Source organism: Chenopodium quinoa, unplaced genomic scaffold (genome assembly GCF_001683475.1).
Source record: "Chenopodium quinoa cultivar QQ74 unplaced genomic scaffold, ASM168347v1, whole genome shotgun sequence".
Lineage (NCBI taxonomy): Eukaryota > Viridiplantae > Streptophyta > Magnoliopsida > Caryophyllales > Amaranthaceae > Chenopodium > Chenopodium quinoa.
The window spans coordinates 4,048,103-4,330,652 of record NW_018743175.1 but is presented as its reverse complement, the minus strand read 5'-3'; the positions used below and the strand labels follow the sequence as shown (position 1 = coordinate 4,330,652).

General features: G+C 36.9%; 30 protein-coding genes, 1 long non-coding RNA gene and 2 pseudogenes across 39 annotated transcripts; 17 read left to right on the top strand and 16 right to left on the bottom strand.

Annotated features, from left to right (window-relative positions):
- The first annotated feature begins 1,166 nt into the window (after window positions 1-1,166).
- LOC110732605 lies at window positions 1,167-8,208 on the top strand. 2 transcript variants are annotated; one of them, XM_021912566.1, is made up of 4 exons: window positions 1,167-1,363; window positions 2,116-2,453; window positions 3,250-3,507; window positions 7,500-8,208. In XM_021912566.1, exons 2-4 carry the CDS (start codon window positions 2,312-2,314, stop codon window positions 7,760-7,762), a joined length of 663 nt encoding a protein of 220 aa, XP_021768258.1. In that variant the 5' UTR covers window positions 1,167-1,363; window positions 2,116-2,311; the 3' UTR covers window positions 7,763-8,208. The 2 variants fall into 2 exon arrangements, with proteins under 2 accessions (XP_021768258.1, XP_021768259.1); XM_021912567.1 differs by lacking the exon at window positions 7,500-8,208 and adding an exon at window positions 4,149-4,683.
- Window positions 8,209-13,821: 5,613 nt separating this feature from the next.
- Window positions 13,822-15,032, bottom strand: LOC110732863 (annotated as a pseudogene).
- An 8,709-nt stretch (window positions 15,033-23,741) lies between these two features.
- LOC110732604 lies at window positions 23,742-30,315 on the top strand. Its single transcript, XM_021912565.1, has 6 exons — window positions 23,742-23,871; window positions 24,206-24,563; window positions 26,282-26,539; window positions 28,553-28,885; window positions 29,384-29,689; window positions 29,787-30,315. Exons 2-6 carry the CDS (start codon window positions 24,215-24,217, stop codon window positions 30,074-30,076), a joined length of 1,536 nt encoding a protein of 511 aa, XP_021768257.1. The 5' UTR covers window positions 23,742-23,871; window positions 24,206-24,214; the 3' UTR covers window positions 30,077-30,315.
- A 910-nt stretch (window positions 30,316-31,225) lies between these two features.
- On the top strand, window positions 31,226-35,616 carry LOC110732603. The gene is made up of 3 exons (XM_021912564.1): window positions 31,226-32,347; window positions 32,811-33,162; window positions 34,987-35,616. Exons 1-3 carry the CDS (start codon window positions 32,120-32,122, stop codon window positions 35,475-35,477), a joined length of 1,071 nt encoding a protein of 356 aa, XP_021768256.1. The 5' UTR covers window positions 31,226-32,119; the 3' UTR covers window positions 35,478-35,616.
- Window positions 35,617-42,851: 7,235 nt separating this feature from the next.
- LOC110732602 (homeobox-leucine zipper protein HDG5-like) lies at window positions 42,852-49,306 on the bottom strand. Its single transcript, XM_021912562.1, has 12 exons — window positions 49,118-49,306; window positions 48,321-48,605; window positions 48,010-48,209; window positions 47,766-47,883; window positions 46,603-46,791; window positions 45,597-46,136; window positions 45,373-45,474; window positions 44,979-45,200; window positions 44,722-44,893; window positions 44,360-44,628; window positions 44,142-44,237; window positions 42,852-43,833 (listed from the first exon to the last, which is right to left on the bottom strand). Exons 2-12 carry the CDS (start codon window positions 48,537-48,539, stop codon window positions 43,336-43,338), a joined length of 2,625 nt encoding a protein of 874 aa, XP_021768254.1. The 5' UTR covers window positions 48,540-48,605; window positions 49,118-49,306; the 3' UTR covers window positions 42,852-43,335.
- Window positions 49,307-67,130: 17,824 nt separating this feature from the next.
- On the top strand, window positions 67,131-72,220 carry LOC110732599 (probable plastid-lipid-associated protein 3, chloroplastic). The gene is made up of 3 exons (XM_021912559.1): window positions 67,131-67,885; window positions 68,921-69,116; window positions 71,630-72,220. Exons 1-3 carry the CDS (start codon window positions 67,263-67,265, stop codon window positions 71,936-71,938), a joined length of 1,128 nt encoding a protein of 375 aa, XP_021768251.1. The 5' UTR covers window positions 67,131-67,262; the 3' UTR covers window positions 71,939-72,220.
- Window positions 72,221-72,590: 370 nt separating this feature from the next.
- On the bottom strand, window positions 72,591-74,054 carry LOC110732601 (dolichol-phosphate mannose synthase subunit 2-like). 2 transcript variants are annotated; one of them, XM_021912560.1, is made up of 3 exons: window positions 73,871-74,054; window positions 73,027-73,170; window positions 72,591-72,943 (listed from the first exon to the last, which is right to left on the bottom strand). In XM_021912560.1, the coding sequence occupies exons 2-3, from the start codon at window positions 73,114-73,116 to the stop codon at window positions 72,791-72,793; spliced, it is 243 nt and encodes an 80-aa protein (XP_021768252.1). In that variant the 5' UTR covers window positions 73,117-73,170; window positions 73,871-74,054; the 3' UTR covers window positions 72,591-72,790. The 2 variants fall into 2 exon arrangements, with proteins under 2 accessions (XP_021768252.1, XP_021768253.1); XM_021912561.1 differs by lacking the exon at window positions 73,871-74,054 and having other exon boundaries at window positions 73,027-73,860.
- A 2,355-nt stretch (window positions 74,055-76,409) lies between these two features.
- On the top strand, window positions 76,410-77,861 carry LOC110732597. The gene has a single exon (XM_021912557.1). It carries the CDS (start codon window positions 76,454-76,456, stop codon window positions 77,591-77,593), a length of 1,140 nt encoding a protein of 379 aa, XP_021768249.1. The 5' UTR covers window positions 76,410-76,453; the 3' UTR covers window positions 77,594-77,861.
- Window positions 77,862-77,936: 75 nt separating this feature from the next.
- On the bottom strand, window positions 77,937-81,964 carry LOC110732598. The gene is made up of 2 exons (XM_021912558.1): window positions 81,433-81,964; window positions 77,937-78,677 (listed from the first exon to the last, which is right to left on the bottom strand). The coding sequence occupies exons 1-2, from the start codon at window positions 81,561-81,563 to the stop codon at window positions 78,206-78,208; spliced, it is 603 nt and encodes a 200-aa protein (XP_021768250.1). The 5' UTR covers window positions 81,564-81,964; the 3' UTR covers window positions 77,937-78,205.
- Window positions 81,965-89,434: 7,470 nt separating this feature from the next.
- LOC110732596 lies at window positions 89,435-91,253 on the top strand. Its single transcript, XM_021912556.1, has 3 exons — window positions 89,435-89,898; window positions 89,988-90,032; window positions 90,123-91,253. The coding sequence occupies exons 1-3, from the start codon at window positions 89,646-89,648 to the stop codon at window positions 90,272-90,274; spliced, it is 450 nt and encodes a 149-aa protein (XP_021768248.1). The 5' UTR covers window positions 89,435-89,645; the 3' UTR covers window positions 90,275-91,253.
- Window positions 91,254-95,291: 4,038 nt separating this feature from the next.
- LOC110732595 (rhodanese-like domain-containing protein 10) lies at window positions 95,292-97,288 on the top strand. Its single transcript, XM_021912555.1, has 2 exons — window positions 95,292-96,921; window positions 97,058-97,288. Exons 1-2 carry the CDS (start codon window positions 96,455-96,457, stop codon window positions 97,254-97,256), a joined length of 666 nt encoding a protein of 221 aa, XP_021768247.1. The 5' UTR covers window positions 95,292-96,454; the 3' UTR covers window positions 97,257-97,288.
- Window positions 97,289-97,399: 111 nt separating this feature from the next.
- On the bottom strand, window positions 97,400-101,167 carry LOC110732594 (post-GPI attachment to proteins factor 3-like). The gene is made up of 5 exons (XM_021912554.1): window positions 100,730-101,167; window positions 99,039-99,300; window positions 98,435-98,631; window positions 98,154-98,341; window positions 97,400-97,886 (listed from the first exon to the last, which is right to left on the bottom strand). The coding sequence occupies exons 1-5, from the start codon at window positions 100,825-100,827 to the stop codon at window positions 97,600-97,602; spliced, it is 1,032 nt and encodes a 343-aa protein (XP_021768246.1). The 5' UTR covers window positions 100,828-101,167; the 3' UTR covers window positions 97,400-97,599.
- A 1,779-nt stretch (window positions 101,168-102,946) lies between these two features.
- Window positions 102,947-104,916, bottom strand: LOC110732593. Its single transcript, XM_021912553.1, has 2 exons — window positions 104,175-104,916; window positions 102,947-104,006 (listed from the first exon to the last, which is right to left on the bottom strand). The coding sequence occupies exons 1-2, from the start codon at window positions 104,889-104,891 to the stop codon at window positions 103,764-103,766; spliced, it is 960 nt and encodes a 319-aa protein (XP_021768245.1). The 5' UTR covers window positions 104,892-104,916; the 3' UTR covers window positions 102,947-103,763.
- Window positions 104,917-107,635: 2,719 nt separating this feature from the next.
- On the bottom strand, window positions 107,636-121,150 carry LOC110732592. Of its 3 annotated transcripts, none has more exons than XM_021912550.1 (3): window positions 120,837-121,150; window positions 119,864-120,739; window positions 107,636-107,786 (listed from the first exon to the last, which is right to left on the bottom strand). In XM_021912550.1, exon 2 carries the CDS (start codon window positions 120,728-120,730, stop codon window positions 119,987-119,989), a length of 744 nt encoding a protein of 247 aa, XP_021768242.1. In that variant the 5' UTR covers window positions 120,731-120,739; window positions 120,837-121,150; the 3' UTR covers window positions 107,636-107,786; window positions 119,864-119,986. The 3 variants fall into 3 exon arrangements, with proteins under 3 accessions (XP_021768242.1, XP_021768243.1, XP_021768241.1); XM_021912551.1 differs by having other exon boundaries at window positions 119,864-120,734; window positions 120,911-121,150; XM_021912549.1 differs by having other exon boundaries at window positions 120,911-121,149.
- A 1,109-nt stretch (window positions 121,151-122,259) lies between these two features.
- LOC110732591 lies at window positions 122,260-123,587 on the bottom strand. Its single transcript, XM_021912548.1, has 2 exons — window positions 123,470-123,587; window positions 122,260-123,202 (listed from the first exon to the last, which is right to left on the bottom strand). The coding sequence occupies exon 2, from the start codon at window positions 123,191-123,193 to the stop codon at window positions 122,474-122,476; it is 720 nt and encodes a 239-aa protein (XP_021768240.1). The 5' UTR covers window positions 123,194-123,202; window positions 123,470-123,587; the 3' UTR covers window positions 122,260-122,473.
- A 3,703-nt stretch (window positions 123,588-127,290) lies between these two features.
- On the bottom strand, window positions 127,291-127,764 carry LOC110732862 (E3 ubiquitin-protein ligase ATL31-like). The gene has a single exon (XM_021912860.1). The coding sequence runs from the start codon at window positions 127,762-127,764 to the stop codon at window positions 127,291-127,293; it is 474 nt and encodes a 157-aa protein (XP_021768552.1).
- A 795-nt stretch (window positions 127,765-128,559) lies between these two features.
- Window positions 128,560-134,217, bottom strand: LOC110732589 (binding partner of ACD11 1-like). The gene is made up of 5 exons (XM_021912546.1): window positions 133,830-134,217; window positions 131,587-131,690; window positions 131,438-131,513; window positions 129,698-129,781; window positions 128,560-129,603 (listed from the first exon to the last, which is right to left on the bottom strand). The coding sequence occupies exons 1-5, from the start codon at window positions 133,833-133,835 to the stop codon at window positions 128,998-129,000; spliced, it is 876 nt and encodes a 291-aa protein (XP_021768238.1). The 5' UTR covers window positions 133,836-134,217; the 3' UTR covers window positions 128,560-128,997.
- Window positions 134,218-136,282: 2,065 nt separating this feature from the next.
- LOC110732588 (syntaxin-22-like) lies at window positions 136,283-142,114 on the top strand. Its single transcript, XM_021912545.1, has 7 exons — window positions 136,283-136,911; window positions 139,044-139,137; window positions 139,247-139,386; window positions 139,717-139,791; window positions 140,560-140,717; window positions 140,796-140,896; window positions 141,519-142,114. Exons 1-7 carry the CDS (start codon window positions 136,721-136,723, stop codon window positions 141,582-141,584), a joined length of 825 nt encoding a protein of 274 aa, XP_021768237.1. The 5' UTR covers window positions 136,283-136,720; the 3' UTR covers window positions 141,585-142,114.
- A 1,527-nt stretch (window positions 142,115-143,641) lies between these two features.
- Window positions 143,642-147,659, top strand: LOC110732587 (phosphoethanolamine N-methyltransferase-like). The gene is made up of 11 exons (XM_021912544.1): window positions 143,642-143,890; window positions 144,812-144,949; window positions 145,041-145,178; window positions 145,358-145,498; window positions 145,892-145,975; window positions 146,194-146,335; window positions 146,479-146,759; window positions 146,849-147,010; window positions 147,095-147,148; window positions 147,238-147,312; window positions 147,400-147,659. The coding sequence occupies exons 1-11, from the start codon at window positions 143,864-143,866 to the stop codon at window positions 147,505-147,507; spliced, it is 1,350 nt and encodes a 449-aa protein (XP_021768236.1). The 5' UTR covers window positions 143,642-143,863; the 3' UTR covers window positions 147,508-147,659.
- Window positions 147,660-153,086: 5,427 nt separating this feature from the next.
- LOC110732586 (protein NRT1/ PTR FAMILY 5.6-like) lies at window positions 153,087-158,632 on the top strand. The gene is made up of 4 exons (XM_021912543.1): window positions 153,087-153,502; window positions 155,643-155,860; window positions 156,683-157,320; window positions 157,611-158,632. Exons 1-4 carry the CDS (start codon window positions 153,301-153,303, stop codon window positions 158,482-158,484), a joined length of 1,932 nt encoding a protein of 643 aa, XP_021768235.1. The 5' UTR covers window positions 153,087-153,300; the 3' UTR covers window positions 158,485-158,632.
- A 10,751-nt stretch (window positions 158,633-169,383) lies between these two features.
- LOC110732585 lies at window positions 169,384-175,416 on the top strand. Of its 3 annotated transcripts, XM_021912540.1 has the most exons (7): window positions 169,384-169,726; window positions 170,139-170,288; window positions 170,552-170,766; window positions 170,969-171,807; window positions 172,049-174,162; window positions 174,430-174,599; window positions 174,713-175,416. In XM_021912540.1, the coding sequence occupies exons 2-5, from the start codon at window positions 170,159-170,161 to the stop codon at window positions 172,638-172,640; spliced, it is 1,776 nt and encodes a 591-aa protein (XP_021768232.1). In that variant the 5' UTR covers window positions 169,384-169,726; window positions 170,139-170,158; the 3' UTR covers window positions 172,641-174,162; window positions 174,430-174,599; window positions 174,713-175,416. The 3 variants fall into 3 exon arrangements, with proteins under 3 accessions (XP_021768232.1, XP_021768234.1, XP_021768233.1); XM_021912542.1 differs by lacking the exon at window positions 170,139-170,288 and having other exon boundaries at window positions 170,626-170,766; XM_021912541.1 differs by lacking the exon at window positions 169,384-169,726 and having other exon boundaries at window positions 170,170-170,288; window positions 170,626-170,766.
- Window positions 175,417-198,726: 23,310 nt separating this feature from the next.
- Window positions 198,727-203,307, top strand: LOC110732583. Its single transcript, XM_021912537.1, has 3 exons — window positions 198,727-199,185; window positions 200,709-200,916; window positions 201,565-203,307. The coding sequence occupies exons 2-3, from the start codon at window positions 200,715-200,717 to the stop codon at window positions 202,920-202,922; spliced, it is 1,560 nt and encodes a 519-aa protein (XP_021768229.1). The 5' UTR covers window positions 198,727-199,185; window positions 200,709-200,714; the 3' UTR covers window positions 202,923-203,307.
- Window positions 203,308-203,464: 157 nt separating this feature from the next.
- LOC110732584 (flavonol synthase/flavanone 3-hydroxylase-like) lies at window positions 203,465-205,884 on the bottom strand. The gene is made up of 2 exons (XM_021912538.1): window positions 204,302-205,884; window positions 203,465-204,185 (listed from the first exon to the last, which is right to left on the bottom strand). Exons 1-2 carry the CDS (start codon window positions 204,506-204,508, stop codon window positions 204,063-204,065), a joined length of 330 nt encoding a protein of 109 aa, XP_021768230.1. The 5' UTR covers window positions 204,509-205,884; the 3' UTR covers window positions 203,465-204,062.
- LOC110732860 (probable 2-oxoglutarate-dependent dioxygenase ANS) lies at window positions 204,693-205,754 on the bottom strand. Its single transcript, XM_021912859.1, has 4 exons — window positions 205,720-205,754; window positions 205,506-205,626; window positions 204,833-205,128; window positions 204,693-204,747 (listed from the first exon to the last, which is right to left on the bottom strand). The coding sequence occupies exons 1-4, from the start codon at window positions 205,752-205,754 to the stop codon at window positions 204,693-204,695; spliced, it is 507 nt and encodes a 168-aa protein (XP_021768551.1).
- A 961-nt stretch (window positions 205,885-206,845) lies between the features above and the next one.
- Window positions 206,846-215,688, bottom strand: LOC110732582 (protein SRG1-like). Its single transcript, XM_021912536.1, has 3 exons — window positions 215,377-215,688; window positions 215,026-215,282; window positions 206,846-207,464 (listed from the first exon to the last, which is right to left on the bottom strand). The coding sequence occupies exons 1-3, from the start codon at window positions 215,623-215,625 to the stop codon at window positions 207,209-207,211; spliced, it is 762 nt and encodes a 253-aa protein (XP_021768228.1). The 5' UTR covers window positions 215,626-215,688; the 3' UTR covers window positions 206,846-207,208.
- A 1,272-nt stretch (window positions 215,689-216,960) lies between these two features.
- On the bottom strand, window positions 216,961-219,100 carry LOC110732240 (annotated as a pseudogene).
- Window positions 219,101-219,798: 698 nt separating this feature from the next.
- Window positions 219,799-235,118, bottom strand: LOC110732580 (histone-lysine N-methyltransferase CLF-like). Its single transcript, XM_021912535.1, has 17 exons — window positions 234,494-235,118; window positions 234,285-234,386; window positions 233,624-233,922; window positions 228,174-228,335; window positions 226,669-226,753; window positions 226,331-226,486; window positions 226,195-226,242; window positions 225,998-226,069; window positions 225,150-225,880; window positions 224,379-224,514; window positions 224,062-224,282; window positions 223,767-223,898; window positions 222,246-222,336; window positions 220,849-220,896; window positions 220,643-220,771; window positions 220,468-220,545; window positions 219,799-220,312 (listed from the first exon to the last, which is right to left on the bottom strand). The coding sequence occupies exons 1-17, from the start codon at window positions 234,560-234,562 to the stop codon at window positions 220,121-220,123; spliced, it is 2,751 nt and encodes a 916-aa protein (XP_021768227.1). The 5' UTR covers window positions 234,563-235,118; the 3' UTR covers window positions 219,799-220,120.
- Window positions 235,119-236,452: 1,334 nt separating this feature from the next.
- LOC110732859 lies at window positions 236,453-236,926 on the top strand. The gene has a single exon (XM_021912858.1). It carries the CDS (start codon window positions 236,453-236,455, stop codon window positions 236,924-236,926), a length of 474 nt encoding a protein of 157 aa, XP_021768550.1.
- A 2,086-nt stretch (window positions 236,927-239,012) lies between these two features.
- On the top strand, window positions 239,013-246,576 carry LOC110732579 (protein SAMBA-like). Its single transcript, XM_021912534.1, has 3 exons — window positions 239,013-239,300; window positions 239,752-239,862; window positions 246,169-246,576. Exons 1-3 carry the CDS (start codon window positions 239,150-239,152, stop codon window positions 246,195-246,197), a joined length of 291 nt encoding a protein of 96 aa, XP_021768226.1. The 5' UTR covers window positions 239,013-239,149; the 3' UTR covers window positions 246,198-246,576.
- An 812-nt stretch (window positions 246,577-247,388) lies between these two features.
- On the bottom strand, window positions 247,389-252,803 carry LOC110732578 (heat shock factor protein HSF8-like). Of its 2 annotated transcripts, none has more exons than XM_021912533.1 (3): window positions 252,250-252,803; window positions 248,021-249,317; window positions 247,389-247,688 (listed from the first exon to the last, which is right to left on the bottom strand). In XM_021912533.1, exons 1-2 carry the CDS (start codon window positions 252,532-252,534, stop codon window positions 248,058-248,060), a joined length of 1,545 nt encoding a protein of 514 aa, XP_021768225.1. In that variant the 5' UTR covers window positions 252,535-252,803; the 3' UTR covers window positions 247,389-247,688; window positions 248,021-248,057. The 2 variants fall into 2 exon arrangements, with proteins under 2 accessions (XP_021768225.1, XP_021768224.1); XM_021912532.1 differs by having other exon boundaries at window positions 247,389-247,762; window positions 252,250-252,802.
- Window positions 252,804-254,918: 2,115 nt separating this feature from the next.
- LOC110732577 lies at window positions 254,919-257,089 on the top strand. Its single transcript, XR_002513503.1, has 2 exons — window positions 254,919-255,310; window positions 256,543-257,089. It is a non-coding gene; the product is annotated as an uncharacterized LOC110732577 (long non-coding RNA).
- Window positions 257,090-259,372: 2,283 nt separating this feature from the next.
- Window positions 259,373-267,830, top strand: LOC110732576. Of its 2 annotated transcripts, XR_002513502.1 has the most exons (8): window positions 259,373-259,541; window positions 259,633-259,722; window positions 259,830-259,984; window positions 261,436-261,556; window positions 261,765-261,884; window positions 262,048-262,118; window positions 262,218-262,523; window positions 267,560-267,830. XR_002513502.1 is itself a non-coding variant. In XM_021912531.1 (7 exons), exons 1-7 carry the CDS (start codon window positions 259,449-259,451, stop codon window positions 262,447-262,449), a joined length of 882 nt encoding a protein of 293 aa, XP_021768223.1. In that variant the 5' UTR covers window positions 259,373-259,448; the 3' UTR covers window positions 262,450-263,046. The 2 variants fall into 2 exon arrangements, 1 of the variants encoding a protein (XP_021768223.1); XM_021912531.1 differs by lacking the exon at window positions 267,560-267,830 and having other exon boundaries at window positions 262,218-263,046.
- A 2,013-nt stretch (window positions 267,831-269,843) lies between these two features.
- On the top strand, window positions 269,844-271,794 carry LOC110732575 (protein ENHANCED PSEUDOMONAS SUSCEPTIBILTY 1-like). The gene is made up of 2 exons (XM_021912530.1): window positions 269,844-269,925; window positions 270,015-271,794. The coding sequence occupies exon 2, from the start codon at window positions 270,036-270,038 to the stop codon at window positions 271,548-271,550; it is 1,515 nt and encodes a 504-aa protein (XP_021768222.1). The 5' UTR covers window positions 269,844-269,925; window positions 270,015-270,035; the 3' UTR covers window positions 271,551-271,794.
- The last annotated feature ends 10,756 nt before the right edge of the window (window positions 271,795-282,550 follow it).

Below are 282,550 nucleotides of genomic sequence, written 5' to 3'. Positions count from 1 at the left end.
AAATGACTGGAATTGGATAATGTTGCATTCTTTCATGAGGGCCGCAGACTTACAGGCTCAAAGACAGTGGCGGAAGAACGACTGGATGATGGTGACGAAATCTATGCCTATATTAAAGGTTGATTTTTCAATGGAGTGAGCGAGCTTAACATCCACAAACTGTTGATTTTGCAATGGAGTGAGCTTAACATCTACTTTCACATTGATTTGCTAATATGGTTTTAAAATTATGACAAAATTAGTTTAAGTTATGAATTAGGTATGTTATGTACTCTTGAAATAGATAAATTTAATCTCTGTAAAATAATACTCAAATTGACGTTTTCACAAAAATCGTAACATGCTACTTTGGAATGTTTCAAAAAATTGCAGAACTTCCCTAAATAAATCTAGGCTCAAATCTCACCTTAACAACTGCTTTGACTTCGGCAAATATTTATACGTGGCTGTCAGCTATACCGTGTGGCTGGTGTTACTCGAGTTACTTGGTTAGGAGTTACTTGAGAGATTCGGTTAGGGGGTTATTTGAGGGGTTCAGTCAGGGGGGTTATTTGAGGGGTTACTCGGTTAGGGATTACTCGGTCAGGGGTTACTTGAAAGGTTCGGTCAAGGGTTACTCGATCAGGGTTTACTTGAGGGGTTACTCGGTCAAATGTAACTCGAGTAATCCGTAAATCGAGTAACCCTGGCCACATAGAAAAATCCCCCTTAACTTTTTACACTATTGATTTAATAACTTTGAGTACATTTTCACTTGTATAAGAATTTAGTTATGTAAAATATTGTTGGATTTTCCTTCAAATATATTTTTCACCTTTATAATTTAATAATGAATTTGCAAAATGAATGGTCAAATTTGTGTTTTAACAAAGAAAAAAAGATTAAATGTACTTCGTCTATTGTGATACTCCGTACAAAGGTAGTATGATGATTTAGAAGTGAATAGGTTGTATAACAATCAGACGACTTTACAATGGCTAATAAGTAATAGATAGCCAAATTGGCTTTAAAAAACTATAGGGCATAAACAATTTGGTATACAAAAATACAAGTATATAATAATTGCAAATTGGTATAAAAAAAAGGAGAATGGTATAAAAACACCAAATTGGTATAAAAAAATTAGTTTACATAAATTGAAGGGCTGTGGTGTAGTAATGGCTTGTTATAAAAAAATTGAAGCCATAACCAATTTGGTATAAGAAAATTCAACCAAATTGGTATAGGATAGGCTGTGGTTGGCTTCTTTGCTTCCTTTCTCATTCTCAACTTTCCTTTCTCACTTTTTCTCCTTTCTTTCTCTAAAAGTTGGAAATTTCGATTTCTAGAGGATTTTCTCATCGGTAAAATTACTATTTGTTAGGTAAAATTCGATCTTCTGTCTTACAATTTATAAATTGTTATCTAAATGATTAATCTGCAATTATGTGTTAAAATTTGCATGTTTAATAGTTTTTTCAGGTACAAATTTTAAATCTTTTTTTCACATTTTTTCTACCAAAATCTACATGTTTAAGTTCATTTAATTTGTAAACGAGTATGATAATTTTATGTGAGTAATTTAGGCTTCAAACAGTTTAACTAATATTGTAAAAGTCAAAATATAACAAATAAAAATGAATAAAAGGGTATTAGATTAGTTCAAATATTTTTATTTTGACAGTTAAATAAGTTTAATTATTATAATTTTAATCATTAGAAGCTTTAAGTGTCTTTTTTTGAATTGAACAAGTAGATAAAATTAATTTAAATTTATTACCAATAATTTAATTTTAACAAAAATAAAATAGTTTCAGAAAAAATACTATTGGTGAAAAAAAAGCCTTTAGTATATAAGAAGTAATTACTAAATAGGGATATTAGGATCAAAGTTACACATTAGCAATCAAATTGTATCACGTAGGTTAAATGGATTTTTAATGTTACTCCGTTTTTTTTTTTTTTTTTTTTTGTTTGTTGATTATACATGTTTAAGTTGACGGGTAGATTTTACGAAATTAAAATCACTCCAGATTACGAGTTTGATCTACATTTACAAGTTTAAGTTATGATTAATTATAATTATGAATGATATGCGTATATCAGCTTATGTAAATGATTCTTAAAATTTTGAAGGGAGAACCATGAAAAGGAGATATAACCCTACGATTCCGATTGATCTGATCAAAGAGGAAGAACGCAATACAGGGCCCCTAGAAACCAATAAAATTATGGTGAAGGTGGTCAAAAAGTCGAATTCGATAAACGGAGGGTGGAAGAAGAAGCAGGGGTTACCTTCAAGATTGAGACTGATGTTCCGCTTCGGTGGTTAATGCTTAGGTACTGTCTTGGATTGAGCTTGGATTTTCAAACCACTCGGTTTGAGTTCAATGCTGTAAAGTTAAGGGAAATGGATACTCCCCAACAAATTGGCATGGTTCATGATGATGTTATCGTTGCATATCCTGTTCTAGGTTTGCTTCGTTCTTTTCACCCTTTTATATGTTTTGATTTGATTTCATAGACAGAATTTGGTATTTTGTATTTATTTGTTTTAATCAGTTGATTAACTATCTTGAGTTAAGAAGAGAAATTTGATCTAAATTGTTATCAAGACGGATTGTACAAAGATACAGTGGTATGTGATTAGTGCATAACTGCATATGGTAAATTGGTATTAGCACTTTTTGTAATTTAAAATTTTGGGTAAAGTAGCTATTATATTAAGAACTATTGGGAAATATTTGGGTTTTTTTGGGAAATTATTTTCTACAGAAAATAAATAAATAACAAAAATATGTCACAAGTGTGTGTCATGCATGTGCATGCGCGAGCGTGTATGTAGAGGATCCATTTGATTTGGATCCATTTGATTTAATGGTTAAAATATGGAAAGTTGTTGTATCTATGTATTGTTATTCAATATTTTATGGTCATGCGCACTAAATATAGGAAGCTACTGATTTTGTTTTATGGTATTAAAAAATGACAATTATTAATAATACAACGAGACTTTGGGTGCTGTTAATGACATAATTGATGTGATATTCCTTTCGTCACTTTTTAATCTTTACGCTTTGACCATTTTTCTCCTACAAAAAGATTCCAAATGTTAAATTTAAAAAAGTGACAGAGAAAGTAATAACTTATGTACTTTGAGTTCTTGTTGAATTTGTCATTGATGTATCGATCTTCATCTTCACAACACTTCTCTTATAACTTGTGTCCTTGATTTTCTCTCATTTGCCTACATTTTATCACGCATTTAAGGCGGTTTAGGTTACCGTGATGTGCATAATGTAACTCTATGCATCCGCATGCACAAGGAGAGAGACATGTTTGTTAGAGTGAGGCGCTATACAGCAATACTGCCTCAGCTGATCCCATGTTTTCCTAACATCGGACCTCGAGAACAAGGCTATCTACACTTTGTGTACGGTGGATTGCAGTTGGATGGGAATCATGTAGCTGATGCACTAAACATGGAAGATGGTGACATCATTGACGGCTTCAATTTCATCACAATGAGTAAGTTCAATTCCAGTTTCATGTATTATGTAGCATTCCTGTTTACTTCCTGTTTCGGGTGAAAACAATGGGACCTTGCCGAAGGTCCGCTGAAATGGGGAAGGCTGGATTCGGTCCAAGTTATGTTGGGCCCAAGGTTTCCTGCACAGTAAACACACGTAAACTAGCCTCGGGGGTGTTGCCGAGGAAGGCCCCTCCGATGCTAAAGTCAGTACAATGTGTAAGAAGAGGACACTATGCAAGAGAGTTTGTTGCTTGAGGCTTTTTATGGAATATATCAGAATATATGAATGAACATATGAATCTATGAATGAATCAGAATCCCTCCATGAATGAATCAATATGATGACTTTTATACCTCATCATACATGGAGAGGTTGGGCCTTAGCCCAATTGGCTTGCTTTGTGGGCTGACCTTTGAATTTAGCACAATTGGAGAGTTGAACCTTGACCTTGGGCTTTTAATTGGATCATTTAGTGCTTAGGCCCAATTGGACTAAATTGGACCCAAACACTTCCTTTGAAAGAGAACTTTCTACGTCCTAGATTCATGACTTCTGTAAGGCATGTAATCTAGAAATTTTGGTAATTTGGTACTATGTATTTTTTTTTACATTGAACGATCTTCCGTCTTTGTTCAGATTCTTCCTTGAGTGTAATTGGTCCACATATAATTCTTAGAGTGAAATGTGTATCGGGCAATGAAACACTATTCAGAGTCTCTCAGAATACTCGTATAGGTAAGATGATGGATATATTAACACCGCCGGATGCAGAGGCAGGGCGTAGAATTCGATTTATGTTCGCTGGTCGCCCACTTTCACCTGCAAAAACAGTGGAGGAGGAGCAGCTTGTGGATGGTGATATAATTGATAGCGTTTTTTGTCTTAGAGGGTGTTAAGTCTGTTAGTCGGTCAATTAATAAGTACTTCGTAATACAAGTACTATGATTATTATATTTTGTGTTGTAAACTTATAAATACCCTTTGCTCTGTCCGCCCAAAATAATCCCAACTTTCGATTTTTTTTAATAATTCCAACTTTATACTTCATCCGCCCGAAACAGTCTCAACCGGTCATGCAACTTGTTATTACAAGTTACCGGACATGTCATCCTACGATTGGTTAATAAAAATCAAAAAAAAAAATCTAAAAAAAAATTGAAAAATAAAAACCACCCGCCTTCAACCCAGCCACCCCCACTGCCACATAGCCCAGCCCAACCCCTAGCCTCCAGCTGCCGCCCAGATGCCCTCCCCTTGCGCCGGCTGTATTTTCCAAACCAACACCGTCATCGCCACCTTCTACCGCCTAGTCAATGCCATTGGCACCTTCGAAGATACTCCTGATTTCCGCCAAAAGTTGTGATTATTCATAGCAATTTTTCCTAATATTGATTGATTTTTTTTTTAAATTACCTGTTTTACAGGTGACCGGTCACGTAGGACTATTTTGGGCGGATATATAGAAAATTTTATAATTATTTTCAACATACAAAATTGAATTTAGGAGGACAAGTTGTACTCTTAAATGATATAAAATGAAACAGAAAGGTCATAACCTTTTACAGTGAAACACTGATAGTGTATAAAACATATTCCTAAACCTTAACCACCAACTTAAACTTTTGGTTGAGTTGGTCCTTTAACATGGTATCGGATTAGGGTATTTGGAGTGCACATCCTACATTCACGTTTCAAGCCCAAAGAGCTCTCATATTAGGGGGTGTGATAGAGTATAAAACATATTATTTGGGAGTTAATCTTCTCCTTATATAAAGCAGTCTGGAAACCCTAACCTTTTCACTTTCTCCTTCTTCCTTATAGTTTTCCTTTCTCTATCTTCCTCGGTTAAACTTGCGTTGTTGAGGTGAAATTCGTTTTCTCTCTCTTATATAGTAGATCTGATTATTGTTGAATGATTTTTTTTTATTATTTAATTTTTATCATTAACTTTTTTTTTTTTTTTTTTAATAATCCTAAGATGTACTTCGAACATGTTTAAGCTTAAACATTTCCTGATTATGACCATATGAGTTGAACAATGCATGATCTGTGCACCCGGGTGCACCATGCACATGGTGCACCTGGTTAAATAAAAAAAGGCGGAAAGAACATTTAACTGTTTGAAAAAGAACATGTAGGTTTTTGAAAAAGAACATGTTTGTGTTTAACAAAGAATATGCATTATTAAAGAACATAAAGACATTACAAAAAAAACGTGATAAAAACTTTATTAAAATTTTATGAAAAATTACACATTAACGGAAAAAAAACTTTACCAAAGATATCATTTCTCCAAAAATTGTTTTTTCTCTCTCCAAAAATTAACTTTCCATAATATTTAAGTTTTCTCTCTCTAAAATATTTTTAACTAAGAAAAAACAAAGATTTCATTTTCAAATTAAATTTTAAAATTCAAAATAACATACATATGTTAAAAGAGCATAAAATATAATGCAAAGAACATATAATTCATACCCGAAAAACACACTGATCAAACTCAAAGAACATACGACAATAAAAAATAATGATATATGATAATTCAAAAAAGAATTTGTGCGTCACTCGTTACCTCAAAGAAAATACGAGCCAAATTCAAAGAACATACTTTGTATTATTGAAACCCAAAAATGTTAAAAATATTTTTAAAATGGAAAATATCCATTAAGGATAATAATTTAAAACTGAAAGCAGTTTAAAGGGAATAATTCCCCATAATTTCGCCCAGATTTTTTTTTAGTATTTTCCACTAATTTTTTTTTTTAATTTTTCACTAATTTAATGTTAATTAGTTATGCCACATCACCAGGTGCACTATGAGCATGGTGCACCCTAGTGTATTATACAATTTTCATGAGTTGAACTGTGTATACTTAATTAAGTTCAAGAGTCCTTTCCCAAAATATTGTTGAAAAAAGACTCAATTCCATATATACCGTCTCTTTTTATTTAATTTCCATATTACCGTCCACGTCACCGATTCGAGCGAGTTTTTTATTTTTACGGTTTTTACAGAAAATCGCTACTTGAAGTAGCGGTTTTCATCTTAATAAACCGCCACTTCAAGTGGCGGTTTTGTGGGTATCAAAATAATACGACCAATTTAAAAAAAAAAAAAGCATTCATATAAAGTACTTCGTATATTTGTTCTCTCTCATGTTATAGCAGGAATTTGTGTGGGTATCAAAATTCTTCGTTTTTTTCTTTTTTCTCATTCATTTACATTCAAAATTGTGATGCACAGTTGAGGTTTGAATTCAGATACTATTGGAATATTTGGAAGTTGCTGAATTAAATTGGTCATTTTTAGAGAATTATCAACTGGGTTTGCTTCAAAAGTCTGTTCTTGATCTGGGGTTTTCTCAATTTCATTCATAGACTTGTAGCTCATCTTAATTTTTGAGTTTGTGATCTAGGTTTTGTCTATAATTGATCTGGGTTTTGCTGGTTTTGTGCAATTTGATCTGGGTTTTGTCAGAATTTTACTGGCTATATCATAATTTATGTGATTATCTTGTGTAGTCTGAGAATATTATTTGGAGGGAATTGATAATAATCTTGTTCAGTTGTTATAGCAATTGATAGAGTACCAGCTGTGCAAATTTGGTGGTTGAGAAACTTGTGTTGTTATTGTAATTAAGGGTTTCGTGGAAACCGCCACAAAACGTGAAAGAATTTTTTTTTTTTTTTTTACATTATAGCAGGAAACCGCTACTTGGAGTAGCAGTGTTTCGAGATAAACCGCTACTTGAAGTAGCGGTTTACGAAATTGAAACCGCTATTTGAAGTAGCGGTTTATTCCTATAACATCGCTACTTCAAGTAGCGGTTTGTTGCTGGACCGATAAAAAAAAAAAACCGATTTTTTTTCCTTAGCTGACGTGGACGGTATGGTGGGAATTAAAAAAAGATTAGTTGTAATTTGATAATTAGATAATTTCCCAACAATATTTAGGGAAAGGACTCTGAATATAATCTTCCTTGTGTTCAGGTTCTTCCTTGAGCACAATTGGCTCAAGTCTTACTCTTATAGTGAAATGTGTGTCGGGCAATGAAACGCGGTTCACTGTCACTCAAAGCACTCGTTTGGGTCAGATGATGGATAGATTGAGACCGTATGATTCAAATTCGGGGCGTAGAGATATTCATTTTGTTTTCGGTGGTCGCCGACTTGAAGATACAGAAACAGTTAAGGAGGCGCATCTTAAAGATGGTGATGTAATTGATAGCCTACGTTGTATGTATGTTTGTTAAAGTTTGTTTAATCAATTACAACGTCTTAGCAGAAAAAACATGTCATTAGCCCTGATAAGATTTATGGTTTGTTTAGCTGGTTTAAAGGCTAATTACAACGTCTTAGCAGAAAAAACATGTCATTAGCCCTTTTTTATTTATTTTTTATTTTTTTAATTTTGTTTTTGCTTTAATTTTATCACCATCAACAAAATTGATATCTTTTTTCCACCCTCTATTTCTAGAATTCTTTTTTGCTTTTGGCTTTTTTTCTCCAAAATATAAACGAATTCACATGAATTTAATCAACAACTCACAAAATTAAAAAAAAACCGGTTATTTCATGAAATGCCACTGAGCAATTGCATAATTTACCAAATGTCATGAACCTTTTCAAAATTCACCAAATGCCACCGAGATTTTACAAACATTCACCGAGTGCCATTAATGACTGACATCCATTAGTTGACCCCACCACTTGCCACGTGTCACCTTCTGATTGGTCTGTTTCTAAATAAAAAAATAATAATAAAAAAAATTAAATACCGCCCTCGAATCTCCGACTAACACCCGCAAATAAAATTTATTTTACAAATTTACCCTTATATAAAATAAAAGAATTTACCCCCCAAACACAATTTACCTCCCAAAACCCTCACTCCCTCTTCTCCCTCTTAAAAACAATTCTCTCTCTACACCAACACCACCACCACATCCTTTTACCACCCACCACTACCACCACCTCCTCTTTTAACCACCCACCACCAATTCCTCTTTTAACCACCCACTACCGCCTCCTCTTTTACCACACCCACCACCACATCCTTTTACCACCCACCACCACATCCTTTTACCACCCACCACACCCACCACCACGTCCCGCTCACCACCACTGCCACCACCACGTCCCACCCAACACCACGTCTCAATCTACAAAGTATTAAAAGTTGACAAACAACAAAAACACAACTAATAATAATAATCTAACATCGTACAATTAATAATAATAATTCTAACAATACACAACTAATTATAATAACAACTAAAAGGTGTGATCCCTCACTTATAAACGATTGAGAATTTTATAACTAGAGAAATTAATTAAGTAGAGTAATTCAAAACGACCTTCAACAAATTCGTAGTATATAATTATAATTTTTTGAACAACATACTTATGAACAATACAAACAATAACATATTAAGATTGATAGAACAATACAACCCTCCTAAACAAATTCGATGCCTTATATATGAACAATTCATCCAAATACAAACAACATACTTTACAATCGGAATTGGTCATCTTTCAAAGTAAAACAATCGGAATTGATAAATATCAGTCGTCAACGTGTTTTTTTAAGAATTAAAATTCAAAATTTTCTGTTTTCGAAATTTTCAGGCAAACGCCCAGAAATTTCGAAAAACCTAGGCTGAAACGCCTAGTTTTTTTGAACTACCCTAGGGTATCCGAAAAAACTAGACGTTTCAGTCTAGGTTTTTCAAAATTTTTGGGTGTTTGCCTGGAAATTTCGAAAAACAGAAAATTAAATAATCGGAATTTCGAAAAAAAATTAAATAAATTGTACCGATTCCGTACGGTCCGACGAGTCTCCGGCGACCAACGTAGGTGGTGTTTTCGGCCTTTCGTTATCTTCCATGTTATCCGACGAATTAGGTTTTGCAAAATTTAAATTATTTGTTTGATTTTGAAAATTATAGTGATTGGTGGTTCAACGCAATCGTTAGTGGCCGGTGTGAGCACTATAGAGAATGGCAAAAAAATTTATGTAGGGTAAAAGTGTTAAGTTCATGTAAAAATAATTATTTTATAATATTTTTATAACAAGGCTACGTACGTCATTTTAGGTTATTTTGCGGGCGTTAGTTAGAGATTCGACGGCGACGTTTAGCGTTCTACAAAAAGAATTAAAAAATAAAACAACAAAAAAATTGAAAAAAAGGAACTCAGAGGTGGCCAGCCACCAACTCCTCCCTGCCGTCGAGCCCCCTGCCCACCCCAAACCCTAGCCATCACCACCTCCTGCCGCCGGGGCTAGCACCGGAAGGCGCGCCGGCCGTCGGCGACCCCTCCCATTCCCCCACCCTATCCCGTCGCGACCCCATAACCCGTTAAAGATAGATTATGTTTTTTTCAATAAAAATTAAAATATTTTTAAAACCCTAACTACCTCTTCACTTTCTCCTCCTTCCTTTAGTTTTCCTTTCTCTATTCCTCGGTTAATTTTTTTTTTTAGGGAGGTAAATTCCGTTTTCTCTCTCCCTTCTATTGTAGATCTGCATTCTACATGTCGTATGATCCGTAATTACGTGTTCAATTAGCTCTACATGGTGAATGAATGTACATGTTTTAGTTTAAATAATAATCATGATTTTGAATTCATGATCGAGTTGGATCTACATATACATATTTAAGTTCTTATAACAGAGTATGAATTACTCCCTCCAATGCAAGTTTCGTATTTATGTTTACACTTTGAATTTTTGACACTGTTTACAAATTTTATTTTGAGAATCATTTGTGATTTGTTCATATGTAATGGAAAGCAATATAGTAGCCATGTTCAATTTTTCTCAATATTAATTTTTTGGAACAGTAATGTATTATGTACTCGTATCATTTTTATAAAAACACAATTAGAGATATTATAATTGTAACATTGGGCATGCAGACAACAATGAAACGGCGTTACAGGCCAGATGTTCCGATTGATCTTACGTCGGAAGAAGAACAGAAGGAATGTTCAGTAAAACACAAAGAAAACCAAGAAAATAGGGGTGAAGGTGGTGAAATGGTCGAATTCGAAAAGTGATGATCAGAAAGAAGAAGGGGATACGTTGAAGAAGTGGATCTCAAGAACAGGGCTCAATGGTTTAATATTGGATGGGAATCATATAGCCAATGAACTAAATATGGAAAATGGTGACATCATCGATGCCTTTAATTTCAACACTATGAGTAAGTTCAATTAACTTGGGTTTCATCCAATCTAGTTCAACAGTTCAATTATTGTACAATCAGATTAGGATCCTTATTATACTCCCTTCTTTTTTATTTGTTCAGGTTCTTCCTTGAGCATGATTTGTTCACATCTTACTCTTAGAGTAGAGTGTGTATCGGGCAATGTTACGATGTTCAGGGTCACTCGAAACTGAGATTATGAATAGATTGGTACCGCCGAAGCCATAGTTGGGACGTGAATCTATGTATTTTATTTGCATCTACTTCTTTTGGTTGTGAATGTAATAATTTGCTAGATTCTATTGTTGGTACTGGTCATGTTGAACTCAAACTTCTAATTGTGATCGTTAGACACATATAGAAGATAGTCTTAGGCCTTGTTTTGTTCAACTTATTTTTACTTATTTTAGAAAAAATAAGTTCAGATCGGACCAGAAAAAATAAATTCAGATCTCATCGTTTTATGTGCAGTTTTTATCGCTAAATATCTTTAATTTCGTGATGAAAAAAATTATGAAAATCACATATTAATAAAAATACACATTATTACGGATCTAACAAGACCCCACTTGATATATTAGATTTCATATATTTAAGGTCAAAGTTTGGTCAAATCTGACATTCAGATCAGACTAGATCATATCATATTATACGACCAGATCAGATAAGTTCAGATAAACAAAAATAAGATGAACTAAACAAGCCCTTAATATTGGACATTAACATTTATATGAAGTCAAACTTCTTCTAATTGTGACCGTGAGACACCTTCAAGAGATGACTACTATACATAAACTAACAGTTCTACCACAAACCCCACTTATTTATTTATTTTACTCGTAACAAACTTAAGTCTAACTTTAAACTAACCTCTATACAAACAACTTGTTGCACTTAAAAACTAGAGTCTCGATCTCTCATAGATCACTTTATTTGATACTTTTGATAAAGACATTAAAAGGGAAACATCTCACTCACATCCCAAAAAAATAATGATAATATTAATTACATCAATATTCCACAATAATATCGAATCTTAATCCATCAGCTATCAAATAATAAAAATGTTAAGTCAATTACCGTGTATAAATCATACTCTTTTTTTTTTTTTTTAAATAATTACAACACTTTAACTGGCAATCTGACAGACATGTTAATGCACAACTTTGAGTCTTTCTATATATTATTAAAAAGTAAAAAAAGGTTAATATGATGAATATATATTTAAACCCTTTAATAGAATATTTATTTAAATACTATGTGGGCCATTGTTGAAGTTAATTAAACAAATATATAGCCTTAGATAAGTCTTACTCATATACTCCATGGTTCATGATCATATAGGATTATAGGTCCATTTTTAAGCTTAGTTGTTATTGTGCTAAAATGTTAAATGTATTTGTAACAATAACCTCTTTAGAGCTATCTATGCTAAATGTAAATGTATGGTATAAAATTTTATTTAATAATATCTAAAAAAAAAAAAAAAAGCCATTATTTGTCACTTAATGATTGTCAAATTGGTCTAATTTGATGATCAAGGGCAACCAAGGTATAGTAATCCATATCTTCCTCGATCTCCTACCTATTAAGCAAATGAATTGTACGCCGCTTGCCATATGCTCAGAATTCAGTACTCCACCAACTAGATAAAGGAGGCTCAATAAAATTGGCTATTAAATACAAATTAAATTAAGTTACTACGTAGTAAATAGAATTTTCAGCAATGATTGATATGTCGTAGAATTGCATACTCAGATGGAAATTGCATACTTAGATGGCATATGGGTAACATATTGATATCAGAGTCACAGATTCTAATTAACAAGTTGTTAGTACTAACAGGCCAGGAACCGATAGCTGGGGAGAATCAAGTGAGAGTTAGCTAGTTTGATCTTTATGCTTTTCTAAACCATCTCTGTCTCGAAATAATTGACACATTCAAACTTTGAACGCATGCCGATTGATCTTATTTATATATAGTTGAACATTAATAAATATTATAAAAAAAAAAATTATATTATGAAACTTTAGGTCGATATCTCTTAAACAATATATTTTATGACAAAGTTTATTTTTATTTCGTTTGTAAAAAACTATAATCAAAGTGAACATATGAATAGTGAAAAAAAGTCCAATGTGTCCGTTATTTTGGGACAGAGGGAGTAGCTGAATACAAAAGACAAACAAATTATGTAGAAAATTACTATCACAAAACATTTGAATATGTTGTAAAATCTGATGAAAGTGGAAATATTTGTAAAGTTCACATCCATAAATCTTTCCAATGATCTTCCATAGTTGGCCACGCCATAACCTTCTTGTCACAGGGAGGATATGATGATGTCAAATTCTGACCGTCGTTTCCTTTGTACAACACCAAGCTCTCTGCATAAGCATCTAGAGTAGTTACTACACTACTATAGGGTGATCTCAAAATTTGTGCCGGGTAGAAAATGAGTAAGAAAACACTTCGTTGCTGGTCTGAAAGATAAATGTATCTCTGTCCCAGAAAATCCTTGAATGTATATCCGCCAAACAGCGAATTTCATATAATAAATCCTCAATAATAGTTGAGTCTCTTGAAAGCCATGGCCTCCACGACGGCTTCTTTCTGCTATCCTTACCCATAACCCATACAACTTTATGAGACAATAATGAAGTAAAGTAAGCTATTTTATACAACTTAAATTTTGATTAATAAACACAAGCTTAAGCCGAAATGAGTGCGCCCCCATTACTCTCTCACAGTGGCAGTTTCGTAAATAAAATGTACCACGGTAGTCACGGTGGTACATTTTATTTACCAAATGGATGATAAAATTGTACCACTTTAGTCACGGCGGTACATTTTATTTACGAAACTGCCACTGTGAGAAACAAAAACGTTTCTCACGATGAGTAACAGAGATTTACTGAGCCGAAATTGAATTCAAATTCACTAGGTGGCTAACCATGGAATTTAGAGCTTTCTCCTGCTAGCTACTTAGAATTCAATCAACAATACATGCAAACATAAGATAAATTCGGATTCGAGCTAATCTAATCTACCATTAGAATAGTAATAGTACTAAGGAATGTGATTTTACGTTGTAGTAAACTATATTATACCCTGCCTGACAAGATCTTCGTAGGTCTTCTTGTTGTAACGTTACCCTCGGCATCTTCATATTCCTCAACCTCAGGCTGCCATAAGAAAAAGACTCCTGCCTTAGTTGAATTTGCCGCCACAACTCCTTGGCATCATCAATTCGAGTGATCTCATGAAAGCTCTTGGTGTTAGGGATACCCAAACAATGCATACCATGCTGGTGACGCGCTTCATGGAAGTGCTTTTCAAAGGCCCTTCGCCCCTTGTAGGTGTAGTCCCCACATATTTCACACTTGAATTCTTGGTGAAGACCGTGTAGCTTGTAGAGCCAGTACGGTATAGGCTTCCCATCCGAACCTAGTGGCAACTTGAGCGGATTATTGTTCCTTTTGTCGTCCTCTTCTTCATCACTTGCTAGCGAGGGCACCCCCATTACTCACTGTGAGAAATTTTATTTACGAAATGGATGATAAAATTGTACCACTTTAGTCACGGTGGTACATTTTATTTACGAAACTGTCACTGTGAGAAACAAAAACGTTAGTGAGTAACAAAGATTTACTGCTTGCTATGTCCAGTGCAACTATCTCATTGTCAGCTTCACGATCACGAACGAGTTCATCAAAACTCGTCCCCTGCCTGTTCTTAACGCACTCCCTAGTCCGCTCAAGACTCTCTTTCAAAATTTCACACAACTTCATCACTTTCGCTTCAATGAGCGCAATTTCTTTAAAACAATCATGTTCATCATCGCTTTTTTCCTTCTTTAAGAGCTTTCGATCCAGCCTTTCGAGAGGGCTATTCTTCACAAGGAGAAGCCTCTCCGCCCTTTGACGCTTACCCCCAGACTTAAGCCCCAAGGCGTTTAACGCCTCGTTAAATTTCATCGGTCCTAACTCAATTAGACTCTCGACAGTGTTATATTCATCAAGCCACTCGATCACATCATCGATACTCGTTGTCCTAGGCCGTTTTTTCCCTCTATCAGCCGTCCAGCTCTCCTCGAATTCAGACTCAAGATTCTTGAAAATCCTGTCCAAGAACATCAAAGGCTTTGCTCGTTCCAAGAACGAAATCAAGTACTTAAGAACACCCTCGATGTACTCCTTGTACCGTATAGTAGTCTTGTATTTTGCAGGAATCAAATCAATCGCAGGAAATTTATCTATATAATCAGCATAGGAAGTAAAGTACAAACCAAATTTAGAATTGATACACATGTTATAAATTTCCAGCTCGGGGTTTCGTCGGCTAGACTCTCGTATCGTCTTTAGCATCTCATTGAACACCTCGAATACCAGAATAAAGTGGTTAGTGTTTGCAAATTGCAATTAAATTATTGTATTTATAATACACATTACTATACATGACTAGGAAAAATCCTAAACCTACCATATATTCACACGCCTAACCACCGTAATAATTAGCATAAATTAGAATACTTTACATAAATACTCTGTTTATCTTAATGCTATTTTTTTTTTTTTTTTGGAGGAAATCTTAATGCTATTTTAATCCTTATTTTATTTTAAATTTATCTCTTTTTTCATCTTATAATTACTGTATATAATATCCATACTATCAAGATACGGAGTAATATATTTTTTTTATAGATATAATCTTATTATTTATATAATCTATGAAATCTAATAATCGACGATGAAGGAAATTTTTTAGCATAATTTTTGTGTATAATCTTATCATTTATATTATTTTTTTAGTATTTTTTTTTCCCTAGTGCTTTGATCTTCTAAGTTCACTACAAATGGGTTCCTAATAAAGTTTTGAAAATTTTTGTCCATGGATGACTTTATATAACTTGAGTAACAAACGTGTTACATTATATAGAAGTGCAAAGACTTGGGGAATAAGTAAACTCAAAAGAATCATAATTTCCTATTCGTACAAAAAATAAAAAATAATTACTAACAACACAAGACTAGGAAACAAGATACCCACACATAACTATTTGTTTCCTAAACTTCGTTAATAATTAATTGAATTCTCAACACTACTCCTCAAGTGATGAGAGCATAAAATCATTAACATCACCTTTGACGGTAAAGTAGAAATTGTTAGAACACTCTAGAGCGTTTGTATAGATATTTGCCAAAGTTGCCAATTGATTGATCAAATATGTGCCATCAAAATAACATTTATCACTCATGGTTATCTACAAAAATTATAGGTACCAGATAAGCCTTAGTGTTGTTTCCTATTCTCTAAGATTTTTATACACTTATCTAATGTTACATGTATCTAGATATCTTTACATAAAAAATCTGAGATATTTTACAAGATATTTCTAAACCTATCTTGATTTTCTACTTCATTTTAGATTTTTCTAATCTACACACTAGATTTTTCATTGCACTTCTTGATTTTTCTAGATTAACCTCTAACACAACCTAATAAAACCCAGATTTTGTGAGAAACTACCTAATAAAAAATGTTGTAAGAAACTACCTATTATAGGTAAAATGTTGTAAGAAACTATCTAACAAAATGTAAAATGTTGTAAAATGCTACCTCTGCCGGAAATCCACCATTGACCCACCTCAAAAAAAATCCCAAAATCACCGCTTTCACACCAAAACCAACACAACCTACTTGAAATTGCCTCCATCACGCCGAAACCACCCTACTCCAACCCAACCCCAAAAACCAACATCTCGAATCACGAAACTACCATCACCCACTCGGAATATCTTCTAACCACCCTGAAAGTAACCTTACGACCTTGAAAATCAATCCCCGTAGTGCTTTCAGGGGTGTTTTGAGGTGGATCAACGTCATAAAATTAGGTTACCGGTGATAATTTGGCCAAAGTTAGTATCTTATAACATTTTTTATATTAGGTAGTTTTTCACAACATTTAGGTTTTATTAGGTAGTTTCTGGAAAAAAAAAAAAAAAAAACCCTTATCATTAATGTCCTTATGAACCCAGACTAAGAACATAAATGTGCATCAAAGAAACTTCAACATCAAACACCAAAATTTTAAAAGGAACAATAAGGAACCAATAAAGACTTCCTAATTAAAGGATTCCATAACCTGAACTGTTGTTCCCATGGCCAGAAAGTAAGCATCAACCTATTAATATAACCATGAATTCTTACATTATAATCCTTCAATAATTCTCCATATATTCTAAAGATAGAAGATTGATGCAAACGTACAATGTAGCTGTTACGATATTCCAAAGAAATAACAAATTTTTTCTCCGATTAATTTGAGAAAGGTTTAATTGCATAAAACAAAAACTATTGCGCCAAGATCTACCAACACACTTGAACTTTAAATGGATTTAACCGGAAGTCTTGCCGGAATTTCCTGCCATAATTCTTCTGGGATTTGAGCTCTGATGGGTGAGATGGAAGGGGGGAGAAAAGGGGTTTGAAATTTTAGAGAGCAAAGATGATTGGAATTTTGGAAAATCAAAATTTGATTAAAAAATTAAAGTTGACTGAAAACTTCAGGTATAGATTGGAAGAGGACTTATATAATGTATTAATATGACGAGGCAGCCCAAATGTATGACTTGGTTAATTTTTTAAATGACTTCTAACTATATGTGCAACTGCTTCATCGAGAAATATCAATCCAAATTTTTAATTTGGGAAATTCGATTATTATATTCTCTTCGTTTCAAAATAAATACCCTAATTTAAGACAAATTTTTCAATATGTGACTTTGACCAATAATATTTTAATTGCCAATAGATATAAATTAAAAAAAAAATAGATATTTGAATAGTTTCCATTGAGATGACTATATCAAGTATTTACATAACTATTTAATCTTATGTTTAAAGTACTAACAAAGGTCAAAGTAGTGTATGTAGAAAGTGTAAAAATTATAATTGAAGCAATTATGTATCTTGAATAAAGGTGTCAAAATCTCATCTAACCCGAAAAATACCCAATTTAGATCGATTTCGACTCACATGTACACAATAATTTAGAATGACTAAGTTTGACATTGACCCGACCCTATCTCACAGGCCAGATGAGGTTGGTTGACCTTCTCATCCATTTCCGGGATTTTAAGTGAGTTCGCTTAGACTATGCTATGTACTGAACCCGACCCAGATATCCAAACTAACACCTCTAGTCTTGAACCAAAGGAAGTATGTTCATTCACTTACCTCTTACTTTATTCAAGTCAATTAATTCGCATAAAATTATATGCCGATCAAAGTGTAACACTTATTAAAGCATCGAGGGAGTTACAAATTCTCAATTTTAAGAACCTCCGGGTAGCCTGATTTTTTTGCTCACCCCGACTTGCAATTACTCCAAATGGAATACTCCATAGTAAATTTGGGGTGAAAAGAGTGATTTTTTAAGGGATTTGTTAAACATCGCCCACAAATTACTACATAAAGCCCACAAAATTCACTTGGTTTCCCAAAATTGCCCTTGACCTTAAAAAAAAAAACACTCACACTCTCATCACTCACACTCTCATCACTCACACTCTCATTGCTCATCTTCTTTCAACCTCTCTAAAAAAAAAAATTCAAAATAACGGCAATGTCGAGGCGGCAAGGCAAGGAAGTGGCGGCGGCGGCGGAGGGAAGGATGTCCCAAGGTGGAAAGGTATATTTTGTTTAAAAAAAAAAAAAAAAAGGGGAAAACCGCCGTGAACGCGGTGGGGCGCCCTGGCTGGACGCCCAGTCGGCGGTGGTGGCGCCAGATGCAGACGCCGCCACCAGTTGGCTGGCGCCTGGGCTGGACGCCACCGCCACGGTTGTGGCGTTTAGTCTAAGCGCCGCAGCCGTGGCTGTGGCGTCCAGCCCGAACGCCAGCCAACTGGTGGCGGCGTCTGCATCTGGCGCCACCACCGCCGGCTGGGCGTCCAGCCAGGGCGCCCCCCCCTTTTTTTTTTTTTTTTTTTTTTTTTTTAATTTTTTTAAAAAATTGTTTTTAAATTTTTTTTTTTTTTTTTTTTTTTTTGTAATATAATTTTGAATTGTTTTTATATTTTGTTGTTTATTTTTATAAATTTTTTCAATTTCGTTGTATTTTTTCTACGTTTATATTTTGTTTACTATTATTTGTTTGTTTTTAGTGTATTTGATTTGCGATGATGATTATTTATCGTATAAATTTTTGTATGTTTATATATTTTAAAATTTTGTGTAGGGTCGTCATGGTGGGGGGAAGAATATAGAGCTTCTTAGTAGAAGTTATTCAGTGGAGAGGTCGGGGCATAGACATGTCAGATCCCGTGGTATTTCGGCCTCAGTTCGTAGAGAACGGATCCACCGTCGGGATGAGGATGACGATGACGATGACGATGATGATGCTGAGGAGGGTGACCAGGAGGAGGAGCAGGAGGAGGGCGCAGATGAGGATGAGGATGTGGACGATGGCAGTGGACCGTATGATGATTACGGTCCATTCAGTCAGAGGGTTGATGACATGTACGAGACGCATATGGTGGAGGTGCGTAAGGGTAGGGGTGGTAGGTTTGTTAGTAGATCTGGCACATCATCTGCGTCCACTGTCTCTGGGGCAAGCAGGAAACGGTCGAGGGCGGGTAATGATTCTTGGGTTGTTAGGAGTGAGGTGCCCGGTGGGCCTGTTGACGGGAGTGTGATTCCCAGCTTTCTAGGACACATAGCTGCCCGTATTTGGGAGGACCAGGAGAGGCCTTCAGTTACGGGGTTGTTGAAATGTCATACCCGGGAAAAGACTTGTAGTTTTTTGCGTACATGGGCTGAGGCCTGGCCGGCGGAGAGCGAGATGTTCGAGCGACTGGAGGGCACTGGGGTGAAGCACGTTCCTGCCACCATGCACGATAAGATTGACAGTACGCTGATCACGACTTTCATTGAGCGATGGCAGCCGGATACAAACTCTTTTCACTTTCCGTTCGGTGAGATGACGATCATGTTACATGACGTCGAGGCCATTCTGGGGATTCGTGTTGAGGGTAAACGACTTTGTGCTGTGGCTGATGCGGATCAGGCAGATTCGCTGGCGGAGTTGTTGGCGGTGGACAGGGCTGCACTGTACACCGAGGCGCTAGGTGTTTGGGAACACGGAGGTGTGAAGATCGCATCCGTGTTGCAGCGGTGTTTGTACCCGAGTGCACGTAGGACGCCCGACGCACAGCTGAGTGCTTATGTTTTTCTACTCCTCGGATGTACCTTGTTTCCGGATAAGAGCGGCGGAAACAAGCTCAGGCCACGCGACATCGTAGAGGCGTGTGACCCCGACAGTGTAGGCCTGTTTTCCTGGGGATCGGCTACGTTGGCGTATTTGTATCGCCAACTAGGATTTGCGAGTCGGGCTAACGCGGCAGGTATCACTGGGTGTCTGACTCTATTGCAGACTTGGATATACGAGTACTTTCCTGCATTGCGACCACATCGTGACCCAGTTCCTATTGATGAGGGGATGCCGCGTGCTTGTGCCTGGAGTCCGCGCTCGGAGAAGAAGTCCGTTGACCGCCTCCGATCGATACGGTTATTGCTGGACAGGCTGTCCCCCTTAGAGGTAACGTTTATTTATAGAGTCTACATTTTATTATTTGCACATATTATATTCATGTTATTATATTTTATATGTTGTAATTGTACAGGTGAACTGGATGCCTTTCGGCCCGAACCCTAGTGTTAGGGTACCCAGGACCCTGTACACGGGACTCATTCAGTATCGTGACATCGTCGAAGCGTACATGCCCCAGCGTTGTCTTCGCCAACTTGGATTTGTCCAAGTTGTCCCTCCTCCCCCGGCGTGCCCGATGAAGGCGGTCCGACCTGCATCGTCGAGGGAGTACGTCGTGGAATGACCGGATATCATGACCGGGACGTGGGACCAGTTTCCGATGGTGGCTCGATTATGGACAGCGGAGTTGCAGCGGCCGCCCTCTGGGGTTACTCCCATGTGTGACCATTACTACATGGAATGGTTCAACCGGTATTCGCACCCGAGGTTGATCGCTGATCTCGACCACAGCGATGATGATTATGTGCCACCGCCTACTGCCACGGAAGCGGTATGTCTTTTATTATATTTATCGTTGTCTTTTATTTAAGTTTTATTTGTTGTTATTGTATTTCATCTTCTGTTTTTTGTTGTATGCAGTGGATGGGAAAGATAATGCAAGACGTTCAGAAACTCTCTCTTGAGAAGGACAACATGAGTGCAACAGGGAGAGCTGTTGTTGATAGTCTGGAACAGACCCTTGCGCAGTGGGAGTCGTCGTTGAGGAGGGATTACTGATGGTTATTGTATTTTATTTATAGAACATTATGTTGGACATTATGTTGTAAAATTGTAACATTTTAGATTGTTCTTTTAGCTTCCAACTTAAACATATTATCAGTGCTGTTTTTAAATTTTGATATAACCGTTCGTGGATCCGCGCAACTTACCCATGCAACATATAGAATGCAGTAAGCAATACAATATAAAATATTAATGTTCTCATTAAAAGAGCAACGTACAAATAAGATTACAAATAAAGAATGTAAACAAGAAAAACTAAAATGCAGCTAGGGTGTTCCATTCGTGGATCCGGTCATTATATAGCGCATCCCAACCCTCTACGCTCGCTGTGCGAATGTTGTACCACCGAGGTATAATCGGTGGCACCGGAAAATCGGTTGACATGTCTAGTCGGATGAAATGTCTGTATGACGACCCAAGAAACGCAATAGCTAGCTCTCTAATCGGTGTGGTGACAGTCTCACGCGACCGCCAAGGGAGAACCGTGGTACAAGGATAATAAGCTTGACTATGCACTCCCAGGCCGAAATGCATGACTGCGCATTTGTAAATGTTTGCAACGGCAAACAGATCTAGGGGCGCGTCAAAATAATGATTTTCGCCGCAAGGTCCACCTCCCCACCGGATACGTCGGAGAGCGCCATCCAAGTCATCCTCGTACACATGACGATAAACATTTCGGTTAGAGGCAATTTCGCTGTACATCAACTCACGCACCAAACCGTAGTTGTCTTCGCCCATTTGAAAAACATCAGCCACGACCCGGAATCCGCAGTTACCATCTCCGATTACATCATTCCACCCTTCCACGTACGACATGATGATCGCAGGTATCCTTTCTTTGTACGGAAACTGATCAACATCGTTTCTTCCTATTCACCAAATAATTAATTCTTCCTGAAAAGGTTGTAGGCTTTCACTTTCACGCAGTTGTTGATGTGCCATGTGCACAATAAGTGGTTCGATTCGGGAAACAGCTCTGCTATGGGGGCAAAGAGACCTCCCTCACAGTCGCTGACGATGGCTGATGGATGAACATTAGGCCCGATGTAGTTTCTCAGCTTCTCCAAAACCCAATAATAACTTGGAGCCGTCTCATCCCTGATGATTGCATGACCAATCAGAAAGTTCTGGTTCGTTGGAGCCATCCCAACCATCTCAACCAGAGGGAACTTGTACTTGTTTGTCTTGTACGTTGAGTCGATCAAAATCACAAATGGCCAAGACTTGATCATATCAGCACAATCAGGATGCACAAGGAAAAGATGAGTCACCTCCGCTGTATCTTCATCAGAATCAAACCAGAACAGGTAACCACGTGATTGTGCCTGGTGTAGCAGCTGCTGTATAGGGTTCCTTCCCTCTGACCGTTCAAACCTGAGTTGTTGTCTGACGTTGTAGATGTGTCTTCGGTTTGGATGGTCTTCTGGAAATTTCTCTAACACAGATGCTAATATTTTAGCAGGCTTCACTTGAGCATCACTCATTTCTTTCACAACTAGTTTCGCAGCAGGACTTAAGCCGCTCAGTTGTCGATGACCCTCTTCATATACTATCATCTCATTGTTGTGATACCCCCATTTAGAGTAACCTATCACTTCCCAACCGTCACGACTCCGTAGTTGTCGAACCTTTACTCTGAACTCACACCCACAACCTTTCCGCTTTGTGTCAAACCGAGTGGCTGTACGAAAATCTCTTTCTTCTCTTTTGCGATAACGGTCACATCTCAAAATGCGATCCATTCTACCATCCCGTTGAGATTTATGAGTTGCTACTACCAAGCAAAATCCAGCTGCAATTGCAACCTGTTTTGCCCTATCAATCGCCTGTTGAGCTTCTTCGAATGGACCATCATGTCCAAATATCTCACTGTAATCATTTCCGTCTCCACCATATTCCTGCATCAATTATATATTACAATAAATACATTTAACGGATAATACATTTAATTTCTATATTTCCACATAATTAACACAAAAAAAAACATAATTATATATAATCAAACTTAATTTTTTTAAAAACCCAATTCGAATTTTCAAACTAAATTTAAAAATATACCAATTCGAATTTTCAAATTTAATTTTACAAAAACCTATTTCGAATTTTCAAATTTAATTTACAAAAAACCCATTTCGAATTTTTTTAAAAAATCATTTTCGATTTTTTATTTTCACAAAAAAATTAAATAAAAAACAACAACAAAATCAAAAAGGAAAAAATATAAATTAATTATTAAAGGTGGCGTCTGCCAGGGCTGCCACACCCACTGGACTGGCGCCTGGCAGGGCCGCCTCACCCAGTGGAGTGGCGCCTGGCCAGGACGCCGGTCTGGTGGTCTGGGCGTCTGGGCTGGACGCCACTCTGGTGGTCTGGGCGTCTAGCCTGGACGCCACTCTGGTGGTTTTGGCGTCCGACTTGGACGTCCAGGCTACGGTTTGGGCGTCCACCCTAGGCGCCGTAGCCACTACGACGGTAAACCGTGAATTTTAGCGGTCACTTACCTCGTTTTCGTCGACGACGACGTACCTCCGGCGTCCCCCGCATCTCCGGCCTGCCATCCGGTCTCCCCCGACGAGCCAATACGGCTCCACATTTTTTACACCGAGATTATCTCAATTTTAGCAAAAGGGCATAATGGTCAAATCATAACATATTTGTGGGCTTTATGTGGTAATTTGTGGGCGATGTTTAGCGTTTCACTTTTTTAAACCCTAACGACCTCTTCAGTCTTCATATTTCTCCCTCTTCTCTATTTCTCAGCCAAATCATCGTAATTGGGGGAATTTCTCAACGGTGAAAGTAATATTCTGCCGGTAATTTCCGTTTTTCTCTCTCTTAATTTGTGTTTCTACGTGTAAACTGTAATTATATGTTAGCTTTGCAATTTGAATGATTTTTTCATGTTTTGTTGACAAATTTACTAGTTTAAGATCTATTATTCTGTAAAAAAAGTGTTTAATTCACACGTTTTGTTTGAATTATTATTAAAAGCATTACATTCCTACATGCTGAATGATTTTTTAATGTTAATTTTTGTTGATTACACATGTTTATGTTTAATTTATCTAGTAACGAGTTGAATCTGCATATATTTGTTCAAGTTCTTGTAATTTATAGTTAATTAATTATTTGCCAATGAATTGAAAGGAAATCGGCATGGCAACAAGAAAACGGCGTTACGACCCAAATGTACCGATTGAAATTAGCTCGGAAGTGGAAGAAGAAAATGGGGATAGTTCAGTAATCAAGAAAGATGGAACCAAGAAAGTACAGGTGAAGGTGGTGAAAAGGACGGATTCGAACATCGAAGAAGAAGAAGGGGTTTCCTTGAATATTGAAATTGACATTCCACTTCGATGGGTGATGATTTGTTACTGTCAGAGATTGGGTTTGGATTTTCAAACCACCCGATTCGAGTTCAATGCTGCTAAATTAAGGGATTTGGATACTCCCCATCAACTTGGCATGGTTCAAAATGATGTCATTTTTGCCTTCCCAAATCATGGTTTGCTCCTCTCTTGAAAACAGATTTTTTTGACTTGGTGTTATTTAGTTTTTGGGTTTTTAATTTATTATAATATGCAAGTTTTAATCTTTTATTAATTGTTTCATACATGAAGAGTAATTTGATTTGATTGTTTGGTTTACTACTCGGGTTTGAGTGTTTGTGAATATTTGAAATGGGAAAATTTAGGGCTAGAGTAGTTTGCTTCAAAGAAGATTTTTGGTAGGTCATTAGAATCATTAAATTAATGCCCCTTTTCCAGAATTATTTGTAATGAAGAGGGCATGTTAAATAGGGGCAGGTGATTGTTTAACCAATTGTGCGTTTGATTTAATAATTTGGTGGGAAGGAAGAATGAGTGATCTATTTTCCTTTTGTGGATGTGGAATGGGGGTCTAGATTCGAGAAAAAGAAAGGAGAGTAATGTACACAACTTTCCTCTTTTGGGATATTGGGTGGGATTGACATTTAAGAAAAGGAGAGGGGGGGGGGGGGGGTGGGGAGTGAGATACCTATCTTTATGTATTTGCATGTGTATAGAGGTTGAATGTTGATTCCTCATTTATGGATTACTGATGAAATGATTTGTTAGTAATCATGAATTTTGATTTCTAGTGAACCCATTTTGAAGATTTAATGTATGCACAAATATTTGTTTTTCTTGCCCCTCTCGTCCTTCAAGTTTTCCTGCTGCTGCTGTTTCCTGATCAATTCATTACTTGTCACTATTGCTCCATATTTACTTTTTTTTTTCATTATTGAGAGTGCTAGTAGCTATTGTAGCATTCCAGGCTTCCCGCCTTCTTTTCTTCTATGTTAAAATGCTAGCAAAAGAGCAAGATTTGTCTGAGACCTGATTTTAGAAATCTCTTTCTTGAGGCCAAGAATTCCAAACTTGGGGATACAAGGCTCCTTAACAGACAAAGCTAAATCCTTTTGTCAAGCTATTTTTTAAATATTCTGCTGTTTCCCCAGCTGAATTCGGTGGATGTAGATTTTAGACACCAACTATTTTTTTACCATCTTTGGGAATGTTAGGTCCATTTAACTTTTTTTACCAGCTGTTCCTGTCTTGACTGCAGAGTAAGTACAAACATGAGGGAAATCAAAATTTAGCCTGATTATATATTTTCTATCTACACCATCAGTTTTCATTATGTCAGAATTAATGGTGATTTTTTTTATCTTGATCTGCTTTTATTAAGCATTAGTAGTTAGATAGGCTTATTCAGTCTTCTTTTTCCCTGTTTTCAATAATTATATCCCTGGATGCCCTTGACAGTCATTCAGGGAAGAAAAGTACTCACTACTCAGAACATATCACCAATTAGACTTTTGTTTATACTTGGTTAGTTCTAATTTAGTGCTGAAATTTGCACTATATTCACAAATTTAGGGATTGTAAACTTTTCTTTCGTGTCATTGTTCGAAACAATAGATTAAAAAAACAATTTTTCCATTGTCATGTACAAACATGTTTTAAGTTAATGTGCACTAAGTAAGAAGTTAGTAATTATTGTATGGCATATAGAACTGATGCTAATATTCATCAGTATTTACAATCAACAAATAATAAGTCATGGGAATTTTAAATTACATATAGTAACTATTTTGAGCTCCTGTTGAATTGTCATTTTATGTTTCTTCATCTCTACAGCTCTTTCATTCTTATCTCCTTGTTTTTCTCTCATTTGCCTTCTTTCTATCACTGTTTTAAGGTGGTTTGGGGTATGGAGCTGTGCATTATGTAACTCTATGTATCCGCATGCATAAGGGGAGAGACATGTTTCATAGAGTGAAACGCTCTACCGCTCTACTGCCTCAGCTTATGCGATGTTTTTCTAACAGTGATCCTCGAGAACTTCGCTCTCTATGCCTTGTTTATGGTGGATTAAAGTTGACTCAGAATCATACAGCTAGCGAACTAAAAATGGAAGATGGTGACATAATTGATGGCTTTTATTTCAGCTTGATGAGTAAGTTCAACTCTGGTTTCTTTCAATCTAGTTTTATTATACACTCAGATTAGGGTCCTTATTATACCCCATAATATGTTCCTGTTTACTACCTTTGGAAGAAAATCCTCTACATCCTAGATTTGTGATTTGTTAAGAGCTTTCAGTTCAGAGCTTGAAAAGAAAAAAATTCTGATGCTAGACAAAAAGTTTTAGCGTTTTACAGTAAATTTGAAGTTCATAGTATTACAGAGTAATGTCAATTTTATTTGATTGTGCAACTAAGATATGAAGTGTGAACTACTAAAGAGCAAAAAGGTTCTAATTTCAGGTTTTCAAGTCTAGAAATTTTGGTATTCTTTTTAACATGAATCTCCCCTTCCTGTTTAGATTCTTCCTTGAGCATAGTTGGGCAACGCATTACTCTTAAAGTGATATGTCATGTGGGCAATGAAACGGTGTTCAGAGTCACTCCAAGGACTCTTTTGGGTCAGATGATGGATAAATTAATGCCGCCGGAGGCAGAGACAGGGTGTAAAAACGTTAGATTTATATTTGATGGTCGTTACCTCTCACCTACAAAAACAGTAGCGGAGGAATATCTCGTGGATGGTGATACTATTACTAGCATGCTTTGTATGAGGGGATGCTAAATCTTTTTATTAGGTTCTATGATTCTGCTTTGTAAACTCCCTTTTATTTCCCTCCTTGGTTAGATTTGTAGCAGTCGCAATATAATGCTGTCATATCTCTGGTGCTATTTTATTTCCATTAGCTGTTAAATAGGCTAGCTAGAATTGGCGTGTATATCATCAACTTATTGTGAGATTTAATGGGGTTCATTGAGCCAAAGGCGTGCTATAATGATTTAAAGAAAAGTTGTGTTGGTAGGCTCATGTTGGAGTTTTTTATTTTGGCTGTTAGGCCTATGCAGGGCATGATCAATGATTTTGTGTATTGGCCTTTTAAGAATTTTAGCTTTTTTTTAATGATTGGTTTATTTATTTTTTGCTAACCTATTGTGCTTGTTATAAATTCAATAAAGATGTTGAAGCATAGTCCACCGACATGCCTCTCATATGTCTTAAGCCAATTCCAGTTGGGCGAAGCCTTTGTAGGCCAAATCTCGAACCTATTTTACATGTGCACTTTTAACATACTTTATATTTTACACTTTTTCTTAAGTTTCGTGTCCAATCTAAATGGTGCAATTAAAAAAATGGAGGTTGTATTCATCTTTTAATAAAAATAATTTTTTTATTTATTAAATACCTATAACTCTATAAGTAATTGTGGATGGTATGGGCCAGAAAGTTGGTTTATTTTGAATACTTGTAGAATGGATCCAATGTGGAATACTTTAGGTGTGTTGGTTCAATTCTCATTAATCCTACTTTTAGAGGCCTAAATAGCTGGATAGGTTAGGTTAGGGTCAGTCATAAATAGGTTGTCGAAAAAAAAAAGGGTTGGAATCAATTAGGTCAAGGCGGGTCATAAGTCAATATCATGTAGATCCGATATGTAAAGTTAAAGAGGGTTTTGGGTGATAGATTTCACTTTTCCAAAATACCCCTCTCATATTTTTTCTTATTTTATAAAATAAAATAAACTACCATCCTTTAAAAAAAAAACTACCATATTGCACACGCACGCATTCTATTAACTTGTTAAATTAAAGCACGATAATAATATATACAGTACTATCAATTTTATTTATTTTTTTAATAAATTATTGGGCTTCGGCCTTGTACTAAAGCCTTCCAATTTAAACTACGTACTTTCCTTTATCCATTAGGTTACCTATTCCATTAACCTGGTCCTTAATTTAAAAACTTCTTTGTTTATGAATCCTGAGGTCGGTTATTTATTTTTCTTTTCGTTTTCAAGGTTAGTAGATTTTCCTTATTATTTGACGAAAAGTTGATTTTCTTTGACAAAGTAAATCTTGATTATTAATCCCATAAAAATCCTCCAATTAATTTATGCTTAGCAGATCTTGATTTCTGACAAAGTATACCATTAAATTGTGAACAGAAGTACAAAGAATGAAGAAGACGGAGTATCCAATCGCAAAAGCAAACGAAGAAAACAAAAAGATTGTCGTAACAGTAAAGTGGATTAACAACAACATCGACGACATAAAAGATGATGATAATGATGAATTAGATGATAAGAAGGAGATTATTAACTTCAGAATTGAGAATGATGTTCCTCTAAGATGGCTAATGATACTTTATTGCGACAAAATTGGGTTGAATTTCGACACCACTCGTTTCGAGTTTAATGGCGCTCGCTTAAGAGGATTTGATACTCCTCTTCATGTTCGCATGCTTTCCTTTGATGTCATTTACGCTTATTCTTCTCCATGTAAGTTTTTCTTTTTAATTTTTTTTTTTATTTTATTTTAAAACTAGGTTTAGGTTTTCTATATGCTTACCTTGCTTTACTAGATGTGAAGTAGAAACTTATGGTTTTGTTTGTTTCACATTAACATGAAAGCTTATCGATCATAGGATTGATCTCCTAAAACCGAGAGAGCTATCCCTCACCCTCACTTTACGAAATTCTTAGTAAATACAAATTCCTGGTAAAGCAAAATTGACAGTGTGTAACATATTATAAGTGAATGCATTAAAAAAAAAAAAAAAAAAAAAATTACACTGCTTTGGTATACTTTCTACGTATTTGGACAAAGTGCTATAGTTTTGTGGTTAATGTTAGTATTATGGTTAAATCAACTTCATAATAAAGTTGACCTTAGCTTGTTACATGTATTATATATTATTGTTTCGTAATCAATTGTTACATTAATTACAAAGTGCTCACTCAATAGCTAGTATTGAAATTATTGGATATGATATTCAGGTTCAAATGGCTTAGTCCACTCAAATTGTCGGGTTCACAACAATGGTGATGGGCGTAGTAGTGGTCTATACCAGGTAACTATATGCATTCGAATGCACAAACAGAAAGATACATTTGTTAGGGTGATACGTGCTACACCATTATTACCTCAGCTCACGCTTGGCCTCTCAAATGCTGGAATTGTTGTTGAAGGCGGCCCTATGTGCTTTGTTCGTGAGGGCACGAGGTTGACACGGGAGCATACAGCAAAAGAACTAGACATTGTGAATGGTGATGTTGTTGACGCCTTTATATTTGACAAGCACAGTAAGTCTAAAACTTGTTAATCAAATCAGTTAATACAATCAGCTAATTTTCAAATTATACAAGACCTTTAATTAACTACCTCTTGTTCTTGATTCAGGCTGTTCGCTGAGCATAATAGAAGCATCAAAACATTCACAAGAATCAGAACAACTATACTTGGAAGTGTCAGTGGCCTCTAAATACCACGAACCAATTTATTTCAGATTAAAACGAAATACTCGTTTAAAAAAGTTGATGGACGTATACTGTCATCGTTTTAAAATGCTTAAAGGAGCTCTTTTCTTTTATCATGGCCGCGCACTTGACGGCTCAAAGTCACCGGACGAAGAAAAATTGGTGGATAAGGCTATAATCTATGCCTTTCCAATTAATGTTAACGTGAAATAGGTCACTTTACCTAGCTGTTTCTGCTCATGTATTGCTCAATTCAACTAGTTTGTGAGCATATTATGATATTGATGTAAAGTATGTACTATGTAGTACTCGTTCTAGACTAGTACTCAGCTCCTTCTATCTCTATTTTTTTTTTAGTAATACTACTCGCTAAAGAGTAAACACTAGTTGTTATCTTTAATACAATTAATAGTTCCTTCTTACTGATATAGCTCTTTAGGTTCTGAAAATAATACTCGTATATTGGTACGTTGTGAATGATTTTCATAAGTTTTATATCTTTTGTACGTAATGTTACTTACTTTCTAGCTGCTTTTTTCTGAGGTTTTGTTTTGAGTTTCATTTATTAGGGTGTTCTTGCTTTTGCTTGATGAAACTATCAACAAAGTAGTGACGTGGTTCCTAAGTTTTTGTAACCACTGAGATAGAAAGCTTTTCTTGGGTTTTTCTATACGATAACCCTCTTGATTTTATTTTTCTACGTTGTGTCCCTTCATATAGTACTTTCTATACTGTAACTTGTCGGTACATTTAGGTTCCATACAGTAACCTTGTCGTTATCCCATCATTAACAAATTTCGTTAGTAGAGCCCACTCTTCACTTACTAATATTTTTTTATCGATTTGGTGTTGGAAAATGTTTCGGTAAAGGTTTTGGGAGCTATTTTGGCCCTTAAGGATCCAAATTGAATACCCCCAACCAAACGACCCCTAAAATAATAACATTATCTACCCCACTAACATCTTATTTTATTAAACCACCTAAACTCCGCACAATCTCATTTCTAGCCTATAAAAAAAACGGAGGGAGTACCATTTTATCAATATTTTGGCTATATACCTAAGATCAAACATAATCATATTGATACTTGTTAAATTCGTGTCATTTCAAAATATAGTTTTCAAATATTGACTTTTACTCGTGTAATGTATATACTATGTATATTAATTTATTGATAATCAAATATATATATTAGTCCGCGATGTAATCATCAAAGTTCACATTATATGTGCCTATCAACCCGTAAAAAAAAGGAAAAATTGTAAAAAAAACCATCTTTTATAACACCTTTTTATGAAAAAACACCTTATAAAAATTTTCTTGTGAAAACATACCAAAAACCACTTTTTTTTTTTTTTTTTTTTTTTTTGTTTGCGAAGAAACACTTGACTATGGTTTCTGGTATTTGACTTGGTTTTCTGGCATTGACCTGCACGTAAGACGCACATGTTCCGGCGAATCTCCCCTTTCTTAATTTTTTCCTTCCTTTTTTCCCTCCAATTCAACTTTCTCTCTCCTTTTTTCTTCCAACCAAGCCTCAATTACTCTCCAATAGAAGAAGGAAACTCTAATTTTAAGCTTGAATTGCTGAAATTAACCTAATTTCAAGTAAGGTATGTTGTTGTAATTACTGAAATTTCTTGTTAATTATGTTGGGTTTTCGAATTTTCATAATTAGGATTTGTAATTGAAAATTAGGGTTACTATTTTTGCCCACCAATGTGTTTATGATGGATTTAGGAGTAATTTTGAGGGGCCAATGTGTTTAGGATGCCCACCAATGTGGTCTTTGATTTTTTTTTCTTGCTATATTGGGCTTCTACGGAGGATGGGGGTGAGGAGGTGGGGTGGGGTTTTTGGGTCGATGGGGGTGAATTAACGGGAGTGGAATTTTCATGGGAGTAGATTTATTGGGTGAGATGGTATTGGTGAGGGTGAAAGTGAATTGGTGGTGTTGGTGGGGGTGGCAGGAGGTGGTGGCGGTGATGAGGTGGTGTTGGTGAGGGAAAAGAGAAAAAAATAAAGGAATGTGCTTTTTTGAGATCACATGACCCACACGTGCAAAGTCAACACCGGAAAACCAAGTTAAACATTGAAAATCGGGTTAAGGTGTTACATCGTAAAAAAAAAAAAAAAAGTGGTTTTAGGTGTGCCTTCACAAGAAAATTTGTATAAGATGTTTTTTTTTTTTTAAAAAAAAAAAAGGTAGTGTTATAAAAGATGTTTTTTTTTTTTACAATTTTTCCAATGAAAAAATGTGCCTATCAAAATTCGGAATTAAGAAAATTGGGAGTACCAAACAATTCACTTTATTTTTTTTTGAAACCAGCATTTTTTTTTTCTCTTCAAAAAATCACGAAAACCTTAATTACCTCTTCACATTCTCCCTTTCCTTAACCCCCCCAAGTTTTCCCCTCCATCTCTTCCTCAGTCAAATTAGAATTATTTGGGGACTTCTTAACTGCGAAAGTAATATTCTGCTGGTAAAATCCTTCTCTTCTACTCTTGAATTGTTGATCTCTACATGTTTGATTTGTAATTATGTGTTAATTTGCACGTTGAATGATTTTTTCATGCTTTTTTGTTGTTGACAAATTTACCTGTTTAAGTTCAATTAAGCTCTAATTGAGTTAATTTCACACTTTTTTGTTTGAATAATCTAAATTAACAATGTATATTTACATGCTAAATGATTTTGTATGATTTATTGTTGTGCAAATGAACCACTAACCCTTGTACTCCTTATGTTATTTTAATAATCTATTTAAGAGTTGGATCATGTGTTAGTTTAATTACTTCTCGATTAATGTGATTGTGAGTTGGATATATATATATATATATATATATATATGTTCAAGCTCTTATAATATAAGTACGAAACTATGAATTATATATATGCATATATTATGTAATTAATCGTTTAAGACCTGCCGAATAATTTATTAGGAAATTGGTATGGCAACAATGAAACGGAGATACAACCCAGATGTACCGATTGACATTACTTCGGATGAAGTTAATGGGGAAGTTTCAGCAGAAGCCAAAGATGAAAATAAGAATGTAAAAGTGAAGGTGGTTAAATGGTCTTATTCGGAAAGTGAAAGAGAAGAAGGGGTTTTCTTTAAGATTGAGATTGGCATTCCATTTCGATGGTTGATGATTGAGTATTGTCAGAAATTGGGTTTGGATTATCAAACGACCCGATTCGAGTTGAATGGTGCAAAGTTAAGGGAAACGGATACTCCCCATCAACTTCGAATGCTTCATGATGATGTCATTTTTGCCCTCCCTAATCGTGGTTTGCTCCTCTCTCTCTCTCTCTTTTGTGTGTGTGTGCGCGTGCGCGTGTGTGTTACTATATCTTTTTTGTGTGTGTGCGCGCGTGCGCGTGTGTGTGTTATTATATGAAAGTTTTACCCTTTATCGATTGTTTCATATCTGACAGATTATATTGCTTTGGTTGCGTGGTTTACTTCTCGTGGTTGGACTGTTGTTTGTGAATATGGAGTATTTGAAAGGGAAAATCTAGGGGTTGAGTAGTTGATCACTGCAATTATAGTCATTAAATTAATACCCTTTTTGAAATATTATCTGTAAGGATGAGGGGAGATTAAAGATGGGGAAAGTGATCATATTGCCAACAATGTTTTTGGATACAATAATTTGGTGAGAAGGGATGGAAGAGTGAGTGACCGATTTCCCTTTTTTGGATACTATATGAGGTTTAAGATTCAAGAAGGGTGGGGGAAGGGGTGTGAGGTACCTAGTTTTCTGTATTTGAATTTTGGTTAGGGGTCGAGAAGGAAGGGGAGAGCGAGGTACCTACTTTCCTTTGTATAAATATTGATTGTGGATTGAGGGAATTGAAGAACATTTTACCTTTTCCTTTCAATTAAGTAAATCCTACAACTTGGGATTAGGAGGGAAAATGAAAACATGCGACATTATTTATCATTTGTGCTGCTATCCTGTGCCTAATTATGCTGTTGAAAGACAGAAAAGTTAAGTTTCTACTGAAATGTATAGAGGATGAATTTTGATTTATCATTTATGACTTACTGATGAAATAAGTATCCTGCTGCTGTTTTAAACTAAGCAATTCATTACTTGTCACTATTCTTCCTAATTTACTTTTTATTATTGAGAGTGCTAGTAGCTATTGTAGTGCTTCAGCCTTATTTTATGCTTTGTATAAACACCAGTAAAAGAGCAAGATTCATCTGTGACATGGTTTCAAAAAGCTTTTTCTTTAGGCCAAGAAATCCAAATTTGGGAAATACGGCTCCTTAGCAGCCAGAGAAAATTCTGTTGTCAAGCTAATTATTTGATTATTCTCCTGTTTCCCCAACTGAACACGGCAGATGAAAAAATTAGACACTAACCTTCTTCTACCTTAGGGAAGTTAAAGTTCATTTTAACTTAGTACCTCACACAAAGTGTTCCAGCTGTTTCCGTTTAGATAGCAGAGTAAGTACTAACATGAGGGATAAGCAAATCTAGCATGATCATATATGTTTTTATTCAAACCATCAATTTTAACTAAGTCATATTTAATGGCGAATTTGTTGATCCCAAAATGCTTTTATCAAGCATTACTTGTACAATAATTTTCGTCATTAACATAGTGGTTAGATAGACCAATTCCATATTCTATTTCCCTTTTATTAATTATCCTACACCCAGCTGCCCTGGGCAGTCATTTAGGGAAGAGCAGAACATATCACTTAATATCTATTTTCTGTATTTAGTTCTTAATTTAGTGCTGATAACTTGATGCTGGTGGATTTGCACTATATTTACAAATTTGGTGATACTTGTCTTTTGTGTTGTTGTTTGAATCTGCAGAGGAAAAAAAAACTAGCTTGCCATTTCTATATACTGTAATACATGTTTGAAGTTTATGCACCAGGTAAGAAGTTAGAATTAAAGTATGGTATAAAAATCTGATGGTAATATTACATTGGCATGTATGATTAACAAAAGACGTGGGTATTTTACATGACATATTATAACTATGTTCTCCTGTTGAATTGTCGTTGATGTATCTTCAATCTCCACAGCTCTTTCATATCTTATCTTTTGATTTATTCACATTTTCCTTCTTTTGATCACTGCTTTTAAGGTAGTTCGGGGTTTGAAGCTGTGCCTTATGTAACTCTAATCATTCTCATGCACAAAGAGAAAGACACGATTCTTAGATTGAAACGCTCTACGGCTATACTGCCTCAGCTTATGCAGTGTTTTCCTAACAGTGGATCTCAAGAACAAGGCTCTCTATGCTTTGTTTACCGTGAATTAAAGTTGACTCCGAATCATACAGCTAACGAACTAAAGATGGAAGATGGTGACATCATTGATTGCTTTAATTTCAAAACAATGAGTAAGTTCAACTCTGGTTTAACTCAATCTAGTTCAAAATTATTATTTAGCTTTGATGGTCGTTCTCTCTCACCTACAAAAACAGTAGCGGAGGAAGATCTAGTGGATGGTGGTACTATTAGTAGCACGATTTGTTTTTTCGGATGCCTAATCTTTTTGTTAGGTTCTATGATTCTCTTTGTAAACTCCCTTTTATTTCCCTCCTTGGTTAGATTTGTTGCAGTCGCAGTATAATGTTGTCATATCTCTGGTGCTATTTTATTAGAACCCGACTTTGTCTTAGAGGGTGTTGAAGTTTTCTTGATCAAGAACTACGTAATCTGATTGCGCGTTGTAAATATCCTTTTTTTTATTTATCCCCTCTTTGACAAGATATCTGGTTGTTTAGCTGGTTTAAAGGTTTGCTAGATTTGCTATTATCTCGTTTGGTTGTGTATATTTTATAATCTGCTAAATTATTTTGTTGGAAGTGGACATTTTGAACTCAAACGTCTTAAGTGTGAGACATGGGGAAGAGGTCTAAAGAGTCAACTTAGAGCTAGGCTTGGACAAGGTCATGTTGGTCTCATGCTCTATTGGGTTGTGCCTAAAATAGGCCAAAGAAAAGTTGTGCCTTGTTAGCCCAAGATTTATGTGACTATAAATTTGTACTCTTTTGTGTTTTTCAAGTGTAATACATTAATCGGTACATAAGTTATTTGCATTATCTCATCCTCTCATCAACTTTAGTGATTAGCTAGGAATGAGATAGACTGTAATCGGCTGAGTTTTATTTAAGCTCTCTCTTCTCACAATACTCACTCAAACAGTCAAACCCATAGGTTATTTTTTATTTTATTTTATTTTATTTTATTTTTTTGATTAAATAAGAGTAAATAATACCCTTGAGTCATTGAGTGTATCTTTCCAATGATAATGACAATAAATTGGCGTGATTGAACTTTATCTCAGTAATTTTGTTTTTAGTAATGTTGATTCATTACATAGCCCACGACCTTGCCTCTTATGATGCGTTAGTTATGGTCAAACATGGCTGAATTGAACTAGCTTGCGAGTTAGTTGAATTTAGCTCTATTTGATGTTTATTTGCATAAATTATAAAAGAGGAGATGTCTGTCACTTGTATCATTGTATGTATAAGCATGGACACATTACAGAGGTCTTCCAAAGGGAGGTTAGTGAGGTATGAGTAAATGCATAACGAGGGGCATGAGAGTCATTTCACGTAAATGCATATTCTGACTTTGGAGTAGTTTCATTGGATGATCAATAGTATCATTGGATGATCAAATAGTATCATTGAACATTTAGTGGTACTATGTATGTATGTAATGGTAATATATGTTTATTCAGTGGTAGTAACTACGTGTAGAAATAGTATCACTATATAGTCAATGGTATTATATAAGCTTTCACTAGTACATTTAAAAGTAGTGTCACTTATCCATCTCTCTCCTCCTTTCTCTCACCCCCATGTGCTTTTCAATATTTTAGTATTTGTTATACATTTGCAAATGCATAACAAACCAACATTAATATTGCCTCCACATTAGACACTAACCTAGGAAGCATGAGCTAAAAATATGTCTCGTATGTTAAAAGTTTTATCTTTACGAAAAATTGTAAATAATAATCCCAACTTTCCTGTATTTTATTTCAATAATCTCAACTTTGGATTATTATAAAATAATCCGAACTTTGGGAGTTGTTGATTTTCTTCAATCCCAAATACCGATTACCAGTTCAATGGTTTTTTTTTTGTTTTTTTTAAGTGATACGTGTCACAACTTAATTGGTTAAAAAAATATATAAAAAAAAAACCACCTAGCTAAAACCCCAACCACCCTTAGAAATCCGGCAACCTGCCAGCCCAACCACCTCCCTCGTCGGACCGTCGTCCCTCACCCACCACTAGAGTCGCCGCTCCTGCCGCTTCCCTCTAAACCACCATCCCCCCTCCCCGAAACCTCCACGCAACCACCAATAAAACCCCTCCCCCACTTCGAAAACTTCCAACCGCCACTCCCCTTACCCTGAAACCTTAGCGGCTAGGGTTTTTGATGGTGAGGAAGGGGCTGTTGGAGGTTTTCGGGAGTGGAGAAGGGGTTTTATTGGTGTTTCGAATGGTTGGGCGGAAAACCGGATCGAAAAAGAAGGGGTTTGGGGGTGGAGGTGGGTCGCAACACCAGCATGGGGGGATTGGGGAAAAGCGGCGCAACATTAGGCATGGGGAAGGGAAGGGTAAGCGCCGCCGGCCAGTGGCAGGTGGTGGTGGGGGAAGGGCGGTTTGGGGTTTTTGGGATTTAGGGTGGGGTTTGCTTTGTGGTTGTTTGAGGGAATGGTAGGGGATTTCGAGTATGGGGGAAATTGGCGACACCAACAGTTGGAAAGGGGTGGCTGGCCGGTAAGGAATAGGCGGCGATCTGGGAAGCAGGCTGGTGGTGTTAAGGTGGGCCGGTGGGGAAAGGGAGGCTGGCTGGTGTTTTGTGATTTTTGTTTTGTTTTTTTTATTTTGTAAACTTTTTGGACCAATCAGGACTTAACACATGTCAAGTGACCTGATATAATAGGTCATTGACTTTTGTTGACCGGTTGGGGATTGAAGAAAATCAACAGCCCCTAAAGTTCGGTTTATTCTAAAATAATTCAATGTTTTTAGTTATACGAATTACAAGTACTTATTTGACAATTCGTATACCTAATCATCAAGCAATATTGATTTTCTATCGAGATGCCATTTGAAATGTTTCAATTACATTATTAATTACGAAGTACTCGTATATTTAATCATTGTATACTTTTTTTTTTTTACAAATCATTGTACTTTGTATACCAAAAAATAAAAAAATTAAGGCCCTGTTCCTTTCACCTTAAAATAATAATATTCAATAAAAATAATTTCACTTCAATAAAAATAAGTTCAGCAAAAATAATTTCAATTCACTAAAAATCAGTAATTTTAAAGAAGAAATATAATCTAAAATCAGTAAAAATAATTTCAGTTCGACAAAATTAATTTCATTTTAATAAAAATAATTTTAATTCAGCAAATTAACATCATTATCATCTATTGATTCTATTCATCTCTACGAGTCTACCTAAATTGAGAGAAATTCCTCAGCAAACGCGACATTTACGAGAAGGAAAAAAGAGGGAAACTATGAAATACCCACCGAAGGTGAAGGGGAAGAAATATGAGGAGGTGGGTGATTTGGATTCGATTTCGCAACATGCAAAATGCCATCTTTGCCTATCTTATTCAAGGTTTGTTTCTTAGTTTTCACTTTATCTATTTAATTATGGTTCATTTGTTCTTTTTTTTCTTTAATTCTGCCCATCATATATATAATTGGAATATCCCATGAAAAATTTAATACTTTCTTTCAGTATATTATCATATTATCAAACCTTTGTTTAAATCTTCAACAAAGTTTAAATCTTTTTTAATTGCAAGTCATCTTTTTTAATTGCAAGTCTGAACAGTGACGATGAGCATTTTTATCAATTGTTCTGTTGATTCTGTGCAAAAGGTATAGAGATAATTGACTATGTTTATTGCAAGTAGGTTTACTTCTTTGATTTGAAGGTTTTGTATGAATTGGTGAATAGTAGTTCTAGGGTAATGAAAAAAAAAATGTTGAGTACTTAAGTGACTAATTGTAGCCTTTGTAGGATGTGAGGTGACTTATGATTATCGTTACGCAAAGGGGTGACTTTGATCGTCTTATTGTATACACCCGTCTTATTCTAGAATTTAATTTGGGTGAAATGTTTAGGGAGTTGCAGTTCACTTCAAAGGGGGTTTTCGGTGGAGTGTAATTGACCCTAATTTGGTGACCTTTTCCCAAAATTAATTGCTATAAGGAGCTATTATAGGTTTCCTTGTGCTTGTCGAATGTCATAATGTTGCCGGAATGCATTATGATTCCATTTCCATAACAGGCTCGAGTTTGGTAGATATTTTGCGAAATCTAACAACGAAGTTACTAGAAAACCATGATGATTTAGTCAAGATTGTAGTTGTCTTTCAAAGTTTCACTTGTTGGTGAATTTGCAGAAAGAAGTGTGTGAACTGTGGAGTATAATTTGGCTGAAACCTTTCGGTTTGATCAAAGTAATCTAAGCAGATTGGCTTGTGGTGGTGGGAGATACAGGATGGAGGATAAGTGGGGGGGCGGTTATTATATTAGTAAGAGTCCTGCTTCATTTTTGTGCTGAAAACGGTGCTGTTTCCGATCATGAAAGGAATAAATTATCGGTGCTTTCAGCTATATAGAACACGGGACTATCTAACAAGTCTGATCCAAAGATCTCAAGTAAGCACTAGCATGTTTGAATCCTGTGTCCTTTTTCTCCTCTACCCCTCCCCCTTTGTTTTTCTTAAGCCCGTCTTTAGGAATTGACTAGTTATGCCAATATTCTTCCTTCTGTTCTAAAGCAATCTATACTCATCAATATTCATCCTCATTCCTGTTTCATGCCTGGCAGTGCTTTTAGTTCTTGTACCTTATTCAAGTGCTTCATCCTTCTTTTTGTTTCTACATCAATAGCAGTAGTAAAAGAGCAAGAACATACAATAGCGTGATTTCGTTCCCCACTTTGACTCTTTCTTCCTTCATAGTTCAGTCTAGAAATTTCAAAGCAATGAGATCTTAAGTAAGCACTAGCATGTATAAATCCTGTGTCCAGACCAGACTTACTAGATAGTCCTGTGTTTTTCTTAAGCTCGTCTTTAGGAATAGACTAGTACATGCCTCTATTCTTCCTTCTTTTCTAAGGCAATCCATACTCATCCTTGTTATACTAATTTCCTTTTTATTACTGGCAGTGCTATTAGTTCTTGTAGCTGTATCAAATGCTTCATCCTTTTTTTTCCCCTACGTCAGTAGCAGTAGTAAAAGAGCAAGAACAGACAAAAGTTGGATTACCACTCTTTGTTTTTTCAGTCTAGAAATTTCAAAGCAGCGAGCTACCTTTTTCAAAAGACAGCTCAATTTCACAGCTTCATGCTTTTAAGGCGGGCTTGATTCACATCCTCCTAGGGGTCACGACATAAGGGGAATTAAATTTGATTGAATCATTTTCTTTAATCTACTACATTAGATTTATTTCCATAATCCACTTCAATTTGGTACAATGCAGTATATTTCTTCTGCAGTTCTATGTCATTAAAGTTGGAAAGGCTAGTTCTTTATTTATTATACTATAACGTATCCTCTACTTAGACTCCATCATGTAGGAAAAAGTAGCCAGCCAATCAGAACGACTAACTAAATAGACCTCTATAATGCTTGCTTATACTAATGAAACTGCAGTATGTTTATGAATTTTGTGATTGTTTTATAGTCTCTTGTCGTTTGCTATTAATGGAACTGAAAAGAACTATTAATCGTTATCTTCTACTCCCGTTGAATTTTTAATGATTGTTCTTGCATCATTGAGTTGCAATAAACCATAATCTTTTCCGTTCTTCCATTAATTCCCCCCTTGATATCTTATCATTTACACTCTATAATTATTGCGTTTAAGGTGGTTATGGGACGTGGAGCTGTCCACTGCGCTAATTTATGCATCCGTATGCACAAAGAAAGAGACACATTTATTAGGATTAGACGCGTAACCATATTGTAGCTTATGCACTGTTTCCCTGATGGTGGATTTTAAGAACAAGGCTCTAGATGCTTTGTTTATGTTAGATTAAAAACGAATCAGGATCATGCAGCAGACAAACTAAATACGGAGGATGGTGACGCCTTTATTGATTCTTTTTATTTTAATGCAAGCAGTAAGTTCAACACTATGTTCATTTAATCTAGTTTCAGAAACATAATGTTGCACTTATTTAGATTTGGATCTTTTACATTAAACTCAATTTTATACTGTGAATGTAATAATAGCTCTCTTGTTATATCCTGCATACATCCAAGATTCATGACTTGCAATAGAAAAAGTTAGGTTTTGGGGCTTGAAAACTCTCTGATGCTAAACAAATAACTCTGTGAGATATTGGGAGAAAGGGAAGATAAAATGACATGAAGGTTAAGCAAGTTATCTTTATAATCTTTCCATTGTTATCCTCGAGATCAACTAGGAGTTTCTCCAAGTAGTTATATGACTCGGGTTGTAACTGGTTAAAGGGCAAACAAAAATGGGTCTGATTGCAGTTATTTCTGACAAACCTTGTGAATATTAGTTAAAATGCTTAATCTCATTTTTCTTTTCAGGTTCTGAGTCCCTAGCTGATAAATGGTGAACATTGAATTTAAGTGTCGTTACTCTTGTTGGTATCCACTTACTGCTTAAAAAACAGTGGAGGAAGAAATTGAGGATGGCGATGAATTCAGACCATTTAATTCAAACTGGAGGTTAACTTCTTCTGATATTTTGATGGAAAGTATGTATCTTCATTTAAAATAACTATTATCCCTTTTTGCTTATATTACCAGGTTAGATAGATTATACTATTGGTACTATACATTACAAAATCAAGCTTCTGATGTTGCTACAATACATTGATCCGATGGTAAACATTATTATGAGAATTTAAATCTACTGGTGAACTGCATAATAGAGCTTTACAAGGATTGTTTGTTATAGAATTAACTTCCTCCTTCCTTCTAGCTGATAAAAAGCTACGGGTACAAAGGATAATGATGTAGATGAGTTTCGAGCTCGTATACCACGACGGCTTAATGACTACTAGTTGAGCCGTTGACATATATACATGCCTTTATTTTATCTGTTGGGAGAAGCATTTGGTTCTGATATGATCTTTCGAAAATGTAGGGTTTGCTTTAAATGTTGAAACAGGTTCAGAACTTTTATGTTGCATTGTTATGCTTGCTGGTCTTTATACTTGTTTATGAAACTTAGAATTGGAAAATAGTTAAGAGCACAAACATGCTGTGTGAGGTGTGACAACAACAAAGTTGATACTTTCTCCAGTTATTAATTCAGCCTTTTACTCAGAACTTTTAAGAAGATCTTGAAAATTATTTAAAGATTAAATAAGTCATATTCAAGTTAATTTCATAATTGTTACTTCATATTTCTTTAGGGTTTACCCATCATTATAAATCGGCACTGGTAATATTTTTGGTAAATATCAACTAAACTGTTCTTTTATGGGATAGTTCATGGGGCTCATCGATCTAGTATAGACTTACTACATACTGTGTTTCAAATAATTCCCTTAAATGATTCGGAGAATAGATTGCCATAACAATAAGTATTAAATTCATTTCCTAATACTTCGTATAAAACTCAGGAAAAGCATTAGTCATGAAATTCTTGATAGAGTAACACATCGACTGGAGTTATTCTTTTAACTCCATTTTAGGTTCCTATGTTTACCTTCTTATACATATTTTTACAATTGTTTCTCTATTTTCGTATTGAATACATTTTCAATTCTTTGCGGACGGCTTTAATAGTCCCATGTGAGCATATTCATGATTTTAGCATTACCATGAAAATCCACAAATCATACCAACATGAAGAAATTATTGCTCATCCAACCCAGCCACTAGTAAAAAAAAGAACAGATAAAGAAAATAACAAGACAGCAGAAAGACTAACCACAACCACCAACATAAATGAACTCATAAATTGAACACTAAATTCTTCAATTACATCAATAAAAAGTAATCCACCAAAAAGTCCCATAAAAATAAAAATTTAAAAAAAAAAGAAGAAAAAAAAAGGACCCAATAAATTAAATGAGTAAAAGCAGAAGTCAATGCCCGAACCAACACCCTTGATGACTGGTAAGAAATTAGCCTCGGCCGACCAACCAACTAGCTTAGCCATATCCAAGGATCACATCTGGTGCGCTCTTGACTTCCACCACCAATTCTTACTCCTTCATTAATCCCACTGTTTTTTCACACACCTAACTACTCGTACATAAGTAGTTGTAGTAGATTTTTATTTACCATTTACTAACCATTTTTGTAAAAGAAAAATAAAATTCAAGTCTACTTCTTCCACTTGTACCATTTCTCATCTCTATTGATTCCTTTACGCCCTCCCAAATACAAATAATCTCTTAAAAACACGAAGGGGAGTAATTAACAACGCTGTTGGCCTCAACTCACGAGCCAACAGCGTTGTTATTACTGGTTGAAGCAACACAAGTATTACTAACGTTATTGATGTTGTCATTGGTGATTGCGTTGTTAGTGATTGCATTGCTGTTTCCGTTGGTGTTGCTAAGGGAAGCGTTGATTTGGTGGACCACGCTGCAGATGTGGTTGTTGATGGCATTCACGCTTGAAAGGTTTAGCTTGGCATTAGGGCTTGCGCTGGCATGGACCTGGATCCCGACTGTTAGAAGGCATCCGCCATCCATGTTGCTGGAGGAACTCTGGCCATCTGTGCTGTTTTTGGCATCGGGTGTAATATTGTTTCGTCCGAGGGGTATTATGGAGAACCCCGTTGGGAGGAGAGGAATGCAAGAAGGGTCCTCACCACTCATCACTAGCTGGATGTAGTCAACTTCCATTGTGGCGTACACGACTAAGCTACCTGAGGGGTCTGTGCAGCTCTCTTGCAGCATTAGCTCCACATTCTGTGATGAATTACTTGCCACCTAAATTAACATTAAATAACGCAATTAAACACAACCATAAATGATATGATCATACATTAATACAAATGCGAGTACGAATTAAGAGATTCATGAACATTAACCTAGAAACAACGTGATATTATCAAGATAACAAGTTTTTGTACTCATTGAAACAATAAAAATAAAGTTACACCCTTGATGTCAGTGGATTTCTTTTGACTATCAATGCTGCATATCTTACCGATGCAATAACTATTAAAAAGATTGTAGTCACTGTATAAAAACAAATTAATGGGTTTTGTTACAAAGAAAATAAAAGAAATACTCACATTGATGCGGAAGAGAGAGATGCAGTTTCCTGGATGAGATCCATTTGCGATATGAGCCACCTCATGTGAGGAACTTCCATTAGAAAGAGCTTCAAGCTGGCAAACATAAAAACATGATCATAGTTAATTGTATTTCTAAAACCAGCACTTCAGTAAAAAGCCTACAAATATTATTACATTTGATTGCATAGGCTGATAATTTGCATGAGCTAAATTACCTGAGACCTTCGATATTCGTTCTTCAAGAGATCAAAAACCCGGTCATGAGAATAAGGCAGCCAAGTGGTGGACACCGCGCAGAGGATCAATCCATTAGGCTGCCCTGGTTCCATAATTTTCCTAGTTGTAATCCTAACTGTATCGTCTGAAGATTCAGATAGTGCAGTCCAAGATTGACCCCCTGAAGTGCTTATATTTACACTTAATGTTCTTATCATCCTTTGTGCTAACTTCATGAAATTCTTCCTTGCTTCTGGTGACTGTATCACTGCATGAACAACATTTTTACCAGTCAGGTTAGCTGAAGTTCAGTTAGAATGAAACTTAAAACGACATAATTGGTATCAGAATTTGTTGCAACCTCCAAGGTCAGATACATTTCTGGCCATGAGACTAGCAACCCTCTCACATTGCCTTTGGAGTATAGCCAACCATCGTTTTGCCCCAAATGCCATCGCGCTATGAACATATAGATCAAAAGTTCGGTGGATTGGTTTCTCTTCTAATACCTCAGCATGTTCAACCCATATAACCTACATTAATGTCATAAATTTCAATTGTTCATTACAGAAGAGTGAAGGGATTAGTTCATTTATGTAATGTATTATTTTTAATTACCTTTGAGTAACCATTAGGCATGTCTTGAATGATGCAGCCTGAAGTGCGTTTCCTATATCTAGGAATACTATTTTGAGAGAGTTGAAGGCTTCCTTGGAAGTTATCCACAGGGAAATCAACAATTGCCCACATGCCTTCCTCTGCGTTGTGGTGGCAATACCGGAGGAAATAAGTCTCGCGAGTAGGTACTAATGGTGAAAGCACTTGCAACTCCGCGTACATCTGCAAGAAGGAATAAACATCTTGATCTAGGCCTTTTCATGTTGTATAAGATAATCAATGCAGGGTTCTTTAGCATGAAAGTCCTTCCCAAGAAAAATGTTTTTCTTTTCATGTTAATTAAAAGAAATTAAGTGACTTTTAAAAAAGATCAATGTGTCATGAATGAACTAACCAGATAAAGCGCGCCGCTTGCTTGACCGGAGACTCCTGGAGTGAGAATCTGAACAGTCTTGGCACGAGAGACAATGGAAGGAAACAACTCCATCCATTTATTCTGTTGTTAATTCGACAAGAGGGTAAATCGCGAACTGATCAGAAAATTAAAAACAAAAAGAAGACAATAGCCTAATGAAGAAGCATATTATGTTAATAATGCAAGTAATTTGGAGGGCTTACGGCATCAAGGAAAGAATCTACAAGATTGATGCTGTTCATAATGATAAGCGCCTTATCCCTAGTAGCCTCGGTCCTTAACTCATTGTAATGTTGCTTGAGAGGATCAGCATGATGACGAGGCCAAGGGAACATCCTAGAATACTCTTCCATGTTAAGCACTTCTATTGAGTTGCTACTATTGCGAAACCAAAGGGGCTCGTTTACATGACACATCTTAAGCAACTCATCCATGGAAGACATGGCCAGTTCCATAGCGAGGGGCCTCTCTTCATCCAATATTGGACCACCTCGACCACTCCCACTCCCACTTCCGCTACCACTACCACTTCCAGCACCAGGGAATTCAGTTGGCTCGGGAAGCAAAGGCATTGGAAGCATTTGGGTGCAAGGAGGCATCGACTCTTGGAAGTGCCTTGAGTACATTCCCATGTCTAGGTCAAGCGAAGGGGGTGGTAAGAGAGTCGCTGGTGGTGGTGATGGTCCAAGAGATTGGAGTGATCGGCCAGTGTACCTTGATGCAACTGCACATACTCGATCATACTGTAAAAGAGACAGGTAGTACAAATTATTATGATTTATATTGAAGAATGAAATAATGATTTCAGTTAATAATAGCCTTCTTATTTATGCATACAACCTTATACAAGAATACACTTGAATTTAGTGATGATTCTACCATTAAACAAACTGTTTATTAATGCAATAATGTGTCACTGATGTTAAGGCATCAGCTAACTGTTGCACTTTTAGAATACTGTATATGACAAAAAAAAAATTTAATCATTTGTGGACCAATAACTTTAATTAGAAGAATAATCTTAGCTAATTATGAGGCAGTAATAATAGCTAAGATGTTCAGGATCCAAAACATACATCAATAAGTCAATAACACGAAAATCTGAAGTCATAGTATGACAATTTGTACATGAAATAACACAACTTTCACTAGTCCAAAATCAAAGAACCCTAGCAATTTGTTGCTTATAAACCATAAATAAGAACGCACCTCTTCTTTAAGCCTGGCATTCTCAAGGCGCAGTTGCTGCTCATCATACTCGACCTCTCCTAGAATGGAGCCACCTCCACATCCAGGGCAAACAAGGCTCCTCAAGACTGCTTGCAAGCGATAATTTTCGTTTTTTAAGTTATCATTCTCAGCCCTCAGTATCACATTATCAGTCCTATCTTGTTGTGCCTAATCAAACACATACATGCATTTATATTATCACATTAATCAAATCATTTACTTCAATCTACCACAAGTACTCTCAAACACAAGTTTGAATAGCCAAGCCTGACACTAGGACACATTCAGAGTCAGAGTGATTAACATAGCTTAATTAAAACAAAATGAAGAGGTAATATAATCACATATTCACATATATTAACATAATAACGCATGAAATTAATTAATAATCTCATTGCATTGTACTGTAATAATCCAAAAAAAAAAAAAAAAAGCACAATAAATTTAACACTACTGACTCTACTACTGCTTTAGGCCTACAGCTGGGACAATGAACATTGGGGGGTGGGGAACATTTAAGCCATTAAATTTCTTAGCTTTGGGAATGACTGTGGTACAGGTAAATTCATTTAATCCTCTTTATTATACTTTTTTCTTCTTCTTTTAAAGTCTTCCATTTTCATCATCAAGCTTTCATTTTCTGTACTAGCTAATATTATCATGTTCTTTCATAAAATTAAAATACACAGTAAAAAAAAAAAAAAAAATACTCAAGGGTTAATTAAAATGAAACCCTTTTCTCTCTCTCTTTTTTTTTTTTTTTTTTAATCTTCCTAGGGAACTACGAAGCTGTCAATGTTACACTTCCAACCCTCACTCACTCACAGCTGGCTTTCTGCCATCAATGGTGCAACCCTTTAGCCCCATTTGGTATTCTATGTAAGAATTCAATTAATTAACCGCGTTAATAATGTACTCCATATGTATATACTACTACCATGGTAGATCCGATATAGCTCGTGTAGCTAATATCGTTTTTTACATGTGGATAGGATTCTCTCCGATTACTTGACCATCATGTTAAAAAATTACGATTGAAAGAATTGAAATTAATTTACATTTCTACTCAAAAGAAAAATTAAACCCTTTCTTCTAATTACGCTATTAATTAAATCAATTTTGAGAAATATATGGTTTCGCACCTTCATTTGGGTACGGCGATTTTGGAACCAAAACTTGACTTGGCGTGGCTTGAGCCCTAGATCTTGGCTAAGCTTCATCCTTTGTTTATCATCAGGGTGCGGACATTCTCTAAAAAGACTGCCAAAAAAAAAAAAAAACAAAAGACTATAATATAATTAAATTATCATAATTTTCTAAAAAAAAAATTGTATTTTATGTGACAACTAAATTTGGACGAAAGTAAAAAATGAAGTATATACGTACGCTTCCATTTCTTGAATCTGACGAGCAGTGTGGCGGTGGTAACGCTTCTTCTTACCACTTTGAGAAGGTTGCGATTGGTTCGGGTTAAGCGGATCTTCACTAAGACTATCGAGCTCGTTCCCGGAAAGACCACCTTGTCCTTCCATGTTGAGTTCGCTTTCTGACAAGCTCTCCACCATCTCCTCCTTCCCTCTCTCCTCCTTCACCTTACAAAAATACACAGAAATCAAATTAATAAAATAATAATATAATTCAAACAAATTAAAAAACATAAAATAAAATAAAAGGAGGGAGGGAATGAGGAACATTACAGGGAGGATAGTAGGGAAAGGATGGAAGGCGGGCGGAAGCGAAGCCATGAAAGTAAAGGCATTAACATGATGATTATGACTATGATTATGATTATGGTTGTGATTATTAGGGTTTCGAAGAGGCGAAGCGAAAAGGGAAGAACAATCTGGTGTTGATGACATCCCATTTTCTCCCATTGTTGAAGGTAATGCTGCTGCTACTTGACAATCTCCATACATTATTATGTTAATTATACTTGCTTCAATTCTTTTCTCCTCCAATAATTGCTCCCTTTGTATCCAAATCTTCAAAAAAAATGACAATATCAAAAATTAACAACTTAGGGTTAGGTTGTCATAATCCTTTATGATATGATATTATTTGTCTACCATTCTAACATCTTAGGTAACAAAAATAATGTAAGGATTGGCTGGATAAAAAGTGAGTGTAATAATTATATTTTAATAATTTGTTAAAAAAAAAAAGTGTAACGAACAATACTTTTTGAAATTAATTAATTATTTTTGTTTGATTATTAAAATGTCAAAATTAGTGAGGAAAATCAAAATGATTTTCTTTCATAAAAGGTTTTTTGAGTTCCTAGCTACAACCACCTACCTCGTGAAATATACGAAACATCAAAATACCGGAAAAAAAAAAAGAATCAAAACAAAACAAAAACAAAAAATAAAATTGTAAGCGAATATACCAATTTTTTGTTTGATTATAAAAAACACGAACCTAAAATCATATTTTTGAATAAATGTAACATTAACGGGACCATAAATAATAAAACAATAGAGCGCAATGAATATACCAATATTCGAGTATTAGATTATATCTTTCTCGAACTTGTTTGGATCTGCCTTAGCAAAAACAAGAAATTTTTTTTAAAAAAACTTTCTCACTCTTAAATCTCACTTTCTCTCACTTCATACTCACTCTTATTTACTAGAGTAGAGAGAAAAAGAGGGAAAAAATGAAGCAAGTTTTTATTTTTAGTGGGTTCCGTTCTATTATATTTTGATTTTAAAATTTTGATAAATTTATGGAATTTATTTTATTTTTTTTTAAAAAAATTAAATAAATCTAGAAAGCGTAATTTATTTCGCTCTGACAAAAACCGATGAATGCCACTTATTCAGTCGTCTGTTTCTGAAACCACGTGGCAGTATTTAATTGGTTTATGCTTTTCCGTTTCACGTAGCCTTCTTTACTCTCTCTCGCAAAGTCAAAACTTTTCCTTTTTCTTTTTATTAACCAAATTCTTTAATAGCGCGTGAGTACACGAGATGATCGTAGCCGTTGAAATCGTTGCGTTGATTCACGCGATTGAATGGTAAAAAGAAGGTTTAAAATTTTCGGGTTTTTCCGTTTTACGTGAAGAGAGAGTGAGTAATAAGGTCAAGGTCAAATAGGTCAACGAATATGGACCGTTGATTTGGAGGTTACAATGGACAAAATCAACGGGTTAGGAAGGATTAAATAAGGTATTGTCAATGCTAGGTCCTACAAAAGCTTTTTTTATGGCTTAAATAGTGTAAAAAAATATAAATTAAAAAAAAAAAAAAAGGATTTTGCTCCCATGATGATGAATTAAAAAAAGGCTATTAATTTTCTACCAACAAAATTTAATTAATTATAATCAATGTTGTAAATTTCCATTTTCTTTTTTGAATTTTATGTTTTAATTTTGGGAGATGAAATATAGAATTAATGTATTGTCCACATTGTTCATGATGATTTCTCATCTCCTACCAACTTTTTCTCTATAAGTTTGTGTAGCTAGTAAGATATTAAACCACATAATTTTGCAAAATGACATGGATACATAAATTAATACACAATATGATGTAATTGGGGAGCTTATAAAAGTTGAAATTTAATGTTTATAAACTTATTTCTAACACATTATTAGAAGTTAGACTAATAAAGAGGATATTTTTTGGACAACTAAGTATTTGTCATGAGTTAAATTTGTGAAAAATATTAGTACATTGATAATTATAAGATTAATGATGGTATTTTTAGAATATAATGTATATCAAATTTGTGTGTTCATACTATTAGAAATTTTGGATAGATGATTCTATATTTAATGTGATATCTTCAAATTTACTATTATTATTATTACCATTTAATACAATATTTAATGTAAGGATATATGTATAATACATTAATTCATTTGATCTTAGCTGTGGGTATTAAGGTCTTGTTATGTTAACCTTATTTTCACTTATTTTAGGTCTTATAAATTCAAATATTTTCATACAAGATAAATTTTAAGAAAAATAACTTGGGTAAGGGGGATTTTTCTGTGTGGCTGACTACATCGTGTGGCCTGGGTTATTTGAGTTACTCAGTCATAGGTTACTCAATTTTCTCCTGATCGAGTATCCCCTCAAGTAACCCCTGACCGATCCCCTAAGTAACCCCTGACCGAGTAATCCCTCGAGTAACCCCTGACCGAGCAACCCCTCAAGTAACCCTTGACCGAACCCCTCAAATAACCCCTGATCGAACCCCTCAAGCAACCCCTAATCGAGTAACTCGAGCAATCCCTGACCGAACTCCTCAAGTAACCCTCGACTGAGTAAACCCTGACCGGACCCCTTAAGTAACCCTTGACCGAGTAACTCGAGTAACCCATGACCGAACCCCTCAAGTAACCCCTGACCGAGTAACTCGAGTAATCCCGGCCACACGGTGTGGCCACATATAAAAATTTGTGACTAGGGAAAGAGTTCATATATAAGGCTTCTGTTCTTTTTATTTTATTTAAACATTTTCGCAGAATTTAAATTATTTTTACTCAGCTGAAATTAATTAACTTGAACTTAAATTATATTTATTGATTCTTTGTCATAATTCTACTATAAAGTTGCTGATTTTTAATAAACTAAATTTATTTTTACAAAACTAAAATTATTTTTACTAGATATATTTTTTTAAGGTGAAGATAATAGGGCCTAAGAATTACCCAAATTCAAATTATGTAAGTTTTAATAAGGTCAGGTCTCAAGCGAATATAACAAGTTCAGATAAGTGAAAATTAATTAAGTAAATAAACCCTAACTTTTCTCTTTTTAAAATTAAGATTCAAAAGCTTATTAGGTAGTATTTTATTTATGAGCATTGACCTAAAATCATAGGATGATGTTACAACAACATATAACAAGGTTATGATTATGTAAAAAGTCAGTAGTGAAAAAAATATGGGGGATTCCATGTATATTAAGTTATAGGCATTTTAGTCATCCTCAAAAGATTAGGGTTATTATTGTAATATTGTTACATAAGTTTATGCTCGATCTCTTTGTCTGTTCATTTTTCATGTGTGTCAAGGTTTCATTTTATTCTACTTATCTTAACTTATTTTAATTACTAACAAACCATATCTAAAGGAGTGTCACGCAGAGCAATTTATATCATACTTGTATATTTTTTATTGGCAAAATATATCGTTGTACGTACTAGTCTGTAGTTCTTTACAAGTCTTTAAGAGTGCAAAACGTTAATAAACGAGTCAGACATGCGATGCATGAGTATTATACAAGTATAAACAAAGTACTGTACATGAATTAGCTTTATCAATTTTGTGATTAGAAAGCCAACACAATACATTAATTAGGCCGTGCTCTAGTCTTTAGTAGTAGGTGGAAAATATAATTAAATGGTTTGAAAGTGAATGGATGGAAATTAAGTACTTCAACCTGTCTCAAATGGATTTTGCTAACGAGCGCTCTGTGGCATTTGATAACTAATTAAATATATTACTAGTACCTAAAATTTCTTTTAAAAAAATAATATCTAAAATAGTGCGAAATATTAAGTTTGAAATGCATGTCAAAATCACATCCTGATCGGTGTAATTAATGTGTATTTTACTTTAATATTTTCACTTTTAAAGTTATTTTTATCTAATGCTCTGGGAACGCTCGTTAGCATTTGCCTTCTCAAATATAGTTGCTTCAGGTAGGGTTTTTTGCTCTACAACACACAATTTGAACCATTTATAATATATTTAATTTTCGATAAAAATAGATGATTAGGGGATTTTTCCCCACCAATCACCATCTGACAAGTGGACCAATCAGGTTCCGCCATGGGTCCGTCACATGGGCCAATAGGAGCCTGCCACGTGTCAAGCAGTGATCCGTCCACTATGGACCAATTACGACACGACACGTGTCCTTCCCATGACACCTGGGATAACCGGTCACCTAGGCCCAACTTCCGAGGGAAGCCCAATCAGCCCAAGGTTAACCTAAACCTAGATTGACACGTTTCCCGAGGTTATAAATACCTCCCTTAATCCCCATTAAGGGAGATAACGCTAAAAACGCAGATTACACACATTAAACACTCTCACCTAGAGAGACCCAATCACTTTAATTTCCGCATTAATTACTCCTTAATTAAGTACTAACTTGACCGTCGGAGGCGGATCTCCAATCATCCGGAGCATCCGTTTGTTTTGCAGGTACAGGCGTCCGGTTCCAGTCTCGGAATTGTAACTCTCCCGCAGGACATCAGAAAACCCCGAAACATTTTGGCGCCGTCTGTGGGGAGAGTACTTCTGAGATGGCATCCACGTCTGTACCGACTCCTGAAGAGAGACGTCCCCTGGACGACCCTCTAGTTCAGTCGGACCACGATACTGAGAATGAATTTGAAGTTGCAGCTCACACAGCTTCAGACGGGACCCTAAGGGCCCGACGTACCCGTCATACCGAAAGGAGGGAACGGGAACATCTTCAAACTGGAAGCGAGCCAGCAGGCGCACCGCCTGTTCGGCAGCAGCCGACTGATGGGTCTGCTCCCATCACAAGGAACGAACTCATGACCTTCATGAGGGACTTCAAGGGAGAAATTCAAGAGTTCATCAACAAGAAGCCGCCTGCTCTGGACAAGGAGCAGTCGGCTAAGAAACCCTCCACTTCACTGAAGAGGAAACCAGTTCAAGGGCGAGAGGCGACCCCTCATCCTAAATCTAGGAAGTGGGAGCCACCTGCCCTTGATTTCACAAAATACTGTTTTCCTACTCCAGGAAATAGGAAACTTGTTCGTCATATTCAGGCGGACGGGTCGAGGAAAACATACACAGACGCTCGGCTACTGCTAGAGCAGAAGAAGAGTGACCGATTGTCAGAGTCGGCCTCTACTTCAAACTTCCAAGACAATCTGCGAAATACCTCGATGAGGCATACTCAGTCGTATCATGAGAGTCAGTCAGGCGGCACCTCCCGTCAGTCCGGCTTTCATAGCGACCAGGCGGTACCAAACTTACCGTTTGTACCGCAACAACAGTATTTTTTACAGCCACCTCCGTTTGGTGGACATGCAGCAAAAAATGTCCAACCTATGGACTGGCAGCTACGGTTGCTTAGACTTGGTGAACAGCCGTCGGCCTTCTCCAAGGAAATTACTGAAGCCGCTCAGCCGGCCAAAGTGAAAAATGTATTAGTAGGCGCCTATGACGGCACTACTAACCCAGAAGACCATCTGATGGCATTCACCAACCTGATGTATCTTCAAGGGTTGGATGATCCCACTTGGTGCAAGTGTTTCCCAGCGACTCTCAAAGGAATCGCACAACAATGGTTCGGCAACCTGCCGACTGGTTGTGTAAATAACTTCAAGACGCTTGCTTACTTATTCACCTCCAACTTCGCCATGAACATCCCTGCGAAGAAGACGACCCTTGATTTAGGAACAATTCAGCAGGGCGAGAAGGAGGGGCTTCGTTCTTACATCAGGCGGTTTAACCTGATGAGAATACAGATTCAAGGGTTACCGGATGAAGTAGCCTATACTGACTTTTTCAGAGGTCTCAAAGACGGGTCGACCTTCAAATTTGATTTGGTCCGAAAGAGGGTGGCGACTCTTCAAGAGGCCTTGATTGAAGCGGAAGCTTATATACAGGCGACTGATCTTTGTCGTACGGTAAAACAGTCAGAAGGGAGAAGGTCCGACAAAAGAGAAGGACGACAGAAACAGTCGTCAAACAAAGACAAGAAGAGAAAAGAGGTCTGGGCGGCTGATTCCTCTAAACAGCCGGCCCAGAAAAAGAAAAAAGAATTCAAACCATACTCCCCAAAGTATGCGTTTAACAAGGATAGCCAATTTATCCTAAAGGAAATCAAGGGACGGATCTCAATTGAGAAGTCGGTCCCCATGAAGGGTTCTGCAAACAATCGGAACCAAGAAAAATTCTGTGATTATCATGAAGATGTTGGTCATCACACCAATGAATGCATCAGTCTCATGCGGTATCTGGACCGCCTGGCTGAGCAAGGTGATCTTGACCCTTATGTCAAGAAATCTACGGGGAACACTTCCTCAAAAAAGCAGTCGACCAAAAAGAATCAACAGGCCGACAGCTTCGATACAGATGATGCAGTCGTCTACACCATTGCAGGCGGCTTCTCAGGAGGCGGCCCCACTATTAGGGGCAACAAAGACAATATCAGACGGTTAGATGTAAATTCCGTTCACCAAGAACGGCCCTCCAAATATCCATTTCCTGAGATTGTCATCACTGAAGAAGATCTAGGAGGGGTAAAAGGGCCGCATGACGACCCTATTGTTATTGAATGTAAAGTGGCCAACCAGAGAGTTGACCGAATCCTCATAGATACCGGAAGCTCCTCAGATCTCATCAGTAGCAAATGTCTGTCGAAACTAAAATATCAGACTGATTGCATACATCCGGCATCCCACCCTTTAGTAGGGTTTGGAGGAGGAGTCGTCCACCCAGTGGGACGAGTGGATTTACCCATCCGCCTGGGCGAAAAAGGGGAAGGACGACACATGGTAGTCCGGTTCCTGGTAGTAAAAGAACTCTCGGCCTACAACATGATTCTGGGACGACCAACCCTGAATAATTCCAAGGCTGTTATAATCCCATCTCTTATGTTGCTCAAGTTTGAGAGGGATAATGGAACAGTCGGGTCCCTAAGGGGAGATCAGAGGATGGCCCGAGAGTGCTATCTCTCGGATGTCAAGCCCACTGTTATGGCCACTGGGTCGAGTGGTGGAAAAATAGACCTTGACAATGTCAAGGAGAGTGCGCCTGTTCAAGAAGCAGGCGGCAAGAAGAGAAAGGCATCCCAGACAGGGGCCGCAAGAAAAGACAGAAAATAGCAATCATTGGCAGAGGAGCGGTCGGATGAATTCCGCCCTCAGCCGGCTGGTGAGCATACGGACTTGATCTTAGACGATTCACGTCCTGAGCGAACAGTCAAAGTTGGGACGACTGCTCTGAGAGTCCTGGGTGACGACTTTCACAAACTATTGAAAGAATACAAGGACATCTTTGCATTCGAAGTCCATGAAATGTCAGGCATTAGTCCTGATCTGGCGGTACATAAACTGGCCGTGGATCCGAAAAAGAAGCCGGTACGGCAGAAGAAGCGGAACCGTGGCGAAGAAAGAAGTCAGGCGGCAGCCGCCGAAGTTAAAAAATTACTTGATGCAGGGTTCATTCGGCAATGTTACTTCCCAGACTGGGTTGCAAATGTGGTGCTTGTTTAAAAGCCGAATGGCACCTGGCGAATGTGTGTAGACTACACAGACTTAAACAAGGCGTGCCCCAAAGACAGTTACCCTCTGCCTAAAATTGATAACCTGGTCGACTCAACAGCCGGCCATGCTTTGATGAGCTTTATGGACGCCTACTCTGGTTTCCATCAAATTCCTTTATGGAAGAAAGATCAGGAGAAGACGGCCTTCGTCACTGATCAGGGGTTATACTGTTACACGGTCATGCCGTTTGGTCTTAAGAATGCCCCGGCCACTTTCCAGCGAATGATAAACACTGTGTTCTTTGATCAAATTGGGAGAAATGTCGAGGCATATATTGATGATATGATTGTCAAGTCTAAACTTCAGAAAGATCATCTGTCGGACCTCCGAGAAACTTTCGCCACACTCAGGCGGCACCATGTCATGCTCAATCCCAAGAAATGTGTCTTTGGAGTTGAGTCTGGGAAATTTCTCGGATTCCTTATCAATCAGAGAGGAATAGAGGCGAACCCTGAGAAGGTGCAGGCGGTCATTGACATGCAGTCGCCTCGTACCATCCGAGAGGTTCAGAAGTTAACATGTTGTCTGGCGGCCTTGGGAAGATTTCTAAGCCGATCAGGCGACAAATGCCTATACTTTTTCCAAGCAATTAAGAAAAAGGCAAGGTTTGAATGGGGGTCGGATGCTGAGGCGGCCTTCCAGAAATTGAAAGTTCACTTGCATTCCTTGCCGAGGCTGGTCAGCCCTTTGCCCAAAGAAGTACTCTACATGTACCTGGCCGTCTCTGATCATGCGTTAAGCGCTGTTCTCCTTGCTGAAAGAGACGGTTGTCAGCTCCCGGTCTACTTTGTCAGTCATGTACTGAAAAATGTCGAGTTGAGGTATCCCTTAGTGGAGAAATTTGGTCTTGCACTCTTCATGGCTGTTAAAAAATTGAAGTCCTACTTTTTGGCACATGCAGTCGTCGTGTATACAGACCAACCTATCAAGCGGCCACTGACCATCATGGAGTCGTCAGGCCGAATGATCAAATGGGCCATAGAAATACAGAGCCTCGAAGTTACTTTCGAGCCTAGAAAAGCAGTGAAGGGGCAAGCCTTTGCTGACTTTATTGTTGAGATGACTCGTCCTCCTGACTCTCAAGTTACAGACCAAGTCTGGAAGGTATATGTGGACGGAAGCTCTACTTCAAATGGTTGTGGAGCAGGCGTCATATGTTAGTCGCCAGAGGGCGACAGGTACGAGTATGCTTTACGCTTCAGTTTTCAGGCCTCAAACAATGAGGCAGAATATGAAGCTTTACTAGCCGGAATCCGCATGTGCAAGGCGGCAAGAGCAAGAAAAATAGACGCATGTGCGATTCACAATTGATAGTGAGTCAGTACAATGGCGAATACGAAGCAACCCATCCGGCCATGATCAAGTATTTACAGGCGGTCCGACAAGCAGTCGGCTCCCTTGAGGATTTCCATCTGACCCAAGTGCCGAGATCAGAAAACAACCAGGCGGATGCACTTTCAAAATTAGCATCATCCGCCTCCTGTGATACTCCTCGAACTGTTTTTTGGGAAGTAATGGAGAGGAGAAGCATTGAGGAAGAACCTATTGGAATCTTAGACAGAAGCTCAACCTGGATGGATCCAATCAGGGCATATCTGGCAAATGGTACCCTGCCGGATGATCATCAACAGGCGGCAGCACTGAAAAAACGAGCAACCAGTTTTGAAATAATAAAGGGAGAACTTCACAAAAGGGGGTACCTTCAACCCTTCTTAAAGTGTGTTACTCCAGAAAAGGGGCGAGAGATACTGGACGATCTTCACTCTGGTTACTGTGCTTCCCATATAGGCGGTAGGACGCTTGCTCAACGGGCAAGGCGGTAGGGCTACTTTTGGCCTACTTTAGAGACAGATGCGATGGTGATGGTGAAAAAATGTGACAAGTGCCAAAGGTTTGGCAAACTAATTCACCGTCCGGCTACTGACCTCACTACCATTCATAGCCCACTACCGTTTGCTAAGTGGGGCATGGATATTCTGGGTCCATATACGCCTGCTACAGGCGGAAGGAGGTACATACTTGTTGCCGTCGACTACTTCACTAAATGGGTAGAGGCGGAGGCTGTAAAGGGAATCAAGACGAAGGATGTAATTTCATTCATTTGGAAAAATGTCATCACTCGGTTGGGGGTTCCCATGTCTATGGTTTTTGATAATGGTCCCCAATTTGAGACGTCTGTTCTCAAAAGCTGGTTGGGTGACCAAGGAATTGCACACTACTTTGCATCTGTCAGCCGTCCACAAGCAAACGGCCAGGTAGAAGCCTTTAATAAAATCATCTCAGACGGTCTCAAGAAAAAGATTGAACGAGCAGGCGGCCTATGGGCGGATGAATTACCACATGTTCTCTAGGCCATTAGGACGACTGAAAAAGGGGCGACTGGAGAAACTCCATTCCTCCTAACTTATGGTGCGGAAGCTGTTCTTCCAATAGAACACTACGAGCCGACTCTTCGAGTAATGCTATATGACGAAGAGGCAAACTGGGAAGCCATGCGCCTAGCATTAGACTCACTTCCTGAAAGGAGGGGCAATGCTGTCTTGCGCCATGAAATTTACCGCCTGAGAATGACTAGATCATACAACAAAAAAGTACACAGACGTCCACTCAAAGTGGGGGACTTTGTACTTAGAAAAATGGAAGCAGTTGGTAGGGCTAATGAGTCTGGCAAACTAACTCCCAACTGGGAAGGACCCTACCGAATCTATGAAGAGGTCAGGGATGGTACCTACCGTCTGGGAACACCAGACGGACAACCGTTGCCTCGAACTTGGAATGTAGATAATCTTAAGAAATATTTCTTTTGAATGATGTAAATAGTCAAGGGCTACTTAATAAAAGTTTGCATACTTAATATTCAATTTTGTACTAAGAGGGGCATGCCTGCTGACAAACAGTCGGCTACTCTCCATGTTTAATTTTTTATTCTTACTTAAGAGGGGCAGGCCGCCTATACATTTACAGTCGGCTACTCTCCATTGAGTATTTTACTCTATCTTCAGAGGGGCATGCCGTCTGTACCTTTACAGTCGGCTACTCTCCATTGAGTATTTTACTCTATCTTCAGAGGGGCATGCCGGTTGTACCTTTACAGTCGGCTACTCTCCATTGAGTATTTTACTCTATCTTCAGAGGGGCATGCCGGCTGTACCTTTACAGTCGGCTACTCTCCATTGAGTATTTTACTCTATCTTCAGAGGGGCATGCCGCCTGTACCTTTACAGTCGGCTACCATTGAGTATTTTACTCTATCTTCAGAGGGGCATGCCGCCTGTACCTTTACAGTCGGCTACTCTCCATTGAATATTTTACTCTATCACCATAGGGGCACGCCATCTGGACATATAGTCGGCTACTCTCCATAGAAGAGGGTCGACTGGTTCCAAACACACAGCCACCCCCCTTATACTTAACTAAAAATGATCAGGGCCTGGCCGACCCTGTGCCTAAACAGGCGGCTACCCTCCTTTTACTTAGCACCTACGTTCACCAAGAACTAACCAAGGCCACAGGCCGAATGATCAGACCAGGCGCCAAGCCAACTGATTCAATCTTCAAAACTAATACGACCTGTCCCAACATCATAGCAGGCGTCCGGCGGCATCCCTCCGGATGAAATTCGTCGCAGAGAGCAGCTCCCTTTTGGGTGGAACATTGCTCTATAAACTAATTACACGACACCTATACAACTGTCCCCAAGGGCAACCACGTAGCCGTTTTTGAGACAAGGATAACTCTATCGCTAACCAAACCAGTGGTAGCAGTTGACATCTGAGTCAGATGACCGCCTGTATTACTTGGGATAAATGCAGGGGGTACCTCTTGAGTTAATAGCCAACAAACATTGGCGAATCAAAAGGTTCAGCCGGCCTCCGCCGCCTGGTACCTTTACTACTCAAGCAGGAATGACGGCGATTGAGTAACACCAAAGTTAACTCATAGTCACTCTCTCAAACTTAGTATGGAGCCTAAAAGGTATGAGTCGTCCGCCTGTTTTTAGCAAACAGGGGCTCTCAACCACTACTCCTGCTAGGTTAACAACCTATGAGTTAAAAGCCAACAAACATTGGCGAATAAAGGGGAACAACCGGTACCCACCGTTTGATACCTCTACTACTCAGTTACTTGGCGACTAGGTAACAATCATGTTTACTTGGTCACTCCTTAAAAATTTAGTATGAAACTAAAAAGGTGTTCATACAGCACCGGCTCACACTAGATTAAATATGGCGGGGAACAGTCGGCCTAGACGGCCTAAAGTCTCTAGCCTAAAAACATGACAAGTAGGAAACCACTTTCCTACTTGGTTAATTTTATATGACAGAACCGCCTGCCTAAAGGGGATCCAGTCTTTAAAATGGTTCGAATACCGATTGGATAAATGGCCGACTGATCGTCTAGCCTGGAAACAGATGACCAGTCGTCCAGGGGCATAGGCGGCGTGACTAACTATCTGTACCTGTCTGCAACTATCGGCCATGTAAAACAGTCGGTATAGTGTACAATTGGATATCAGAATATTCAATACTTGAACAAGTTTGAAGCAAAACAAAAATATTCATTAAAAGGAAGCCGGTCATTAAAGACCGGCAAAATATTCAGAGCCCCGGCCCCCTGGCCGGGTAAATACAAACAAAGGGCACGCAGGCCGTGGGAAGAAGACATAAAGCTTAAGAAGGGGGCAGATCTTCAATATCAGCAGCTGCCGCCTGGTCAGCACTCTTCTTGCTGGACTCGGCTTCAGCTGCATCCTTCTTTGATGCATTACCCCCAAGCGGCACAAGCGCCACTACCGGCTGCTCCTCCTCCAACGCCTCTTCCTCAGCAGCCGCCAACGCCTCTTCCTCAGCAGCCGCCAGGATCTCCTGATTATATCTATCAGAACACTGGCGGTACGTTTTTTCCCATGAGGCAAAGTCGGCATTGGGGAAGAGGCGGCCCCAAGTCAACCGCTGGATTTGAGCAGATTCTTCCATCATCTCCCGGACCAGCTCTTTCTTTTCTTGCTCGGCCTTTTCCGAGAGCTCCTGAGTAAGACTCTTCTCCTGGGTCACCAGGCGTACCTTTACGCTCGCCAAGGATTTCTCCAAGGTTTCGTATGAGGACATCTTTTGGCGAAGAGGTCTCAGCTCGGCCTTGAGGTTGTTGATGGTCGCCTCCAGCTCGCTATTCCTCTTCTGGGCCGCCTCTAACTGAGCCCGGATAGCGGCGGTAGCCTGCGCCTGATAATAAAGAATATCAATGGTCAGAACTTCATTTCGGGCAATTTGAAACATTGCCTTATCACAGTCAGAGGCGGCCATAGCTTTTGCAGCCTTTACCTCTTTGTTCTTCCGGTCAAGCGGCTTGCGAAGGCCGTTCACTCGGAGCAGGGCCTAAGTAAAAAGGGGAACAGGCGTCAGTTTCCAAACAAAAAGAGAAAACAGGCGTCCTGGAATTCAAATACTCAAAAATATGCTAAGTATACCTCAGCAAGGACCCCTGCAATCCCGTCTAGGTCAAGGGTGCCGACACCCCTGACCGCCTCCCTTTCAGCTGGAGGAACGACCTTGATCATAGACTTGGCCACCTCGACCAAGTCAGGCTCCTGAGGGCCGGCTGCATCAAGCATAAACAAACGGATTAGACCTAGTAAAGAAGGGAGCAAGTCTAAAATTTACAAGGACAATTTCATACATCTAGGTGGCCCAGCTGGAGTTTTAGAAGAAGTGGCCGGCTGTTTCTCAGCCGCCGCATGTTTCCTGGCAGAACCAGGAGAGCTCGCAACAGTCGTCCTCCGGGCCTTGGGGTCCGGCTGTTGGGAAGAAGAATCTCTTGGAGCGCCCGTCTAAAAAAGAAGAAAAGAGTCAGTATATGCATAAACACAACTCCAAAAAGAGGGTGAAAGGTTCGAAGCCCACCAAGGGTGCCCCCTTGTTGGGGGAGTCGGTTGAAGACTGTTGCATGATGGAGGCCCGCAACATGGCCGCCGCAGTCTTGGAGGCGGTAATTTTGCTCATGGCGTCCGCTGCAAAAACAAATAGCAGTTAATAAAAGTCATACACAAGAAATGCACGGAACAACAGAGTATTCGACAGGCCGACTACCTCTTGAGCACCGACTGCTGAGGCCACAGGCGGCCAAAAAGTACTCGTCGTAGAGCCATTTGAAGCTCGGGACGTAGTGCAGGGGTACTTGCTCTCGTACCCCTGAAGTAGAGTTCACCTTCGACTCTACTTTGAAGAGTCCTTTATCTAGGATCTCTTTCTTAGCCTTGGGGGGAACAGGCGGCATGCTGCGGCCTCCTGCAAGAAGGGGCGGATTCCTGTTCCACCTGTTGAAGCGCTTGTTCAGCTCTGTGTCTGAGCTCTCAATGATGAGGAAGGTGCTTCGCCAGTCCTTCCATTTGTTTGCTTTACCTCTCGTCATGAGGTAGCCCCTGTGGCTCGTCAATTGATACCAGCCGGTACCGCCTGCCTTAGGGGTCCGGCTGAGGTAGTTCATGTGGGCGAAAGCCTCGAAGCTCGGCTCCACCCCCGTGCAGTTCGCACCCGGCCACATAGCCGAGTACGTTGACCCAGGAGTTCGGGGCTAACTGCCATAACCCCAACTCATACCCATCCAAGATCCGTTGAACAGCTGGATGTAGTGGGAAGCGCAGCCCAGCCTTGATGGCCGCCTCGTAGCAGCCAAAGCAGGCGCCATCATAACTGGTACCAGCCGGCCATACGACTGTGTCTTCTGGATCCGGCACGAACACTAAAAAGTCGGGGCCCATTGTGTGGTTTGCGATAAAGCTCTCCACTTTCTCTTGCATGGCCGTGATCCGGCCCCGAGGTACCGTGCAGTAGTAGGGGGTATTTTGCTCTCGGTGAGAGGCGGATGGCTCCGCCCAATCGTCCCCCTTCTCAACTGCGTGAGAAAGCCTCGCCTCTTGTAGGCGACTGTTTTTCTCTTCTGTGTCCAGGGAAGCATGGCCAGAAGAGCTAGACTCAGAATCGTCCTCTGACGAGTCCGAAGAGGACGACTCCTCCCCTCTCCCGGAGGGGCCCGCCTCCTCTCCTTTAAAAGGAGCAGGAGAGAATGTAGAATTGTCAACTGTAAAGTGGGAAGGGGTCACTTTGACTCCTCCCTCAGAACTGCCGGCTTTCAAGCCGCTTTGTTTCACTTCCACATCTGGCGCCTGGTCAGATGTTTCACTAATCGGCACCCTGTGGGAGGAGCCGTCTGAGTTTGAGATCCTGGCAGTCTTTTTTGTTCTGGCCATCATGCTCTGCATAGACACAGATACAGTCGGACTTTGTATAAAGGGCAAAGATGGGTCCAGAAAAGGGCAGGCGGCACTCCTAGTCCTAGATTCAGCCGTCCCCGGTGACCGGCTGATCACTAACCTAGGTCGTGTCGTGTGCTTCCGTGGTGCCATTTCAAAAAAGAATAAAGTAAGAGAAAATTAAGAGTAAGAGAACCGACGGTTACCTGAACGAGTGACGATTGATGAAGTTCTGAAAATCCTTTGCAGTCGGCTTGTCAGAGCAGGCGGTAGGCAGAAAGGGTCCAAAATGTCAGAGCAAGTTCAGGGGTCCGAATGTTCTCTCACAAAGTTTTCAAGTGTGAAAATGACCGAAGTCAACACTCTTTTATATAGGCGAAGTGAGAAGGCGAAGGGTCACTTCCAGAATTCAAAATTTTGGCGGGAGAATCTCTCGGCCTCTCGCCGAGTGACACCTGTAGCAGGTCGTCGCCTGTTACAGGGCGATACCTGTCACAGGTAACACGTGACCAGTCACGTGCCACCTGTGAGGGGCAAATGATTAGGGGATTTTTCCCCACCAATCACCATCTGACAAGTGGACCAATCAGGTTCCGCCATGGGTCCGTCACATGGGCCAATAGGAGCCTGCCACGTGTCAAGCAGTGATCCGTCCACTATGGACCAATTACGACACGACACGTGTCCTTCCCATGACACCTGGGATAACCGGTCACCTAGGCCCAACTTCCGAGGGAAGCCCAATCAGCCCAAGGTTAACCTAAACCTAGATTGACACGTTTCCCGAGGTTATAAATACCTCCCTTAATCCCCATTAAGGGAGATAACGCTAAAAACGCAGATTACACACATTAAACACTCTCACCTAGAGAGACCCAATCACTTTAATTTCCGCATTAATTACTCCTTAATCAAGTACTAACTTGACCGTCGGAGGCGGATCTCCAATCATCCGGAGCATCCGTTTGTTTTGCAGGTACAGGCGTCCGGTTCCAGTCTCGGAATTGTAACTCTCCCGCAGGACATCAGAAAACCCCGAAACAATAGATATATTGAAACTACAAATTGAGAGGAATCAAATAAAATCTCACATGAATATATTTTTCTTAATGTATAAATAACTAAAGTAATAAAAAGTTCAAGTGGTTAGAGCTCCCCTCCTAATTTCATATGATTCTTGGATCAATCGATTCTCATCGCCCTTGTGGCTCTCTAAACACCAAAAAAAAAAAAAAAAAAAAAAAAATTAAAAAGGAAATTCGGTGAATAGTGTAAAACTAAAGATGGGAGCAATTACTAAAGAAAAACCTAGAAAGTTGTAAGGTAGATATTGATATGATGAAGTTGTATTGAGAGGAAAGAACATACAACTTACTCAGGTACTGTAGCATTTAGGCTCGAGTAATGTCCCTATTGTCATAGTGGTTACATGGTGCTTACAACTTTACATTTAATTCACCATGACTCAATTTTCTCTTATTCACCCAATTGGTCTCTTTATAAAAAAATAATATGTAGAATAAAAAAATGTACATTGTTTATTACTCGTATTATATAGCTTCTATTGAACTCCACTTAAGCCCCATTGTAGATACTCTAAATTGGTGGTTAGTCAGTGGTAAATTTCTCATATTTTATTATTTTAAATTCGTCTACACATGTTATTATCACTTTTTCACGTTAATATATATATCTCTCTCTATGGGTTTTTTTTTTTTTTTTTGGATATTGAGGGGTATAGGCTCCGATAAACAGGGAAATAAACAAACAAAAATTAATTAGTGATTACACATAGCATAGCAACACCCACTAGGTTTTCATGGAGAATACGTCCAAGTTAGATAGGAGAAACTTAATTGCCACACTTGAATCTTTTGAGCTAAGTTCACCCCTTAATTTGCCAGATTGTCTTCCCTGTAACAAAGGAGGAATTTTACTTCCCAACCATTCTCCTAAATTAATCTTTGACAGTTGTGGACAATATGGACACATTCTCATCCTAATGCTCCATTACTTGAAGTGCTCGAATTGCCAAATGATTATCCATTTGGATCATTAGGTGTTTGACCCCAAATTTGAAGGCAACATCGATCAATGCCTATCTCAATAGCCTTTAGTTCAGCTTTATGTAATGAACATGAAACAAAGTTTGATGTAAAGGCAATCTACATCTTCCTCGATCTATTCATCTCGAATAATCCCCCCCCCCCCCCTCCTGCTGGCGTCGGTCCATCAGTATTAAGGACAAACCATCCTCAGTGTTGGTTTATGTACACTACTTCTTGTATTCTTCTTAATTGGGTTATTTAACGAACTCACCATGAATAATGTCATCTTTTTACTAAAGTCGTCCAACTTTCCTCTAACCGATTCGGTAAGAAGCTATCAATATCATAGGAGATGTTGTTACCTCTAACAAAGATAACAATTTCTCCATTATTTCCAAAACCACCATATATTGATTGCAAAATAGGTAGGCTATACCTCATTTTCTTGTTTCGTCCCTTGGTGAGGAAATTAAAACTGATTTTCTGATGCAACCATTCTTGAAGATTTCCTATCTTAAAACGATTATATATGATTTCCTAGACGTACCACTAACATGTGCATAAATCACCAGCATTAGGGTCTTCTCTAGGCCCATATCCGTGAACTTAAAATCTCTCTTTTATGTTTGTAGCAATCTTAAAAAAAAAAATTCATGTAGAATGAATTAGGACTTTTGTCAAGTTGTAAAAAACTACCTAATAAAAGATAAAATGTTGTAAGAAACTAGTTAATAAAAGGTAAAATGTTGTAAAATACTACCTTTGTCGGATTTCCATCGTTGACCCACCTCAAAACAACCCCAAGACCACCGCTTTCATCCCCAAAACTAACACAACTTGCTTGAAATTGCCTCCACCATGCCAAAACCGCCCTCCAACCCAAAACCACCACCTCTAACCCTGAAAACCACCATCCTGGAGCACTAAACTACCCTCACCAACTCGAAATATCCTCCAACCACCCTGAAATAACCTTACCACCTTGAAAACTAACCCCCGTGGTGGTTTTAGGGATGTTTTGAGGTTGGTCAACACCGTAAACTTAGGTCAACGATGGAAGTTCGGCCAAAGGTAGTATCTTACAACATTTTACTTTGTATTAGGTAGTTTCTTATAACATTTTTTTTATTAGGTAATTTTTCACAAAATTTAGGTTTTATGAGGTAGTTTATGACAAAAAAAAAAATCCAATGAATTATTATTATTATAATAGTAAAGAAAAAGAAACATTGTTAGAAAACCTTCTTGGGATAGGAATTCCTAACGCATTTGGAAGAGAGAATGGAAACAAGACTATAGTTATTACAAGGGACAATGTTCATGTTGTTACTAATCAGGTGCAGTGGCCAACATACTCTTGCGATCTAATCAGTCGCTCTATTTAATTTGCCTCTTGATAAATATGATGAATGCTCTAGGTATCAAAATTGAGAAAGTTAAGAAGCGACTGAATGTCTATGATGGTATGCTCGATCTGTCATGGACGGGACCAAGTACTACCCTTGATTGAGTTAACAACTAAGAGATTGCACAAGACATTAGTGATCGATGTCTAGGTTGAAAGTGTTGGCATGGATGAGAGAACCACCGTTAGCGGTCTCTAATGATCGCTCTTGCTGATGTTGAATTGTGAAAGATGTACCAATACTAACATAAACATATACTTTGTTCAACAATGCAAGCTACCAAATTTTTTGCATTTATCTTTGCTAATATCATGTATTTATGTCGTGTCCAATATCAATTAAAATTACCTTTAATAAAAACCACTTATTCAAGTACATATCTCCAAAATAACATAAAATTGCAAACCATTGTCATACAAAAAATTGATACGGAGTAACACTTTTATTTCACAATCCTAAAATAAAATACGTGACATTGTAACCATTCCTTCATGGAGCGAGTATGTCGGCCAATCAGTCCCTCACTCTACAGTCCACACTAGTCTCAATTTTCTCAAATATATTTAGCAAAATATTTGAAGCCTTACAAAATTTGATCAATAGGTCCAAATACAAACAAAAACACCCATGTTCACCAAATTCCCCTCAATTTTTTCTTCCCAATAACAAAAAATGACGATTCTCTCAACTCCACCACCTTCCATCTTCTTCCCCAATTCCTCAATCCTCCATTACAACCATAACCAATTCTCTTCTTTCTCTCTCCTCCCTTCTCAAAACCCACTTCTTTCTCTCTCCTCCACGCGTCCTTCTTCCAGAACCTTCTTATCCTCCCGTTCTTCCGCTTCTTCCTCCGATGAAGACGATGAATGGGGCCCAGACCCAAAGCCCAAGCCCAACCCTTCTGCCTCCGTGAACCCACCTGAGCTCAATGTTTCCATCACAGTTTCCGACGAATGGGGCGAGAAATCTGGGCCTGAGCCCAAGACTGAGTCCAGGTTCGCCGACTCTGACCCGCCCATTCGCGAGGATGAAGATGAGTGGGGCCGTCTTGCAATTGATGGCGAAGAGATTAAGGAGAGAGAAACTAATGGTAGTAGTAGTAGTTGGGTGAACAAGAATTGGGAGCTGAAGAGGTGTTTGTTGGATTCTCTTTATGGGTCGGAACTCGGGTTTCGGGCCTCGGCTGAGGTTCGGGCTGAGGTATCGGAGCTTGTTAATCAACTCGAGGCGGCGAACCCGAATCCTAACCCGACTGAGGTTCCGGGGTTGCTTGATGGCAATTGGGTTTTGGTGTAAGCTTTTCTATGTTCTTTTCTTGTTGTTTGATTTTAGTTCTTAATATGTTATGCTTACTTTGATGTTTATTGAATGGATTGTTGTTTTAATTTATAGGGAAGATTATCTTGTAGTTTAATTTAGGGTGCTAAGTGGAAAATGGGAATTTGTTGTGTGCCTATATTTGGGTTGTTTTGTTAATGTTATACTAGTCACGTACACTTTTTTGGGATGCTCGGAAAAAGAGATGATATGCTTGTTAGGATAGTAGTGAATTGTGATTGGATTTTTCGAAGTGCTCCTCAATTAGAATGAGTGATGGGGAGAATTATGCAACCATATAAAGGGTATTGCAATGAATGAAGTTATATCCTTCAATATAAAGGAGTAGGGTTAATGTGATAATCATGTATGGAACAAAGGAGTATGACTACTGACTCGCACACTGGTGAGGTTCCATACTAAACCATGAAGTAACCCTCTAACCTTATTGGCTAGTCACCATCCTAATTCCTAATAATATTATGATGTTGGGCAATATTTCTTCACAAATGGGAAATTCCCAACATAAAGAAGCACTAGGGATAAGATAGAGTATTAATAGCCATTTATTGTTATTGGTTGCCATTTTCCTTCAGAATTTTATTCTGTTGAAATATTTTGATGGAAAATTATGGTAGAACAGTGGAAGAGAGTTGGTGCATTAACAAGGAAATGTTGTCTTGAATCAGCCACGATTGTATGTTACTAAGTGCCAATTTTGTAAGAAGTTATAACTGGCCCTTTATTGTGTGTGTGATATTCTTGTGTTCAATGAACCTTTAGATGTTAAGATAGTTTATAGCAAATTAACAACATAAAACTCCAGAAAATAAGAGATCACATATTCACATGCTATAAAGTTGAAGAATATATTGACATCTGATGCATATTATCATAAACATCCTTTGATATTAACAATCATCATCTGGGGTTTTGTCTGAGCTATGACAGGAAATTTTATTCATCCTCTTTACCGTGCATCATCTATCATTTTCTCTGTATTTTATCAGGTACACAGCCTTTTCTGAGTTGTTGCCTCTTCTTGCTGTTGGATCTACACCGTTGCTAAAAGTTCAACAAATATGCCAAGCCATTAGCACCACCAGCCAAACTGTGGAGAATTCAACCACATTGTCCAGTCCTTTTGCAACGTTCTCATTTAGTGCAACAGCCAAATTTGACATTAGTAGTCCTTCAAGGATACAGGTAAATGAACAAACCTTTTATTTAGTGGTATGATGAATGTTGCTTGCACATGGTCTGGGTTATATATGAAGTCGAGTTAACAGCCTTGTCGCTCAAATCAATACCTTGTGTTGTGGAGCCACTTTCAGTTGTTTACTTGTGTATCTAATGTTACTGTTATGGGATTGCATTCTTTTCATCATAATGAATCCAAAAAATGTGTTCATGTAATCACATGTATTGCTCAAATGCTCGGTGCTGTAGGCACAGTGCTTAATGACCATGTAGTTGTGCAATGAACCTTACCCCCGAAAAAATCAACGAAAATCCTAATGTAAAATCAGAATGATGTCATATCCTAACTGCAATTGCCTCCAATGAAATTGTTGTGTGGGTGGGTGTTTATTTTGCTGGTTGGAGCCTTGGAGAGGGGGTAGATGGTGCAGCCTTATCTATACAATTAATTGTGCGGACTCTTAGGCTCAGACCATTCAAGTGCTCCCTTTGCCTTTTGTAGTCCCACCATTTGTATTCAGTTATAATCATTACTATTATCAAAGATAAGCTTTTTTGAGGCTCCATGACTATGACGTTTAGATCTTGTGATTTGGAGATTGAGAGCTACACAATTGTAATTGTGTCAGATAGGGAATGAGTTTTAATATTCTATTTTTATATGTGGGGATTGCTGATTTTTGGGAGGAAATTGTGTATGTGCACACTGTGTTTTCCACTAAGCGATGGGGCTTGACCAAGAGATATGCTGGAATTGTAATTCTTTGGTTTCAAGTAAGAGATTTGAGTAGAGTAGGATTGAGATGGGTGGTAGTAGCTTCGATCTAGATTTTTGTATGGGTTCTGGGTTCTTCCCTTGATTTTTTGGAGTGTTTACTCTCTTTCTCTTTCTAATTTTCTCCCTATTCATGTTTTCTTGCGTAGATCATCAGTTTACTTTTACAATAGATTATATACTTGTATATACTTTAAAAAGGGAAATTCACTACCTACCCAACCCAAATTCATTCCTATTCCTTTTCTTCTCCATCTAATTACCCAACCTCGGCATAATCCCCACCCCATTGCAAACATACCGCCACCTCCATCTCCACCTAGCGTTATCTTACTTCTATGTGAATTACTCAATAGATAACCATTCTTTAAGGCTTTAAGGGACTTTATGAAAGCTTATAACCTTCCTTCTCAATAAACATTAGTTAATGACCGTCATTATTAGCCTAACTGCTGTAACACCTTTAGAATCTTTGACAATTTGGTTAAGCAAGTAGAAAGAATTGATCTTTTGTTTAGAATAGAAGTAAGGTTTGTCATATAGGTCAGAGACTAATTTTGGGGATCTACACTTCGACATTTCGTTGATTGCACTTGAAAGCCTTTACGGGCCTCGTGGGGCCCATGGGGTGAATCTGAAGGAGACTATGTTTGTAATTTGTTAAATTGACATTAAGGAAACAAAGTAGATGGTTCCAACCACATAGTGGCCTCTAAGGACCTCATGGGGTCCATGGGATGAATATTAAACCTTTTTTTTCTAGGTCCAAAAAAATAAAAATCCTCCAAAAGTAAGGTTAATCTATGCTTTTGGAACAATTTCGGTGACTTTGGGTTGCAGTGTCAAAATCCAAGTGATGGTGGAAGATTCATATAGGGTCATAAAATATAGTTTGGAATCACATATGCCTACTAGTCGGTCACATAAAGGCCTGTGGTGACTTTGAGTTAATGGCGGTAGTCATTTCTATAACCAGCTAAATTGAGGTATTAGAGGTAAAGTGGACGACTCCAACCACACAATTAGCCTCCCGGGTTTGGTGGGGTGCATGGAATTTATCTCGAATCCTTCAGGAAAATCCGATAATAATAAAAATAAAGAAGTCTAATTCACACTTTCGGGTGTCAAAAACTTAATTGATGATGACTGATGAGGGATAGATCTTGTGCCATTAAATTACATAAAGACCCTTTGTGACCTTGAATCAGTGATAGAAAGCATATTTTTAAAAGGTAAAGTGGACGATTCCAACCACTCTGGCCTCTTGGGATCTCGTGGGGTTTACGGAAAGTATCTCAACTCCTTTCTTTTCAAGGTCCAAAGATAGATTAAAGTTGTGTGTTGAAAAGTGTAATTCCCCACATTTTACAAATTTTTGAGGAGGAATTGTTATTTTATTTCAGAATTTGATTATTTTCTTTCAGTTGAGATGTTTAAATGGGGATTAACACTTTGTATGGATATCAAATAAGGAAGGAAAGGAAGGGGAGGGAAAGAAGGGGAAGGGAAGGGAAAAAAAAGGGAGGGGGAGGTGAGCTCCATTTTCCCTCCAAATCTCTCCAATTTTGGAGGGATTATGCTTATTAAAGAGAGAGGGAAAATGGATCCCTCCCTCTCCTTTCTCTTCCTTCCCCCAATCCTTTACCCAAACAAGAGAGTTTGTCCCCCTCCCTTTCTTTTCCTTCCATCTCCTTCTATCCAAACAAAGCGTAAATGTGCTAATCAGCTGGTTTCTGATATGCAGGTTCAATTTAAAGAAGCCACTTTTGAGCCTCCAAAGATTAAATCTCAATTTGATCTTCCAGAGAATATAAATGTGTTTGGACAAAATATTACCCTTTCTCCTGTGCAGCAGCTCCTGAATCCTGTTCAGGAGGCAGCAGCAAGTATTTCACGGTCATTATATGGCCTGCCACCTCTTAAGATTCCCATTCCAGGTGAACGCACTTCATCTTGGTTGCTATTCACATATGTCGATGAAGATTTTAGGATTTCAAGAGGAGATGGTGGCCTCTTTGTGCTTGTCAGAGAAGGGAGTCCGCTTCTTGACTAGAAGTGCAGATGTGCCGTTTTGGTGCAATTGAAGAGATATCTTGCTGTGCTGCGTTTGATACATTCTGTAAAGAGCTTACTTGTTTGTAATTGATTTTTCTTTAAGATGGCACATTCCTTTCTTTAGCTTTATCATAGATAAGTAGTACGAGTAAGATATTGAGCTCAAGACTGCTAATTGCCTGAAGAAATTTGTAACAGGCTAATGATTGTTTATCTTGCCACAACTACACTGTTATTTGAATAAAGCTTTACAAGTAATTTACAGATTTACATCGTTAAAGCAATGATTTACTATCCTATTTCATTTAATCTCTTCTCAATCCACCACATTGTTTTCAAGTATACTCTTATACAAGTTCAACGAAGAAGCAAGGGCGTTGCATCAAGAGTTTTGTTTCTGAGATGGTACTGCCCTCTAATATTATGGAATACATGACAATTACTTTCTTTGTTATTTTGCCTCTTCGTCATGTTTTTTAACTTCAAGATACCACCTAACACTAGACATACAATAACAAGTAACAATCTTGAGAAGCATATGCATTCATCATCTACCCCATTGAAGTATTAGTATTTTGCATGGCAATTGTAATTTCCAACAGAAAAGCAGCTGAAAGCCTGAAGCCCATTTATCCTACAAGTAAATTTGATAATGAAAAAATGTCGAGGTAAAAGAAATTTTTGAACAATATTTATAACATTGCTAACAGATATCAAAGGCTGTTCCCGTATACATACCCTAATGAAATTAGTATAATGAAGGCTGTGCTTACAGTCTTACAGAAAGATTACAAACAACCTTCACGAAAAAATTGAAAACAAAAGGAAAAAAAAATGAAGACAAATGAGATTAAGCCTTCTTCTTTTTGGATTTCAGCATTACAGATCCAATGAAGACGCTCAGAAAACAAAGAAGTGTAACACCAGCAAGAACAGGGATGATGATTGCATACTCCTGAGGTAAGAAATACTGGTGGATGAAGTGGTCGCTGTCAACAAATGGCTGCAATGATCCACGAAGAATTTTGTTATATAATATAAGCTCAAACAGACTAAATATGCAAAATTAATCAAATTTGAACTTACCAGAATGATAACCCAGAAAGTACAGTACGTGAATATTGATAAGCTGATACAGCACAGCAGAAAACCAACAGCCCTGTCAGCCAGCTCCATCAGTATATGCTCCTCAGTTGCAGCAACTATGTTCTATCTTCTCTGTAGTGAGCACTTGTTTCACAAAAGAAAATAAGCAGAAAGGTTAATTACACTAACATCATCCAATTTATCCAATCCAAATCGTCGACTTCCAAATATAGAAGAGAATCTGTGTGATCGAGTGTGAATGTCATTCAAATAACAGGAGGCATGTGGTGAAGAAATTGAATCAACCACACAACTCGAATAAACATGAAGCAAAATAAAAAAAAAAACACATCAAACTGAATTCCTTTTATTTATTCATGTATCTGATGATAGCCTACTATCAGATTTTCAAGCCTAAAAGCTGAAAAACACACTCTATCCTGACTACTTCATACGAGTACAAACAAAAACCGCTGCTAGTCTCAAGAACTCAATGGAAGCATGGAGCTAAATAATACATTATTATAAATGTAAAATTGTAAATACGAATCAACCCAATAAAAACGAACTTTGATTTGATGTAAATTTATAGTCTCCAGTTAAGATCAATCGAAAGCACATTCAAGTTTTTAACCATAGAACTAGATCGAATTGGGGAAAATTGAGGGTAATTTTGATTTTTTTTTTTCATAGTACTAAAATCCCTTAATTGTCGTCAATCATACAGATAGAAAAAGAAATTAGGAAACTTCAAGTCTTTAATTACAGAATTAGATCGAATTGTCAAGGATCGCATACAATTGATTATTGAAGATAAAATTAGGGTTTAGAGGAGAGACACTACCAATTGAGGGTAAAACTGTGATCCGTCTGAGATGATAGGAATGAGAATTGAGAATTTACAGCGTTCGGCAAGTGGGAATGAGAATTTGGGAATTAGATGATAGGAATGGAATTGAGAATTTAAAGCAATTTCCCTACTTGGCGAGTTAGTACCATATACTCCTGGAGTACTATGAATCATGGCACTCCATACCTAATATATGCTTGAGTTATTTTGTTTAAACTTTATGTTATTTTGCTTAGATCTTGTGTTAATTTACTAAAACAATATGCTATTTACTTATTTACTTTAACATCAGCTCGTGCTATTTTACATAAAATAACACGTACTTATTTAAGAAAAACATATACTTCCTCTGTTTTAGTAATATTGCAACAACTAGACTTTTGCACTATTCATCATGCTTGTTTGAGCACAAATTATGATTTATACGTAAAGTAAAATAGTCATGTGAGGTCTTGTTAGATTCATCTTGTAAAATACTTTCACAATATCAACTTTTTATAATTTTTACTCTTATATAATTATAGATATTTAACATATAAAATGTGTTTTGGGATGCGTAATTTCATCCTTGTTGCAATATTTGTGGAATAGAGGAAGTATATAAATTGAAATAATAAGAAGTTCACATCAAAATAACATTAGCAAAGTTGAGTTTTAGGACATCGTGAAGAGAATTGAACACTTCAAGAGGTACTAAATTTCTAGTATGAACACATTTGAACCCTTAAATGGCTTCGAATCCACTGATTTCTGGGAAACCAGAAAATTGGAAAAAGAAAAGAGGAGAGAGAAAGTGTGTTTGATTTTGAGTTGGGGTAGCTGAGAGAAAGAGAGAGAGTGAGTGTGGGAGGTTGATTTATGGGAAACCCATAAAATTGGAAGAAGAAAAGAGGAAAGCGAAAGTGTGTTTGATTTTGAGTTGGAATAGCTGAGAGGAAGAGAGAGAGTGAGTGTGGGAGGAAGATGACCGAGAAAAAGGGCAATGAATTTATGGAGTACCATGTGCCAGAAGTAAGATAGAAATTGCGTGTTTGGCTAGTGATGAGAATAAGTTGGGAATATACTACCTCCGATTCTTATTATTCGCAACAAAGGAATATTTTATGTATCACATAATACCCCTTTGTTGCGAGTAATAAGAACCGGAGGTAGTATAACAAACAAATTTACTGATATAGTCTTATTAAGACCAAATTAGAAAATAACACCTGCTAAAGACCCCGATTTTGTTTTTTTAACACCTGTTAAAAAAAAAGTTTTATTATAACGCCTCCAAAAATCCCAAAATTTTGGTTTCACCACCCACTAACGGATTTTTGGATGGAAACCGTTAGTGGGGCTCATTAGGGACACGTGTTAATAAGGTATTGGCTTAAATAAAAGATAAATAAAAATAAAAAGTAAAATTAAAAAAAAAAAAAAAAAAAACCCTAAATCCTAACCCAGCCACCAGCCCCACCACCGGCGGACGTCACTCCACCGCCGGAGACCCCCACTGCCGCCGGAATACCTTCCTTCACCGGCACAACATCACCACCACCGTCGCCCCATCACCACAACAACTGCCGAAGCGCCGAAATCCAAGCCCCAACACCAGCCCCAACCCACTTGCCGGAGAAAACCATGCCCAATTCCACCCGTAGCCCTGCCAGATCCAGTTGCGACCTCACCCCTTGCTGGCGACGCGAAACCATGAACCTTAAACTAGCGAAAAGGATTGTTGGTGGCCAGTGTGGTTTCGACGGAGGGAGATCGGGAAAAGGAGGTGGTGGTGGCGACTTTTCCTTTTCGTTGGTGTAGGGATCGTGGTTTCGACGGTAAAGGAGGGGCTGTGGTGGGTGGGGTTGATGGCCAGCGATTTCGCCGGTGAAGGAAAAGGTTCCGGCGACACTGGGGGTCTCCGGCGGTGGAGTCACGGCGCCGGTGGCTGGGTTAGAGTTTAGGAATTTTTCTCTTTTTTTTTTGTATTTTTCTTTTTTTAAAACCAATAAACAACTGACACGTGTCCCTAGTGGGCCCCATTAACGGTTTCCATCCAAAAGTCCGTTAGTGGGTGGTGAAACCAAAATTTTGGGATTTTTGGAGGTGTTATAATAAAAAAAAAATTTAACAGGTGTTAAAAACAAAATCGGGGTTTTCAGCAGGTGTTATTTTCTAATTTGGCCTCTTATTAATATTTTTTTTCCTTTCTTATCATTAAGGGTAAATTTGTCTTTCTTAGTTAAAAACGATTATCAATCTTAATACCTGACCCTCCCTAGTACTAAAATAGGGAGTTTTTGTAAATTGGGATAAAAATTCCCATCCCCACCCAAACTCCTACCAAACGCCCCCTTATTTGTTAGATAGATAAAAAAAATTGTGACGGTGGAGTTAACCCATTTAAATTAGAATTAGGATTACATTCGCATTAGCATTATCTCAAGTTTGTTTCCATAAATAAAACGGTTTAGAGTATTATAAATAGACCCAAATATTTGAGTTTTCTCACTCAACAACAATATTTTTCTTTTGTCACCGTTTGATAATTGAGAGTATTTTCAACTAGCTTCTAGCTAAGAATCATCAATCGCAATAATGATGATATCTTTTAGACTTTTTGGAGAAGACATTTTTATAGGAAGAAAAAGTGATGACAATGTCAACAAGGTCATCAACCCTGAAGAAGCATGTAGTAGTAATAGTAATGATACTATCACTACGATTAAACTTTTTGGAAAAGACATTTATGTAGGAAGAAAAAGTCAAGAAGCATGTAGTAGTAATAGTACTAATGCCACTATTATTACTAATAATTCTCTTATTATACATGAAGAAAATCAAGAAAGGGTACGAAAGAGAGGTCGTTCTTCGGAACAAGGCCATAATAAGTCATCAAAGGTACCAAAGAAGCAAAAAAATCATGACAACGTCAATAAGGTTATCATCCCTGAAAAAGCATGTAGTAGTAGTAATGCTACTACTAATAATAATTCTCTTATTATACATGAAGAAAATCAAGAAAAAGAAGCATGTAGTAGTAGTAATGCTACTAATACTAATAATTCTCATATTATACATCAAGAAAATAAAGCATGTAGCAGTAGTAACGCTACTAATACTCTTATTATACGTCAAGAAAATCAAGAAAGGGTACTAAAGAGAGGTCGTTCTTCGGAACAAGGCCATAACAAGTCATCAAGGGTACCAAAGAAGCAAAAAAATCCAGGGCCGAGCAAAGAAGAAAAGAAAAAGGCAAAATTTAAACCCCCGAATCTTCCAAGTGAACTCGTAGAGAAAGCAATGGGCATGGGAGGTGGTCGCGGCGAGGTGCCTAAGCTTGTAATGCAAAAATACATTACTGCTTCGGATGTGAAAAGGCAACAAAATCGATTGTTGCTTACTAAGACTGACATGCGCGAGCATAATGGACTTGTTTTAACCGATGAAGAAAAGAGAGAGTTGAAAGAAGGCGGCGATATTAAGGTGACTTTAATACTGCAAAACAAAGAAGAGATGGAGCTAAATCTATCAATGTGGCCAAAGAATACGGATGAGAAAAAGACTCTGGTGCTGCAAAGTTGTTGGTGGGATGTGACAAACAAAATTAATCTCAAACATGGTGATGTTGCTCAATTATGGTCGTTTAGGTTTGGACAAGAAAGAAAGATTGCCTTTGTTTTCCTCCAAGTTGTTAACGACAATAACCAACTTAATAATGCAGTTACTATAGCTTAATTAGCTATTGATATTCTTCTATTAGAGGGTAAGACTTAAAAATAAAAGAGGGAGGGTTGTTTAATGCAACTAGTTAATGTTGCTATTGCTATTCTATTATTACTTACATCAAGGCTAGGATTTATTTCTTTTAGGGTGAAGTTTAAGGGAGTGGCCGATACTCCTATGAAGTTCACCGTAGACTATCGAGAATTTTCCGGCAACTAGTGCTGCCATTATTAGGTTGTTTTTATCTTTTTCTAATTTTAATAGGCTGTACTCTTTATGATAATAAGCATTTTCTCATTGTTTAAATTTGCTTTTGTTTCATACTTTCATATCCCTTTTATTCACAATGGAATCATGCAAGGTTTAAGCTTAAGGATACACAAAATTGACATCATGTTCACAGATTCGATGAAATTGAATCCGATGTTAACACCACCTAATTACAGTAATTTTCTGAGACAGCGATTCACTGGGATAAAAACAATAAACAAACAGGAAGAAAGAAAAAAAAAAAAAAGAGTTTCTATCTCTAACTTTATGACATTGGCCACAAGATGTCCAAGTCCAACAGACTTCAGCAGATTATCAACATAGAAGAGGAAGAATAAAGGCTGATCAAAGAGGCTAATGCTGTTGCATCCACAGCCTGATATCCTCTCTAATGACCCTTCCATATCCCAAACTTCCACTGCTTGGTGCCAACAATTGAGGGCCACTGAGGAAAAGTTGCCTGTACTGGGAGCCAACGGACTTCGGATGCCGCGCCATGATTGTGATGGAGGGAAAAGCTGTAGACCATGTAGGTCTAGTAGCAGAAAACAGATGCCTATCAGAACCCTTTTCAGAACTCCTGGTGCTGAATTTCTGGGTGTTGCCATCGTTTTTCTGGTGATAGTCCGATTGCTTAGTCATGGTAGTGCCTTGGTTGTGATTTCCCGGAGGCAACTCGTGGGGTGCACCACGGATATTGGCTGATGGTTTCATCTTGTCGAGCCATCTGAGGATCCAGTTCCCAACATTTCGACCTACTTGTATGTCTCTATCTTGAATGTTCCGATGAACCCTTAGCGCTACATCAAATACAGCTCGCGTTCGTCTGAATAAAATACAATAATTTAGAATTCTTACAACCAAGTTAGCAGCAGATAAGTGACATCACCCTAGACTTTAGTAATACTATTTGAAAAGTAGCCTGGCAGGGGAAAATCTTCAAACTTAATCTAACATAATGCACTCTCAAAAACTTCTACTGGGTAATCCTCACCAATTCTTCATTTACCAACAGCCCACTTAAATACTTAGGGAAAACTTGAAGACACCATTCAACTTCAGCAAAATAACCCATTTATCAACATTGTTTGCTTGACATACTATTGTAACAATTTAACTAGAGCAGTATGATGGTTTTTGAGAAATTATTAGCACCAAATGAGCAAATGAAAATCCCAAGAAAACTGAAACCATAGAAGAATAAACAAGAGCACATTAACAGTATCAACATGATCTTAGTTCTAACAAAATTGTTTCCTCGGAGTAGAGGATGAATTTCGCAATGATCTAGGGTAAAAAAGCTCCTTTTGTCCACAACTATGTTGATAAATATGGCATTTTACATAAAGGAAATGTTGCACCTGCACTTGTTTCTTTATTTCAAGATCATAAGATAAGAAATAATGACCCATAACATGAAGTCATATTCCCAAGTGAGCCTCAAAATAGAATTTGATGAAAAATTGAAGCTATGAAAAGTTCTTCAAGAAATTAAAAACCAAATATTCACAAACAAACAGACTAGACTAAACTACAGCACCCTAAATGGAATCCACTCAGGTACATATTCCATTTAGAAATGATCAACCCTTCAAAGAATATATTGTTTTTCAACTTGAATGAGCAAACAGAAGAAGAAAATTCCTAAAAGACAGAATATAAGAAGAAGCAAATCAGTAAATCACTAACTGGTTCACATTCTCTAGACTCTGGTTGCAACTTGCAAGTACTACGTTCATAGTAGAGCTAGGCAAGTAAAATGTAGACTGGTTGCAACTTGCAACTTGCAACTTGCAACTTGCAAATGAAAAAAAAGTAAGGTATGAGGAAAATATTTTAAGCTAGCAGCGTCTTTGCAAAAGGTATAAAGATGACGATCTTTGATGGACAATTGGAACAAAGTACTCAGCATACCTCTACCAGCAAGACAGATTCTCGGTCTGAAGGGAACGTTAAGGGTCTTTCAGCAGGCTTTTCATCCATTATAATGCATTGTCTCAATATTCTGACATGCTCATAGACGTGCTTATCTAGATTCAAGATATCAGAGATTCAGAGATGCAGCTCAGAGTGGTTATCATAAATGTACTCATTTTTTTGACAGCGAAGTAATTCAAGCAAACATGTCTCATTCCTTGTATACACTACCTCCATTAGCTCTCTAAGCATCAAAGACAAACATGCTAAAACACCAAAGCCCAAAGGACTTGGTGTGGATTCCAGCAACAACAAATCTCCTAAGGCTCCAATGACTAACAAAATAGTGTTTTACATAGCAGAGATATCTCTTGCTACGCCTGCTTATCTATTGCTATGCCTGCTCTGCCGCAGTTTGCAGCAAGCAATGGATTATCAAACAGCATGTAATTATGCACCAAAATACACTCATATTGCAATTGGTGGACAGCAAAACCCAGGGCTGTGCAATATAAAATCCTATCTTAGTTACTAAAGACAAAATATCAGCAATCCAGCATCAAAGTAAGCTAGTTTTGGCATTTCAAACATTTTCTTACCCTCTAGTCCTCTACGTGAATCCCATTATTGATTGTTTACTTCAGATAGAGGGTGAAACCCACTTCAAAGGTATTGCGACCATGATCTCATTGTCTTATGATTTACTACACTGCTGATGACCAAAAGTGCAGTAGGTCCATAATGCAAACTGTATAAACTTGTCTACCAACCTGCCTCCATCACTTTAGCCTTAGAGGACCAACATTCCGAGATCTAGAGAAATAGATTGGTTTCAAACACTTCCTGAAAATCCCTGTAACCAATTTCCTAGCCCAACCAACTTCATTCATGTAATGCTTTTTTACTTTCTTCATTGCATGAGATACATGAACCATATCCTCCGCATCCAACGGTAACCTAAACTTCATTTTACTAAAGGGTTCTCATATTAATTGCAAAGGATTGATCCTTACAGTTACTATGGATGTATTAGCTCCATCACACGAGTTGACACATCACTTCACTATTTGGACTATATATTTACCTAATCTAGAACTAATCTATTTCCAATTGGAGCATTGATAATTTGATAGGCAACATTATAACAAAATGTTGCAAAGTTTCTACATGAGAATCGTTTGCAAATCGGCAAATTCGTCACTAGGTTTATGGCTTCATACATTATTTAATCTTATTATTGTATACCTTCTTCACATAATTAATGGTCCAAAGAGCTAAGCAAATAAACATATCAAACAAACAAACAAGAAGAAAAACAAAAAAAGTTAAAATTAAACTAGAGAATATTCTTTTATTCATCACTGGTTAACAAGAAACCTGGAGCATATTCTAAATCAAACCCAAATTGCAACCATCGCCTAATTAACCTCATAAAAGAACTACAATGAACCCTAAAACTTCCGCTAAAATCCCAAATCAACAACATTCAACACCAATTCTCAAAAAATAAAAAATCAATCCAACATTACACAGTATAATAAGTAGCAGATTATCACTAATTTCACAGATTGTAATGTCTTATGATCATACAAATAATCACATTTTGTCAATAAGAATTAAAAGGCATAAGAAGAAAGTATAAAAATGAAGAAAAAGAAAGAAACCTTTGAGCAAAATTACGAATCTTAAGATGTTTATGCGAGATAAGACGACGTTGAATCTTCAAAGCAAGTCTATAAGTTCGTTTCAATCCCAAGAAATAAGCCGTCGCTAATGTTATCTCCCATAACACCATTTCTGGTTTTCTATATCTTTCTTCTCAAGTTTTCTGGGTTGATCGAAGAAGAAGAGTGAGATTTCTTGGTAACGTATTACTATTATAGCAACTTACAAGATCGTCAAAAGTACCGCCAGAAATTTCTTCCTCTTTTTTTTTTTTTTTTTTTCGGAAAAATTGGAGGCGCAGTTGGTTTTTATATGGTCTGTACTCAGAAAAATGGAGGTCTTGGTCTTGTTATTTTGGATTATAAAATTACTCCACCTGTTGGGCCTAATTGGGCTGGTACTGTATTGATAGATTGGGCTTTTATGTGTACCATGGATCATTTTTTTTAAAAGAATCAAACCCATAGTTCATCATTTCCTGGGTTACATTTTGATATCATATCTCATTGTTTCATTGTTTGATGATCCATAACATAGTAATAGTAACATCTAAAGAGTTATGAAGAAAGATGAGAGATTCCTCTAAAATAAAAACGGAGAGAGTATAAATTAATAGGCGTATGAGTTGTTGAAATTTTAGGTGTTGGGTGGGTGGATTCACGGTGAAACGAACTCACTCCATACTTTGTGAAATCTAAATTTTTTTTTTTTTTTTTCGGTGTTTAGAGAGCCACAAAGGCAAGTGATGAGATCGATCCCAGAATCACATAGAACCAAGAGGGAGCTCTAACCACTTGAGTTATCCCTCACTCTCGTGAAATCTAAATATTGGTTATATACGAGTATCATTTTTGAGTATGTTGCTCATGCCACAAGTTCTTCTTTATCCACAAAGAAAACAAAATAAAGTTTATTCTTCTCCAATAAGCTATGATGATAAAAGAAACCAGTAACCCACAATCTATCCAACTTTTGTAATCAAAGTGATGAATCGATTCAAAAATCAAAAGTTTTAAAAAATGTTGCAAAAGGTTAGCAAGCCATTGAGATTGAAGCTGATATATGTGTGGGAGGAAAGACCTTAATAAGCAATTTTTGTATTTTCAATTTGCTAATCTAACTTGCTAAGCTAGAATACGTGCGACACTCATGTGTAATCTAACTGGCGACACTCATGTGTAAAACGTAGCATACACTAATTTGTCAAGACAATTCATACTTTTTGAAGTCCTTTTAATAAAATTTGATTTTTGAACAGTATATTAAGAAAATTTGCCAAAACCTGTGTTTAAATACCTTCTTCTATAACTCAATCAATTTTCCCTAAAAATTCTCTATTAATATCTTCCCTCAGAAATTTATCATGACTAGACTTTTCTACGTTAACCTACTACTTCAAGCTTTGCATATGAGTAATGAGTTATGCAACGAACTCTATGTTACTATAAGAGTGAAAGTTGTTTGGCCAATAATATGTATAGATAAGATTAAATCTCATATTTTAGGTATCATCTGCAAAACTACATCCATTAAACTAGTTGTAGTTGAAATCTACCAACTACCGTTAAAAATGCTTAATTAATCTATCCGCAATCCCTAATCAACAAATCAATAATTGAGCTCTAGACTATTGTTGCATTTCACTCTCCCATACACTACGTACACAAGCTCCAACCATTCATAAAATGAAACGTAAAAGTGTAAAACGTTCATAACCATTGATAACTACATAAAAGTAAACACTCCCATCACACACTTCCAACGGTCACCCATCCTCAAAAATAAACAAACCGAAAAGCCAACGGTCACCGACGGATCGGATAAAATTGGGCTGACCACAAACCAACTTACTTTACCTCCACTTAATCTATATTAGGTTGGGCCTACCATTTTACTACCTAAAGTCACATGCAAATTACAATTATCACAAACGTTATTAAAAAAGGCTCTAATATCCTCCCTTCTACGACAAGCTTATGGGCCCGCCAAATGAAATGCCCTAATCCGTATTTCCACTTTTACTGTCTTTAATTTAATTAATTTTGACTTTTTACCAATTACTCTTGTTATTTACCATAAGTTAATTGAAATTACTTTAGATAATCATAGGTCATAATCTCATAATCAACTCAATTGATTCTTACCAAATCATAATCATTGATCATATTTGTAAGGATTGTAATATAGAGATAACCGTCTTTACTCCATTATGTTAAGAAATACTAGGAATGTCAAAAGATATATTTCCAAAAATAATATTTTATGCCGATTAATAAATATTCTTAATATATTCTCAATCAATTACGCGATACTAATTTTTACAACAAGAATCTATAATTGATATCATATTTAGCAAATAAAGTACACTTAACATTCTTTGAACTTCCGTTAAAAAAACACAAATGTTCAAAAACACCTGATTTACACTAACTTACTGTAAATCCGTGCTATAAAAGGAAACAATTTTCCTCCTTATTTGATTCGCACGTGCCAACTGATTTGGCAAAACAAAAACTTCTCTCGCTACCTAATTATTTAGACAACCACTTTCTCTCTCTTCTTCCTCATATCTCTTGCGATTTTCTTTCTCTTCAACCGTCGATTTTCTCTCTTCTCAGCCGGTGATTTTCGAGCTTTTTCTCTTTTCTCTTTCACTAGCGAAGTTGTTATTTGCTAAATTCAGGTTTGTTTATTTAAATTTTTGAGATTTTTGTAAGTTTAGTTGTTTTTATTCTTCAATTTTTAGGTTTTTTGATTTTTTTTTGTTTCGTTTTTTGTAGCGTTTGATTCTGCAATGGTGAAGAAGAAGAGTATAAAGAAGTCGTCAGATGTTGAAGGTGTGTTTTCTTAATTTTTTCATGATTTTTTCAGAATTTTCAACTCAATTTTCACTTATAAATGTGTTGTTATATGTCGAATTAGTAGTGCATGTTATTTTTAGAGTTTGCACTTGAATTTTTTTGCTTATTTTTTATGCAGATTATGATTGCTTATTAATTTTGAAGTTAATGTGTCTAATTTTGCTTTAATTTTTTGTTTATTGTATTTAATTGCTTAAAAATTGCTTATACATGTGTTGTTATATGTCAACCAACTTTTGCATGTTATTTTTCAGAATTTGCTCTTTGATTTTTTTGCTTTTTTTTAGGGAGATTATGATAATTGGAATTCAATTTTGAAATTAATGTGTTTTTTATGTAGTGTATGAGAATTTATAGGCAGCATGTCATTGTGTTTAGAAATCAAAGTAAAGGGGAGTAATATTATGTGGTATATGGGTCACTTATATGCATAAAAAGGGTAACATTTGTGCATACAAAGGGTAACTTTTTTGCATACAACCTGAATTTTCCCAAGAGTAATTTGTGAACTGGTAATTTGTGGTAATTTCTCTGTATTGATCATTATGCATAACTGATATTGGTGGTTCTATAGGTGGATATCGTTATAAATCGCCTTCACAAGGAAAAACAATGCCTAAAGAGTCTGCTAAGGCCAAAACAGTACCTAAGAAGGCGAAAACAGTGCCTGAAGAGTCTACTAAGGGTAAAATAGCACCTAAGAAGGCCAAAACAGTACCTAAGAAGGCGAAAATAGTGCTTGAAGAGTCTGCTAAGGGTAAAATAGCATCTAAGAAGGCCAGTGCCTGAAGAGTCTGCTAAGGTCAAAACAATACCTAAGAATGTCAAACCAGTACTTGATGTAAAGAAGAGAAAGAGGAGTTCTCAATTGGAATTGGTTTCTGATTCTGATTCTGATTCGGATACTTCAGCGTAAGAGAACATGTTTTCAATTATTCTTGATTTGCATTTTTTTAATTACATTTTGTTTATAGTCTATATTGTTTTAGTTACTTTTTTTTTTTAATTATTTAGGGACCAATGATGTTTGATTACAAGGTGTAGACCACATACCTTGGAAAATTTGGTGCAGAACTTTAGTAATAACAAAAATAAGTTGTTGTTGAAGTTGGTTTTGGCGGTTTGTTACATTTAAAATTAAAAACTCTCTGTCGTAAAATGCTACCTTGGCTTGTTGAAAAATTTAATGCTGGTAGCTGCATGTTTACCGTTGGTAGTGGTAAAGAATTTGTAGTTACTAGCAATGATGTATGTGATGTGTTTTGCTTGCCTATGGGTGATATTCCTGTTCCTGAACTCAAGAAAAATGCTAAAGTTGCAAGTGTAGACAACTGTATTATTCAAGCATGAAGATTTGATTTTGATGTTTCTGATAAGTAATCTATTCCTTTGTCAAAATTAAAGTCTCGGATTGGTTGATAAAGGGGTAGAATTTAAGAGGTTTTTTGTGGTTCATGCTATGTGTAGCTTTTTAGCTCCTACTCCTAATAGGACAGTTTCATTAAAGTTGCTAAAGGTTGTTAAAGAAGTTGGTGAAATAAAAACTTTTGATTGGTGTTCTTATGTTTTGAGGAATTAAAAAAAGTCTGTTGATAAGTATAACAATGATCTAACTATTCAAAGTGTTAGTGGATGTTTGCTGGTTTTGCAAATTCTGTATTTTCACCGTTTAAACTTTCAAGGAGAAAGGAAAGTTGTAGCCTTCCTTTGATTCAACATTGGACAGATGATAATGTTAAGAGTCAGATTACTTTAGAGGTTAAAGCTGGTGGTTTTGGGCAGGGGCCATTGGATACATCTACATATCCTTTGTCACAGTCTGCAATTAGCCAAACTGTTGTTAAGCAACCTCTTACTTTGGGATCTGATCAGTGTGGCTTAAAAGTTTGTGGTGCTTCTTCAAGTGGTACAATTGGCCTCTTTGTTCAATTTGAGCTTCCAGATGGTGTCATGACTGATGATAAAATCAAACATATTTCAACTGATGTAAGGTTTTTTTTTTTTTTTTTTTTTTTTTTTTTTTTTTTTTTTTTTTAATGTTTAGTACTTACCCTTTATGTGCACAAAAGTTACCCTTTATGTGCACTAAAGTTACCCTTTATGTTCAGTTTAAGTAACTTTTTCATTATTTTTCTTTGTTGTAGCAGTTTCTCAAACTCAACAATCACTCTCTGATCCTCATTATCATAAGCTTTTAGATGGTATAATTGCGGAGTGTATGAAGATGAAGTTTGCACATGAGTTGTTTCAATTTTGTGAAGAAGATGGTCCTGAACGTTGTAATAATGAAGATGTTCCTAGTCTGGTTATAATGAAGATGTTCTTGAACCTAATGAAAATGTTCCTGGAGCTAATAAAAGTGTTCCTGGACGTATTATTAGATCCAATAAATCTTTATGTTCACTAGACTGTGGGCCAGTACAAGGTGCCTTTTGTTACTCTTTTTATGAGGGGTAATGCTCGGATTTTCGACAGTTTGCCTCAGTTACATTTGGAAGTTCTTGATTATTCTTTGCTGAAGGATGAATCAATGCATAAAAAGTTAAGTGTCATTCTGTCATAAATATTCTTTTATCCGTTTTTTTTTTTTTTTTTTTTTTTTTTGCTTGAATTTTTTTTTTGAGCCCCAATCTGGTTATTGCATTTTGTTCCAAATGCCAGATACAAAGTCTATGCCTTGTATTATGAAGCACCTACATTCAAAATAAAAGGGTAACTTCATGCACTAAAAAGGGTCACTTTATGCACTAAAAAGGGTAACTTGTGTTTTGATGGTCAAATATTGTATGCTCTTAGAACTTATTAGTTAGGGTAAGATGTAAATATAAACTTTTTACCTGCTCAATTGCATTTGCCATTGCTTGGTCCTGGTCAGTGAATATTGAAGTTGGTGTTTTATCCTCCATAGCTTTCTTGAAAGTTTCTAGTAGCCACACAAACGATTCTGGTTTTTAATCCCCAATAAAAGCACATGCAAACATACAATTATGCTAGTGATTGTTTATGCCAACAAATGGAGCACATATAAGATTATATCAGTTGGTTTTGTATGTTGTATCAAAGACAAGCACATCTCCAAATATCCTATAGTCTTCCTCTTCAAAAGATATTGGAAATTCTTCCTTCATTGTCAAACTTCACTCTAAAAAAGAAGTTTGGATCCTCTAATTGTTCCTGATTTAAAATGTTCACTAAAGTTTGAGCATCTACAGCCTCAATCTGCTCCATTCTTAATCTTGAGCAGAAATTCAGGTGATCTACAACACTATGCCCTACATTATGTTCTCCTCCAGCTTCTGTAGCCATGTAATTATAAGTGTCCATTGTAGTCAGACCTGAAGATTTCATTGTTTTGATTGCTTCAGCTTTTTCTTCTGTCATTTTTCTTTCAGAACGATGCAAATAATGCCACTGTGACCTTGTTAACTCGTGGTTATGTTGTAATACATGTGCCACCACCTCAAACTGTCCTTCTTTATTTACTTTTGCTCTTCTGCATGCCTTGCCATCAGATTGTGTAATGGCTACTTGTCTTGGTTTTCTTGTTTTCACATTTACATTCTCTTCATCAATCATTTCAACTAATTTTGTTTTCTTGTCACCCGAATTTCTCTTTTCTTCTGCAGAACACACATAATTTTTCTCTAGAACTATCTTTGTGTGTGTGTGAAGTATCTTATGTATGCTTTCTTATTGAAAACCCCTGTATAGCAGCATGTTCTTCATACAATTCCAAAATTTCTTCAAAAGTTTCTCTTACAACTCCAACAAATGATCCTCTAAGATCTAAACCAGAAGCATCAATTGGATTTGCATCTATGATTTAATATAATAAGTATATGTTTTAGTATAATTTTTACACAACATTCATACCAAAGGATAACAACATGTTTGGGTAAAAACATAATCATAGTAATACTATGTTTTATATGGGTCACTTTTATGCATAAAAAGGGTAACATTTGTGCATACAAATGGTAACGTTTTTGCATACAAAAGGTACCAAAGGATAACAACATGTTTGGGGAAAAACACAATCATAGTAATACTATGTTTTATATGGGTCACTTTTATGCATAAAAAGGGTAACATTTGTAATAACAAAGGGTAACGTTTTTGCATGCAAAATGTACATTATCATTACAAAATATGCACATGACATTCATTGCTATCAACAGGTATAAGGTTACCTTCTACAAAATTCGAGCAATTTCATCTACGAATTTCTCTGTTTCATCTTCTACAAAATTTTCTATTAAGTATAAGGTTACCTTCAGTTGAATTGGATGATTGTGCGGTGCCACATTCTAATGTTTGAGGAACAACTTGATTTGTGCTTGCACTTTCTCTCTCCTCGTTCACTAATGGCGCTTGAATTTGTTTTTCCCCAAACATGCTGTTATCATCATCAATTTGAACAGTTTCATCTTCTATGATTGTGCGATTTAGGTCGAAATCACCTAACAATGGAGTTTCAATTTGCCTCTGTTTTTGTAGAAATTCGTGGATCAGATTACTGCAACTGGAGGTATTGAAATTCGCTGATGAATTCTCCATTGATGATCGAAGCCCTTAGGTACTCGTTTTTTGCGATTTCTCTCTACATGTTTTCACTTTTTCTCTCCTCATTTTTTTTTAGTGATTTCTAACTTTGAGGTCGATTTTCGCGTGTTTTTTTTTGGAATTAAATAAATAAATAAATAAATAAATGCTGGCACACGTGCCGCGCCGTCGGATTTACAATATTTTATTATAAACCGGGGGAATGCAAAACTTGTTGTAAAAAAAAAACATTCTTTGAACTTATTTTTATTGTGGGTGAATGTATGTTGTTTGAGCTTATCATAATAAATCAAGATAAGATTATGTCTAATTCAAGCTGTTAACTTATTTGAACTATTTTTGTCTAAAAATATCTTATTTTTGTGCGATTTCATGAAATTATTTGACAAAGCTAACTTTTCTAAACTCGTCTAAATTCTTTTTATCTTAGATAAGTCAGAATTAGATGATCAAACCGACTCTAAAACCTTCTTTATCTATTTGAAAATAATATAGTAGTAATTTAATACTACTCCTAATCATTTATCTATTAAAGAATTACCCTAATCAAATTGGTAAAATAATTTATGCCAATAATTTCGTATATTTTTTAAATGAAATAATAATAAACTCTGAAGTGGAAAGTGGAAAAAACCAAAAAGAAATGAATTTTGCGCTCTAAATAATGCGCTCCCCCAACTAAAACCTCGACTGAGACTCTCTCAGACCATTACCATCTCTCACACTCTCTCTCTCTCTCCAGCTATTCTCTTTCTCTCTCTTCCCTCATCTCTCTCTCTGCTCTAAACATGCAGCGGCAATCGTTAGGCTCTCCTGGCAGAGGAGCAATATTATCCAAAGACGACGCCGCTTCAATTTCCGATGACCTTAAACGATGCGAATCAATTCCGTCCTCACTTTCCGGCGACGACGACGAAATCAAGCCGGAAAAACCTCTCCGACGTCATTCTCAACCGGAGAAATTTGTTCATCTCATCCCTATCCTCATTCTTCTCTGCTTCTTCATCTTATATCTCTCCTCTCACGATCCTTCTACCAAAGGTAAATTCAATTTCATCTTCATTCTTCAATTATTCTTCCGATTAAACTATCGAAATTGACACTTTCGTCGTTTTGGTATTCTTTTGCAGAGTTGGCTCAGTTTAATCTGTTCAATCATCCAGAGAAATTCATAGGTAAAAATGCTGATGACTTCAAATATTCTTTTTGTATCAATTTAATATAATAAATAATTGAATTAATTGATTGATTGTTAAATTGTGTAGATTCGACCGACATTGACGACATTGGAAGAGCTGATAATAAATTCAAAGGAAACGGCGTATTTGCGATACGAAGCTTGCGGAATTTGCAAGAGGAAGTTCAAGATGACGACATTCCGAAATTACGTTCTCATCGGAAACTCGGCGATTTTTAGTCGCACGTGTGAAGAAGGAAGCTAGCTCATCGTCGATATTCCGCACGTATACACATCCCGGTAGAAAAATTCGCTGATTTTAATTTAATTTTTTAATTTAATTTAATGTTCAATTATTTGTTCCTTTTCATATATTCCAGAAAAAAAAAATGAAGCATAATGTAATTTGATACTACTGGTTATATAGGCAGTATTTCTGTACAAATAAAATTCGTCCTCTGCTTTCAATAAATATCTACATCTACCGACAAAAAAGTTATGGAAAATTATGAAAAAAATATGCTAAAATGCGCAATGTAGATAAAGTTGCGCCGGAGATGAGTGGTTGGAGTCCAGCTGGGGGGATGGAGCCGTTACTCTGATGACCTTGGAGTGCGGTTTAATGAGTTGGAGTTTGGGTCTGCCAACCTGGAAAGTTTTTTTAATCTTTTTTACGGATTTTAAGTACGGAGTAATTCTATTTTTACCGTGACTATTGAGCTTGCCCAGCCTTGTAGTGCTTGTAATTCCCACCCAATTTACTCGTCTTCATTTTCCTTCGTGTTCTTTTATTGATTAACTTTTGCATTATTCGTATATACTCATACTAATTTTGATTACAGGTGTCAAACTATCAACTCGGGTTTGATAAAGTCGGGTTGAGTCTAATTTCAAGTTTAAGTCGTGCTAAATTATTGTGTCTATGCAAGCCGAAATTTGAATGAAGATTTTTCGAGTTAATTTTGAATTGAGTCGGTTGGAGGTTTTGACACTTTTCCATGATCAAATTTTATATACTCCGTACTTTGTAGTAAATTTTCCTAACATAATACAGGACCATGTAACCAAAGATTATCAATGATTAAAAGTGTATTTACAAAGTATATAAGTTAAACTACTCCGTAATATTGTAATTTTAAGGAAACAGAAAAGGGAACATAACTCACAGAGGTGGTAGGGTTCCTTTCTGGAGGAAATCAGGTGTCCTCCCTAAAAAAAAGGGCAAAGCAAATAAAGTGAAGGTGATGTGATTTAATTAACAGTAGGTAAACACTTAATTTTACACACTGATATTTGTACAAATATGGGTTGGAAGTATATTGCATGGTGGAGATGTTACACTTAATAAACTATCCCAAATTACATTGGCATTTATTGGTGTATTGTCTTTAAAATTAGGTGAATGATAAATTTTGGTAATAAATTGTTGCCTTGTTGGTGTTAGTTCTGGTAAGATGGTTTAACGTTTTATTTTGATCTTAACTATTACCATTAGTTTGTTCTTTTGTAAATTATTACTTTATTCATAATCACCTTATTCACCTCTACTTCGTATTAAGTAGTGTCGGTTTTCTCCTTGTTTGGCCTAATTACGATTGCACCTTTTTTGTTCCCCTGTTTCTATCCTTCATGTAATCCTAATCGTTCATTTCATAATGATCAACTATATCATTGAACTCGAACTAATCAAGTTATACAATGCGAGTAGTACGTAAGAGTTTCATGGATTCCTTCTAACAAAAAAAAAAAAAAAAAAAAAATTGATCAAGAACCAAAAAAAAATAATTACTCTTTTTTTTTACCTCGTTTAATTGATTTTTTTTTTTTTTTTTTGGGTAGTATAAGCCTAACGATCTATAAGTCTATTTATGAACTAGTAAAATTCTTTCAATCATTTTCTCAGGGTGAAAATGGGTGAAACTGTGCATTCAACTTTTATTGATTCCTTTATCTTTTCTCTTTGTGACATCCAATTATTGATAAAAGAATGGAAGCAAAAGATTGATGGAATGATCAATGCTAAATATAAAAATAAATAATTAAATAAATTACAGATGGATGATGAAATTATCAATCAAGATAAAATAATAATTAAAAACTTAGCGATTAAGTAGTTCACAAGCCACCCAAGTGTCTTAATGCTCAACCCTTTGAAGTACGTGTATTATTCGATGAATACTTTTGTGGGGCCCTTTTCACTGTTTACTCACACTTTTCTTTCAAATTTCTTGTCTCACTGGTCTTGTTGTTCTTGCCCATTGTTTTCTTTGCATAATTGCTCTTATCTTCCATTAATTAATTTAATTTTATATATCTAAGGTATCATCAATCTATAGATTATATTCTTCTTGCTTAATAATTTGTATTCTTCTGTCTTCTTCTCAAAAAGAAAGGTCTTCTTCATTCTAGTAACTACCTTGCTTTGGCTAGTAGGACACAGAGTATATAGTTATATTATTCATCGATTAGGAATTGATTTTGATGCTCCCATTATGAGAAACAACGATTAAAATGTCGAAAATATTTTTCTCTATGAACCTTACATATGTCACTCGTTGAATTATCATCAAACTAAATATGTCACTTTGAATTATAAACTCTCAGTACTCGTATTTTTCAAGAAGTGGACCCTTTATATTGTGCAATGTGCTATGTACATGGTAGTATAAATATTTATGTTGTACGATCTGGTTACGGAATTATAAGTTTTGATTATTATAAATTCCAACCGACAGTCTTATTGATGTCATTTTTAGGACCAATTGTTTAGGGTAGAAATGTAGAATTCTAAATTAATACGAAGTATTGTACAAAGATAAGCACGGAATCATATACAAATACATGCATGGTGCAATACTGCAATGTACAAATACATGCCTTTAATTAGTCATGGCTCATGGGACATGCCGCTTACGCACTTCTTATTAAGTCACTGACCTCACTGCACTACAGTACCATACTACTACCTACCGTTAATTATTAATTGCTCATTTTTTTATTTTTTTTAAAATTCTACACCATAACCCTCAAGTATTAACTTTTTCAAGTTGTGCCCCCCTTTTGAAAATTACATATTGTAACTCTCAACTTACAATTATATCTCAATAGTGACCTTGCCGTTATCCTATTGTAACGGTAGTAACGTTTACCGTCAGTGGGACCCACTTTGCACTTTTTAATTTTTTTCTCGATTTGCGTGCTGAAAAATATCCCGTTAAAGGCTTTAAGGGTCATTTTAGCTCTTAAGGGTCCAAATTGAGCTTGGATTGACAAAAAAAAAACGTAAGAGCCCCGTTTTGTGAATTCTAAATTTAACTACGGAAATCCGAATTCACAAAATGGGGTTTTTATGTTCTTTTTTTGCAAAATCCGAGCTCAATTTGGACGCTTAAGGGTTAAAATGACCCCTAATGGAACATTTTTTTAGCACAAAAATCGAGAAGAAAAAAAATTAAATAGGTGTGAAGTGGGCCCCACTAACGACAACAAGTAACGGAAGGTTAACGGCAAGGTTATAGCGTAGTCAACAAATGAACCTTGAGGTTACAGTGTTGAATTTTTAAAAGGAGGGGGCACAACGTGGAAAAGTGAACACCTGAAGATTATTGTGTAGAATTTCCCTATTTTTTCTATCAAAACTCCACTTGTTTAATTGTAGAACTAAACTTGATTTTTTTGAGTTTAAGTTTCAATATAATTAATATAAAGTTGAGATTAATGAAAGTTATAAGCATATTGACACTTTGTTATGCTCAACTTAATTCCACTTCTTTAAGAAAATAAGTTCATAATAAAGTTGATAAATTTTTACATAGTATTAAGAGTAAAGACAGCTATAAGAAGAATATATTTATATAAAGAGCTATTCAATTTCAATTTACAATGTTACAATTTATACATTAAACTAAGCATTTATAAGTTGAGATAATTGAAAAGTGAATAAAACGAGTATTGGTTTCGTAATGACCCATTACCCTTTTGAACTGTAGAGCTAAATGAAGGTTGATACAACATTTATCACTTAGAAATTTAGAATGCAAATGTCAAATGTAACATTTATTGTCACTAACTCAGTACTGCTCTCTCAACGTTTTCAGCACGGTATGGGGACAATGTCAATAGTGTTTGGAATCTTCTGTAACAAACTACTTCCACCATCATTGTTTATTAATTACACATTGTCAATTTGTTTATAAACAATAATGCTTAATTATTTGCACTTTTTATATCATTAAATTATTAATTATTACTGAATTCGTGGGGGTAGTAATCTTATATTCCTGCGTTGGCCACGACAACAGGACGAATTTTACTGCTAGCTACTTGCCTACTTTGCAGTTAAAAATAGTAAGTTGGCATTAAAAGAGGTGACTTTACTGATGGAATTCATGGAAATACTCCGTAATCCGTATATACCTTGTTTTTCTTTTTCTAGGTACTAATTTGTTTGTATTTGATATTTAATAATCTAGCGTGATTAATCTAAGCATGATTGATGATCTAGTAGTACTCCATAGAATCTTGTATGCACGTGTAAATGTGTAATCTTTGGTTTGTTCAAATTAAAGAATTATCAATTTGAGTGTTTTGACTTATAAATGAAAGGTTTATTAAGGAGTTCATATGTGATCAATAGGAGTGCGTATATAAAGACTAATTTTTATGATCAATAGAAGATGTTGGAACATACTTGTACACCAGTAAACCAATTTATTTATTTAGGCAGACTATTATGACTGAATCTAATCACTTGCAAGAATGATTCTTATTCTTCTAGAATTTCAAACGTTTAGTTCTTGTTGAATATAGAAGTATGAAAGGAACGACTCAAAGATTTCAACCCATTTAACAATAGAAATTGCCGAAGATAATAAGTACAAATTGCATTCTTAATTCATAAATAATCTATAATTAGTCGTGATAACAATTGACAAACCATAGGTTCTATAGCTATATTAATATATACTCATATATTGCCTATATTGGTAAGAATTGATATTAACAAAATAAAACAAACTCGTTCTCGGAACTACATAGACATATTATTAGGGTTGTTTATAGTTCAAAACCAACTTTTATGAAACATGAAACACTTCCTATATTCATTTTAATTTTGAAAAAATTCACAAAATTTAATCCGAAAGTGTTGAAGATAAAGATCTTTTATAACTGACTATGCCAAGATTAACTTAGCTTAGTTGTAATCTCTTGTGTATATCTTATTATTAATAGTCTTAGTCTATCATAAGCTTAGTGTATATCTTCTCTATATACTTAGCTATTGTAACCTACTACTGTACGCCTATATAAAGGCTTCTCATATCTCAATGGAAATTAACAAGCTTTCCACTATTCATTCTTAATATCTCATAGAAAGCATGGATTATAACTGTCTTTATTACCATAATATTTCAACGTAAACTATGCTTCTTAGGCCAAACACTTTAAATCTTAAATGTCTATAGTTAAAAAAAAAAAAAAATTATGAAAGTATATATCAAGATGAATCTAGTAGGACCACACACAACAATTTTTTTTTACCGTACAAATCACAATATATGGTTAAAGAGAATATATGAACATCATCAACAATGTCAACATTGCAATATTTAAGAAATGACTAGTGCTTTTTTGCTCGTTTGCATTTATGAATATCTTATTTAAACATAAAAAGTCAAACAAAAGACATTCTTTTATGGTAATAGAGACGGAGGCAAGTAAATCCTACCACAACACAACAAGAAAACATGAATCATAAATTTGATTTTGGGTTCCCTTGGTAATAATTTCGTACTTTGGTGTTCATTACTTGGTATATAATTACCAAAGCTACATTATTATTTACAAAATTGCTATTATTGGAGTAAATGAATGTTGAACTAAAAAGGCGAACCTATGAATGCCAGAAATTTGATTCGTTGTGGTAAATAATTGACATGTTGTTGTTATTGTTGGTGTCCTCTACATTGGTTTTGGTCCTTCAATTCTTGTTATTGTAGAATGGTGGGCCCATTTCCTCACGAGTGGAACATCAATATTATAGTTGCTCTTTTCTTTTTTTTTTTTTTTTTTTTTTTTTTTTTTTTTTTTTTTTTTTAACAGAAGATTCATTTAACGAATCAATAATATAGTTGATGTTCTTTTACTCACTGCTCTTTTGCACTGTTGATTCTTCTATCTGGGTAAGATCTACTTCGTATTACAGTACTCCTTAATTTGTTAAGGATCAATCTATCCTAGACAAATTATTATGTACGAGATTTTTTTTTTAAGATAAAAGGGTGAAAATAGGAAAGCTACGTCGTTTTAAGTTGATCATGGACCATGCATGGTCCCATAACATCAAATAATATAGTACAAAACTGACCCTTAGCTCTAGTTTCAGATAAGGAGGGTAGGATAGAGCTTAAACTTAAGAAAATGGCAACATTACATTTGAACCCCCAGTCATTAGCCCTCAAACTTGACAAAAAACTCACTAATATCTATCCCTATGCTTCTCGAAATAGCTTCAATTTACCAATAAATGCATCACTAGGAGGGGGAAAATCAGGAAAGCAACTGATAGAGTCAGGAATCGTTAGAGCGATCCCTCCGAAAGAAGCTGCCATTGCCTTGAAATCCGATGGGTTGAAGCTCTTGGATGTGAGACCTGAGTGGGAAAGAGAGAAAGCGCGAGTGTCTGGCTCACTGCATGTTCCGCTCTTTATCAAGGACACAGACAACTCCCTTATTACCTTGCTCAAGAAATGGGTTCATTTGGGGTACATTGGCTTATGGACTGGCCAGAAGTTCACTACCATCAATTCGGAGTTTGTGTCACAAGTTCAACAGATTGTTCCTGACAAGGACACCATGCTCCTTGTTGCCTGTGGTGAGGGGCTAAGGTAAAGTGTTCAAATCTTTGATCATCTTGTTGTTCTTATGAAGCAGTGTTTTGCCTCTTAATTAGTTGCCTGTGGTAATTAGCCTGACTAGTACGTGTACCTTATTCGTTTCACTGTGACAATGTGGAACTAACAGGTCTATAGTGGCGGTTTCAAAGCTGCATGAAGTGGGATACAAGAACTTGGGATGGTTGGCTGGAGGATTTACTCGGGCTAAGGATGGTGATTTTCCAGTTGAAGGGGATGAGAAGTTGCAATATGCCACCATTGGCGGTGTATCATACTATTTTCTTAAACTGCTTACACTATTACAAGCAGCTGACACTTCTAATTGAGTTATTAATGAGTTCAATATTGTCTTGATTTACTCTGCTACAACCTCTGCATACTGATCTAGTGTGACTGACATCCAAACAATAGTTGTAAAAGGATTTAAAATGAAGTGTACAATCAAAATTGCTAGCATGACAAACTTGGGTCAAAAACTCAAAATCCACAAAATGTAGTGCCTGAAGCAGAAGGCTATACAAATTTAGCTTTTTTCAGTTTGACAGTAGTATTTCAGTATTATCCTTTAGTATAAAAGCTGGAGGAATATCAAAAGAATGAGCAAAGAATGAATGAAATGTACAAGGGTTTTTGCTGCGAAAACATACTGTGATATTCGGCTAGGTGATGCTATTTTGCTTTCTTGATCAGAGTAGATGTAGTGAATTCAGCATCATCACAGACGAAGCTCCACAAGATGTAAGTGAGAGGTACAGAAATGGCTTTCCAGAAGGCATGTGCATCGATAAACCCCTTGTAAGGAGGAAAGTCGATTATCTCCAGAAGTAATGAAATGCCTCCCCCGACAACCACGACCAACAGCTTCCAGCGTGATGGCTGATGGGAACGAATGGCACAGATTGTCCAGAAAAGGAGCTGTGCTGTAGCTATTACAACCATCACCACCATGTTTAGGCCTGCGACATTTTACATTCTACTTTAAAGATATACACAAATATGGAGTTGTGAAATTGTGTCATGTTAGTCAACCAAGAACAAGATTATGATGCAACAACAACAACAACAAAGCCTTAGTCCCAAAATGATTTGGGGTCGGCAATGGGAATTATTTACCCTCTTTGAATCATCTTCTATTTTCCAGAAATATTTTCCGTATAATTTTAAGGTGAAAAGAAAAACCACAATGTATCATACAGTCACACAGACATGTTAATTAGACTCACCATAATCAAGTTCTACCAGGTTGAGAAAGAGTATATGAGTAGTCACAAATGCAATGAGAGGAGCAGCAACCATCACTCTGGCAGCCTCAGTTGTAACATTTAGAGATCGAATTATGGATATAATGAGTGAAAACCCAAGAAGTGCCACTCTTGAAGAATAGTACAAGTTCTCTGTTAATTCCACGTATCTGCAGATATCAGAAGCTTAGAAATGTACAAATAGCCGATAAAATATGACAAATAGATTATGAATGGAAGTAGTAGGAATCAAATCACTGTACCTGCCATGGAAAACAGCACTCCAAAACCAAGAGTTCATGGATAAGATCGCATATACAAGCCATAAACCAGTGTATTCATAATAACACTTCCGATTTGGCTTCAAAGGCAACTTGTAGTAGAGAAGGATAAAGAATGATACCCATCCATGAAATATCAAGCCAAGAATAATCAGTGAGAGAGCGACAGAAACAGGTTCCTGCACTCACACATTATATAATCCATTAATTCTAAAAGTAAGACGTGGATTTGAGCTTGTACACCCTTTCCTTTAATAGCATAAGTTAGGCAGGAAGAATGAAGAATCAAACCCCAGAAGGTACCAAATTATGCACATCTCAACCAGTCAACCGTCACAACCATCCAATGAAATTAACTCCATAGTCACATCACCTACTACTATAAGTTATATTACAACCACAGCCATCCAAACGACTACCAAAAACATGTAACCATTAACCATATGGGATACTAACACATCAATAGTTCTACCTGGGGTTGGATTGTTTGGAACCTCCCGAGAAACCATGTAACATTTCTCATTTCAAAAGAGAATCCAGATTTCGAAAGAAAATTAATAAATGATATAGGTAGAGAAGGAAGAACCTGAATGCCATAAACACGGTGAAATGGCCACTTCTTATGATACTTGATGGGTTTGTCTCCAAGTTTTGCTCTTTCTTCCTCCCTTGAAAGCATACAATGGTACCTGCAATCACTGCGACAATCCCACTCTTTCCACCGGAGATAAAGTGGTTCTTGGAGATACCATGGGCCTTCAGCAGGTTTATTGTCAAGGGAGACTCCACAGTTGTTGAAGCATTTATTCTGAATGCATCCAGTCTTCTGACATTGCTCTACACAAGTTCTGTCAGGGAAGCAAATCAGTTCCATATAAGAGAGCAAAGAAAGACATGAAGAGTATGAGAAGACAAAATTAAATCTAAGCAAGTATTGCTCCCGTCTTCCTGTTATAGTGTTACTTACAGCGTCATCTCCCAACATATCTTAAATATACCTACTTAACAAGCTCAATTCTTGCCTGAAGCATGCTACTAATTGCAAAGTAGTTACATCAGCCTAGTGTAGATACAACTATAGTGTCTAATTGTGGTTAATCTTTAACTGATTTAACACACATACACCAATGCCATAGAGAAACAGAAGTATTTCGGATTGTACGGAAGTTAGCATTAAGCATCAGCTAGCTAACCAATCACTCAAATCAAAACGCAAACAAAATCTGTAGCTCACTAGTTCTTATCTTAAATCAACAATCAGAACGCAAAAGAATCAACTTCATAGGGAATTACCTTAAGGGAAGCTTACCAAATTCCAAAAACAATGCCAAGAAATAAATTACATTCGCGATATCCTTTACACAATTAACACAATGCCAAGAACCAAATTATAGATTGATATATATACTCCCTCCGTTTTCGAAAGTTTGACTCACTTTGCAATTGTGCGGTCTCCGATGAACAACTTTGACCATGAACAACTCCGGTTGTGTATAAGTGAAATTTGTAAAAAGTTGATATTTGGATTATTTATAATAAGGGGAATCTAATATGATCTCATATGCTAATTTATTTATATTGTATAACTCATAAAATGAGGTCAAAGTTAATTTATTTTGACCACATGAATAGTAAGTAAGTCGAACTTTCAGAAACGGAGGTAGTATATATATATATAACCAAATTATAAATCAAATAGCCCAAATTATAAATGAACAGGAACTAAGAAGTAATGAATTGAAAACGATGATGCACATTAAACATTGATCAAAACTTAACTTCAATAGCTCATCACAATCACCTTGAACTCATTAAGATCATTAAATGAACCAGATTTAAATGAAAATCTGTTTTTTCTCAAAGCACAATCTATTGACTAGTCCTGTTTTAGTGTTACATTGTCACATTCCTTCTTCAAAGTGGACCATCACTACCAAATTTCACAATAATATAATTTTTTTTCTTTATGATTAAAACTTTTTAGTTCAAAATAATCAAATACTTGTTTTTTAAGTTCCTTCGTTTTGTTCATTCAAAAAAAAAAAAAAAAAAAAACCTCCTAGATTTTTATTATTTTTTAAATTAGTTAAATGGGAACCAACCAAACAAGAAACAGGCAAACACCAACCAAATAAAAACAATTTAATCCAATCCAGTCAAATCCCACAATTATTGACAAAATTAAAACAAACCACAAAATAATTTAACATACTCATAATAATAATCAACTTACAATAAACAACTATAAAAATGATTAAATTATAACAACTGACATACTTGTAAATAGGATCACAATCTCCAGAAGTAGCAAGAATGCCTCTACTCAGAAACAGCAAAGAAGCAAACAAGAACACTGACCCATCAAACAGAGCCATTTCCAATTCCTTAAAGATTGGATATTTAAATGGCAAAGATTTTGCAAAGTTCAAATGGATGAGAAATTGAATTGAAAAATATTGCTGAAAATTTAATGTCTAGAAGTTTATGAAAAAGAAAAGGTTGGAGAAGTGGAGTAACAAAGAATAGTAAAGACGTGAAGAAATTGTTGTATGACTCAGTGACTCGGAAGTGAGTTTTATTTGTGCAATTCTATGGCAATTGGCACCTTCCTAGTTCCTACATGGTCCGTCTTAACATGCGCTTCGTTTTGTGTGGGATGCTTTATTGCTTTGTGTTTATTCTCTCCTAGACTTTTACTACTTTGATAAAGAGAGAATAATAAGACCATAGGTGTTGCTAAAGCCTAAAAAGGTGGTCAATGGATTGGGTTAGCCTAGTACCGATCAAGCTAGTGAACGGTGAAACTGAGTCGAGTTTCCAAATAAGTTGGCTCGGTGTGAACCGTCCCACTTATATAACTCAACCCATTAAATACAAGTATATTTATCATAAAATTAATATCAAACTTGGTTAAGCTAGTGAATGTAAAACAAATTAAATCTACTAAATAAATTAACTCGGTGTGAACCGGCTCACTTGTATAACCCAACCCATTAAATGCAAGTATGTTTTTATCATAAAATTAATATCAAACTTGGTTAAGCTAGTGAATGGTAAAACAAGTTAAATCTTATAATTTGACTCGGTGTGAACCACCTCACTTATATGATCCAACCCATTAAGTGCAAGTATGTTTTCATAAAATTAATAAATCAAAATCAAACTTGATTAACCTTTTTCTGATCATATTAAAGTTAATAAATTAGTTTAATGTCTCAACCTAAAATGCAAGACCTAACTTGTAGCTAAGGGGATAAGGTGAGAGTGAGAGATTAGCTCAAGTAGTTGGAGCTCCCCTCCCGATTCTAGGGGATCTTAGGATCGATTCTCATCACTTGTGCATGTGGCTCTCCAAACACCAAAAAAAAGAGGGGGAGGGGTGTGAGGTGCCTCAATATAAAAATTGTTTCACAGGAGTATTAAGTACAATCTATAGGAAGAATATAGGTGAAGTAACGGATTATTGTTACATGCTTACATCAATTGAGAGGCGGTTAAAAAAAATGATAACTGTAGGAATAGTAGTTTATTGTTACATGCTTACATTAGTTGAAAGGCGGTTAAAAAAATGGTACCAATAGGAATAGTAGTTTTTCTTTTAGTTTATAGTTTGACTATTGCTAAATTAGTCATCCTTGCGTTGCCCTAGAACATCGTGCACTTGATGATGAACAACGACCTGAAAAATTAATATCCAAACTTTGAATCCAGTGGTTCATTATTGATTTCTTTTTCTCTTCCATCAAAATTATGTCCTAATTTTTGCAGTTATGTGCATATTTTGAGAACTTTGTCCACAATTTTTATTTCATTCTTTAGGTACAATTGTACATTACACATATAAAATTATATAACCCACAAATTAGCGATTGATTACACTGAAGAAGATTGCAGTTCAGCACTAAGATTGAAATTCAACTGTGCCAAGCAATCCTCCTGGAAATTCTTACCAATTCAAGAAGTTATCACCCAAAATTACCAGATGCACACCAAGTGTTCGATAAAATGCCAATATGAGCTAGTCAATTTGTCTCTGCAGTCTCCAGGTAACTTTATGTGCAAAATTCTTGTTTATTGTAGTATTGTGATAACCAATTAAAATACCTTTTGGAAAGTGTGTGTCTTGTGCCTGGAAGAATTATCAGATGTCCTTGAAGGGATGTGCCTAGAAGAATTATCCGATCATTGTATTAAGTCTTTTTTTTTTTTTTGAAAAGACGGTTGAATATACGAGTACTATAAATCCTCAAACTTTCCAACACTTTAGTTGGTTCGTGATAATGATCATCTACCTCTTATAGTCACATAAATGTTAATGTAACATAGTAGAACAAGCTTATTTGAAATGAAGTCGTGTCGTGAAAGATCATTGCCCCTGCCCTAATAACTTTATGCTCCGTAATCTAAAATTGATAAATCGTTATATTTGGTTGCCTATCCTGTTTTCCATTGTGGCATCTCTGTACTACAAATTTCCTTATGAGACGCAGTGAGTACCAATCAACTGAAAATGCAAATAATTTCAGATATACACTTATATAGTTATATACTTGTATACAACAACAATCCTTTGAAATGCATGCTAAATAAAAACAAAAAATGATTATGCATAAAACTTAACAGAATACTCAAAGATATTACAGACTGTAATTCAAACTTAAGCCAACACCCTTTTAATGCAATGTACCTTAGACTCTTAGAGCTTAAGGCTAACAGTGAAGAATATGTCATCTTCTCAATACTCCTGATCTTCATCATCTGTTTCTGTAAACCTCAATATGACATGACCGTTTGGATCTGGGAAGGGTCTTCAGTATACTCCCATCTTTTGCTTAAGCCTCTAGTTTACATATTAGTCCACGACTCTGGAAATTGCACCTCATCCCATGTAGTAGTACTTTCAGTCCCAGTAGTAGACATGGGTTGAAAATAAGTTGTTTCTCTCCTAATTGACCCCCTTATATCTAAGGTTATATCTGTTGATGCCTTACACACTACCCTGTATGTTAATGCCAAAGGTACTCCACTCGTCATAACATTTAAGGTAAGGATCTCGCGATCTTTCCAAGGGATTGTATAACCGGGGCAGCAGTTAAAATAGAAGGGACCTTGAGATAGATCTGATTGCACAACTGATAACAAAGATTGCTCAAATTCAACAATCCTAGCATCTGTAAGACACACTATTACTGAATCTCCTAACCCATAACTCATCAGTGGCTTGATAGCTATTTGGACCAGACCGAAATGCACGTACCCATTGTTTAGAAACTTGTTAAAACCTTTTAGTAATTTAAGGGATACATTATGGTCATTTGCTTTCAGTGATTGTTTTTTCAAAATCTTTTACTACAGAGCTTGGAAAAACACTCAATTTTTTTTTAGCTTTTGACCAAAAGGAGGGACCATAACCATACACAGATACAATTTTATCATGAGTACGATTGTACACTTCTATGATGGGTATTTTAGGGTATTTCCAATCATCTAAGTTCATTTTGATCGGTGAATTGTCTCCCTCTTCATTAACAAGCTTAATAGCCATTGATCTGCCCTGAAATTTAAGGATGTAACAGGATACTGAGTACAATGTACTACGTCCGTAGTAAATAAAAGTAAGATTTAAGAACTTTTTTTCTAAAGGAAATTCAATAACATAACACTATATAAAATGACATTATTAGCATCCCTATTTGGCCTAGCTAAAGTAAACTTTGGTTACCTGTTGAAGGTCAGGGCCATCTGGAAGAATTTCAAGTGCAATCCCATCTTGTGCTTCAGACTCCTGTTTACCAGTCGAAGAAGATTCATGGACTTTTGTCACATACTCTTCCCATTTTGTTGTGCCATTTGCTCCAGTAGCCGGCTGAAAATAAGCTGACTCGCCCAAAATCGGCTCCTTCAGTGCCTCTGGTCTTAAGTCCAACATAGCTTTACACACTACCCTGTATATCAATGCCAAAGGTGTCCTACTGTTCAAAATCATGATTTCAAATGAAGAAACATCAGCCAAAGAAAACGAAAAACTCGGGAAACAGTTAAAATAGAATGGACCCTGAGATAGATCAGATTCTACAAGTGCTAACAAAGAGTTCTGGAAGTCAAGGTGCCTAGTATCTCTAAGGCACACTGCTACTGGAGTTCCTAAGCCATCTCTTATTAGTGGCTTGACAGCTATTTGGACCAAACCCAAGTGCAGAAACCTATGATGCTCCTTAATGAACCCCTTTTGGAAGTTGCAAGAAAGTAATTCGAAGGATACATTCCTGTTATTATCTCCATCCAGTGTGATGGTTTCTTCAAAATCTTTGACAGCATAGCTCGGAAAAATCCTAAATAAATTTTTTTTGTACACTTCACCAACAGGGATCGACGGAAATTTCCAATTGTCCAGGTTCTTTTTAGATCGGAAGCTACTTTCCCCTAGCTTATTAGCCATTGATAACCCCTGAAATTTTATGACAGAACAGATTATACTCTAATACTCTTTTCATTATACACAAGATACTCTGTAATACATTAAAAAAAACAGCGATAAACAAAGAGAGTATTCCTATATGGCTATTTGCACGTTCTGTTTGTCAAAAAAATTCAGAAATATCATTTGTCAAGAATTTCAGAGATATCATATGGAGTAGAAGGGTACAATATCATAAAATTTTACTTTAACTTTATATTATATGATTTGATTTTCTTATTCTTTGTCTCCAACTGTGTTATATTTTAATGTAAAGATTATCCCAATTATTGTCCTTGAGATTGATTATAGTAATTAAAATGGTCATGACTCATGAGTTTATCATTCTTTAATTTCCTTGCTTTTGTGATATATTAATATGCCCTTCTAAAGTCATTTTGTCAAATTTTAGTCTCCTTGTATTATTTTAAGCGTGATATTAGAAACATTTTAGTGAGAGAGTGTAACGAATGTTGACTTTTCTTCCTTCTTCAATTATTCAGTGCGTTACTCAGCTAATGCTTGCCAGAGAGCTGAGAACGTCACTCTACTAAAAGATATCGAGAAGATTTCAAAATCCGCTTTCCTACTGAGTGACATTTTATTGATCAGTCTTGTCATCTAATATCTCCACAACATTATATATGGTGTATGCCATAAAATAATGATTTGACATTGTATTATTGTCTATTAACTTTTGACAACAGAAGGAAAATTATTATGATACGTACCAGAAGTATACTATATGTCTTAACACATGCTGTGGCTTATTATTAACACACATGCTAAGCGTTAACAAATACAAGGGACTGCAATAATATAACAAAAACAAACTTAAACCAGCTTATGCTAATGCCTGCTACTCTAAATTGTACAGAATCTGAAGGAGCACAAGGGCAATAATTGATAGATCTTCCTTCTCATCACTACTCATCCTCGTCTGCCTGTCTAGTTGATGGGAACCTTAACATCACACGGCCGTCTGGAAGGTCCACGGCTCTTGCATTATTCTTTGCTTTAGGCTCTGGTTTACGAGTCCACGACTCTGGAACTTGCACTTCATCCCATTTAGTGGTGCTTCGAGTCCTAGCACCAGGAAGAAAATAAGTTGTTTTTCCGAAGACCGGCTCCTTTAGTGCTTCAGAGCTTAAATCCGGCATTGCCTTACACACTACCCTGTATGTCAATGCCACGGGTATTCCTCCAGTCATGACATTTAAGGTAAGGACTTCAAATGTAGCAGCATCGGCCAAAGAAACTGAAAAGCTAGGGAAGCAATTAAAATAGATTGGACCCTGAGACAGATTTGCTTCCGCAAGGGCTAACAAAGAGTTGTGGAAGTTAGAGTGCCTTGCGTCTCTGAGAGACACGATTATTGGAGCTTCTAAGCCGTCTCTCATTAATGGCTTGATAGATATTTGGAACAAACCCAAGTGCAAATACCTATGTTGCGGCTTCCTGAAGCCTTCTAGGAATTCACTAGAAATTAATTTTAGTGATACATTTTGGTTAGCAGCTTTCAGTGTGATAGTTTCTTCATGATCTTTTACAGCATAGCTTGGAAAAATCCTAAACATTTTTTTCTTGTACAATTGATCAATGGGGATTTTCGGATATTTCCAACCATCAAGGTTTTTTTTAATCTGGGAACCACCTTCTTGTTCATTTGCAGGCTTAGTTGCCATTGATCTGCCCTGAAATTTATTACATACTAGAAATAATGCCATATCAATACATACACAAAGATATAGAAATAAGAATACAAAAACCGAAGTTTTTTAAGTTACTAACTCAGCTTAGAATATATTGTCACGTTGATAGAGTAATTTGATTCAGTTTCACGAGAGGTCGGCCAGGGAGGTGGTGGTCCTGGCAGGCTTGGAGGGGGGACGTGGGGGTTTTAACGGGGTTTTCTTTGGGTGTTAATTGCTGAAATCTTATGAGTAAGATTGCAACTGGATTGGCATGAAATTGGCTTGTACTTGGCCCCATTTATAGATGAAATTGGAGTAAGAAATCAAATTAAGCTTTAATGGTGATTGGTTGATTTGGGTGGTGCATCAAATGGTTGAGAAGAGTGTGATGGTATTTACTTGATTAATGATAAATTGATGTGTTTTTCTTCCTCCCAAGCTCTCTTCAAATCCCACTCATATTAAGACTAATTTTTTTTTTTTTTTGGAATTGTGGCAATTGCATTGGAAAATATCAAAATAATCCGTAATTGAATTGTGGCAATTTTTTTCTTGGGTTTGTATCCAAAGTCTACTTAATCACAATTTTCCTCCTAAATTTCCTTCCTAAAAGCATTAATAAGCTTGCATTGGAATTTTTTTTTTTTGACGAGATGCATTGGAATTAGTTAAAAAAGCTTGCATTGAAATATCCAAGGATGGGTCTTAGGCCCTCCTCTTTTGGACTTACTATAATAATAATAATCCATAATAATCTATTAAGTTCAGTTCAGTTCAGCTCAAAAAAGGGCTCTTGTTAAACATAATTATATATCTAAAATATGATTTTCAATGAAAACATTTTATGTAAGGACTGATGTGTTATATCTAAAATCCATCTTTGGCACAGAGAATGGGAATTGAGTCAAGACGCTTCCAAGTGGCCGTGTAATAAGGTTTCCATCGGCTAGAGAAGCAGTCTAAAGAATATTGGGACAAACCAAGGGATGGTGAAGAAATTATGTGTAGTACAAACTAATAACTTGACATGTATTGCCTCTAATCTTTTGACAATAATAGGAAGTCAGGAACATTATAGATACACATATATAGAAGAATTATTATACTTCTACGGAGTATGACTTAACACATGATGTGGCTTAAAACACATGCTAGGCCTCAAATACAAGGGACTGCAATATACTTGTTGTTTGGGTCCAATTTAGTCCAATTGGGCCTAGGCATTAAATGATCCAATTAAAAGCCCAAGGTCAAGGTTCAACTCTCCAATTGTGCTAAAGTCAAAGGTCAGCCCTCAAAGCAAGCCAACTGGGCTAAGGCCCAACCTCTCCATGTATGAAGAGGTATAAAAGCCATCAATATTCATACATTCAGGTATGGATTCACAGATTCATATATTCTCATAGATCCCCATACATTCTCATATATTCAAGCAAAGCCTCAAGCAACTAATTCTCTTGCATAGTGTTCTCTTTCTACACATTGTACTGACTTTAGCATCGGAGGGGTCTTCCTCGGCAACACCCCCGAGGCTAGTTTACGTGTGTTTACTGTGCAGGAAACCTTCGGCCCAGCATAACTTGGACCGAATCCAGTCTTCTCCGTTTCAGCGGACCTACGGCAAGGTCCCATTGTTTTCACCCGAAACAATTTGGCGCCGTCTGTGGGGAATACTTTCAAAAATCTTTAAGCCAAATTTCTAACCAAGATCATCTTGCAATTATCTTAGTAGCAATGGCTAAGAACCGCAAGAGCAAAAGCCTCCGTCAAGGAGCGGGCGAAAAGCCTAAAACCCCTACACCATCACCCTCGCCGGACCGGAACTCTCCCAAGGGTGCCAGCTCGGGGGGAGGATCATACAAGGAGGATTCCCTTTCTCCCGTAATTCATGACTCTCATTATAGGCCGAGTCACTCTCGGTCTAGCAGGGGTGAGTCCGATCATAGGACACATTCAGTGCCCCAAAGCCAACCATCGGCTGCGCGCCCTCATTCCCATACTCGGCCGAGGACCCCTTTGACGGGGCCCAGCTCGGAAGAGGTGGCAAGAGCGCTGGCAGTGCTCATGGAGGCGATGAGGGCACAAAATATGCCACCACCTCGTGATCGAACTCCTCCGCATACCCGGCATCAGCGGAGGAAGTTAGACCATGATGGTGGGAAGCTTCCTTCCTTCCGGGAACTGGAAGAGTGGGAAGAGGATTCCTGGAAAAATGAAAAAGAGAGGAAAAAGAACCCTCAATTTTTAAAAGGATCCTCATCCTCAAGACCAGAAGCGCATAAGAGCAGCAGCTCAGCTTCTCGGCCAGAATCTACTCACCGAGAACCTGAGACTGTTCGCCGAAGCGTCCTTGACCGACTCGGCGGCAAGGAACCGAGCGTGCGCAGTCGCCTCTCGTTCCCTGCAGCCGAGGCCCAGACTTCCCAGCCAGGGACGAAAACCACTCCTACCTCTCTAAGAGGGCGGAGCGCGGTCCCTTCGGCCAGGAACAAGGGCAAGGCCGTTATGCTACCCGCCAGTTCACCATTCGAGCAATGGATACTGGAAGAGCGCGTACCCACGGTTAAAATACCGTCGCACATCACATATGACGGGACCTCGGATCCGAAGGATCACGTGGCCTCGTATGAGACTCATATGCATCTTTGCCCCAGATCCGAGGCGACTTGGTGCAAATATTTCCCAACCACTCTCAAGGGGGTCGCGCAAGCGTGGATCTCCAAGGGAGTAAGGCAAGGCTCCATAACAGGGTGGGATGATCTGTCCTCCAAGTTCAGGAGCAAGTTTTCCACGGCAAACCGCCGAGAGAAGACTACTGCAGAGCTCATGAGTCTACAACAGGGGGAAACCGAAAGCCTCCGAGACTATCTGACCCGTTTCAGTAACGAGTCATCCAGCGTCTCTCAGCTGGACCAGGGGCTAGCCGTTTTTGCAATGCAGAATGGCCTTCAGCCCGGAAAGTTCCTAGACTTCATGGTCATGCATACCCCGCAGACCTTGGAGGAAGCTCTGAATGCCTCGGATAAGTTCATCCGAGCCGAAGAATGGAACAAAGCGAAAACCCAACCTCAATTTGGGGGAGGGAAACAAAGGCAAATACCCTTGTCTGAAGGCCAAGGCCATAAGGCAAAGGGAAAGTCAAAGGCCTCGGAGCAATCTTTGGCCAGCGACCCAAAGAAGGAAAGATCGGCCTCATACACAGGCAGATACGAGTCCTACACTCCGCTCTCTCTTCCACGCGCCAAAATTTACAGCGTGACGAAGGAGGAGCAGAGTTACCGAAAGCCGAGACCACTCCCAGAGTGGTATCAGCGAAAAAATAAAAATCAGTGGTGCGAGTTCCACGAGTCTTCGGGACACAACACTGAGGAGTGTATCCAACTGAAGGACCAGATAGAGGACATGGTCCGGAAGGGATACTTGAAAAAATACATCGCGGATCACCGCGAGAAAAAAGAATCCGAGAAGTCAGCAAAGGACTCTCGGCAAGACCTCGACTTCCCCCGGAAAAACAGTAAAAAGCCGGAGGGGAAATTCCCTCCGATCAATGTTATCTCGGGAGGAATATACTCTCGGAGGGAGCACAAGCGACACCTTAGAGCTTTGACTCACCAGGTGAACAACGCTGACATTCAATCTCCCCAGTCGCCGGTGCCGAACATGACGTTCACAGCCGCCGACTGCCGGGGGATTACATTCCCTCACGAGGATCCGTTGGTGATCATCGCCACGGTGGCCAACCACGACGTCAGTAAGGTCCTTGTTGACGGTGGCAGTGGAGCAAACATTCTGTTCCGAAAGGCCTACAATCAAATCAAGCTGAAGCCCAAGCACCTTACGCCGGTACCCTACCCGGTATCCGGGTTCAATGGGGCTTCAACTTATCCATATGGGAAGGTGACACTTCCTGTCACCATCGGTTGCGATGAGGCAGCCAGGAACGTCATGATTGAATTTTTGGTCATCGACGCTCCTTCAGTGTACAACGTGATTTTGGGGAGACCCATAATTCATGAGATCCAAGGGGTCGTCTCAACTTATCATCAGCTGATGATTTACGTCTCAGACGCCGGCTTCCCCGAAAGGATACAGGGCAACCAAAAGGACGCCCGAAGGTGCAACTACCTCAAACCATCCAATAGTCGCCCAGATGACAAGGATGAGGAGGAGAAAGAAAAAGAAAGAGAGCCGAGCACAAAAAAGCCGAAAGGCCTAAGTACTTCGGCCCAAGGATCTGTACCCAGAGGTAAAGGGCCCGAAAGGGAAAAGGCTAGCTCTTCAGCTGAGCCGCAAGACTCAGAGAGCCAGCCGAAGAACAAAAAGACTGGGACACCTGCCGACATTGGCAGCAGGCCAGATTATGAAGAGTCCAGTCCATCAGCAATGGACATGGACCAACAGACTGAAACAGTTGAGTTGGCCGAAGGAGACGTTGAGAAATGTGTAACAATCGGGATGGACCTTGATCCGAATACCCGTTGTGAACTTATTCAGCTCCTTCGGGACAACAGAGATGTGTTTGCTTTCTCGGCAGCTGATATGCCCGGGATAAGTTCAGACCTCATCTCCCATAAGCTTAATGTTGACCCGACGTGTCGACCAGTTAAGCAAAAGAAGCGGAATTACTCCGCCAATAAGAACCGAGACATCGCAGCCGAGGTCAAAAAATTGTTGGAGGTAGGATTCATCGAACCTTGCCAATATCCAGAATGGCTGGCAAATGTGGAGATGGTTCAGAAGCCTAATGGTACCTGGAGGATGTGCGTTGACTTCACGGACCTAAATAAGGCTTGTCCAAAGGATTTCTATCCCTTGCCGAGGATCGATCAGCTAGTCGATTCGACAAGTGGCCATGCCTTGCTTAGTTTCATGGACGCATTCTCGGGGTATCATCAGATCTTTATGCACCCCGACGATCGAGCAAAGACAGCATTCGTCACGAACGCTGGGGTGTACAATTACAAAATGATGCCCTTCGGATTGAAAAATGCGGGGGCAACCTATCAAAGGCTGGTGGATCAAGTTTTTGCCGATCAAAAGGGCCGAAACATGGAAGTCTATGTTGACGATTCGATCGTCAAAAGCAAAAAACCAGAGGACCATGTAAAGGACCTGGCTGAAACTTTCGCCACCTTGAGAAAGCATCAAATGAAGCTGAATCCGAAGAAGTGTGTCTTCGGCGTGAAGTCAGGGAAATTCCTTGGGTTCATAGTCAGCAAAAGGGGGATTGATGCCAATCCCACTAAAGTCAAAGCGGCGCTCGACCTTCCTGAGCCGAAAACGAAGCGGGATGTTCAGCGGCTCACCGGAAGAATGGCAGCCCTCTCAAGGTTCATTTCCAGAGCTTCGGATAAGGGGTAACCTTTCTTCAAAGCCCTGAAACTCCCGAAAACAAAAGAGCTCGTTTGGGAGGAAGAGCAAAAAGACGCCTTTAAACAGCTTCGGGAGCATCTGGCTCAACTCCCAACGCTGGCTAGCCCAGCTGAAGGAGAAACTTTGTACCTATATGTGGCCGTTAGCCCAGCCACCATCAGCGCAGTATTGCTGAAGGAAGAAAGTAAAAGTCAGCAACCGATCTACTTCGTCAGTCATACGCTGACGGATGCCGAGACTCGCTATCCTCTACTCGAGAAAGTTGCTTTCGCGGTAGTAGTAGCTGCTCGGAAGCTGAGGCCCTATTTTGATTGCCATCAGATAGTGGTCTTAACTGATCAGCCGTTGGAAAAAGTTCTCGGCAAGGTTGAAAAATCTGGTAGGCTAGCCAAGTGGGCTTTTGAGCTCACCGAATTCAGCATCAGCTACCGTTCGAGGACTGCCATTAAGGCTCAAGCTCTAGCGGATTTCTTGGCCGAATGCTCATACCAAGAAGCGCTAGACAGTGAAAAGAAAGTCTGGACCGTGTTTACGGATGGATCTTCCACCGAAAACGGTTCGGGGGCAGGAGTAGTGATAACTTCTCCCGAAGGCAAATCCTTTGAGTATGCACTAAAGTTTTCTTTTAAGGCCTCGAACAATGAAGCCGAGTATGAGGCAGCAATCGCCGGCCTATAATTGTGCATCTCCCTGGAAGCCGATCATGTCTGCCTAAAAACAGACTCTCAGCTAGTTGCATATCAGATCAGTGGCAGCTACGAGGCCAAAGAGCCCTCCATGATAGCTTATCTTGCCAAGATCAAATCAGTCATTGCAGAGCTGAAAACTTTTGAGGTTCAGCTGATCCCAAGGGGTCAGAATACTCAAGCCGATGCACTCTCCAAACTTGCCAGTTCATCTCTTACCGAGCTGAACAGATCTGTATATGTAGAAGTGCGTCGAGAGAGAAGTGTTGACGAAGCACCTGAAGTGTGCTGCGCTGACCCAGAGCCTAGCTGGATGGACCCCATCCTAGCTTTCAAGCTTCGGGGAGAAACTCCCGAAGATAAAGCTTTGGCCTAAAAGATGAAGAGAACCAGCTCTAGGTTCATTGTCTTCAGGGGGGAACTTCTGAAAAAGTCCTTCTCAGCCCCATTGCTGAAATGCGTGGGACCAACAGATGCAGATTATATCCTACGGGAGATTCACCTCGGCATCTGTGGGAACCACATTGGGGGAAGGACCTTAGCCCACAAGGCATTAAGGGCTGGATATTACTGGCCCACCATGATCGCAGATGCTAAGGAGCTGGTTCGGAAATGCGAAAAATGTCAAAAATACGCTCCAGTTATCCATCAGCCAGCAAGGGATCTTCAGCCGATCCTTAATCCACTCCCGTTTGCCCAATGGGGACTGGATATACTGGGACCATTTCCAGAGGCTGTGTACCAGAAAAAATGGCTGATAGTTGGTGTCGACTACTTCAGTAAATGGATCGAGGCCGAAGCAGCCTCGAACATTACAGAGTAAACTGTCAGAAAATTTATCTGGCAGAATATTATCACTCGATTTGGCATCCCGAGAGTATTTGTCTTCGATCATGGGAGGAAATTTGATAACTTACCGCTGAAGCGGTATACAGATCAGTTCGGCATCAAACTGGCATATTCAGCGGTATGCCACCCGCAAAGTAACGGACAAGCCGAAGCTGCAAATAAACAGATCTTAAATGCCCTCAAGAAGAGGGTGGAAGATCAAAAGTCCAAGTGGCTGGAGGAGCTCCCTGGAACCCTTTGGTCCCTTCGGACAACTGAAAAAGAGGCAACGGGCCACTCACCTTTTGAACTGGTGTATGGTGCCGAAGCCGTCCTTCCAGTGGAAATTGGCTCTGAGAGCCTTCGAGTGCACCACTTCTCGGCTGAGAATGAGCGACTAATGAGGGAATCTCTCGATTTCCTCGACGAAGTAAGAGACTCAGCCCGAGACAGAATGGCCGCCTATAAGCAGAGAATCAGCAAATTTTATAACCGAAGGGTCCATGAAAGGCCTCTCAAAATTGGAGACCTTGTCCTTCGGAATGCTGCTGCAGTTCAGAAAGGCCGAATCCATGGGAAACTCTCAGCTGCATGGGAAGGACCTTATGAAATCTATGATGAGCTTCAGCCAGGGACATACCGACTTCGGCAGTTGGATGGAACTGAGTTGAAAAATCACTAGAACGCTGATGTACTGAAAAAATATCATGTGTAAACCCTTCGGGGCAGAACAATCTTTGTAAGTACATTTTGAACTAATGAAAGGCCTTGGAGCCGCCATTTATATAAATGTTTACAACTTTTTATCCTTTCAAAATTTTCTTTGTTCTATCTACTCTTTAAGGGTTTTTTATTCAGCCTCGTCTGAAACCTTCGCCTTCGGGTAACTGGGTTTCAGATTGCTGACAAAACTCGTCTTTTTAAAGAACACTGGTCTTTCAGCTGAAGTCAAACTTCAGTAAGACTTGTTCTCCAAAGACATGAGTCCATGGACAATTCTAGGATATTGCCTTAACTGAGCCTTGTATCCCAGAGAGCCATTATCCGAAACATTGCCTTAAGTTGGCACTGTGTTTCGGGTATCCATTTTTCAAAGATAGACAGAAAATCAAGGATAACAGCAACAGTTGAAAATTGTTTAATCAGCCTCGTCTGAAACCTTCGCCTTCGGGTAACTGGGTTTCAGATTGCTGACATAACTCGTCTTTTTAAAGAACATTGGTCTTTCAGCTGAAATCCAACTTCAGTAAGACTTGTTCTCCAAAGACATGAGTCCATGGACAATTCTGGGATATTGCCTTAACTGAGCCTTGTATCCCAGAAAGCCATTATCCGAAGCATTGCCTTCAGTTGGCCCTGTGTTTCGGATATGCGTCTTTTAAAGAACACAGGTCTTTCAGCTGAAGTCCAACTTCAGTAAGATTTGTTCTCCAAAGTCATGAGTCCATGGACAATTCTGGGATATTGCCTTAACTGAGCCTTGTATCCCAGAAAGCTATTATCCGAAGCATTGCCTTCAGTTGGCCCTGTGTTTCAGCTAAAGTCAATCTTTAGTAAGACTTGTATTCCAGAAGCACTGCCTTCAGTTGGCCCTGTGTTTCGGATTCCCATTTTAAAGAAGTGAAGAAATTGTTTATTCAGCTGAAGCCATACTTGCAAGAAGCACTATCAGTGCAAGTTTATGTTCGGCAGAATGAAAGAAACAGTAAAGCATTCAAAAACAAAGCAGCTGAAGAAAAGAGCATCAAATTAATAATTTATGCTCAGAAATTGAGCTACAAGTTCAATTAAACTGTATCGTCAGCCGCCCACAAGCGGAAAATAACAGCTGCCGAAATACGTACATAAGCAAAAAAATAAACTGTTGTACGACAAGGCAAGCTGAAGCAAAAAACAAGGCAAAAAATTCAGAAAGCGGCAAGTCTAAAGTTAAGCGCATGATGAACCGCAAGATTCTGAAGACGACTGCCCGAGTTCCTATGCTTCAGCCCGAGGATCAGACTGATCAGCGTTGTTGAGCCCCATGGTGGCCTCAGCCCCAGCAGCAGAAGAAGCAGGCTTTGCACTCTGCCGAGCCTCCCTTTCCCTCTGTTCAGCCTCCAACTCCATTCTCTCAGCTTCCTCTTCGGCTTCCTCAGCCTTAAGAATTTCAGCTTCGACTGGAGTTGCATACTTCATATGAGGGTCTTCGGGATTCTGGACCCATTCAGCACATTTGGACCAGTCCAGCTTCGGCTCAGCATGAAGGCAGACTCTTCGGCATACTCTGAACCCGTTTCTGAAACCCATTTCATATTCTTCCTGGGTATAGACACGGACTTTGAGTAGAGCCTCAGCATCAGCCAGCTTCTTCTGGGTCTCCTCCAAGTCTTCCTTGGATTTCTTCAGCTCATCGGCGAGCTTGGAGGAGGAACCTTTCAGCTCATTCAGCTCCTGCTGAACTTGGGAAGTCTTTGTCTGAGCCTGGGCCACTTCTACTTTTTTGGCCATCAGTTGATCCTCAGCCTCATGGAGATTAGCTCTCTGAGCTTCAGCAGCAGCAGCAGCCTCTGAGAGTTGGACATCCCTGGCCTGGAGCAGCTCTTCAGCAGCCATTCGGCTGGCTTCAAGAGCTTCTAGTCGTTGCTGCACTTCAGCTTGTGCAACAGCTCCTTCCTGAATACGGCTCTCAACGACAGCCTTGAATTTGGAGACGTCCACTCCCATGTGCTCCTGGAGGAATTTTTCCCCTTCCATCAGTGGGGGAAAAACTTCTTTCTCCATAGCGTCGCAGAAGGTTTTGAGGGCTTCAGCAGCTTTTTTCTCGTACTCCTCACCCTTCTGCTGCTTCTCTTCAGCTGCTGCTTGCTTCAGCTTAGCAAGCTTTAATTCCTCCTCAGCTACCTTCTTGTCGTGCTCGGCAGCATCTACCCTATCTTGTAGGGTATCTATCAGCTCTACAGTGAGAGTCTGATTGTGCACGAACTGAAAACAGGAGCACAAGTGTTAAAAAATAAAAGTAAATAAAAATAGAGCTGAATTTTAGAGGAAATAAAGGCAAGGAAAATCACCTGCATCATCAGCAGTTGGTTAGACCTGGCTGGGTCAGGAACTGATCTGCTGGATTCGCCCATCCCAGCAGTGGCCTTCAGCGACCAGATTCTTGCCCTATCTACTTCGGACATGCCAGCAAAATCGCCGAAGTAGGCTGCAACACCTTCACGGTTCTGACCCCATATGAGGTCCCAGATGTGATCTGGGATTGGAATTCGGGGGGCCGAGAAACCCATTTCTCCAGATTGCAGAGTCTGGAAGGAGGGAAAGGATGACGATGGAGCTTGTTTAGCTTTAGATGGCTCAACATCATCCTTTTCAGAAGAGTCAATTACTATGACCTCTTCTTCTTCAGGGGTGAGGACGAAAGCCTCAACCTCTCTTGCAATGTCTGCCGTGAAACCCTCAGCACTGGGCATCACGGCATCCTTATTTTTGTGCTCAGCAGCACTCTCCTGAATTTCTTCTTGGACCCCTCCCTTAGATTCGGGAGTTCTCTGATCCACCTCCATCTCAGGAGGTGGCGGAGGGGTCTTTTGAGGTGATTGGGGTGGTGGCCGGGGAACCCTCGACGATCCATTGCCTTCCTCGGGTTCCCTTATTTCAACGCCGATGGTCATCGGCCTCCGCTGAAAGTCGTGAGGGCCGATGATGGCCATTCTTCGGCGCCTTTTCTGAAGAGGCTGCTCGTCCATGTCTGAGTCTGAAGACTCTTCTTGTATTTGGTCTTCGGGACGAACAGGGGCTTTCCCTTCTCTGTGTCTGTTACTCTCTTCAGACTGTAACAGACAAGGGGGAGGAAGAATGTGAGTAAAAAAAAAAAAAAAAGAGAAAAAAGAAGAAAGACAAAGTTAAGTCTGAAAGCTCACCGAGGTCTTCAGCAAAGCCTCGTCTTCTTCAGCTGCCCTAGCTGCAGCTTCTTCTTCAGCAGCTCTGGAGGACCCTTCTCCTCCTTCGCAAGCTTCGAGAACCCGTGCAACCTCTTCGGCTGTACGGGCAGCTTCAGCTTCTTCGTCCAGCAGCTGAAACCAGGGGTCTCTCTTCTTCCACCAAGGCTTCTGCCTCTGATACAGAGCAACAACCTCAATTTGGAAGTGGGAAGAGTCTAGATGAACTTCCCTATGCCTCGGTTCAGTGATAGACGGGGCCCGATCAGTTACAACTCGTTCTCGGTTGACACCAAGACGAGCGTAGTCAATGCCAACGTTGGTCTCGTCCCGCTCTGAAAAAGAGAAGGGGAAAGGTCAGTTCAGATAGGTTGGCACAGCATAAAAAAGCGAAGCGAGAGAAGAAAAATAGATAATTAAAAAGCCTCGGCCCCAGCCGAAGAAGCTTACCATCCTTAAACTTTCGGCTGAGGCCAACAGCTGCTAGCATGTTCTCTTGGAAAACATAATGCGTATCGGGGAGCCAAGTCTCCGGGATATGCTGCATTCGGCCGCTGCCCCCCCCGGTTCGGCAGCTTGCCGAAGATATGTTGTTGATCAAGGTTCGGATCCGGCCCGTTTTCTGCGGGGGGACCTAGACTTCCCATGTCGGGATCAGGCTCAGCAAGGTACCGGGGAGCGCTGAAGACGCAAGGGTGGCCCGGATCTGTGGGTGCCCAAACCCAAATCCATTGACCTCTCCAGTCCTTGTCTGAAGAGTCGTTCGGCCACATGGTTAGGTACTGGGGCCGGGACTCAATCCGGTACCACCCAGAACCATGGCTTCCGTGCCCACTTTGAATATTTGGCACTAGCCGATGAAGCTTTTTGAAGCAGTGCAGGTTCGGCACATACTTGAAGAACTTGCAGACCCATAAGTATGTCATCACCCTTCGGATGCTGGTGGGAGTTAACTGACATAGGGAGATATTGTAATGGATCAGCAAGTCTCGGACGAATACGTCCAAAGGGAACCTCAGCCCGTACTGAAGCTGTCTTGTGTACACCCCCACATACCCCGGGGGTGGACGATGGATTCTATCAGATGCCGCGGGCATTCGGCACCAATACCCATCAGCTTCAAAAATGCCGTAATGCAACTCAATTTTCTCGGCAAACCGATATTGTTCGGCATTCTCCACCCACCATGAGTAGGGGCGGTTCTTTATCATGGCCGAAGCTACTTCGGCATTCTCCCACTCTGAAAACCCGGGGAGGATATCCCAAAGGACAGCGGGAACTTCATCATCCCGTCCAGAAGCGCTTGGCCCCTCCGTTCTCTGAGGAGGAGCCGAGGAAATTGGAGTCGCCCTAATCCCTTCAGCAGGGTCAGACTCTGGCCTTTGTCCATTCCAGGTCCCAATCCTGTTCCTAGGATCGGGAATTGGCCTTGCTCTTCTTGGAGCACGGGCTCTACCTCTAACTCCTCTTGCCATTGATTATTTCGAAGAAAAAAGTCGAAAAAAAAGGGAAGGAGTTCGAATTCGAAGAAAAATAAACTGAAATCAAAGGAATTTACCTTAATCTGAAGCGAAAGTTGCCGATTTACGAGTTCGTAGTGGCAAGTCTCAGTTTCTAAGCTTAATGCTCGGGGAATTTGCGAAGTTTTGATGCGGGTTCTTGGTTTCTCTCGAGAATTCTGGGTTTGTGTTGGTGAATAAGTGAGGAGAGATGACGCGCCTCTGTTTATATCTCCAGGAATGGGATACGGGGAGTCCGCGTTTCAATTTCTCTTAAATACCCCACTAAGTAACCGTTAAACACACGATCTTGCGATTAAACTGCCCATTATCCGTCCAACTTCCACCATCATCCGCCTTAACCGTTGTTATCTCATTAATTACGGTTTAAATTCAAATTTTTGGATTAATTAAATCATTTACTTCCCTCCTTTTCTGAATTAAATCAAACCCGACCCGTCATCCTTCCAAATCGGGTCTGGGGGGCAAGTTGTTTGGGTCCAATTTAGTCCAATTGGGCCTAGGCATTAAATGATCCAATTAAAAGCCCAAGGTCAAGGTTCAACTCTCCAATTGTGCTAAAGTCAAAGGTCAGCCCTCAAAGCAAGCCAATTGGGCTAAGGCCCAACCTCTCCATGTATGAAGAGGTATAAAAGCCATCAATATTCATACATTCAGGTATGGATTCACAGATTCATATATTCTCATAGATCCCCATACATTCTCATATATTCAAGCAAAGCCTCAAGCAACTAATTCTCTTGCATAGTGTTCTCTTTCTACACATTGTACTGACTTTAGCATCGGAGGGGCCTTCTCCGGCAACACCCCCGAGGCTAGTTTACGTGTGTTTACTGTGCAGGAAACCTTCGGCCCAGCATAACTTGGACCGAATCCAGTCTTCTCCGTTTCAGCGGACCTACGGCAAGGTCCCATTGTTTTCACCCGAAACACTTGTAATAAAAACAAACTACTACCAAGTACCAACTAATACTACTAATGTCTGGCTACTCAAAACAATACAGAACTGAAGGAGCTTAAGGGCAGTAATGAATAGTTTTTCCATCCTTCACATCACTACTCGTCTTCATCTGCTTCTCCATCGTCTTCATCTTCGTCTGGAAGGGTCGTCTGGAATACATGTGCATTCTGTGCTTCAGGCTCTGGTTCACAAGTCCACGACTGGGAGACTAGCACCTTATCCCAGTTTGTTGTGCTTCCAGTCTCAGAACCCGGAAGAAAATAAGTCGTTTCTCCCAAAACCGGCTGCTTAAGTGCCTCAGAGCTTAAATCTGTCATTGCCTTACACACTACCCTGTATGTCAATGCTAGAGGTATTCCTCCAGACTTGACATTTACGGTAAGGACATCTAATGAAGAAGCATCGGCCAAAGAGACCGAAAAGCTAGGGAAGCAATTAAAATAGATTGGACCCTGAGACAGATTTGCTTCCACAAGTGCTAACAAAGAGTTCTTAAAGCTAGAGTGCCTCGCGTCTCTAACACACACGATTATTGGAGCTTCTAAGCCATCTCTCATCAGTGGCTTGATAGATATTTGGACCAAACCCAAGTGCATAAAATTATGTTGCTTCTTTATGAAGCCTTTTAGAAAATCCCTAGTAAGTAATTTAGCTGATACATTTTGGTTAGCAGCTTTCAGTGTGATTGTTTGTTCATAGTCTCTTACAGCATAGCTTGGAAATATCCTAAATACTTTTTTCTTGTACACTTGATCAATGGGGATTTTCGGAAACTTCCAACCATCAAGGTTTTTTTTTATTTGGGAGCCTTCCTCTTCATTTGCGTGTTTAGTTGTCATTGATCTACCCTGAAAATAATAAAAATTTAGAACTTATACCTCACCAATAAATACATAAATAAAGATATAGAAATAAGAGTAACAAACTGGATTATTTATAACTTACTCAGCCTAAAATATATTGTCACGTTGATAGAGTAATTTGATTAAAATCGTGATAACCAAATCCGTAGTACTTACCAATCTGCACCCACTGCTTGACTAGATTTTCAGAGATATCAAAAGCAGAATTTTCACACACTTAGCTTTTGTAAAAACCTTGTTGCTTCCTATGTTTGCCTTAGTGATGTTAAGATTATTTATAATGGAAAAACAGGAGAGGCTTTTACACTGTAGAGTTCTCCTCCTAGTACATTATTTTATGTTTTCTGTGTTTATTTCCAAGCAACTACATGGTAATCAATTACTAAAAATATAATTTAAACTTTTAATCATTGTCCTTGCATTCTTTTAGTGGTTTTCTTATAGACAAAAAAGGCTCAATCTTATCTTGATTCCTACCATTGTAGTTTCCTTCCCATTTCTTGTGTCCTTATCATAAGGTCTTCCTAAAGTCTACTCCTTTCCTTAACATAGCCACTTACTACAAATGAAAGCTAGTCCTTTTTAAGGTGGTTGAGCCAGGATAAAAGAGAAAGAGGTAGTCTTTTTCTGAAGTGCATGAAACAGGGTCAAGGATGTAGACCTCATCAATACATCACTCGGCTAAATTCTAGAGAACGTCACTCTGCTGGATGCTAATGAGGTCATGCAACTTATTTTGGAGAAAAAGGATGAGTACAATGTATGATATAGGTATATCGTATATGCTTAATTAGAGGTGTCAATTTGGATAATCGGATGGAGTTTGGGTCGGGTCTGTTCAGATCGGATATGTTCGGGTCAAAATTATTCTATTAACTCGGGTCGGGTCGGGTTAAATTCGGGTCATGGTCTATCGAGTCCGGGTCGGATATGGGTCGAGTCAACTCCAAATCGGTCTGGTTTGAGTTCAAGTCAGGTCATATCGAGTTCTGTTTGAGTTCAAGTCAGGTTAAATCGGTGTCGGGTTAAGTTCAGATCAGGTTAAATTCGAATTTGGATTAAGTTCGGGTCGGTTACAGCTCGGATTTGGGTCCTAAATTTCTCAGGTCAAACCGCATCGATTACAGTTTGAAACGGACAATTTTTTTCGAATCGGTTCGATTTTGACACCTCTATGCTTAATGTGTTGTATAGTCCAATATTAGCTTAGGGATGTTTTGGACTCTCTGAATTTGGTCCAATTAAGACAAAATAAAGAGGACACGAGGAGAAAGGAATAGTGATGAATTTGATTAATTTGAAATTCTAAGTTTTTTCCAAACAGCGAATTTGTAATTGAATGTCAGTAATTCAAATTCCAGATTTGAAATTCTTTTAGACAAAAATTTGAAAGGAAAAGAAAATAAACGAATTAAGGATCCAAGTTCTGTTCTATTTCAAAATAGAGTAATAGACAGATGATTATAAATGAACTAGTAGAAGATAATAAACAATTTTTTTTGATGTGTAGCTAACATGTCATGTATGTGTGATAAAATCACTATTATTATTCCATTAGCATAATGTTGTTATTATACATCTGAAAAGAGACTAATGCAACATGCTTGGCTACTCAAAACAGTACTGAAAGTCAGAAACTGAATATAAACTTTCTGATCTGCTTCTCTAGTTGATGGAAACCTCATGAGTCATCACACGGCCTCCTCGAAGCGTCTCGACTCAATTCCGATAACTCTGCGAGCTTAACCCCGGCGGTACGATGGAAAAAACCCAATAATCTGGAATATGCACCTGATTCCATATAGTCGTGTTTGGAGTCCCAGTAATCGGTTGAAAATAATCTGTTTCTCCTGAAGTTCGGCTCGAAAATCTGTACCGTGGATGTTCCATCACCTCACATACTACCCTGTATGACAATACTAAATCTATATCACCCATCAACACATGTAAACTAAGGGCATCCAGAGATAACTCGGCGTCGCTCAAATAAAAGCGTATATCCGGATAGCAGTTAAAATAAAAAGAACCTTGAGATAGATCTGTATCTACAAGTGCTAACAAGGAATCCTGGAAGTTTGAAAATCTAGCATCTCTAAGACATACTTTTATAGGAGCTTTTAAGAAGCCCTTTTTCTGCAATGGCCTAATAGCTATTTGAACCAAACCCAAGTGTAAACTCCTTTTTTGCTGCTTGATAAAACCTTTTAGTAGTTTTATGCATATATTTTGGCTATTGGCTTTCAATGTGATAGATTGTTCAAAATCTTTTACAACATAACTAGGAAATATCCCACATAATTCTTTAAATCTTGACCAACAATAATAACCAGTTTGATCCTCCAAGAACTTGTTATCTATACACCAATCGTACACTCGATTGACCGGGATCTTAGGAAATTCGGTGCCTTCCTCTGCATCATCGATAAGCGCAGTAGCCATTGATCTTTCCTGAAATATAATGACACATAGAAGGTTAATACATCAGATTATTCAGATATAGTAAGTTACTTCTACATATGTATATAACATATAAAGTAGAGCTAATCAACTTTGACTCGGACGATTTTGGGCGGTATCTTTTAGCTCAATATCGAATTTGGGTGGCAAGGGAAAGGCTAATTTCTTGGCAATCACCATTCACCACCAAAACTAAACAAAGTGTAATTTACTTCTTTTTGCTAAAAAATTAAGGGAGATCAAGGGTAGAATACTCACACTACACACTCAAACTGTTTTTAAGACTAAAGCATTAAACTCTTAGTTGGTGCCCCAAGCAAGCCCCCTATAATGTATGACTTTAAGATGCCAAGAAACATATATTATTGGTAAAACAAGGGGCTGCTAATACATGGTATTCTTTGTCTATCACAATATTTTAATGTAAAGATAAGATATAATCATTGTTTAATTGTTTTTCTATTTCTTGGCAATCTCACTATATTACCCTATTAGTTTGTCCTATTTAATTTTTTACGATCTTCAAGACATGTATTAAATAAAAGGAAATTTTCACTTTTGTTACCACTCAAACACTTAACACCCTTATTTCACTTTTGCTACCCATCTAAAATTTTATTTTATTTTGCTACCACCTAAAATCACATAAGATAAATTTTAGTACCACTTAACAGAATTCGTTAGGGTTCCGTTAAGTTTATTCAAAAATAAAAAAATTTAATAAAAAAAAAACCAGCCACCCTCAACTGCCCAGCCCCTTCCGTCAGCCACCCTCCCCCTCCCGTCAGTCGGCTCCTAAAATATTTAAATTTTGGCTCCTAAAAACACAATAAGACAGGATAATCTTTATGGGACAAAAGGAATAGCCAGAAGTATATCTTTAAACACAGTGAGGCAAAAAAAATAAAAATAAATAAATAAATAAATAAATGGAAAACACACCATTAATGCCAACTAGTACTAATATTTATTCATAGCATGAGATTCAATAATGTCTTCAACATCATCTGCCTAGTTGAATGACTTGAATCTGATGGGAAACTCTACATGACATGATCACACGACCATCTTTGCTCAAGGATCCGGATCTGATGTACAAGTCCACGACTCTGGGATTTGCACTTGATCCCACTTAATTGTGGTTTGAATTCCAGTGTCCAGTTGAAAATAAGTTGTATCTCCCAAAATCGGCCCCTTCAATGCATCTGAGCTTAAATTCTCCATCGCCTTACACACTACCCTGTATGTCAACGCTAAGGGTTCCCCTCCAGTCTTGACACATAGAGAAAGGGCTTCTAGCGTAGAAGCATCATTCAAAGATACTGAAAAACTAGGAAAGCAATTTAAATAGAATGGACCCTGGGACAAATTCGATTCCATAATTGCTAACAAAGAGTTCTCAAAATTAGAGATCCTCGCGTCTCTAAGACACACAGCTAACGGACCTCCTAAGCCATCTCTAATAAGAGGCTTGACGGCTACTTGAACCAAACCCAAGTGCATAAACCTATGCTGCCTCTTGATGAAACCCTTTAGGACATCCCTAGAAAGTAATTTAGTCGATACATCTTGGCTAGAGGCTTTCAATGTAATGGTTTTCTCGAAATCTTTTACAACATAGGTTGGAAAAATCTTAAATATATTTCTCTTGTACAATTGATCAACAGAAATCTTAGGGAATTTCCAACCATCTAGGTTCTTCACTCTTTGAGTGTTTCCTTCCACTTCATTGGTAAGCTTAGTAGCCATTGCTTTGCACTGAAAATTTGATAACATAAAAAAAAAAGGTTATATATATGCTATGATACTAAATCCATGTATTATATACATACACAATATTACAATAAGATACAAAAACATCAACAAAATTTCAGAACATACCGATTTGCATGCACAAACTTCTTGGCAAGATTTGAACATCAAAACGATCCAAAGGTAATATATTTGCACACAAGTTTTTGTATCAGTGCTTTCGATGTTTGCATTAAGTATTTTATTCATGTTATGAACATTTATAAATGGAGGCACAAAGAGCATTCACAATAGAGAATCATTTTGGAAAGATTTTTTTGAATTATTGCTCTTGACATCATTGGTTCTCCTTGTTAAGAAATATTTGGATCTTGATTTCTTTCCCTAACAATCTGATAACCCATATCAACCCTATCCAATGTATGTCCAACAATTGAAAATACCAAATTTGCACTGTCTTGTAACAATCACATCTATGTACCAATGACTTATGACTCGATGTGGTATTAGCCAAGTGGTAAAGACTTAGGGCTTATAGATGATTGGTTACAAGTTCGAAATAGTACCACTCCCCCCATTTGTAATTTTTAATGCCCTTATTTGGACTTCAAAAAACACATTTATGTAAAGGAAACAACAATAATTGTGTTGCTTTCCACATTCATACCCCCACAATTATATTTATTTTAGACAATAATCATATCATCTATTATCTCTCCCTATTAGTATTGTAAAAGATCATGATTCATGAGCCTTATTTTGTATATTTCCGTATATGCATTAACACTATTTATAACCACGACTATACTGTTGTTTTTTTTCATCCAATGTTATAAGGCATGCTTTTGACCAATAATATCTTCAATTACATATCAATTTAGCTTATAAAATACTAGTTGATATCTTGAAAATGCACGTTAAAGCAACTCTAATGTACACCCAATAAGTCTTGTGTAAGGCGGGTGTACGTTAATATTATAGTAAGACGGTCAGTTTGAGGATAATTTTAACTATTTTAATGGTAACTTTAACCCGTTAAAGTGTAACTTTTAATTTGTCATTGGTATGAATTTTATTTTTATGTGTATGATTACATACTATAAAGGCTAATATGATTAATCTAATACATTATAATTTTTTTTGTTAGATAAAATTTATTATTAGAAAAATAATAACTTTTGTAGTATAAAAGGTAACTTTAAGTACTTTTAAGATAATTTTAAACCGTCTTACAATAAATTAACGTATACCCGCCTTTTTGAAAAGTTTGTGAATTTACTCTTGATTATATTTTTCCTTATATATAAGGTTGACATTAAAAAGTCAAATGTGGCCCTTAATACTCATACAATATTTTTTTTGTGGTAAGAGAGCCACAAGGGTGGGGGTGAAAATCGATTCTAGGATTTCATGGAATCGGAAAGAAAGATCTAACCACTTGAGCTATCCTTTACTCTCATTATATGAATATATGATTAATACTTTTATTCCAGATAGATTCGGTCCACTACCATTAAGCATATCCTAGCTTGTAATAAGTCATCAAATAAATATCAACACCCTCAAAATTAGCAACAGTTTTCTTCCCAAAAGTATTACAGTACCGTGCAATACAAATTCTGAAACTCTAAAAAGTCTCGAACATATCATATATTTGTTCAATTCAACACTGAAAAATATGGAGGAATCATATCTTATCTACTTGGTTTATGATCAACTTGAGTGCAAAGTACAATATTTATACCCTGCCGGAAACATAAGCCTAATTTACCTAATTAAAATTACCTGTGACGGGTTGACCATTGAGAGGCTCGAATCAGGTAGGATGCCTTCTCCTTATCAAAAGAAATAATAATTCAAAAAAAAAATTAGATATGATAAAATTACTAAACCTAAACTTAATTTATTTAGTTTATTTTATTTTATTTACAGGGATATGTCTTTCGGATGTTAAGATTTAAGAGAATAACCCACGTGTAAGTTAGGACTAAACATAAAAACCCTAACTACTACGTATTTATTTTCATGGTTGATCTCATTCAACGTAATTTAAACAACTTCCTAACCTAGGTTTGAAAATTACTACGAGTAAAACTTAGAAGCCAAAGGAAACTGACATTTTTATAATATTGCAAAAAACACAATCTAGTAATTTTGCCAAGCCAGACCAAACCAAACCAAGTCAACTTTTTTTTTTTTTTTTTTGACATATTGGAATTTTTTTTTTTGGCGTAAACTACGTTACATAATGAGAACTATTAAAAGAAAAAAAAAATGAGACACCTCTAGGTTTAACAATGTACCATATCAACACTTCTTTTAAAAAGTCATGCTTCAACCCTTATTTCTTCAAGAGGTATTGAAGGAAACCACACCTTAGGTAAAACCCTACGACAAGTAGGACAAGAATAATTTCCATAAAACCAAGGGATCATGCAAGCCTCATGAAATTTGTGACCACATTGCTTCAAAACCCACTTATTATTAGACTCTCCTTTCTCATCACTCTTTCTTTTACGGATGTTGTTCTGTTTGTCTAATTTCTCCAAGCAAATCGCGCACACAGTGCAATTCTTGCTCACTTCCTTTATCTTTTGTTCGTCTACAATGACTACCACTTCATTCAATTCAATACTTTCGCGGTCATAGCTATGTGTTATTGTGGCTGGTTCAAATACACGGCGGTAGAGTTCTAAGAGGTGAATAACTATGAACGCTAACAATCCAAAGAGAAACAATGCCACATATGCTTGAGTTACATAGTAATCCACAGCATTGGCGTACAGATTTCCACTATCCATGTTTGATTTGATAGCAAAATAGCAAGGGTGAGAAAATTTAATACAAGTATGCTTTTTTCATAAAATAAAATATTGTTAGGCTAGAAGCTTAAGAACACTTCTTTTTTTTTTTAATAGTAAAATTAATTTGAAACTAAAAAACATTTTATTTTTTTCTAATCCTAATCCTAATTGAGGTTGGTTTCCTTAAATTATTTTAGGCAAGTAAATATCCTTTTTATTGAAAAAAAAAACTTTTTTAAAAAAAGGGGGCATACATATTACATAGGTAGGAAGAGTGCCAATAACTAATGAGTACAGAAGCTTGTTTGAATAATTGTAGTTTGGAATAGACCTAACCTTGCTAAATTTGGAAGTGTTTCACTTCAAATTTTCAACATTATCTATCGTCGTTGTTGGTTCGTAAATCTTTGGTAATCTCATAATTTGATCCATTATGCGGTTATTGCAATGCTATATTTCCTCAAATTTTTAATATTTTGTACGAAGGATATAGATATATAGACAAATAGCACCATTTAAAACAAAAATAATATAAAGAAACGAAAGAATGAACTTCACCCACTTATTAATTCCCCAAAAATCTTTTCCGCCTCCACCTTAGTACGATGACATTTTTCGATTTGAACGTGTAAAAACATTCTGTTTTAAGATAAAAAGTACATTTCTATTTACAATTCAAAGAGTAATATCTCACATTATTTGGACTCTGAAAAATTAATTTTTTAAAAAGGCAGGTGACATTTTTATTTTATTTTTTTTTTTTTTTTTTTTTTTTTGCCGGTTGCAGAAAGATTTACAAAGAACAATAATGTTTTGATATAAATGAGATTGAACTCAAACTTTGGATATCCCTGCTAGTCCAAAAGAGAATATTCATCCGAATTCTGGGCTATAGGGCTGTAAGTACATCTCAAAAGTTTCTCTTTCTCAATCAGGATTTTCCTATAAATGGAGAAAGAAAGTTGAGTACTTGTCTATAATGATGAAAGCTCGATTTACACTTAAATATAAGTAAAACATAACTATCCCCAAAACAAAAAGACTGACCAATACCATCAAAATGTTTAGTCCATCACCGTGCAAACGAAGGATGGTAAAGACCCAGAAATAGTTGAATATCCACTTATAAAGCAAGTTTCGTTTACACCGGTTACTACCGAAAGTAGAGGCAATAACCGTGATAACAGGTAAAAAATTCTTGAGTCAAAAATATATACAATGAGGCACATCTTAAAGGATCAAACCTTGCACTGGTTCAGGCTTTGTAGGTTGTTTCTCACTCGGGGAAGAATCCTTGGGTGATGATGAAGACTTAGGGGATGATGGAGCCTTGGGGGAGTCAGATTCTGATAGATGGACCTGAGCAAAGTCATCCACCATTTTCCTCTTCTGCTCATCTTCTGCCATTCCAACTTTCTCTATCGTCTTCTGCCCAACTTCACCAGCTGCTTTTGTCACCCTGCTGAAAGCGCCAGTTACCCAGGTGGTACCAGTAAGCACATAGCGGTTCTTCATTATGGCGGACCCTGCAGTGCTGACTTTTTCCTCAGCAACAGCTAATGCTGATTTTGTTTTCTCAGAAACCTGGAATTTCTGATCCATCTCCTTCACTTTGTTGTTGACTGCAGAAGTACCCATGCTAATCTTCTCCGTAAGACCAATCTTCTGGTCAAGAGATGCAATTTTGGTAGAGGCTGTTGAAGTAAGCTGATGTTTCTCATCCAAGGATTTTGCCTTGCCAACTGCATCTTTCCCTAAGATAAAGCCCTTGGCTAGCATGCTGGTAACAACATCCTCTGCCTTTCGCAGAGCACCTTGAGCACCTCCAGGGGCATCCTGTAAATTTTGGCAACCAAAAGTTAATATCGGAAAAAGTTTGAATCATACAGATGGGACAAAGTAAATTTTGAAATCGCGAGCATTTTCTTACAGCCGGCGGTGCTAAAGCAGCAGGAGGCAACTTGTAGTCTGGATCCAAAGTTATTGTCACTGTCTTTTCAGCAATTGTTGCTCCCTGGCACAAGTACAGATTGGTTAGAAGCTGTCAATAACACAAGCAGGCCGCTTCAAGTGACTACATTGAAATGCCGGACATAAAATGCATCAATGCCTACAAGTGACCTTGTAGTCACAATGTTACATAAGCATCCAGTATAATGTGATACCAACTATAAACAAACTCCCCAACAAAAAAAAATTGAGGAACCAAAAGTAGGGAGGGACACAATTATGAAGGGGCCTCTTCTTCACTAATTTCAAAGGTACACTAGTATTATATAAAGTGAAACAGTACCCTTGTTGTGGATTAATTATGGTAATCTAACGCCATAAAAAAAAAATGCTTATGGTGAAATCCCTACTGTTAGAAAATAGTCAAAAGCAGAAGGAAATAATCATTTCTTCATAGGCATTCATTGAAAATTATTACTTTCCAAGGAAATACAGAAGAACATCAGCACAAAGCTAAGCATATCAAGTGACAAATAAATAAACCATCATCAGTGATAATCCAAATGTTATTCCTATAACCAACTGCAGCCTTCCAAAGTTAATTTTAAAATCATACTTAAGAAAAAAAGAGTACCTAAAAGTTCCATCAATGGTGATGAGGATGACAGAATATTCATACAAGAGCTCACAAATTGGTGATAATCATGTGTATTGTCATTAAATTCACCAAATACATGCACACGATATCTATAGCATGCTACTATCCTAGTATTAGCAAGAGGCTTACAATTAAAACACATAAATTCGGTGACCGCGATAACTCTTGATATTAGAATTGATAGCCTTCTAAGCACTAACAAATCTTAATCATAAAAAAATAATACAGAATATAAAATATAAAAATTAAAAATTACAACTAACAACAAAATAAAATACAATAAGGATCTCGACAGTAAACAGTTTGTAAAGAGGTTTGGAAATTGAGGTAAGAAATCAATTTGGGGGTTTTCATATATTTCTTTTTACTAGAATCACCTTCGGAATGCTGCTATGAAACTAACGCCAAGATAATAAAAGGACAAAGGATTTATATAGAGCACGCCCTCGGTGGATGAACCACATAGCACTGCATCAAAACTGTGGAGGCATGAAGCAGTGTAGTTGTGGTCTCATAGAGTTATTGTAGCATGCTATAGGTATAGCATATAGCAAGAAGTTTACACCATTAACATGCATGCAAATTGGAACAAGAGAGGAAGATGAAGCAATAGACAAAAGCACCCAGGATCCCAGGCAGATATAGCATATAGCAAGAAGTTTACACCATCAAAGAGACAAAGTCAAATGTACAAAGCTACTTGCTCTAAAAAAAATCACAGAAGGATATTAACATTGATACCAAATTTACTTGGTTTATGCAATATGGCAATTAATGCACCAAGCACAAGCAACTCAAGAGTCACACTAGGGAAGTAGGGAACTGTTAGCTTTGCATCAAAATTTACACTATCTCATATGCAAACATCAGAGTATACACTTTGCATATTCAACTTGGAGATCCATCATACACTAGCAGTAACATATAACTTACAGTTTGTCAGCATTTAATTACTCCAAGAGTGTCACAACATTACAGCCAAAACAGAGAGAGAAGATTTTATATGTTCTGCTAATATATTTCTAGAATAACTAGATAATCTATCATAACCAAGGAAATTACCGTAAGCAAAACAGCAGTTTCGGCTCCTTGTGGGTCATTGAAGGTAACATAGGCAGTTTGCGATTCTTCATTTTCACTGCAAAAGTACACAAACCATATTGTGCATAAGCTAACCACGACCCAAAAGTTAAAGGTGAATGAAAATCTACCTCTTCATCTCCAAATATACGATATCACCGGAAAAAGAAAAGAACTCCTTGAGCTCTCGCTCAGATGCCTTAAGAGATACATTGCTGACTTTAACAGTCTTAGCCTGAAACGAAAGAGATAATAATACAAGTTAACATCTTTTTCATAATTTAAAAGAAAAAAAGTTATGTGGGATGATCATACTCCAAGGATGACACTTATGCCAAATATGCATGAGTATCACATGGTCTACAACACTCCAAAGGATATCTACAGACAAAAATGAGAGAACTAACGCCAAAATTAATCTCTTCTTGTTTTCCTTTTAGGGGTATATCATAATTAAAGAGAATTAAGATTTTGAGTGGCAACAAGGAATGTAATAGGCTCAGATCAGTCACACAACAAAACCAATATAGCAGCAATGCAAGTTGTAATAGGCTGGTTGTCGGACTTGGAATTTCTGATTTTAAATTAGCGGAATAATGAAGATGTAAGCTTTAATATTGATTAATAATGGTGAAAGGGTTACAAAATAGGGTTAATAGCTTTAGGCTATCACTCTCAAAATAGCTTGAGGCTATCACTCTCTAATAATGGCTTGAGGCCATAACTCTCTCTAGGTTTCCCTAATACAATTTTCTGCCTACTCCTTTCTCCCCCCCCCCCCCCTCTACTTATAATAAGGCTTAAGACTACTAACCTAATAATACTAGACTAGACTGCCAATATTGCCCCTCCTTAAATTAGTCTATAACAACATTTACAAGGAACACAATTGCATCAAAGGAGTCTTGTAGGCTTTTAACACCACCGGATTCTCAAGGAAACAAGTTAGTTTCTCAAATCTCAAGCCCCAATATCCAATTGTATATAATGATTAAAACAAATTTATCACAGAAGGAAATATAACCCAGTGGGCAAGTGGTGTCTCACATAAAGAGTCATGTAATGCAATAAACACCAATACAAGCAATATTGCTCAACCACTAAACCAGCACCTAGACACCATGCCATCAAGAAAATCGCAAACTTATTTCGTAATGCCCATCTATTGACAAAAGACAGCACATGAAAACTATGTAAAGTTTCAATCCAAGCAGTCACCTACACTTAGAAACTGCACAATGCCTTCATTTAGTCAGAATATTAAAATGACAAAGGTTCAATAAGACTCAATACGGAGAATTTCTAGCTAAACAAGGCAGTAGCTATTTTTGTGTGTGTGTGTGCACAACTATGCGTGTATAGATAGAGAAGGCTTCTTTGCTAAAACGATTGTCTTAAGGAAATACATACAGTTCTCTACTAGCATCTCTAAGTTCAAAAGCATAAGAAGAAAAATAATCCCTCAATAGATATTTAATACAAGGTCAACCAATAGAAAAAGGAGCACAACTTTGACTAAAGATAGCATAACTCAACTATTTTTGTTCTGTTTCACCTCATCTTCAGTCAATCACATTTTATAACCCACTTTTCTTTTCTTGTTTTTTTCTTTTTTTGAGTGAACATTTCATAAATCACTATACAAATTTTGTTATATTTGATTATAATAAAATCCTACAAATGTGAAGATAATAATTAAGCCTAAGAAACAAGCATAATTTGGTCTAGTGGAGGGAGCTCCATTTAATGACCTTAAGGTCCCAAGTTCGAGTTAGTGACCATAACCAAGTTCGAGTTTGACCTTCCCCAAGCTCCAATGGTTTACGCTCGCTATTGGGCCGGGCTAAATACTAAATATAGGTTTGGCAGGCTTGGGCCCATACGCCATACATGTCAAAAATAATAGAATCAAGCTCATTTCCACCTTCTAGACGTAAACATGACTACTTCTTTCAAAAGGGCAATCGATTTTGATCAGCTAAACTGAATCAATCAATAATGCATTATAAACAGAACGAAAATGACCAAAAGCATATATTATCATTCAATTAAAAGTGACGATATTTATTTTCCATATTTTAATTAGGTAGGTATATTGATTAATTGCAAGTTTTGCAACATTACATCATCTCTTCTAAAAAAAATAATCAACCTAGTCAAACAAAACAAATGACATTTCTCCATCACTACAAATCAACCACACACAAACAACAAAAAACGAATCTAAATAATTCCAGATCTAATAATAACGAACGAACAAATTTCCAAAAACCGCAAAACCAAAAACACAACGAAATTAATCGAAACGAAAACAATAAGAAGATTAAAATTAACAAACAATGAAGAGAGAGGAAAAGGATGAATGAAAACTTACCGACATTTTTGAAATGGAAGGAAGAAATAGGAGGTTTCAGAGAGAGAAAATGTTGTGGGAGAGGAGAGAGAAAGAGAAGGGGGAGTTTTGTAAGGGGAGGAAGATTAGGAGGAGGAAGAAGAAGAAGAATTTGAATTCAAGTCTCAATAAAGTTTAGTTTTGCCGGCGAGTGAAGCACGTGAGTTGTGGGTGGGGGGTTCACTTTGTCATTTAAGCACGATCGAACCAGATTTTTCATTTTTTGTTTTTTTATTTATATTAATTACGTAATTAATAAACGGTTTTGGAGCTATTAATGGAAGAGTATTTTAATTTAATATGTGTAATAATATCGTCAGAATGAAATCTACGACACGCGGTTAGAAAAAAGGTAGGAATGGACCTACCTTTTGTTTCATCTTTTTCTCTTTTTACAGTGTTTGTTTGAATACTTGTCTTTTGTCTTTACCTCTATTTTTACTGTCATGGTTACTTGGTTAAGTGCATTTTCAGCTAATTTTTTTAGAATTTAATTGAAGAGGTAGGGAGGGAATCACCTTCTCGACTTAAATTATATGGTACAATTACATAAATAGAGGGTTTTTATGAGAATGAAATTATGAAATTTGTTTATGTGTCACGTATTATTCACCTTTATTCGTTGAGTAATTTTTAATGTATATCATTCATATGCATGTATAACTTGGTTAAATTAATTAGTTTTTTGTCACTATTGAGTACTTATTAGTGAGTAGTAGGATAATGTCTGAGATGTCAACTTTCTTTCAGTATTTAGTGTCAGATTGATTCATACATGATTGAAATAAGTAGATATGGATCAAGAAACTAGTCATTCAAGCTCAAAGCCTCCACTCGCATTTAGCCTTTGGCTGATTAAGAAATTGCGCTTCTTGTCAATTGAGAACCAAAATCAGCCTTGCAGATTAGTGGGATCACTCTATGGTTGTTTTAACTAACTTATTTCATTTATACTACAAATAAAGACAGTTGATACAACTTACAAGGCATGTGTTAATGTGTGTAATTAATTTAAAGCATGCTAAAATTTAGATTTTATTTGAGTTGTGTTTGAGAGTATATCTATGGGGTATTTTAAAAATAAATTAAAATAAAATTTGGGTTGAATTATTTAGAGTATTCGAGACAAATTTCATGTTGTTTAATTAGTGTGCTTAGGCAAAGGTGTTGCAATTAATTAAACAACGAATAGAGCATGAACAAAGCAACGAAGCAGCAGTGAAGCTCGCTCGATCGAGCTAGGGCAGCCCGATCGAACGCGAGAGTGAAGATGAAAATCGCTGATTCACCGCCCGATCGAGCACCACAATTCGATCGGGCCCGCATGATGAATTGGGAACTGGCAGCCTCGTCGTTCGATCGGGCAGCCGCCGCTCAATCGGGCCCGAGTGCTCGCGATTTCTGTAGAATATGCTCGCCCGATCGGGCTCGGCCATTTTATGGGTTGATGCTGCTTTGTGTGGCGGTTAATCTCGGTGGTTCTTTGCTCTATAATTATATACTATATATATGATGGAAGTTAGGAAATGAAAAGTAAGATCAGTAACTTCCATTTTTCATTCTCTGATTTTTCAAAGTTCTTTAATTATCATTATCACAAACACTTATTTACATTGTATTGTAATCATCCTACTTGTGATTGCAATTGGCCTTCATTGTATCTCCTGAATAAATTTTCATGATACTTGGTTGTAGTATAGGGTCGAAATTATACTTTTGTTAAAGGAGTCATTGTAAATATACACCGGAATACTTATAAGCTTTATACAAACCACTTTGTGAAGTCTAGGTTGAAATTTGTTCATAATACCACCATTATTTAATTAATTGAACTTACTTGAACAATAAAGATGTTGTGTACCATGTTAAGTTAACCCAAAATCGAAGTCAAGTCATATATCCTACACTAACTCGCAACGAATTTACTCGAAACTATAGATTCATCTGATCCAAAACTCAACCCACCAACCTATTCGATGAATGCACATGCATCTAGCTTTTTTTTTTCCCCTTTCTTTTACATAGTGTTGTTGACATGGTTTTATACTGCCCTAACAAACTCTAACTTAACTAAGCCTGACAAAATTGCCTATACCTGATTACTTGATTCAAAGTACTCGATTCGAAACCCAAGCTTTACTCAAAATTAGACTACCCACATTTGACCATATTTGAATCAACTTGACTCGAAGCGAACCATAAATCAGTTTTGTATTAGTTATTTCATTAAAATACGCAAATTAACGATATAGTTGATAACGACCCAATTAATATGAGCAAAAATAACTTGAATTATAATCAATTCAAATAACCCAATTACCACGTCTGAATTTAAAAACTTACTCCAAACTTGAGCTCGACTTGGATTAACAAATCACTCACAACATCCCAAACAAACCTTATAAATACTACTGTGTATTGTCATATTATGCCAACTTGAATTTCAAATACTCCTAAATCACAACCACATTACACCAAACAAATTGTAGCTAGTACGTGACAGATGTCATGATCTAGTTGGATTACAAAACTCACTAACTCCCCTACATTCCTGCCACATGTATCTCCGCGGGTCCACGTAAGACCTGGCTTCACCTGGCCGGCGGGAACCCCTCAATTTTTCACAATTAAAAAATTAAACCAAACCAAAAAAAAAAAAAGAGAAAAAAAAAAAAAAAAACCCTTTTCACATTCTTCATCTTCTTCAACTTCCTCAATTATCGCAACTTTTTCCTGCAATTCTGAAAAGTTTTCCCAGATTTTCCGATCCTTTTTTTTTCTTTTTTTAATCAAATCCCCCAAATTTTTTCCTTGTTTGGGAGGATTGATTGAAGAGGAAAAAGGGGAAATTGGTGAGGAGAGAGAAAATCGAGATGAGCTTCCAAGATCTTGAAGCGGGTCGTCGGCCATTGGCGTCGAGACGTGATTTGATAAATGCAAAGCAAGACTCAACTCAATCCGTCGCTTCTGGAATCTTCCAGATTAATACCGCTGTTTCTTCCTTTCAACGCCTTGTTAATACCCTTGGCACCCCCAAAGACACCCTTCAACTTCGTGAAAAACTGTATGTCTTCTCATTTTACCCTCAATTTTGGTTGATTTTGTGGTAATTTTGATGTGTTGTGATTTGGTGTAATGTATTTTGGTCAAATTTTGGGGAATTGTCGTTTTGATTTTGTAAATTGGATGATTTTGTGGTTAATATTGCTGGGGTTTGTGTGAATTATGATGGGTTTCGTGTTAATATTTCTGGGTTTAGCTCTTTTTGAGGTTTGATTACTTTAGTGTTTATGCTGTGCAATTCTGTAGTGGTAATGTGGCTAGGTTAAGGCGTTAAGCTCAATGTGATTTTTGGTTGGTTATATTTGTAATGGTTTATTAATTTGCTGAGGAAAAGAGAGAATTTCGCCAATGAACAAGCGATTCTGCTGTCACTTTTACTGGTTCTTGTTGTAATTTGTGTGGATTCAGCTCTTTATCTGGCTTGGTGTATTGTGCCATTGTGGTTTGCTATGCTATCGGTTGAAACATGTGAAATGTGTGATGTTGTTGTGAAATGGTTGGGTTTTGTCAGTTGAGCTATGGTGGGGTTTGTGATGATTGTGGTTATAAGAATCAGTTCTCTTACTTGCAAAAACACACTCTTACGGGTGAACTTGATTCCTTAGTTTTTGGCAAACAAGTTTGTTATTCTAGGACCTTGGGGGGTTACAAGGTAACTTGATTGGATGAACTTCGGTAGGTGAGATTTTGGTTTCATCCGTCGGTTGATTAATTATGATTATGAGTTGAGGAGCTCCTTTTGCATGTACCAATTCAGGGGTTGGTTGGAATTAGTGAGTTTCTACAGTTACATGTTGTGGGTTGTGTGATAGATCTAGTAATGGGTGTAAATTAGTTGATGTATTCTTGCAGAGGCAATTTTATAGAAGTTATGATGGCGTTGACCTAGAATTTTTGCATGCTAAGATTGCTAAATACTAAGCTACTAGCAATGTAGCATAGTTGCTTGGGAAGCGTGCTTGAGGTTTTGTTAACTGTTAAGTGCTTAAGTCTGGTTTAAAGAAAGAAGATACATTGCTGCCACTCAGATTTTTCGTTTTACATAATGGAAACCTAGACTCCTAGAGCTACGATTCTATTCGTAGTGATTCATGTGGGATTCAAATGGTCGAATTGCAATGTTTGGCTGCTGAGGCAACAGATTTTTTCCCTGTCTCCAGTGGATACCATAAGCACTCATCAAGGTTCACTGCGCTTGCTTTTCTTGTTGACTGTAACTCTTTTTCTTTATCTTAAAAACCTGCAAGGATAATACTTCGTGACATCGGTAGATTCTTTACATGGTTTACAAGGCTGGTTGATCTAGAAACTTAAAAGGACCCTATTAATTTATTAGCACATACTGGATAGTTTATTTGCTAGACTAGGCGAAATGAATGGAGAAATGCAGCTCATTTCAACTTTATTAAGCGTGAAATTGGTTTACCCTTGATTCATGCATTTGGAGTATTTACTTGTTTATTTCTGTAAAAGATGATGCTAAGGGCCTTAGGCTAATTTTGTTCAACTTATTTTGTTTGTAATTAATTTATTTGAACTTATTTGAAATTATCTGATTTTGTTTGAAAAAAAATTATTTTGTTTGAAATTGTCTTATATTGTGTGATTTTGTCTGAAACTGTTTGAATAAAAGAAAGCAGGCACATTTTCATTAATTAGCAATTCAGGTGTAGGATTGTGCTGCTTCTCCTCCTTGTTTTCTTCTGTAATTTTACAAAAAAAAAAAATCATCAAAATGGTAGTCCTCCAATCCTCAGTTATTGGGATGATTAGAGTTAATTCCATTAAAAAGGATGTGAGGAGTGACAAAGTAACTGTGCCTGGGGACCACAGAGACTAGTCAAACTACTAGATTCGTTCTATATGCCATGGTCATGTATGCTGTCTCTGCTTCTTTGGTTTTGCACTGATTTTCTTTTGGTACTGTTCTATTTTTCTGAACAGTTGAATGTAAAATTTACTTTCAGCTATCTCTTGATACTATTGGGAGGTTGAGACTAGTCCTATTTTTGAAAACTTTTCTACAATATGTGGGCTATTTCTCAATATATAGCGTGACTTGGCCTCCTTCACAGTTCACATGTGACTGTTTTGAATTAGTCTTCTCTAAACTTTGTTTCATCCTGTTAATAGCCACAAAACAAGGTTACATATTGGGCAATTAGTAAAGGACACTTCAGCTAAACTCAAGCAAGCAAGTGAGACTGATCACGACAGTAATATCAGTGTAAGTTTATTTTCTACACTTCAGGTTCTTTGAGTGTGTTCCTTCCTTAAATGGGTATTTACACTTTCCTGAGCCAAAATTTGGTTTCACTTTCGTTTCATGTATTTAGGCAAACAAGAAGATAGCTGATGCTAAACTTGCAAAAGATTTCCAAGCAGTTTTGAAGGAGTTCCAGAAGGCTCAACGTCTTGCGGCAGAGCGGGAAACAGCATATACCCCTTTTGTTCCTCAGGCTGTTCTTCCTTCTAGGTACTTTATGTTTTTGTCAAATTGCATGTTTACTACTTGCATGGCATTCAGATATTACACCTAAGTAATAGGTTTGTTATTCAGGATCATCTTTGCGTTTCGTTTATGTCAAACATGGAGGAGCATTATTGTCCGTAACTCACAAGTAGCTATTGTCATTTTTTTCATTTTTGTTTCATGTTTTCTAGTTTGCTGTAAACAAAGACAGGAACTTTTTCTATTGTCCACTCATTTTATATTTTACTGACTGCCTTTTGTTTCAGCTACTTGTTGCTTGTAATAAAAGATTACACTGATGACTAAACTAGTGTTCTTTGCCTTCTGTTGTAGTTACACAGCTAGTGAAGTTGATGTGAATTCAGATAAGACGCCGGAGCAGCGAGCTCTTCTTGTGGAAGCTAGAAGGTGAAGATCTACTTTTAAATTTGTTTTAAACTAAATGCTTATTCTTTTATTACAGCTGCCTTTGTTCTTATTTCAGGATTTTAAGTAGTACTATTAACTGGTTCTAGTACCTTGATATTTCTTTCATTTGGTAATATAGTTATGAGAATTATCATGGTTTTTGATGTAATTTATTGAATGATTACTTGAAAAGTTGCCAGTTGTCATTGTTTAGTCATTGGATTGTATAAAACAATAAGGTTCTCTGACATCAGGTTGGGGTTATTGCCTATAGTCTGTCTAGTTTCAAAGTCTGTACCCAGCATCATGCCAGTATCCTCGTATTAACATATTTCAGCACAACCCTCAAAATGACTTGAAAATTTTATAAGGAGAAAAACAATTTCTCTGGCAGGAGTGGTTTGATGTGAGTTTTTCAAGAGATGGTACTGATGAAGTCCTTGCAAGTTGCAACATGTACACCAAAAATTTCCCTCTGGGTATGTTGTCAAGCATCATCTGATTTTGCAAGTCTGCCTTCTCTAAAACATAATGTAGGATTGTCAATTGTCATGAATCATGATAACAAACTAAAAAAAAAAGCGACTTATCATAGTTGTTGCATGGATGAAGCATTAAATTGATGTTAATGAATTGCTATGTGTCATAGCTTTTGGTCTGCAGATTTTAACTGCTTAATACTCATTTTCTAGAAGGAAAAAAAAAACAAAAATGTAAAAAACAGCCACTTAGTTGCCCAATGACCTAAACTTTCTTGGTGTTGTGCAGACAAGATGTGTTACTGTTGGACAATGAGATATCTTTTAATGAAGCTGTCATTGAGGAAAGAGAGCAAGGAATACAGGAAATTCAGCAGCAAATTGGTGAGGTAAATGAGATCTTCAAAGATCTTGCAGTGCTTGTCCATGATCAAGGAGCTATGATTGGTAAGTTGTCTACTACTGCTTACCATTGAATAGGGATACAATGTGTTATAGTATTAATATAATGATTCTTTTGCACAGATGATATTGGGTCCAACGTTGAGAATGCTCATGCAGCCACTGCACAGGCGAGATCCCATCTTGGAAAGGCATCCAAAACCCAGAGATCGAATTCATCACTGGTGCGTTGTGTTTTCACTAATGAGCATTTGTTTTGACTGTCCAGGCTATATTCCTTGTTGCTTATGAATGAAATTCTACATTTTTGAACAAATATATAGTTAATTAATGGATCATACTTGAACGTCAATCGTCATCCAACATATTTAACAGCTGCTCTTGGGTGAGACAAGTCTTACACTAAGTGGATGAAGTGTGCATTGTGCAACAATTCACCCCTTAAGTGGCATATTTTATCTGTCACCCCTAAGCAATATATCAAATCGCCCATTATGGCATTAACAATATACATGTAACCTATTGCTCCTTAATTATAGAAAAAACCACCCTATTATTATAGAATTCATCCCTTAAACAGTTTAAGGCACCACTCAACAATACAATTCACCCTCAACAATTAACCAATAGCCCTAAGACTGGCTAATTTCATTGAAGTGTTGTAGTGAGACTGAACATTTTTTTCTTTTTCACTTTAGCTGATATGAGTTTACCTTGTCCTTTAGGATACATCTTATCAATCAGCAAGTGGGGATGGTCTCATATACGTTTCTTGTGCATTTATAAAGTCTTTAAATTGTTCTCTTGTCTTCTCATTTTCTGATGATAATTATTTATCGAATGCAGACCTGCTTGCTCTTGGTAATCTTTGCGATCGTTCTCCTAATTGTTCTTATAGTCATTGTAGCATAAGGAGGACGGAGTGTAACATTTCCTCTTTGCATGAGCTGAAAAGGTCTCTGGTCTGGAGAGATTCAAAGTTTCCAGTCTCTCTTCCTTTTCTTCCCCATGTTGCCTTGTATGTATGGTTGTTGGAAGCAGGGATGCAAGAAAGGCTGTGGGACTGTGTTATGCTATCAATTGCAGGCTTAGGTGATTGTTGCGACACTTTCAGGTCGCTTGGCGTGTAAACTGGATGCAGGGGAGATTTTGAGCTGTTTCTAGTTGAATTTGGTTGGGATTCTGTAAGTTGTGACTTGCTGTCCAACTACATCTCTCTGTTTTGTCATCCTTTCAGTTTAATTCATAATTGTTTTTTTTGCTATTTTCTTTTTTTTTTTTTTAAAAAAGAAAAGAAAAGAAAAGGGTCCGTGTTATTTGGCTGAAATTTTCTTGTCAAATTGTCTATTTTTTGGATTGGCTTGTGCGGATGCATATAATTTCTCTGTTTTTACTTGAAGAGTATCACATGAAGTGAGAAACTTTTATCGCTGGTCAGTTTATATCTGAACCTTTGTTAGTTTGTTACTATATAATCAACATTATGTTGCATCTCTTTGGTTGTATTACCCTGTTGACATTGTATAAATGTATCATAAAAGAGTGTGAAGGTGTAAAAAGTCGCAGATTTATCGCTCATTAGTCTCCTTAACCATCTTACACAATGAAATTATAATCATCCAAAACTTTGTGGCCTTTGATCTGTTTGTACTTCTCCTTCATACCAATTTTATGGTGCGAGTTGTTTGTAATAAGCGTAGTTCATGCCAATTTCTTTTGCATCTTAGCTTCTCAGGCTCATACTTTTAGTGCTATACATTTTTGGAAATTGTTTGAGATTTTTGTAATTTTTTTTTTTTTTTTTTGACAAAGAAATTTTTGTAATTAGTTAAGCAGATATGTGATACCTTCTCTTCTTGGATGTCTATGGGAGAAGTTAAGATTCAAAGTCAAAGAACTCGACTATAACATTTAGAAATTGAGGGAGTTGAGCTGCAAGTCTCAGGGATAAAGTAGTCATAAGAATATTCCAAACATTGATAAAAAATATTGGCTCATTTGACGAAGGAGGATAGACATTGGATCTTGGATTTAAGGGATTAAAAAACAATAGGCGTCGATCTCCATACTCCCTATACGATATTAATTCACAAATTGTATAGTTTTAGTCTGGATTTCCCAATCAAACACAGTTATCGTGATTATGGCTTTTTTCTCAAAATTATTCTTATGCTTATCAACTTATCCTCAAGGAATCAAGATTCCACCTTCTCTTTTAAGTTTATTTTTAATGAAATTATTCAGTTTTCAAATTGATTTCTAATGAAATTATTCATTATTGTTATTACGAAGTACAAGTATTATATATTAGCATTAATATTTTAAAAATGAAGTGATTTAACCCACTTAATCATTATTTCTTATTGCATTTGTACTTTAGTTATTTAGGTTATTACTTCGTATATGCCAAATTGACGTGGTTGATGGAAAATCGACGTGGCTCCTTTATTTTGGAACCATAACTCCTTAAGAGAAAGTGTCACTTTCTTATTTTTCTCTTAATCGGTTGTTTTTGATATGTGGCTTCCCGTTCTTCATATCGTGATCTCTTTTTCTCTTGTCCAGTAATTTCAAGAAAATAGCCTAAATAGGTACGGAACAACTTTGGACAGAATAGATAATTTTTGGTCGAAATGGAAAAACATAAGTCGTTTTTAGAAAATTTAATGTATCGAAAGTAATAAACTTGGTAGTGTTTGAAAACTGTATTTGAGCTTCCTCGTAGCCAAACACATCTTATAATTCACGTGAAAACTAAGGTAAAATTTCTTAAGTTCAATCAAATTACTACATTGAATACATACTACCCTAGTATTCGCATAACTTTCAAAAGTCTTGAATTATCATATATTTTAAATGACCGCAACTAATTAATTAGCACCATAATTAATAATGAGAAAAAGAGGCCCCACAGTTTATGTCCTATAGCTATGAGGACGAGTCTACAAAAGCAGAAGCAGAATAATAGAGGCACTCCACTATCTCCATTCTCCACGATATTATTAAGGTGCTCCCTTTTCCTATATAGTGTTGTTTGTACCCTGCTTTGCTTTGCAGCTGAATGCAGCAGAGAGGAAGAGCTCTCAACCGTAGATCAAGGTCTTTTTCTCGTTCTCGCCTTGCCATCAACGGTTCGTAGTCCTCCTTAATTTTTAACTTTCTCTCTCCTCCACTTACTCTTGTGACAAGATATGGCTCCTCTAAGTGCTCATCTTGAGGTATGTTAAACTTCCATTTCTTAAGATTTTTTCATAATGATTTTGTCATGTAATCACTCTGTGTTTTCTTATGATTATAATCTGTGTAACATGTCATGTAAGACTAGAGTCAATCAATTTCAATGTACTCTAATTAATCATAGCTTGATTAATGAATAATCTACTTATTTGAAGAATTTTTTAGTTATGTCGAACAGCTTCAGATATCAGAATTTCTAACATAGCCGTCATCAGATCGGTCTGGTTTGGTTCGGAACTAGTTTACTTGAATAATATAAAATATTATAAAAGAGGATGTAAATTTGAAAACGACGCTGATTTTTTGGTAGAGAATTCACGTGTAAGTAGGAAAATGACATTTTGATATCTCATACTGTATTGTGTTGTGCAAATACTGATACGTGTGTCTTTTGTGATATTGATGTCATTCTTTAAATAATGGATTAGCAAAGTGTAATTTAATGTACCATTTGTTTCGACATTGCACGTATATAAAAACTTTTGTGATGAAAGGATTCAATAAACAAAGAGATGTAAAAGATATATAATGGAAAGAAAATTGAAATACTACAAATCATATTATAGGGTAAACTTCATGTTTGTAAAGGCGCATTGACTAGTGAATTGTAAACTTGACATCTAACTAAAGTAGTGTGTGTGACTGTTAATTAGGGACGTAGGGACTGTTATACAATATAGTCCTTATACAATCGATTTGCTAAAGAGTGCAAATGAGTCAAAGAAAATCATGTTATGCATATATATAAAGCTTGTTAACTGGTTAAGATGATGTATGTGTTGTTAGTCATTTCTTCATTTATTGTTAGGCAAGCTTTGAGGTTAGCCAAGCTTGTTCATGGATGTACGGAGTATTGTTTTGTGTACTGATATAGTTTTACATGCTCTCCTCTACGGATACAGGTACTTCCTTTGCTTCCACCTTATGAAGGAAAGTCTGTACTACAAATTGGTGAGGGTATTGGTCACCTTACTGGTGAATTGGCCAAAAAGGCAGGCCAGGTTATAGCTGTTGATGTCACTGGGAGTGTGAAAGCCGAGGTGAGATCAATCAGTGATCAGCAATTTTACTTGTTGAATTTACCGTATTTATTTGTGTAGATCATTCTAATATCCTTTGTTTTGGTTGCAGAGTGAAAGCATTAGTGCACAATACCCAAATGTGAAGTTCATTTCTGCTGATGTTTCATGTCCTAATCTAGACATTTCGCCAGAATCCTTTGATCTGATATTCGCTAATTCGTTTCTTGTGCATCTTTCTGATGACGAGGTAATCTCCGTGCTTGACTTTCCTCTTTTTATATTGTGATCAATGTACATAAATGAGAATAAGATTTCTGATATGAACTCAGCCAGTGGTGTCTCCAGTAACTTGTAGCTGTGTACATTTGTTTCTGATAGTACTGTCAGTGTTAACAGTTGGAGTGTATTTTACTTTTGGAACTGTAGGTTGGAAAAATGGTTCAAAGCATGGTGAAATGGTTGAAACCGGGAGGCTTTATTTACTTTAGAGAGACTTGTTCTAATGACAGTGCTAATCAGAACCAAAGCAACTCAATCCACTATCGCGATCCCAAGTTCTACTCTAAGGTTTGTCCTTTCATGTATTTCATCTTATTCTCTGTTTTCTCTGTTTCATTATATGTATGTGCAGAAATCTTACTAGACTTGTTAGATTTGTGAGGAAGGCAAATCAAGACCTCTCATAAACTTGAGTCAGCAGTCTTTAGAGTCATTATAATTTCATGTATCCTGCAGCAGTTCTGATTTCGAGGCAAAGTTTTTAAGATATAGAGTCACTGTTCAAATCGAATTAAATCAAGAACCACAAACAAAAAGAATAAGTTCTCAGTTTCTTTTCCACCTTAAAAATATTAGCTATAAGAGGAATGGTTAACTGCTTATTCCTCAGCTAAAGAACGAATCCTTATTGTTTATGGTGAATGTGACCAATAATTCTGAATTTTGTTTTGGTTACTGCAGGTATTCAAAGAATGTCGCGTACAAAATGAATCTGGGAACTCTTATGAGCTCTCTGTGGTTGGTGGCAAATGCAATTCAAACAAGGTCTTAGATATCCAGCTGCTCTTTAGAATTCTCTCTTTGTTGTTGTTGGGTAGTTTTATTTTCTTACTTCCTATGTCCAGAATTAACAATTGTGTACCCCATATAGTAGATGGTATACTTTGACAACTAAATCCGGACGTGGGTAGTACTTAAGTTTTGTGTGGGAAGAGGGGAAGAAGTACTGTTCACCTTTTACTGACTATCTTTGTCTATTTCAGATTTGCTGGACATTGCAGAAAGTTGATTCAGAGAATGACAAAGGATTTCAGCAATTTCTGGATAATGTTCAGTACAAAGCTAATGGCATTTTGCGTTATGAGCGAGTCTTTGGCCCTGGTTATGTGAGCACTGGGGGAGTAGGTACACTTTCTTTTTTTATCTGGATACTAAATTGTTATTCAAAGTTATGGTAATCATATGAGTTCCTGTTTATGATTGTTTTATTTATTTTTATTTTAATCAATTAATGTTTATTGAATCGATAAACCATTAACTCTGGGCAGAAACCACAAAAGAATTTGTGTCGAAGCTTGGCCTGAAATCTGGCCAGAAGGTTCTGGATGTGGGTTGTGGCATAGGTGGAGGTGATTTCTACATGGCAGAGCAGTTCAATGTTGAGGTTGTTGGAATTGATCTCTCCATTAATATGATCTCTATAGCTCTTGAGCGTGCTGTTGGACTCAATTGTGCTGTCGAGTTTGAGGTGGCTGATTGTACAACAATAACTTACCCAGACAATGCTTTTGATGTGATCTATAGCCGTGATACCATTCTCCATATTCAGGTGATTTGTTGGTGTTTATCAGTCTTTTGTTTACATCACCAGTAGCAATTTTTAGCATTATAACTTTGCTACTTTGTTTAATTTTTCAGGATAAACCTGCATTATTCAGATCGTTTTACAAATGGTTGAAACCTGGCGGGAAAGTGTTAATCAGTGATTACTGCAGGAATGCTGGTACACCATCACCTGAATTTGCAGCATATATTAAGCAGAGGGGATATGATCTCCATGATGTGCAGGCATATGGCCAGGCAAGTGTAATCTTATAGCCTGTTTCGCAATTTCAGAACTTCTTTCCATAAGCATGTATGCTGAAAATTATCCATTCGATCCAGATGCTTAGAGATGCTGGATTTGATGAAGTTGTTGCTGAGGATAGGACCGATCAGGTTTCGTTAGTCTCCCTTTTCTTTTACCTACACTTCAATTACCAATTATGGAGTTTTATTTTCTTATGGCTTTGTGTTTTATGCTTTAGTTTCTAAAAGTTCTAGAGAGGGAACTAAATGCAGTTGAGAAGGAAAAGGAAAAATTCATTGCAGACTTCTCTGAGGTTTGCATCAGAGAATAGACTTGATTACAGTTTGCCACATTTTGGACTGATTTTTTTGCTAATGATCTGCTTTTATCAAATCTGCAGGGAGATTACAATGACATAGTTGGTGGTTGGAAGGCCAAGTTGGTGAGGAGTTCATCCGGTGAGCAACGATGGGGTTTGTTCATTGCCGAGAAAGCAGTGAAGCATTGATCTGTGCCAGCGCCTCTGATCGGGTGTTACAAGTATTTTCAGTTATAAATCTTGTGTAATCTGCCAAATTGATACCCGTATTATTCTGTCATGTAAATTTGAAAAATGTTGAATTTCAAATTCTGTGGTATAATATGCCTGCATTCCTAATACTACCAGATCAACCCTGTATGTTGTAAATTGTTTTTTTTTTTTTTGACAAGTTTTAAATTGATTAATTACTCCTTAAAACGTTTACAAGTTTTTAAAAAAGAATTTAAGATCTGAAGGTATAAAAATCTGGTGTCATCATTTATCATTGTTCTATGACGTCTTTTATACTGTTTGGATTACGTCAGTCGGATTACTAGATCAGGTAAATGTGATCATGACTTTTGCTCTTTTACTGTAGTGCATATTAATTTGACTTCTAATGGTGTATAGATTGTCACCTTGTAGGTCCTACTTAGGGTAATAATTGAACTTATTACTTTATTAGAATCTTTAAAAGTCTATTAGTTAGGGGTTAAGTTATTTAAACTTGTTCCTTAAAAAAAAAAAAAAAGGTTATTTGAACTTGTTGGAATGTTTACAAGTCTATTAATTAAGGGTTAAGTTTGGATCTAAGGAGGAAGGACAGGTAATGTAAACTTTTTCCATACGACGCGAAAAGTACAAGGGAGCCTAGTTTATCACGTTTGGTAAACAAAATTTGTGAGAGTGAGGATAGCTCAAATGGTTAGAGTTTCCCTCCCGGTCTCAAGAGATCTTGGGATCGATTCTCGTCATTAAGGTGATAAACTTGTATTTTCTCAAAAAATACATACTTTGTTTAAATGTTTTCATTTTTGGGGTAGTCTTTGAAGGGAGAGAGAATAGAAACAAGAGGATTAAGGGAAAGGGGTTGTGGTCTTGTGGATGGATGGGGTTCCGTGGGTGGTTTTGAGTTAGTAGGGGTTGGGTTTAGGACTTTAGAGTGGTTTGGGCTGATAGGGATTGGGTTTAGGGTGGTTTTAGCTAGGTGTGTGAGGGCGGTTTGGGCTGGTAGGGGTTGGGTTTAGGGTGGTTTTAGATGGATAGGGGATTAGGTGTTGGGTTTAGGGTGGTGCCATCGTGGTGGTTTGGGGTGGTTGTTCATTAAAAAAAATTTCTTTTTTTTTTGGGGGTTTGCCGATGGGCAAGGCTATCGGTGAAAATATATAACTGACGACCAATAATTTTGGTAAATCTATTACATACGAACAAATTATCGACAGACAATTACAGATGACATACAAATATATAGAGAGAGTTAGGGCGCGTTCAACATTAGCTTTTGAGTAGCTTTGTGGTTGACCAATTCTAGCCACTACTAAATAAAAAAAAAATTGAGTGTTTGACAATGTAGTGGTTGATGTTGTGTTTAGTGGTAAAGGTAGGTTTTGCCAAAAGCTAATATAATTAGCTTTTGAAAAGTATAGATAGCTATTGGTTTTTTTTAAATACCCGTATATTTTATAAGGTAACAACTAGTCAATCGTTGCTTTACCAAACACTCATACTTTATTATTTATCTTCACGGGTAACAATTTGTTCACAACCAATCGTTATTCTCATAGCTAGCTAACAATTACTACTGCAGCTAACAACCACATCTACATGCAATTACATTTTGCCAAACACGTCCTTAAGCAACAATGCATGCATTGCACGAGACCTAACCAAGTATTCAGAATTTTAGTGCCATAGTTGGATGTGAAAGATACATATTGTTCAAATGAATCGTAAACTATATATAATACTTTAAATTGTTATGTGGGATATTGTTAGATTCCTCACGATTTTTTTTTTTTTTCTATTATGTAATAAGAGAAATTAAACGAAGCTCAATAGTCAGATATATGGAGTAGTTCAATATTGCATTAAAAACTACTACTATGTAGTATATTTAAAAAAAAAAAAAAATGGAAAAAGAAAAAAAGGGAGAGATTATAATTACCCAAAAAAAAAGATAGAATAAAAAAAATAAGGGTAAATTGACCTCAACACTTTAAAGGTTAAACTATAGTTTGGGTGCAGTGCACATTAACACTCCGAACTTTGACTATTTATTGGCAACAAGGACGAATCTAAAAAATAAATATGGATTGGGCCAAATCATCAAAGTATATTTATAAGTTAATCAAGTTTTAGATTTCTACCACAAAGAAAAAGAAAGATTATTACTCCATAACTTTATAAGTACATATTATAATTTCTTAAGCCAAAAAAATTAAATTTTAAAAAAAGCCTAAGCATGTAGTAGTAAATGTAGTAGATAGCAATGTTACCAAATCAAAAATTGGAAAAATAAAAAACCACTGTCAATTGGGGGCAATAGGTTTCGAACACTAATAACACACAAGAGTTACACGGACAATGATCCAACCAACTCAGTCAAGTTAATTCCAATAAATGTATGTGCAAGTTAAAATAATTATACTTATTTTGGATCATGGGGCGGGCCATGGCCTAGCTGGCCACCCCCAAGATCCGTCATTGATTGGCACACTGTCAATATTGATTGGGGTGTGATGCATGTTGTTATAAATGGGTATATTTAGACACTCAAAATGAGACAATTCTGATAATTAAATGGTAATTGATGGCATGTGTTGCACTCTAATCAAAAGTTAGTGGTGTGCCATCGACTAGTCATAGTTTAGGGTGTTGGATGCACCCCAGATATAGTAATTCTTGATCTGTGCACCCAGGTGCCCATGGGCATGGTTCACCCGGTAAAAAAAATAGCAGAAAGAACATTGTTTAAATTGTAAAGAACTTGACATTGTTTTGTAAAGAACGTGTATGATATTGAGTTATCATAATAATTTTCTCTCTAACATTAATTTCTCTCAAAAATATTTCAAGATTTCATTTTCAATTACAAAATTTCAGTTTTCAAATTATTTTATTTTGGTCATATTTTTTCACCAATTTTTATTTATTTATTTTATGTATAATTATAATATTCATCTTAATAATGGACATGTGTATTTCTTGAGATATTCTTTATTTGATTTAATAATGTTGTTTACCTGAAAACATGACGTACTTATATTTGTTTGTAATGTACAAAAAATAATTAACACTATGTTCTTTCCATGTGTTCAGTATTATTATATCATATAATAATGATCTTTACTGAATTTGGTCTCTTGATAAATATTTTAAATGTCCATATTATTTAATTGTAATTGTAATGTACTTTTATAGTAACTTAATGTTCATTGCTTAGAGCAATTTCAATGGTTGTAGCTAGGGACTCACTTGCAATATTGAATATCTGACAAGTTGTATATTCTACGTGTTTTTAGGGTCTTTTTAGGTAGTTTTCGAGTCTAGATTTGTTGTTCATAGCTCATTTTGGCTTAATTTGGTTTGGTTGTGATCATATGATGCTTTTATGGGTAGATTCGTTGTTTTTGATGTACTCCGTATTTGAGGATTTAACGAAGCTATTTGAAGGTTTACGAAGTTGCAAATCTTGATCATAGCTTGCAATTCACTTAAAAGACCAATGTTTGAAGTTGAAGTCATTTAAAGCTAATCTCCAACCAGACATGCCCATGTCACTCAGAGACATGGGCGTGTCATTGTGCTTTGAAGAGGTAGAAAGTTGAATTTGAAGTTTTATTTGAGGCATGCCCATGTCTATTTGAGGCACGCCCATGTCGAGTCAAGTGCTTCGAGCTAGAAGCTACGTGCTAAGGGAAGCATGGCCATGTTGAATGCGGGGATGCCCATGCCTCGTCAAGTGAAGTTGGCCCAGTGATACACGCCCATGTCAGAATTTGACATACCCATGTCTTGCTGGAAGTTGAAGAAATATCGATTCTAACTTTGGGCACGGGTATGTCCTGTGTGGCACGCCCATGCTTGGTCGATTTTGGGTCGGTTTAGTCCTATTTCTTTTAGCCTTATTATAAATACTCTTTAGCACTATAATTTCATCATCTATCATCTTAGAACCCTAGTTTTCTCTCTAGACTTTATATTCATTGTAATTCAAGATTATGCACTCAAGATTCTTCGTTTATCTCTCGTAATTTAAGATTCGATATTTTCTTATTCTCTTTAATTCCTTTTATCGTTAAATATGTTTTCCTTAATTTTGTTATTGTTTTCATTAATGTGTGTGAGTAGTTTCCTAATTTCAAGATCTAGCGGAACTCGAATATGGTTAATGCATGATTTAATTCTATAAATTCTCTAATGATAATTGCAATTGATATGCTTAATTGATTGTGCTCATACCAATACTAGATTAGGGATAATTAGTACTGTTATTAATCCATTATTTTAATCGCAACGGGAGTTGAGTTTTGACGGGTTTGAATAAATCAATTAAGGGTTTGAAGTTCATCACGGGAGTAGTTGAATGGATGATTAGGAAGTTAGAGTAATGTGCTCAATAGAGTCTTTAATTTACATGATTCCACGGAAGTAGGCTTGATTGTGATTAAAGAAGCCATTGATAACTCGGGAGAGACCATTGGTATTATTAAGGATTACTTTTCCTCGTTAATCAATTGAATTATTTGTTAGGGGTATAACGACTATTGCGTTAATTGTATTCGTGTTAATTATATTATTTAGATTTAATCACTTTAATTAGTCCTTGAGTTTGTTTCATTAGTTAAACCATAGTCTCTTAGGATTCGATCCTTACTTGCCTATCTACATAGTAGTGGTTTTGTTAGGTTATTTTTGTTAGGTACACGACACGCCTATCAATATCCTTAGCTAATAGTTTGACCATTGGAGCTAGAAAATGCAATTAGCTTGCTATTGGAGTTGTTCTTATTGTATATTGTTTTTCAAATTTTGGTTTTGATCATGCTAGGTGGATATAAATAATGTTCATTACATAATATCATGTTCTTTAATTTATTTTTATTACGAATGATCTTTAGATATAAAAATCAATCATCAATAAAGGGGGGGGGGGTCCTATAAGAATATCATCATCAACCTTCATATTTCTAATTTTTACAAAAAATACACACAATTAGATGATATGATAATTAATATACAAAGAAATTTATGAAATTAACGAATTATATTGAAGGTTAAGGGTCATATTAAAAAATATATAAGAAATAAATTCAAATTACGTAGACACTAAAACACATACAAGTTTAACCCACGGAACATAATAAAGGAACAAACGAACATGAGCATAGAAGAACATGTTATTAAAGTAAAATAACATACTTTGTATTATTGAAATTCAAAGAGCATTTTTAATCTACAAACATTGAAGAATATAGTTTATAATATAAAGAACATATAGTTCATACCCAAAAAACATAATGATCAAACTCAAAGAACATATATTATGCTTGCGTTCTTTGTAAATGCAAGTAACGTTCTTTTTTACTCGCGTTCTTTGTACATATGTGTCATGTTTGGTGCACCCGGGTGTGCTATAAAAATTATTTCAAAGATATAGTTAAGGGTATTAAGACCAATTTTTTGGAAAAACAATGTACTCCTCAAAAAGTAAGTAACTTAGAAAATTCAATAAAAGTCTAGTCAAATTAAAACCAAAGAAACCGTGAAGTACTGAATAGTGAATATCCACTCAGACCTTTCCTCAATTATTTTTCGGAGAAAGTACTATATGATAATCATTTCAAGGAAAGAAGGGTGAAAATGCCAACCACACATTCACACAATCATCCTCAAAACACACTCTTTTAGTTATTAAGTAAGCTGTACAGCAAAATAATATCCCCAGCAACGAAATGTCAATTGAATTTCACTGGGGCAGCTCAAAATAAATAAACAATAATGGCTACAAAGGAGGAGGAGAGCAAGGAGCAGGAGCTGGTTAAAACCTTGACAAATCATGCAGCAGAGGAGGAGGACCGAAGCTTAAAGGCCACGGAGGCATTAGATCAGGAGGAGTCGGAGCAGCAGAACACCATAACTGTAGAGACAGTGTGGGTAAAACTTGGTAAAATAATTCATGGAGAAAGCATCTTTCTTGTAGGTCAGACCACTTTTCAATCTCCTTACATTCATACTACATTACTATTCCCTTAGCTTGTTTTTAGATTTAAGGAATATATAGATGCATCATGCATCATTGCATCACATTTTAGCGCAAAGCTAGTTAATCACAAACTGTACGTCTATACCATACTTTTTTCCCTTTTTGTTTTTGTGCAAAGCAAGATAGAGTGATAATGTACTTGTGATATACGTACTCTCTCTATTTTTTTTAAAATACATCACATGTCATTTATAAGGTTTTTTTATTTTTTTTATTTTTAATGCATCACTTTCATATTTCGTATTTGATAACTTTATTCCATATTTTTTTTTACAAAGTATGTATCTCTCTTTCTTTTCTAAAGCCCCACTAAAAATATTTTATCGATCATTTCTCACTTTTCATGATCCTGCTTAAATAATTAAAAAAACTATACTTTCTCATATAATTATCTCTCTAATGGTTGCCATTTTACTTTTATTCAAATAAATTAATCATCCACTTTCCCTCTTGCATTGAACATACTTCTTAGACTGATACTCCCGAATTGGTAGTTTAACAAAGTGTAACAGTAAATAAAGCCGAAAAGCAAATATAATAACATTATTAAAGCAAATTAACTCTCCTAAAAACTGTGTAATTGCATTAAAAAAACGGAGGAAATATACAAGTACTTCTATTATACTAAAGGACCGGACTAGATGGAGAATGTATATTAGACCCATTATACTAGGATATGATCATAAGAACCGAACTAGACAAATAATTGCCTCCTCTCCCCTTCTCTCTATCTAAGGGTATGTTCTATCACCTGATTTTTACTTATGAACTTATTATTAGACTTTATTAAAACTTATTTTAGTTGTAATTTATACTTGGATAACCCTTATTAAAACTTATTTTTTCTAAATTGAACTTATCGGAATTTAACTGAACTAATCCGAACTTAGAGTAGTTCCTCATTTATCTACTTCATAAACAATCAAATTAAGATTTGTGACTGTTTATCTTTTGTGAATGGATTTTAGCAATTGGGACTGTATATTTTTTTCAAATTGAATTTTATAAAAATTTCAGGGAAATATATGCAGTACATCAAATCACACTTTTGTCGATTGTAAATTCAATACCTGGATTGTATTTTGTAAATAAAAATTTAATTACACAACAAAATTGCCACTTGATAAATGTAACTTTTTGGTGCAGCAGGCCACACCGTATGGCAGGGGTTACCCGAGTTATTCAGTAAGGGGTTACTCGAGTTACTCGATCAGGGGTTACTCGAGTTACTCGGTCAGGGGTTACTTGAGGGGTTCGGACACTTGAGGGGTTCACTCGGTCAAGGGTTACTTGAGGGGTTACTCGTTCAGAGGTTATTCGAGTTACTCGGTTAGGGTTACTCGGTCATGGATTACTCGATTTACTCGATCAGGGGTTACTCGAGTTACTCGGTTAGGAGTTATTTAAGGAGTTTGGTCAGGGGTTACTCGAGTAATTCGGTTAGGGGTTACTTAAGGAGTTCGTTCAGGGGTTACTCGGTCAGGGGAGGGTTCAATCAGGGGTTACTTGAAGGGTTACTCGGTCAGGGGTTACACAAGGGGTTCGATCATGGATTACTTGAGCAGGTGTTACTTGGTCAGGAGGTAACTCAAGTAACCCTTGACCGAGTAACTTGAGTAACCTCGGCAACTCGAGTAACCCCTGACCGAGTAACTCGAGTAACCCCGGCAACTCGAGTAATCCCTGACCGAGAAACTCGAGTAACCTCGGCAACTCGAGTAACCCATGACCAAGTAACTCGAATAACCCTAGGCGCACAGTACTGCAGGCCGCATACAAAAAATTGTGTTTTAAGTATAAAAAATATTAACTTGAAATTTATCCTTTATTTTCTTTGGATTGTGATGGACCTGATGGTCAAAGTGTTGCAGGTAAAAAAAAAATAGAATTCGGGAACTGAAAGGTATTAGATTTTTAAATTTTTTTATTTTTTAAGAACGGACTGTACTGGAACATTAGATATTTGATTATTTGGTAAAAAGTTGAAAATATAACTCCTTGACTTGTAATCTTTGTATACTCTACGCACATCTAGCTAATTGATTAGTTCTATGCTCTATAATTTCCCTTAAAGCAGGTGTACATCTTAGCTATTATATAGCAGATTTCCAGTTTAAGGGGTTGATCTCAACGTTAACTAGTGATGATATGAAGATGATTTTGTTTCTAGCGGTCCTAATAACAAATGTCCAAGAAGGAGCAAAACCACTGTTGGTGATTCTTGTTGTTTGGCTTGCAGACGCTTATCTTGGCGACTGCTTCACTCTCATAATTTCATCTATAACGTACATTATTGTAAGTTTTTTTAGGGTACATTCAAGTGCATGTTTATTTATAAAACCTTATTTTGCTTTATGTGCATTCTATTAGGCTAATTTTTTATTTATCTGGATTTATATAAACTCATCAAAGTGTAATAAAATTTAGGATATGTTTTATTCACATTACTTTTACTTTATTACAACTTATTGAATCTTTTATTTTTTTTAAAAATTAATTGAAAATAAGATAACCCTTATTCTCAGCTAATCAAAACTTTTTTTTTTTGTTTTTTTTGGGCGATGCTAATAAAAAATTGTCAAAATTTTATGTGGCACTCATTCATCGCCTCATCGGTGCCGTATAAGATTTGAATCATCAATTTATTTTCACTATCAAATGGAGTAAAAAAATTGAGTATAGTGGACTAGTGGTAGTCACTCCTAAATAACTACCGTAGAATTTTTATTTATAAGTGGAGATAAGGTGATGGATAGAACATTACCTAAATTTAGTTGTAATTTGAACAAGTACCACCTTATGATGGTTGTAACAAAAAATTGTTAGTTATTTGGAATGTTTGTGTAAAAATAAGCACATGTATCACTTGACAAGAAAATAAAGTACTCCTTATAAAAATTTATTTGTGTTGTTGTTCCTTATAAGAGAGAGTATATTGGTTATCAAAGTGGAGGATAATTAGGTTGATTTTTATTAAAATGAATTTATTTGCATTGAATATTCAACTGTTAATATAAAAAACAGAGGTAGTATTATTTTTTAAGAAGAAGTGAACCATCTGCTTATAGTCCTTAGTTAAGATTGTAAAGTAATCCTTAGTACTTTTAAAATGTACAGGGGATGGCGATGTGGTACTCTGCCTTGTTTTTTATTGAGCCCAATGACGGTGCATATTTTTGGGGATTCTTAATTGTGGGACTATTGTTGATAATAGTAGGGCAATGTGGTTATGACAATTACACCAAAGAAAAAATTGCTGTTAGGAAGATTGAATTGAAGATGGCGAATAATGAAGAAGATAAAGGCAATAATGTAGAGGAAGGTGCAAACAGCAACCATGATCAAGACGGCGAAGAACAACAATTAAGAAGCCAAGATGGTAAGGGTCAACTTGCTTCATTATTCAACAAAAGAACAAAACAAGCATTGAAGAAACTTGTCATATTACTCAAAAACAATTGGATCCAAATATTAGGATTCTTTATTGCAGTGTTTGTATTTCCAGAAAAGAATATAGGAATGATCACCTTAATTAGTATGATGTTTGCAAGTTCTTTTATATTCTTAATGGGAAAGCTGTTTTTCTATCCTTGGAAGAAGCCTACGGGAAGCCCAATTTCTGCAATTTTTGCGGTCTTGTGGATTGCATTCAAGAAAAGGCATGATGACAGTGGGACAGAAACATACAGTGGAGATAATCAAGAGATTAGTACAAATGGCCATAAAGACAACCAGATTTGTTCAAATCGATTTGGGTATTGTTCTACTCTCTTTTCTTTACATAAATTTTTAGTAACTCTTTCGTGTTTTTTTATACTTCCTCCGTTTTTTATTAGATGCATCACTTTTGAAATTGCGCACTCTTAAGCAATTTTTGGAGTAGAGAGAGATACAGAGAAAAAGTAAAGAGAGCCCATGTGATATGAGGAAGATAGAAATAATTAACTAAAAAGGAAAGTAATACATCTAAATTGAAAGTTTCATATATAGAAAGTGATGCATATAAAACGGAGAAAGTAATCTGTTGATTTTTGCATAAATGTAGGTGCCTCAATAGAGCAGCAATGTATGATCCAACATCTGTAGAGAATCCTAAAGTCGAATTTGAGAAGAAGAGACTATGCAAGGTCCAGCAAGTGAAAGACACAAAAAGTTTCATAGGATGTATTTGCTTGTCATTATCGGTGTTCTTGACATATGGTGTGATGACTGCTGTAGCGGATACATTCTTCCTTGAGCAAGCAGATAAGATGGATACACAAATTGGCAGTTTTGATGTGCCCATCCAGCTATTCGTATATTCTTCAAGTGCTATTGAAAAGTTGGTGAGCAGTATTTGTAAGTGGATATTGAATAAAAAAGAAGAGGCACCACAAAGAAGATTTCACGGTGCATTACGAGTGGGTTTTGGGATGCTACTTTCAATCCCTTGTTTTGTCATCGCAGCTGTAGTCGAGGATAGAAAAACCTCGGTTTTGTGGCTCACTCCCCAGCTGATTTTGGTTGCAATTATGGATGGGATTGTTGTTGATGGAATAAAGGACTTTTTTAAGCGGGAAATGCCTGAATTGGTTGGTAAATCATATGGTAGCATACTCGCTGAAGGTGTTGTTGGCTTGGGGAAGCTACTCAGCATAGTGTGGTTTTGCTTGTGGTACTTTGCTACAGATTGGTTTGCTGAAGATATACAGGGAAGTCATCTTCATAAATACTATGCAGTTATGGCCATATTTGCGTTATGCAGTTGCATTTTGTATGTCTTGGTTGCATCTGTGCACTTCATCACTCAATCACAACCATCACAAGAGAAGCCTTCTGATTTGATAGGCGACTTGCCCTTTCAAAAACAAAGGATTTTACTGCCTAGTGAGTCGTTGCGACATCGCCCTTCTGCAAAAACGACTGTTGGGACTCACTAGTTTAATTACCTCTAGCAGATCGAATTGGTACTACTATTGATGTAATGGTGTGTTTGTTAATGCATTCCTTGACTTTGTGTTTCTTTCTCAACAGGCGTCAAGTATTTACATTACATTTGACTCACATAAATACGACGAATAGTTTCTCTGAATTCTCTCTGTCCCATTTTACAGACCACAATTGGGTTTTAGACAAAGGAATTGAAGGGAGTAATTAAGTTCTAGAGAGGGAACTTAATGCAGTAGAGAAGGCTTATAATAAACAGAGGAAGTTATAAATAAACCCAAAAAAGTCAAAATAAAGGCTTCAAATTTTTGTGAAAGGGTTGAACTATGTGAGTACAGTACCAATTTTGATCAATCAGAGTCAATATATTCGAGATTCTATGTCCCTGGTCATTTCTTGATGAGCTTAAACCAATTGATTTATGCTTTTGATTTCATTAACAATTGACAATAAAGCGTATAACTGTATTAGAATTAATTACTGTATTAGAATTAAGTGAACGAGTCAGCAATTTAAAAATAAAAGAAAAATATCCCACATCGAAAGTTTGCAAAGAAGGATCCGTTGATGAGCTCTATAAAACTTAGTTATATCTTGACTTTTATACTATGTAGTAAAGACCACGCAGTATCCCTAATAACTTTTCTTAGCTCTTTACAAACTTAAATCTAGCCATGGAGTTGAAGAGAATGTAACAACTTGCGATGTGAAAGAAACAACAGAGATAGATTAAGTGACTTGCCAGACTGTCTTCTCCATAAAATTCTTTCAACCTTAGATACAAAGTTTGTAGTTCAAACCTCCATACTTTCTACAAGATGGAAGCATATTTGGACCGATATCCCTTTTCTTAACTTCAGCTTCTCTGCTTCACCTCGTTATTTTTCTCCTACATCACCTGATTATCCTCCTATATCACCTGGTTATTCTCCTGCATCACCTGGTTATCATCCTGCATCACCTGGTTATCCTCCTATATCACCTGGTAATCATCTGGTATCACCTGGTTATTCTCCTACATCACCTAGTAGTAATCCGACATCTCCACAACATTACATTTATCAGGCTTCGCCTGGCACTGCAGAGAATTATCCTGTTATGCCTCTTTCACCTGGTTATTCTCCGTCTTCACTCGTGGCCTCGAGGTTGTTTTCTCCCTCTTGCTCTCTTCACAATGAATCAACAGATTACATTCCACATTTTTTTGCTAATCCTAGCCTTAACAACTTTATCACGATTATTGTTAAGGTTTTAATACGACGTAGAGCTTCTAAAATTGACAAGTTTACGTTCTGGACAAATGCTAATTTGTCCTCATTCTGTATAAATTATATCGTGTGTTATTTAGTTCGAGCAAACGTACAGGAGGTTGTATTTCATGCTGAAAATCACCATTCTACTGTCACATTGCCAGAATGTTTATATCTAAGCAAATCACTTGAAAAACTCCAACTTGAACTTCCTTATGTAACTTTGTCTAATGGTTTTCTTGCATTGAAAGAGTTAAGGCTTCATACTCTAACACCAGCATGGGCAGCATCTGGAAATCCAGACATTATTAGTCCTGAATTTCTGTCATCATGTCCTGCTTTGGAAAAATTGTGTTTTCAAGACTGCAGATTACATTCTTTGATTTTGAGAGTGTCAGCTCCCATGCTTAAGACACTGGAGATACTGAACTCGTCCTTTTCTCGGGTTGTCGTTTCCTCACCCCTGCTATCTTATTTTAAATTTGAAGGCAGTAATCCGGTAAACCTGTCTATGAGTGATAAATGTTGTTTGTTGGAGGAAGTGGATATAAATGTCATACATGATTATTCTGATGCTGAAGAGAAGGCAAGTAAACTTCTCAAGATGCTTAGGAAGCTAGCAAACACGAAATCTGTTGTCGTGTCCTTAGACACTCTCAAGGTAATTGATTCCACTTCAAAACCATAATACACATTCTTTCACGTATGTCAATTCTATAATCGTACACGTGAACCAGTCTTAAGGGACCAATGGATTACACACTTGAGTGCTAAACTGCTTTAATTTTTTTTTGTTATGTACACTCTATGGTGATCTCGAAGGTGCTCGATGCATTGGATGATAGACTTAAAAGTGAGCCATCACCCTTCCTTAGTTTAAAGTCGCTAAAACTAAAAACTAACTGGACAATGTGTGAAGGCGGATGGAACTTTCTGCTGAAAAATTCGCCGTCAGATGTTGAGACATCTATTCAGGTACCTTCACCACTGCCAAGGTAATAACTCTGTTCGTTTCCTCCACCTTCTTATAATCCTATCAAATTTATCAAAAAGTTACCTTAACACTGTTTTCAATATATACATATATATATATGCAGATTAACAATGAAGAACTTCAGGACATCTTATTAAACAGCTGCCTTACCCTGGACATACTCTGAAGTCTGGAATCCTGCAATTAGATTAGTATAGTTTAAGACTAGATATATTGTTTTAATAATAAACTTTTGAAAGTTCATCGAGACCTTAAATTTACTACAGCTAGTAGTATTAGCTATTAGCAGTTTGTTTTGACGAGGTCATGCCTTAATCTTGTTGGATTCATTTAATGTTTATTTTTCAAAATATTAAAAATATGTAAAATTCATTAAGATTAAATCAAACATATTATGTATTTCTTCAAAACTACCCTGTATAAAAGAAAAACAATGACATGAAGGATTGAAGGGAATCACTCGTATTGTAGATACGAGGGGACTTTACTTTAATTTAGCCCCATAAAGCTATAAAATATCATATGAAGTATTTGACATTGATAAAGAATTATGAAACAATCAATTCATAACATTAAGGAGATATTACATTTATTGCCATATAATTTTGGGATACAATTTTTTTGATACATGCCTATAAATGAAGCAAAAGAGTATTCCATATAATTTTGATTTGAATTTTTTCCCTGTATCTCCTCTTGCATAAGTTAAAGAAGTCATGCATAGTCAAGGAGATGACTATTTTTAATTTCATTATAATTTTTTATTTAATTTTTTATAAAAAATACCCAAAAAAAAAAATGGATCTACATTAAAAAGTCAAAAATATTTGATTCGGAATATCATGGCTTTCGTAGACTTACCGCGCGTAATTATTGTCCTCTCAGTTTACTTGTAATAAAAATATCACAGGGGCAGATGTGGCAGATACAACTTGATGCAATGGTTGACTTGCAATCTCATATATATACTTGTTTTGCCCGGGCACAAAACTAGTCTATATATAAAGGAGAGTTTTTTCTCGAGTTTTTAGGGGACCACATAGGATAAAACTTTCTTATGTGCCATGTAAGATTATAAATTTTATTAATAGCCAATCAAATAAGAGATTTGTAGATTCTTGTAAAATTAATAATTCAAATGCCACATACGTAAAATTGGCGAATGAGATTTTGGAGTTTAAATTAATTAGATATAATATAGGAAAAATTAGTCGCAACAACACCAATTATGACGAAGGTGCGTGTAACAGCACAACCTTTCGAGGGTGCACTCAACATCACAAACTATGCACTTGGATGCACATAACAACATAAATGACATTGGCATAACTCAGATACTACTTAATTTTCCATCTCACGTAACTAAGTAGTCTTCTCTTCCATTAATTGTTTTACTTTTAACATTATTCAATTTCCACCATCAAATTGAATCATTTCCAAAAGTTTTTGCCATTATTTTCTATCGTTTGTTTCTTTAATTACTTTTTTTTACATCTCATGTGATTGACTTAGGTGCCTCTTCCATTATAATAGATTTTTTCCCTTTAAATTATTCTCTCTCAACAACCACAATTAAAGTGTTGTACATCAAAAACCAGAAAATCAATTTGACATATCCTATAATCCAATTCTAATGTAGTTGTTTGAATTAAGTATTTTGAATCATTTAGTGGGGCTTGGCATTAGAAAGTTACTTATGTATGTATCCTGAAATCTGGTAGAATAAAGATTTTCAAATAATTTTTATTTATTTATCAATTTAATATTTGACTAAGTAGAGAGGGAAAGGAAAATAAGTCAATCGTGTGAGATCGAAATTAGAAAAAAAGTAATTGAAGAAACGAACGAAGGAAAATAATAGCAAAGTTTTTTGAAGGAATCTGCTTAAATGGCGGAGGTTAAGAAATGCTTAAATGAAAAAAAGGGAAGGCTAATTTATTCACGCACGATGGAAAATCATGAAAATTTAAAAAATGTTTAAACAGTTATAAAATAATGAAGTTTCCACTTATTTAATAGAACCTTAGTTCATTAGTGTCATTTATGCTAATATGTGCGCCCAATTACATAGTTCGTGCTGTGGACTGTACCCTTAAAAGGTTGTGATGCTACACACACCTTTATCATAGTTGGTGTTGTTGCGACCAATTTTTCCTATAATATATTATCACTAGATGGAAACCCGTGCGATGCACGGTTTTTTATACATAGATCTCATGAAAAAATTATTTTCTTAATTTAACCCTATAATTTTTTTTATTATTTTGCTTGTTAGAAAACGGATAATTTGTTTTATTTTTATGCAACTTATAATGCGACCTTAATTTACTAATATTAGTTATATGAAAATTATAAGTATGATAGATATTAGAATAAAATCATAATCTTGTTTGTATTTTTTTAACATATGATTCGTTTGTATAACAAAAATACGTTGTTCCACTATACATATATAGTTATAGAATCACTATTTTTCTTTCACAAACAATAACTTAGACCACCATTTTTCTTTTACTCTGTATCAACTTTATACAATGAAAAGTTAATAAAGTAAACCCAAAACTACGAAGTTAAAATAAAGAAAGTGGAAGTAATAGTAAAAGATATGACTTTATAAATTTTTAAATAGTTAAATGAAATATATATATATACGACCAAGAGTGTTGCATTACTAAAATTAATCTAATTGAATAAAATTAAATCTTTATAATGAAATTTTATTATCATATGTCTTAATAATAGTGTTATATGTATACACTACGACTACAATGATTTTTACAATAATATTATAGATATTCTACCATAAACTGTAATACACAAAAAATCAAAATTATCATAGACATCTCTTACAACCTTTAATTTTTTTCCCTACTATTGTAAAATTATAGTTGACTTAGGGCCTATTCTGATTTACTGAACTAAACTGATGTGAACTGAACTGAACTGATTGAAGCTGAACAGAACTGAATATTTTATGTGAGAAGGAAATTAGGAACTGAACTGAACTGAAAATAAGTTGAAGAGAACAACCCTTACTTTCCAATCCACACATTTCTCTTTTGGATTTATAAGTGCTTGAAGAAATTTCTTTCAATTGGCGCATGGACATAATCCCTTCAAATACAGAATAAATAATATTAAGTTACAATTAAGTTGTTTATCAAAATTTAATATGATAAGTAACATAATTAGATTAGGTAAAATAAAACAAAACATACATCTTATAAAATAATGAATAACAATCAATTTATTTTGTTTACCATCAGAAAGCCTTGATATACTTACATTATTTCCAATATTTTTTGTTAATCAACGAATTAGACCTGAAAAAAATTCACACCATGAAAAAGTGTAGATAAATAATATTCACACGTTTGTGTTTTTTGTATAGTATATGTATATTGTCTATTTACAATTGAAAAAAAAATCAAAATTATAATTTTGAGAGGATGTATACAAATCTTTAATATCATCGTATCTTATATATTTGCGGAGTAGAAAATAAATCTCTTATAAATTTTTTTATCTAATCATGACATGGGTTGCTAGATAAGATAAAAATTGAACATTATTTTTTATTTTTTTAGAAGAATGTTGATAAAGACTGAACATTGTTGTTATTTTTTTTTTGAAGAATATTGATTTTTATTTTAAAAAAATTGAAGAATATTAGTTAATTATTAATAATTTATATTTCTTTTAAAATTTTTTTATTAAAAAAAATTGATTGAACGTTTTCTTAAAAATAAAATGAACATATATTTTTCTTTTTCAAATATTTAATTTTAAAGTGCTTGTATATAATAATTGTATAATTAATACTTTTTTTAATTTAAATCCTAACATCAAAAGATCATCTTTTAAAAAAGATAATTTTTAGTTTTAAAATAATTTCAATCTTAATAATTCATTTTTCGTTGTCTTTACCTACGTGGCAAAAATTTTAAATTACATTCGTCATTTTTGCTTATGTGGGGAGTGAATTTTTTAATTCTAAAATAAAATACAAATCTAACTTTTAATTGGTCAAAATAATATCGTGCGATGCATGATTTTTCATACATATATGAATATATCTCAAGAAAAGATATTTTCCTATATATTCTAAGTTTTTTTTTATAATTATTTGATTTATTTTTCAATTATATAATTTTAGAAAAAATAAAACAAATAATAATTTAATTAAAATGATATTGCCAATTAAAAAAGTATAATTTTTTTAATGTAATTTATAATGCGACTTAATTTATTGTTATTTTGTATTTTATTCGTTGTTGTTAGTTATATGACAAATATGATATCTTTCAGAAAAAAAAAATTGTAAATATGATATTTCATTGATTACATATAAGGATAAAATCTTTAATTTGAAAAGATAATAATTTTGTTTTAAATAATTTAAATCCTAAATCATTATTCGTTGCTTTTTACACTTGAAATTAAACTCTCAAATTTATATATCATTTTGTATATTTCTTGTGATCTCTTGATCTTTAACAAATTATATGTCTTTTCAAATTTTTAGACATATGAATAAACATCTTATTAATCGAGTATTTAGATAAAATCATTAATTTCATAAGATAATTTTTATTTTTTTTAATAATTTTTACACCTAGGATTTAATATATCGAAAAAACTAATATCTTATGAAAATAGAGTTAAGGGGTCAAATATTTGATTGTAACAAACAAACTTTTACTTTTACTATTGTCAAAATAATGTATATCTACCTACCATTCCAAAATGAAGATCATCAAGGCTTTCAACAGTCAATATGGCACATGTTGCTTCCACGTTAACACAAAGCCACATCATGCAAACATCCAATCATATGGTATTATGATATAGCGTCTATTACGTTAATTTCCCACATAAGGAAATTAACACTAAGCACTTCGTATTAAATATGTGGTTATTCCCACTTAACTTAAGATTTTTGTAAAAAAAAATGTTACTTCCTTGATAAATATAGAGAATTTGGTAGCATTAAGGTCATTAGGTTGTAGTGATGAATTTGCCTGGAGATGATGTTAATAATATTGTCAAAATACTTTAAGAGATACATGATAACGATATCATGATTAAAAAGCGACGTTGTTCTTAAACATCTAATTAATTACCATACAAATAAATAAATAACTCATAAAATCAACAATGGGAAAAGGAATGACAAGAATCCATCAAAAGTTATCTAACAACTAGCAGCATCCAACAAATATACTAAAAGTAACGAACCACTAACACAATCAATCAATAAATTATCTACAAAATTTGATAACATGTTTGTATATTTAAAGATTAAATGTCGAGGATATCAGGGGTAAGTGGGTGGGTAGGAGATAATAAATCAAAAATTAAGTGCAGGAGTTTGACTGTTTGAAAGAACAAACAAGTAAGGGGTTGTACCTTGTACGTTTGAATGTGAATGGGTCAAACTTGTGTCAAGAACTGTCCATTTCACTTGGACCATGTATGATATCATCTCTTTCTGTAGTCATCGTCTTACAGATTTACTTCATTCAAGTTTTGTGCAACCAATCTTGCCTATGCGGGGACTACTTCGACTTCCGAGTCCTCCTACCTCGGCCCTTCGAACCTGATGGTCTCATTTATTAGATAGAGATTAATTAAGACGCTTTTTAGTGGGGATCATGTCATGTTTACTCAAAATATTAGTCTAGTGTACATGTCGATGTGTGTAGTAAACATATAGAACTAAATAGTGGATATTGTAAGTCCTAGTTGTGTTGATATTTCCGTCTCGTTTTATTTGTCACATTTGATTAAAAAGAATGTGAGAATTTTTTAAATAATAGGGAAGTAAAATGAGATTAAGGGAGAGTTTTGTAGTCTACAAGATTGATGTTTTTGAAAATCAATCCTATATTTCCTCCTAATTTACTATACCAAATTACCAATATACTGTGGATCTTCATCAAAATAGATGTTTTGACAACAATGATATATTATGCTTAATTTTTTATTTTATTGAGAAAATTCAAAGCCATTAGTGAAATATGAATCTAAAATATATTGAAATTTTAGACTTGATTTTCTGCTAGAGAAAGAACCACGCGAACCGTGACAGGCTTAACAATCGGGCTAAATGTTTCACCATAATCCACGCCCGGTTCTTGGTTGAAGCCTCGAGCAACATATCTGGCTTTGTACTGAGAAATGTTGTCGTCTTTATCTTTCTTGATGCGAAAAACCCACCTACAGCCAATGACATCTTGGGAAGGAGAAGGAGGAACGAGTTCCCACGTTTGGTTAGCGCGTAGGGCGCTAATTTCAGCGTCCATTGCTTTGCGCCAGACTGGGCTTTAAGGGCTTGTGTGATGTTTTTGGGGACGTTGACAGGTGCTACTTCAGCATTAAGATTGAGTTTGGAGATTGGTTTACGGATACCATGCTGAAGTCGAGTTGTTATTGTATGTGTGGGAGGTGGAGGTTGCGGGATGCGTTGCGGAGGTGGAGGGGAAGGTAGGTTCTGACTGAGGGGAAGGAGTTGGAGTGGAGTGTGTCGCCAAAGTGGAGTTTGGGTTTGGCAGAGGGTGAACATCTGGAGTGGTTGCGTTGCGGAAGGAGAAGTAGTGGGAGATGGTGGAGTGTGGAGTGTGGACCGTGGGAGGAGGAGCGTGAGGAATGTTGTTTAAGATAGTTAGAGTGAGAGGAGTCCAATCCTCAATTAAGGCCGGTAGAGGGGTCTAAGAGACAGAAGTTTGGGAGAAGGGGAAAAATATGTTCGACAAAATGAACGTGCCTAGAGGTGTAAATTTTGTTGGATTTCGGTTCCAGATAGTAGTAGGCACTTTGAGTAGGGGAGTAGCCGACGAAGACACACGGTTTTGATTTCATGTCAAGTTTGTGAGAAGTGTAAGGTTTAAGCCATGGGTAGCATAGGCACCCAAATCTTCTAAGCTTGGTGTAATTTGGTTTGACGCCAAATAATTTGAAGAAGGGGGAGTCATTGTTTAATGTAGGTGTTGGAAGACTGTTTATGAGGTAAGCGACTGTGGAATAGGCATTTGCACAAATTTTTCAAAAAGGCGGGTGTACGTTATTTTATTGTAAAACGGGTTAAAGTTGTGTTAAAAGTACTCAAAGTTTCCCTTTGTATTGCTAAAGTTATTATTTTTCTATTAATAAATTTTATCTTACAAAACACTTGTAACGTATTAAATTAATCATATTGATCTTTATATTATGTAATCACGTATCTATAAGAAATTACACATTAAAATAAAATTCAAAACAACAACAAGTTAAAAGTTACCCTTTAAGTGGTTAAAGTTACCATAAAAATAGTTATAGCTACACTCAAAAAGTCCGTTTTACAATAAAACTAATGTACACCCATTGTACACAAGACTTATTGTAGGCATTTGTCCAATATTTTAAAGGTATGTGAGCATGAGTAAGTAGGGTGAGAAATGTTTTCACAATGTTTCTATGCCGACGTTCGGAATAACCATTGTGTCGAGGGGTGTAAGGAGGAGTAGTAAGATGAGATATGCCATCAATGGATAGGTAGTTGCGTAGAAATTCGTATTCACCACCATATAGAGAAAATATCATTTGGAGAATACGATTCTTGATTAATTACAGAGAATACAAGCCTATAAATATACAAAGAGAGGAGATAAATTCGAAGGAAAAACACTGTACAAGATTATAGGGGAGGCAGGTGTTAGACTCTATACATCGTGTTACCACTTAGCAGAGTCCTGCGTTTTTAATAAACAGTCGGACACAATGGAGCGTCTTCAATAAGACCAAGGGAGGAGAGAATATGGGTTAGTAAGCAGAATAATTAAGTCAAATATAATCCCATAATTAGTGGAATGATTGGAGGAGAGAATATATTAGTGGAATGTAATCCCATAATTAGTGGAATGTAATCCCATAATTAGTGGAATAACTAAGTTAAATGTAATTCCATAATTAGTGAATGATTGGAGGAGAGATTATATTTATTCCTTAATAAAAAGTTGGGTAAAATTGCTATAGATTGAATTTGACCTTTGATACTTAATTAGTGGTGAGCTGGTGACCAATGCTCTAGAGGTGATCATTAGGCGGGCCGGGCCACATCAAAAAAAATTGTCATTTCTCGGGCTAGGCCGGTCGGGCCAAGTTTCGGGCCTAATTTTTTGTGTCCAACCCCGCTCAAAATGATCGGGCCGGGTGGGCTTTTGGGCCATTTCGGGCCGGATAAAAAAAACAACTAAATATACATAAACGCATTCCCAAACCCGCTCAAAAAAATAAATTTTCAGGCCAGGCGAACTTTGATCACCTCTACAATGCTCTCTTATTAGTACCATCATTATATTGTTGTTCAACTTCAACTACCACCCATCATTGGAGAGTTGTATTTTATATTTAAATATAGAAATATGGGTTAGTTTTTGACTAAATAGGCTAATTATGGTGCTATTCTAGTTTTTATTCATCACTTTTTAAGTTTTTAGTGGGTCTAGTCTCTAAAGTATTAGATGATGAAGCTTGACCAAAATAAGGAAATTTTTTTATATATAATGGAAAATTTTTACGAATTAATTGCAGATATAGTGATATATACTCCGTACTCTTTATATTGCATTATAAAGAGAACATTATCGCCTTTTTAGAAATACTCAACACAAATTCATATACGTAATATATGGATCCATTCATTAAAGGGAATGTGAACAGAAATGTGAACAAAAATGGGGCTCCCTCATTCATCAAAGTCAAGAATGTGAACAAAAATGGGGCTCCCTCATTCTTTAAATTAGGGCAAACATAAATGGAAAACGTTAGTTGTACTTAAATATAAATGCACAATTACATCTTACTAAGTCAACTCATTGGCGCAACACACTCTCCATCTAAGTCCTCACATTTCTAGGCTTTCCAAGATTGAAAACAAGGCATGAGTACAGTCCATTATCGGTCACTGCAGCTGTAATTAGAGCAGTCATTTCGAATCAGCCGCCATTTTCTGTAAGTAACCTTCACTTAATTTTGTTTTTTTAGATGCTTTAGTTGAGGTTTTGAGGACTAAGAATTATGCTAGAATTTGCAATACTTTCTTTTAATATTTTAAAGCTTAGTTATAGGTGGGAACTGGTAAAGTTCCCCTTTTTTTTTTTTTTTTTTTTGAGGGAGGTAAAGTTCCAATTTTTCCATCATTCTTCATGTACAGTAATCTCAATGCTAAATTCACAGATTTGATCTTTCACATTTCTAAGCATCCATGTTTGTTAATACAAAGTTATAAAAGGTGAAATAAAGAATTTTAAGATGATTTAAAAGAATCTTACAAGATCCCACTTACTTTATTTTTCCTAATACATACACAAATTACAAATTAATTGCAAAAATTTCTGACTTTGAACAAATAAACTGTGAACAGTAAGAATATTGAGAAATTGCATGGAGGTTATGGAACAGGGGACACATTTAAAGGAGGAGCAGAGAACAACACAATCTTGTTTTGTTTACCTAATAAACAAGATTAGAAGATTGTTCTCTTTTCCTGGATCAGAGGTGCTCTTTATTGCAGGTTAGTACTTGACAATCATATTCAGTCTTATAGGCTACGAACTTCAGTCATCAAGGTCCTTAATTATCCGGGCACATCTGATAACGGCCCTATATTTTGCTTGTTTGTTTGTCCAATTCATATGAGTGGTTGATTCACTAGAATATAAATCAACCTTAACAAAATAGAAATTTGTATACTATGAAATTTGAACTGTTAGTTGCATTTGAGAAATGCATTCTTGCTTAACCGTGCAACTGTGATCCATCTATCTTGTCCTGCAGGCTTGCGCATCAGCTATGTTGTAGCAAATTTTATATTCATGGTGCTAATTACATTCTTAACCGACGTATGGCAGCTGAAATTGTTTCAAGCGGTTGTAATTACAAATGTCCAAGATGGAGCCAAAGGAATTCTTCTGATATTTGTTGCCTCTTTGGCTGATGCTTACCTGGGAGACTCCTTGACATTGTTGCTCTCAGCTATTATATACAGCGGAGTAAGTAAACTTTTAACTTATTTGGATATTACACTCATATAAAATGTCTTGTGAAATTTAATTAGCTCAGATTATTCAATTTTATTTATCTCTTCCTGCTGCTAAATAGCTTGTGTTACAACCAATTAATATCAGAAGCATAAAGCTTTAGTGCATTTTTGTTAATTGTAAGTATGTGATCATGGATAGTGATGTCTTTCAGGGCCTGATGATGCTGTATTATGCATACCCATCTATAACTGACAAAGAGATAAAGGCATGCCGCGAAAGAAATATATGTGAGGAAAAACCCATAGGAATCTTGTTCTACTTAGCTCTACTACTAGTAACTATTGGGCAGTGTGGTCACAAAAATTACATGAAATCGTTAAAATGGGAGGAGAAGTTAGAGAAATTGGAGAAGCAGAAGCATGAACAGAAATTTAAAAGGAAAGATGGATTTAATAGAAGAATTATAGACCGCATTCATTTATCTAATTCAGTTAAAAAAATTCAGTTTCAGCTGAAGAAAAACTGGTATGAAATAACTGGGTTATTGATAGCACTAATTGTCCTCCCTCATGTCGGAGCAAGCAAGCACACCCAACTTCTCATACGAATGTGTATGTTGGGGATCAGTTCTTGCATATTTATTGTAGGGAAGTTGTCTTTATTCCCTTTTGAAGGACCCAGAGGAAGCCCGATCTTAGAGGTTTTCCATGTAATTTTGGTTGCATTTAAGAAACGGCGTTATGATATTAGTGGGACTCTTAAATACTTTGGAAATGATATTAGTGGCGATGATTACAACAGCAACAATGCTGACTGTGAGCCACAGGACAATAATATTGGTGCTTATTGTGACAACGATCATAATCATAGTCCAGCGGATGATGAGACATATGGTACTCGTAAAGATGCTGAAGTTAGTCTTGATGATCACAGTAGAAATTACAAGCCACGGAAGGCTGTCAGTGATGAAGTTGCTCGTGATTGTTCCAGTCTTCTTAAATCTGAAAGCAGGAAATCTGAGATAACAGACGATCTTACTGCTAGATTTGGGTAATTTTTCCTCTATTCACCTTTTTACATGTCTAATAATATATGCTTACTTAATGTTCTCCCTTTCTTGATAGATCGGTTTATATACTCTATCACCTGTACACCCACCTGAGTGCACTCTAATTTTGTCTAGACAATAGTATGGTTTTATTGGTCTATTACTTAATAAACGCGTTTTGAGTTAAAAATATGCCTAATTATGATCCAATATTATTTAACATGGTTTATGAACTGCATCCAGGTTCTTTAACAAGGCTGCACTGTATAACCCCAGTGAAAATCCTGAAGCCGAAGTAGAGAATGGTAAACTTTGTACAGTCAAGGAAGTGGAGGATGCTAAGTGTTTCGTGAGGGCATCATTGTTGTCACTCACATTCTTGACATATGGTCTAATACAAGCAGTTAGCAGCACATTCTTCGTCGAGCAAGCAAATAATATGGATAGGCACTTCCGGTCACTTAATTTGCCAGTACAGATCTTCAAAGGCTTCTCGACTTTGGGGGAATATACAGTGAAACGTTTCTGCCACAGTAAGCGCACAAAGCCACACCAAAGATTTCACGGTGCAGTACGGATAGGCCTAGGAATGCTCGCTTCGTGTTTGTGCTTTATTGCAGCATTTTTGGTCGAGGCCAAGAGGCTACAAGCCTTGAAAGATAGCAAAAGTTTGACAGCATTTTATCTTCTTCCGCAGCTAATTTTGATGGGGGCCATGAATGCTCTGGCTACTAGTGGCATAGAGGATTTTTTTGACCATGAAATGCCTGATTCAGTAAGCATATCATACGGGACTATTGGCCAATTGTATAACAGGCATTGGAAAGCTACTTAGCATTGCATTGTTTGCTGGTGTGAGCACCACCACCAAGCGACATGGTCACCGAGGTTGGTTTGGAGATCGAATCAATGATAGTCGTCTTGACAATTTCTATATTATAATGATTGGATTTGGATTCACTAGTTGGATAGTTTTTGCCATGGTTGCGTTTCTAGAGTGCCGTCATAAGCCAGCTCTTCCTCGTTGATATCATGGCATGTTAGAGTAGTATTCAATATATAGTTGGTGTATTTTTAATATATAGATGGTGTGTTTTATACGGTTTGGAAAATTATTTTAGAAAAAATTACGGCGGTGTTGAGTGTTATAGAGTAATTGTCTTTAACAAGTTTAAAGTAAAGCGAATGTTTATACTTTGCTAAAATCAGGGAGCTAACTCTAATTGAAAAAGACAAGATATATATAAAGTTTTTTTTTTTTTTTTTTTTTTTTTCTTACTCCGTAGGCCTAATAATTTCAAAACCGCAAACAATCCCACATGGAAAAATTATGAATGTAAACTGTTGTCATGTAATTATAAATAAGGCCTTATTTCCTTTACTTTTTATTTTTACCCACACCCAATATTATTATTTTGTTTTTAAAAAGCTCAACATCCTATATTCAGTTTATAGAGTATGCCATTTTCCTAAGATGTACTATGGTTTTGAAAATGAAAGCAACCAAAGAGACAGAATTAGTGATCTACCAGACTGTCTTCTACATCGAATTCTCTCGAATTTGGACACCAAACTCGTAGTTCAAATCTCCATACTATCTACCAGATGGAAATATATATGGACCCAAGTTCCTTTTTGATGCTAAGCGACTTTCGGGTGACCTGTGTTTTGTCCAACAAGTCTTAAATCAACGTGAACCTACTAAATTAATCAAGTTCGAGCTTAGTTTCCCCTATGCACTAATCGAACCTCGCGTTATGGAGTCTATATTGTCATACGTTATGAGTGTAAAAGCACAAGAAGTTGCATTAGTTTTTTCTAAAACTTCCAGCACTATCCGTATGAAATTGCCAAAGTGCTTTTATGATAACCACTCACTTGAGAAACTCCAACTAAATATTCCTTGGCTGACTTTGTCCAACACTACGGGTTTTCGTGCACTCAAAGAACTGAGGCTTCTTAGTCTGGATGAAGGTGGTTTGGGTAATCGGATTTATCCTGTCAAACGAACAGTTTTTTGTCCTGATTTTTTTTCAAATTGTCCTGTTTTAGAACTTCTGAGCTTTTCGGACTGCTATTTACATGACTCAATGTTGACAATTTCGTCTCCCCTGCTTAAGAATTTGGAAATACAGAGCTCGGTCTTTGATCGAGTTGTTGTTTCATCACCCCTGCTTGTCTATTTCAAATATGAAGGAAAAGTTCCCATCAATTTGTATATGGCTGGAAATTGTCATACATTGGAAAAAGTTGATATTGATGTCAAAAATGATAACGGCCATAGGAAGCTTCTCGTGAAAATGCTTAGGAAGCTGGAGAATGCAAGATTTGTTTCTGTGTCCATAGACACTCTCAGGGTAACTTAACAGTAGTTTTACTATTATTTGCTTATGATATAATTGAAATATTGAATCACTAATTGTGAATTCTTCTGAGACCATGTTGATCATCTTCACGATTCTAAGCTATTATTGTAATGTTTGACATAGTTAATTGATTCCAAGAGTTGTTTGTAGTAGTATGATATTCTTAGGTGCCAATGTCTAGACATTTTATTACTACTAACTTCATTGTCGTTGCATATACTGTTTGCCCTACATGGTGATCGTCGGACCTGTGATTAGGTGCTCTCGGAAGAATGTGGAAAATTAGAAAATGAGTTACCACCCTCTCCTAATCTAAAGAACTTATATGTGAAGACTGATTGGACATTGCCTGAAAAAGGATTGAGTTGTCTATTGTCCAACTCTGCATCAAACGTCGAAACTCTTATACAAGTGCCCAAGTCATTGAGGTAATGCATACAGATTCAATCTCTGCTACCTTTTCTTTTATCTCTTTTCTTTAATATATTAGTTACCTTTTATACAATATTAGAAATTGAAATTTGTCTTTTATTTTATGCAGGCCAAGATTGGAAACCTTCAAGATAATTTGATTAATTGGCTGCTGCTTGGAGAATTCAGAATTGTATGCTCTTGTTGCTGGGTTGGGAGAAATCTTGTACGTTGGTGGTTGAGGATGACTAGCTTTCATTCATTTAAACGACCAACTTCTTTTGGACTAATGTTCTTATTTTCATCTAAATCCACAATTCTAGTTTTTTTTTTTAGGGGTGAGTTAAAGCAAATAATGTTCAATTTTTCAATGTTTATTATGCACTTGATTATGCAAGTTTGTATAAATACTCCTTATTTTCTAGCTACATATATCTTCAACATAGTCTATCAGTTGGCACTACGCGACTACCTATATATACATGAATCGATACAACGTTAGACTATATTCAACTTTCTTAGCAAATTTATATCCTCTTTTTTATTTCCTTCTCCATATTAGTGTTGGTATGTCTAAAAGAGGTTATTCATTCGTGTATAGCATTAATTAAAAACCTGTCATTTTTCATGATAACCACAATGGTGCAAAAGAGTAGACACGTTGAATCGCTATAAACAAACTCGCTCGATCAAAGCTTAGTCTAAGCATTGATGTTAACTAACTAAATAAGCTGAAATAAACATAAATCTTAAAATCATTTTGGAAACTATCCAAACTCAAATAACCTAATGGCTAATGTTCAACTTATTATTATCGTTTGCCGTCAAAAAAAAAAACTTATTAATGTTTGTGACCAACTTGTTTAAGTTTGTTTGCATGTGTTATTTAATTCATGTTTGGATATGATATAACTCGTTTAAACTTGTTTATGCTTCAAAAATCTCATCAATGTACTTTGCCCAATATTTTTCAATAAACTTAGTTAATTCATGTGATTAATTTGGGTTTAATTTCAAAAGCTTTTGTGTACACGTGAATTACAAGAATGATCCTCACTCCTTTAATTTTCTTTTTAATTTGCTTAAATGTATAATACTTTGTATTTATTTTACACCAGGTTTATTTATTCATTAATTGTTTGTAAGTTAACTCGCTAAAAACTTAAAACCTATATATGCTTCCAAAGATATCAACAATATATTGTATAATTTCTTTTTGTACTTGCACAATTGTATAACCTCTTTATTTTTTGATTCATTTTGTTTGCTTAAATGTATACATAAAATTAGGCCATCATATTTTTAGGTCAGCAAAATCTTGAATTTGGTTAATATATATGGTTTTCCAATAATGCATTCAAGAATTCAAGGAGAATGTTTCTTCTTTCAGTTATTTTAGTCTTTCTTAATGGCGTCAGTGCATTTCAATCCTCATGGCTCATGCAACAGAACTCTAGGGATTTAAAGTAAACGACGTATATGTACAGAAGTACTGACATGTGAAGTATTTCAAAAGGTAAAACTTAAAAAAAAAAAAAAAAAAAAAAGGAATTAAAAAGTTGTCCCACATCGATAACAAATACAAGTCAAGTGAATGCGGTGTTTTATAATAATAGCCAATATCTAATTTTTTCTTTTGACATTTTATCAATGGATTCTAAATTGCGATGCTTTAGGAATAGAGTCAGACTAAGTAACCTACCAGACCCTCTTCTTCAGCAAATTTTATCATACTTGGAAACTAAGCTTGTGTGGTTCAAACCTCCATACTTTCAACTCGATGGAAAAACGTTTGGATGGAAATTCCTTTTCTGAAATTTAGCCTCATTTGTCTGATTGTTGTGTGCATTCTTCAACAAAGGCAACACCAACACCACACACCGAGGATTATTCATATACTCCGGTATGCCCCTGTGCTCTCCAATAAGTCCCTCTTATTCTCCAACATACCCTGCGTATCCTTCGTATGCTCCGACAAGCCCTGCGTATGCTCCTACAAGCCAGTGTATTCTCCAACAAGCCCTGTGTATCCTCCAACAAGCCTTGCGTATGCTCCTACTGAAGGAAATGTCCGTCGATCAAGTGTAATTACTAATTGTAATTAGGACAAATATGGAGATTAATTATAATCGGTTATTTTAGGTAATCATAATGTTTTGCTAGAAACCAACTATGATTTGTGAACTAATGCTTAGTTTACTACTAATAATAATCCGGTCCTATGAGGTCACACATGAGTATATGATTGAATTAAGATGCATGAATAGGCCTTAAAGCCTAAGAGATGCGATTATGTGAACAGTTGCGATAGTTTATTATAAATATGACTAAGTGACATAAATGAAACAACACATTTTTCATAATCACAAAAACTTCTCTCACACATAACCACCAGTAAAAGCAATAAGGAATTGTTCCTTGTTCCGTACTAGCATACGTGGAGATTCAACCATTGCTCGTGGACCAATATTAGAGGAACGACAATTGACGTTCTAAAGATCCCTAATTGAAGAAAGAAGTGCCCTCTTGCTTTGTGGAAATCACGCATCGAGGGTATAATATTCTAATCTTATAATTCATATTATTATATGCATGAAATCCTGTTTTAGGTGCTAAGAAATTGTTTCTTGAAATTCCGCTAAGTGCATCTAATATGTTCCTACAGTGGTACCAGTTTGCCTCTTGCGTATAATAATATGATCATAATTAACTCGATTAATTTGATGTATATATGTTATTTTTAATTTCATTAAGGGGAGGAAGTATTGTATTATCGAAATTAAAAGCAAGGTTTTGAGTGGGAGCAGCCACGGCTGGGTGGCAGAACCATCTTAGATGGGCCACGATTGCTGCTCCGGTGGTCAAGGAGTCATCTCCGGTGATGAAGGGATGCTGGTTGGGTTGCGTGACCAGAGATCCGGTGGTCAAGGAGTAAACTCTAGCCACGAATTTCAGAAATTCGCTGGTCAAGGAGTACTCTCCGGCCACAAATTTCAGAGATTCGTTGGTCTAGGAGTAATCTCCGGCCGTTTTCTCATGGGCTGTCGTTGGCTGGAACTGTTCCGGCTGACGGTTTCTTCACGGCCGTTCATGGCCTCTGGTTTCTTGTTGTTATTAAAAAAAAAAAAAAAAAAAAAAAAAAAAAAAAAAAACCGTTCATGGCTGACGGTTTCTTCATGGTTGTTCATGGTGACGTTTTTGATGGCTGGTTTCTTAATTTTATTAAAAGAAAAATACAGTTTAAAACATGTGAAAGAGGTGATTTTTCATAGAAAGACAACTTTTCAACTAATTGTCTTATACGTGTATTATGGTTACCAACCTTGGAAATTTGTGCAATGCTTGTCCGATTTACTTGTACGAATTCATGGCTGATTTTGTTCCTGATCCAAAATTGGTTATTTGACCAAAATTAAAATATATGATATTTTATTATGTGGCAATTTTATATAAATATATATGATATTATTATTATTGTCAGTGACTAGTGTGCCCAAATTAGGATAGAAAATACGGTCTGCGTACCGTTAGTATTTCTTGTAAATACGGTCTGCGCACCGTTTGTATTTTTGTAATTTAATTATTGTTTATTTAAATTAAAATACAAAACAAGAGTTATCCGGCAACAATCCACGATGAATCATGGATGGAGATTCGCGACTAATCATGGATGGAGTCTATGAAGATAGAATTTTTTCATAGGATTAAGGACCATACTAGGATCACAATTTTATTGCATTATATTATGCTTTTTTAAGTTACGCATGTTGCTCTTATTTATGGTATAAGTTCTCTAATAAATAAACCAACATAGTAAATTAGGTCCCTAAAAGCAATATTGAGATATGTTTTTCCCAAACAGACACCTGTAAAGCCTTTGATCATAAGTAATAGGTTCCGCCAAAGCAGGGTGTTGCATATAATCTCGGGAATATAGGGTAATATTTATGAAACTTACATGTCACTGTTTGGTTTTGCTCAACAAGATTATCAAAAGACAAAGTTTTGGGTCTTGATACATAGAGATGGAAACAAAAGTTGTTATCTATCGACTACGAATTATATGAGATATAATTAGTAAAGATTGTTTGCTTACCAATAAAACATTAGATTTTATACATAGGGCCAAAGTCCGCTTAAATTTTTGTTTTAAAGGATCTTGGTATTCACATGAATTTTACGGGACAAATTTTAAAATGTGATAAGTAGCTTTGAATTGTTCAAATTTTGTATGCTACTATGATAAACATATAATTAAACTTTGCTATAATTCTATTGTAGATATCATGTCTACTAACAACAACAACAGTCCTAACTTACGTTCATACCTTGGACTCCGGACTATAATGGACTCCGGACTATATCTATTCCTCTGAAATTATTTTCACGATGTCCTGTTTTGGAAATGTTAGTCTTATCAGACTGCTGCAATAACACGAAAATTCCTTCGTGGTTTTGATGATATCAGCTCCCATGCTTAAGAAACTCGAGATCTTGAACTCGACCTTTGATCCGGTTATCATTTCCTTACCCTTGCTCACTTTCTTCAAATACTGTCACCCGATAGACTTGTGTATCGATGATAAATGTTGTTCGTTGGAAGAGGTGGAGATTAATGTTAGAATGTCATCATCTACCAACAATTCCGAAAAGCTGCTTGACATGTTTACTGAGCTCAAGTGTGCAAAATCTTTTACTGTGTCCTTGAACACTCTCAGGGGGTGTTTGGTATAGGTATTTTAAAGGGGTGGAAACGGAATCATGTTAGTGTTCCCGTTACATTGTATTTGGTTACGGACTAAAGTAACACAAACCGTTACTAAGTGGTAACCATTTCCACCCAATTGTTTCCGCCGTAATGAGTGAGGAAACAGATTCTCTTTCCTTCCTCTAACACAAAAAATACAGAAAACTCTTCTCCCTCCTCTTCGCTCGCTCAATTTTCTATTGCAAATCTCTAGATCTTGCTAGACGATTCTACAAGGAAAGCTGCAATTCTCTAGATCTTGCTCCTAAATTTTCAATTTTCTACTGCAAATATCAGGTTTGCTATCTTCATTTCTCTCGTTCAATTTCTAGGGTTCATGCAATATCAATTTTGCCGTTTCTGGTTTGAATTATTTACTTGCTTGTTTGATTGAATATTTTTTTTTATCTTTTGTTGATTTTCTGCTGAATTTGATAGTATATAATTATATGTTGCTATTATTGCTATAATTGTTGATTATTGCTATACTCGCTCGACAATGTACATGACTCTGATTTAGATATAATTACAATGTTGCATTTGCTAATCTGCGTGATTGGTGGAGCATTCTTTGTTGATTAACTAGATATTGATATAATTACTATGTTTTATTTGCTAATCTGCGTGATTGGTGGAGCATTCTTTGTTGATTGCTGTTGTTTTGTTGTTTATCGGGTTCAAGGGTTGGAGGTGAACTTATGAGAGGTGGATGGGGTTTCTGGTGGTGAGGATCGGTGGTGTTTTTGATTGGGTAGGTGAAAGTCATGGTGATGGTGGTTTTTGGGTGAGTTTTGAAGTTAAGGATGGTAGTATATTTTACCTGGAACGCTTGGAAACGTATCAGTATCAAGTGAGTAATTCGACAATGGGATGACGAATGATTTCATCCGATTTGTGCAGTATTTTGTCCTTCCTGCCATCTTTGAGTTATTCTGCCACTGCATAGTAGAATATCTGAATATGCAATGTAAAGTATACAACAAATAACTAAATATTCATTTTACAAGGTTCTGTTTTTTACTCTTGATGTTTAATTTTCTACCACGAGTGCTATATATAGTGGGAGTTCTATTATACATACATTTATACTGTATATAATTAACAGGGAAATAATAAATAAACTAATTGTTCTACGCTTCAATTCTGTCGTAAAGAGGCAATACTTAGTTGAAGAGCAACAAAATTTTCAAGCTTGGTTAGTAATGAGTTAAAGTTGAATAGTACACCTTCATGTTAATCATGTACGACTCGTTTATGGTCATGAACAACTTGTTTGTGTTTGAGTTAATCTTTGGAAATAAAAATGGATAAGTTTATATCCCTTATAGAAAACGGATCACACAAAAATCAGATTATGTTGATCGATGATGTATTTGTTTCTTGTATCTTAATGGTTTTTGATGGGTAATATATTGATACTATTGTATATTTTTTGGACTAGTTTTTCAAGATTTCTACAATGCCCGACTTATGCGTTCCACAAAGAAGAAAAAGCTAAAACAAATACAACTAGTTATTTCAATGGTTATTATTATTTTGATGATATATTGGATGTGGCATATAATGTGTGTTGTTACAATAAAGGGTGTTCAATTGAAAGAAAGAAAAAGAAACAAAAAGTTGCTACGAATGTTAGTTTTGAGAGGGCTTTATAAAGAGAGTGATGTGAAATGCAAGAGTGAGCTTCGCGTTAATAGAAGAACTTTCAATATTATTTGTGAGATGCTTAGAGACATTGGGGGTTTGAGTGGAACAAAAAACATGTCACTTCAAGAGATCGTAGCCATGTTTTTATACACGTTGGCTCACCATAAGAAGAATAGGTCTATTGGACAATATTTCTTTAGAAGTGGAGAAACCGTGAGCCGACAATTTCACCTTTGTCTAAGGGCTCTTCTCAAATTACACGAAGTATTACTTTACAATCCCACACCAATATTGGATGATTGTGAAGATGAAAGGTGGAAAATTTTCAAGGTATGGTCTTTTTTAAGCCCCTAAATTTTGCTAGGATTTTCTTATTTTTGATTGTATGTAAGTAATATTTTTTCTTATTTTTGTAGAATTGTTTAGGGGCATTAGATGGGACTTACATTAATGTAAATGTGCCTTCACAAGAACGACCAAAGTATAGAACAAGAAAAGGAACAATTGCTATGAATGTATTGGGTGTTTGTGCACCCAATTTGCAATTTATTTATGTTCTTCCTGGTTGGGAAGGTTCGGCCCATGATATGCGTGTACTTCGCAATGCTCTCTCTAGAACCAACGGTTTTAGGGTACCTCGAGGTAAGTGAAGCTCATTCTTTTGTGAGTGTATAAGTTTTGTTAGTTTTGGTAGGTAGTAATCCTTTCCTTTAATAACTTTGAAGGTAATTATTATTTGGTTGATGCGGGATATACGAATTGTGAGGGTTTTCTTGCTCCATATAGAGGTCAAAGATACCATTTAAAAGAATGGATGGATCGACAACCCGAAAGTGCCGAGGAGTTCTATAACATGAAACATGCTAGGGCGCGAAATGTGATTGAGAGATGTTTTGGATTACTTAAAGGAAGATGGAGTATTCTTAGAAGTCCTTCATTTTTCCCAATAAGAACTCATGGACGTATCGTGATGGCTTGTTGCTTATTGCATAATCTAATTAGAAAATTCATGCCTACGGATGATATAAACGAAGATGAATTGAATGAATCCGATGATGATTCCGAAAGTGATTCCGATGATGAAAGGGAATTTATTACAAGTGTTGCTACTTCGGATCATTGGACCAATTTTAGAAACAAATTAGCCCAAGATATGTTTAATGATTGGAGGGCGAGAGGTAGACATGGTCAATAGCAAAAAATGTATGATTTTTTTTACCTTCGATTATATTATATATATAGGTGTATTTTTTTGTTTTCATTTTGAAGCCATTGCCACTTTGAATCTGCCTTTTGTCCTTTTTATTTCTAATCTGCCTTCTGTTATTTCTAACCTGCCTTATGTTATTTCTAATTTGTTTAGGATGGAGGCTAGCAATCGAGGAAGAGGTAAAAATAAAAGGTATTGGACGTATGAAGAAGATGCGGTTCTAATAAGATATTTGCATGAGTTGAGTTGCGATCCGAAGTGGAAGTGTGAGAATGGGTTTAAGAATGGTTACATGAATAAGTTGGAAGAGATGATCAATGGTGTACTTCCTAATTGTGGCTTGAGAGCAGTTCCCCACATTGAGTCGAGGATCAAGCATTGGTCGGGGAAATATAGTGCATTTGCAGAAATGCTATCCACCTCGGGATTTGGATGGGATGCTGAGAAGAAATTGTTGCAAGTAGACAAGGTCGTGTACAATGAATGGGTGAAGGTATGAACTGCTATTTCATTCTTCTTTGTTCATTTTTTTCAATTACACTTTAGAACTGCTGCTCTACTGGACAAGGAGAGAAGCACTGTGTGTAATGGAAGGGGGCAGGGAGGGGAATAGGTGATTGGGGAGAGGGGTAGGTGCTGGACAGTTTATATATGAATTATGTACTGCTACAAATGCTCATTTTTCTTTAAATCTATACCTAGTTTCTTTGTGTTGCCATGTATGAAGCATGGCTGGTCTTTTGTGCAGGTTTTTACAAGGTTAAAAATTAGATATATGTCTGTTTAGGGGAAGTGCTGTCAAATTTTCTGCAGATTATTCATGGATTAAAAAAAAAATCAATCATCAACAATAGCTAGTGGTTATAAGTGCAAAAGAAGCTTGGGCAGAATGACTGTCCTTCATCTTTGGAGGACTGTAATACGAAGCTGTGAGCTACAAAAGGAAGATTCCAGAGACAGGTTTTGCAGAGCTGCTATGCTAGGATCTGTAAAGCATTTGGAGGCAAGGAAATAAAGTGGTTTGGGACAAGAGTTTGATGAAGCCTGACAAGTTTATTAAGAGCTTGTGTACTGATTATTTTTTATGAGCTTGTCATAGGTTATGCCTGCTAAGACTAGTCAAAGAAATCAGGAATGGTTTAAGGCCTTACTTTTTATGTAATTTTCTTTGCTGGGGCTGTTTCTTGGGGTAAGGGGTGCTGGTGCTTTGTGTGTTGTATTGCAGTCTGCTTTGGACTGTGGTGATTATTGTTGATGATTGTTTCTATTATATTTTTTGTGGTTTTATTTTCTGTGATTAACAGTTGCCTGGTTCAGTTCTGATTTTCATGTTTTGACTTGTTGCATTCTCTTATATGGCAGACTCATAAGAAAGCTAAAGGGTTGTTTGGAGTTCCATTCATTCACTATGAAACTCTTGCGGAGATATACGCAAAAGACAAAGCTACCGGAGATGCAAGTGAGTCGTTTGTTGATGCTATAGAAGAAATGGGTCAAGAGATTGATAAGCAACCATTCAATGTCGAGAGTGATGAAGAAGATGATGTGAATTCTACTCATTCGGACACTTATTCTTCTACAAGTCAATCCGGAAAACGCCCCATGAAGATAGAGGATTATCATATAACTCCTTCAAAAATGGCAAAAGTGAAGGCTTCTACAATTCATTCTTCCGCAAGTGATTCTACTACTCAATCCGAAAAACCCTCTATAAAGGCGAAGGAGACTAAGGTGAAAGGAAAGAACAAGGTAAATTTGAAGAGTTTGTGTAGGAATGATGATGATGATTTGGTGGCCTCCCTCCATGATTGTTCCAACAATTTTGGGAAGATATTTGAAAATATCAATGTTAATCTCGGGACTATGGCTAGTGCATGGTCTAAAGCGGAAGAAAGGGAGCAAAGGATGGATGAAAAGGTGAACAAGGTATTGGACGAGGTGATGAAGTTAGATGGCATTTCTCCATCCGAAGCTTTAGAGGTTGCTACTATTCTCATGGTGGAAGAACATAAGCTTCGCATCTTCTATCAAGCACCATTTAATATGAAAAAACAATATGCAATTGATCTTCTTAAGAAGAAGTAGCAACTTGAGCAATGTCTTTTTTTTTTGTTGAACATATGCAACTTGAGCAATATAGGTTATTTTATTATTAGTCAATGTTTGGATAATTAATGAGTGCCAACTTTGCTATATATATATATATATATATATATATATATATATATATATATATATATATATATATATATATATATATATATATATATATATGAAATACATGTTATTTTATTTTACTTTTATCTTTTTTTTACCATAAAAAATGTAGCATAGACAATATTGTATTATTCATTCTTATTTTTCATTTCCGTTTGTTATACCAAACAAGAGGAAATGGAATGGTGATAATTGTTTCCGTTTCCTTTGATGTACTAAACAACTAGTAAGGGTAACACTTTTTGTTACCCTTTCCCCTCCTAATTTATTTCCATTCCGTTTCCTATACTAACTCCATACCAAACACCCCCTCAAGGTATATTGTTCTGTGACAATTATTACACTTTTTTTACTATTCTTGTATGATGTCAAAAACAAATTGTCACATTTCCTAAAAGATAATCATTTGGTTATGATTGGATTTCCTTACATTTAGCTACATCAATTAATTAAGAAAATGTGACAAGCATTCGGGAGTAGTTTAGTATGTATTAATGGTAAACAATTATTGTTGTTGTTTTAACTAGTTTTGTCTCCACGAGTCCACGAAACATTTTATACCATTGTACTAATGACATCCACGAAACATTTTCTACCATTGTACTAATGACATTGGCAATTTTGTTTCTCAAACATTGTGAATTGTGATCAATGTTGAAGGTGCTCTCCGAAGCTTGTGACAAATTCCAAGGTGAACTCAAGCCATCGCTCCTTCCAAATATAAGGAACTTAAAACTGAAGGTTGATTGGTCATTACCCGAAATAGGATTGAACTATCTGCTGAAAAATCAGGCATCAAATCATGTTGAGACCTCGTTACAAGTACCTAGCTCGTTGAGGTATGTAATTCACAATCTTTATGTACACAGCCAATCTTTTTGTGTATTAGCTCTTTGGTTTCCGTCTATAGTTCTATCAATACCTTATCTCTCAACTGTGTTGTGATATTTTGTATTCGTCCAGGTCAAGATTGAAGAACTCGAGGATAATATAGACGGTTGTTTCCCTCATTCGCGATAGATGAAAAAAAAGCAGACTAATGAAGCTCGCAAACAGAAAGATTGATCATGATTTAGATGTTTGGATAGTTGGATGGAGCTCCTCTAGCTGGGATTTTGTTTTTTGTTTTTTTTTTTTTTTTTTTTTTTTAAGTTTACCTTTTCCGAAGACTAGATTACTCTGTCTAATGTCTATGTCATATGGAACAGGGGAGAACGAATCCAACAGTTGCTAATAATGCTGATTGTGGTAATTTGGATTATTTAGTGTAGTGTTCCTATTTTTACCTACTTCAATGAAGTAGCTGTATTGCTGATACTTATTGTTATGCGACTTATGCCTCGTAATTTACATAAGGTGATTCTATCAGGAAGTAGGAATGTAGGATAGTGCATCAACCTTAACCTTCTGAAGTTAGTAGCGAGATTAGATTTATCTATTAGGAACAACGGTGTTTGGGTCCAATTTAGTCAAAATTGGGCCTGAGCACTAAATGATCCAATTAAAAGCCCAAGGTCAAGGTTCAACTCTCCAATTGCTCAAAAGTCAAAGGTCAGCCCACAAAGTAAGCCAATTGGGCTAAAGCCCAACCTCTCCATGTATGATGAGGTATAAAAGCCATCATATTGACACATTCACGAGGACATTGATATTCCAATTCATATGCTCATTCTTGCATTCAGAAATATTCCACAAAAGCCTCAAGCTACAAACTCTCTTGCATAGTGTCTTCCTTTTACACATTGTACTGACTTTAGCATCGGAGGGGCCTTCCTCGGAAACACCCCCGAGGCTAGTTTACGTGTGTTCACTGTGCAGGAAACCTTCGGCCCAACACAACTTGGATCGAATCCAGTCTTCTCCATTTCAGCGGACCTTCGGCAAGGTCCCATTGTTTTCAACCGAAACAATTTGGCGCCGTCTGTGGGGAAGACTTTCAAAAATCTTTAAGCCAAATTCCTAACCAAGATCATCTTGCAATTATCTTAGCAGCCATGGCTAAGAACCGCAAGAGCAAAAGCCTCCGTCAAGGAGCGGGCGAAAAGCCTAAAACCCCTACACCATCGCCCTCGCCGGACCGGAACTCTCCCAAGGGTGCCGGCTCGGGGGGAGGATCATACAAGGAGGATTCCCTATCTCCTATAATGCATGACTCTCAATATAGGCCGGACCACTCTCGGTCTAGCAGGGGTCAGTCTGATCATAGGACATGTTCAGTGTCCCAAAGCCAACCATCGGCTGCACGGCCTCATTCCCACACTCGGCCGGGGACCCCTTTGACGGGGCCCAGTTCGGAAGAGGTGGCAAGAGCGCTGGCAGTACTCATGGAGGCAATGAGGGCACAGAATATGCCACCGCCTCGTGATCGAACTCCTCCGCATACCCGGCATCAGCGGAGGAAGTTAGACCATGACGGTGGGAAGCTTCCTTCCTTCCGGGAACTGGAAGAGTGGGAGGAGGATTCTTGGAAAAATGAAAAACAGAGGAAAAAGAACTCTCAATTATTTAAAGGATCCTCATCCTCAAGACCAGCAGCGCATAAGAGCAGCAGCTCAGCTTCTCGGCCAGAATCTACTCGCCGGGAACCTGAGACTGCTCGCAGAAGCGTCCTTGACCGACTCGGCGGCCAGGAACCGAGCGTGCGTAGTCGCCTCTCGTTCCCTGCAGCCGAGGCCCAGACTTCCCAGCCAGGGACGAAAACCACTCCTACCTCTCTAAGAGGGCGGAGCGCGGTCCCTTCGGCCAGGAACAAGGGCAAGGCCATTATGCTACCCGCTAGTTCACCATTCGAGCAATGGATACTGGAAGAGCGCGTACCCACGGTTAAAATACCGTCGCATATCACATATGACGGGACCACGGATCCGAAGGACCACGTGGCCTCGTATGAGACTCATATGCATCTTTGCCCCAGATCCGAGGCGACTTGGTGCAAATATTTCCCAACCACTCTCAAGGGGGTCGCGCAAGCGTGGATCTCCAAGGGAGTAAGGCAAGGCTCCATAACAGGTTGGGATGATCTGTCCTCCAAGTTCAGGAGCAAGTTTTCCACGGCAAACCGCCGAGAGAAGACTACCGCAGAGCTCATGAGTCTGCAACAGGGGGAAACCGAAAGCCTCCGAGACTACCTGACCCGTTTCAGTAACGAGTCATCAAGCGTCTCCCAGCTGGACCAGGGGCTAGCTGTTTTTGCAATGCAGAATGGCCTTCAGCCAGGAAAATTCCTAGACTTCATGGTCATGCATACCCCGCAGACCTTGGAGGAAGCTCTTAGTGCTTCGGATAAGTTCATCCGAGCCGAAGAATGGAATAAAGCAAAAACCCAACCTCAATCCGGGGGAGGGAAACAGAGGCAAATACCCTTGTCTGAAGGCCAAGGCCATAAGGCAAAGGGAAAATCAAAGGCTCCGGAGCCATCTTTGGCCAACGACCTAAAGAAGGACAGGTTTGCCTCATACACAGGCAGATATGAGTCCTACACTCCGCTCTCTCTTCCACGCGCCAAAATTTACAGTGTGACGAAGGAGGAGCAGAGTTACCGAAAGCCGAGACCACTCCCAGAGTGGTATCAGCGAAAAAATAAAAATCAGTGGTGTGAGTTCCACGAGTCTTCGGGCCACAACACTGAGGAGTGTATCCAGCTGAAGGACCAGATAGAGGACATGGTCCGGAAGGGATACTTGAAAAAATACATCGCGGATCACCGCGAGAAAAAAGAATCCGAGAGGCTAGCAAAGGACCCTCGGCAGGACCTTGATTTCCCCCGGAAAAACAGTAAAAAACCGGAGGGGAAATTCCCTCCGATCAATGTTATCTCGGGAGGAATATACTCTCGGAGGGAGCACAAGCGTCACCTTAGAGCTTTGACGCACCAGGTGAACAACGCTGACATTCAATCTCCCCAGTCGCCGGTGCCGAACATGACGTTCACAGCCGCCGACTGCCGGGGGATTACGTTCCCTCACGAGGATCCGTTGGTGATCATCGCCACGGTGGCCAACCACGACGTCAGTAAGGTCCTTGTTGACGGTGGCAGCGGAGCAAACATTCTGTTCCGAAAGGCCTACAACCAAATTAAGCTGAAGCCCAAGCACCTTACGCCGGTACCCTATCCGGTATCCGGGTTCAATGGGGCTTCAACTTATCCAGATGGGAAGGTGACACTTCCTGTCACCATCGGTTGCGATGAGGCAGCCCGGAACGTCATGATTGAGTTTTTGGTCATCGACGCTCCTTCAGTGTACAACGTGATTTTGGGGAGACCCATAATTCACGAGATCCAAGGGGTCGTCTCAACTTATCATCAGCTGATGATTTACGTCTCAGACGCCGGCTTCCCCGAAAGGATACAGGGCAACCAAAAGGACGCCCGAAGGTGCAACTACCTCAAGCCATCCAATAGTCGCCCAGATGACGACAAGGATGAGGAGGAGAAAGAAAAAGAAAGAGAGCCAAGCGCAAAAAAGCCGAAAGGCCTAAGTGCTTCGGCCCAAGGATCCGTGCCCAGAGAAAAAGGTCCCGAAAGGGAAAAGGTTGACTCTTCAGCTGAGCCGCAAGACTCAGAGAGCCAGCCGAAGAACACAAAGACTGGGACACCTGCTGACATTGGCAGCAGACCAGATTCTGAAAAGTCCAGTCCATCGGCAATGGACATGGACCAACAGACTGAAACAGTTGAGTTGGCCGAAGGAGATGCTGAGAAATGTGTAACAATCGGGATGGACCTTGATCCTAACACCCGTTGTGAACTTATTCAGCTCCTTCGGGATAACAGAGATGTGTTTGCTTTCTCGGCAGCTGATATGCCCGGGATAAGTTCAGACCTCATCTCCCATAAGCTTAATGTTGACCCAGCGTGTCGACCAGTTAAGCAAAAGAAGCGGAATTACTCCGCCAATAAGAACCGAGACATCGCAGCCGAAGTCAAAAAATTATTGGAGGCAGGGTTCATTGAACCTTGCCAATATCCGGAATGGCTGGCAAATGTGGTGATGGTTCAGAAGCCCAATGGTACCTGGAGGATGTGCGTTGACTTCACGGACCTAAATAAGGCTTGTCCAAAGGATTTCTATCCCTTGCCAAGAATCGATCAGCTAGTCGATTCGACAAGTGGCCATGCCTTGCTTAGTTTCATGGACGCATTCTCGGGGTATCATCATATCTTTATGCACCCCGACGATCGAGCCAAGACAGCATTCGTCACGAACGCTGGGGTGTATAATTACAAAATGATGCCCTTCGGATTGAAAAATGCGGGGGCAACCTATCAAAGGCTGGTGGATCAAGTTTTCGCCGATCAAAAGGGCCGAAACATGGAAGTCTATGTTGACGATTCGATCGTCAAAAGCAGAAAACTAGAGGACCATGTAAAGGACCTGGCTGAAACTTTCGCCACCTTGAGAAAGCATCAAATGAAGCTGAATCCGAAGAAGTGTGTCTTCGGCGTGAAGTCAGGGAAATTCCTGGGTTTCATGGTCAGCAAAAGGGGGATTGATGCCAATCCCTCTAAAGTCAAAGCGGCGCTCGACCTTCCTGAGCCGAAAACGAAGCGGGATGTTCAGCGGCTCACCGGAAGAATGGCAGCCCTCTCGAGGTTCATTTCCAGAGCTTCGGATAAGGGGTTACCCTTCTTCAAAGCCCTGAAACTCCCGAAAACAAAAGAGCTTGTTTGGGAGGAAGAGCAAAAAGACGCCTTTCAACAGCTTCGGGAGCATCTGGCTCAACTCCCAACGCTGGCTAGCCCAGTTGAAGGAGAAACTCTATACCTATATGTGGTCGTTAGCCCGGCCACCATCAGCGCAGTATTGCTGAGGGAAGAGAGTAAGAGTCAGCAACCGATTTATTTCGTCAGTCATACACTGACGGATGCCGAGACCCGCTATCCTCTACTCGAGAAAGTTGCTTTCGCGGTAGTAGTAGCTGCTCGGAAGCTGAGGCCCTATTTTGATTGCCATCAGATAGTGGTCTTAACTGATCAGCCATTGGAAAAAGTTCTTGGCAAAGTTGAAAAATCCGGTAGGCTAGCCAAGTGGGCTTTTGAGCTCACCGAATTCAGCATCAGCTACCGTCCGAGGGCTGCCATTAAGGCTCAAGCCCTGGCGGATTTCTTGGCCTAATGCTCATACCAAGAAGTGCTGGACAGTGAAAAGAAAGTCTGGACCGTGTTTACGGATGGGTCTTCCACCGAAAACGGTTCGGGGGCAGGAGTAGTGATAACTTCTCCCGAAGGCAAATCCTTTGAGTATGCACTAAAATTTTCTTTTAAGGCCTCGAACAATGAAGCCGAATATGAGGCAGCAATCGCCGGCCTACAATTATGCATCACCTTGGAAGCCGATCATGTCTGCTTAAAAACAGACTCTCAGCTAGTTGCATATCAGATCAGTGGCAGCTATGAGGCCAAAGAGCCCTCCATGATAGCTTATCTTGCCAAGATCAAATCAGTCATTGCAGAGCTGAAAACTTTTGAGGTTCAGCTGATCCCAAGGGGTCAGAATACTCAGGCCGATGCACTCTCCAAACTTGCTAGTTCATCTTTTACCGAGCTGAACAGGTCTGTATATGTAGAAGTGCGTCGAGTAAGAAGTGTCGACGAAGCACCTGAAGTGTGCTGCGCTGACCCAGAGCCTAGTTGGATGGAACCCATTTTAGCTTTTAAGCTTCGGGGAGAAACTCCTGAGGACAAAGCTTTGGCCTCCAAAATGAAGAGAACCAGCTCTAGGTTCATTGTCTTCAGGGGGGAACTTCTGAAAAAGTCCTTCTCAGCCCCATTGCTGAAATGCGTGGGACCAACAGATGCAGATTATATCCTGCGGGAGATTCACCTCGGCATCTGTGGGAACCACATTGGGGGAAGAACCTTAGCCCACAAGGCATTGAGGGCTGGATATTACTGGCCCACCATGATCGCAGATGCTAAGGAGCTGGTTCGGAAATGCGAAAAATGTCAAAAATATGCTCCAGTTATCCATCAGCCAGCAAGGGATCTTCAGCCGATCCTTAATCCACTCCCGTTTGCCCAATGGGGACTGGATATACTGGGACCATTTCCAGAGGCTGTGTACCAGAAAAAATGGCTGATAGTTGGTGTCGACTACTTCAGTAAATGGATCGAGGCCGAAGCAGCCTCGAACATTACAGAGCAAACTGTCAGAAAATTTATCTGGCAGAACATCATCACTCGCTTTGGCATCCCGAGAGTATTTGTCTTCGATCATGGGAGGCAATTTGATAACTTACCGCTGAAGCGATATACAGATCAGTTCGGCATCAAACTGGCATACTCAGCAGTATGCCACCCGCAAAGTAACGGACAAGCCGAAGCAGCAAATAAACAGATCTTAAATGCCCTCAAGAAGAGGGTGGAAGATCAAAAGTCCAAATGGCTAGAGGAGCTCCCTGGAACCCTTTGGTCCCTTCGGACAACTGAAAAAGAGGCAACGGGCCACTCACCTTTTGAACTGGTGTATGGTGCCGAAGTCGTCCTTCCAGTGGAAATTGGCTCTGAGAGCCTTCGAGTGCACCATTTCTCGGCAGAGAATGAGCGACTGATGAGGGAATCTCTCGATTTCCTCGACGAAGTAAGAGACTCAGCTCGAGATAAAATGGCCGCCTATAAGCAGAGAGTCAGCAAATTTTATAACCGAAGGGTCCATGCAAGGCCTCTCAAAATTGGAGATCTTGTCCTTCGGAATGCTGCTGCAGTTCAGAAAGGCCGAATCCATGGGAAACTCTCAGCTACATGGGAGGGACCTTATGAAATTTATGATGAGCTTCAGCCAGGGACATACCGACTTCGACAGTTGGATGGAACTGAGTTGAAGAATCACTGGAACGCTGATGTACTGAAAAAATACCATGTGTAAACCCTTCGGGGCAGAACAATCTTTGTAAGTACATTTTGAACTAATGAAAGGCCTTGGAGCCGCCATTTATATAAATATTTACAATTTATCCTTTCAAAATTTTCTTTGTTCTATCTACTCTTTAAGGGTTTTTTATTCAGCCTCGTCTGAAACCTTCGCCTTCGGGTAACTGGGCTTCAGATTGCTGACAAAACTCGTCTTTTTAAAGAACACCGGTCTTTCAGCTGAAGTCAAACTTCAGTAAGACTTGTTCTCCAAAGACATGAGTCCATGGACAAATCTGGGATATTGCCTTAACTGAGCCTTGTATCCCAGAGAGCCATTATCCGAAACATTGCCTTAAGTTGGCCCTGTGTTTCGGGTATCCATTTTTCAAAGATAGACCGAAAATCAAGGATAACAGCAACAGTTGAAAATTTTAAAATCAGCCTCGTCTGAAACCTTCGCCTTCGGGTAACTGGGTTTCAGATGGCTTACAAAACTCGTCTTTTTAAAGAACACTGGTCTTTCAGCTGAAATCAAACTTCAGTAAGACCTGTTCTCCAAAGACATTAGTCCATGGACAATTCTGGGATATTGCCTTAACTGAGCCTTGTATCCCAGAAAGCCATTATTCGAAACATTGCCTTCAGTTGGCCCTGTGTTTCGGATATGCGTCTTCTTTAAGAACGCTGGTCTTTCAGCTGAAGTCAAACTTCAGTAAGACTTGTTCTAAAGAGGTTAGTTCCAGAAAGCTAATATCCCAAGCATTGCCTTCAGTTGGCCCTGTGTTTCGGATATCCAACTTTCAGATAGTCAATCTTCAGTAAGACTTGTATCCCAGAAGCATTGCCTTCAGTTGGCCCTGTGTTTCGGATACCCATTTTGAGGAAGTTCAGAAATTGCTTATTCAACTGAAGTCATACTTCAATTTCTGTGGGGGCAAGAAGCACTCAGTGCAACTATGTTCGGCAGAGTTGAAGAAAAGAAACAGTAAAGCATTCAAAAGTAAAGCAACTGAAGAAAAGAGCATTAGATTAATATTTCATGCTCAAAAATTGAGCTATAAGTTCAATAATTCAGTATCGGCAGCCGCCCACAAGCGGAAAATAACAGCTGCCGAAATACGTACATAAGCAAAAAAATAAAACTGCTGTACGACAAGGCAAGCTAAAGCAAAAAACAAGGCAAAAAACTCAGAAAGCGGCAAGTCTAAAGTTAAGCACATGATGAACCGCAAGATTCTGAAGACGACTGCCCGAGTTCCTATGCTTCAGCCGGAGGATCAGACTGATCAGCGTTGAGCCCCATGGTGGCCTCAGCCCCAGCAGCAGAAGAAGCGGGCTTTGCACTTTGCCGAGCCTCCCTTTCCCTCTGCTCAGCTTCCAACTCCAGTCTTTCAGCTTCCTCTTCGGCTTCCTCAGCCTTAAGAATTTCAGCTTCGGCTGGAGTTGCATACTTCATGTGATGGTCTTCGGGATTCTGGACCCACTCAGCACATTTAGACCAGTCCAGTTTCGGCTCAGCATGAAGGCAGACTCTTCGGCATACTCGGAATCCGTTTCTGAAACCCATCTCATATTCCTCTTGGGTATAAACACGGACTTTGAGTAAAGCCTCAGCATCAGCCAGCTTCTTCTGGGTCTCCTCCAAGTCTTCCTTGGATTTCTTCAGCTCATCAGCGACTTGGGAGGAGGAACCTTTCAGCTCATTCAGCTCTTGCTGAATTTGGAAAGCCTTTGTCTGAGCCTGGGCCACTTCAACTTTCTGGATCAGCAATTGATCCTCAGCCTCTTGGAATTTAGCTCTTTGAGCTTCAGCAGCAGCAGCAGCCTCTGAGAGTTGGACGTCTTTGGCCAGGAGCAACTCTTCAGCAGCCATTCGGCTGGCTTCAAGAGCCTCTAGACGCTGCTGCACTTCAGCTTGTGCAGCAGTTCCTTCTTGAATTCGGCTCTCAACGGCAGCCTTGAATTTGGAGACGTCCACTCCCATATGCTCCTGGAGGAATTTTTCCCCTTCCATCAGTAGGGGAAAAACTTCCTTCTCCATAGCATCGCAGAAGGTTTTCAGGGCTTCGGCAGCTTTTTTCCCGTACTCCTCAACCTCCTGCTGCTTCTCTTCAGCTGCTGCTTGCTTCAGCTTAGCAAGCTTAACTTCCTCTTCAGCCACCTTCTTTTCGTGCACAGCAGCGTCTACCCTATCTTGTAGGGTATCTATCAGCTCTACAGTGAGAGTCTGATTGTGCACGAACTGAAAACAGGAAAATATAAAATAAAAAATATATATATATATATAAAGAGCTGAATTTCGGAGGAAATGAAGGAAAATTACCTGCATCATCAGCAGTTGGTTAGACCTGGCTGGGTCAGGAACTGATCTGCTGGATTCGCCCATCCCAGCAGTGGCCTTCAGCGACCAGATCCTTGCCCTGTCTACTTCGGACATGCCAGCAAAATTGCCGAAGTAGGCTGCAGCTCCTTCTCGGTTTTGACCCCATATGAGGTCCCAGATGTGATCTGGGATTGGAATTCGGGGGGCCGAGAAACCCATTTCTCCAGAATGCAGAGTCTGGAAAGAAGGGAAGGATGACGATGGAGCTTGATTAGCTTTGGTTGTCTCAGCATCATCCTTCTCAGAGGAGTCAATTACTATGACCTCCTCTTCTTCAGGGGTGAGGACGAAAGCCTCAACCTCTCTTGCGATGTCTGCCGTGAAGCCCTCAGCGCTGGACATCACGGCATCCTTATTTTCGTGCTCATCAGCACTCTTCTTCATTTCTTCTTGGACCCCTCCCTTAGGTTCGGGAGTTCTCTGATCCACCTCCATCTCAGGAGGTGGCGGAGGGGTCTTTTGAGGAGATTGGGGTGTTGGCTGGGGAACCCTCGGCGATCCATTGCCTTCCTCAGGTTCCCTTATTGCGACGCCGATGGTCATCGGCCTCTGCTGAAAGTCATGAGGGCCGATGATGGCCATCCTTCGGCGCCTTTTCAAAAGGGGCTGCTCGTCCATATCTGAGTCTGAAGACTCTTGTATTTGGTCTTCGGGACGAACAGGAGCTTTGCCTTCTTTGTGTCTGTTACTCTCTTCAGACTGTAACAGACAGGGGGGAAGAAGAATGTGAGTAAAAAAAAAAAAAAAAAAAAAAAAAAAAAAAAAAAAAAAAGAAAAGAAAAAAGTTGTCTGAAAGCTCACCGAGGTTTTCAGCAAAGCCTCGTCTTCTTCAGCTGCTCTAGCTGCAGCTTCGGCTTCAGCAGCTCTGGAGGACCCTTCTCCTCCTTCGCAAGCCTCAAGTACCCGTGCAACCTCTTCGGCTGTGCGGGCAGCTTCAGCTTCTTCGTTCAGCAGCTGAAACCAAGGGTCTCTCTTCTTCCACCAAGGCTTCTGCCTCTGATACAGAGCAACAGCCTCAATTTGGAAGTGGGAAGAATCCAGATGAACTTCCCTATGCCTCGGCTCAGTGATAGACGGGGCCCGTTCAGTTACAACTCGCTCTCGGTTAACACCAAGACGAGCGTAGTTAATACCAACGTTGGTCTCGTCCCGCTCTGAAAAAAGGAAAGGGAAAAAGTTTAGCTCAGATATGTCGGCACAGCATAAAAAAAAGCAAAGCGAGAGAAGAAAAAGAGGTAGTTAAAAAGCCTCGGCCCCAGCCGAAGAAGCTTACCATCCTTAAACTTTCGGCTGAGGCCAACAGCTGCTAGCATGTTCTCTTGGAAAACGTAATGCGTATCGGGGAGCCAAGTCTCCGGGATATGCTGCATTCGACCACTTCCCCCCGGGTTCGGCAGCTTGCCGAAGATATGTTGCTGATCCAGGTTCGGATCCGCCCCGTTATCTGCGGGGGGACCTAGACTTCCCATTTCGGGATCAGGCTCAGCTAAGTACCGGGGAGCGCTGAAGACGCAAGGGTGGCCCGGATCTGTGGGTGCCCTAACCCAAATCCATTGACCTCTCCAGTCCTTGTCTGAAGAGTCATTTGGCCACATGGTCAAGTATTGGGGCCGGGACTCAATCCGATACCACCCAGAACCATGGCTTCCGTGCCCACTTTGAATATTTGGCACTAGCCGATGGAGCTTTCTGAAGCAGTGCAGGTTCGGCACGTACTTGAAGAACTTGCAGACCCATAAGTATGTCATCACCCTTCGGATGCTGGTGGGGGTTAGCTGACATAGGGAAATGTTGTAATGGATCAGCAAGTCTCGGACGAAAACGTCCAAAGGGAACCTCAGCCCATACTGAAGCTGTCTCGTGTACACCCCCACATACCCCGGGGGTGGACGATGGATTCTATCGGATGCTGAGGGCATTCGGCACCAATATCCATCAGCTTCAAAAATGCCGTAATGCAACTCAATTTGCTCGGCAAATCGATATTGATCGGCGTTCTCTACCCACCATGAGTAGGGGCGGTTCTTTATCATGGCCGAAACGACTTCGGCATTCTCCCACTCTGAAAACCCAGGGAGGATATCCCAAAGGACAGCGGGAACTTCATCATCCCGTCCAGAAGCGCTCGGCTCATCCGTTCTTTGAGGAGGAGCCGAGGAAAGGGGAGTCGCCCTGATCCCTTCAGCAGGGTCAGACTCCGGCCTTTGACCATTCCAGGTCCCAATCCTGTTCCTAGGATCAGGAATCGGCCTTGCTCTTCTTGGAGCGCGGGCTCTACCTCTAACTCCTCTTGCCATGGATTATTTCGAAGAGAAAAGTCGAAAGAAAAGGGGAAGGAGTTCGAATTCGAAGAAAAATAAACTGAAATCAAAGGAATTTACCTTAATCTGAAGCGAAAGTTGCCGATTTACGAGTTCGTAGTGGCAAGTCTCAGTTTCTAAGCTCAATGCTCGGGGAATTTGCGAAGTTTTGATGCGGGTTCTTGGTTTCTCTCTCGAAGAATTCTGGGTTTGTGTTGGTGAATAAGTGAGGAGAATGACGCGCCTCTGTTTATATCTCCAGGTACGGGATACGAAGAGTCTGTGCTTTAATTTCTCTTAAATACCCACTAAGTAACCATTAAACACATGATCTTGTGATTAAACTGCCCATTATCCGTCCAACTTCCGCAATCATTAACCGTTGTTATCTCATTAATTACGGTTTAAACTCAAATTTTTGGATCAATTAAATCATTTACTTCCCTCCTTTCCTGAATTAAATCAAACCCGACCCGTCATCCTTCCAAATCGGGTCTGGGGGGCAAGTTGTTTGGGTCCAATTTAGTCAAAATTGGGCCTGAGCACTAAATGATCCAATTAAAAGCCCAAGGTCAAGGTTCAACTCTCCAATTGCTCAAAAGTCAAAGGTCAGCCCACAAAGTAAGCCAATTGGGCTAAAGCCCAACCTCTCCATGTATGATGAGGTATAAAAGCCATCATATTGACACATTCACGAGGACATTGATATTCCAATTCATATGCTCATTCTTGCATTCAGAAATATTCCACAAAAGCCTCAAGCTACAAACTCTCTTGCATAGTGTCTTCCTTTTACACATTGTACTGACTTTAGCATCGGAGGGGCCTTCCTCGGAAACACCCCCGAGGCTAGTTTACGTGTGTTCACTGTGCAGGAAACCTTCGGCCCAACACAACTTGGATCGAATCCAGTCTTCTCCATTTCAGCGGACCTTCGGCAAGGTCCCATTGTTTTCAACCGAAACAAACGGTATACTAATTCTTCTCAAGAGTCATGACCCAAGTCACAAAGAGTTCAGATATATAGTAGAAAAAGTTAGGGTGTGCAAGGACCTTGACAATCAAATCCCATTTAAGATCCCATAGGCCATAGGTGTGAGGTTATAATCGTTAGAAGTTTAATTTCAGTGCGACACATGGTTGCTTTATCATATATTTCGTATAAATTACTACCTCTGTCTCATATTACTTGTCTTATTATTCTCTATCAATAAGTGCTCCATTTATTTGTCTCATAAGAATTTTTGTCTCTATTTTTTTCTCATAAACAAGGCTCGACTTTCATTTATTTCCTCTATCTGCGTAAGATTATAAGTAAATGATTATGATGCAAGTAAATTAAGACATAGATAAATATAAGCATAGAATATTTAATAATTTGTATTCATCTACGTTTTTTTTTTTCCTTTTTGTTTGTCTCATTTCTCTCTAGCCAAAAAGCCCGTTATTTTTTGCCTAAAACAACAGGTTTGGGCACAACTTTTTTGGCCCAAGCTTGAGCCCCAAACTGATAACAACTGTTTTTTGCCAAAGCTCTACTTGATCCATGATCAACTCTACATTCGACTCAATTCTACTCTGGTTAATTTTCAAAATCCACCAATGTGATTATCGTATTAAGTTGGCTAGTTATGTCAAACTTATCATCCCCATCTAATGACTTTTTTTTAATTGGAAGATTTAAAGGACGAAATTTAAAAAAAAAAATTAAATAATTCTAATTTTTTTAATGTATTATCCAACTTATATATAAAAAAAATTAGGCAAGGAAATATAATACGAGTAGGATTAAGAACAACTATCTTTGTTATTGTTACTATTGTTACCATAACGAGAGAAACTTTCCTGTATTTTTGCAAATATTCAGCATTTTTCCACCACTTATAAAAAGTTAATAATAATAATAAAGTAGGGAAAAAAAAAAAAAAAAACTTTAAAAAGAGGTAGGAGGTGAAATTACGTTTATGAACCTAGTACCCATCTCTACCACTACCACCTCACGGGTCCCTCAATAGTCAAATCCTTCTATCTTCTCTTTCTTTCTCATCCACCCCTTCGACCTTCAAACCCTAGATCCCCTTTTCCTTATTTTCTCTCTCCTCTTCCGCCGCCACTCTTTTCACCGCCGATTACCTCTAATCGTCGATTAATTACACCTTTATCCTTTTCCGATCATCAATTTCTTCATATTCCCCTTAATTTTTTGTTCCTGTTTTTCCCCCTTTTCGCGCTTCCGATCTGGTCGCGGTACGTGTTTTCCCCTTTGTTTTTGTGTTTTTTCGTTTGGATCTTCGATTAATTGGGTTCTATTTGGGTTTGATTTTGCGGATTTGTATGTATGTTGTATTTTTGTTTAGATCTTGATTTTTGTGTTCCGATTGAAACCCTAGGTTTCGGATCTGTGTTTCCCTGATTTGATTTCGATTATCTGGGTCTGAAAGTTTCGATCTTTGTGAATTCGCGATGTTTTCTTCGATTTGAATTTTCACGTCAGATCTTACGTCACCTACCCTTGAGCCTTGATTTTTTTTTTTTTAAAAAAAATATTTTTATTTTATTTATTTAATGACAAAGAATATTCCATTTAAAAAAGGAAAACAAAAATGGAACTTTATCTTTTTATATGGGAAATTACAGTAATAAAACATGCTCTCTGCAACAAAATTGAGGAACTTATATTATTTACATTGAAACCCACCTGCTTAATGTTGGGATGTCCATAAGAAGTGAGGTTTAAGGTTATCTATATTGCATTTTAGTTTAGGCAATATGTATAAAATGTGCATTCTTCTCTTTGTAGTTTGTAGATAGTCAATTGTTGTGTGGTATTGAAAGTATTTGATAAAGGTTAAATCAATATACACTTGCATGGGAGTTAAGTGGAGGGCATAGAGCTAGGCTCTTCAACTTGTTTTCGGGGGCGGGGGCGGGGGCAGTATTGAAAGTGAGGTTTTGGTATGAAGATTGACAGATTACTGGGTGTTGTTAGTTTGTTACATTTCCTTTTACATGCAATCCATATTCTAAAATTGAGTCATTGATTTGGGAAACTGTTGTGAAATTTTGAAGTTATAGGATGGAGCTAGGGGAGTAATTGAATGGGCAAGGAAGTTTGAGATACTAGGCAAGTGCTTGTGATTCATCAGGGAAATTTTTTTCCATGAAGGTTTTTGGGTGTTCCCCAGATCATTCTGGGACTAAGGCTTTGTTGTTGTTGGAGGTTTTTGGGTGTTGACAAGGGGTAATGGAGTTGGTGTTGTACTATGACCTTATATATATCATGGTTGTTTACCTCTTCTAGTATATGGCGAGGCTGTGAACGTTAGATGTTTATCTACAAAGTATTATTTGTTGTTTATGGTAATTTCATGGCTCTGTTTGGTGCATCATTTTGGCTAGCTGGTTTTGTATCTTGATGTATGGGTTAAATAAGTGCATTTGGATGGGTTGTAATTCAAGCATTTTATAGATCAATTGCTGCATATAAACTGTATGAAGCTTAAATGTTAAAACCTTTTTTGAATAAAGCATGTGTGTTTCTTTTCTCATGTGGTGCAAGCCCTTAACTGCAAATTTTTTATGCTTGGAGGTACTAAATGTTTTCAAAATTAGGAATTTTCTGCATTGCTTTATATGTCCCTCATGTATGCTGCGTGATGCACGTTTAAAAATATATTCTCACTGTGTTAGCCCACTGTTTCCCATATTTTGAAGCTTTAGCCTTCTTTTTAGCTTCATGTGTTGTTATCTGACTTATCTCTTTCTTGCAGCTGAACATGGCCCACAAGCGACCATTTGATGACGAAGTGGTTGATGAGGGTTCCTCCAAACATCAGAGACAGGATGGACCTAGTGATGAGATAAGCTTATGTAATGGTATCTCCCAACATCAGAGACAGGATGGACCTAGTGATGAGCTAAGCTTATGCAATGGTAGTTTCTCCATAGATGGTGCCTGTGGGAAACCTTATGTTTTAGGTAGGTGAATGTTTTGGCCTGGTTTTAACTACATGGTGTTATGGAATCTGTATTTAGGTGTTATTATTAGTCTTCTATGGTGTGTGGCCTCTTATTCTTTTTAATTGTATGTATTTTGTGAAATAGCTTATGCACAATGACACTGTCAGTAATCGTAAATTGTGTACCAGAATCTTATATTGAAGCAAATCATGTAACTCTGCTTTATATTACTTTTGGATGCCTAATAAAGCTGGTACCTTTACAAAAGTACTAATGGTTGATAATGCTGTATTCCAATATGTCAGTAATCAAATTTTTGGTTGGGCTCAGATGGTAGAATTTAAATGACCAGACTTTTGTTTGCCTGTGTTATTCAAATTGAACCTCATGCTATATTTTTATCTGTGAGGGGGCTTGGGAACTTGGGGTGTTGTGGCGATGAATTTGGTGTTGATGGTGTACTGTTTTTGTTAATAGTTAGGAAAACACATTTTAACTTTTAAAGGCAGTTGGTGATATTCTGTTTGGCTTATTTTCCGATTGCATGATTTAAAGACTTGTTGAGTCATTTTAACATATATGACCAATCATTTGATTGTCCTTCCACTTGGAAATGTCATTGTATGGGTAAAATTTATTTTTTTGCTTATGTATGATATGCTGCAGGTGATTCCAGCATTGAAAATGATCAATTGGATCTGCGTCAAGAGCATGCTAATGGCAGTTGCCCTGTACCCAGGGAGGATGTTGAAAGTGATGCTCCCAGGTCTGCTTCTTTATCACACTGGGCAACCAGTAGGACTAGTGATGATGAACTGTCAGAAGAACCTGTCCAGTTGCCTTTATATCCTGGATATTTTAGTTTCGACAATCATGTGAGACCAATAAATCCAGAAGATGTATATTATTGTCTGTTAGATTATCCTCCAAGGAAGCGAGTTCCTGTTGGGCCTGATCATCAAGCAGATATTCCTAGTTTGGAAATCCAGATAAAAGAGAGTACTTCTGATGATTTAGGAAAAATCGAACCTGCTCCTTCTGACATACACACTGTCGAGATTGTGGAGGGTGGGCTGGATGGGATATGTATCATGCCAATTCCGAATATCGAGCCTCTGCCTTATTATGGTGAGAAAGTTGGAAATGGTAGGACTGAGTGTACATGCCCAGATCAGGGATCTGTGAGATGTGTCCGGCAGCATATTGCAGAAGCTCGAGATGAATTGAGGAGAACCCTTGGTCAGGATATATTCGTGGAGTTGGGTTTCTATGACATGGGAGAAGTTGTGGCAGAAAAATGGAGCTTGGAGGAAGAGCAGTTATTCCACGAGGTTGTATATTCCAACCCTGCATCACTGGGTAAAAATTTTTGGAATGTTCTTTCAGCTGTATTTCCTTCTCGAACCAAGATGGAAATAGTAAGCTACTACTTCAATGTTTTCATGCTTAGAAAGCGAGCAGAGCAAAACAGATGTGATTCATTCAACGTAGATAGTGATGATGACGAATGGCATGGAAGTGATGATGATGGGGGTGATGAAGGTGGAGTGTCAGAAGAAGATGAAGACTCTGGTATTGAGTCCCCTGTTCGTCATGGTGGCCTTGCGTTTCATCAAAATGGTTTGCATCTGCAAGGGGATGAACATGGACTTGAGGATGATGGGGACCTATCAGATGAAGCCCGAGAAAACGATGGCCTCAATGGTGATGGTATTGTGAGAAAATCTGACCATGATTCTTCCTTTGAACATCCTGGCAAGAAGTCTGATGATGATGGTGAAAATGATGTCCAAGATGGATCATGCACATCCTCTGATTCGGGCGCCTCTGTGCAAGGATCCCAGTTGAAGCCTGATGGTTGTCATGAGTGGAACGAATATATCATAGATTCATCCGATGCTAAAGTGTGGGATGGGTATAGTATGAGTTGTCCTAAACAAAATATGGATTTCTTATCTACATGCAGTATGATTGAAGAGGTGTTTGGAGATGGTGGTTTTGAATCTAAAGGCAAGAGATGGTGAGGTACGAAATCTGCTATTGTAATGGAGGGTTTAAGTCCATCATTTTTATCCGGGCTTGTTTAGTCAAGATTCGGGCACCCAGAGTGTGACTAGCTTCCTCTGCATGTCTGCAAAAGATAACCATGTGTTTATTTTCTTTTTAGAGCATTAGAGGATCCAATTTTTCCTGATGTAAATTGCCAATTGAGTGGAAAGATGGAAGTCCAGCATAAAGTGTAAAATAGTAACATTATATTTGTGGCGCGCCTACCTAAGCTGTGTGCCACTTCTGTAGCTTCTCTCTTATTTTACAACTTGTAAAAGCCTTAGCCTTTGGGTTTTACAACTTAATTTTGACCCTTCTCTTCTATGGTGAATAAACTTAAATGTCTAATAGTATGAAAAATAGCAGGTCCATGTCCAGTATACACAACGTTGAGTGTCTGATACTTTATGCAAGTTCTAATTTTCACTGGTTTGTTTCAACATTCTGTACTCTATGTTAGTTAACATAATTTGTAATCTGAACGTCTGCAAATTTATCTTTCTTTGAGACTTGGGATCTTGAAAAGTATTCCTTTTTTTACGTTTTCTTTCTGAAATATTCTTAGAAAAATAACCGGAAATACAGAATTATTATACCCTTGCGAGTAGATTAATACATTCTCAAAGGTAAACTTGTTAATCTGTTGTTATCTTATGCTGACTATTGCCATGGGCTAGGTCAGTGCTATGCCTAATCCAATGGCTTTCTAACGCACTAGCAAATTAGCAAGTGACTAGTCCAGATATTATGCTATAAACTTCAAATGCATATAAAATGTACAACCATAATTTTCATAATCAGGTGCAGTGACCATGAAAAGGCTAGCGACAGCAGCCACACGACGATAATAAAATGAACTAATGGCTCACTAGAAACCTCGAGAAGTCTACCAGGTCTACGATGTCCATTTTAGAACAATACTCAAAACACACAAGATGCACTCAAGGAGCCGAAAGAGACAGCTCATAGGAAAAGTTCATCTTCAATGATGCTAGTGCTTAATTTTGAGAACATCAAGCACCCTTATGTCCTGATGAAAGGTCTCAAGGAACAGTTTGTAAATTTTCATGCTCAGCTTCTTATACAGTTCTGGTTGATTAGCGCTAATCAATTCACTAATCGGCCCCTCTTCTTTTTCGGGGTTCTGGAGTACAGAATGCAGTCACTGAGTACCTCTCTCGTTCTGAATTAGTCACCACCCTGTGTAATACACTCTTGAAAATACCATTACTCATTACCTGCAAGTTAAGTCCACAAAAAAACTCTAGCTAAGATATGACAACGTAACACCTGCATTACTAATTTTAATTAGCTGATTGGCGTAGATGTATTAGTGAATAATTGAGTCTATTACCTTTGCAAAATCACCAACATTAACTACTAAAGCTCCCGGGATGACTGGAACATTGAACCACTTATCATCTTTAAGGATATGCATGCTCTCCGGCACATTTTTGTCTGGCAAAAGCATTGTAATAGAGGATCTAGCTGAATGAAGACGAACACCATAAACTTTATCAGGCCGCGAACAAGATGGATAGAATCCAAATCTTGTCTCCATGAGTCCACGTTCACCATGTTCTTTAAAAAAGCTATCCTCTCTTAATTCCAGAGATCACGCCATGGCTTTAAGGATGACTTTTAACATCATTCTCAAATTTAGTGAAAATTCATGTAAAATTTCACTGATTCCTCAATGATTTGTCACAGATAACACTATGAGTTAGTACTCATTTATTTAATGATCAAATACAGTAATGATATCTGCCATGTGATAATGTCAAATTTAGTGCAAAGTTACTGCAAAATTCAGGAATTGCATATGAAAAAAACCACTTTTAATTTGTTAAAACATTTAAATCAATAATAATGGCACGATTTGTACCTGAATTTATCCGGCTTCTGAGGCCCAAATGGGAGCTTGCGTTGATCCTCGGGATAAACTGTAAGAAAGAGTCTATCATTCCAGTTGATAGGCTTATCTCCAGCAAGCACAACAGCCGGGTTTCCATATCCATTGAAAATATCTTCTTCCATTGCCGATTTTAGTTTTTCCTCTAAAGGAAGTGCAAAAAACTGCCTACAAATATCAAGCAACTCGTCCAGAAATAAATTTGTCATACAATGGTTTATAACCTGATCATTAACAACAACAAAAACCACCAATAAACGCAACGTAACCTAAACATACAACATTGTATTTGTTTGATAGAGAATATACGTGATGTTACTGAATCACAACACGGGATCGAATTAAACTACCTAATGATCTTTCTACGACTACTAGAACATTAAAAAGAGGGAGCCCCAGTTCTTCATCATGAGGAACACTTTTGTTCCTCATAATGACATTTTGGAAAATAATGTGATGTTTTTCACTAGTGGGGACCGCCTATGTGTCATGAGTGGAACTTTGTGAACTTGACACATATCCCACAAGGAACAAAACTTGTTCCTCACAATGAGGAATAGGGAATTACCCTATTAAAAATAATAATAATTATAAAAAAAAAAAAAAAAAAAAAAAAAGGTTAGATTATTATGAATAAAAAAGCAACCTGAAAACAACCCCAATTTTTGAGAGCAGAATTAAGCTTGGAAAGTTCATCTTGATGAGCAGATGATGAAACGGTGGAAATGAGATCGAAATCGATCAACAAAGTTTCTTCCCATAGATTGCTAGAGGCATCAATGGGTTAAGATATTACATCATTTTTAATGATGTATTTTTGTGGGACTTCCTCCCCTTTCTTTGCTATTTCCTGCACTAACCTTGATATTACATCTTCATTTCTTGATTCATCCATTACACATTTAACTTTCACTCTAACTAAATGTTTTAGTTATCTGTATTTATCAGCAACAAAAATCGGACATACACCTTCTAACTAAATGTTTTAGTTATCAGCATACATCCAATTCAATAATGATAATATAATTATTTTCCCAACCAAGGGGTATAATACAATTGTTATTCCTATTGATTACATCACTTCTACATGTAAGGACGCATCCATATAATTAGCTATAAGCAACAAACAATATTTGTTTAAACATATTTATGGAGAAAATATTAGGAATACTCTTCACGCGTTTTGAATATTATTTTGTGTAAATATATTTTAATTATATTGTGATAATTTATTAGCATGTTGAGGATGGATATTTGTTAGAGATATAATCACTTTGCATTTGTGCGGTATTTCATGCGCCGTTTGACCATATATATCTTTAGCTATGTATAAGTGAAAATTATAAAAAGCTGATATCTGAAAAATATAACATAAGACAAATCTAATAAGATCCCTATGGTAATTTATTTCTTTCGTAAAATCCATTGAAGAATAGACCTCTCAAATATCACCACCTGGAAATATCCCACATTAGTTGAAGAAGAGAGAATTAATCACTTTCTAAGGCTACGGAGCTACTCTTCCTATTGCCATATGTTTTTGGGATAGAACCTAAAAAAGTGACTTTTTGCATTATGTAACGCATGACATTGAGGTTCAAACATGGAGTAGATAAATTAGTGAATAGTTGAGTGTTAACTCATTCGAGTAGATAAATTAGTGAATAGTTGAGTCAATTACCTCTGCATAATCACCAAGTAACAAATAGAGCTCCAGGTAATAAATATGCAGACCTTCCGGCACATTTTTTTCTGGTAAAAGTACTGTTATAGGGATCTATCTGAATGTGGATGAACACCATAAACTGTTATAGAGGATCTATCTATTTTGACCCTTCTCTTCTATGATGAATAAACTTAAATGTCTAATAGTACGAAAAATTAACAGGTCCTTGACTCCTTGTCCAGTGTCCACAATGTTGAATATTTGGCGCGTTGTGTCTGAGTCCAAATTTACACCGGTTTGTTTCAACATTTTTACTCTGATATCAGTTAACTTGATTATACGTTTTCTTTCTGAAATATTCTTAAACATAACACAGAATTACCGTAACCTTGCAGTCGTGCTGACCATTGCCATGGGCTTCTATGCTTCGTATGTTTTCATTCAAATGCAAATAAAAAGTGCAACCATAATTTTCATAACCTGGTGCAGTGACCAGCACATGAAAAGGCTAGCGACACCAGCCATACAACGATAATAAAATGAACTAATGTGGCTCACTGGAAACCTCGAGAAATCTACCAGGTCTCTGATGTCCATTTAAGCACAATACTGGATACACTCGAGGAGCTGAAACTTATTACATTTATTGAAACAGCTCGTAAGATATGATGCTAAAGTTGATGCTAATGCTTAATTCTGAGAGCATCAAGAACCCTTATGTCCTGAGAAAAGGTCTCAAGGAACAGTTGGTCGTAAATTTTCATGCTCAGCTTCTTATACACTTCTGGTTGATTAACGCTAATCAATTCATTAATCGGCCCCACATCATTTTCGGGTTCTAGAGTATAAAATGCAGTCACTGAATACCTCTCTCTTTCCGAATTAGTCATCACCCTTTGTACTACACTCTTGAATATACCGTTACTAATTACCTGCAAGCTGAGTCCACAACAAAACTCTAGCTAAGATAAGAATGTTAAAGATCAAACAGGATGACACGTAAAGATCAACAAACACCTGCAATACTAATTTTAGCTGATTTGGTCTAGATGTATCATCAAATGAAAGTCAAATACATTCAACAAAGCTAATTGAATCAAATGTATTCAAACAAAGCTAATTGAATCAAATAAAAGCCAAACACATTCAAGCTAATTGAATCAAATAAAAGTCAAATATAGAGTCAGTTACCTCGGCAAAATCACCAAGAATAACTACTAGAGCTCCGGGGATGACTGGAACATTGAACCACTTATCATCTTTCAAGATATGCAGGCTGTCCGGCACATTTTTGTCTAGCAAAAGTATTGTAATAAAGGATCTATCTAAGTGTGGACGAACACCATAAACTTTATCAGGCCGCGAACAAGGTGGATAGAATGCAAATCTTGTCTCCATTAGTCCACGTTCACCATGATCTTTAAAGAAGTAATCCTCTCTTAATTCCAGAGATTGCGCCATGGCTTTAAGGAAGACTTCAAACATCATTCTCAAGTTTAGTGAAAATTCATGTAGAATTTCACTAAGTCCAATGATTTATCACATACAGATAACACTGTTAAGATCACCACCACTACTAGAAAACAGTCGATTTCCGCGGAATGTTCCGACGGACACAAAAATCTGTCGGAAAAACCAAAATTTCCGACGAATTCAAATATTCTGTCGGGTATCCGTCGGAAGTTTCCGACGGAATTAAAAATCTGTCGGAAAATAAGTAATTTTCGACGGATTTTATCGGAAAGTTCCGACGGATGTTTTTCGTCGGAATTCTAAATTTCCGACGGATTTTCGGTCAGATTTTCGTCGGAACTATTAAAAAATAAAAAAATAAAATCTAAACCCTACATATGTCTCTAGCCGTTACTCCCCTATTTCCCCCTCTCTCTTCTTCTCTTCCCTTTCTCTCTCCTCTCCTCTCCTCTCTATTTCTCTTCTTTCTTCTCTTTCCTCTTATTTCTCTGGTCTTCTTCTCCTTCTCTTGCCCTTTCTCATCTTTCTCGGTCTTCTTCTCATTCTCCCTTCACTTTCTTTTGTCTTTTTCTTCTTCTCCCTCCGTTCACCACCAACATCAAGCACCGTCAACAACAACAACCAACATCAACCGCAACAACAACAAAGCCAACAACCACCGTCGCGAGCCACCCAGTCTCAAGGTTTTTGTTTTGTAGATCTTGTAATTTAGAGTGTAGATCTAGTTAATTTTGTATGTAATTGTAATGTTAGTTTATAAATTTTATTAGACAATTGTATATATATATATTTCTTTTAATTTTCGTCGGTTAATTATCGTTTTTTTAAAAAAAAATTAATGAAATTCTGATTAGTATGTTGATCTACTGGTTTTGATTGTTTTGTGTGGTAATATTTGATTATGTTGTGTTAATTTTTGTATTTTTGGGGTAAATTTTCGATTTTTTGGGGCTTTTCTTTTTTTAGGGTTGATTTTCCTTTTTTTTAGGCTAATTTCGGTTTGTAGGGTTAATTTTTGGAATGGTGGTGGTGTGTAGTGGTGGGGTGGGGGCTGGTGTGAGTTTGGTGCTAGGTAAATTAATGGTTGAGATGGTTTCGGTTTGGTGTGGGTGGGGTTTTGGTTGGGGTGGTTTCGGTTTGGTGTGGGTGGGGTTTTGGTTGGGGTGGTTTTGGTTATGGGTTTTGGTGGTGGATCTGGGTGGTGGCGGAGGGTCTTGATAGTGATGGGGAATGTAGGCGTTGGTGGTGGGTGAATAGCAGTGTTGGGTAAATTTTGATGGTGGCAACAGGTGCGGTGTTGGTGGATCTGGGTGGTGGTAAGGGCTGTTTTTTTATTTATTTATTTTTATTTACTTTTGCAACGGAAATTCCATTGGAATTTTCCGACGGAACAGTATTCGCCGGAAATTTTCAACGGACTTTTCCGGTGCCAGAATTTCTCTTCCGACAGAACTATTCCGTCGGAAAAGGTCGTTTTTCCTATAAAAGGTTTTCCGACGGAATTCCGTCGAAAACGGGTTTTTCCGATGGAATTCAGGGTGATTCCAACGGAATTTTTCCGTCAGAAATGGCCTGATTTCTAGTAGTGCACTATTTAAAAAAGGAAAACAAATATAAGCCTTAGAATTTGTTAGCAATACGTGAATGATTTCCTACGAAATGTGAAGGAGAAAATATAAATTTAAGAAGTCGTATTTAGAATATAGGATCTATATAAACTTAAGTTATGATTTGTTATATTCATCCCAAAAACAAAAGAAAACATAAAGCAGAGAGAGAAGATTTAAGAGAATTATTTAGAGAAAATTCTCAGGTGTGATTGGTGTGCATATGGTTGTGAGATATAATAAGTGTTGTGAACACTTGTGTATCATTTATCTTTTTCAATAAATTTTGCAGCATAATTAGAGATACAAATATTTGTTCATTTTTTTGTATTCACTACTAGAAAATAGACAAATTCCGACGGACTGGTTCCAACGCACACGAAATTCCGTCGGAAAAAGCCAAATTTCCAACGGATTTATGTTCTGTCGGATATTTCCGACGAATTTAACCATTCCCTCGGAAATCCGTCGGAAATTTCCGACGGAAATAAAATCCGTCAGAATATTTGTGCTTTCCGACGGATTTTTCCGTCGGAATATAATTTAAAATAAAATTAATCTTTTTACCAAACCCTAAAACGCCTCTCTTTCCCTTTGAAATTTCCGCCTCTCTTACTTCTCTCCTCTTCTCCTTCTCTTTCTCTTTCCTCATCTCCTTTTCTCCTTCATTATCTGCTCTTTCTCCTTCCCTCTCTCTGCTCTTCTCCTTCTTCTTTTCTCCCCCTTTCTTTTTTTCTTCTCCTTCCGTTCTCTGCTATTTCTCCTTCTCTTTCTACTCTTCTCCTTCGCTCTCCCGTTATCCTTCTCTTTTCTTTCTCGCCGGCATGGGCTTGCAATTAACGACCTTTAACGGTTGTTCTTCTCTCTCGCCGGCGTCCAGTTGTGGTTTCTCTAGAAATTAACGGTTATGGAGGTCAAATTCGACCATGAAACTTCTAATCTAGAGTTTTCGTGGTCGAATTTGGCCATATTAAACCCAATTTTGACGTTTTGTTTGATCAAATTAAGGTATGTATCTCTTTTTTTTTTCTTAATTTTGATTTTAATTAATTTGTTGTTTTTTTCGATTTTTTTTTAAAATTTATGCTGGTGGTGGTGGACGTTGGAGTTCGGATTTTGGTGGCTGGGTTGGCGAGGTTGTGGTGGGTAGATCTGGGTTGTGGTCGGATTTTTTTGATGTTTTTTTGGTTGCGTTGTCGTGGTGGTAGAGTACCGGTGTCGGTTCTGTTTGGGTGGGTGGGGTTTAAATAGGGGCTGAAGGGAGGGAGGTTAGTTGCGGTTTAAATCGGGCCTGGAGGTTTGGCGAATCGAGCCTGGAGGTTAGTAGTGACGGTTGGTGGGGTCTGGTGGGTTAGGGTTAGGTGGGTTACGGTGGTGGGTCTATTGGGTTAAGGGTTAGGTGGGTTAAGGTGGTAGGTTACGATGGTGGGTCTGGTGGATAAGGGTTAGGTGGGTTAAGGTGGTGGGTCTGTTGGGTTAAGGCGGGTTAGTTGGTCGCGTAGTGGCGGTTGGGGCTAGTAGCGGTGGTGCTGTGGGTTTCTTTTTAATTTTTTTTTTCAGCATTTTCCGACGGAATTTCCGTCGAAACTTTCTGGCAGAATTGTGTCAGTCGGAAATTTCCGACGGACTTTTCCAGTGCCGAAAAATCTTTTCCAATGACAGAATTCCGTCGAAAAAGGTCGTTTTTTCCTACAAAAACGTTTTCGACAACCGGTTCCGACAGAATTTCCGTCGGAAACGTGTTTTTCGACGGATTTTAGCGTGTTTCCGACGGAATTTTTCCGTCAGAAATAGGTTGTTTTCTTGTAGTGATTATTCATATATATTTTTATTCCCACTAATCTGATTCTAAAGGGAATTCGCATAGTATTTTCTAATAACTGGTATCAGAGCCGAGTTGATATTTTGTCAACATTCAGATAGAAATCGTTAGAAACGATCCTAAGAAGTCAGATTTGAGTGGGATCAATGGCTGCAGACGAAGGAAAGGTAAGACTCGAAAAATTTGATGGTGCAGATTTCGGGTTTTGGAAGATGCAGATTAAAGATTATTTATACCAGAAAATGCTTTATGAACCTCGTTTGGAAAAAAAGCCCGAAGGTTGGAATCTTCTAGATATACAAGCCCTTGGAGTTATTTGGCTAACTTTATCACGCAATGTTGCTTTTAATATAGCAAAGGAAAAGACCACGATAGGTCTGATGAAAGCTCTCTCTAGTATGTATGAGAAGCCATCGACTTCTAATAAAGTTCATTTAGTGAGGCGGTTATTTAGTTTGCGGATGACAGATGGCGGGTCAGTAGCTCAACATCTTAATGAACTCAATTCAATCACAATCCAATTGAGTTCAGACAAAATTGAATTTGAAGATGAAGTTCGAGCATTGATACTTTTGTCATCATTACCAAATAGTTGGAATGCTACAGTCACATCTGTGAGTAGCTCGTCAGGAAGCAATAAATTGAAATTTGACGATGTTCGTGACCTGGTTCTCAGTGAAGAGATCCGACGGAGAGATTCGGGTGAATCATCAACCTCTTCAGTTTTACATACAGAGTTAAGAGGAAGAAATTCAACCAAAAGAAACGAACGTGGAAGATCAAGCTATCGAGGTAAATCTAGAGATAGGAGATCAAAATCAAGGACTCCCAATAATTCCCAGAACTCGAAGTCTATTAAGTGTTGGAATTGTGGGAAGACAGGGCATTATAAAAATCAGTGTAGGAGTACACCGAAAAACCAAGAAGTAAAGGCAGAGGCAAATGTTACTTCTACCGTAGAAGGAGATGATGCATTAATATGCTCTTTACAGAGCAAGGAAGAATCTTGGGTGTTAGATTCTAGAGCATCATTCCACGCTACTTCAAAGAAAGAATTCTTTGATAAGTATGTCCATGGAAACCTTGGAAAAGTATACCTTGGATATGACCAACCTTGTGATACTGTTGGTAAAGGTGTAGTGAAGATAAAGTTAAATGGGTCAGTTTGGGAGCTGAAGAATGTCAGGCATATTCCCGACCTAAGAAAGAGTGGGCCGATGTTTGTAGATGAAGATTATATCCCCGATAGTATGGTAAAAGACTCGCCTATAAGAGAACCTCAACAAGAAGAATCTGTTGGACAGATCCTTACACCACAGTCCAACATGCCACAAACTTCTAGTCCAGCACCAGTATTGAGAAGGACTACTCGTCCACATGTACCAAACAGAAAATACGTGAATTATTTGTTATTGACTGATGAAGGGGAACTTGAATGCTATAATGAAGCATGTCATGTAAGTGATGCTAGGAAGTAGGAGCTTGCAATGAAAAATGAGATGAATTCTTTGATTTCAAAAAGGCACTTCACAACAAATGGGTATATCGAATGAAAAAGGAGCACGATGGTTCCAAGAGATACAAAGCTCGATTAGTAGTTAAAGGATTCCAACAAAAAGGAGTTTACTACAATGAGGTTTTTGCACCTGTTGTGAAACTTAATACCATTAGAACAGTGTTGAGTATTGTTGCCATTGAAAATCTTCATCTTGAGCAATTAGATGTGAAGACTGCATTTCTTCATGGAGATCTGGATGAGGAGATTTACATGCATCAACCAGAAGGTTTCTTAGAAAATGGGAAAGAAAATATGGTGTGCAAACTTAAGAAAAGTTTGTATGGCCTAAAACAAGCCCCGAGACAGTGGTACAAAAAGTTCAATAACTTTATACACAAGGAAGATTTCCAGAAGTGCAATGCTGATCACTGTTGCTACATTAAGAGATATCAATCCAATAATATCATTCTACTACTTTATGTCGATGATATGTTAGTAGCAGGTTCAAATATGGATGATATAAGAAGGCTAAAGGAGCAATTGTCAAAGGAATTTGACATGAAGGACTTGGGTCCGGCAAAGAAAATTCATGCAAATTACAAGGAATAAGCATAAAGGTACTTTGCAATTATCTCAATCAAAATACATCAAACGTGTTTTACAGAGATTTAATATGAGTGATGCCAAGCCAGTTAGTACACCCTTGGCAAGTCACTTTCGATTATCCAAGGATCAAACTCCTCAAACGGAGGAAGATAAAGATTATATGGCTAAGATTCCATATGCCTCAGCCATTAGTAGTTTGATGTAGGCAATGGTTTGTACAAGACCGGATATTGGACATGCAGTGAGACTTGTTAGCAGGTTTATGTCAAATCCAGGAAAAATTCATTGGGAAGCAGTGAAGTAGATTATGAGGTATCTACGAGGTACTACAAAAAAGTGCTTGTACTTTGGTAAAGGTGATTTAGCAATACAAGGTTATGTCGATGCAGACTTTGGAGGAGAAGTTGATCGTCGTAAAAGCATCACAGGTTATATATTCACGGTTGGAAATACAACGGTTAGTTGGATGTTGCAACTACAAAAGATTGTTGCTCTATCCACTACAGAGGCTGAATATGTAGCGGTAACCGAATATAGTAAGGAGATGATATGGCTTCAAGGTTTGTTAACTGAGTTGGGATTCAAGCAAGAGAATAATGTATTGTACAGTGACAGTCAAAGTGCAATACACTTGGCAAAGAATTCAACATTTCATTCTAGAACTAAGCATATTGGACTTCGCTATCATTTCATAAGATCTTTATTAGAAGATGAAGTGTTAAAATTGGAGAAAATTAAAGGAACTGAGAATTTGACAGATATGTTAACAAAGACGGTGACTATTGACAAACTGAAGTTGTGTTCAACTTTAGTTGGCCTACATAAGTAACATACGAGAAAGTTGAGCTGCATGAAGTAAGGTGTGAAGACAAATTAAAATTAGTCTTCAAGTGGGAGATTGTTAAGATCACCAGAATTTAAAAAAGGAAAACAAATATAAGCCTTAGAATTTCTTAGCAATACGTGAATGATTTCCTACAAAATGTAAAGGAGAAAATAGTTTTCTAATTTTAAGAAGTCATATTTAGAATATAGGATCTATATAAACTTAAGTTATGATTTGTTATATTCATCCCAAAAACAAAGAAAACATAAAGAGAGAGAGAAGCTTTAAGAGAATTTTTTAGAGAAAATTCTCGGGTGTGATTGGGGTGCATATGGTTGTGAGTTATAATAAGTGTTGTGAACACTTGTGTATTATTTATCTTTTGCAATAAATTTTACAGCATAATTAGAGATACAAATATTTGTTCATTTATTTGTATTATTCATATATATTTTTATTCCCACTAATCTGATTCTAAAGAGAATTTACATAGTATTTCCTAACAAACACTATGTTAGTATTCCACATTTATTTAACGAAATCAAATATACTAGTGAATGTAGTGATAAGTACCATGTGACAATGTCAATTATTTAGACCTTGTTCTTAAACTCAAAAAAAAAATATAAAAAACAAAATTACTTGTACTTACTGTGAATGATTTTTACCTGAATTTTTGCGGCTTCTGAGGCCAAAATTGGATCTTACGTTGATCCTCGGGATAAACTGTACGAAAGAGTCTATAATTCCAGTTGATAGGCTTATCTTCAGCTCCAGCAAGCACGGCCGAGTTTCCATATCCACTGTAAACATCTTCTTCCATCGCCGAGTAATTTAGTTTTTCCTCTAAAGGAAGTGCAAAAAACTGCCTAGAAACATCAAGCAACTCGTCCAGAAGTAAACTTGTCATCCCGTGGTTTATAACCTAATCATTAACAAAAACCACCAACAATTAACATAAACATACAACATTAAACATGTTTGATAGAGAATATACGCAAAATTTAGATCACTACAACCTGAAAACAACCCCAATTTTTGAAAGCAGAATGAAGCTTGGAAAGTTCATGTTGATGAGCAGATGAAGAACCACTGGAAATAAGATCGAAATCGATCAACAACATTTCTTGCCATAGATTCGTAGAGGCATCAATGGGTGAAGATATTACATCATTTTTAATGATGTATTTTTGTGGGACTTCCTCCCCTTTCTTTGCTATTTCCTGCACTAACCTTGATATTACATCTTCTTTTCTTGATTCATCCATTACACCTTCCAACTTTCACTCTGTCTAAATGTTTTAGTTATCTGTATTTATCAGCAACAAAAACCGGACATGTACTGTGCACAGATCATGTACATAGTTTTGGACTTTATAGTAGAAATCATATACTACCTCTGTTTTTTTAATTGAAACGTATTTAACTTTAACACTATTCACACACTTTCTTTAACCGTGTTTTCTGATTTATACGTAATTAATAATATAATCACATGATCTTTTGTTAAATTAGTCACGATATATTTTTAAAATATCAATTTTTTTTAATTTTTTGCTTATCAGTAGTTAAGGATAATAATAATTGAACTTGTCATGGATAAAAGTGTCCTCCCCCCCCCCACCCCCTCCAAAATGTTTCAATTAAATAAAATGGAAGAAGTATTTACTACTAGTATTTATACAGATAATCAGTAGTGCTTTGTCGTATTATCTCCTTTACTAATTAGCTGTACCGTATTTTTCTTATATAGTAGCAATTACTGGTAAAGGAGATGGTACAAATTACAGTACTAATAATGTGGAATATTAAATCATAACAATACAACTAATCATTAGTGCTTTGTCGTATTATCTCCTTTACTAATTAGTTGTACTTGTACCATATCTTTTTTTTATATACTCGTAGCAATTAGTAAAGGAGATGGTACAAATTAAAATACTAATAATGTGTACCAAATAAGCAAACAACAATATTTTAGCTTGTTTGCATCAAATAAAGCAATAATAATATAGTTTAAACATATTGATAGAGAATATATTTGGAAGATTCTCTTCACAAGTTTAGGATACTACCTGTCTTTCTTATAATATGTCACAAAAAAATATTTTATGTCTCATAAATAATACTCTTTGTTGCACATAATAAGACATGGAGATAGTTTTATTTTATGTAAATATATTTTTATTAGTTTACGCTAATATTTTAGCATGTTGAGATGAATATTCATTGTACACTCTTTGTTCCATAATAATAGACACACTTTGATTTTTTGCACTATTCATATACTACGATTGATGCATTAGAGGTGCATGGATAGGCAGATAATAGCCTAATAGCCACAGATTATGCTACAAGTACAAATCCATATAAAGTCATCTACAACGTAATTGATGCATTATTAGAGGTCCCCTTGTTAATTTAAAGGATCTCATAATGAGCAGGACATACAAACGTTAGTAACACCGGTTCACAAGAAGCCTCAAGAAATCAACCAATTCTTGGATGAGGTCCATTTTGAACAAAACTCAATACACTCGTAAAGCAGATTGGAACTTTATTTAGTACAAAAATTATGGAGAAAAGTTCATAAAATACAATAATGTCCAAGTTAATCATCTTCGATTATTCTTTGATTAGGATTAAAAAAACAAGAAGTTCATCATAAATTAAACTATACTAATGCTAAATTTTGAGCGCATCAAGCACCCTTTTGCCCTGAGGATAAGTCTCAAAGAACAACTGTTTGTAAGTTTTCATATTCACCTTCTTGTACAATTGTGGTTGATTACTACTAATCAATTCATTAATTGGCCCAACTTCATTTTCGGGTTCTGGAGTACAGAATGCAGCCACTGAGAACCTTTCCCTTTCCGAGTTAGTCACCACTCTGTGTGCTACACTCTTGAATATACCATTACTCATAACCTGCAATTTAAGTCCACACATAAAAAACACTAGTAAATACAAGAATGTTAAAGATCAAATTAAAGAGGATAACTGTTAGTTTTAGTTCATTGACATAGATGTCTTGGTAAATAGTTGAGAAAATTACCTCTGCAAAATCACCAAGATTAACAAATAGAGCTCCAGGTATGACTGGAACCTTGAACCATTGATCGTCTTTCTGGATATGCAGGCCTTCTGGCACATTTATGTCTGATAAAAGTACTGTTATAGAGGATCTATCTGAATGTGGATGAACACCATAAACTTTATCAGGCCGCGAACAACGTGGATAGATTCCAAATCTTGTGTCTATGGATCCTTGTTCACCATGCTCTTTTACGAAGCTATCTTCCTTTAGTCCCAGAGATCGCGCCATGGCTTTTAGAATGACTTCTAACATCTTTCTCAAACTCAAAGAGAATTCATGTAAAACTTCTCTGAGGTCACAATAATTTATCATATGTTAGTCTTCCATACATTTAATGTAATCAAATATACTAATGGTACATATTTACAAATGTACAACGTGACACTGTCAATTTTTAGGCCTTGTTTTTATACTTGGGAGAAATTACAAATTAATTTGCATATGAAAAAAGTACTTGAGAGAGTCAGCAAATAAAATACAGCTCTAAACTGAAAATATAAATCTTGATCAACAAAAATTACACGAATGAAGGGTAAAGATCGAGCCTTAATGGTTGAACAACATGTACATGTACCTGAACTTAAGCGGCGTCTGAGGCCAAACTTGGAGCCTGCGTTGTTCCTCCGGATAAACAGTAAGAAAGAGTCTATCATTCCAGTTCAGAGTGTGATCTCCAGCAATCACCGCAGCATTCCCATATCCATTAAAAAAGTCTTCTGCTATTGAACATTTTAGCTTTTCCTCCAATGGAAGTGCGAAAAATTGCCTAGACACCTTCAGCAACTCATCCAGAAATAAACTTGCCATTCCATGGTTTTTAACCTGATTAACAACACAAACCACAAACAAACATTAATCTACGAGGCACGAAACGATCAGCCTGATATCTAGAGGTAAACTCAATATCTCAAACCGGCGAGGGACATTAGACTCCCTAGGGATCTATCAATAAGTTGTTCAAATCTAAGATTTACACTACTATTATAAGCATACTAGAAAACTAGATTCATTAAGTCCAAAGAACATAAAAGTCAAAGATTACGAAGAAGAAAGAACATACAACCTGAAAGCAACCCCAGTTCTTTAGAGCATAATGAAGCTTGGCAAGTTCATTTTGAGTTGATGAAGAATCAGGGGAAAGTTGAGAGAAATCAATCAACAAAGTTTCCTCCCATAAACTGGAAGAAGCATCAATTGCTGGAGAAATAATATCATTTTTAATGATGTATCTTTCTGGGACTTCTTCCCCTTTTGTGCAATTTCCTGCACTAATCTTGATGCTGCATCTTCTTTTCTTGATTCAGCCATCACAACTTCAACTTTCACTTTAACTGAAGGTTTCAAATTCATATAGTTTTCAGCGAGAAAGATAGGGCATACCTACAAGTATCACCCCTTTAAGAAAATTATGTATTAACGTGAGATCTTGTTAAATTTGTCTTTATTCCGAATACTAATCCGACGCATCTCCATACCTACACACAAAAAAATATACATACAGAAAAACATTGATTGATAAAATAATAGTCGACATTATAATGATAAAGAATATTGAGTGAATATTGTGGATATTAATATTATTTAGATCGCTCATTGGGCACCGTAAGAGCAATTATATATAAAAGTGAAACACAGCCTATTAAAGATTGATATTGGGCTAAAGCAGTCCACTTATGCCTTAGGAATGTGTGACATAAAGTCATAATATTGGGTATTCATCCAATATTTTTAGTATTTCCTTCCCTAATTAAGGGACATAATCCACTTGTTAAGTGTCAACCACTCTTCACGTAGGGACCAATCCATAATTAATTGTAGGCAAACATCAATTTGTTTGCACCAAAATGAACATTATTTTTATTTACAATTTACATTCAATTTCATATTGCGTTATCATGAACAATGTAGTGATATTAATTCTTGTTAGATTATATCTCAGTGTATATTTTGTTTTAAAAAAATAATTCTTAAAATTTTTATAAATTCATAATTAAAGATATTAACAATTGAAGTTTACATGGAAAACTGAAAAATAAATAAATAAATATTACAAGTAAAATAGAGGAAAAAGCTTTTTAAAGAACAAGAAGCTCAAAATCCTGTTAAAGTAATTGATTATAAAAAATAACTACTACCTCCGTTAACAGTTATTTGCAAAGATTTGACATAAAGTAGAGAGGAAAGATGTCTAACCGTTGCAAATCGGAGGTAGTACATCTTACTAATTTTTTTGGATGGTAGCTTACTAATTCAAACGAAGAAATAAGTTACATGTTTGATTTAGTATCGAATTATAATATAAAGACAATGGAGCAATAAAGAGAACCATAACAATTCGATAAGATTTACTGAAATGGGAATTACTATAAATTGCCAAGAATGCAAAACTATACAAGAATCACTTTTTGCCTTGCATTAATTCCATAAATATCGGATGTCAAATAAATAGTGTATGTAGAATACATTTGAGTAGGTGAATTCAGCATCCTTTTACAATGTATGTAGAATACATTTGAGTTAGAATGTGAATCGAATCCAAAAAATTTCCCTTAATAAAGGGATGTCAGTGGTTAGGATTTCACCGCTCTCATATGAATGATGCTCGACCTGTAAAGAATGACAAAAAAATGATTTCTTGACTCGAACTAGATTTGTACTGTAATGGATTAAGCGAGCTTCTTTGCACGGCCACTTGAAGGCCCGGCAGCATCTTTTTTTGATCCAGGTTCCTCAGGTTTACGGGCCCAGGCTGGTGCTCGATCTGGTTCATAACGATAATCATAGAAAAGTTCTTCCCCTGCATTTATTCGTTCCTTGGCAAATATGCCCACTCGATGGTCACCAGCTACCATAATAACCTGCCATGGTATCAAACAATTAATGATATTTTCCGGCACATATGCCCACTTGACGCTCGATAGATACAAACAGCACAGGGAGGTCATGTAGCTATGCTATTTAATACAGAGTTTCCCATTTAAAAAAAAACAGCCACTCTATCACAAAAAATTACCTTTGCATAGCAATTTGGATCAGGAGAGTGATTGGCAAATTTCAACTTGTCCCCTTTTCGATAAGCATCTAGAACAAACTGCACAATCAGAAGATACAACTGTTAATAAAGAGAGAACAACCTGCCAATAATAAGTCCTATCTAAAACTGCACAATTAAAATTCAATCGACAGACCTGATCATTTAGATTGAAAAGAAATGAAGAGTTTTCACGGTCATATATCTTTCCACGTTTATCAGCTTCCCGGTGTGAGATTAATTCTCCAGTGTACTCCCCAAGGTATTCATGTTTCCCAACACCATTCTGAAAAAGGGGTAGAAACTAAGCATTATGCAAGCAGAAAAGATAAACATCAGTGTCGTGAATTTGAGATTTATCACCTTAAGAAATGCTCCCCAACCAGAAACATCAGACCTGCCAAGTAGAACCTGTAAAAAGAAACCCAAAAAAAAAGGAAAAAAAAAAAAAAAAAAAAAAAAAAAAACCTTAGTGTCATATGGAATCCTAGACATGAGATAATCACATGCTGCAGCAACGAACGCATAATTGGTCTAGGGTTAAATTTGGGTATGGTTTTCTCAATTCAAAATAAATGCATAATAGCCAACCAAACCTAATCACCTCTCTCTCCCCCTGGCAGGATATGACAATACTTCCCATTTTATTCTTTGGCCAATTTAAACGAAGAGAGATGCAGCAATCATCTCCAACCAAGCCCAAAACCCAGATACTAGTATCAAATCAGCACACTACATAGCTTGAGAATTAGGGGTTCAACACATCCGGCAATCTTTATCATTGCAAAAATAGAAACCCTAACCTACTCTAAACCCAATATTGCAGCGCAAGAAGACTGCAGTAACCTTTTCATAAATAAAACTCATAAGAAGCAGTGTATTACATCCTCCACCACGACTTTGCAATAAATGAATCCTGCGACATTGTGCTTAAATAAAGGGATCTTTTATGGAGCAGACCTAGTTTGAAGGTTGTACTTGTGCTGAGGACACAAATTAGAGTAGCGGATATCCTAGCAAGAGCTCTAGGAAGGGAAGTGCCACTTTCAAACATTTAGAAATTAAGATGGATCCTCCAACATACATTCTAATTTTGCTTTTGGATGGCTGTAATCCTAACACTGATGTAACTAAAGTTTTGTTATCTAGCCTCTTTGCTTCTAAACAAAAAAAATCGGGTTACATCAGTACAGATCATTTGCGAATTTTACTTTAAACAAATAAAAAAATAAATCACCGAAGTGACAAAGTCCAAAGTTTCCAAAGGAATCTCTGTAGCTTGAATTCAAAGCGGTTTATTACCATGTTTGTACCTAACAAGATAACTTCTCAAATTCTGAGCTAGCAAAACTAGATCCTACTCTTATACGCCAATCTATTAAAAGTTTAAACGTAACCTTGGACAAATTTGTTTCATTTATACCAATACCCCCGATCATTTTTAGAAGATCACATACTACACCTATCAATTCATATAAATAAGAAATTTAAGCCATTCCTATACACCACAAGCCAATTTAGATCAAAGATTTGTTGAGCCCTCAAATTTTCAACTAGCATCCTTTCAATAGGCCAGCTTTTAGCTCGGTCTTAATTTTCAAATACATTTTCTGCGTAAGTTGTATTTTCCACTAATTTTACCGATTAGAACTCTAGCCTTTTACATAAAAAAATATATAAATAAAGAGAGAGAGAGAGAGAGAGAGAGAGAGAGAGAGAGAGAGAGAGAGAGAGAGAGAGAGAGAGAGAGGACACTTTACCCGCTGCTGTTGCTTGAGCAATAGCTTCATATTTCTACATCCATAATTGTCACCTCTTTGATTTGGGACACCGAGTGTACCATCACCGCAACTGCAGATAAAGGTCAAAAAGGAAACCATTTGTTAGCAATGAATCTAAAGTAAAATATCCAAGCACGAATGTCTTTCAGCCAGCCTCTTGCATGCTTTGCATCTTACTACCCAAATGTTAAAATTGAACATTATTATAATCGAGGCTGCCCCGGTTTCTCAAGATGAGACTCAACATGAACAGTAGACGAGGCGTGCGAGACACGTGCTACATCAGTGTACTGTATTTTGACTTTTTCCCACTTCCTTCTTCCTCCTCTTTCGTCTTCTACCTTAGATCTCCAGCCATAACCAACGAATCTCCATCTTCTTCCTCCAATCCCAACCCATAATCACCTCCATTGAAGCTGCTTAAGCTTTCCTCTCGTGAATCACCAATTCTACCGCCATAGCCGCCGAGTTAAACTAAAACCCTAAGAAAAATGGTGAAAAAAATGGCATAGTTAACCCCAAAGGGTAATGATATCATCCTACTCCAATGACGAAGCTTGTCATGTTCAATTTTTCCATTGAAGCTTCCTTGTTTCTACATTGATGTTTCAGTTTCCATTTAAACCTTGGATCTGTTTTTTCCTAGAAATTTCAGATTTTTTTATACAAAATTTCAACATTACCCCAACTCAAAGACTGAAAATGACGAATTTGCCCTGTTAAGATACATGACATGTTTCTCATGTTGAAAAACTTGTATTTTCTCATTGTAATCCAGATACCATAAATCTAGATCCTCTTCATTTGCTCAATGTCGAGTCAAAGTTATAAACTATTGTCCATTAACTGAATCAATTCATCATAACCATTTTGAATTTACCGCATAAGTAATGCCTTAAAACATGACTCTTGAATCGTATAATGTACCGACAGTATAACTTTTTACTTTTTATCACAATACAAGGAAACAACAAATAAAAATTCCTATAACTAAATCTGTATCATGAACATGAAGTTTTCTTCTGGTTTTATCAACTTACAATAGATTATGGGACCAGTGCTTTAGAGATTATAATGTTGGCCTTTTTGGGATATCAACTTTGAGATGTGGCATGTTTACTTATTTCAATATAAGATTAACCTGTAGATCACTTGAATCAAGTGATGCGAAACTTAAATAGTTTTGGCCACAGCAACTTTCATAGTGACGCACATTTTATCACCCAATAATAATATGGAGACAATGGAATAACAAGTTCTATGGGAACATGATCATTTAACATTTTTTTTATCAAGCCTTTTTCATGACAATCCCACAAGCAAGAAGCAACAGCAGCTGATCAATATATATCATAATGCTCTTTACTAATTCTTGCATCTCATAAACAGTTGCTACTCTTGAAAAATCTTAGGCACTCTTAATCTGCTATAATTGCTCTACATCTACAGTATTCATTCATATGATAAAGTGCAAACAAATAATAAAATATATCGGCTCACCTAACCCAACAATTACGACAGACATCTGGATCACACTCCCTATCTGCAGCAAAGCATGGACATTGACGGCTTCTGCATTGACTTTTAGCACAGTGACAGCCCCGGAATCTATTTTTGCAGTTCTTGGGACACCTACATGAAGAGAGATTGGCACCATTTAGCAATGAAATCAGTATGCTGAGTTAAACTGGTGGAATAAGAAGTTCAATCACAAAAAGTAAGCAGAGGTTTAAATACTCGGTCACAACCCAAATTTGATACTTAGCACAACCCACTCTGAAAAGGTAAAACTCACCCGCAATATTTCTCACAGCATGTACCGTTTAAAAGACATGAACACTGCTTTCCGCAAGAAGATTCACACCCACAAGGATTATACTGTCGACAAGGCTGATCCTTTCTCTCTGAAATCCGCTTTCTAATGGAATGGTAACCTGTGGACTTCCATGTATACTTCAAACGGCGAACTCTACCTCTCCGCCGAACATATCTTGATCTCCTCCTGATGTCATTGCCCTAAAATGTACACACCAAAAGATGATAAACATAAGTCACAGATAAATATACAATGCATACTCTCAACATCATCAGGACCAGAATCTGATAACTAACCATGGTTCCAGTGCACTCAAGGTTTGTCCCATCATCACCGCCTTGGTAGGATAGATTATTATTCAAGTGATTCATGTACTGATAGACCTCTGAACATGTCTTCAGTCCATTCAAAAGGTTTCTAGCAATCAAGCAACTGCATGAAGTTGAACATAGAGTTACAGGCAATACAGATCAAAGAGTAAGCCTTAGACTAAAAGCCCAAACCATGTAATACTATAAATAAGCAAAGCAGCCCCTCAGTTGAACCACTAACTAAACAATTGTTCACAATAAATTATAAACAAATCTTAAAATCTTTGTACACTGTACAAGAGCAAAATTTGTTCCATGTAGAAGAAAATCATAATTCCTCTTATATTTTCTACAGACAAACAAGACTTTGTATTTAAATTGCATGATGACAGAAAAAAATAAAAGTAATTAAACTTGAATTATCTTGCTATAGCTTACTACCAAGTTTACTAAGTTCTTGTATTTGCATCATTTCCATCAGTGAAATTGGCCATGAGATATGTGTATTAATACTATATCACATGGACTTTTCATTTCACCAAGAGTCATGTATTAAATACACATGCCTCCGACATAAATATTCACTATTGGGCATTTCTATTTAGGCAAAAAAAATGCAAATTTTTTTTGAAAATGTCCTAGTCATTGACATATACCCTTGTTGCATACTCGTACACAAGTCCATGCAATACAGATCAGCTCAAATATACCACAATAGTAAATTTAAATCTATGGAAACACAGATATTGAAATGACCTGTTCCTGCCGAAGACCTCCAAACCCTTCTCATAAAGTGCTTTTTCAAGAGCCTTCCATGAACTGTCATTATTAACTTCTAGTTTTCCAGGGCTTTCATCTACAAGTTCTTCTTTCTTTGACATGTCATCCAAATGACAAGTAGATTGATCGTTGGATGCTACATTAAGAAGATCACTAGGAGTCTCACAGTTTATGGACTTGGAGCTTCCCACAGCCAGCGAAGCCTTCCTTGACCTTTCACCAGTGCTTAAATTTCCTTTCTTCTGTGGAAAACTTGCAACATCATCCTCCTTGCGTGCCCGAGATCGAAGCTTCATATCTCTAGACATGGTAGGTCCAGCGTTGACTGAATCAGCATCTGGAGCCACCATCTTTTTGTGCCTCTTCTGGATTGCAACCACTATCTTTTCAGCAGCTCGCTTATTCCTACTTTTGCGAGCTCCAGATTTCCCAATCAACTTACGCTTAGAATGGATAGAAGATTGGTCAACAGAGTTGTTATCTTGAACAAGTCTTTCATCAGAATCACTGCTATCAGATGTATTTCTTGCATGTGACGAGGCACTTTCACTCTGAGTGGATTTTCCCTTTCGCTTGCTAGAAGAACCAATAGACTTCTTTCTTGGTGACACCTCAGCAAAACCATCATCAGACGAAGGGCCAGGCTTAGATTCAGAGCCATCAAATTTTTGGGAGATGACTGCAGAATCACCTTCATACTTAGAAGCCTGCATAAGCAGATTGGTCTATGCATTAACATTAACAGATCTAACTTTTTAATTTAAAAAATATATTATTGCTAACATTCCCCCCTCCCATTGTATACACCAAAATATTAAACATACCGTACGATAGCAGTGCAAACCACATGGTACATTTGCCTCCTCGGAAGAGCTCCAGGGATGTTGTTTCTCAGTCTATAAGGTTAATAATTTTTTTTAGAAAAAAAGGAGGGGGAGAGAGAGAGAGAGAGAGAGAGATGCATAGGCAATAGAGGAGGGAAAAAAAAAAGTAAATTTTGAGCAATATACTATGTACTTACAGGAAAGATGAGATCCTGTGAGCATCCATGCAATCTACAATCAAAAACCTGCCAAAAAAAGAATCAGCAACAAAAGGTTAGACTAAGAAGATAAACAATAAACAAAAATCTCAAGAAGGTCAAAGACAGTAGTTACATAACAACGGCGACAGAACAGGTTGTCAAAAGAATCCAAAGCTCCTTCCAAATCTTTATCAAGATACGGGTTTGAATTTTCTGAAGTCTCCATGGTATCCCCATTTCTTACACCTGTCATAGCCTTCTCTTCCTCACAAAGAATTTCATATCTTGCCTGTATAAGACGTTTGACGGTGTTTCATTTCTCTGTAAGGAAAGCACAGAAAGAATGGGAAACAGCTGGACCGAAGTTCACACTCTGACCAGTGTATCGGATTGCATGTAACAGTAAAGCAACAAACACTACGGTTAATTTTTCAAGAATAAACATAATAATAATGTCTTTCTCCCAAATACCTTGACATCACTAGGTTTTTTGGAAAAGCACTGTCCAAGTAAATCCAAAACAGCATCTGATACACCAACTTCCTGCACTGTCATTCTGGAAATAAGCAAACAGCAAGAATGAGATAAATTACAGCAAGATCATGATTATCAGCAAAAAATTACAAAAAGTTAAGCAAGCGGAAAAGTAAAATCACCAAGAGTAACAAAAAAAAAAAGTAATACAGATTACATCATCACACCATTATGCAAAGAAAAGAAGCCTTCTTATACTCCCACTATATTTTGTTCTACCCACTTTCCCTTTAAATGTATTTTTGGCTCTGCCCTGAAATGCTTAGCCCCTTCAGTTTTTCCATCATACCCGTGTAAACACAATCTGATCCGCGTGCAAACACAGGATGTGGGGAAGACAGATGTGGCAAAAATCAAAAGGCAGTTGCAATGAGGCATGCGTAAGTTTGATAACAGGGGAGGAAAAGATAAACATTTAAAGAACTTACCTTACTTTTTTTAAAGAAAGAATATTATTTCTCTTCAGGCTAGCAGTAACAATCTCACCTTTTCCCAATACAAATTTATAACACACATTCTAAGTTTCTCTCAGCTCACCCTATAAATATCTACCATATTTATATAATTTGTTTAATCCAATTTCTCAGATTTCTGTAATTCATAAACTGCTTCTTATAGAAAGGGGGAAAAAAAAAGGAAAGACTCATAAGCTTTCAAAATTTTAAATAACAATATAGTATCAAAAAAATCTATACATATATTTTTTTTTTTCATGTCCCCGAGTCTATATCTAAGTTTAAGGGACATAGGGAGTATAAATGTTATCCTATATGGTAAGTTGGTAACAGTTATCTAATAAAGAGGAACATTATGTACTTATATGTGAGACACCCTGCACACTTCAGCTGCAGGAGAGAGTTATATGGATTAAGATCTTTGACAATTAAAAGGGTAAATTTCAGTTTCAACAGGCTACTTAAATCAAATTGAGCAAGACATTAGGCAGAGACATGCAGTTAAAGACCATCACACCTCAGCTCCATTATTCATCAAATTGAGGCTTCTCTAGATACTAAAATACCATTCAAAATCTGGAACATAAGCATATAGTATCCTCCTCAAACTCTTCATTAATCATTTACAAAGCATGAAAGCAGTAATTGACATTTGACAGCCATATTTTATTCAATAGGTCTAGTGCAAATGAAGGAATGTAATTACCATGAAAGATAATAACATTTTCATAGGCTCTGTGAAGATGTATCAGCATAAAGCCCCTATTCTACTTATAAAATAGGAAACAATAGAGCAGGGGGACAGGATATAAGTGCAGCAAAAGGAAAGATATTGGACATCACTAGCTATTATTTTCTTTTGGATTATAAAAATATACTGTTATGTGTTTCGTTAGGACACAAGAGTGAAATGTCCACTGCAAAGAAACAAAGAGCATGGAATCAATGAATAGTCAAGCATATATGGAAAGGGTTGCCTATACCAACCGAAGGATGTAATCTTCTGATCGAACAAATTCCTTCTTGTCTTCTTCATCCTCAATTACTTCTTCCTCACTGTCACTGCAAATTAGGGCCTCCCCGCCATTTGGATCATAATAAATTCGCCTTCTACCTACCACAGATTGGTCTTCTGTCATCCTTTGGTTTCTGACAAATGAAAAACACAATCAAAATACAAGACATGGACAACATTGAACAAAGGCAAACAATGACAAAAATACAAAACCCAATAGAACACTCGGAAAACATGCATAAGCTTTAAAACCCTAACTCCATGCCTTCCTTAATATGATGCCATTCAGTCTGATTCTACATTCTGGGTCCACCTCCGGCCATCATATTTACTTTAAAGAAAGTTTTAAGTTTCTTTTCGAATGCAAGTTTTATAATAACATGGACCAAAGGTGCCTTTAATGACAACCCATTTTTAAATTGTTGTAGAAATGTGTAAGGTTTTTGTTTTAACTTTATAGCGTCCCTCAAACTCCTTGATCGATGGAAATTGAAATTAAAATGGAACAATATTCACTATTGCCACATGAAATTTAAGCTTCACATCTTCTTGCAATAGAGTTAGATAAAACGCCATAAGCAGGAAGATATAACGAAACAAATTATACACAGTTTTACCTCCAACCATTCATAATCCTCATTCCCATATTATTCAAAAATATTTCATCCATCTGTATAACTCCTTCCATTTATACAATCTCTTAGAGATCTAATACATCACAAAATCCAAACAAGCTTTTTTCTCTTCACCTTGTACTAGAAACTTTATTTTCTGAAGTATTAGAATAAACCAAATCAAACCAGACAAGATTTTAAAATATTTTCCTATTTTCATCTTTTATTACCAAAATAGTAAAATTTATATTAGTAATATTCTGAAAATTATTAACGGAGTGATTGGAACAATACACAATAAGATGAATCTAGCAAGATCCCACTTGAAAATATTTTCACATCATATTAGGGTAAAACTTCAGACCTTCAGTCATATCAGACTAGACCAAATCTTTAAAAATTGAGACCAAAACAATTTATCTCATGTGAAAAAACCAAAGAAGGAATCTTAGCATCAACCCATAAAGGGACCCCAAGAAAAGCCATAAGGAAGACAAAACCATATAACCTCGTAAAGACAGAAATCTAGCCAAAGCAGGATAGGTACACTCTTGAAAAAGAATCAACAGTATAAGTTCAGACCAGCCACGAGCAACAACTAATTGAGGTCAAATTTGAATAGCACACATCTAACATGTGCTTAAATATCCCACACAGGATAGGTACACTCTTGAAGAAGAATCAACAGTATCACAAAGAACATATTGAAACATAATACCACCTATATCTGCTGGATACCCTCATTATCCACCCTTTTTAAACACATAAAAAAATGAAGAAATTTTACAAGAAAGCACCACCTAAAAGTATGTTATCCAAAATTGTTGACAAAAATACAATCAGGCAAACTTTAGAAAATAAAAATTAGAAAAATAAAAACTTAGCCCATAGAACGAGCTTTAAAACAAAGACTATACACCCAAAGTGATAAAATGGAGAGTCATTAATTATTGTGTGATACATGTCCAGATCCACAACGCCAGTGTCCAAATCATTTAGCACCTTAATACTGTATATAAGAATTTTTCGCTCATTCTCCAAAAAAAAATTAAGAAAAAAAATCACTTATACACCAACATTTCCTAATAAATACATAAAAACTCTCCAGGACTAAGGGATTTCTTATCTTTTATACCCCAATTCCCTAGTAATCTCCTCCCAAAATATATAATCCAGCAAATTACTAACTAAACGACGTAAAACCCTTTGACTAGACCAAAAATCACAGGGTGACAATCCACCACAAATAAGTATTTATAGAAATCATTCTGCTCTAGAGAAAGACCTCCGCGTGACTCACAGTCTCAACAGTTTCTCTTTCCAACACCTTAACATCGCAGCATATTCAATATCTTATAAATGAAACTGATTAGTATCCCTCTCTTTATCTAGCTGACATCTTCTAGCACCCAATCCTGTTTTCCAACAACATTTCATTCCACCTAAGAGCCTACATCTTTAAAAATTCAACAAGACACCAAAAATATCCATCAAATGATCATGCCTAAAACCTCCATCTTGTTAAAAGTCTCTTCCTCCATAGTCTTAAGATCAATTTTAAAATAAAAATAAAACACTTTTTGCTTTTGTTTGACAAATCTTAGCATTCTCATAAACCTAGAAAGTTAAAACGACTCTATAAAAACATGAGAGGTAGATCATTAGAAATTTTAATATTAAAGTTAGACGTTGACAAATTGGACCACCAAACTATAGAGTAAATTCAACCTAAAGTTGGAACAAAATACATCGACCATTTTTGTACTTCAGACACCCAAATAACCATCAAAGACTATAAATGAAGATATATTTAATCTCTTGTGCAAGAAAATTAACTCCAGCATTTTGGCTAAAACCAACCTACCTAGTATAAATATGAGAATATTTCAAACATTGTGCAAGAAAGTTAACTATTTCACCTATGGACCTGGACAGATCGTAACAAATTTAGACTGCAACACAAGAAAACAAAGTGCAAGCTACTGGGAAACATTATGAAGATACAAGACTACAAAATTTATCCTACAGTGAAAGTTATATGTTCCTGCTCTATAGCTCAGGGCCTTCAAGCATTGTTCTACAGTTGGAGCCTTATTCACAAAAGTAATTGTGAGCATATGAAAACTCCACGTATTATTTAAGGGAATCAACAGAAGTCCTTTTTAACACAAATTTTAAATAATATTTATGGATGCAAATGCTAAGGTTTTTACAGAAAAGGTAATAAGGAGGCGGATTGGGATGGAGTGGTGGATCCACACATGACTTGGTTACGAATGAAGAATTGTTTTCTGAGAGTGGCCAAAAAGGTCTGAGGGGAATCAAGGGGAAGAACTTCGATGCAGATACTTGGTGGTGGAATGAAGAGGTGAAAGCAGTAATTAAGCAAAAAAGGGAATGTTATCAAGGAAAATGTAGGAGTGACAAAATCTTTGGAGCGTATAAGGAGGTTAAGAATAAGGCAAAGGCAGCTGTTCGCCAAGCGAAAGAAAAGGCTTATCATGAGGTTTATGAAAAGATTGACTCCAAGGAGAGAGAAAAGATCATTTATAAGATGGCAAAGAGAAAACAAGCAGCAAGGAAAGATATTGGCATGATAAAGTGTGTCAAAGATAAGAACCAAATTGTCCTACTACAAGAGGAGGACATCAAGGATAAGTGGAAAGGGTACTTCGATGAACTGTTTAATGGAAGTAATGGAGTTGAGATAGGAGATACCTCCGTGAAGGATGAAGAAATCGACATGGAGTATGTGCGGAGGATTAGGGGAGTAGAGGTAGAGATTGCACCGAGGAAGATGAAGCCTAAGAAGGCGGTTGGCCCTAATGGTACACCGATAGAGGAGTGGAGGTGTTTGGGTAAGATTATACTGATTGCTTAGCAGATCTCTTTAACAAAATATGGAGGGCTACAAGGATCTGGCAAGATTGGAGGAAGAGCACCTTAGTCCCGATCGATAAAAACAAAGAAAACGCTCAATATTCTTGTAACTATCGAGAGATCAAGCTTATGAGTCATACTATGAAGTTGTGAGAAAAAGTGATTTGAACACGAGGGCATGCCCAAGCATTTCGGATAACCAATTTGATTTTGTGCATAAGAGATCTAATATGGAAGCAATCCATTTGATAAGACAAATGATGGAGTTTTATAAAGTAAAGAAGAAAGATCTTCATATAGTTTTTATTGATTTAGAGAAGGCATATGATAAGGTGTCAAGAGAGGTACTTTGGTGGGTAACTTTGACGAAAGGTATCCCACGAAGGTACATGAATCTTGTTAAGGATATGTATCGAAATGTGTCAACAAATGTGAGGACATGTGGAGGATTGACAAAAGATTTCCCTATTACAATTGGATTGCATAAGGGTCTGCATTAAGCCCTTTTCTTTTTGCAACGGTTCTAGATGAAGTAACTAAACAGATTCAAGATGAGGTTCCATAGTGCAAATGATATCGTTTTGATGGATGAAATTAAAGATGGGGTTAACGCCAAATTGGAGCAATGGAGGCAAAGGTTGGAATCTAGAGGGTTTAAGCTAAGTCGGCGTAAGACTAAATATTTGGTATATCGCTTTGGTACGCAGAGGGGACAAGCAATGAAGTGGTGAGTTTGGATGGAAAGGATTTGACCATGAGCGAAAGTTTTAACTATCTTAGGTCGATCATCCTGGAAAAACGTGGCACCCAAGAATAAGTTGGGGTGGCTTAAATGGAGAGCGGCAACAGGAGTGTTATGTGACCGAAACATCCCCTTACAGTTGAAAGGAAAATTCTACAGGACTGTAATAAGACCAGTGTTGCTCTATGGTACAAAATGTTGGGCTTCTAAGAAGGAGTACAGTAACAAGATGGAGGTTACGGAAATGCGCATAATAAAGTAGATGTGCAAGAACACTCTAAGAAATAAAATCAGAAATGAGGTTATTTGCAAGAAAGTAGGTATGACAGGGATTGCAAACAAACTAAGGGAAAATCGTTTGCGATGGGCATGTAAGACGGAGACCCGAGGGTGCACCGGTTCAAAAAGTGGAAGAGTAGGAACATGGAGGGGTTAAACGAGGGAGAGGGAGACCGAAAATAACTTGGTTGAAAGGAGTTGGGAAGGATATGAAGTATATGGATTTGCATGAGGATGAAGTATTGGATCTAAGGGATGGAGGAGGAAAATTATGTCGATGACTACACGGAATAATCAAATTTGGTTCATGTAGCTGACCTTACTTATGGGATTAAGGCTTTGATTGATTTATTTATTTTATTACTAACAATTTGAATTACGAAGTATAAAAGGATGGGGCAAACGCAGTCTTCAAGTGAACTTAATATTTTTAAAAGGATTTTAATAAAAGCATAATCAAGATAGATAAATCAAGCAATCAATCAATCAATTAATCAATCCTTAATCACATAAGTGGGGTCGGCTACATGAAATAATCAAGATAGATGAATTTCTAAATTTCTAAGATGTGAAATCGAAAAAAAACTTCAAATACTAAAGAGTGGTGTAGAGTCATGTCCCAAATAATGAATCGTTTCTTTCTTCATGTTGCAGAATCCCTTTCAATGAAAGCACTTTTACATAAGCGGTAAGCCCTACCCCTACATTCCCCATTATATATACAAAAAACAAAATACAAATTTATTCATAGTTAATCCACCAAAAAGCCTATGACAACTACGACATATTTGAAAGGGGGGGGGGGGGAAATCAAGTTGATACAACATAAACAAACTTATGGCATGTGCATAAAATTAACATTATATGGAGAATATTTTCATCAAGGTACATATTAACCTTAACAAACCTGTCCAAAAAAATCCATGTAGTATAAGGTGGTAATCTCTTTACTCCAGGAAGTCTGATGGCTCGAATAGTATTCTTATTAGGGAAAGGAGAACCTAGAAGAATCGCTGTATCTTCAGGTGAGACATTGGCACCATCACCTTTGTTACCAGCTCCAATACCGTTTTGCATATTGACCGCATCAGTCTGCCTTTTTACCAATAAAGCTGCATTCTTTTCCAAGTCGTTAGGCGTCACATTTTTTCTTTCCTTTCCTAAAGTCACTTTGCACAACTTTTGCCTGTTTTCTTCCATTATGTTCTGAAAACAAGCATGAAATCATAAGAACAAGAATCCTTCACTCACTAACAATTACAAAAACAAAAACAAAAAAAAAACCTTAATTCCGCCCAACTTTCCAGATAACGAGCATAAATTAAACCCTATTCAAAATTGGTTTTCAAACCATCAACTTAAAACACTCAAAAATTCCGCCCTTACGCCATCCTTTCATCAGCATTGCTGTTAATACATCAGTAATTAAAATAAAAAAACACTATTTCCCATCTTCCATACGCGTAAATCAGTTAAAATTAGCCTTTAACATGCCACATTGTTATTAAACCGAAATCTAACTTTGCAAATTTTCAAAACACAAAAAATTAGGTTTCTGAAAAATGCACCTTGACATAAACATGCCGTTGAGCTTCAACATGTTGCTTCAACGAATCGATAACCGATATAATCTCCTTTGGTGCGACACTCATATTCGTAAGCTCCGACACCTTAACCACATTCATAGCAAACAAAATCGCACAAAAAATCAGAAAATTCATACAAAATCCGACAATAATCATCACTTAAACTGACGATGAATGAGAAAAAAATTTACCGGCGTGCTCTTGGAAGGTTCCGATCTAATTACAGACAGAGAATTGGAGCGCGAAGGTTTGATAGACATCGCCGACGATAAAAGAGCTGCCGGAAGTGACGGTAAAAAGCGCCGGCGGTGGAAATTGGTGTCGGATGCGAGTCATGCAGATGCGAGAATGTGAACGGCGGCGGAAGACGGCGGAGACGGCGGCGGAGGCGGTAAATCTGGCGGGAGTTTCGGAAACCCTAATTTGAGGAGAGAGAAAGTTGATGATGGTAAAATTTGAGTAAGTTGAAAGAGAAAGAAAGAAGGAGAAGGAGGAATTTTAGGCGGAAAGAGAAGGAGTGGCTTTTACGTTTTGAATTTGTTTATTGAGTTCTTTTTGTGTCGTCACCTGGACTCGAAGCTCAACATGTTTCATAGCACTACTTTCAAGAGTTAAAGACGTCTTATCGAACTAAAGCCTGTAAGAGCACTAGCAATGGTGAGTGTTTTTTTTGCTCATGAGAATTTTTCGTGAGTAAAAAAAATGATCATGAGCTACAATGGTGAGCAAAAGTTAAAATAGGAAAAAAAGCCCATAAACATTTCCAAAAAAGCTCAAAACTTGAGCATTTTTATTGATGAATAGTAACTGGAATGGGGCCCACAGCTGGCTGGAAAAAACAAAAAAAAAACGGACTCCAAGCATCAAACGACGCGTTTTGATGAGGTCCCTCAAAGGCGCGCCTATCAAAACGCGTCGTTCTGATGAATCAGAAAATAAAATAAAAAAAAAGGCTGGTTTGCTGACGCGTGCAGTGAGGGAAGCAATGAAGACGTGACACGTGGCGGGTGCAGGCAGCCAGCCAATCAGAAAATACTAGCCGTTTTACAACGGTTATTTATTTATAATGCATTTTCAGAAAAATATATTTTGTAAAAAAAAATAAAAAATTACCAACGGTCATAAAATTAAATTCTCTATAAATAGACATGCATTTTGATATATTTTGACATAATTTCGTAAACACTTTAAAATCCTCCAAATTTTTATTTTCTTAAAAGTATTTTAAATTTGTAGAAGAAGGTAGTGTTTGCAATTCAGCCATATTGAGGTAAAAAAAAATTTATTTAATTTTTAAAATCAGTTATATAATATAAGTAGTATATATGTGATTTTTTTAAAAAAATAAAAAAAAATTGTAGGCCATGTAATTATATTGCAATATGTAATTAAACAAAGTTGTGTATATTTTGTCCATAAATTTCTAAATTTGTACTTATTAAAGTGTTGCAATTATTGGTTAATTTTTTTTGCTATATATAAATGTAGTTACATAATAAAAGTAGTATATGTTTGGTTTTTGGAAAAAAATCAATATGATAGGCCACAAAATTATATTGCATTATGTAATTAAACAAAATTGTGTATATTTTCTCAAGAAATTTATAAATTCATACTTCTTAAAGTGTTGCAAGTATTGGTTAATTATTTTCTTTAATATGTACATGTAGTTATGTGTTAAAATTAGTATATATGTTATTTTGTGAGGAAAAAAAAAATATTGTATGGCATGTAATGTAATTGCATTATGCAATTGAAGAAAGTTGTTGATATTTTTTTGGATTTGTTATCATTTTAATTTGTTATGGCATGTAATGTAATTGCATTATACAACTGATGAATTGGCCAGAATACTGCATCAAAATGAACTGCGTGGATTTTCAGGCATGATAGGCAGCATTGATTGCATGCATTGGGAATGGAAGAACTGTCCAACGGCATGGAAAGCGCAGTACGCCGGTAGGAACAAGAAAGCAACGCTAATACTGGAAGCCGTTGCAGATCAGGATTTATGGATATGGCATTCCTTCTTTGGGATTCCTGGATCTTGTAATGACCTAAATGTCTTATACCGTTCCCCAGTGTTCGATGAGGTTCTGCATGGTTGAGCTCCTCCGGTAAATTTTACCGTTAACGGCCATGAATACAACATGGCATATTACTTAGCCGACGGAATTTATCCGAAGTGGGCAACTTTTGTTCAGGGTATCACAACCCCTCAACTTCAAGAAGATAAATTGTTCGCTGACCACCAGGCTGCTGCTCGAAAGGACGTTGAAAGAGCATTCGGTGTTTTGCAAGCTCGATTTGCAATAATACGAAAACCGTCACTGGCGTACGATGAGGACATACTGCGAGACATAATGAAAGCATGTATCATTATGCACAACATGATTGTTGAAGATGAGCGCCACAACTACACTCGAGCTGAAGTTCTAAGAGCCTTCTACGAAGAAGATCAACAAGAATCAACACCAGCATCAACATCTACAACGCCACCGTTTGAATTCAACGTAGGCCGACCTACCAACTTTGACTTCAACGCATTTCTACAGCGAAAAGCTTCCCTCTGTGACAGAGAAATTCATCTATCTCTGAAACGTGATTTACTCGAACATATTTGACAACGATACGGGCCACGTAATTAGGGAGAAATTAGACGACTTAAATAAAGCCAAGTACTATGGCGTAGCTACTTTTCCGTACGCAGTCGAGTTATTTTTTAGTTGTTGTGTTTATTTTATTTCCTAAGTTTAATTGCACATGACGTTGCAAATGTAATTGTTCTCTAGTATTGTACCGCTTTTAAAATAAATAAAAACATTTAACAAATTATGAGCTTTTTTTTACAATTTTTTTATATAACGTACTTAATTTTACGACAAATTTTAACGATAAAAAAGACAAAAATAAAAAAAATAAGTTACACATTTTAAACTAGTTTTTATTTATTTGGAGTAACATTGTTAAAATATAAATGAAATAAATAAATAAAGAAGTGTTGTGTAGGAGAGAGAAAGTTATGGTGGGGTATTGAAAAAGTAAGAGAGAGATAGTGGTGGGTGAGCATTTTTTTTGCTCACCATTGGGAGAGGAAATGTGAAAAAAAATTTCCCATGAGCAAAATTGATTTGTTGAGAGAGAAAGTGGGTAGAGAGAGAGTGGGTGAGCATTTTTTTTGCTCACCATTGAGAGTGGTCTAACAAAATTACCGGTTAATCTGGCCTGACTAGATTCCTCGAATGTTATAAGAATGGTAAGGATTCTAAGGAAATACCACCCAAATTTCCTTTAGTGAAGATGGTCTTACAACCTCATTATGTTTGTACGCTATTTGCTTACTTAATGATTTGTAATGTTTAAATTTTTAAATCTTATATTACTCCATACAATCCATAATATTATTATTAATGCTACCAATTGGCTATTGGTGTAGTGGTGATTGAGACTACACTTGGCAAGGAGGACCGCGTGTTCGATCCCACGCAACAACAATTGAGAGGGGACTGGAACCTAACCACCCGGAACTGATCCCCGAATCCGGATTAGCCCAAAGGGTGAACCGGGTGGAACACCCAAAAAGGAAAAAAAAAATAATAATGCTTTCTCGGTTCTTGATTAATAACATACTTTTTATGCTTTTTTTTACTTGTAACACACCTTTCAGGCACGCGTTTTAAGGAGGTGATGATTAGTGAAGGTAAACGAGTGATTTTATCAGAATATTTTTAACACAATGATTAGAGAAAGATTAGGTATTATATGTAAAAATTATGTTGAATATTATGTCTGTTTATATTGTATTATCTCGACCTCAAAGTGTATGCTACATGGCTGTGTTACAAGTAAATAAAAACGGAGTAAGTATGTAAAAGCTAGCTCAAATTTTAAGAAAAGTTAAAGGTGGAGTTTTGGACCAGAAATGATCTACATGATTAGAGAACTTCGTAGAAGAAATGAAAAAAGATAAATGGGTAGAGTGGCTAGGATTGATCGTTGTAGGATTTCTAACTTATACAATAGTGTAAACACATCTAAAATAAACTTGTTGGAATATTGTAAATTTTTTCAAAATAGCATTGTTGCAAAGTGCAGGCTTTTCTCTTGTGGCGAGCGAGTTCAAATTTCTCAATATAATGTTTAAATGGCGTAAACACAAATAAAATGACTTATATTAATTTTTTTATATTTTTTGTCCTACTATTTTTTTTTCATTTCCTTCTTCCTCAATCCCCACCAAGGCACCCATGACCCATATCCACCTTCGTCCTTTTTTCCACATCCTCTTCCCACTACTTTCATTATAACTCTCGGTAATTGTGCTTTTCCCCTCCATTGAAGTTGCTTGAGCTTTCCTCTCATAAACCACTATTTTCACCACCATATTTCAAATCCCTGAATTAAACGAAAACCCTAAAAAAAGGGGAAATTAAAGGACATGATTAACCTTAAAAAGTAGGGGTGTCATCTTCCTCCATTAAAGCTGCATGCCGTCTTCGATTTCTCCTTTAAAAAATTCATTTTCTCCAATAAAGCTCTTTTCTATGTTTTTCTTAAAATCTTTTTTTTTTCTTGGACAAAATTAAAATATTAACTCAATTTATTGGTGAAAATACGAACTTGCCCCTTTAAAATGTGTATTTTCCGTCAATTTTTTTTTTGTATTTTCTTGAGGCTCTCTTTAACAAAATAAAAAAAAATCACGTTGAGAAATTTGGACTTACCCCTTAAAAAAAAAAAAAACAAAAGAAAAAAGAGGGATAGCTGAAGTCCCTCTTGGTTCCGGGATCCTGAGTAAATAAACGATTTGAAGAAGTTTGTAAGCATCATTCCAAAAATCAGAGGCAATGTCGACGGCGGCACTTCAAGGCGGCGGCAGCGGGAGCAGCAACAGCAGCAGCCACCACACTAACAGCGGTGATTTGGGTGTTGATGATTTCCACTTCTCCTCTTCTCAACTCCTCTCTCTCCTTGACTCCAAGGAAGACGCTTTTGAAGGTGACCCTTTCTTTTTTTCTTCCAATCTCTCCATTTTCCCTTGTTTATATTACTTTGACTATCGCCTTATTTATCATTTTATCTGCAATTGTTCAATCTCTATTTAATTTAATTTCAAATTATGCAAAGTATATGAATTTGGAGCTCTAGGTTTAGCTGCTTCTTTTTTTTAATTTTATTGGAAGCTTTTTTTAAGGTTAATTTTAAATCCTTTAACATTTATTTCTATGAAAAAGTATAGCTTTCCTTCAATAATGGCATTAATTGTTAAATTTATTATACCATGATACTCTTTATTTATAATCCTTTTTACGAGGAGGTTGTGGCATTTTGGGTGTGAAGTTGTTATTTTGTTTCAATACAAGATGAACTATTAGGTAGGGAATTTGACAGTCTTTTTTCCGGATTTATATGATGCCGTCCATTGATTGGTTTGTTTTGGCATTTTCAGCACTAAAAGCTGATTTGATGGATGCACTTAACAAAGGAGTTAAGTCATTAGATGAGGATAGCTGGATGTTTGATGGACCTCGGTCACGAATCAACCTCGTATCGAAGCCAGGTTCGTTTTATTTGTCATTTTGGTCATGACTGTTTGAAATTTGCATGCTTTTTCATGGTAGCGTTGATTATGGTAGTTTTGTTTATGTGCTTTGTACAAAAAATCTTTTTTCCAGAGGGGGAATGGAAATTCTATTGTTTTATGTCTACAATGGGGTAACTTGTATGGCATGCCCTACGGTCTATGGAAATGCTTATGATGAAGTGGAAGTTTTGGGAAGAGGTATCCAAATTCCAACCCCTAACTCCGCAATACGACTAATGTGGATGTCAACTTCATAGTTACTATCTGGTACTTCACCATAATGTAACTATCTTTTAAATGATGGCCAACAAGAGCTTCATCATACAAGGTTCAATATCTCCTTGATAGATTAGATCATGGAAAAGTTCTTTGGTTTTGTTGGCTGTGAGGAAGGAGTTGTAGTGATGGTTGTTTAATGAAAGTGATGAGCTTTGGGTGGTTGGTGCAATGAGGATTGTCAAAACGAGAAGGGAATAGTAAAGTTGACTAGGATTGGAATCTAAAGGGGCGTTTGGTTCTGGAAAATGAAAACGGAATGAAAAGGAAACAAATAAGAGGTGGGAAAGGAATCATTTAGCTATTACCTTTTCATTTGTTTGGTTTAACCATGTAAAGGGTATTTGTTAAGAGGAGGGTAAGGGTATTTGTTACCCCAAGTTTTTGATAGTTACAAATGAGGGGTAACCACTACCCTTAGATAATGGTTATTGTTACTATGCCTTCAAAACAAACACACGGTAACGGTATCGGTTTAATCGATTTCGTTTCCAATTCAAAACATATACTAACCAAACGCCCCCTAAGTGTTTAATAGTTAGTTCAAACTTCAAAGTGAGAAATATACTCTTAAACAGTGGCGGAGCCAGTATAATCGGAGGGACGACAACTAAACATCGCAACATTTAACAAAAATATTAAAAAAAAAAAAAACAAAGATAGTTTTATAGTTAAAATTTTACAACTAAAGAATCCACAATATATAATATAGTCCTACAATTCAAAAATAATACGAAAAAAATTACATAAGTTTAATATTAAATTACAATTGCATCTTTCGAGTCTTCATATTTTGAAAACGATCAATGATTACTTCATCAGGAACTTGTAGGAACACCTCCTTCTCAATAAAAGTGACCAAACAATCATTCATGAATTGATCACTCATGCTATTTCGCAACTTACTTTTGACATATGTCATTGCGGAGAATACTCTTTCAACACTTGCCGTAGCAACAAGAAGAATCAACATCAATTTAATAAGCAAATATACAAGAGGATATGTCTTATCCTTCTTGGTATTAACAAGCATCATGGAAAGAGAGTTAAGATCACGCAAATTTTGAAATCTTTCATCATTGTGCATATTTTCCATGAATATATCAAATTGACCTTCAAGTGTCATCAAATCAAAACTCGAAAATTCTTCGGGATAAAAAGAGGCAAGTTTGAGTACCTTTTCTTTGTCAAAAGATGAGAGATTATCTTTAGGACTTAAGCAAGCCATACAAGTAAGTAACTCCATGCTTCTCTCATTGAACCGATTATCAAGTTCTTGAAGATGATGTAGATTTGTTGCTTTTTCGACAAAGCGTCGTGATCTTACTTGAGGAACATAAAGAGCATCCATAGTAGGAACATCAATGCCATGTTTAGTGCAAAATAAAGTAACCTTGTTTAAGAGAGTCTTCCACCCTTGTTCCCTCATTTTTTGCAACACTCTTTTTGTGAAAGTAACTAGTTCCATGACATTTACAATATCTTGCTCCTTTCTTTGCAAAGCAATACACAAATCATTAGTGTAACTAAAAATAGTCAACATCAAGTAAGCCACAAAAATAAAACCAAATGACTCTAATTGTCCTAAAACAATTTGAGCTTTAAACTTATCTTCCGATGCATCATATTTCCCAATGTGAACAAGTACCTTAACAATTGTAGAAAACAAGCGGATGACATTGACAAGACACTTTTAATGAGATTCCCAACGAGTATTTCCGGGCCTCTTCAAACCAAGCTCTTGATTCAAACCCGATCTACTCAAAATTTCCCCACTTCCAATGCTTGAGCAACTTCTTGAGCTTGACTATTACGAATTATTTCTCTTCTCTTGCAAGAAACTCTAACAACATTCAACAAGTTTGCAAGTATTTCAAAAAGCCAACTACAACTATCATTCCTTTTAGTAATGACAACTAGTGTTAGTTGTAGTTGATGAGCAAAACAATGTATGTAGTAGGCTCTTGGAGTATCATTCATAATCAAAGTCTTAAGGCCATTTATTTCACCCTTCATATTACTAGCCCCATCATACCCTTGTTCTCTTATTATAGATGGACTCAATGAATGTTCCACAAGTAGAGACATAATTGCATATTTAAGAGATAAAGCGGTAGTATCACCAACATGCACAATGCCTAAAAATCTCTCCATTACCTTTCCACTATCTCTATCAACAAAGCGCAAAACAAGAGCTAATTGCTCTTTTTGGGATAGACACTTGATTCATCGGCCAATATAGCAAAGTAATCATCACCAAGTTCTTCAATTATGCACTTAGTTGTTTCTTTTGCACAACAATTAATAATGTCTTTTTGAATCGGAGGAGAAGTCATTTAACAATTTCCGGGTGCATTTTCAAGAGTATGTTCAGCTACTTCCTTCATTTTTTCTCTTAGCCATTTGAAAAGCACAATGAAATTACCTCTATTATGAGACTCATCACTTTCATCATGCCCATGAAATCCCAAGCCTTGTCCCAAAAGAAACCTCAAGCAAGTTAAAGATGCATTCAAACGAATATAATATTCACTTTTAATCACATTACTTGCTTTTTCTAACACATTCACAAATGATTTATTTTTCCAATCTCTTAAATTCACATACTTCTCATAGGCAAGATTATGAGCACTCTTAATCCCACCAACATGCCTCTCAAATCGTTCGGGTTTATTCCATTTCCTAAACCCTCCATCAGCAAATGCATCACCCACCATATTACTTTCAACTTCACCCTTGAACAAATAACATACAAAACAAAATGCGGCATCTTCCTCAATACTATATTCAAGCCAATCCCACTTGTTAAACCAACTCACACTAAAACGGCGCAAACTGGATACTTGTCTTTGAGGGAAATTATGAGTTTTTGGTTGCCAAGGTTTTTTGAGAATATAAGCTCTTTTCACCGCATTTCTTTGGTTTTGGGGACAATCCATTATGTTCATTCTTTTCCCGGGATTATGAGGAAAGAGTTCAACATCATATACCAACTCTTCTTCATTCGATGGTACATTACTAGTATTTGAACCACCTATTTCCACATTGTTCTCTTATGTTTGGGGGGATCCAAATGAAGGAGGTTCATTCCCTTGGGATCTCATTCGTTTAAACATGAATTGTCGAAGATCGGGTTGTTCAGTTGTCTTGGACTTGTTTGAATTAAGTGAATTATTCGACATATCCTAATTAGATTGAAAAATATGATCAATAATAATTCAATTACATAATCATACATAAAAAACTATTAAACAATTTTAACACACTTGACAAAATAACAACCCTAACATTGGGATTTAAATAATCAACAATAAAATAATTGGGCTTAAACAATTAAGTTATTATAATAATTAAACAATTCAGTAAAAAACAATTAAAATTTGGTGAACAAATAATTATCAATTATAAATTGGGATTTAAACAATTAAAAATTAGAAACTAGGGTTTAGAGGAATAATTAGAAATTAGGGCTTACTTGTTTAATGTAAATTAGAGAAAAGTACTTGATTGTCGCCGGAAAGTTGTGAAAGTTGAAAACGTGTGATGTCACTCTCGTCAAATTGGATTTTGGAGTACGGTTGAATAGTGGGGCAAAAGAACAAACTCAGCCTTTTTTTTTTTTTTTTTTTTTTTTTTTACAGTAAGTTGTTTGCAGACTTTGGATAGTTTTGTTTGTTTTTCTATTCTTTTACCTTGTCATTTCTTTTACCTTTTGCCTTTTGATTTTCTTTTTTTTTTTTTTTTAATAAAAGATGATTTTTTTTTCAAGAAAGGGGGGACAGCTGTCTCCCATTGTCCCCCCTTCCCTCCGCCACTGCTCTTAAAGTTTGAGTTATAAAGCCTGATCTGGTCTTATGGAAATTCTTTGAAGGCGTGAACTGTAGGCTTTATGATGTGGCTAACAACTAAAATGAGAGGCATATTGGTTTCAAAAAAAGAAAAAAGAGGGGCATATTGGGCTCTCATAATATTATCTCGAGTAGGTGGTTTACATTATTACTTACCGTTGTATGTATTCTATCACTCAGACTGAATTCAGATTGCTGGTATACTTTGTACTGGATCACTCATCAATTACTTTGTACTAGATCACTCATCAATATTAGGGGACATCATATTAGGGGAATTTAGCATTGATCTTGTCTGACTTTTCTCTTGATGCTGAATCTAGCTTATTCGTATTGAAGAGAGCTAACTCTTGTTCTTCACTTCTTTGGGCTAACTTATGACCTAGATTCACTAGTTTTCTGTTTTGCTGATGTCTACTATAATGATATAATCCTAACACTTGAACTTTCATGCATCATATAATTCCTACTGGAAGGCCTGACTTTTATTGAGAATTGAGGGGGAAAGTGGGGGTACTGTTTCACTTGGTACTTGGTAGTTGAGACAACTTTTTTGCAGGATACGCCTATACCTCATGTAGTACTTGCTAAGATCCAATATTGGAAGGCTTAATTCAGTAGCGCAGGGTACTTGTAAAGTTGTAAGTGCCTATGTGGTAACAATTGACCGCAGCAATTAGGCAAGCTACTTTTTCCTGGAATCCTAATATACTGTGAAAACAGGCCTTTGGATGCTTACTCCTTTTTTGTTCCTGTAATGTGGCAGCCTGACCTTTTGGTGAGAGTCTGTCCTTAAACTTGGATGTTGCTGATCAAACCAAATAGTTAGACATTATTAGTTGAAAGGAGGGATAAATGTTTATGTGACTGCATAGAAAGTTGCATCACTTGTTGGCTATGCATTTGGTATCTTCTTTACAGCAGTTTCTTAGTCTCATGACTACCCCATCTTTCTTTTTAAAATAGTCGTTCAACCAATATCAGATTTTGCAACACTTAACCATGTGGCCTTGAGCTGAATCCTTTTATTATAATTGAGGAGTGATACCGTGAGAAATGAGGTCAAAATGTTCCATTGCAACTAAAATCATTTTCATCTATGAATACTGCAATGCTAGCAACTAGAATTTTGCAATATTTATACTCACCTGGATTGGATATTATAGTGTTATCACTCAAACCATGTAGCCTTGAGCTGAAACCTTTTTTAAAGCTAAGTGTTTGACTGCAAGTTTGCAACTATATACAAGCATTATCATCTTGGGCTAATGAAGAGATCCCACCACCTGAAATGGACATCACAATGTTAGCAACTAGAATGGTGTATTTAGAGTATTTTTCAACTTTACTCCTCTCTCTCTGGATCCACTTTTAGAATCAGTGTTGTATCATCATGTTGCATACAAAAGTAGGAAGGACTATTATATTTTTGGAAGTCACAAAAGGACTTTTATTGTATGGACTTTTGTGAGCAGTTCTTAATTTGTTCATTTGTTATAGTATGAGTTTTTATTTAATTTCATAATACAAGTAGATACGGAGTAGTACTCTACCACTTCATATTAGAAATTTTTTTCGTTATCTTCCCATGTGCTTAATGTATTACTCCCTCCGTTTTTTTTAAGTGCCCCACTTTTCAACAATGGCCGTTTATATTCAAGTGTCCCATTACCAAATTTAGAAACCCCACTCACATTATATATTAACCCACTCTCTTCCTTTTGATCCCACCATTATTTTATAATATTTCCTCCTCACATTAAACTTAGTGGTCCCCCATTTATATTTCTCTTTCTTACTTTTCCAAATTTCTTATTCGTAATCATACTCAATTGTATACTACCTCCGTTAACATTTAGTTGCAACTTTGGAATATTTTATATCTCACAAATAATACTCCAAAGTTGCAACTAAAAGTTAACGGAGGTAATATTATTTTACTCTTTTACCTAAAAACTCCGCGCACACCCCAATGGGGCACTTAAAAAAAAACGGAGGGAGTATTGTTTTGCTCTAGTCTATGACTTAAACAGGCTTCTGTGATTGTGACAATGTTGTTGACTTCAAAATCAATTAAGAGCATGCATTATTTTTTTAAGGACTTATGATGGTTACTACGTTTATTATTATATTGATTTTTAGCTGTCCTGGAATGCAGGTAGGTCCTTTGCAACAAGGAATGCCTAACATTTAGATCACTGAAAGTTTGGACCGCATTAAGTCAAGGTTTCCCATTTCCCTTTGTATACTGCTGCAACTATATTGTCTTCTGTAGGGAAGCTTACTGACAAGGTCATTGCCACTCAACTATCAAAAACTTAAAGAAGACGAATGAATTGATTGCTGAATCAAAGCTTTGAAGATAAAGCTAGAGCATTTGTTGTAAATTGTGGAATATATATATTTAAGAACTGATTTTAAATTATTTTTTTTTTATATTTATATTCTTGGGATGCTTAAGCTTCCAATTAAATGTACAAGACAAAATCTGCGAAAATTACACAAATTGCTTTAGCCTTCCTGGTTCTGCTGTTCTGCATACCTTGTGTATGTTGTTTTCCAGTAACTTTTGTTGCTACAAGAATCTACACATCTGATTTTATAGGAAATTGCATTCAGAAAAAACTTTTCACAAAGTTTCAACTTTGTTATCAATCTACCATATTCATAGAGAAATGTGTTATTCTTCATTAATATGAGAGTACCACGGAGGTAAAAAAAAAAAAATACTCCACTAAATATTCAAATAACAAACAATATTAGCTGACTATAATTCAGAGTCTGAAATTAATGCTTGCTTGTATAGATTCAGATGTTTACTGAATCGCAGCTTCACACCTTAAAGTCTTCGAATTATAGAGCGTTTATCTTATAGCTACGTTACCAGTATTGGAAAAGAAAATGAACTAAATGACCTGCATTATGGAATATCCCGCAATATCTTACTAAGAACTCAAAGTTAGATATGTGCTGATATTAACTTCAACAGCAGGGTTCATCATCAGGTCATTCTAACAGTCTGACCAGAGGACGTTTTTGCACGTAATATAAGCCAAATACAAACTGTCTATCCTACATTTGAAACTGCATCTGTCGTAGGTGTTCAATGAAAGCAGTTTGAATAATGAAACAAATTTAAAGAATTTAGGTCCATGCTAATCTTGTCAAAACCGAACAATTGTCTTACAAAACTTAGTTTGTCTGAATTACAAAAGAAAAGCACACCATTAGTGGTAATTTAACTAAGACAAGAACTATCAAAAATAAATATGATTGAGACACAATCAGATGTACCACTGACATTTATATTGATATATTGAATGAGAAAATCTCATAAAGGGGTCAAAGCGCAAACACTATACATGGGTGAGGCCAAGCTAAAAGAAAGATATGACAATTACCTCTGGAATTATAAGTTCACAGTTAAAAGCCAGTTTGCTACATTGCAACACGAGCAAAAGAATTGTGCAAAAAATTTACATCAAAGATGGAGTAAATCTTTCATCAAACCTAAATTGCTTCACTGTCTTGTACAAATTAATCTTGATATCAATACAATTGGAAAGAAGCATATCACAAAATGACCAACTCCTTGCCAGAATGCTGCATAAGAATCCATGGTCTGGGCCAAAAAATGTATGAGCCAGAGTTGGCTGTTCTACACGGGATCTGGAAGAGCTGTAAGGAAAAATGTTCATCAAGAAAAAAAGCATGGAACATATATCATTAGGCCTTCCCTAGTGAGTTGAAACCTGCAATCATAAACATCTTTACAATGTTAAAGAAAGCAAAAGCCTAAGATTCGAGCACAAACATGTCACGATTGTTTCTAACTACACAAGAGGATGTTTGAAAAGTTTCAGAACAAATAAATAAAAGGCATAGAAGGATTTGAAGCAAAAGAAAGGTCATATGTGCAACTGACAGCTGAGTATACAATACAGAAATGTTATGGTATCATTTTGGACATTAGAAGTAACGGCTATGCTGATTCCGAGTTCTGATTATACCTTGGATGGTAAGAGCCATAACTGTACAGATGGCTAATCAAAGTAATTGGTTATCTGAGTTTAAAAGACCCATTCGTTCTGTAAGCTGATCCATTCTTTGTCGTTTGTCCCACCCGTTATCTAAGGGCTGCACTTCTTTTACCTCTGCCGAATTTTCAACATTAGGCATCTCAGGCTCATTGTTATCACTGGGAATTAGATTGTTACGGTTTATAAACTGATCCCAGGAGTCTTCATCAAGAAACAAATCTAGATCAGCATCAGGAGGCAACTCAATGGGAATTGTCCCGTCAAAGTCAACAGATGCTAGATCCATAAAGTCACCGTCTCCTGTCTCATTTAACAGGAAATTTCCCCCAGGAATGTCCACAGAATTATGTACAATGTCAGGCAAAGAGGACATCTCTGGCATGACACTATTTGTCGGCGGAAGACTCACAGAAGGTATTGTTTCTGGGCTTAAAAGCCCACTTATTTCTGAGAGCGCAGGAGTGGATACAGTTTCAGAACTGGTCATAACAGGAGACGACTTTATCATAGATACAACAGCACCATCAGGACCACCAGCACCAATCTGAGAAGTTGGGATCACATAAGCTGGCACAGAAGTTGGTGGGACCTCTTGAAGGGTAACTCCTGATACCCGATTTGCTGCTGTCTTATTTTCCATTGCACTAGTAGAAGATGAATCGCCAATGTAGAAATTATCTGAGTTGCTATTGTAATTGGCGTCCAAATTCCTTAGCTGCCGGAGCATTGCCTGTGTAGAATCATTCCCTAAGGGTTGGTATTTCACAATTTGTCCATCGGGAGGGGTAGAGTTTTCACTCTCAGTAACACCATCTTGCTTAAGCCTTCGTTTCTTGTTAGCTTCAGATATGCGCCTGCTACTCTCAGTTTGCTGCTGTACAAATTGAGCCAAGAATCCAGGACTCTTTACAGCTTTTGCTAAAAATGACATCATTTGCTGCTGGCGCTGTTCCATTCCCTGCAGACGTTGTACCATGGTTTGCAACTGGTTATCAGTTGACTGCTGTTGCTGTCTCAATCTAACAAGTTCTTGCATAAGCACATTCTTGTCCCTTTTAAGCCTCTCCACTTCTTCCTCCAGCCCAAATTTACCCACCTCAACACAAGCTCCAACAGATGAAGTCTGTCCATTTGCTTGTTGTTGATGTTGTGGACCTTGTCCATGAGCAGGCTTTCGCCGAGTGATATTCTTAAGCAGGTGTTTCTGGCCCCTTAAAAATCCCTCATTTGCAAATTCCCAGCGGTCTGGATCCACCTTTCTAAAGCCCTGAAGGTCAAAGAAAACTCAAAAGATAAATATTATGGGCAATGCTTTCATAATAAGAGCCAAGAAAACATGTACCTAGCCACATACTTTATGTTGGTGCAAGAACCAGTAATAGAAACAAACTTTTTCATTGGCTACTAATATATATAATATTTGCATTAGAAATGATACCATAAAACCAACTTGAAATCTTTCATACTACTTCCTTTGCTCCTATATCACAATTTCACATCTACCCATTTATGAGAGATAGTCCAACAGAACAAAATATTCTACTGTATATCAGCACAAGTTTACAACAAATCATAAATACTTCCTACATTCTTTATTAGTTGACACATTTGATTTTGGCATATTAAGGAGGTGTGATAAAGGAAGGAAAAAGACAGTAATAATCCTACCCACTCAAAATTGGGTGGGGGTAATGTGGGGTAGTAAGGGTAAAGTATGAATTGTACATAACAAAGCTTTACCATAAAAAGAAACGTGTCAACTAAATAAATATTTTCAAAAAAAAATATGCGTCAACGAAAAAAAAAACAAAGGAAGTATACTGCAAGGAGTCAAACAAAAGAAGGCAAACAATCAAGTGGTACACCAACAGTTTCCCCACCCTACAAGATAAGGGTCTGAAACTCCTCCATTGCATTATTCATTTATTCCCTCCATCCCAAACAACATTCTTTGACCTTTTGGTGCTCAAGATTGCGCATTGATTTTTATAGTTTCCAACTACAGCTGAGAGTAAAAATTGAGTTGGGGAACAAATTTTAACACATGAGAAAGAAAAAATATATGTGGGTGTGGGTCCAAGGAGAGAAAGAAAGGAGGGTATAAAAAGAAAGTCAACTTTAGACTGGTACATCCTATTTATTAACTCTGAAGTGCAGACAAAGGGAGTATATGTTTGCATAATTTATGAGATTCTATGGAAATATCTTGGGTATATACTATTCTACAACAGCAGTATTTTCACATTGTAACTTCTCTTAAGAAATTAAAGGTCAATACCATTTAAGTTTCACCATTTTAAAGTCAAATAGAGTTTATTTGGAAAGGTATTAGTCATCTTTTGTTTTTCTTTTGTACGATATTCATAAAAGAGCACATATTTACTCATCAATATTTCTCACAACCTTTTTTTTTAATCATTCACCCTTGAGATAAGCATTAGCTTATGCATAAAAAAAACATTTTACACATATTTCCTCCCTGGTAAAGATAGTAGAAAACCACAGAGAGGATGAAACCAAGTCTGTAGGTATGCCACACAGCGTGCACAAAATCACAATCACCCACATAACATTGGCTTTCAAAACCCACCACCCCACCCCTTTCTTCTCCCAAACTTAAAAGGGACCAAAATTAGCAATCCAGCCTCTGTCATAGCAGCAGCAATCAAGTCAATTTAAGCCTGACACATACACTTACAAGAAAAATATCTTCTTTCTTTTTCTTGACAATCCCTAACACCCAAAGAAGGGGAGAAAACAAAGAGGAAATGACCCATCATGCTCAAGGCTGCTTGCAAAATAAGCTGGCAGGAGTGAGTTCAGTGACAAACAGCTTACAGTATATCCAGAATTGGAAGATCTCGGACTACTGATCAGTATTAGAAAATTTTGTTCCTTATAATGGCACCCCTTTCAAAGACATTTCCAATTTTCCACTCTGCTGCAGGCTGCCTGCAGCAATTAAAATTCTTAGGATCATTGCATATTTACCATAGTACACAGTGCAAATGTGCTTCGAGTAAGCTCTTTTACAAGATGTGTACAATATAAGGACTTCCTAACACTACTCATCTACTCCAAACTGTTATGATTCCTGTCAAATTACACTTAATCTTCCATATAGACAGTAAAATACAGAACATTGCTAAAAATCTCAAATTGCTACAAACTCAAATTTCTATAAAAAAAAACACCTCCATGCTTCAGGACCAAGGCCACTTAAGAAAAGAAGAAAAGATCCAAACATTGCTTATCTTCAGAATATTAACAAGCGAGAGAAAAGGGAGAAAGGTAAGATCCAAAAGGAAAACCCTACATGGTACTCTCATATTTTTGACTTAACTATTAGATATCCTTTAACTCTCATTCACATTGACCTTTAATTGACATTTCCTTTACAATTTTAATAGAACTCTCATTCACATTCCAAACCCCTTTGCATTTCCTTTAGCCACTCGATATAATTTTTTGAAAAAAGGCCTGGATAATTAGGACGGACTTCTCACCTTCCCCTGCCCCATCCCAACTTCCCGTGGAGGGATTATTAGCATCTACAGACCCTCTACAATTTATAGGAAGCAAACAAGATCATGAATTATGGCCCTCAGCATGTTTCCACTTGTTTTAATAAATAAGTTCAAATAAGGGTTATAAGTTCAAACAAGAATACATATAAAATTAGATAAGTTAAGTTCAGGAAAGATAAGGGCAACCCAAGTTTCAATTTGCAACTAAATTAAGTTCAATTAAATGAAAATAAGGAGAATAGAGCACGCCCTAAGGCTATTGCTCAGACAGGCAAATCATTGGGGCAGTAATATCAATTGTAGAAGCTACTGTAGAAAGCAAACAATTATGTAAACAATTATAGACTAATAATTGAAAAAACAAACAAAAAAACCATAACATATCTATCATTCATTAGAATCATTAACCAGATTGTTCTATAATTGTAGTTTCTACTCTTTGCTAGCGCAATTAATCCCAAATGCCAATCAACTAACTCACTAGTCACTACTACACTCCAACAAACAATAACTTGAATAACAGTAAAATTGACATTCAGCCATTCATGACAACATTAAAACACATTTTAGCATCAAGAGTAAAAATCAACCAAAACCAACAAAATAAACAAAAGTAACCGCCAAAAAAAAAAAAAAAAAAAAGAGATAGAGTTAAGGATTGATTTAGCATACATAGGTGTTAAGCTGTCGAACAAAACTGGAGAAATTGTTATGCTTAAAATATTTAGGCAAAAGATCTCTAGCAAACTCAGGAGGGTTCCAAACGATGAAGCTATTATGAGTAGAACTCCATGAAACTACCGAATCAGTTGCCGGATCATCCACCATATCGTAAGTTTTACAGAGAAACGGAGGCGGACCATTAACGTTTGACATCGGCGTCGGAGTATTGCCGCCGGTAGTGGTGGTTTCGGCGGCGGCAGGGGTTGTGGTGGCAGTTGTGGATGAAGAATCCATTGATTTCGCCGGAAAAGAGTTGATCGAATCGGAAATTGAAGATTAGGGTTTAAGTTGGGGGAATTAACATTGAAGGGTAAGAACCCTAGAAAAAAGAGGAGAGAGAAAGAGAACGTTATTGAGGGTTTTAATTGAATTGACGGAGATGGTGGGGGGAAGGGATGGAAGGAAGGGTATCTTCAATTTTTGCTGTGTCTCACGGGGGTTTGCCCTGTGCCACCCTTTTCTTAATTTTTTAATTTATCTTCTATAATTTCAATTAAATTTTATTTATTTTTTTAAATATTAATTGATGCTCTTTTTTGTTAGAAAATAAATAAATAATAAAATAAAATAAAATATGAGTGGGTGGTTATATTTTGTGTTCTATTAGATTTGAATTTATCAAAATTTATTTAATCTGATGATATTTATTGCACCGGAGTTTAATTTATTAGACCCGATTAAAACTTATTATAAACTCTTAAATAATAATAATAATACTAGATGAAGCTTTATTTGTATTTTTCAAAACAAATATTTTTTGTATTTATGCGATAAAATATTATTTTATTCGTTGTACATAGTATATCATTTAGTATTTTTATTTTAAAATAAATTGTGAATTTTAACTCATTCGTTATATATTTAGATAAAATATCTAATCTTAGAAGATAATATTTTATATTTAATTCATTTAAACTTTAAAATCAATTTTGCTTATGTGGGATTTAAATTATTTAATTCTAAAAAATTTTACAAATCTCTTATTTAGTTGTCTATAACTAAACTTTATAATCCTAAATGACGTGTTTAGAAAATTTTATCCGTGGCTCTCTAAAAACTCTGGAAAAACTCCCTTTATATATATACTAGTACTAGTATTGTGCATGGGCGATACCCGGATTATTTATAAAATTATGCAGAATAGTAAAAAAAAATTAAAATGATTAGCATAAAAAAAAATATATTGAAATGCTTTTTAAGTGAAATCCATAAAATTCTAAGACATTGCTAACATTAATCTGAATACTCTTCAAGATTCTCTTGTATTGTACCGTTTATGTTGTGTCCTAATTTTAGTAGTTTTTTATTTCTTTAATTTCATTAACAAAATCACAAACATACACAAAAATATTACAACCAAATACGAAGAATACTTGATTCAAAAGCTTTAATGGTAAATCAATGGTAAATTAAAAAAAAATTAATGACACATGACCATATTTATAATTAAATCAATGGTAAACTAAAAAAATTTAATGACACATGGTCATATTTAAAATTATAATTACTCGGCTATTCGTATAGGAGGAAAATTCTATTGTTAATTGGATATTCATATTAATTATAATATGGGGTGGTTTGCTATAAGTAAAATTTTATCGTCAATAAATTATTTTATGTATACTTTTTTATCCTAAACAAATCTATCCAATATAATCTAACGTGGCATCTAATCTAATCACAATAATACCTATTTATTGTCTACGTGGCGCGACACTTGGTGAAAAACTGGAATGCCAAGTGTCGTTGTCTCGTGGTCTGGCTGCGAGACCGACTTTATTTATTTGTGATATATATGATATAATATGATTAGATTATTAATATACAATTTATTTATTTGAATAGTAAAAATCAATCTATTAATATATTACAAATATTTGGTTTAGAATTTTATTTTCAATCAAATATCAATATTTCTATACAAATGACGGATACAAAAGGGGATAAAAATAATCAAAGAGACCTTTATCAAAGGACAACGTTCTTTTTTGTTGTACATTATTACTTCTAATTTCTTTAGATTGTCAAGTGATTATTAATCCATAAAATACCCCTAAACGGATGTCAGGTGATTATTTATCATGAGTAGAAAATTCAAATAACATATATATTTTAAAATTCAATAAACAACTCTGCGTCGCACGGGGCACAAAACTAGTTTATTAATAAAATGATATTCGAATTTAGCCTAATACAAACATTACACATTGAATCAACGAAAACATTTCATATAACTTATGATCGTGATCTTGCACTGTGGAACACTTTCTACTTACCTCGCCGGAAAATATAGCCTTTTAGAAGAGACAATATAACGATTTGGTGTAGCCATGAGGATGATTTTTATTTTATTCAAATAACTGTATTTTAGAAATTGGTAAATTTTACGATCTTGCACGAGTTGATTGATAAATGTTATAAAACTAGTTGTTTAACTGATGTTGTAAACGCGTTGTATCAAACATACAACCTTAAATCTTAATTTGTTGTCAATCTATCAACAAATGACTTTTGGATGTTTCCACCCGATTCACCCTTAGGGCTAATCCGGATTCGAGCTCGATTCTGGGTGGTTAGGTTTCAATCCCCCCCAATTGTTATTGCGAGGGGCCGAATACACAATACTCCCTACCAAATGCAGCTCCAATCACTATTGCACCAACAACCAATTAGTATCAACAACTGTGTTTTTTTTTTTTTTTTTTTTTTTTGAAATATACCAATAAATGACTTTAAATAGCATAAAGTAGTATAAAAACATAAATGTGGAGCCAAATAATGGTCACACTAGATCTGGATCTAAGTGTTAATTTGGAAATTGGTAGTTCGCCCATTTATCTTCATCCTCCCTCTAACAAACCTCACTTTCCTAACTTTCTCTCTCCTCCTTCGTCTCAAATTTTCCGACGCTTTCGCTTTCGATTTACACGCCCACTTTCTCTCTCTGCATCGCACTGGTGCCTGGCTTTTCTGTATCTCTCCAATTTCTTTCTCTCTCCTAATTAAAGAGGTATTACTTCCCTTTTATTTCTCATGTTGATTTTCGAATTGTTGAAAACCTTAACTTTTTTCCGTTTTGAATTTTGTTTGTTTTCATTTGATTGATGTGAATTGTGTTTATATATGTGCTAGTTAAATCGTTTGAATTCAGTGGATAATTTTCATTCACTGATTTTGTTAACAGATTATTGTATCGCTATTTGATGATTAGATATTGGGAATTTCGTTCTTTGGTACGTAGATGATTAGTGTGGAGGAGGGATTTTGTTTTGTTATACTAAGAATATTTTATTTGTATTGAATTGCTGGAAATTATTGAGCTGACTCGAGTGATTATTTTTGGATGATATTCCGGAAAATTTGAGGGTATAGTTAGTTTTCCTTCTATTTGGACTTCGCTATCGTAGCGTTGATGGTGTAATTTGAACTAGTGATGTGACAATTAAAGCTGGACAAAGTGAAAACTGATATTTGGTAGAATTTGAACCAGGGATTGTTTGGAAGTTAGGATTAATTTGAGCTTATTTGGGGGAAGCTATGTTAGTTGATGTTCTGTATCTTTTTTCGTGTTGAAATGGTGTTGATGGTAGGTACGGCGGGAATTTGTTCTTACAATCTGAACTGTCATCTCCACTGTATTAGATCATGGAAGCAACACTGAACCTTGTTAAACTAGCACCAAGCTTGATTGTTACTCGTAGAAGTTTGTGTTATTGGATTTTATAGAGATTTAATTATTGGATACCATCATAGGTTGAATGAATCCTCCTTGCGTTCATGCTTTAGTGCCTATAGATTTTATTGAAATGAAGGTTGAGGGATCCTGTGGAATGAGGTAAGAAAGTGGCTGGGTAAGCTAAGATCATGGACTAGGTCTTGCCATTTAGGTATTGTGTCACTAAATTTGGTCATCTAGTCCATGGTAAGGTTGCCGCTCTTTCTCCCCCTGAACTAGATTTCAGTTTTGTGAAGCATCATCAGTTCATCATCGTGTTTACCAAATTAATTATGAATTACTTGAATGTTGCGTTACTTGGCTGCTGCTTATTATTTTGCCATTTTTATGTGAATTTACCGGACTTTGCCATGTTTTAGCATCTTTGATTGTCATGAAGATTAAATCCTTTGTGTTTCTCAGGTGTATCTGATGAGTAATATTGATCAGAATATTTGCAAGTCTGTTTTTTGATTTCCTGTGCATATCATGAACCTGACTGAAAATATACTGTTTTGCCTTAGCAGTCTGAACAAGGCGTTGGTGCATCAACCATGGCTCTTGATAATGCCATATCTTCTCCTCATAGACGAACTCAGGGAGCGTTTGTTTCATCTTCGCCTCACAAAAAGTTTTCACATAATGACATAAGCTTCACTACACTCATCCAGCGTCACCGTTTCCTTCTAGTAGCTCTTGTTCTTTTGGTCGTACTATGTACTGTATACCTTTATTTTGCAGTCACAATGAGTTCAGGTGAATCATGTTCTGGTTTACTGGGAACAGAGAGAGCGTTGTGTCTTGAGAACCAAGGCAAAGGAACCTTCAACAAAGGAAAATTGAAGTTATTCTGATGAACGACAGTAAACTGGGAGTGTGAATTTTGCATTAATTGGCTATTATTTGTTAGTGTTATACGCACTAGTTAGTCCTGGTTTGTGCTATTTATTCCAAAATTATATTGTATACATGCAATTGAAGTTGCAATTTCTTCAAAAAAAAATTGTAATTGTGATCACTGATGAGTGATGACCCCTTAAGGTTGGGTATTTATAGGCGCCTTTTCTTTTCTAACTGGCATTCCTTAGCAAATTTAATTGTGTTGATGTTGATCCAATTATATATACCACAGTTAATTAAGTCCACAGTTGGTCCAATAATAGTTATTAACAGAATTTTGCAGTAAGTCATTGCACAGGTTTTGTATACATTAGCAGAGCAGCCATATTATACTCCATATGCAACAATTTAGTTCAAACTTCCATAAATGCCATCTTTATAAGTTGATTTTTGTGGTTAAAGGTTACTAGAACTTGTAAAATACTGTATTCAAGTCTGTATTCAAGTTCTGCTTCATATTGTCTGTGTAGCAACTTTGACTATTAAGTCGATCCCCATGTACCTTCATACTGAATTTTTTCAAGCATTATACATTTTCCTTAAATTAAACGCGTCGTGTCAAAAACCACCAAAATGTTTTGCTTTATCCATTGCTTTAGCTACATCAAATTTTTCGAGGTTATATATTAACCATTTGAATATGCAGCATATCTTTAAAACTAATTCTAAAAAAAAAAATTGAGATTTTGTTAGATTTAAATTATAGAGATTGATTATCAATTAAATTGGTACAAATCTACAAATGACAAATTTACTATAAAAAAAATTAAAAATTCATTTGAACTTTTTTAAATAAAATCCTTAACATTAAAGATTGGCACAAGTAGATTTATAAACACAACAATTTCCTCTCACCAAGCACAAATATAAAATGAATTAGTTTAATCAGTTTAAATCTTAACAAATACAAATACTTCCTCTGTCCCAAAATAAATGACACAATCAATTTTGCACACATGCCGATGCACTATTGATTTTATTTTTATATAATTAAATATCAATGAAAATTATTTTAAAAATTACATTATGAAACTTTATATTAATACCTATATAACAACATATTATATGATAAAATATGTTTTTATTATGTTAGTAAAAAATTATGGTCAAATTTTATTTTTATTTTATTATCATTTTTTTTAGGACAATGGTCCAAAAAGGAGGCAAGCTCCCAACTGACTAAAAACTACAAAGCGAAACTTTGTGAACGGCTTGTTGAAACAAGTAAGAGGATTGAGGAAATTATCGTCGATACTCGTCATATGGTGTTCCAACCTTGTTCCCTTGCGTTTTCTTTATCCTGCAAAAACCAAACCTATAGTTCCTCTTACCTTTCTTGTTCTTCACCCTTGACCTGATTCCTCTTCCATGCTTCCTCAACGTGGCAGAGAACGTGAAATTAGAGTGTGGTGGAAATGACTGTACCTGTTCAAGTTCAAGAATCATGGGATCTTCCTCATTAGAACCTAAGGATTCCACTTCAATTCAACAATATTAGTGGTAGTTATATCTCCCACAGGAACCTTACTCCTCTCATCGATAATTGAACCCTCATTGCTGCTAGAAGTTAGACCAGTAGATATATGATCATCTAACTTCTCAACGGCAGCAATGTTGGGCTTGGGAAGTCCAACAATCTGGCTGACCACGATGGTGCCCAGAGGTCACTTGGCCCTTTTCTTTTGGCTCTTCTTGACGCGGTCCCTCTTTTCTGGCCTCATCATCACAGTGGGCATAAACAAGGTTTCAGAAACTTTGGAGTCCTTTGCCTTGTGGAAATTAGGATGCCTATCATGGGTGGTATTTTCCTTCACTCGTACAATCGTCCATGAAACAGCAGAATGTTTGAAGAAACTCAAGGTTTTCCCTTGACTCAAGTTCGAATAAGACACATCTGAAATCTTAAGGGACTAATTACTTCTCGATCTGTTGAGGAAAATATGTATTTTCCTCAATCCCTTGTCCTTAGCTTGCCTAGAATTTTGGTTGTTTGGGGAGTTGGTAACCTCATTGTCCCCCTTATCCAAATTAGTTACGATAGGGATAAAGTTCTCTATTACCATCTCACTAGCAGCGTCTATGTTGGGTAATTCCGTAACACCACTCTGGACATCACTACTAGACAACCTGTTAGATTTTAGACTGACAACAGACTCGTTAATCTTCCCCTTTTTGTTGAAGATGGCATGTGACATGTCGGAATCCTCAAATTCTCTCTTTCCCTTGGGTTGTTAGCTTTAATTGTTAAACCCTCCACTTTCTCTATTTCACGGCGGATATCCTAGTTGTTAGGCTCAGCCTTGAAATACATAAATAGTAAAAAAAAATCTAACGTCCCAGTTATTATGGGACGGAAGAAGTAGTATTCAAGAGTCTAGACATGGCAAAACCCAAGACTAAAAAGGAGGGCTAAAATTGACAAATAAAAAACCTCAGCTGCTGTTATTTTGGCGGGAACAGAGAACAAGTGTGAAAACTGCAAAGCTCCACTTTTCTGAAAATTAAAGACCAGAGAAGAGATAGTTCGGCGTCAATGGATGCCACACTACCAGATTTAGTGAGTCAACTCGACAACGTTCAAGGCTTTGTCGATGCCCTCACCTCGGTTCGCTGGAAACGTCATCAGGTCTTTCTTCTTACATTTTTCTCTCTCTCCAAATTTTCCGAACTAAATTAGGGTTTCGTTTAATCTCAATTTATGTTCTTTTTAACTCCAGGATGCGGTGGTGGAATTATCGGAACACGGCGTCGTTTTGATTGTTGAAGAGACTGGTTGTCTTCAAGCCAAAGTCTATCTTCAAAAAGAGGTTTTCATTTCAACTCTGTCAGCTAAGAATTGAGATTGCGAGTTTTTATGTGTTAGTGTGTATGACCTAATTTTATTGTAATTTCAATTTGATTGGGGTTTTTGTAGTTGTTTGTGAATTATGAGTATACTGCTGAAGCACGGCCTCGATTCGGGGTGAGTCTGGGGCTTTTGGTTGATTGCTTGAATACATTCTCGGTTCCGGGACACTCGAGCACGATTGAGCTTCGGTATCCAGGCCCTGATATGCAGCTTCTACTCAAGTAATTGTCCTTATTTGCTTTGATGTTTAGTTAATTATGATATATTTTCTTTTTGTAGCACTGTATTTGTCAACTATTCTGATATGAATGACCTTAAAATCTGTATAAGCGTAGTATATAGTGAAAATGCTATACCGAAATGTTTCAGTAAAATGCAGTGAAGTAGAAGTTTTAAGTGTCATTGCGAAATCTTTCTATATAGTGAGATAACTTGAGTTGTCAAATATGTTTGTTGGAGGTTGTGAAAAGTCTATAGGATATGTCACATTGTGATGGAAGTTTAAAGGAATGTGCAGTTGATTCTTGTTGCCAAAATGGTAAATGGTGGGAGCTAGGTTTTGATGGGAAACCTAAGTAGATTTCGACGATGATTTTTTGCTTCACAAAGGTAGTACATTTTTACCTGATGGTTGTAGTCCTTGTTACTCTACCTTTACTCATAGGTTATTAGAATTTAGTGCCTCAAATCAGAATGAACATAGGCTGAAGAATTAATTAGCCGGGTTTGGCTCTTGGTTCTGCACAAGTGCACAGTGGTGATCTAATGAGTAATGATCTGTGTGGCCGTGTCCTGGTGCTGAGTTAGTTTGTGGTGCAGAAGAAACAGAACAACTATGAACTTTAGGAAAAGAGTGTTTCACTCTGGCATGAAGCTTATGCATATTAAGAACATTAAGTAGCATTGTGTCAAGGTGTCACGTGAGATTGATATTCAAAAAGGTACTACTAGTAGTGTAATGCTATGAAAGCGAAGCATGTATAGATGTTGTGAGATTGTGGTATTTGAATTTAATTAATTATAATGGATTGGCGCAAAAGAAAATTTTTACATTTTCCCTAAATTGTACATTTGTACTTGTATAAATGGGGCTTTAAGTTTGTTTAAGATCTCCCTTATAAAGAAAGTTTTAAGTTTGTTTAAGATTTCACTTATAAAGAAAGAATCAGATGCTTATTTTTATCTGTTTGAAGATCCTTGTTAGCTGTTACTTTTCATTTCTTTTCTCAGAATTCTAACTACAAGTCTATAAGGCAATTACTATTCTTCTTGTAAGTTTTGAATCCTTGAGTTGCATCTTGGCTGGTTATCAACACTGCGCTGCTGTATTTTACTGGGAGTTAAAAATCTTTCTTGTGTTTAAGAACTTATAATCTTGTCCTTGAGCATTAAAATTCCAGATACTCAAAGTGGCTGCAAATGAAAAAAATAAAGGAGCTGACCAAGAAGGGATTGAGCTGTTGTTATTTGAAACAAAAAGACTTTGTTGATGAGAAACTGATTGCAATGCTTTCTCATGGTTTATTTTTGCCGATTAACTTAAAGTTCCCAAAGATTGCTTGATAATTAAAAAAAAAAAAAAATGATAAAAAGGAAGAGTGCTGGATACACCAGCACTTCTAAACTATCAAACTGTTTCATTGCTTGATTTCTATGTTGTTTTTCTTATTAGGTCTGTTGATTCACTGGATGCGTGCATTTATGCTGAGATCAGAACAAGAATCCCAGATACTATATCGTGGGACTACAATTTTGAACCTTTGGGTACCACCCCTTTAAGCTTCACAGTGAAGGTAACTTCTTGAAACTGATCCATGGTGAAGATATGATGTTAGTTTATACAATACACTGCTATGAAATAACATATAACAGTCTTTAAATTAGGTTTAAGACTTTAAAATAATTAGATATTACAGAGTATCTTTGAGAAGGCATATGTTTCTGGATATGTTAGTTTCTTATTAGAAGGCACACATATATTCTAACCTCAGTGCATTTTAGTCTGCAGCTCTGAAAGAAGCCATTGATGATCTGGAATGGCCTGGGTCAAGCATTAAAATTACTTTGCAGCCAACTCCTCCTTCTGTTACCTTTAGAGGTGAAGGTCATGGTGATCTACAGGTAAGTTTAAATGGTACTGACTACTGAACTTGTTTGACCTTTATGTGATTAAGCCTTTGTCTTTCTCCTTCACACAGATGTACTTTTTCTAGTAATGTGAAGGGTGAGAAGTATGTGATTTTGATCAGTTATGGTAACAGTTTGAATCTTGTTTATTTTGCAGATAGACTTCATGTATTACGTAAATACTGACCTTTTGGCTGCTTTTAGCTGTGATCGGGAAGTGTCTCATCGGTACATATTAATGTCCTTTCAATTACTTACTAAATATTTCGGTTTCATTTCATTAATTCATTCTATGATTCAACGTTGATTGTTAATATTAATAAACAGGTACAAGTATAAATTTCTGCGGGCAACAACTTCAAATATACCAAGCAGTGTTGTCAAAGATAACCGTGGAAGCAAAGTTTCTGTTGGGAGAGGAGGAATACTAAAAATTCAGCATTTGGTTTCCATGGCAAGACCAGCACACTCACACATAGATTCTGCAGGTTATCAGCCACCTAGCAGGATAGCTTACATAGAGTTCTTTGTCAAGCCAGAAGAAGTTGACGATGATTGAGTTCTCTTTAAGCCCTTCAACGATGACCACCTTCTGTTGGCCATAACTGCCGCAGCTTATACTTCTTCATCAAGGTTTTTATCTTAAACTTTGATATCTTTATGTGCAGCAATCCTCTTCTCCCTCTCTCTCTTTTTTTTTTTTTTTTTTTTTTTTTTTGTGTGTGTGTGTGTGAATCCATCCTGACTGTATATGTGTTAATGTGGCATGATCACAGCACCAGTCCAGGTAAAAAAGCAAACGTCATCAGTGAGATGCTCACTTCTTACTGTATAACTTACACCAAGGAATAACTTGTCCATTAAACATGACCATCTAATCTAAGCCATATTAATGAATGGAATTGTTAGAATCTCAATTGATAAATTTTACAGAATGGTCGGATGTAATTGTATAAAATGTTTCTTGCAATATATTTCTATGATGAGATATTTTGTTTCTTAAAGTTGTGAATTTGTGATGCATCATATGACATGCATCAACCATATTTAGTCTAATTATAGGTGTGTTATGCTGCTTAGTAAACCTTAGGTTTGAGAACTGAATGGCATGCGGTCACGTATGGTAGTATACTAGTATATGTCCTTGTAGAAGTATAACACAAGTTCTAGCTAATATCACGGATCCTCCCTATATGCTATTAGTGCTTATGCTCCCCAAGTTGGTTAAACGACAATTTTGGAAGGATTTAGAAGAGAAATTATATATGGGAAGTGATTTAAATGGGCATGTTGGGGTAAGCCGAGATGGGTTCAAGAGTGTTCATGGAGGCTTTGGGTATGGGCCGAGGGACGCAAGTGGTGAGGCTATTATGGATTTTGCCGAAGCAGATGACTTAATTTGGGTAATACTAGGTTTAAAAAGCAGGATTCCCACTTGATAACTTTCCGGAGTGGAGCAAATGCAACACAAATAGACTCCCTGCTCACAAGAAGCACGGATAGACAAAGTTGCTTAAATTGCAAGGTTATCCCAAGAGAGAGCATGGTTACCCAACACCAGATTTTTGTTATGACCATTCGTTTGAAAGAGAAGGCGAAGAAAAAAGGAAGACAAGAGGAGCCAAGGATAAAATGGTGTACTCTAAAGGATGCAAATGCTAAAGTTTTTACAGAAAAAGTAAACAAGGAGGCTGATTGGGATGGAGAGGTGGATCCAGACATGATTTGGTTACGAATGAAGAACTGTTTCTTGAGAGTGGCTAAAGAGGTCTTAGGGGAATTGTTATATCAATATAGTGCTAGAACAAATTCTAACCCTAGAATTTGATAAAACAGAAAATTATAAAGAAGAATAATATAAAATACACTTCCAATCAAACACCAACAAGTTTAGAAAATACTAAATACAGAAAATCAATCTAAACTATAAGTATGAAAGACTATACTTGCCTCTTCCTTGCCAAAAGAACAACCAAGATCATGAGAATACCATGGACCACGTGAGTCTTCGAATCTTGATACTCGTCTAAGGCGTGAGAACACTTTCCTAAAGCGTTAATCTCCCCCACAACGGTGCTTGGGTTGAACTAGAAACACGCTTTGAGATACAATAGACGAACACTACACTCTAAGCACTTAGATGTGTAGAAAGATGATCAAATTCTCAAACTATAGACTTAGAAGATGAAGAATCAAAGAAGAGATTGCAAGTTTCTTCTTTAAAGGTGTAGAGAGCAAAAAATTTCAGAGAGGAAGTTTTTCTATCCTTCTGAAAAACCAAAGCCCCTTTACGGTAATAAAGGAAATAACCGTAGAAAACCGAAGACGAGCGAGGAGGCGCGGGCGCGAGCGAGAAGGCGCGGGCGCGCCACCACAGCAGCGCAGGCGCTCCACCATGGGGCGCGGGCGCGCCAACCCAGCGCGCGGGCGCTCCTCCTCGATCTTCCAAAATTCCAACTTTTCCAGAAACCTGACGCGATTTTGTCGCGGTTTAGGCGCGGGTCGCGCCAAACCATGGCGCGGGCGCGCCATCCGGAGGCGCGGGCGCGCCTCCTAAACTTTACAGTTTTTCCAGAAACTCAGCGCGATTTCGTCGCGCTTTTGGAGCGGTCCGCGCTTGTCTTTCACAAGCGCGCTAACAAGTGGAGAGATCTCTCCACTACAACACTCTAAATAAACCAACAGGAATAAGGGTGAGAACTTCGATGCAGAGAGATATTTCTTGGTGGAATGAAGAGGTAAAAGCAGTAATTAAGCAAAAAAGGGAATGCTATCAAGCCTTGGGAAAATGTAGGAGCGACGAAACCTTTGCAGCGTATAAGGAGGCTAAGAGTAAGGCAAAGACAGCTGTTTGCCAAGCGAAAAAAAAGGCTTATTAGGAGGTTTATAAAAAGCTCGACTCTAAAGAGGGAGAAAAGATCATTTATAAGTGGCGAAGAGAAGACAAGAGGCGAGGAAGGATATTGGCATGGTAAAGTGTGTCAAAGATAAGAACCAAACTGTTCTAGTATAAGATGAGGACATTAAGTGGAAGGGGTACTTCGATGAATTGTTTAATGGAAGTCATGGAGTTGTGGTAAGAGATGCCTCTGTGAGTGATGAAGAAATCAACGTGGAGTATGTGCGGAGGATTAGGAGAGTAGAGATGGAGATTGCACTAAAGAAGATGAATCCTAAGAGAGCTGTTGGCCTTGATGGTATATCAATAGAGGTGTTGAGGTGTTTGGGTAAGATTGGTGTTGATTGGTTAACATATCTCTTTAACAAGATATGGAAGGCTACAAGTATCCCGCAAAATTGGAGGAAGAGCACCTTGGTCTCGGTCTATATAAACGAAGAAGCTTAAGATTGTTCAAGGGATCAAACTTATGAGTCACACTATGAAGTTGTGGGAAAGAGTGATTGAATATAGGTTGAGGGCATGCACAAGCATTTCGGATAACCAATTTGGTTTTATGCTGGAGAGATCTACTATGGAAGCAATTCATTTAACAAGACAAATGATGGAGTTTTATAGGATAAAGAAGAAGGATCTTCATATGGTCTTTATTGATTTAGAGAAGACATATGACAAGATGCCAAGAGGTGTACTTTGGTGGGCAATGTTGAAGAAAGGTATCCCACGAAGGTACATAGACCTGGTTAAGGATATGTATCGGGATGTGTCAACAAATGTGAGGACATGTGGAGGGTTGACAAAAGATTTTCCTATTACAATTAGATTGCATCAAGGGTCTGCATTAAGCCCTTTTCTTTTGGTAATGGTTCTAGATGAAGTAATCGGACATTCAGGCCAATTCAAGATGAGGTTCCATGGTGTATGTTGTTTGCGGATGATATCGTTTTGGTCGATGAAACTAAAGATGGGGTTAATGCCAAATTGGAGCAATGGAGGCAAAGGTTGGAAACTAGAGGGTTTAAGCTAAGTCGGAGTAAGACTGAATATTTGGTATGCCGCTTTGGTACTCGGATGGGGACAAGCGATGATGTGGTGAGTTTGGATAGAAAGGACTTGATCAAGAGTGAATGTTTTAAGTATCTTGGATCGATTATTCGGAAAAATGGTGACATCATTAAGACATGACCCACAGGTTTAAGTGGGGGTGGCTTAAATGGAGAGCGGCCACGGGAGTGTTATGTGACCGAAACATTCCTTTACAGTTGAAGGGGAAATTCTACAGGATTGCCATAAGACTAGTGTTGCTCTATAGTACAATACAGAATGTTGGGCTTCTAAGAAGAAGCACATTAAAAAGATGGAGGTTATGAAAATGTGTATGTTAAGGTGGATGTGCGGGAACACTCTAAGGGATAAAATTAGGAATGAGGTTGCTCGTAAGAAAGTGGGTGTGGCACGCATTGTAGACAAACTAAGAGAAAAATGCATGCATTGGTTTGGGCATGTAAGACGAAGGCTTGAGGGTGCATAAGTACAAAGAGTGGGACCATGGAGGGGTAAAACGGGGGAGAGGGAGACCGAAAGTGACTTGGTTGGATGGAGTTAGGAAGGATATGAAGTGTGAATTTGCATGAGGATTAGACATTTGATCGAAGGGATGGACGATGAAGATTTTTGTCGACTACACGTAATAATCACTTTTGGTTCATGTAGCCAACCCACTTATGGGATTAAGACTTTTATTGATTGATTGACCCCTATATGTTAGGTTAAATTTAATTAGGGCCATTCTCAGACACTGGGTTGAATCTCATGATTACTTGGCTTATTGACTGTTAGCTAATTATTTTTCTCCTCTTTTTCTAATTTAAAATTGAAGGCATTAAGGAGGCTCCCAATTTTTTATGCTACTTAATTAGAAAGTTTTCTTGTAATATATCTAGTCATAAGGTTCGGTATGTGAAATTTGGCGTATATTAATAGTAAGGCTGTCAGGAAATGCTAACGTGTTTTCCAGCTTCACAAATCCCAAATCCCTGTTTGGAATGGGTTGCTAGACAGCGTCTTGAACTCTGGGACCGATGTCTAGACTCTAGATAGTAGATAGCTAGATAGTAGACTCTATATATATATACAACGTATTTTTTTTTTTTTTTTTTTCTGAAGTCTGAGTTGAATTTTCAATATTGTACAATATATCTTATATTGAAAAATATTCATTCTCCAAGTAGAGATGGCAAAAAGTCGTGTCGTGTTCGGGTTGATTTCATGTCATTTCGAATTCGTGTTTTCTCTCAATAACTTCGTGTTCATGTCGTACTGGTTTTGGTCGTGTTGTCGTGTCGTGTCAGAGATTGCCAGCTCTATCTCCAAGTATGTCGATATTTGTATTATTTAATTTGTTCATTAGTGTATCCTTAAATGTTTATTACTTCCTCTGTTTTTTTTAATTGCACCATTCGCCATTTTACGCTTGCCGATGCGAGAGGTTGTTATATACACCCGGGTGCACCGTACACCCATAAGTATTTGTTCTCATTTTGATGATTGTTTTTCATTTTATTATCAAATAAAGAACAAAAGTTAACCTTAGGTTAGTTGGGTATACGGTACACTCGGGTATATATAATAAAATACTATTCCGATGCAATACTTTGGTCATTAATATCTTTAATTATACTTAGGTGAAAATTATAAAAATAAGATATTTGAAAAGTAGACATCGAGACGAATCTAATGAGATTTTACATGTCTATGTTTTTCTTTGCAGATAAATCACAAAATATGATGAAAGAAGGTTGTGTGATAGTATAAAATCCAAAATGGTGCAATTGAAAAAAAACTGAGTATTCAGAATTGTTACTTTACATTAAAATATGACGTCATTATGTAAGGGTTGGTCAAAGATGACACAAAATGGCCCGACCCACAAAGGGGTTGCTTCCTTCGCTAGTTCGTAGTTCGTACAGAGTAGCAATTATAATCTACAAAATACGGAGTATATTTGGATAAACGGATCACTAATATGTATCAGATTTGAATATTAAATACCAAAAAATAAATATGATTAAAAATCCCAAAGAATCAAGATATAATTGATCCTCTGTGTCTGGAAATATTAAAATACTAAGTTAACAAGAAGCACGAAGGAATATAATACTAATATTGACTATTATTAGTGGCGGATTCAGGATTTAACGGATAGTGTGTCATTAATGTTTACCGACCACATATAATTCAATAATAAAGGCATGGATAAATATATAAATTGAGACTTATTGCTCACAATTTTTCATATTCACGATAATATCCAAGTTAATACTCCGTATCTAATTTTTTTTTGAAATATCCCATATATACTTGCTTTTTCATGAAATTTAAGTCTTAATGTGAATTAGATAAATCAATGTATTTTTGTCCAACTATAAAAACTTGAATCATTCAATTAATTACATCAAATTAATAATACATCGTAATATATATACTAATTCCTATTAAAAATAATTAACTGCAAATATCAATTGATAAACAATTTCTTCAAAAAAAAAAAAATAAAAATTGACAAACAATTTCAATGGCAATCATTTTTTTTTTCCGTATCAACTGTAAATTAATAATTGAGAAATTTATCATCAATAGAATCAACTCTAATCATCAAACAAGAACAATACCTTATACTCTTCGAATGAAATGAACAGTAAATGAACAACAAATGATAATTCAACAAAAAAAATAATAATTCAACAAAAATAAGCAAGTAGATTGACTACTTAATTCGAAAGGATTGGAAAGAAGGAATACCCCTCTTAGCCTCTTCTCCCAACACCACCTTGAGTCCATGACCCCCATCCCCTCGTTCACAGCACCGCCGCTGCAACCGCCACATATCCACCGCAAACTTCTGTAAAAGCTACGACTTTTGTGGTAGGGTTCTTCTCCATTATTTCACTTATAAACTAGAGGTCTTTCTCTTCCTTAAATTTAATTTAAATCTGTAATTTCATCAATAATCTAACATCACTGTCATACCTGAATTTTAATCTTCGTTTAACAAATTACTTAGTTTCGTACTATTTATTCATAACTTCTCCCTTGTTTTTTTTCCCCTTTTAGAAACTTCAATTCTTCAAATGACTTTTTATCTTATACTTGTATGCAATATGAATTGGTGTTCATTATAAATCATTAAAAATGGGTTTTACTGACTTGATAAATTGACTTGGTAAATTGGCATGGTGAATGGAGAGAGAAAGCAAAAGAGGGGTATTGAACTATTGATTATTAGTTTGGGGAATTGAAAATGTTTTTGGCAATTTGTGAGTGAGGTGGGATCGAGATAAAAAGATGAAATATTTGTATTTTAATTTACTGAAGGTCTAAACTGAGTTGTACAGTAATTTTTTTCGAAAAAAAATAGTGTGTTCTGTGACCCACTATGATAATAAGTGAGTCCGCCCCAGACTATTATAAAATACTTAAGTTAACAAGAAGCACGAAGAAATATAATACTACTCGTGATGTTGACTATTATTGAGTATCTTGATTGTTTTTTTGGGATGTACATTATACAGATAGGCCCACAAGGCCTGTGATGTTGTTCAGCTTCGCTAGTAACAACTCTTACTCAATGTTAATATTCCATTACTCCGTAGTCCATACAATAGAAAAAGACACAAAATACAAATGATTTTAGAGCGTTTCCAATTGTTAAACACGTCACCTTTTGAAAGTAAGAGTGCACGGTAAAGGAATCTCTACCTCCAAATACTCTAATTTAATCGGCAGTATTCGAATCTTAGACCTTTACAATGTGAGATAATAACCTTAACTTGAAAAGTCAAGTCTCGCATAGTCGCATGGTATATAGAAGGATAATCAAGCTCTAACAATTATATATATAGTGTACACGTTGGTCAGGCTCAGCTAGAGTAGTTTGTATTGCCCACTTTTATTAGTTTATATTAATATCTTAGTCAATACTTATCCCTTCAATTCAGAGTAGTTCTTAGCTTAGCCTAACTGAATTGTATATGCCTATATAAAGGCCTATAATATTAGTGAAGAAGTTCTCACACTTCACCATTGAATTCTCTGAAACTATTCTCAAACTTTGTGTGTCAAAGCTTCTAGTTTAAGGTTTGTTTTCTTATTGATTTGGAAATTTTGATTTGTGTATGATTTTGTTGATTTTTCTAACCAACCTATCAATCTTAATTCTCATCCAGTGCCTTTTGCCTACATACATTATGTGGTATTATCGCTGCAAAATTGCATCCATTCATAAATGGTCGAAAGGAATTACTCTTCTTCGAGGCGCGACAGCTGCTACATTCATATATACACCTAAGGCCTACTATGGTGATTATATGTGCTCTAAAGATAAGAAAAATCCTGATATTCCAGTGGCTAAGTGCATTTCTAAATATTTCATTAAGCCAAACCACGAGGTTGAGGAATCAAAACAACACTATCATTTAGCTCCTCATGATCTCTCATTGCTTTCTTCCCACCACATACAATTTGGTCTCCTATTCAACAAACCATCACACACAAAAAATCAAGCCTTTTCGATCCAATTGTTCCTTGAAAGGCTAAAGAAATCTCTTTCTCTCACCCTCGATCATTTCTACCCACTAGCAGGTCGGCTTGTCACCGAGGTAGATGAGGACAAGCATGAAAGCATAGTGTATGTAGATTGTAACAAGGGTCCTGGGGCTAGATTCATTCATGCCGCTTTAGATATGACCATTTCTGATATTCTCTCACCAAAAAATGTTCCTTTAGTAGTTCAGTCATTTTTTGACCTCAATGAAGAGACTGTGAACTACGACGGAAGTTCAAAACCTTTGTTGACGGTTCAGGTCACTGAATTACTGGATGGTATATTTATCGCTTGTTCGGTAAACCATTGTATTACAGATGGAATTTCATACTGGCACTTTTGGAACATATGGTCTGAGATACATAGAGGAAATAATGATGAAAACCATATAATTTGTGAGTCACATCTGCCTGTCTACACCCGTTGGTATCCTGATGGGCATGGTCCTAACCCGTTCCGGATTCCCTTCACTCACCCAGATGAATTTGTAAGAAAAATTAAACCTCCTCAACTTAGTGATCGGATATTCCATTTCTCATCTGAGTCTATAGCAAGGTTAAAAGTCGTAGCAAACGAGCAAGGTTATGCAAAAAATATATCTTCTTATCAGTCCTTGTGCGCTCTTGTTTGGAGGTCAACGGTTAGAGCAAACCGCCTATGCCACGATCAAATTATCCATAATCACTTGATGGCGAACAACAGGCATAAATTAGACCCACCTTTACCAAAGTATTATTTTGGTAACTTTTTTCAGCCATTTACAACAAGTGTTACAGTGGGTGAATTACTTGAAAATGATTTGGGATGGGCAGCCTCATTGCTGCACCAGTCTGTGGTAAGTCTCAATGACAAGACTGTGCGCGGATTTGTCAACGAATGGTTGAAGTCTCCATTTTTTTACTACCATGCCGAGGGACTTGACCGCAGCAATGTAGCAGTGGCAAATTCACCAAAATTTGACATGTATGGTAACGAATTCGGGTTAGGGAAAGCAATAGCTTTTCGTACCGGACATGGAAACAAGGGTGTTGGGTTGGTGTTTGCTTGCCCGGGAAGCGAAGGAGGAGGAAGTGTGGATCTAGAGATATGTTTGCCACCTGATTCGATGGATGCTCTCGAATTAGATAAGGAATTCATGGCCTTTGTTTCATTGCCATAGTAATAAGGATATATGGATTAATTAAGGTACGGTCTATAAATAAAGAATTATGTGCATGGAGTGTTATTTTGGGTAACAGAAGCGTTGTTAATTTCTTCTCTTATTGTTGATTTTTTAGTTTTTCACTTTGTTCTCCAGTTGTTTGAATAATTTTGTGAGTTTATATCTTCCTTAACGTTTTTGATATACACGTACATACACTTGTCAATATATATTATACAAAGTATTATGATTGCCATTATTGTAAGCGATTAATTTGAACAAATCAAAACATTTCATTTAACATATTAATATATAATAATATTATTGCTTGAGTGATAATATATACTAGTATCTTAGAATTATTTTTCCGGATGTACAAATAACCCATCACAAGGGCGGTGATCATTATGCATGAAAATCCACCTGGCGTTTTATATGTTCAGCTTCGCAAGTGACAATTTTCACAACGTCTGGAAGTACCCGTATTTAATATTGATTACATTTTTAACTTATAAAGTGAAGAGAAGCGTAAAAGACAAATAAATTAGAGTAGACCTGATCTTAAATTTCGAGTATCACCTCCCCAGCTTTAGTTTAATCAACTAAATTAGTTGACATCTGTTACTTACATATATGTACCCGGAAGGAAGACTAATGTTTTAATCCCAGTATAATCAAAGCTCTAACATATTTGTAGTATACACGTTGGTCACGTTTAGGCAAAGTAGTCCGTATTTTCACCCTATTAAATAATAGTTTATTAAAAGCATAGTCATGGATAGTTTTTAAATGACTACAGTAAAATTGTAGCCATTATAATAAATCTAATCACAACCATATATATTATATTGACTAATATAAACCGTCAATAGAACCAACTTATTTATTTGTATAAAAAATTTTGACCAAAAAATTATAAAAAATGGGGCACGCACTTTCTGTTGGTTTCTCTTGTTAGACGAGTAGTTTTTTTTGGCTTTTCTCCTCAATCTTGTTCGAGTTCTTTGAAGCCATTGAAGAGAAATGGAGAGTAGGGTTTCCCGCAAAAATCGTTCCGCATATTCTTCTCTTATCAGTTTGTATACAAATTACGGAATGAAATTTGAAGTCTATAATACATGGAAGAAGATGAAGTTAGTGTTTCGTAAATTGATTATTATTGATTCAGAACACATACACGCACTACAACAATACCAAAATAGTTTCCATAGTAAAGCTTGGGGAACCAGCTAGGCCCGGCCCTGAGGGTAGGCGGGGAGTGCACCCGCCTAGGGCCCAAGGATCAGAGGGGCCCACGAAAATATTAACTGTACTTAGTTAAAGGATTTCAAATCAAAATGATAATCTGCTTCTTAATGGGAAAAGTCTTTCACCCTTCCTACTCCGTAATTACACTGCATTAATTCTACAGCATTAAATTTCCACTGAAAATCTGAAATGATTAATTTTTTTTTTTAAATTTTTGTTTTGTTTTTTCAATGCAATGAATGAATAATAAGAGTAGATTATAATCCTCATCATTTGCGTAGTCTGAATATCCATCTCTTCTTCCAAATATGATGAAACTCCAATTTTTTCTTATGCCCTCTAATGACATTGTAATTATCTTTGTCTTATTGGTGGTTTTTCATTATACTGTTTATGGAAGATGAAGGAATTGAATAAATTGGGGTATTAGGCGTAATGAATTGTATTACCATGTTCACTGTAAGTTTGTAAGCTTTATTTTCCGATATATATATATACGGGGAGGTTCCGCTGAAAACAAAGCTTATAGTGAAAACTAAAAACAGAAAATCTCAACCATCCATTATTACTAACAAGATCTAACGATTTAAAAAAAAAAAATAACGTAGAGTCACTATATATAAAAATAACGTAACTGTATACAAAAATAGGGTAACTATATCAATTTTGATCCTATTCATAGAAGTCACTATATACAAAAGTAGGGTAACTATATCAATTTTGACCACATTTACATATAGGTCGCTATATACCAAGATAAGATAACTATATTAATTATAGCTTGCAATGTTGCTGAAAATCTAGCAAGATTGATATATACAAAAATAAGGTGACTGAAACAAAATTTACAACATTTCCATGATACTAAGATCATTATATACGAAAATAAGGTAACTATATATAAACTTCGGGTAATTATATCAATTTGACACCATTTACCCAGAGGTCACTAAATATAAAAATAAAGGTTATTAAAAAAGTCTATGTAGGATTCGAACCTACATCACGTGATTACACGGTGCTCGACCAATTGAGCTAATAGGCTTTCAACATGCCAAAAACTAGAGGCTTAAAAACCAACACAGATTTTAAATTTATGTTTGAGATTTTACAATAACCTTTCACACACACACACACAAAATTACAAAATTTATAACTAGTTAACTACTGCAAATTAGTTTTCCATATACTTCGTTCAAAGTTTTATGGAATACATTGTATGTTGAAGGCTTTCCCAGAACATTGTCAGTGTCAACCTTCAATTTCCATCTTTCTTCTCTGAGAATTTGGGGAATTACAGAATTAGTCAAGTAGTAGCAGCAACATCTTCATTTTGCTTCATTGCTGAGACGAAAACTGAAAGATGAAGTTTCAAGCTCTGAGTCTTAATGGCGGTACCTCTCTTTTTCCCATAACCCCCAAACCCAGACCACCGACACCACCGAAACCCCAAACCCAGACCACCACCACCACCAAAACCCCCAAACCCAGACCAACATAACCACCGACACCCACCAAAAATACCGAATCCACCCACAAACCCAGCGAAACCACCCAAAACCCACTGAAAATCACCGAAACCACCAACACCACCACAACCATCAACACCACCAAAACCCCCAAACCTAGACCACCACCACCACCGAAACCCCAAACCCAGACCACCACCACCACCGACACCACCAATTTGCTAATAATATCAAACAATTGACATACTATAGCTAAATAATCCAGTATAAAAAAATTAAAAAAAAATAAAAAAAAACAGCAAAAATGCAAAAATTAAAACCTAAATTAGCAATTTATTATCAAGATTCAGTTACAATACAACAAAATTGCATATAATTCACGACAATGACACATAAAATCAGAAGGAAAACAACAATTGAAGATCAAATCAAGTTCAAACCTAAAAAACACGATTAAAAAACCAAAAACAAAAAAAAAAACATAATCAGATCGAACCTCCAAAAATACCTTAGCCGCTTCAATGGAGAATTCAGAGTATGCTTCCGCTGCGTTTAGAGAGAGAACGAAGAGAGAGAAACACACACAGTAGAGAGAGAAAACAGAGAAGTTGGTTGAAGAGAACAGAGAGGAAAGAGAAAATAACGTGTGAATTAAGAGATTAAAGATGTCTGAAAATAAGGGGAAAAAATCTCAGCCATAAGATTTGATGTACGGCCCAGATTAACTGTTTTCATTTTCACTTTACCACTTGTTTTCACATGATCCAACTCCTATATATATATATTAATGGAACCCTATAATTCTGTAACTATGTAAGCATATTTTGTCTAGAACTACCCGCAAGATAAGGTCATTTGTGAACAACTACCCACTTTTTTTTATTTGTTTACAACTACCCGTAAGTTTGAAAACGTTTGGGTAGCACTACCCATTAACGTTTTTCGTCCAATTTACACGTTATTGGGGCCCACTTTTTAATTTTTCCCACCCAATTAACTCGCCCCCAACTACCTTCTCTCCTCTGTAATTTTTTTTCCCTCCATTATCACCCTTTTCTCTCACCTTCCTCATTTGACATCGAATCTTCACCATCATCTACCTCTCCTTTTCAGAAATTTGGCAGCCCTACCATCCCTTTCTTTGTTGTCTCTCTCTCTTCCAACTCATCTTGTTGTTTTTTTGGGTAACTCGAAGTAAATGAGTGAAACTATAGCAATGGAAAAGGGGGAAAGTGAAGTAAATACACAAATTATTGCAGCACAACAAGGACGAACAAGGTACATTGGTGTAATCACCTTAAAAATTTATGTCCTTTACCTTAAATAATGTAAAAAATGTGAAAACCCTAAATATTTAAGTACTTGAAATTGGAACCCTAATTTTTTAATTGACAAAATTGACTTGACAATTAAACTATTGCAACACTTTATCACATAATTAATTAACAATAAACTTAATTGAGGTTGCTGTTGAGCTTAGATAATTGTACATTGGTTGCTTGGTTGTTTAGCCCTGCTTATTTTATGCTATGCATGTTGTTTGACTGAATGTAGCCACATTGTTATTGAATAATTACTGTTATCAATGTTGTAAGGAGCTTCCGTCATATGTTGATATGAATATGTGAATACAAAAAGGGTTAGACAGAATATGTGGGGGGAGGGATGTTTATGAGATTGAGTTGTTGGTTGAAGGAACTTAATGTTGGGAATTTGAGGAAGTGGGTGATCCAAGCATATGATTTAGTGTGTAGTAGAGTACCCCAAAATTTCAGTGTCTGGTATAGGTTACATGGAAGAAACTTGACTAATGGAAGGAGGAAGGTGGAGACATTTGATGACATTATCAATTTGGTCAACAGCAGAGATAAATTTGATAGAGTTATAATTTGGGCCTTAGTTGAGAAACCAAACCCAGTCCAACAACTTCAACAGGGCCTAGGTCCAAGGACAAAGAACTTTAGCTTTGTACCTACTTTGACACCTAAACCAGAACCCCCAACTTTTCTTCTGTGTTACCATCTACCAGTACAAAATTGAAGCCCATTAAAAAAGAGGTTAAGCCTGTTAGGTGGATCTTGAGGTTAGTTATCTCCCAAAAAAGGCAAAGTAGATGATGATGATGATGATGATGATAGGGAAGCTTTAGTGATTACCCTAGCTGAGTATAATAGCCATTTTAGGCAGGTACAAAAAAGCCCAATGTTATCCTCACAATGCTTAGAACCTTATTTGCCTCCTTGTCCACAAAAAACAAGCCAAGAACAAAACCCTTTCCCAAATTCTTCTTCTGTACCTTCTGTGAACCCTAGCAGCTCTTCCCCTCTGCAAAAACCTACCCCAAGAAAGAAAACAGTTGCTCAAAAGGGGAAGTCAAAGAAGAGTGTAACTTCAAAGGGAAAGCAGGTTAGGAAAGAGGGTACAAGAAAGGCTGATAGAAAGAGAAGTTCAAAGAAAGTGACTGAACTTGGGGTTGATGGTGAGGACTGGAGTGGGGAGGGTGAGTGATCTGATGAATCTGAGTGGTCAGATCTTGAAATTGACTTTGGGTTTGGAGGAGAGGACATGTTAGAAGAGGAAGCTGATCAGAGAAGTGCTGAACCTGAGATAAGGGAGGAAGCTGGCAATGAAGGTCATGTGGAAGAGGTGGAATATGACTCTGAAGAACTAAGGAGTCTTCAAGGCTCAGATGAAGAAGTAGATTATAACCCTTATTTTAACCCAGAGGTTGATTTCAAAAGAAGCATTAACTTTGTGAAAGGGTTAAAGTTCCCCAAATGTTGAAGTAGTTAGAAAAGCAATTAGGTGTCATAGCATTGAAAACCATTATGACTATTATTTTTTGCATAATGGGAAGGCTAAGGTTAGTGTGTACTGTAAGAACAAGTGTGATTGTCCATGGGAGAAGAAGCATGGTAAGATAGTGTGCACATGTGTATCTGAGAACAAGTGTAACTTTAAAATACTCTTGAGGCAATTAAGAATGGATGATACACTACAGGTGAAGAACTTGAACTTAAACCACACATGTGGCTTTCACCATAAGAGTTCAAAGGTCACATCAGAGTATTTAGTAGATAGGTATTTAGATGAATGGAAATCTGATCCCACTTGGAAGCTTAAAGTGTTCATTGACAGGGTGTACAGGGATTTGGGGGTTCATATTGGATACTATAAGGCTTGGTTTGCCAGGGCAAGGGCAAAGTTAATTCTGTATGGAGATTCTGCTGAGGAGTATGCAAGAGTGTTTGATTATGGGTTTGCTGTGCTGAAATACAACCCAGGATCTTCAGCAATTATTGTAATTGAAAGGCCTCCACCCAATTTTCAGAAGATGTATGTTTGTTTTGAAGCCTGTAAAGTTGGATTCAAAAGAGGATGCATGCATGTTATTGGAGTAGATGGGTGTCATTTGAAGGGTGTTTTCCTAGGGATGATACTTGTTGCTGTGAGTAAGGATGGCAACAACAATATCTACCCAGTAGCTTGGGCAGTGGTGGAGGTGGAGAACAAGGACACATGGATTTGGTTTTTGGAGCTGCTAATGAAGGACATTGAGAAACCAAGGGGAAAAGGGCTGACATTGATGTCAGACAGACAAAAGGTACAAAGCTGATTCCTTTTTTTATTTACAACTACTTGTGTTGCTTAATAACACTCTCACATGTTAAACACTTCATATTGTCTAATGCAGGGATTGTTGGAAGCTTTTGCTGTTGTGACTCCAGATGCTGAAATTAGGTTCTATGTAAGGCACATTTGGGCTAATTTCAAGCTCAAATTTGGTGGTGAGGCTTTCAAAGAGCATTTTTGGAAGTCAGCAAGGTCAACTACAAGGGTATGTGTCTTACATTATCATTTGTTTAGTAATATATCTCACCTTTGCATAGTCATCTAAATTAAATCATTGCATTCATTGTTAGGCTGATTTTGAGTTGTATATGGCAAAGATCAAAGAATTGTCTCCAGATGCATTCCAGTATTTAGATTCAATTCCTCCTAGGCATTAGGTTAAATATGCGTTCTCCATATATAGCAAGTTTGATATGCTGTTAAACAACATATGTGAAAGCTTTAATGCTTTGTTGAGAGATGCAAGAGACAAACCAATAATTACATGCCTAGAATGGATTAGGAGGTATGTGATGAAGAGAAACACTGAGAAATGGGATGTTGTGCAAAGTCATGAAGGCAGATTTATGCCTTATGTTGCCAAGGTCTTCCAATTTGTGTCACAATTGGCTAGCATCTGTGATGTAATTCCTTCTAGGCTGGACATTTGGGAAGTGGACTAGTACAATGACAGATTTGTAGTCAATTTGGGGGAGAGAACATGTAGCTGCTTCAGATGGGAGCTTACTGGGATCCCAAGTGTACATGCTTAGGCTTGCATTATTAAGAAAAGACTCAGGCTAGAGGACTTTGTTGATTATTTCTACAGCAAGGACGGATACTTAGAGGCATACACACCATGTATCAGACCTATGCCTGGCATGAAACAATAGGAGAAAAGGCCTGATATGATGCAACCCATACCACTTGTAATTAGAAAAATGCTTGGCAGACCCTCCCACAAGAAAAGGAAGCAGGAAATTAGTGAGAGGGAAGAAGCTGTGGAGTGTCAAAGAGCTAAGAAACTACCAAAGTGCTTAAACTGTGGACAACCTGGGCATTATAAGAACAAGTGCAAGAATCCACCTCCAGTCGAAGAGATTGACTTAGGTGGCAGACCCCCATCAATGAACCCTTGGAATGTATTGCAAAGACAGAAGAATTGGGAAAGAGCTGTGAAAAAGGTATGTGGGGACTCAAGCTGGGTTGTATCTTTTAAGGTTAATAAACCATACTCTAAATGTGTTATAATTTGTTTTAATTTTTTTTTCTCAGGGTAAGATTAACCCTCAAACTGGCACATCCACATCACAAACTACTCCATCTCAGCAAAGCTCACAAGGTGCAGCTTCTAGTCCACCACAACCTACTCAACCAACCCCAACACCCCAGCCCCTGCCTCAGACAACTGACACAAGGAAGTCCAAGGCAGCACAATCAAAAGCAAAGCTTCCAATTAAGTCAAAAATGAAGAATCAGCCTGTGTGGAAGCCATAGATTATGATGTGATTTGGTTATTTTCTGTATTTTGTGTTAAGAACAATCCTTATATATTATCAGTTTGTATACAAATTACGGAATGAAATTTGAAGTCTATTGTTTCGGGGTTTTCTGATGTCCTGCGGGAGAGTTACAATTCCGAGACTGGAACCGGACGCCTGTACCTGCAAAATAACGGAGACTCCTGAGAGCTCCGCCTCCAACGGTCAAGTTAGTACCTGATTAAGGAGTAATCAATACAGAAATTAAAGTAATGAGGTCTCTCTAGGTGAGAGTGCTTAGTGTTGGTAATCTGTGTTGTTAACGAGATTAGCCGGTTAATAAGTCTGTTCTTCTCTGCTTGATCTCTTAATTATTCGGTTGTTTTTCGTTGTTTGATTAATGAGGATTAATCGAGTATTTATAGCCTTGGGAAGCGTGCAACTCTCTAGGTTTAAGGTAAACCTAGGGCTGATCGGGCCTCTAGACTGAAATGGGCCTTGATGGCCGGTTGTCCCATTTGGCATGGGTGGACACGTGGCGTGTCTTAAGTGGTCCGTGGAGGACGTATCTGTGATCGACACGTGGCAAGCTCCTGTTGGCCTTCGTGAAGGACACGTGGCGGAACCTGATTGGTCCACTTGTCAGACGGTGATTGGTGGATAAAAATCCCCTAATCATTTGCCCCTCACAGGTGGCACGCGACTGGTCACGTGTCGCCTGTGACAGGTGTCGCATGGTGACAGGTGTCGCATGGTGACAGGCGACGGCCCGGTACAGGTGTCACCTTTGCAGACGGCCGAGAGATTTTCCCGCCCAAATTTGAATTCGGAAGCGACCCTTCGCCTTCTCATTTTGCCTATAAAAGGAAGTGCTGACTTCGGTCATTTTCACATTTGAGAACTTTTGCGAGAACATTCGGACCCCTGAACTTGCTCTGACCTTTTCGGACTTTTTCTGCCTACCGCCTGTTCTGACAAGCCGACTGACCCGAACTTTCAGGACTTCATCAACCGTCATCCGTTCAGGTAACTCAGTTCTCTTACTCTTAATTTTCTTTTTATTTTTTGAAATGGCACCATGGAAGCACACGACACGCCCTAAGTTAGTGATCAGCCGGTCACCGGGGACGGCTGAATCTAGGACTAGGAGTGCCGCCTGCCCTTTTCTGGACCCATCTTTGCCCTTTATACAAAGTCCGACTGAATCTGTGTCTATGCAGAACGTGATGGCCAGAACAAAAAAGACTGCTATGATATCAAACTCAGACGGCTCCTCCCAAAGGGTGCTCCTTAGCGAAACATCTGACCAGGCGCCAGATGTAGAACGAGGCGACTGTCAAGCTGACAGTTCTGAGAGAGGGACCAAGGTGTTCCCTTCTCATCTAACCGTGGACATGTCTAATTTTCCTTCTGCTCCTTCTAAGGGAGAGGAGGCGGGCCCCTCTAGGAGAGGGGAGGAGTCGTCCTCTTCGGACTCGTCAGGGGACGAGTCCGATTCCAGCTCTTCTGACCATAGTTCTTCTGGCTCAGAAGAGAAACATAGCCGCCTTCAAGAGGCGAGAAGTTCCCATGCAGTGGAGAAGGGGGATAATTGGGCAGAGCCGTCCGCCTCTTACAGAGAGGAAAACGCCCCCTACTACTGCAGGGTGCCCCGGGGCCGGATCGCAACCATGCGAGACAACGTGGCGAGCTTTATTGCTAACCACAAAATGGGCCCGGAGTATTTACTGTTTGTGCCGGATCCAGAAGATACTGTCGTCTGGCCGGCTGGTACCAGCTATGGTGACGGCTGCTTTGGCTGCTATGTGGCGGCCATCAAAGCTGGACTGCGCTTCCCATTACATCCGGCTGTTCAGCGGATTTTAGATGGGTATGATCTGGGGTTATGGCAGTTAGCCCCCAGCTCTTGGGTTAACGTACTCGGCTATGTGGCCGGGTGCGAACTGAACGGGGTGGAGCCAAGTTTTGAGGCTTTCGCCCACATGAACTATCTCAGCCGGACCCCTAAGTCGGGAGGTACCGGCTGGTATCAATTAACAAGCCATAGAGGTTACCTCATGACGAGAGGTAAGGCAAACAAATGGAAGGATTGGCGGAACACCTTCCTTATTATCGAGAGTTCAGACACGGAGCTGAACAAACGTTTTAACAAGTGGAACAGGGATCCGCCTCTTCTCGCAGGCGGCCGCAGCATGCCGCCTGTTCCCCCAAAGGCTAAAAAAGAGATCCTAGACAAAGGACTCTTCAAAGTAGAGACTAGGGTGAACTCTACTTCAGGGGTACGAGAGCAAGTACCCCTAAACTGCGTCCCGAACTTCAAGTGGCTCTATGATGAGTACTTCTTGGCCGCCTGTGGCCTCGGCAGTCGGTGCTCTAGAGGTAGCCGGCCTGACGAATACTCTGTTTTTTCACGCCTTGTTTACTTGGGATTTTTACTAACTTTGCTGTTTATTTCTTTCAGCCGACGCCATGAGTAAAATAACAGCATCTAAGACTGCGGCGGCCATGCTGCGGGTCTCGCTAATGAAGCAGTCGTACGCCGACTCCCCCAGCAAGGAGGCACCCTTGGTAAGCTTTGAAAAACTCTTCTCCTTTCAGTTGTATTATGCATATACTAACTTCTTTTTTGTTTTCAGTCTGGTACTCCAAGGGCTTCTTCCTCGCAACAGCCGGACCCCAAGGCCCGGAGGACGACTGTTGCAAGCTCTCCTGGGTCTTCCAGGAAAACAGTGGCGGCTGAGAAGCAGCCGGCCACTTCTTCAAAAACCCAGGCGGGGCCGCCTAGATGTATGGACATTTGCTTGTAAAAACTCACCCTTGCTTCCTTCTTGATTAGGTCTAACTTGTTTTTTCCTTTTGCTTAATGCAGCCGGCCCCCAGGGACTTGACTTGGTTGAGGTAGCCAAGTCAATGGTTAAAGTAGTTCCTCCATCTGACAGGGAGGCGGTCAAGGGTGCCGGCACCCTTGACCTCGATGGAATTTCGGGGATCCTAGCTGAGGTATACTTAGCACCTTTTTGAGCTTTTGAGTTCCAGGACGCCTGTTAACTCTTTTGATTGGAAACTGACGCCTGTTTTTCTTTGTACTTAGGCCCTGCTCCGAGTCAACAGCCTTCGCAAGCCGATTGATCGGAAAAACAAAGAGGTAAAGGCCGCAAAGGCTATGGCCGCCTCCAGCTGTGATAAGGCAATGTTTCAAATTGCCCAA

Excerpts from the sequence above, each read along its gene's own strand:
- LOC110732602 (XM_021912562.1), bottom strand. The coding sequence starts at position 48,539 with ATGTATGGAGATTGTCAAGTAGCAGCAGCATTACCTTCAACAATGGGA. Across the intron at positions 47,884-48,009 it reads CAGATTCAAGAAATGGAAGC|TCTTTTTAGAGAATGTCCGC; the intron begins GTACGTATATAC and ends TTTTTTTGGCAG. Across the intron at positions 45,201-45,372 it reads CAAGCGGCGCGCTTTATCTG|ATGTACGCGGAGTTGCAAGT; the intron begins GTTAGTTCATTC and ends TCCTTCTTGCAG.
- LOC110732605 (XM_021912566.1), top strand. The coding sequence starts at position 2,312 with ATGCTTAGGTACTGTCTTGGATTGAGCTTGGATTTTCAAACCACTCGG. Across the intron at positions 2,454-3,249 it reads CGTTGCATATCCTGTTCTAG|GCGGTTTAGGTTACCGTGAT; the intron begins GTTTGCTTCGTT and ends CACGCATTTAAG. Across the intron at positions 3,508-7,499 it reads CTTCAATTTCATCACAATGA|GTTCTTCCTTGAGCACAATT; the intron begins GTAAGTTCAATT and ends CCTTGTGTTCAG.
- LOC110732579 (XM_021912534.1), top strand. The coding sequence starts at position 239,150 with ATGTCGACGGCGGCACTTCAAGGCGGCGGCAGCGGGAGCAGCAACAGC. Across the intron at positions 239,301-239,751 it reads CAAGGAAGACGCTTTTGAAG|CACTAAAAGCTGATTTGATG; the intron begins GTGACCCTTTCT and ends TGGCATTTTCAG. Across the intron at positions 239,863-246,168 it reads CAACCTCGTATCGAAGCCAG|GTAGGTCCTTTGCAACAAGG; the intron begins GTTCGTTTTATT and ends CCTGGAATGCAG.
- LOC110732594 (XM_021912554.1), bottom strand. The coding sequence starts at position 100,827 with ATGGCTCTGTTTGATGGGTCAGTGTTCTTGTTTGCTTCTTTGCTGTTT. Across the intron at positions 99,301-100,729 it reads GATTGTGATCCTATTTACAA|AACTTGTGTAGAGCAATGTC; the intron begins GTATGTCAGTTG and ends CTTCCCTGACAG. Across the intron at positions 97,887-98,153 it reads CCTGGTAGAACTTGATTATG|GCCTAAACATGGTGGTGATG; the intron begins GTGAGTCTAATT and ends AAAATGTCGCAG.
- LOC110732585 (XM_021912540.1), top strand. The coding sequence starts at position 170,159 with ATGGAGGTTATGGAACAGGGGACACATTTAAAGGAGGAGCAGAGAACA. Across the intron at positions 170,767-170,968 it reads CAGCTATTATATACAGCGGA|GGCCTGATGATGCTGTATTA; the intron begins GTAAGTAAACTT and ends GATGTCTTTCAG. Across the intron at positions 171,808-172,048 it reads GATCTTACTGCTAGATTTGG|GTTCTTTAACAAGGCTGCAC; the intron begins GTAATTTTTCCT and ends AACTGCATCCAG.
- LOC110732586 (XM_021912543.1), top strand. The coding sequence starts at position 153,301 with ATGGCTACAAAGGAGGAGGAGAGCAAGGAGCAGGAGCTGGTTAAAACC. Across the intron at positions 155,861-156,682 it reads CATCTATAACGTACATTATT|GGGATGGCGATGTGGTACTC; the intron begins GTAAGTTTTTTT and ends TAAAATGTACAG. Across the intron at positions 157,321-157,610 it reads ATTTGTTCAAATCGATTTGG|GTGCCTCAATAGAGCAGCAA; the intron begins GTATTGTTCTAC and ends GCATAAATGTAG.
- LOC110732598 (XM_021912558.1), bottom strand. The coding sequence starts at position 81,563 with ATGGTGTTATGGGAGATAACATTAGCGACGGCTTATTTCTTGGGATTG. Across the intron at positions 78,678-81,432 it reads ATTCGTAATTTTGCTCAAAG|ACGAACGCGAGCTGTATTTG; the intron begins GTTTCTTTCTTT and ends TATTTTATTCAG.
- LOC110732580 (XM_021912535.1), bottom strand. The coding sequence starts at position 234,562 with ATGTCTATCAAACCTTCGCGCTCCAATTCTCTGTCTGTAATTAGATCG. Across the intron at positions 228,336-233,623 it reads ACATGGATTTTTTTGGACAG|AAACCAAAGGATGACAGAAG; the intron begins GTTTGTTAAGGT and ends TTCATTTGTCAG. Across the intron at positions 226,070-226,194 it reads CACAGGATCTCATCTTTCCT|ACTGAGAAACAACATCCCTG; the intron begins GTAAGTACATAG and ends TTAACCTTATAG.
- LOC110732592 (XM_021912550.1), bottom strand. The coding sequence starts at position 120,730 with ATGACAACTAAACACGCAAATGAAGAGGAAGGCTCCCAAATAAAAAAA.
- LOC110732588 (XM_021912545.1), top strand. The coding sequence starts at position 136,721 with ATGAGCTTCCAAGATCTTGAAGCGGGTCGTCGGCCATTGGCGTCGAGA. Across the intron at positions 139,792-140,559 it reads CTTCTTGTGGAAGCTAGAAG|ACAAGATGTGTTACTGTTGG; the intron begins GTGAAGATCTAC and ends GGTGTTGTGCAG. Across the intron at positions 140,718-140,795 it reads TGATCAAGGAGCTATGATTG|ATGATATTGGGTCCAACGTT; the intron begins GTAAGTTGTCTA and ends TCTTTTGCACAG.
- LOC110732604 (XM_021912565.1), top strand. The coding sequence starts at position 24,215 with ATGGCAACAAGAAAACGGCGTTACGACCCAAATGTACCGATTGAAATT. Across the intron at positions 26,540-28,552 it reads CTTTTATTTCAGCTTGATGA|AAGTACAAAGAATGAAGAAG; the intron begins GTAAGTTCAACT and ends AATTGTGAACAG. Across the intron at positions 28,886-29,383 it reads TTACGCTTATTCTTCTCCAT|GTTCAAATGGCTTAGTCCAC; the intron begins GTAAGTTTTTCT and ends TATGATATTCAG.
- LOC110732859 (XM_021912858.1), top strand. The coding sequence starts at position 236,453 with ATGGCATATTACTTAGCCGACGGAATTTATCCGAAGTGGGCAACTTTT.
- LOC110732584 (XM_021912538.1), bottom strand. The coding sequence starts at position 204,508 with ATGGAGACAAGATTTGGATTCTATCCATCTTGTTCGCGGCCTGATAAA. Across the intron at positions 204,186-204,301 it reads ATGTTGGTGATTTTGCAAAG|GTAATGAGTAATGGTATTTT; the intron begins GTAATAGACTCA and ends CTTAACTTGCAG.
- LOC110732591 (XM_021912548.1), bottom strand. The coding sequence starts at position 123,193 with ATGGCTACTGCGCTTATCGATGATGCAGAGGAAGGCACCGAATTTCCT.
- LOC110732601 (XM_021912560.1), bottom strand. The coding sequence starts at position 73,116 with ATGGAGCTGGCTGACAGGGCTGTTGGTTTTCTGCTGTGCTGTATCAGC. Across the intron at positions 72,944-73,026 it reads CTTTCTGGGTTATCATTCTG|CCATTTGTTGACAGCGACCA; the intron begins GTAAGTTCAAAT and ends GGATCATTGCAG.
- LOC110732595 (XM_021912555.1), top strand. The coding sequence starts at position 96,455 with ATGGCAACATTACATTTGAACCCCCAGTCATTAGCCCTCAAACTTGAC. Across the intron at positions 96,922-97,057 it reads GCCTGTGGTGAGGGGCTAAG|GTCTATAGTGGCGGTTTCAA; the intron begins GTAAAGTGTTCA and ends TGGAACTAACAG.
- LOC110732593 (XM_021912553.1), bottom strand. The coding sequence starts at position 104,891 with ATGGCTAATAAGCTAGGGGAAAGTAGCTTCCGATCTAAAAAGAACCTG. Across the intron at positions 104,007-104,174 it reads ATGGCCCTGACCTTCAACAG|GGCAGATCAATGGCTATTAA; the intron begins GTAACCAAAGTT and ends CTTAAATTTCAG.
- LOC110732599 (XM_021912559.1), top strand. The coding sequence starts at position 67,263 with ATGACGATTCTCTCAACTCCACCACCTTCCATCTTCTTCCCCAATTCC. Across the intron at positions 67,886-68,920 it reads GATGGCAATTGGGTTTTGGT|GTACACAGCCTTTTCTGAGT; the intron begins GTAAGCTTTTCT and ends GTATTTTATCAG. Across the intron at positions 69,117-71,629 it reads GTAGTCCTTCAAGGATACAG|GTTCAATTTAAAGAAGCCAC; the intron begins GTAAATGAACAA and ends TCTGATATGCAG.
- LOC110732587 (XM_021912544.1), top strand. The coding sequence starts at position 143,864 with ATGGCTCCTCTAAGTGCTCATCTTGAG. Across the intron at positions 145,976-146,193 it reads GCAAATGCAATTCAAACAAG|ATTTGCTGGACATTGCAGAA; the intron begins GTCTTAGATATC and ends TGTCTATTTCAG. Across the intron at positions 147,313-147,399 it reads TCATTGCAGACTTCTCTGAG|GGAGATTACAATGACATAGT; the intron begins GTTTGCATCAGA and ends TCAAATCTGCAG.
- LOC110732597 (XM_021912557.1), top strand. The coding sequence starts at position 76,454 with ATGATGATATCTTTTAGACTTTTTGGAGAAGACATTTTTATAGGAAGA.
- LOC110732596 (XM_021912556.1), top strand. The coding sequence starts at position 89,646 with ATGCAGCGGCAATCGTTAGGCTCTCCTGGCAGAGGAGCAATATTATCC. Across the intron at positions 89,899-89,987 it reads TCACGATCCTTCTACCAAAG|AGTTGGCTCAGTTTAATCTG; the intron begins GTAAATTCAATT and ends ATTCTTTTGCAG. Across the intron at positions 90,033-90,122 it reads TCATCCAGAGAAATTCATAG|ATTCGACCGACATTGACGAC; the intron begins GTAAAAATGCTG and ends TAAATTGTGTAG.
- LOC110732583 (XM_021912537.1), top strand. The coding sequence starts at position 200,715 with ATGGCCCACAAGCGACCATTTGATGACGAAGTGGTTGATGAGGGTTCC. Across the intron at positions 200,917-201,564 it reads TGGGAAACCTTATGTTTTAG|GTGATTCCAGCATTGAAAAT; the intron begins GTAGGTGAATGT and ends GATATGCTGCAG.
- LOC110732860 (XM_021912859.1), bottom strand. The coding sequence starts at position 205,754 with ATGGATGAATCAAGAAATGAAGATGTAATATCAAG. Across the intron at positions 205,627-205,719 it reads AATGAAGATGTAATATCAAG|CAATCTATGGGAAGAAACTT; the intron begins GTTAGTGCAGGA and ends TGATGCCTCTAG. Across the intron at positions 205,129-205,505 it reads AAAATTGGGGTTGTTTTCAG|GTTACGTTGCGTTTATTGGT; the intron begins GTTGCTTTTTTA and ends TTGTATGTTTAG.
- LOC110732862 (XM_021912860.1), bottom strand. The coding sequence starts at position 127,764 with ATGGATAGTGGAAATCTGTACGCCAATGCTGTGGATTACTATGTAACT.
- LOC110732589 (XM_021912546.1), bottom strand. Across the intron at positions 129,782-131,437 it reads AAACTGCTGTTTTGCTTACG|GGAGCAACAATTGCTGAAAA; the intron begins GTAATTTCCTTG and ends TACTTGTGCCAG. Across the intron at positions 129,604-129,697 it reads CTGCTTTAGCACCGCCGGCT|GATGCCCCTGGAGGTGCTCA; the intron begins GTAAGAAAATGC and ends CAAAATTTACAG.
- LOC110732603 (XM_021912564.1), top strand. The coding sequence starts at position 32,120 with ATGTGCCTATCAAAATTCGGAATTAAGAAAATTGGGAGTACCAAACAA. Across the intron at positions 32,348-32,810 it reads GCGAAAGTAATATTCTGCTG|GAAATTGGTATGGCAACAAT; the intron begins GTAAAATCCTTC and ends ATAATTTATTAG. Across the intron at positions 33,163-34,986 it reads TTTTGCCCTCCCTAATCGTG|GTAGTTCGGGGTTTGAAGCT; the intron begins GTTTGCTCCTCT and ends ACTGCTTTTAAG.
- LOC110732575 (XM_021912530.1), top strand. The coding sequence starts at position 270,036 with ATGTGGTATTATCGCTGCAAAATTGCATCCATTCATAAATGGTCGAAA.
- LOC110732582 (XM_021912536.1), bottom strand. The coding sequence starts at position 215,625 with ATGGATGAATCAAGAAAAGAAGATGTAATATCAAGGTTAGTGCAGGAA. Across the intron at positions 215,283-215,376 it reads AAAATTGGGGTTGTTTTCAG|GTTATAAACCACGGGATGAC; the intron begins GTTGTAGTGATC and ends GTTAATGATTAG. Across the intron at positions 207,465-215,025 it reads CAGAAGCCGCAAAAATTCAG|CTTGCAGGTAATTAGTAACG; the intron begins GTAAAAATCATT and ends TTGTGGACTCAG.
- LOC110732578 (XM_021912533.1), bottom strand. The coding sequence starts at position 252,534 with ATGGATTCTTCATCCACAACTGCCACCACAACCCCTGCCGCCGCCGAA. Across the intron at positions 249,318-252,249 it reads TTCGACAGCTTAACACCTAT|GGCTTTAGAAAGGTGGATCC; the intron begins GTATGCTAAATC and ends TTTGACCTTCAG.
- LOC110732576 (XM_021912531.1), top strand. The coding sequence starts at position 259,449 with ATGGATGCCACACTACCAGATTTAGTGAGTCAACTCGACAACGTTCAA. Across the intron at positions 259,542-259,632 it reads TTCGCTGGAAACGTCATCAG|GATGCGGTGGTGGAATTATC; the intron begins GTCTTTCTTCTT and ends TTTTAACTCCAG. Across the intron at positions 261,557-261,764 it reads CTTTAAGCTTCACAGTGAAG|TCTGCAGCTCTGAAAGAAGC; the intron begins GTAACTTCTTGA and ends AGTGCATTTTAG.